The sequence below is a fragment of the Simochromis diagramma genome, unplaced genomic scaffold, assembly GCF_900408965.1.
Source record: "Simochromis diagramma unplaced genomic scaffold, fSimDia1.1 OVJJ01000802.1, whole genome shotgun sequence".
NCBI classification, from domain to species: domain Eukaryota; kingdom Metazoa; phylum Chordata; class Actinopteri; order Cichliformes; family Cichlidae; genus Simochromis; species Simochromis diagramma.
The window spans coordinates 19,595,590-19,883,947 of NW_024387492.1; the positions used below are offsets into that span (position 1 = coordinate 19,595,590).

A 288,358-nucleotide genomic window follows, 5' to 3' on the forward strand; every position below is an offset into this window, starting at 1 on the left:
TGGGCTGAGGATCTGTGATTAACACCAGTGAACATCCACATGGTTGTTTGTAACTGTTAAGATTAAATAGATAGTACTGAATCATCAGAAAGTCAAAACACTAGAGCTGGAATGAACAGAAGCAAACCCCAGCCTGCGCAGTTACCAGCTAAGGTCAGTCATAACATACATTTTGTATTTATGAGAATAAAATTTAACAGATCATAAAAGATTGTTTCCCATATGTGAGGAAGAGGAATCTCTACTCATCTGGTTTTACCTTTGTGCTCTGAAACACAACTTGTGACTTGGTTCTCACCTCTGAGTTACCTGTCCTCTCATTCTAGATGTGTTTGTGATCATACAAGTAAGTAAGTGTGTTTTCTTGCTGAGCTCCTCTTTTCCAAGTATGGCCACTATGAAGTAGAGCTGTCGCCTCGGGGCCTTTGGTAGAAATTAACGAGCTACAGCCAAGGGCAAAAAAGAGCAGACAGCTGGGCCTGTCAGCACGCACAAGAGGAGCAACGGCACCCAGGGGTCTGCTAAGGAGGCAAGGGTACAAGGCAACAGAGTGAGAGGAGACCCTCTGCATGAGGAGACACGTATTATGACCTGCTCCTCTGCATACCTGTTTCCACTCTGTCCACAAGCCCCCCTCAGTATACATACGTCTCTGTGCTTGTTTTCAGCAGTCTGTTGCTCAGCTTGTACGTTTCTTGGTTTTTGGACCAAACTTGTATTTCTGCTCGCTTCTTTGTGATTTATTTCCCCTTTCTGGTTGGTTTAACCTTGTACTTGCGCTTTTGTATGTAAAGCTTGATTTTTGTTTTCAGCTTTCGCTGTCCTGACTTGTGTGTCGTGCTTTTGGGTCCTCAAACCGAGCTTTGACAAAAGCAATACTGGATCCTATTCCTGAATTGACTTTTTCTGAAGTGCAGTCATGCACAATCGTGTCTTTTATGTGAATATCCTCATAGCCTTGTGTCAGAGAGCTCTCTTTTTCACGGGCTGGTAATGGTTTCTGTGAAGGCATTCACACAGAAAAGCTGTTTTCCTCCTTGAGGCGGCGTAAGTGTTTTTAAAGTTTTGTTGAGTGTTAACTCCGCTGAGATGTACAGACATAAACAGGAGCGTGTGGAGCAAATGTGAATGAATAAAGGAGCTGGAACAAATAATAAAGAAAAGGCAAAACTGAGGAAAGAATGCAATTTCACTGTGATTCACTGCTTTAGATGGCATCTCTTTGTTGTGGCTAATGGCTTTACATAGAGAATACGAAATGAGATGAAATGAAATAAGCAACTCAATGGGCAGGTGATAGTGTTGAGAGTGGTGAGTGTGTGTGGGTTAAATCAAAGTAGATTTGCATAATTCATGGTTAAAATAGTCTCCATATCTTACACTGAACTTTGGTGCAGGACAGTTTATCTTCAGTGAAACAAGGTGAACCTCTCTCCATCATTAGGCCAACTTTCTTCTGATTGGCTTCACCTCACAAACAGAAGGTTTCAACCGCATGTGGAAGAGGCCTCAATGCTCAAAGCGCTGTGGCGACAGTGGGAAGGAAAAACTCCTTTTTAACTGCAAGAAACCTCCAGCAGAAAGAGTTCAGGGAGAGGTGGCCACCTACCGCGACCAGCTGGGAATGAGTGCATGAAGACAGGACAAAGATGCACGATCTGATATCGTCGTGTTGGTGTTGTTCCCAGATCAACATAGTAAATGTTGTTCCAGGATCAACATTGCAAGTGACCAATCAGAATGTTGTGACGTCATACTTTTGCGACTTTGGGAAAAACCGCCGTAAAACAAAAAACTGTACTTAAGCTGCGAGAAACCGCCTCTGTCCGCCGATCAACGGACCCTGACCCTTTAATAAACGCTAAGCAGAATTGATATTGTCCTTGCAACATTGGAATTTCATAAATGCACAAATGGCTTGGCGCGCCAAAGAATAACGTCACAACAGTGTGATTGGTCACTTGCAATGTTCACCTTGTTCCAGGAACAACACCAACACGACGATATCAGATCATCCGGACACACTGTGGAAGAGAGCCAGAGATTAATCATAACTAGCAGTTTAAACCTATTGCAGCACAACTAAGGGAGGATTCAGGGGCATCTGATTCAACCCTAAAAGGAAAGTTTTAAGCCTAATCATAAAAGAAGAGATGGTGTCTGTCTCCCGAATCCAAACTGTTTCCACAGAAGGGTGGCCTGAAAGCTGAAGGCACTTCCTACCACTCTACTTGTCAATACTCTAGGACTCTACTTTGATCCTATCTGCAGTTTCCTGCTTTCTATTGGTACATCTTTGGATCATTACATTAGCATTATGGGTAATGTGTTTCTGAGCTTCCTAATTTCCCTGGAATCAAGGTCCAAAAGGAAAGCATTAGGTTTGAATCAGAATTATTTTTTCACTTCACAAATTTGTCCTCCTTTTCCAAAACGGTAAGTCCTACATTAACCATTAATGTGTCCTCCACCAACAGGAACATCAAGCACAGATGACGAATGAACAACATACTTTCATATGAAAACTTTTTAGCTTCAGTGTGCTTTTAATTAATTAGACGTGCTATAGTTCCCTGTGAGCCATAATTACTTTTATCAACTTATTTAGCAAAATCAGAGGTTATGTTCTTTAAACTTTTATAACCCATTAGGACGTGAGGGCACTGTTCACAGCAGTGCCTTGAGTACATATTCAGTCAGTGGATTTTTGTCCCCATGACAAACTCACACAAAAGTCTGATCCTGCCAACTAGCAGTCCCTGAACCTTCAAGGTTTTCTTTTGGAAGGCCTTCAGCAAAGTTATTCTTTCAAAACCACCACATAATGAATTAAAAAATAAAATAAAATGGATATTCAGACACTCTTTCAAAACACTGCCCTTGCTATACCTGGTGTAATAATACATTTAAATGAATTTGAAATTAAATGCTTATAAATTGTGAAAAGGTGAAAAAAGTTACACATTGATTTTGTCTGCTCTTTTGTGTCGTCCTGAAATGAAAAACAGACTCTTTGTGAGACGCGGCAACAGTTTTATTTTTGTGTCAAAATGAAGCAAATCAACTATTTTAATCAGTGTGAAATTTAATTGTAGTTTTCTATCTGACAGCATTGATTAAAACATGTTTTTATGAATCTTTTTTTCAATGTGCTGGCTGCCTTTGAAATTGAGTGAAATTACTGTTTCAAACGTGAAAAGTGAAAGAGTTCACTGGGAGTGCAGTGGAGGTTAAGAGGCTTTCAAAAGGTCCACGTGTCTCGTGCTTTATGCAGCACTTCCGTTTCTTTGTTTTTATATTCTGCGTCGCTTGTTCTTGCTCAGTTCTTGAGTTCTTGTCTTGGTTCATGTTCTGGCTTTTTGAGCGTTTCTTCTTGCTCCTTTGATCTACAATCAAATTCCACAAATGCTGAGATCCTGTGAAAAATGCAAATAACAGTAGAATGCAATGGTTTGTAATTATCTAAACCCATATTTTTTCACAAAAGAACACAGAAAACATATGAAACTGTGCAGCTGCCAAAAAGTGTAGGAGAGGAATGTTGTCCCATTTTTGTCTGATGGGAACCATGATGTTCCAAATGTTTTTAATTGGTCAAAGATCTGGACACAGATCAGTTTCCCACGTTACTTCAGTCCAAATGAGCTTTGAGCTTATGGCTTCTTCTTTGCATGGCAGAGATTTTGCTTGTGCTTTGTGGTGAACTGTGTTCCTGAACCCTCGCTGTGATTTCATCATACCTGCTAATGCAGCGCTGACCGAGGACCAGAAGAACACGTCAATATTTCTTTCAACCTTGTCCCTTCTGCACAGAGAATTTTCCAGATGCTGTGAACCTCTGAAGATGAGGATTCAAATTCACAGTTTTTTGCTGACTGGTGAGCCTCTGGTTACCTTTACTTCTGAGAAACTCTTCCTCTGTAAGATACTTTTTTTGATTCCCAAATATGTTATCAAGTTGCTGCCTAATTAGTTACAAAAGTCATGACCCTGTAACATCATAGCCTAATGCTGCAACTGCATTGACGAGTGGCATCAATTTGTGGAGATTTTTTTTTACTGTTTCTCCAACAGTTCATGTCATTAAATGGATTACATGGATTCACGGATCAGGGCGATCCTGATATATGTATCCATGTAATCACCTGGTGGCAATCTGTGTGTATCAGCATTTTGTGATCCATTGTTTTGTTTTATTTTAGTACTAACAAAGCAAAAATGATACTTCACCTTATATAGGTTTTTATATAAACTTTATATAAAAGGAAGCTTACAAAAACTACAGCACTTGCTTCTCACTCAAAATGGCCACACCCCTTATAATGTGTTACTTTAAGTCTTACTACACTTAAAATGGTAAATTATATAGAATTCAACTATTTCTACAACTGACAGAAAGGCAAAATGTGCCATCAAAACCAAACTTTTTAATATACCAGACTAATTTCTGCTGTAAAGTGACCAGTGGAAATTAGAGGAACTGCAGTTTTTGGCACTTCTGATGGGATTCGTTGTTCAACCTCAACCTCTGTCATTTAAAGGCATCTACTGTGCAGGAGATCACGGTTTGGGTTAAAATAAACCTGTCTGCAATATTCTTCACATGAATAGATGTAGTGTGGCAAGTCCCTCCTCTTGACATGAAAATGTAACAGCTTTTGTTGTCAAATATAATGTGTTGCTGTGAGACTGGGCTGTTTCTGTCTTCCTTCCTCTCTCTCAGTTTCTCACAAAGACACACAGAAACACACAGAAACACACTCACTCAGCTTTACTGATTCTAGACGTAAGCCACAAGTGTGTGTGTGTATGTTGCCGTGTCTTTGTGTGTTTCAGAGCTGCTGGGGAATTCCTTTCTTTTCTGACGTTTGTGCAGTTTTGACCGTAACTTTACAACACCATGCTTAAAGCAGTTGGAGTTATTCCATTTAAGGTCGTTAGGTCGTTCCCTTTATGCTGGCACAATTAACCTTCGACATGCAGATGAAAAGCAGCAAAAATATTGCATCAAGCATGTAATATTTTAATGGCTCCAGTTAACTGCGGCAGATCATCCCCTCATTTTAAGCATCATATAAAGTAATTCTCTACCACCCTCACCACACATGACCCCTCAGGTGCTATGAAGCTGATAGAATATTTTTCCATTAATATAGATCCATAAAGAAAAGGAAAAGAAATTAAAGTTGCATAAATATATTGGCTGTCTTGAAGATATTGATTAGCTTTAGCCTTAAAGAAAAAAAAAAAGAGTTATTGGGTTTAAAGAGGACGCTGGCCTTCACGAACAACAACGATACAGCGAACACATCCCTGGGAACAATTTCTGCCAAACAAAAACATTTCGCCTGGGTTTTGAATTACAACATACCAAACAGATTTTACACTTTTCTTCCCGATCTTTGCAGTTAATGAAACATGAGATATATTCACAGGTTAAACTTAAATATTAGTAGTTTATTATGTTAATTTGAACTGACTTTATTGAGTCATCTCACATTAACCTGTATTAAATCAGTTCAAATTTTATACCTAATTTTCCTAAGTCAAAGTCAAAGTCAAAGTCAATTTTATTTGTCAATTCTGCCACATGTACAGGACATACAGAGAATAGAAATTTCGTTACTCTCAAACCCTAGATGAAATAGCAAATGAACATTTAAATATAAGAGAGTGATTAAAAAATGCAAATAAAATAATTAAAAAGTAAAAATTTAAATAAATAAATACAATACAAATTAACAAGAAAGCTATGCAATATACAATATACAATATTCAGGTAAGGGTAAATGACATTGAGTGTAAACCAGGCAGAGTAGTGCAAATAGGCAAATAGTGCAAATGGAGATCTAGTAATATACGGTAAGAGATAGTATAACAACAAAGTCTTATGAGGTAATGGCAGTCCAATGCTCCACAAAGTGACTGGTAACTGGTGCAGGCCAGTGAGTGAGTCAGAGAGTGTGTGTGTGTGTGTGTGTGTGTATGTGACAGAGTTCAGTGAGACCATGGAGGAGAAGAGGGGAGAGGGGGCAGAATCGGGAGGGAGTTAAGCTTCCTGACAGCCTGATGGATGAAGCTGTCCTTCAGTCTGCTGGTCCTGGCCTGGAGACTCCGCAGTCTCCTCCCTGACGGCAGCAGCTTGAAGAAGCTTTGCATTGGGTGCATGGGATCAGCCGCTATGCAAAGGGCTTTTTTAGTGAGACGGGTGCTGTAAATGTCCTGGAGGGAGGGGAAAGAGACACCAATGATCCTCTCTGCAGCTCTCACTATGCGTTGGAGGGTTCTATGACAGGACGCATTGCAGGCTCCAAACCACACAGTGATGCAGCTCGACAGGATGCTCTCGATGGTGCCTCTGTAGAAAGTGTACATGATGGGGGCTGGTGCTCCTGCTCTTCTTAGTTTGCGGAGAAAGAAGAGACGCTGCTGTGATTTCTTGGCCAGTGCTGTGGTGTTGTACGTCCAGGAGAGATCCTCTGTGATGTGCACACCCAAGAACTTGGTGCTGCTCACTCTCTCCACAGACGCTCCGTCAATGGTCAGAGGAGCATGTTGGGTGTGCATTCTCCTGAAGTCCACGACAATCTCCTTCGTCTTCTCCACATTCAGAGAGAGATTGTTGTCAACACACCACGTGGCTACCACCAACAGGCTACCACACAACCACCACGCATAAAATAATTAAAGAGCAAAACACACTTTAGACGTTATTATAATAAAGTCGTCTATCTGTTCATCTTGTTTAAGAACCCAACAATTCATTCAGTCTCTCCATTGATAATTGATGTATATTATTGCCTTATATTGCAGTTTTTAAAAAGGCTCTTGTAGTGTAGGTATATTATTAATTTTGTTCTGACATGCAGAATATACATTAATTAATTTAAAACACACACACATGCACATATATATATACATATAAAACAGTTAGACAGTAACGTGTGAAGCAGTAGTACACACAGAAACATACACACAGACACTGTCCTTGATGGTGTACTGGTAGACCATTGGTAAATGGAGGGTCATGGTCGGGTCTTCCTCATCTTGTGGCCAAACAAAACCGGCACACTCCTCCACCATCAAGGAAAAGCTAGGATGGTTGAACAGGATGAACTGTAACGACCACACACACACACACACACACACACACACACACACACACACACACACACACACACACACACACACACACACACACACACACACCCCTGCTCATTCATTCTCATGTACGTGAATCATGTTAAATGTAAAATGATTCAACATTTTTGTGTTTCAGCTTCTTTGATATGAAGACTTCTTGTTTTTGTGATTAATAAAAACCTGAATATGTTTGGCTCTGGACTGAACAAAACAAGAGGTCTCAAGTTCCCATCTTCCATCTAGGCATTACATGTCCATGTCAAAGACAATCCAAATATGGATACCACAGGACAAAAAATAAAATAATAATTACAGCCCCAAATGAAAGAACAACCTGAAGAAAACAACATTTATTTTCTTCAGGCCCCAAGGACATAATATTCTGGGTAGAAAACATTCTCCTGTAAATAATGTTTTGCTAATATATCTTAAAAAGAACCCCAATAATGTCAAAACACATTCTTTAATTTGGAAATATCGTCTTAGTGATAAAAAAAAATGGATAAACTGATTAAATGGAGTGTATGAAAAAGAAGGTAATTACCTACAAACCGAAATAGGGACAAATGAAAATGGCTCCTGCTGATCAGAAGCTATGGCAAAGGATTGTCTTGCAATAAACACAATAAAGTGAGACACAACCTTGAATACTATTGAATACTATAGGTGCAAAGGAAGTGTTATTCTCTTCTCTTCTGTTGTGTGTTATTAAATGTAATTTCTTTCACTGCAGTTTAAACTCTATCATCAGTTCACTATATTAATACCTCATTACAAGTTGTTCCCCTGTTTATGTTTATGTGTCTGCAGCTTTGCTGCTGTGCTGTAACCAACTAATACAGCTAATGGTGCATTAAGCCCAAATAAAATATAGTTTTCCAAAATGTACAAAACTGATCATGACAACTAACTATTTTGATCTGCCTGCGTATGTCACGGTTTGGCAGGGCAAACCGTGGGGGTGTAGGGAAGGAGGACCCAGGCGCGGAGCTCTGTGTGCTTAGCAGTGTGTTTATTTACAGTGATGGAAAAACATGACAATAAATCCCCGTGCTCTCCCGACTCCTGTGACGTGTCCTCTTCCCAGTGCTAGTACTCCTGTCTCCGCTTCTCCGTGATGAGCACCCCGTGCTCGCTGTCCTCTCGTCTCCCCGCTACTCCTGGGGACATAAGAGAGAGGCAGCCGTCAGACACACAATAATGCAGCAGACTTAAACTAGGAACTGGTCGAGAGACTAACGTGAAGCCACACAATGATCCAGCGTCGGTGGGAGCTCCAAGACTCTCCTAAGTAGCTCCCCCGACGAGCCCTGATCAGCAGCAGGTGTGTAGCTTCGGGTGTGGCCAGTCCCCTAGCAGGGCCACACCCACCAGGCCTGAAGGCGCCTGTAAACAAGTGTTCAGACACACCTGCACCCATACACACACACACACACACACACTCATATCTACAAGCATGGAGAAGAGGGGCAGCAACACCAAAAATACATATAATATAAAAAGTCCATGACTGCCCATGGTCTGAGCGACCCAGGACCCTGACAGCCTATCTAAGCTCTTTCTAATCGAAGGTTTGACATCTGCTTTAAAGTTGTACAGAGGGAAGAGACGTCGTCACACTCAAGGAACAAATGAAAACAAAAAAAATTGATTCACTGAAGTGTTCACCTCTCTAGAGGAAAATGAAACAGTACTCTATCTTTGGTAGACATAACATGAGGACCAGCTACACAGTTGCCAGTGCCAGGAGTGTGTGTGCAGGTTTGTGTGTGTGTGTTTGCACATTTGTCACAGCTTCCAATCCCAGGCGGGCACACCGGAGTCAGTTTTCAGCTCAAACTCCAGAGCTGTTTATTGTGTGCTAAAGAGCACTGATGTTTTTGTGCGTGTGTGCGTTTTAATGCTAAAACATGTCCGGGAAAGACAGAGCGTGCTTAGGATCACGTACTGTAAGTCCACAGGCATGAAAGGTTAATTTGGGTTCAAAATGCATTTCTCATTTGATCCACAAAAGAATCGAAATGATTTAAGCTTTGAAAACCTAGCATATATACAATATTATTACAGTTGAATTATTGTCAAATGTTCCAATCACCTGTTAGATTTGGGAAAAGATCATTATTTATGGAATTAACGGTCCCTTCATAATGCTAACCCTGCAGGTTCAGAAATGTGTGTTAAAATTTAAAGTCAAGAAAAAATGAAGATGTCCCGTGTCTTTTTCTGATTACTGATTTTTTGCCTCATCTTGGTGGAAACTTGTGAAGAATTCTGAAAAGGAAAAAACAGCCATGGAGCTTTTTTTGTTAGTCAGATTGAAACTGCAATGACCTGAAGCTAAAGTGGATTTTGGCTATTTCCTTCCACAAGGGATTGCTATAGCAGGTGTTATCAGAGTTTGACCACAGATGCCCGACCACCTGCAGAAGGCGAACCTTTCACTTATCAAGCAAACATGGCAACCACTTTATGATTGAAGACAATGGTTTACTAAGTTCTTTCATACAAGTAATACTAATGTAGACAAGATGGTGAAAAATGCTTAATTTCCAAAGTTGGGATTTAAAATAAAGCTTACCAGTCAAGTGAAATGAAGTGTGGCTCAATCTACTGTTTTCCCTTCCTGTTAAAGAGATCATCTGCTTTTACTTTGTGTTTATTGAGGCTTTTGCGCCGATGCAAACTGAGTTACTTCACAACATCTCATTATCTTTGGTCATGGAGCACTTATCTAAATCCATGTTACAAAATGCTTCCCACAAGGAAAGATTTTAACAAAGCAGCATAATATTCATGGTTCACATGTAGGGTTAACCAGCACAAAAGTTCATACGGCAAGTTAAAAAATAAAGAGGAAGAGACCCACTCCAGTAACATCAGCAGCTGACTTCCTGCTTTGCTGCTGTTGTTTTTGAGAGCACATGTTCATATCTCAAGTTGTGACCATATAAAATTATGTCACTGTAGAAAAGACACAAGAAAAGTTTTCGAGCATCTGTTAATCTGATGCTCAACTTCTGCCTTGACTTGGACTGCCCCGAAATAGCTTTAAAAAGCTTTCTTTCTCCTTCAATGTTTATCTGTGGTGAAATAATTTCATACAAAGAACACCTCCAGATTCTTCCAAAAACCTTCCTCAAATCTATCAAACCTGTGAGTGACAGCAGATAACACTCCTGATTGAAAATTCCTCATTGAACCTTGGCGGTCCCAGTTCCATAATACACACACACAGGCCGATCATTGAATGGTGCCTGTGAGATGAGCTGAGCTGCACTTCAATGGAAGATATTTTGGGTTTTAATAGCTTCTCTGGGGCACTTGTGGTGGGGAACAGGTGTGCTGGTTGTTGGAGGGGGTCAGCTAAAAGGACAGTCGAGTGCCAGAATGACAAAATCAGTACAAAGGATTATTACTGCACAGGGGGAAAATTCAACATAATGGTTACATTAGTGTGCACTCCCATTTTTATCTGTAATGTTTATTTATAGCCCAGGGTTGCTCTTTACACAGGTTTTTAAAACTTTTCTAACATTTAATTAGCATGCAGTATGACTTGTGAGTCAGTTATTATGGTAATGTTGAAATAATAATCTTTAAGCTAAATGCAAAATGATAGGAAATGCTTTTTTCCTTTGGACAAATCGGTCAACACAACAAGCCTGCACTGTAAAATCTAATTAGTTCACAGAACTCAAAAAAACCATGTAAACTCGTTGCCTCAAAAAATTGAATAAAGTTTTTCTTAAGATGATTAAGTTAGGGCAACTTACTCATTTTGAGTACACTGTACAGCCTCGTTAGTTCCCAGAACTCAAAAAACTATGTAAACTCGTTGCCTCAAAAAAATTGAGTAATTTTTACTTAAGATGACTAAGTTAAGGCAACTTATTCACTTAAAGTACAGAGTAAAAACCTATGTAGTTTCCAGAACTCAAAAAAAATATGCAAACTCGTTGCTGAGTAAAGCTTACTTAAGATGACTGTTAGGACAACTTATTCATTGCAAGTCTGCAGTATTAAAAATAACTTGATATTTCTGACTGTACAATACTAATTGTTTACCTACTGACAAACATTTCAAGTTGAAGAAAGAAAAAGTTATGTTTTTTAGCCGCGCTCCTCCGCCATTGCCGCGCTTACAAGTATGCACAGGCTCCGACAACTGCGGCTGACAAATGCGATCCTCCTTTTCCCCAGATTACCCTTTCTGGTTCACAAAATAACCTTTTAAGATATTTTCAGGCGAGAATGTAGCTGTGTAATGCTCAAATTAGAGCAGGGCGATATGACCAAAAATATTTATCACGATATACATTTGAAAATTTGTGATAACGACATAACTGACGATATAATTGACACTAGACAAAATACTTTACAACTCCACAACTTTATTAGTGCAAAAACCCCATCAATGTATTTTCACTTAAACAAGCAGCTGTTTTTTATGTGCATTAAAGTTATATAAAAATGTAACCGTGCAAACTCCTTGCTGACAGTTTAACCAAAAGGCATTTCCAGTGGAAATTGGCCGACATATCCTCAGCATAACCATGTATAGTATCCACAAAACTTAAAAAGAGGTTATACACACACAATATGGTAATATTATGTTAAAGCACAGTAGGTATCACTCCGCGAGGTTCCTGACTACGATGCCGTAATGCTCCGACAATCCATCAAGCGGTGCGGCTTCGTAGCTTAGCAAAGTCGTACTAAAATATTTGACAGATCTTCGAGCGCCGCATACGACATAAAATCGTTTCGAGGTCAGTAAACACAACCAGAATTCATACATAAGGCACACGTGATTATAAGGGGCACTGTCGATTTTCAGAAAAATCAAAGGACTGATTTTAAGTGTGCCATATTTTCCAAACAACACGGTAATAACGACGGTCCGCTAGCATGCGCTACCAAAAATAGTGCTTTCGACGAAAGCTAAACCAGTTCCACACCACTGAAGTTGCAGCATTTTTACAAACCAATTGTGGTTCATCCATTTCATTTAACGATCCACTTTCGCCCTTCTCATTCTGCGTTGCCGCCATGTGCGTATGAAAACAAAGGCACTGTGCATACGCGTTTTACCCATATTCTATCGCGATATTTCATTTTCCTATCGTTGCCCAAAATTACACCGGTATTACCGCGAACGGTATGATATAGCCCAGCCCTAGCTCAAATATCTACTTAATTTTTCAAAATATCACATATTTGCAAAAGTGCTTCCACGTTTTCAGAGAGCTCCATTATCTACCAGCGCGATAGCTGACTGGGAGGTCAAGGCTTGATAGAGTCCGCGAGCACAGCTAACTCCGGGCATGTGGTTTTCAACCCCCCTGTTGTCTTTTGCTACTCAGGTTAAACATGATATATATAGTTAGTTAGTTATGGCTATGGATTGAAAATACCCCCCACACCACACCCCACCCTTAACGGCTGCACCTCCCGAAGAATTTTGTCTGGGCCCTTATCTCACTTTTTTATTTCAAACAATCAACAGAAAATTTCACAGACATATTTTTATATAAGGTTTTTAAGGCTGTGGTGTTAATTTTTAAGTAACATGAGCCCAGCGGCAGCAGCAACGCTAGGCTAACACTAACTAGCTAGCAAGATTATAAACCTGATGCTAAACTAAGAGAAGCCACAAAATCAGTTTGAATAAGAGTAAACATTTACTCACCAAGTCAGTGTATCAGGTAAAGATCCACAGCAATGAAAACAATAATATCTTGAGCTGACGCTTCTCCAGGTTTGCTCAACATATTCCAGAAAAAATGCACCATGAAGTTAAGAAAACTCAAATAAATTGAGTTTATCAGCGTTTTTGCATAAAAAGTACTGGTAACTTATTTAAATCGAGTTCTAATAACAAATTGATAAAAACTGAGTTCAGCCTATTTAATATTTTTAATTAAACACAATATTAGATTTTACAGTGTGAGGAAACTTTTGGATCACATGCTTTGTTGAGCCTTGGATCTCCTGACTGTGAGTCAGTGGGATTCGCATGTGTAATGCAATATCTATTCTGACCATATTAGACCTTGCAGATTCAAAATAACAATTTTTAAATTATAACATAAGTGAACCAAGAAGACCGGTTTGGCAAAAAAAAAAAAAAAAAAAAAAGAAAGAAAGAAAAAAAAAGAAAAGAAAGAAATATAAATAAATGCTGATGAAAAGACAAACAAATAAACAAACAACAAAGTTTTAATAACTCTGGTGCGAGGTAAACATATCTAATTTAATATAGCCTGAAGCAAAACTGATTCTTTTTTTTCTTTTTTTTTTTTAGAGTTTTTTAGGACAATAATACTATTGAGATTAAAAATATCATTGGCAGCAGTTCAGAAAGATGTGGTTACATAACAATAACACCAACACACACAAATACACACTGCAAAATTCACCAAGGAAGTTCACACATATACGTAAGAGTGCGATACGAAAGCATCCAGACTAAATTAAATCAAAACGTCAGAAATGTAATCATCACAAACACAAGGAAGCAGATGCAGTAATGTTCAGAGATAACATCTGCTTACTGAAATATTATCTGAAGTATAATATGTAATATGAAGTATTATCCTCCAGGTCTCTTAAAATGATCTTAAATTATTTTAGTATGATTCAGCTTAAAACCTTTTGCAAGCGTCCTTTGAAATTCTGTAGAACACAATAAGAAAAATAAAAAATTTAAAGCACAACATACCATATAGTATATTAAAGAATATAATCACGTGAATCACCTGATAGAAATAAAAATGAGAAAAAACAAAAGAAAAGCTAAAAGTGAGCTGATGTCTATTAGCATAATACATTGTTTTTATTACACTGTAATAAGTTTATTCTTGTGCTGTTGTTTTATAATTGTCAGTAATATTGTTAGCAGGGCCTGAAACAAATATAACTGCTGTATATTATTGTGTTATATTGTAGCTTTAAAAAAAGACTCTTGCAGTGTAATTATATTACTAATTTTGTCCTGACATTGGCTTTGTAGATGTTAAATACACCAGATTAAATTAAAACCTGGTGAAGCTGCGTGTTACAGTAAGTCTATGAATTATGACTTTTTCTATTTTCTTTCATGTAGATCACACACAAGTCTACATGTTTATACACACTCACACTGACATACCACCATACCGGGAACAAACTATCTGACCTTTGACCTCCAGAATTTGGGCAGCCGTTGAGGGATTGGGGAAGTTCATAGCTTTACATTCCACTCATTGGTTGGTTTCATTTGTTTACTCATTCAATTAGCAGGAAGCAGCAGTTGTTACATTCTCAACCGTGACTTCAACCACGAGGAAAACTTCAGCTGGGAGCAATGACAGCAGCTCTGCACCATCATACTCACCATAAAGTCTTACTGATGGAAGTTAACATAACCGACTTGTCAGCATAGTCTTTGTTTAACCCAGTATCATTGGGTATTACACTAATTTTTAATTTTGGGAAATATCATTTTCAAAAATCATGGTACTTATTATCCAACGTACAAAAGCAGAAACCTAATTTCCCACGTTTAAGAGAAAAAACTAAATCAAACAACAACTTACAAGTTGATATGGTGTTGATTATTGATTAGCATATTATTATTGTTATAATGAAAATAAGAATAAAGACAAGTTACCAGGTAACCTGGTGCCACATAGGTTCCCCACAGACCCACCCCCAGTGTCTGGGTAAAAATACACCGCTCAAACACAACATTAAAAGCCACATGTCTCCATAAAGTGTCAGCCCATCGGGACACGGGACCTCTGAGGTCATCCTGTGGTGTATGGCAGAGTTACAGCAGGTCCTTTGGATCCTGTGTTTTAAAGTCTCACTTCAGCATATCTATATGTAAACAAAAGAATGGCATGTCCCAAGGTTTTCAGCAAAAGGCATGCGGCACTGTAAAATGAGACAGATCAATTCAAATAAATGGCATTTATATGGCACTATGTTGAAACATCAGTTGTCTCAAGGCGGTTTTGTATGGTAAAATATTAATGAGAGTTCCCTTAAGACTTAGATTAGACTTGAGCACCACTTGATGATGGTAGGGAGGAAGAATGACCTATTAACAGGAAGTGACCTCTGACCGATCTAGGTTCAGGATGTTCATGTCACCTTTCTTTAATGATGTGGCTGCCAGTGTAATTAATTTGGACCAATATGCTAATACTTGACTCTATTTTAAATTATTTGAAGGCATTTACACCCAACACTCCCAACAATGCAGACAAATCCAGAAATTTTAGAATAAAGTCATCATTTTTTTAACTACCATGTAAAAAGTTCCTTACAGACATGAGTTTGTCATAACAAGTGAAATATTTACAAAATTAATTTCATAATAATTTTAAATAAAGTAACTAAATAGACATTTGACAGTATTTTGTCGCAGCATCATTTTCAAGGTTAACAATGAACTTTTATATGTTTTGTATTAATGTTCATGTGAATCACTGCAGCAATCCTTAAATAAAGTCACTTAATTGGAAATAATGAAGGAAAGAGTTTTGTAAAAAATTTCCACGACTATGATTACAGAGTTTTCATAGAGCACAGTATAATAGTATAATTATCAAAAGTATAAGTGAAGATTTTTTCATTTTTTCCAGCAGACGCCTGAGCTCCACGCTTCAGCGGTGTCCTTTGGTTTTCGGTAATTAGAAGCCCATTAAGGCGGAGGCGGAGCTCTGTGCTCGGATTGGTAGGAAGGAGGTGTCAGAATGGGTGTGTGGCGGGAGGAGGAGGAGGAGGGTTGGAAGCTGTAGGGGTTCCCTTCAGTGTGAGTCCAGTGCGTAAAGAGCGCAGAGCGGCTCAGCGGAGAGAGTCTGAGAGTGTGCCGCTTTCCACCACTTCCTGGATTACTGTTTCAGCTCCGTCCGACCATACACGCTCTATCAATGAAGCTTGGTTCTTATCCGTGATTTCTTCGCCATGAGCTGCCTGGATGTGATGTACCAAGTGTTTGGTCCTCAGCCTTATTTCAGCTCCTACAGCCCCTATCACCACCAGGTACGGAACACACAGACATAAAGTGTTTTATAAGACGTATGTCTTCACTTTAGGCTGCAAGCCACATGCAGAAACTTTATTTAAAGTCAATAAAACTTTATTACGCATAAATCCAAAAGATAAAGGCCATTAAAGCGCACAACCTAAACTTACAGCCCTTAAAAGCACTCTTTAAAAACAGCGCGCATTTAAAAACGTGTTAAACAGACAGTTAATCACCGCTTAGGATCTTATAAAAATGACTGTATCACTGCGCTACCTGCTGCAAGGCTCAAACTCGCTACACAAAACGTAAAGTGTAGAGAAGTTTCAAACTCAATTTTGCGTCAACAGTTTATGTTGTTTGCATTTATGTCACTGTTAAGTTACCTCATAGGTTATATATGTGGTATAGAGTCAATTGCAGTATTAGATAAACATTCTAATTTAACGTGGTCAAAAGTACAACTAAAATAAAATAATAATAAAAAAGATTTAATGAAGACTTATTTGCTTTACAATCTTTTATCTCTTTACTTGTTTTAAAATGTATTTATTTATGTATTTATTTTCTTGCTTTAAAATATTTTTATGTGTGCTATTCAGACTGCAACAGACATTATTTGCTACTCGGGTTTTATCTTTAAGTGCAGTTGTTAAAGTAACATCAGTAAGTTTAAAGTAATAGTGTCACTTTTTGAAAGTATATCTCAGATTGTTTTCAGCTTAAATGTCCTTCATCTACTAACAAAACTTTTCATATTATATTTGCTTCTGTCAGTGGGACCTCTGAAGCCTGCAAGGGTCATAAGTTAGAGAGTGACTAGTTTTAAACAGGCTTTTCTAGACCTGTTAAAGAGCTTCTTTTTTTACTCTCAGTCAACATCCACACATATTTCACATAGTGCCACAACTCACTTTGTCTGGTCTAAACAGCCTGGGGATGAGCCTGTTCCAGCTACACCACATGATTATAGTCTAGATTTTCAGTGCTTGCTAGACAGCAAATTCTAATCCTTTATTTTGTTTAGTCATTTAAACTGAATTTATCATATAACACAGTAATTATATATTCAATTCAATTCAATTTTATTTATATAGCACCAAATCACAACAAAAGTCGCCTCAAGGCGCTTCATAGATACAGAGAAAAACCCAACAATCATATGATGCCCTGATGTTACTTAAGTCATTTACATATTGTTTTAACACTATTATTTATATATTTTTATTTATTTATTTGTAATTATCAGTTACTATGCACACATTTAATACATTATTATATTTTAAAACGACCACTTCACTTCACATGTTGACAATATCAGCATGTTCCAGTTTATTCATTCATACCTGGAAGTATTAGGTGGGTTTTTTTAAAAAAATGACCAAACACTGCAAAAAACGTTATTTTTTAAATTTCAAAATTAATGCCAAATTTGTAAGTTATTATAAAGTTTAAGACAATGCAGTCTCAGACAAGCAGATGTTAACTGGGTTCCTTTATCTTCCTCTAAAACCTGCTGTGTCCTTATAGAAATATATTTTTGATGTCAAATGTCATGTCAATACAAAAAATTATATATGCATCAGAAGCATGAATATATTGTTTTATTACGATAATATAAATATATCTGTGTCCTTTTTAGAAGTTGGCTTTGTATTCCAAAATGCAAGACCACCAGGACAGCGGCAGCCGGCTTGGCCCCCCGGCGATCAAAGAGGAGGACAAGGAGCTTCCGCCCGGTGCCGAGTACCTGAGTTCCCGCTGTGTCCTCTTCACTTACTTCCAGGGCGATATCAGCGCGGTGGTGGATGAACACTTCAGCCGAGCTCTCAGCCAGACGAGTGCATACCCCGCGTCGAGCAGCCACAAGGCCGTAAGAGGTGTGTAGTGTTTCTTTTTGTATATATGTATGTATACATACACACACATATGTGTGTATTAGTGGATTATTTTGTCAGTATTTTGAGAATTGTAGGCAACATTTCTCAACATTTCACATTTCTACTCATGAAATCCCTTAATATTCGCAGGTTGTGTGGTGTGTGTTCTTTTTTCTGATGTTGACATTGGCGGACTCAGCGTTGTGGCCCTTTTCCGCTGGTGATACTTAAATATTCCTGCATATTTGCCACTTATTTCTTTTAGTGGAGTTTTATGCTGCTTTTCATTGTCTTTAAATATTAAAGTGATTGAGTAGAATCAATTATGCCCCAGGCATCTATTTACATGCACTGGTGTGATATTTTTAAATGTGTAATGCCAACTTTTTATAGTGTTTTTTTTTAGGAATTGTCCATGTGTATAGAAAGGATAATGGAAAGTTGTGTGTCACGTATGTCCCCAAAACGTGTGTATGTCTTTAAAATTGTAGGATTGATTTTAATGCCACCTTTTGATGTGAACCATCACTAACAATGATGAAAGCTGCTATTTAACTTTAGTGGTAGAAAATTACAAGTGAAATAACTGATTGTATCTATTAAATATAGGAAACATTATACATATGATAAATACAAATAGTACGATAAGTAGGTATTCAATAAGTAGGTGTAATTCAGCCTGTTCTTGTGAATAAAAAGAAGAATTTAGTCTATAAAGAAACGCCTCTGAAACAGCTTTCAGATTATTTAGAGGGAGAGACGTGTTTCATATACACCACAAGTGTGATAATGGTCCATTGTGCAAATATCTTAAAATGAAAACAGAAGTTTTACTGACTATTACAGTAAAATCACATAAATAGAATCATTTTTTATTAAAAAAAACATCATGCTCAACATAATTATATGTTGTGTCCTTCTAAGGGGGGGAAAAGTTTTTAATTGAGCCTTGACTTTGCATTTTCCGAGGAAAATTCGGTGGAATAATCCTGCTTCAACACTACCGTGACTTCATCAGAGTCAGAGGCCCAATTACAATCTGGCAGCTACATCCCCCTCCCTGCATGCTTTCAGTCCCTTTGCGCCTTTGCGTGGACGGTCCCCTACATTAAGTGCTATTCCAAACCAATTAGCCTTGAGTGGAAGTGGGTTATAAACCCACCAAAGCCAAAGCTGCACCAGTGCAGGCTTACTAACCACACTCTGTGAAGGAAATGAAATTGAAACGGAGCAGTTGTATTTTCCAATAAGTAATGGACCCGATCTTAATACATCCAGACACTCCAGATGCTGATTGCAAGTTCCTGTTTTGAGCTGAGAAAGGCGAGAACATCCCAGAGGTTGCCGCTACGATTCTACCATAACCATTAATTAAGCGATCCTTCAGCAGCCACAAGTGTGACTCTTCGTGGAGTTACACTTGTGACGGAGCGGGAGTGTGAAGGGGCCGGATTGGAATTGGACCAGAGAGCACAAAAACACAAAGCAAACTGATGATCAACCCACGCCTGATCTAATTGGTTTAGGCTAGAATTCTCAGGAAGTAATAAATCCAAGGCGGGGGGGGGTTTGCCATAATTGGTGCCCAAGTGCAACGTCCCCAACAAAATAAGAGAAAGAAGACGATGCAGATAAAAATACTAAAAGAATTCAGTGAATTTTACGAGCCCCAAAGGAAATATGAGAATGAAACAACTCAACTACACCTGAGCACTCATGTCTGAATTTGTATTTTTTATTGTGTAAACTATGGCAACGAAAAAGAGATGATAACAAAAACATATGACAATATGTTAAGAAATCCACATTGTGTTGCTGCCAGTTATCTGATTTAGAGTGATTTAAATTTATGCAACAACAGGAATACCTTTACAGGGTCAGATTAAAGATGGTGAGAGCTACATATTTATCCAAAGATATAAATTCAGTGCACAATTAAAAGTATTTGCCAGGAATTTTCTCATTTATTTTTTTGTATATCGCTTTTAATGACATTACATCTATCACAGGTTTCGCTGAAGTGAAATCCTTTTTAGGGTCACGTTAACCGGTGATTCTTTCCATCAGCTAAAGAATTAAAAGAAATTGAATTGGTATCCCCATTAATATTCAGTTTTAGCTGTGTAAACATAAAGGGATGATAAAAGCCGACATAAAAGGATTCATTCCTTTATTATTTTTGAAATCTATGCTGAATTGAGTTGCTTTTCCTTTCTTCCCGTTTAGCAAACATTTTTTAAATCCAGCACCTTTATGTAAGTTTTATTAGCAAAAAAATGACCGATTGTGAGTGAAGAAGGAATTTAAATTGTCGTACCATTTTGTAACAAAACTTACTATCCTCAAGCGTCACAATTATTATTATTATTATAGCTCAGCAGCGCTTGCTTTAAAATTGCATCGACTATTTTGCAGTCATTGATTATCTTGTACATAAAATATCAGAAAAATGTGAGAAATGACCATCACAAATACCACATTGCCAAGGACACAGCTTCAAATTACATTTTTAAACTGTCTAAAAAAACAAACTGATTCCACTTGCAGTGATATTAAAGGAAGAAAAGCAGCAAAATTCACATTAAAGGAGCTGAAAAGACTGTATTTTATGCTTTTTTGCCTTAAAAAGATGATCAATAAGTTGCGATAAATTCAATACGCATACCATAAATTATGACGCTAAAAAATGATCCTTGTTTCAAAACAACAGTCAAGAATGAACCTTCAACCACAATGTGTTAACATTATTCAAGCTACATACTTTTTAAAAGTCTAAATAAGTAGGTGTGACATACTTCTGAAATGAGTTTCCTTCATTAATGTGCATTTCTATCTTCACAGATGGATCCTTTCCTATGAGCCAGAGAAGTTTCCCTCCGTCTTTCTGGAACAGTTCCTACCAGCCGTCAGTCTCCTCCACACTGGGCAGCGCTCTGTCGGCTCCCCACACAGAGCTCTCCTTTCCAGGTGACCCTTACTCCTCTGCCTCCCTGCACAGCCACCTCCACCAGCCCAGCCCCGATGCCTGGCACCCATCCCACCACCACCACCATCACCACCATCACCCTTACTCGCTAGGAGGTGCTATAAGCACCCAGAGCTCAGCTTACCCACGTCCAGGTGTTCACGAGATGTACGGCACAGCGTTCGACCCACGCTACGGCTCGCTGCTGGTGCCGTCAGTGAGGTCGCACCACCGCCTGACGTCCGGCAGCTCGGTACCGGGGCCCAGTGGCTCTCCCTGTGACCTCGGGGGTAAAGGGGAATCGGGGACGGGGTCGACCTGGAACGGTGCCTTCACGGGGGCAGGAACAGAGATTGGACTGAACATGGACACAGGTACTGCCAATTTTGAAGTTGATTTATTTTAGGATCTGCATAGAAAACTGCATCTTCTGTCCTTCAGGTAACAGAAAATTCAACTCAAGTGGGCACTTGAGCTAAAATAGACAGAAAAAAGAAGAAACAGCTGGATGATGAACAGGAGGATCTCTCCTCATCAGAATTGCAACAACTGTCATATGCACTAAACAAATAGAACTAACAATAGGCTGAACTGCAGCACACACATTCTGCACAGTTATGACAAAATGACTTTTACACCAGCTTTTTAGTCAGCAGCCTATTTTTAGTAAGACAGTGATAAAACAATGATGAGCTTTGTGCTTGGGGAAGAGAGGCCCAGCAATTCAACAACCAAGTTTAATCAAAAATCTAAAATATTTTTGTTTGAGTAGAACCGCTTTCTTTGTAAAATAGTTCCGAACCAAGCACTGGAAGGTAAATTTTGCAATAAAAAAACCCCTCAATTTAATTTTTGGATCTCTTCTTGTCATTGCATAAGTTAAAAATAATCCTTTAACATGCTAAATTTAACATTTTTAGATATCTAAAGTTATTTGAATCCTATTTAAGGCCCCAGCTTTCAGATTAAGATGTATTATGCTTTCTCTATTAATGCTCTCTAAGCTTTTGTTATGAAACAATGCGAACTTCATGAATGGTTAGAGAAGAAAAACAAATAAATGGCAGAATCCTGCAGTGGATAAGGTTTAGTCTGCTTGCTTTGCCTCAGGGGTCGATGGCCAGTATTTTGGTGAGTTGTGATGAGGCCCTCAAATTGCATGTCGGCTGGTCATTGTTTACTTAAAATGTTAGCTTAAATAAAGAGAGACCTGTTATGTTTTCCTTTATTTACTGTCATACATATTTTTGTCAGTATATGAGCCAAAAGCTCAGGTTTAATACTGCTAAACACTTGATTTTTGAAAGTTCTTCCTAGTTTTAGGAATGAGTGTGGATATCCAAAAGAAATCCTAAAAGAAAGTTGGCTAAAACTGCTTGCGTAAATCATCCAAAACTACTCTAGTACTGAGTAATAATAGGACTGAGAACTCCTCGGATATCAAAGATCTCAGAAAGAGCACGACCTTTAATTGGAAATTGAGATAAAAATGTTTTCCCACACTAAGAGATTCAAAGCAAACACAAAAGAATAATTGTTTTATATTGATTTGTTGTTGTGAGGTTAGAACAGAACAGTTTTAATACAAATTGCAGACTGGATTGATTTAAATGCTGCGTCGCATTCTTCTCATTGGATTCGTTCTCATTGGTAATTAGTATTGGTGAAAGACACCGAGAACAGACGTATCTGTGAAGTGTCGGCTACTGGATTTTTTTCTTTTAAATACTGTTTGAGAAGAATGAAAGGCTCGGGAAAACTGTGTAATGAGATGCAAGGTTAACTTGTTATGGGACTGAAGTAACTGAAACAAAATCAATCAATTGAGCTTAAGATGTGAGCTTACACTTTGACTTCGAGTCGATGAAAACCAGTAAGTGACATTCATATTGACACTGATATCAGTCTTTTAAATGGATTTTCTGCTGTCTATATTGACATGCTAAACCTTTGCTGCTTGTTTGTGCAGATGTTGAACTTGGTTTGTCAAAAAGCGCACTCATTTAGAAAACTAATTAATAAATGAGGCTGCTCTAGCATTCATTATAACATTCTCTTTCTGTGTATCTCTCAATATCTAATTGGGGGGAAACAGCTTTAGTAACATACTGTGAAAAGCAGAATGAAATAACGATCTGTTTCCCTGCCTGAGATCAACTTACACAAGTGGTTTAAACCAACAAACTGGCTGTCAATCAGCACCTTAACACCAGCTGTCAACTTTCTTTTCTGTTGCTGTCGCGCTTTCATCCCCCTCTGCCTCGGGCAGTTCCTTCTGCTTTTATCAACAGGGCATTTGCGCCTCGTTTTCTAATCTACCTTCTTTTCCTTCTCTGTCTTTTCTTTTCCTGCTTTTCTCTCCTTTTCTCTCAGGTCTGCCAGCACAGGATAAGAGCAAGGATTTGTACTGGTTTTAGAGACCACTGAGACCCCCCCCTCCCCCCTCTTCTTGTCTACTACTTCGGCTGTAGCCGCTTTCCTGCACTCCTGCTCTACTCTACTGCTGTTGTGGGATGACTGACAGATAAATTGACAGATAGACAAAAACAGTGAGGCAGCAGTTTCTTTTTCCTGCTGTAACGGCTTCTGGTTTACTTGCAGCTCTGTGTTATGGCGGACTGTGCAGCAGCAGTGCAGCCCTGCTGAGCTGAACGGCAACAGTGTGGATACACAGCGAACATGGAAACAAAAGTGGACTCGCAGAGGGGAGAGAGAGAAAATATGATCTTGATGGAAATGGACAAAGACAAGACTCTTTGTGCTTCTGTAACAGGCAGGGACAACATTCCTAAAGTGGAAAAAGTCTTTGGACAGACGGACAGAGACACATGTGCTGTCGGACTCCAAAGACTAGCGCCTGAAAGGACTTGGCAGGACTTGCCTCACTGGGGCAACTGGGCTCAGACACTAGGAGTGTGTTATGGCTGGAGGAAAGGCCACGCTGGTGTCAAGGAGGCAGCACAGCAAGATTTTGGCAGAGAGCGAAGGGAGAAGGACAAACTTTTTGGGTATACATGGAGTAATGTTTGCATTACTCCATGCACAGCACAGTACACATTAAATGTAACCTGAATGAATGAATTTCAACTGATATCAAAAGATATTTAAGCCATGATTACAGCTTCAAAACGTAGAAATTTAAAGAGGCATATTTTTCCTGGCTTGTAGCGCTAAATATCCATCTTAACTGTTTTGATGTGAGATGCCCAGTTTTTTATACATCAGCTGCCTTCTCCTAAAATTGCACTAAGTGACAATGTGGTGTTTAAAGTGGCAGACATAGCAGCAGTACGTCATTCCAGAAAAAATGAGCACATCATTTTTTTTTTAAATCCACCATCTAGAACTATTTCCTCTCTACCAAATTCAGGCCCTGTCTTTCAATGTGCCACATGGAAACTATGTTCAGCAGGTGTAGCTTGGCACGAAAAAAGCAAAACAAAACAGGCTTCTGGGTCATGATTTGTTGAAGGAGACACAATTGCAGTTTTTTAAAAATATCCACATTATTGGTGCTTTGAACACCACAAGATGAATGCTGTGTAGTTCCACTGAATTCAAGAGAAAGACTGAGGAACTCTGCTTTTGACTGAAGCAATCGCAAGGAAGTTTTTAGTGCTGCACTGTATATCTCCATGTAACCATTTTGACATTACCAACCTCAAAAAAACAGCTTTCAGTCAAAATGCACACTTCAGCATAGCTAACCCGATGTCACCGCTCGGCGTCTAGGCCTGTGTCACTGAGGATTTAATATATATGACAATACCACAACAAAGATGTTGGAAAACAAATTAATATCTTTACAAAATGTTTTGTTTTTCTTTACATTTTTTATGGTTAATAACTGCAGATGGCTATGATTAACAGGATAGGAATGCAGACTTTGTTGCCTTTGAGTGCAGCAGATACACAGGCTGTTAGCTCAGTAAGCATAGATTTGATGATTCCAAAACATCTCAAGTGCATTTGGTTTAAAATTTAAAATGTTTTCATCAAGGTTACTGCAGGAGCATTACATGTTGCATTACGTGCTGAAATTATTACACCAATTATACTGCACCGTTTTGCTGCCTTTCTGTTTTATTTGTGTTTATACTGAAAATCTCAAGGTTCAGGAACTTGTGATTTTTAAAAATCACAAGTTCCTGTTTTCTTGGCATATTGAGCACATTGTTGGCCCTGACAGGAAAACCTCTTCCACCAACATGTGATGTAAAGGTCTCTGAACATTTTATTTGTAGTCCAAATTGAATCACACTTTAGGATAAATATCACACTTTTCAAACTTCACCAAATCACCAAATCAGTGCTTGCTTGAAAACGCTGCCAACTGCTTCTTCTTGGTCATAACCCAAACAAAAATAACCCAAAATACACTATTAAAGGGGACCTGTTATTGCTTTCTTTACTATTTTTGGTCATTCACAATAACTCACACATTTTTTTCTTTATGTTTTGCATGGAAAATTGGAAATAGGAGCAGTATAGTGGAGCATGTGCAAACACAAATGCAAAGTTTGGCCATTATGAAACAGCTTGAAAGTCAATATTTGGTATGACCACCTTAATTTTGTTTAAGACAGTGCACATCATGGCAGGAGATTTAAATTGTTGAGCTAGTAGGTCTTTGGGAATCACCTTGTTGGTGCAAAAATATGATTTTATTCCTTTTAAATTGTTATCTTTGGTGTTTTTCATAGATTCAGCTATAGGAATGTGCTTATGCAGCAGCTTGCTACTAGCAAAGTGCCTACTGTAGATATACAATTTAAAACTGGTTCTTTGCTAGGTTGTTACTGTAGACACAACAGTGGTTAATGCTTTGAGTTAGGTGCCTTTTTATACTTGAACGATTTAAGGGTTCTCTGAAAATGGTCAGGTACAAGGACTGGACTAAAAATGAAAGAAAAAGCAGGAAAATGGCCAAAGAAAACAGTGATTCATGCAAAGCTACTCTGGTAGAGTCATAAATAATAAGCATGATAGGTCCCCTTTACACAACGATAACTCATGTCACAGAAAATATACTGTGACATGGCGATACATTTACAGGTTAACTGAGACATTTGGTGTTGGTTGAAAAACCACTTAAAGTGGATTAAAGCATGTTGCCATGGTATATATTTAATGTAAAACTACTTGATGGGTCGAACTGCATAACCAGAGCCTTTTACCTACCGCTGATAGACTAGGAGGGACATTTCTACGACAGCAGCAGATTGACCTCTAAACTTCACTGCAGAGTGGACTGTGCTTACCTCTTTGTTATGAGCGTTTTATGAAACTGTATGGCTGTGTCAGCAAAAGAAATGTGAACTTCACACGAATGGCTGCTGAGTGAGAGAGAAAGAGTGGCGAGGTCTTTCAGATGAATGAGGAGAACGTCGGCTATTTGAGGCCACTTGACTCTTTCTCTCCCTCCTCTCATGCAGCTGTCATCGACAACTGCTCTTCAACTCAGCGAACACACACATGGACGCACACTGTCCTACTGTGCAGTGTCCGAGCCAGGCCCACGGACTCGATAAAGGGAGCATTTAGTGTGAGCAGAGTCCCGCCCTACTGGGACAACTGGTGCGATGTAAGTGGAGGGAGCAGAGGACGAACACACAACTGTCAAAAGTAATTTGTGAGCTTGGATGTATGTACAGGCGTGTGTCTATTTCTATACTTACAAGGGTCACAATATCCAGCCAGCCTAAAAACCGACAACAATTCAGGCATCATTTTGTCGTTTGCACTCTGCTAATTGTAAGATGTGGATTATTCATAGGATTATACTAAAGGTTCAGGATAAATGGCATTATTTTATCTGGGTTTAAGTGAATTTGCTTACAGAAATACTGTGTGTGAGGCTGCAGCCTGATATAGCTTCTGTGTCCTATGTCTTTGATTTTCATTGTCCAAATTACACACAAGACAATTTGCTTAAATGTAATGAACATGGCTTAGTAGTGAAGTCTGTTTCTGTCCTGCATGGTCCACGGGAAGTATCTGGTTACACTGGAAAGTGGATCAGAAAACTTGTTTTGAGCCTTCTCTTAAACAAATGCTAACAGAAACTTGGTGGCAGTCTCCTGAAAAGGTAAAGTTAAATTAAAACTGACCAAAGAATCATAAACCATTTCAGTGTAACCCCATCAAATGGATTACACTGAAAATAAGCTAATAAAATAAGCTGAAAGTAAGTTTAAAAAAGATTTCACATGTTTTTCCTTATTTTCTGTTATATATACATACAGTTAAAATTGGGAATGTTCACATTCACCAAGGCTGTGGTTCAAATAATGAGGTCAGCATGTGAACAAGTAATCCATGTGAGCCAAAATCTCAGGCTTCAGTTTCAGGCAGTTTTTTTTCTTCTCCTGGTATGAGATCAAAAAGACTGGATATCGCTAATGTGGCCATCTGCTGTTAAACCTTTATGTTTAAAAGAAGCAGCAAAGAGGAAAACAATAGATAAATTGGCTTGTTTCAGACAGAGGATCATCTGAGAGAGGATTGTTTCGAACTACAAAGCTTATGTTTCTCAGTCAGTGGCTCATTCATTAGCTTCTTGACTTCCAGCTGAATTTCTTCCACAATTATAGATGTTCAGCGGGGAAAGTTTCACGGGACACTTGCCACCTTGAATTCACTGATTCCTCCATGCAATTTGAAACCACCCCGGCCTCCTCATTATGTACTCTTGGCATTGTTGACTTAGCATGGTTCTCAAATTTTTCTGAGATGCCCTCCTTGAAAAGCTAAGAAACACTCCCCGTCTTCTCTCTCCAGCTGTGCAAATTTTATTGATAATCTACAACCACAGGGGCACAACAAATAAAAAAAAATCATGTTAAATTTGACCGACAACATACTAATAACATAAAGTAAATATTTATTAAGGCAGGAGAAAGTTTGTCCCTGCTGATATCGAGCTAGATCACACCGTTTTCCATCTGTCCAGCCACATTTGCTACTGTAGGTCCCGTCTAAATTCACTTATTGTTTTGGATTTTCGTTTTTTAATAAACACAAAAGAACTTTTCTTGAATGTGCCACGCTTTTTTTTAACCAGCTGTTTTTGGCTGTAATACTTCCTGGAGGAAGAATGCAAGTCTCAGACTTCTTGCAGTTTTACATGTTGTTTTGGCTGTGTTTTTATTAAAAACAAAAAACGCATTTGTCAGGCCAGTAATGCATTTAAAACAAGTCCTTACAAGAATAGCAATGTGTTATTTTGCATCGTGTGTATCTGTGTACGTCTGAAGTGACCACCTCTGCAGCCATTTATATGAAACTGTGAAATACTACTCTGTCATTTTGTAAAATACCGTTTTCCGGGTACATTCTGTAAATCAACAGCCACAGCATGCAGCAGTGTTCTCTGTGAATATATTGATATATGACCTGAAGTATTGTTTCTGTCAATCTTGCTCCAGTGTAAAGTCTTTGTTTGTATTTGCTTTCTGCCTGTAACTATAAAGTGACAGCTCTGTCAGGTTCAAAGATGTATTGGCTCTCTCCTCAGTGACTGCTGCTCTCTTATTTTCTTCAAGCAGTGAAATGCCAAAAAGGTTTGAACAGAGTTTACTGCTGAATAAATAAAGCACTGTTCAACATTAAAAAGCTTGCTTGTGGTTAGCTGTCCACTCACATTATCTATTTGCTGCTGAGACTACTATCTATCTATCTATCTATCTATCTATCTATCTATCTATCTATCTATCTATCTATCTATCTATCTATCTATCTATCTATCTATCTATCAAGCATCTCAAATAAGCAGTTTCCTCCATAACCCATGTACGAATTATTCTATATTCTATGCTCTCTTCCTTTTCTGTGTGTGCGTATGTAAAATATTTATTGCATTTTCTAACTTTTTTATTACAAACTGGTGTGAGATTGTGTTTCAACTGCTCCCACTCCCCAAAACGAAGACTTGGCCTGTACTCAAGGCTGCGGGTTTTATTCCCACTATCCACTCTATGTACTTCCCCCACTCTCCGTGTTTTCCTTCATGTTATTCCAATGACAATATCTGACAACACGAATTTCCTGGTTTTCTGCTTCTCTGCTTTGCTTTCATCGTTGCAAAAAGCAGAGACGAGATCTTTTTCTTTCCTTTTGGAGTTAATGTATGACAAACTCCAGCTTGCACTGGGGTGGTTTGCAGCTGAGTGTCACGTCTAAGGCCACGGTTCTCCACTGTGAAAGAGTGGAAAGTGTAGTAAAATTTACACCACTAAATATGAGAATTATAATCCTCAAAATTCTACATTTTTACTATTATTTTCTATTAGAATTAAAACCGAGAGGTTTGTAAACCTATTGGAGGCTTTATTAGTTTTATCCACTTAAACCTTTTTATTATCTACGTTTTTGATTCTCATATTCCACAAAGACCCTCCCAGCTCTGCTTCTGAAACGCTGGCATTCACTGCCTGGTTAGTGTTAAGGTTGGCCACTCATTGTCAGAGTAAGGGTGAATATTGTGGAAATACAAACGAGTGGCAAGACGGAAATAAGTGTCAAATGTCGGCAAAATCATCAGTATGAGTATTTTACTACAAATATTTAACCTTTGGGAATTTTATTTACTAAAGAGAAAATCGATTAATTTTGGACCCTGTTATGTTTAGAATATTTTCTTTGACTTGGGATCATGGATTTACTGAGAGCCGGATACAGTGATGCAGGGATTAGATTGTTGTAGCCCAAGTGGGAATTGAATTTAGTGAAATTTAATTGGAGGGGATACTTTTGGATAGATGTAGTGCTTAAAAGCCCATTTCCAATGTAATGGATGATTAAATGACTAAAAAGTGATTAAAACTGAACATCTGAAAAAACAACTCTTCTGGTTTTTCAGGACGGTAAAGAGAAAGCTCGTCTTTTAATGTTGTGACTGTCGACCAAAAAATCTGATTCAAATTCCTCGCAGTGCTCCTAACCTGACTGACCTGATTGCGCCCAGTTGATAAAAGCCATTCAGTGAAGTAAGCAATGTTTGTGTTGCTTTTCTGAAACTCCAGTTGCCCTTGCAGCCTAAATGACTGATCATCCATCTGGCCCTGATGATTTCCTCTGTGACAATACATACATACAAAAAATGCTCCCTAAATGCACTCACTCAGCTTTCAATCATCCAGAAGGTTTAGTGATGAGTATGAGTTGTTTGTGGGTACCCATTTAGGAAGGAGCTACCAAATGTAGTCTTTGATGTAACTAATGGGGGAGGGTAAAATTAAGTTGGCCAATGTTTATTTATTTATGATCTTTTGCACTTTAACATTGAAGGAAGCGCGTGGGGTCCTTAAAGATTGTAGCTGTCATAAAAAACACAGCAGGATGCTTGGCTGCAGGACTCGACAGCAGTAAATCTGGCATGTCACTTAATTTCATGCGTGATTTAAATTTTTCAAATACCACTACACTAGCAAAAAGATATGTTTACTATGGCATACCAGGCAGCTTAAATGTATAATATTATTGACCACTAATGGCTCTAAGCAACATATTGAGAAGAGGGGCTGTCAATATTAACTGGATACATTCTCACTCATGGTTGTTATCATATGAGCACATCTATTAAAATTAATAGTGCACAAATAACACTGTTCAAGCATCACTGTAATAAATGTGCAAAACATGAACTATTTCTTCCACTAAAGAAAGTGTAAGAAACTCTGCAAATGTTTTATTTATTTTTGTTTTCTTATTAAGAAATTAAATAATTTCTCACTCGAGGAGTTGGAAGCACGGTCCTGATAAGTCCATGAGGCATGAGGTTGTTCCACTGTCAAATCGTGAAGTGGATGAAGTGGCCCTCTGTCAGACATCTTGTCGGTCCTGCAGTTTTGTAATTACACAACGTTTATAGTGCTGGATGCTAAAAACAGTAGAAGCTTGCAGGCATTCGAACGTTTTAAAGAGACAAAAAAAAGTGAATTAATGTGAAATCAATGAATTTCAATTTTTGATTAATCATGCTGGTTGATAAATAGTGAAGTATATTGATTGTTTGATAATTACCAATCGTCTGCTCTGCCGCTATCTTCCAAAAAGTCCAACCCCGTTTAGGATACTACAGTTCTGTGATATTACAAAGTGCTGCCATGTTCCTTTTCATACTGTTTTGAGCCCCTCATGAATAAACAGGTGCACATACAGGAGAGTAGGGCTGATCCAAAGCTGGAAGACGGTTTATATGGGTCAGAGCAGGGACAGCAGTCTAAATAGAGATGGTTAGACCTCCCTCTCCTTATCTTCTACTAAATCCTCCAGGACAGCAAGGTCTTCACAAGCTAACCAAGAAACCTGATCTCTCCCATGTCTGCTGCCTCATCATAGACCCTCCTGGAAAGATAGCCAGAAAACACTGACCAGGAGGCTTTTTAATCACGTGTATGGGTGACTTTAACAAGAAGGTCCAGTCTGGACAATCAACAGTTTTGTGGGTGTGGTTCAATACAGCGTCCATATCCTTGCAGATGCTACATCAGTCCTATGGTTCCCTCTTAAATAACATCTAGAGGATTCTGGTAGTTTCTATACTAAAACAGTAACAACCATTCTAAAAATATTTAGGCTGGACTGTCAGCTAAATAATAGGGCTGTAATACACAGCTGTATCCTGTGCTCCTTTCACGACTCTGTCCTTGTAAAATATGTGAGTATTGGGCTTCAGACAAAAACAGTCACACGAATGGAGAGAAATTTGTGATTCAGGAACGGAAGGTCCATATTGTGTACTGCTATGTAAAAAATGTTTAAAATGCTGCTGGGAAAGGTAAAGAAAATTTGAGAGTCAAATCAAAGACAGAGACAGTTTTAGCTACATGTTCTCCTTCTCATGGCACGCCTGTGAATTTGTTTCAACTGTGAGGAAGACAGCTGTAGGTTAATGTCAGCATCTGACTTGAGTGACGACAGAAAGAAAAGGGATGGAGAGGGTCTGATTCTTGTGTTGTCATTAACGCAAACATGCCTGTTTCAAAAAAAAATTATGTTCTTTCATCTTTTTGTACTTTTGCACGATTCATAAGAAAAAAATCACTTCTTTCCACAAAGAGTTAATTCAGCCCTCCTGAAGAATAGGACGGCGTAAAGCTCTTCTAATTGTATGAGACACAGGGATGAGGTTAAGGACAAGAGCTGCTCTTTAATCAAAGCACAGAGAAGGATGGAGTGCATCGTTTTTATTTTAGTAATCTGGTAACAACATTCTGTCTGTCAATTGAAGCACCATTTTTGTACATATTATGCTGTGGCTCAGGAGGTGGAGCAGACCACTTACTAATCGAAAGGTTGGTGGTTTGAAGCCCGTCCGCCTCCATCGTGGTTTTGATATAACGTAGGATTGTAATTGTACTTTTGTAAATACCTATTTTCTGGCAGTTTTTTAAAAAAAACATACCTAAAATCTAGTAAATGTGTATATTTATTTATGCATATTTATATTTCTATTAAGTGTATTCTCTCTTAATTTGACACATTTGAATTGTGTCTTTTCTGCATTAATACAAGAAAATACAGCAGAGAAGGACTGATTTTCTCTATATTTTTTCTTAATATCAGCCTAAAATTTGCTGTTTTACATCAGGTGGTTTTTTTTTAATATATACTAGTTTTTTGTACAGTAAAGTCTTGGGAAATCACATACTTTTTTTTAATTTACTTGCCTCCGGGAAGTTAAATTGTATCTTTAATATTAACTTTTTAAATATTTGTGAAATATCAACGAGAAATGAAAGAAAATGTTGCAAAAACTATTCTGATTTTGACCACAGTCTCTATAAAAATGGATATTCCTACCATTATGTCACTAAGCCGATTTTACAATTTTTCACAATTTTAGTGCCACTCAAGCCAAAACGAGTGAATCAGAGCTACAATCAACAAGCTCTCAAGAAGAAGTAAAACTTACACGGTCCTTTAGGGCCTCACTCAGTCAATATACTGAGTCACTATGGTGGAGGCTGAAACTCAGCAGGAGCCCATGTGAGATGTGTTATACAGTAACAAAACTTCAACAGTTACAGCCTGTAACTATAAAGTGACAGCTCTGTCAGGTTCAAAGATGCAAATACAGGCCATTTACCATTTAAAGTGAAAAAAACAACAACTTGTTAACCAGCTCTGGTCATGGTTATTTAAATGTGCCATCCATTTAATGAAACCAAATATGACCTAATCCTCCAGCACAAATTTGTTACTCGGCGTTCAGGATAAGAGAAATTCTTACAGTCAACTCAGTGTTGCTTTCTGAACTCATGAAACTTCGGTGCTGCTGGGAGGCCAGACTGTCCCATCCTGTACTTTTCTGATGTTGAAAAACCAAAATTAGACATGTGCTGAGAAGAAATTATTTAAAGAATTTAATGATTGGTGGTTGCATTCAACTGGTTGGAGTCGGCCCTCGTTGCACAATTGTTGCTAATTTTTATGTTGATTTCACTTCTTGTTACTTGCTGCTGCGATGATACAGCTCTACCACAGCGATCAGTGCAATTGTTTTCTTCTCATCAGATCCCTATCACACGTCTGCTTCTGTCTGCCCCGCTAAAATCTTCATGGCCCTTTGAGGAATTTGAAGCCTGTTAATTCCTCTGAGCTCCCGAGACACTTGCTACCACGTTCATTCCACATTTACTACACATTAACAACACATTTATTGCCAACACTCAAATTATATGAGTAACTGCCAACCAAGTCCATGTTGTGGAGATGATTTCATTTCAGGAAACTAAAGCAAAAGCAACAAGGCTTTCTAAGCTATATAAGCTTTTACAGTCAAAAAGTCAAAAAACACTTTTTTTTTTTTAGCACATTGAATGTTAAGTCTGGTTTTTGCTTTAATTAATGAACTGTAAAAGTAAACAATATTTTTATACTTATATACAATGCCCCACAATGTAATAAAACTCAGCTTTATTACCTGGTAAGTGGCAAACAAAACATAAAGCAGAGAAGAGCTGGAACAAACTAGCAGACAGGAGTACACACAGCACGAGGGGATATCACAACGACATGACAAAGAACAAAGGGAAACTGAAGACTTAAATACACATGAGGTACTTAGGGACATGGAACACACCAGGAAATGCAGATGAACTAAATCTAACTAACGAGACAGGGAGAGCAAAAAAATCCCACTAGACAAGAGGACAAGATCGCAACAGAAGCTGAAGACAGAACACAGAAGAGACAAAGACAGACTGGACATGAAAAGGGACATGAAGCAAACAAGAACCACGAAATAGTAAGATAAGTAAGCAAAACTCAAAGGCCCTAAAAAACTAAAAGTAAGTATCTCATGAATGAATAACAAATCCAACAGAGTGAAAAAAAACGACCATTAACCGATAGAAACTGTAAAATGTAGATACTCTGTTGTCCCTGCCATGTCACCAAAGAGCCGGTCATTAGATGAACCAGGAAACATTTGAGCCAATTGGACTGTTGCATTCACACTGTAGATTTATAACTTTCACCTGTGCAGTCGGGGTGAGGGGGAACTACAGTAATGTAGAAAAGCTGTAGGTCAGATGAGCAGACGATGGTTGGATTGGCCGTAACACTGTGAAACTTCAGCGTGCAAAGTAGAAGCAGACGTGTTTAAAAAAAAGATTATTCATGAGTTTTTATGTGTGTGTTGTGGCTCTTTTCATATTCATTCAAGTAGAGGCTTGGTTTAAATAGCTGCCCACATGTGTTACCAGGATGATCACGTAATGCAGAGTGTTGCTTCCAAAACGATTTCATTATAATGCATTTATGACAGCATTATATTATATGACTCTGACAATACACTGGGTGCATGTCTGACATGTCTTATTTTCTCACATAAAGTCATAGATTACTCATTTATGGATGAGTCTGCTCAAATCAGATGCTTGTTATGTTTGTCAGCAGGAAGGTTCTGGAGTGCCCTTTGGTAGACAATCTATTTAACATCGACACTAATAGCATGGTTAAAGGGTGTTGATCCTATCTCTTCTGTATTATTTCATTTATTGGCTGTTTTAAGTGCAAATACTGATATATTGGCAATTAAGCTAATATCAGCCAGTATATCAGGTCTGCCAATATCAGAATCAGAATCAGAATCAGAATACTTTATTAATCCCGAGGGAAATTAGGGGATTGTGAAAATTACAGCAATATATTAGACTTGCTGTAATTTTCAGTGGGTTTTTGTCCTTCACACATCTTCAAACGTCACCATGAGCATTTCAGAAGCACTGCTAAAATCTGCACTGTGTATTTTGTTGTGAAAATTGGCTGGATTTTCTGTGTCTGTGGCACATCTGGAGGAATATCAACCATTGTGTGGTGTGGGTGTGTTGAGCTGACACAGCCAGACTATAAGGTGGCTCTACAGATCCCCACACTGAGTGTTGAAATTCATCCAGAATTAAAGATTTAGGGCTTCAAATGATGACCTTGACAGTAAAGGTCACAAGTTTTAACAGGGAGTCAGTTATTTACAGGAATTTCTTGAGCATGATTATGATGAACAAAATGTTTGACTTAATTTATGTTACTTGGGATGCTGAGACTTTAATGCCCTAGTAATCAAGATTTTATATCAGTAAAAAGAATTTCTCTGTTTGCTAATTTTATGTTATTTATGCTAGGAGCCCAGCATTACTGATGAACATCCACATACCTAATCAACAATAGAGTTTTAGCTGATGAAAGCGGTCACTTGTAGTGACAGAGTGACAAAGACTAATCACTGGCTCTACAGCTCTTACTTTTTTAGTTTCTTTTACCTTGTCAGCTTCAACACTCTCATCAACCATGTTTCCTGCTGCCCCTGGCAGTTGTTTTCAGCAGAAAACCAGTGGCTCGAGGCGACAAGTTCAAACGTGTTCTGCTGTCATTTTGGTGGAGAAAGCTGATACAGCCAAAATCAAATTGATTGTTTAAAAAAATAGGTGGAATTTAAAAGTTATCTGCATGTACTCAAAATCAATCAAAATTAATAATAGAACATAAAAAATACCTGTAAAAAAGTATAGTGTTGGGAGAAAATAAACAAAAATGGGTTGTTCGTTGCTCATATCTAAACAATAGTAGTATTGATAGTTTAGTTAGTTACTGTCTTGGAACCGTGACCACATAATTTCCTCTGGGATTAATAAAGTATTCTGATTCCGATTGATTATACTGTTGTCTAGTAAATATACAAAATGCTAATTTTGCTTCAATGGCATGTGTCTTTATGCATTCATCTTAACATGATACATTTGATGTTCACGTTTCTTGAAGATAAATTGAAAGCATTTTCATGTTTTCAGTGCATATATTTCTTTTTGTTGCCCCCCTCCCAAACCTTCCACGTTTCAGTGTATGATCTCTGTAGCTGGAGCAGAGCACAGCTAAGTGAGGCTATCTGATTTCTTCTCCTGTTTACAGGAGAGATGGGGCGGAACAGCCCTTTAACAATGGAAGCGTGAATCCTCCTGCTCTGCTTTGCAGCATTCCCCACATTTCTACCACACTTTGCTACAGTTTCTTATGTGCAAAGAGAAAGATACAAGCAAAAGAGAGAACGGATGATGGACATTTTGATACAAATGATTCACAGAAAGTGAATGAGTACTAAGCACTGTTTACACCATGATGCTTTTGTCAGTCACAACAAACAACCTAAGTATTTTCAACATAATACTAAATGGTATTATTATTAATTTCAATCTGCTAGTCACGTACAATTAGGACCACAAGTTTTTGCACATTTTTTTTTTTTTGAAATTGTGTGATTGTGTTGTATTAACTGTTTCGTGGCCAGGTGAAGCCTGTTTTCTCCTTTAACACGAAAGATTAAGAAGAGTAAAGATCACTAGTTGTAAAATAGATGGCAAAAATGTGGAGTGACAAACTGACTGATGAAACCAAGATCAACTTCAGCCAGAACAATAAAATGAGGAAAGAGAAACACCACAGGGACAAATACATACAATGGTTATGAGGCAAGGTTATGGCATTTATGGAGCAGGGTCACCAGTGTTTATTGACGATGTGACTTTCATGACTCTCTTGAAGAAAGTGTTCGTGTTAGTGTGAACTTAATTTCAGAGGAATATTCACACTTTCCCTCAAGCGGGTGTCTTCTCTTAACTTATATTTGGCTATATTTGAAATAGTATTTCATTGATTTCCTGACACATCCAATATGTGAGGTGGACACTGGCATCCATATGTTTTGATTGTATTGCATGTTCCATTATAGAGAAATAAATAACCAAATGTCAGTAACATTAAGGCTTTCTTAGTCATAGAAAATTAGATGACATGGCAAACACGTACTTGCATCAACAAACCCAGTGACAAGATACATTTATAAAATACATTAAAGGGTTGATTTGCTTGTCATGAGCAACAAACGTGGAGGGCCACGTCGGGTGGAAACACAGCTGCAGTTCTTGTTACCCAGAGTCTGAGTGCCAGAGCTGTCAGCTGTGGGGTAAAACAAATCCTGGTGCTGAGCGCACGCTGACTGACTTTTATTGAGGTGTTTACCTCCCACATGCATGATTTCCATTGATTCAGAAGTGGAAACTGTAACGCTGAAACGCACAAATGTCAAAAGTCAAACTAATACCAAAACTACGGTGTTGCCACACATTAAAGTCCTACACAGTAGTGAGGTACAGTATTATCCTGTGCTAAGAAGCATGAGATTAATAGTGCATCCTGATTCTGTTGGGTTCCACTTAATGTTTAGGAAAGGTACATTGCTAAAAAACAAAACTGTTTGATTCATCTAAAAGCCAGAAAAAATGTACACTTCTTTATGGCCATTTGACTCTGTTAATCAGGTTCTTCAATGCTGAAATAAGCTCCACTTGATACAAACATCACAACTGTGACACATAAGCCCCTTTTCCATTAGTACCTACTACATAGTTCACCACGGTTTTCAGGGTTTTCCATTAGGTCATAGTACCTGGTACCAGGTACTTTTTTAGTACCCAAGCAATCCAAGCATGATACTAAAAAGTGATGTTGTCAGACTGCATGCCACTGATTGGCTGATCAGTAGCGTCACTCGATAAGTCATGAGAGCATCTCGTTCAACAAAATTAAAGCCGCCATTTTTGAAACCCTGCAGGGGGGGAAAGAACAAAAAACAACAGGTGATACCTGAATCTGATGAAAAGCTACAGACCGATCAGCAGGCATATTCTTGTGTTGTGTTGCATATTAATTACGTCTCAGGACACATGTTAGGTAGAACTGGATTGTAATGGAAAACCAGTCGATCTGTGGCGAGTCGATACAAGTAGGTAGTAAGAGAAAAAGTGCTTTAGGCTTCTGATGACAGTGCTGAGACGGTGCATATTGCGTGACACAGTAAAATGAATCTTGGATGGCAAACTGCTCTCTCCCACTGGGGCATGGATGTGGGACATGAAGGGGTGTCCTCTGGTCATGGGTTATGGGTTAGAGCATATGCTTATAGGATTGGGATCTGGGGAGTGTGTGCACAGTTTTTGCAGCATGGTAGAGCACATGTTCTGTGGAAAGGCACTGCCTCCATCAACACTGTTGTGTTGATGTGTGGTACCTATTTAAGTAACATCCACCTGAATGGCAGCATCCAAGATTTCCCAAAATACTCTGCAGCCAGTATTTTCAAGGTTGTCTTCCCAGAACAATAGGACGAAAAACACTGCCATGGAAAAAAGGCAGTGGTAGAAGAATTATTTCTTTTATCCTGCCCTTTTTCACTGAAAAAAATTCTCTGTCATCAAGTCACTCGCAGAGCATGCCATCTCTTCACATGATGCTATTTAATATGTATCTGTTGAATTCATCTTGTTTCCATGCTCGATGAATTATGCCATGGCATGCCACTTAAATCCAAAGACTTCAACCTCTTACTGTGAACAAAAATAATCACATACTCAATTATTTTTACACATTTTATTTGCAACAGCTGACTCTCAGGCTTTCATTGGGTGAGATTTATATAGCTTGACAGCACCACTAATCATCCATACAGAATTTTAGGAAAGTCTTTAAACAAAAACCAGTCCAGGTCCAGTAAGTGCTTTTATTTTTATGATGGCATCTCCTGATTGTCACTCCCTTCACTACAAAGAGTGAATTTATACCAAGTTAGACCTGATGGATTCTGCTGTAAAAGTTGGGAACAGATAATTACAGCTATAAAAGTCTTCTTGTACTCCTCTGTGCTTATCAGAGAGCAGCCCAACAGAGATATGGTTTCGTGCTGGATGAACTTAGAAAGATTATCGTTCCAAGTTCATCTCGCCAGGCCGTCATCACCCGCTTCAGCTGGCTGTATATTTCTCTGAGGCAGTGAGAGCTCGGCCTTGGCTGCGCCTAAACCTCTGCCAATGTTACTTTGACAAGTTCTTTCTGGGGCGATAGATGGTTCCCATCAGTGGCTATAATTCTTTTTAAGAAGATAGCTGACGTGTAAGACAAGAGCCGAGGTCTGTGTTTGAGAGGCAGTCAGAGAGGAGGAGGAGGGTCTTCCACAATAGTCGGATTAGGTGTCACCTCTTTCAAATGTCAACATAGCTTCACACACTAAAACCAGGAGCACACACTTGAACAGAGAGCACTCCATGTCTCAGCACGGACCTCCAGAATACTACAGAGGTACCACTAAACAAACAGACTTACCTGGACAGGTAACCTGAGAAGACCCACCTTGAGCCCCTTCTTCCCTAAACCTCCACCCCCACCAACACCCAACACCTCCCCATTTCCTGCCTGAGTCTTACAAGCATTAGCAAGCACCACAGGGCCTCGGGGGTTTGTGTGTGTGTGTGTGTGTGTGTGTGTGTGTGTGTGTGTGTGTGTGTGTGTGTGTGTGTGTGTGTGTGTGTTTAATGGAGCTGAGGACCAGACAGGTAGAGAAGAGGAGGACAGGGAAAGGTGGGAAAGGGGTGGAGATGAAGAGTGATTGGTGAGGTGTGAAGAGAAGCCAGTCTGGTTGGACAGGTGATCTATGACCATGGTGAAAAGGGAAAAAAAGTTCAATAAAGAGGGAGTTAAAAAGGATTTGGTCTCTATTGTGTCAAGGATTTTTAACTGAGATGCGGGGCAGCAGAAGCCTAAAGGTTAGATCACAGGTTCAAATCCCACAACCTGCAAGGAATGTTTGAGTTTGGATTTAAAGAACTTTAATCTTTTAAGAAATGTCAGCTGCAGACAGGTGAAGATTTAAAAGTGCGAAGATATAAACTGATTCCGGATGATTCCAGCTGTAATTTCTGGAAAAAAAAGAAAGATCCATGACTGAAAGTTTTTTGTGCACTGCATAGACTGTATATAATAGTTCCAGGTTTGAAAAATGAAGCAAATAGAGTGTCTTAAATAGTCATGCTTCCTAATGGCCAACAGGGGGACACTTCCCTGTTCTCAGTAAATGCTTTCCTGATGACTAAATGGTCTTAATTGATTTTTTCAAGTTTAATACAACTAATTTGTACCATATATTGTGTTTTAGAAGCAAACAAAACTTCATTTTTAAAAGGAAATTCCAGGTTTTTCATTTCCTCATCGAGTTATCTGAGAAATTAACTAAATCAAGTATGTTTCTTTAGTCTATGTTCTCTGACATTTTCTTTTTCCAGTCTGACTACTCGTGTAGTACAATATGTTATATTTATGCCATCACAATATTTGGGGTTAATGGTGGAGCAAATGTTTGTCTGGTTTAATAAAAGGTCAACATGCTTATTTACATTTAATCAAAATCAAAAGTGGTTTTGCATCTCCATCATCCACCGCAACCACACATAAATACGGTCCTCCTTTCCAGCTCTACACTGAGAAGACAAGAGATGACAGCCATACACCAAACAGACAGTCTTAGAGAAAACTTCACAAAATCCTTTTCACAGTTTTTCTTTGATCCCAATCACACATATGAAAAAAATGTGCAACATAAACAAATAAGTGCCTTTTGCATCTTAGTTTGAAGACAACTCTAAATTGATGGAACAGTAAAAGTCCACCAGTTTCTTATTAAAGAAATAGCAGTGATTGATTGTCTTATATAAACCAATAAATCTACTGCAAATGTTAGAACCATTTAGCATTCCTCAGGCTGCTGAGCTGAGAAACGTTTGTGTGGCACCGCCTAGGCATGACAAAAACACACTGAGAGTCTGTGTGAAGTAACCTGAAACCTTCTGTCTTAAAACGCTGCAGCAGTTGAAGTGCAGCAGCAAATACATAGATATAGCAGATTTTAATTAATGCTGTTTTAAAATACTTCCATGCCAATGCAGAAATTTGCATTTAATAGCAAAAATCAATCAAACCTTTCACCCCACTTTATGTGGAAATATAAGGAATGTTTATGCCTTGTTTCCCCACATATTGAAACAATGTCCCACATTTTTGTTGGCTGTAGTTTATAGAAGTGAACATGTGGCGCATATGAAAAATGTGGCTGAAACAGACATGTGGTGATCTATAGATGCATCCCTGCTGAAACCCTGCAATGATTAGCAGGCAGAGCAGCAGCTGAAACAACAGTTAAAAGATTAAACTGTAATTACACTTAAAGCAGACATACAGGAGTGTATGAATACTATCACCTCAGATCTAAAAACTAAAACTAAATAAGAACTTTACCTACCATTTATCTTATAAGGAGGTTTAAACTCCATTCAAATAACATGCAGCATATTTGTCCATCACATGATTGATGCCTAACTTGTAACATAAGTTACAGATAGTTGTCGCACACAAAAAAGACAATTTCTCTCATATTTAGACTGTTGGGTTCAGGTTAATGTGTTCCCCAGGAAAGTACCCTGGGAATGTTAAAGAATGAGTGAGAGCATCACTAACAAAGACCCCCTACCTAAAAATAAGACTGAACTCCACCTTGATGTATTTTTTCCAGCTGCTGCCAGTGTGGGAGTGGTGTAAGAAGCACTGAAATCTGTGTAATGTGAAAAGGGTCACTTGAAGTGATGGACCCAGAGAAAAATAAAGCAAAATGCTACAGCCAGCCCATTGTAATGTCTTCCAGCTTGTTGTTTTCATTTTGCTTTACTTTTCTAAACTATTTTACGAGGCGGGAGGTTTTAGAAAAAAACAATAGAGCCCAACATGTATGTGTCAGAAGACCCTGAAACCTTGCAGCTGATGTTTTTATCATTCATCATATTATGTCCGTTAGTAGACACGTTGAGGCCGAACACAGTAAACTGGCCTCCATCAAGCCAAACCTGAAGCCCAAAGTCACACGTTTGTCTTCAGTCTCTGAGTGTGTGTGTGTGGACTGTGGGAGAACAGGTGGGCATAGTTTCTGTCAAATGGAGAGAGATTGATGGAGTGGGCTAGAGCGCTGGCCGGGGGTATTCTCTTACAGTAATGGCAAAGAAGGAGACAGCTGGCCTCAGTACATTGGGCTCTGTGTGTGCATGTGTGCATATTTTTGCAGCACTGTATATATGACTGTCTTCATGGAGATGCATTGCATTGTTCCTGAAACAACAGAAGACGTGAGGCCACGAGGAGCTTGGGAGGCTGCAGGAAAATATTGCTTATCAGTTAACATTTTGGGCTGTCATTAAACATTAAGAACAGGACCCATCATGTTTTATGTTTTTCATGACTGAAGCTCCCAGTAGAAAAAAGATTAGCCTACACAGACCAATTGAATCCCTTTAATTTGATGTTTTTGCTGAGCTGTCCTATTATCACTAATCAGGGTGATAAGAGTGTAACAAACCCAGCTTGTGTGGAAGAGTGTTGTATGGTACATATTCATGCATTATAAAAATTTCATATATAAGGAAAACACATGAAAACTTTAGCATTTAGCATGTGAAGATAGTCTTCTTATACTCTTTTATTCCCTTGTATTGTCAAAAGATTTGCTATTTCTGGCCACTGCTTTGTCCCGTAATCATCTTAGGGTTTTAGAGGGGATGCACTCATAGACTGGCACATTGATTCTGAACTACACCGCAAAATTCTACCGATTTTGAGCCAGTTATGAGACTCACATAATGACAGACTGGCCATTGAGAGCACAAGGGCATTTCCTGGAGGCCTGAGGTTCGTTTTGTCCTGCTGTAGTTTTGATCAGCAATATAGCAAACACTAATGAGCGCAAAGATTTCTACCACCTTATATGAAATGAAGCTCTATCACCTTCTCCTATCACACACAGTCAGCTTCAGGCATAATGGAAAATGTGGTGAAAAATAAGAAAAAAGAGAGGAAGAAGATAAAAAAAAAAGCTAAATGCAGCTAAACTCACACGGCTAGCCTGTTTCTATTTACTGTGTGTGAAATGTTCTGCTTGATGCTTGAATTCAAATAGAAAGTTTAACATCACTGCAGATCTCAATCTTTATTTTAAAAGTTGTTTTCATTTCATGTCAGTACCACCTTAAGTATATTAGCACATGCTTTGATTGGTGCATTGCTGCTGTGTTTTGACAATGAAGGTTTAGACACATTGAAAACTCAGATGGGAGAGCTTCACAAGGCGTGGACTGAATGATGTCAGTGAATCGGGAGCTACTTTACAAAGACGTCTTAAGAAAAGGTGCCACAGTTGTCACATTGCTAATATCAAGCCAATCCCGAACCAGGGAAAATGTCAGAAGCATTTTATCTAATGCTAACTAACTAACTAACTAACTAACTAACTAACTAACTAACTAACTAACAACAACAACAGCAATAATAATAATAATTTGCATGCAAAGAATACAAATGGAAAAAAGCTTTAATCTTTTCATTTAAACATATTCCTTATCTCAAAATTACTTCAATCATTGCTGGACATATTCTAATTTTGGTGCACGCAATGTATGCATTTCATGAATACACATTTGTTTTTTGCACAGACAAGTATAGATCTTTCCACACAGATATTGGCAAATGAGGGCCACTGTGTTGGATCAAGTCCAAGTCCACACAGCTGTCTACCATCAGGTACTTTCAATCTGCTGACAAGCATTATGGAGACGTTGATTTCTTTTTCCAGCAGGACTTAGCACAGCCTACAGTATTAAAACTCCTACAAACCAACCTTCTCACCCAAAAATACAGAAGAGCCTGAGCGACCTGGGATTCACTTTATGACAAATTACTGCATCAACGCCTCCTTTACCACAAATTACATTTACCTCCTTTGACACATTTATAATTTGTGGTACAGGAGTCCAAACCAAGCTCTGAGTAGAAAAATGAGCACTTTAAAACTAATAATTTTTAGAAGTTGGGCATTTTATGCATTTATCTATCTATTAATAGATCTTTGGTTTCTGATTTTCACAGAAATCTAAATTAACAGAAATAAAGCTTGAACTATTTTGCTTTATGTGTTATGACTATAGCCCTGAATATGAAATTTTACATTTCTTGAAGTAGTTTGCAGAAAAAAAGAGCTTTCAAAATAAAACATTTTTTGTGAGATGCGCTAGTATTTATCACTAATCAAAAGAAAAGAAAACTAGTAAAATGAAATTAAGAAATGCATCTTTACCCTTGTGATTTGGGTACCCTTTCAAAACACAAAAAATTGATAATTAAATAATGTATATTAGGTGGGAAAAAATAAGATGTGCAGCTGATTCTTTGTGTGTGTGTGTGTGTGTGTGTGTGTGTGTGTGTGTGTGTGTGTGTCTGTGTGTGTAAAGAGACATTAAAGCCAAGACTGGATAAAATACCAGCTTTCAGGACTAAATGTTCTGTGAGACTTTTGTGCAGCCACTTAAAAAGCTAAATTTAAAGTGATCTGCTGTCTTTTAAAATTCAGGCAATTTTAAGATGAAATCTAAAATTAATAAGGTTTGGCTATATTTAAGGTTATAAGGTTTCCGTCTAAAGCTGTCAATCTCAGAATCTCTTATTCCTCTGGCATGACAGCAAACGCTGACAACCTCCAGCACAGACAAAGAGGTTTCTATAACAAGCACTCACCCAAAGTGGAAATATTTTTCCTTTTCAGTCAAGAGGCGAGAGGGTTGCCTTTCCCATCTGATAATAACAAGGGTTTGACACAATGATGCTAACCAGGTTAGCATTTCTATCCAACAATTTCACTTTTGTATCTGGCAGACAAAAGCAGTGAAGACTTGAACCATATGTGCAATGTGGATGGTCCAAAGCACGTTTTCACTCTTTTTTTGTATGTCCATGTACAACAGTTGTAAAATCCATGGGCACACAGAGCACAAGATACCTGTACTGTGAGGTGTGCAGAGTGTTTAATCCCACATCCTTCAAAACCACAGTGCTCTACAATGGTTCAGTCAAGGACAAGTCACTTAAGCAATGCTTTAATCAAAGGAAAAATGCACTCAATTTAAGGAACAATGTGTGTGGTTTTTTTTATTTTTTTAAAAAATACGCAGTTTTAATGTATCATCATTCTGTGTCCATCTGTCGGGACCTTCTGTTCGATGAGGTTGTAATTGAAAACACACAAAGCGATGATATTTTGAAGTGACAAAGTGACCCTGATAGGTTTCTGGGGTTTGATTGGGTTTACAGTCAGGAGGAAAAACTCAAACTGATTATGCGTTGCAATCACATGGATTATTATGATAATCCAGATGCAAGCTATTGTTTTTGGGCAAGAATAATATAATGCATGATGTTGTCAGATTGCAGCATGAGAAAAAAAAAAGAAGCAAAGGTCACATGAGGACGAAATACATCACTTTGATAGGACATGGGAAGCCTAAACTCACCAGGGACTTTATTAGGTATATTGCTCGTTAACTAAGATAATCATATAACAGAAACTTAATGCATTGTGGAACGTAAATATGGTCAAATACACCTGCTGTAGTTCAAACTGAGCACCACAATAGCAAAGAAAAGTTTTGTAGTGATTTTGAACACAGCACAGTTTTTAGTGCCAGGCGTGCTGGTCGGAGTATTTCAGAAACTGTCCAAAAAAGGACAGTGGCAGTTCTCTGGTTTTTGTTGGAGAATGGCCATACTGCTTCCAGCTGATAGTAAGGCAACAGTAATTCAAATAACGATTCATTACTTCAAAAGTATGCAGAAATTAATCTCTGAATGCAAAACCCTGAAGTACAGCTGAAGCAGCAGACGACCACACCAGGTGCCACCTTTGTCAGCTAAGGACCAGAAACTAAAGCTACAGTTCAAACAGGTTCACTGAAATTGAATGATAAATGTTTGTCTGGTCTGATGAGTCTCTATTTCTGCATCAGAAGGTGGGATCAGAATTTGGCATAAACAAAAAGAAAGCATGGATCCATCCTGCTTTCCATCAGCGGTTCAGGTCGGTAGTAGCAGTATAATCATGTAAGGGATATTTTCATGGCACACTTTGAGAGCTTTAGTACCTGCTGAGTCACACTCTACCCGAGGTTCGTAGCTGACCATGTCCATCCCTTAAGACCACTGTTAATGGGGTGACTGTCGCTCAGCTGGTAGATCTGATCAGAAGGTTGAGGTTTGATCCCTGGCTCCCCCAGTCTATATACTTGCTCTCCAGTGCATCCATCGGAGTATGATTGTGTGCGAATGTTAGTTAGAAAGCATTTAACATCATAGAAGAAAGTGCTTGTGTGAATGGTTGAATGTGGCATGTTGTATAAAGTGCTTTGTGTGCTCCAGGAGAGTTGAAAAGTGTTATATGAGAATCATCATCATGACGGCTGCAGCACCGTGTCACAAAGCTTACCGGCAACAACCACTGCTGGAACATTATGTTTTCAGGTTTTTTGTCCCATTCCTGTGAGCACGATATCTGCTGACCATCTCGAGACAATTTGTTCAGATTTGTTCACACAGACTTGACAGTGAAGCAGATTTTTGTTGGTGAAAGGTTAATTTCACAACAAGCTAGAAAATGATATAGTAGTAATGATGTAGTGACCTTTTGTCTACGATGGGTTATGACTGTTGTACCTGTCTTTACAAATCAACCACTTCAAGACAATTTTGGTCAGAATTCAGAATTTAAAGCACAGCGGCTTTAGAAAATATTAACGCAGATGAAATTTTGAAAGCACAGAAAAACAATGCTTTTTCAGTCACAAATGGACACAGTAAACGAAAGACAGGAAAAATGTATCAGAAAGACGAACATTTTAGTTTAGTTTGAATTCATTCACACACACAAAAAGAGAGAGAGAAATGAAGGAGAAGCAGAACAAATTATATTCTGATTGGTGCAGCTGTAGAAGGAAGGCATTCTTCCCTTTTTAAGGAGAGGGACATTTCTAAATTGAGGTCTGATAGTTGGATATTGATTGAGCAGCAAACCTTGGACACTGCACCCACAGCTCTCACTTGCTATCTTCTGCTTGAAGTGTTGTCATCCCACTTTATGGAGGAACCTGACCTTCAACTTGCAGAAACATGTAACAAAACCACTGCACTTAGTGAAACAATATGGTGAGTTATTATAGCTGAAAGTAGGAACCTCATAGAAAAATGGGCCGATTCTTTCTCTGAATGTATCCCTTGCTCCTGTGCACAAAAATGAGAACAAGAGTCCATTGAAAGTACATTTGATGGATTTTACATTGAGTATAATGGTCTAATCTGAGTTAAAAGCCATTATGAACCAACTCAACAGACCATTTCAAAACAGGTGGCCAAGGTCAGGCCGCAAGTGCATTTACACACAAATACTGTAGTTTTAAATAAAATACTTTTTGAGAACAGCCTTGCTAAAAAGTAATGCTACATCTACTATTATCAAATAGGATCAAGCATTCAAGTGAAGACTTTTCTTAAGTTCATGAGACCCTGAAAAAGATTCTTAAGAGGTAAATTTAATAATTTATGGCATAGTCTAAGGTGTTTGCACAGGACTGCATTATGCATTATTTGAAAAGCTTTCTAATATTTGTAGATTTATTGCCTTATTCCTGTCTGTTAATGGGTGACATCATTATTAAACACTTGGTAGCAACCTTGAAGCTTAACAGAAGTTTTCTGAATTTTCGTTCCATGAAATTAGCTGGAAATTCTCAGTGAGTTAGCAATGAACTAATACATTTAACACATTCTAGTTTTAGTATCATTGAATATGCTCAAATCTGAGACTCTCTGTTGGCTCTCCTTGTTAATCTTTTTCTTTTATTTATTTATCTTATTTTATTTTATTATTCGTGTTATCATGCGTGTGGATATTATGCTGGAGTGGACAGGAGGGTGAAGGCCAGGAACGGGAGATGGGAGAAGAAAGCGGAGGAATAGAACATGAAAAGGGACAGAAAGAAAGAGAGAAAAGAAGAGGGGCGATGGGGAAAAGTCAACGATGAAGCAAACAGACGTGCTGGGCCTCCAACTGCTGCATCTGTAACAAAACACACTCAAAGGATGCAAAGCACCTGAAAGACAAAACAAAGTGAGGTACACAAGCAAACATACGATTTTTCTGTTTGAACGCGTAAGAGAGAAAGCGAGAGAGAGGATGTGAGTTTCTGCGTATGAGCATTTGTCATTAAATGTAGTTGAAAATGAAGGTGATAGACTGCAACAACAATGCGCCCGCAAGAGCCAAGGACAGAAGGTTAAGATCCAGGAGAAGCCAGTCGACCACGGCGCCCCAAAAGTGCTGAAGACCCGAGGTCACACATCCCAATCACAGCTGTGCGTCCAGCCTAGCCGAGGCAAGAGGGAGGGCCAGATAGGAGTGCTCACAGCCAAGGGCGGGAGTGCCAGGGGAGCAGGCAGCCACTCCAGCACGAGCTGAGGACGGGACCCCAGACCACAGCGCCATAAGAACCGCCTGACACCTGGTGGAGCCCCCATCACGTGACAAGGAGGTCAAAGCCACCACAAACCCCAAGGGAGCAAAATGCGGTTTTTAAATGATGATTTAGTTTATTAAAGAAAAAATATTATTCTAATCTACCTGTGATAAGTAATTTTCCCCTAAGCTTGCTAACAGGGGTTAATAACTTAATCCCTGTTAGAAATACCATCAAGTTTTTGTGAGAACTGCCAATGAATCTTTCACTGTGGAGGAATTTTGTCTCCCTCTTCTTTGCAGAATCACTTTAATTCAGCCACATTAGAGACTTTTCAAGCATGAACAGCCTGTTTAAGGCAATGCCAAAGTATTTCAATCAGCTTTGACTCCAGACTTTCAAAAAAGGTGAGCAGAGCAGAAATGTATGGCTTGGCATTCTCCGAATTCATGGTTCATCAAGTACAGCAAGTCGTCCTGAAACAGCAAGGCAGCCCGAGATTATTACTGTTGCATTGTGTTCTTTTTGTGAAATGCTGTGTTAGTTGTATGCCAGATGTAATGGGACCCAAACCTTCAAAATCTTCAACTCTCATCAGTTCACAATATGTTTTTTGGCAAATGTAAGACAAGCCCTTTTGTTCTTTTTGGTCAGCTGAGGTTTTCACCTTGAAACTCTCTCATGGAAACCATTTTTATCCAGTGTAATTTTTATTGCTGAATTATAAACACTAACCCCGTGACATGAGGCCCACACATCTTTAGATTTTGTCCTGGGTTATTTCGTGACGTACTGGATGAATTGTTGATCACTTTGGAGTCATTTTGGTAGGCTTGCCTCTGCTGGGAACATTCACTACTGTTCCAAATTTGCTCCACTTGTGGGTAATGGCTCTCACCGTTGTTTGGTGGAGTCCCAAAGCCTTGGAAATTGCTTTGTAATCCTTTTAAGACTGAGAGATGTCAATTACATTTTCACATAGGGTTTAGAAAGCAATTTTGCTTTAATGAAGTAAATCCTTATTTTAAAACTGCATTTTGTATTTTGTTTAGTTTGATTGGCTTAATTGTAGGCTTAATTTAGAATAATTTCAGCAATAAATCCGAGGATCTCATCTGGACGACCAACTGGTCAAGAAGGCTCACCAGCGCCTCTTCTTCTTGAGGACTCTGAGGAAGAACCACCTGTCCTCAGACATCCTGGTGAACTTCTATCGCTGCACCATCGAGAGCATCCTGACCAACTGTATAACAGTCTGGTACGGGAACTGCTCTGCCTCGGACCGGAAGGCGTTGTAGAGGGTTGTGAAAACTGCCCAACGCATCGCCGGAGCACCACTTCCTGCCATAAAAGACATCTACAGGAAGCGGTGTCTGAAAAGGGCTGGGAAAATCATCAAAGACCCCAGTCACCCATCACATGGACTCTTCACCCTCCTGCCCTCTGGGAGGCGCTACAGGAGCCTCCGGACTAAGACCACCAGGTACCGGAACAGCTTCTTCCCCACAGCTGTCAGACTCCTGAACTCTGCCTCCTGACATCTGACTCACGTTAACACATGGACTGGACATACACACACCCACAACCACCTACACACACACACAATGGACAACTGTACCCTCAAACACACAATAATAACATGGACTGAACCACCACTCACAACCACTAGCACTTTATATAGCCTCTTAACTGCACTACTGTATAGTTCTGTGTAAATAATCATACGATAATTTTTAATTCTATAACTGTTTACAACTTGCATAGTTCCCATTTCTGTATAGCTGTATATCTTATATTTCTGTAAAGTTCTTTATTTCATATTCTGTATAGTTTTTTTTTTCCATATTTATATCCTGTTCATAGCCTGTACATAGCTTGTACTCACTACAGCCTGTACATACTTATAGTTATAGCATATTCATAACATACTTCATACCGTGTGATATACTTACATATCTATATTATTGCTAATATATATTGTAATATATCTATATCATGGCTAAAGCACTTCTGGATGGATGCAAACTGCATTTTGTTGCCCTGTACCTGTGACATGTGCAATGACAATAAAGTTGAATTCTATTCTATTGTATTCTATTCTAAATGCAATGTAGTGATTTTATGATTCAAATTTTAAAGTATTTAAATTCCATGAAAACACGTTTGAAACAGTCTGACTTATTGTGCAGAATAGAATTGCAACCACTGATCATAATGAGAGGAATAAAAGCTCATTCTGCAGTACAAGTGTCTCAAAGTACCTGCTAGTGTCTCATAAATTCTATACTTGTTTGAGTGGGGTTTTCAGTTGTATCATTTTATTACCCATCAAGGCTAACTATGCAAATACTTGGAATGTTTTAGGCCAATGTCAAGCTCTATCATGTATAAAAAATTGTTTTCATTTTCCTTGCATGTGTGCATTCAATTAAATTATAATTTCTTCTCAATAGATTGTTAGTACCTGACCTTTGGAGAAGGCAAAACAAATATGAGTGTAAAAACATGACTTTACTCTCTCAATAGTAATACTGAAAACTGTAGAGGTGCTCCTCATTCCCATGAACCATTTGCCCCATCAGAATTACTCAAATTGTATCATGATATGTGTTGGTCATTCATTATATGGGCTATTCAATGTGAATCAGCCACGAACACTGAGCACTTTATTATATTTGTAGATGTCATCATCTGGGGCTCTATTTTAGTTCACGTCCTTGACACGGACATATTGGCTTCAATCTTTCATCCATTTCTCCTCACTTTCTTTTCACATGCAGCACAAACGCCGTCCTTTGTCTGTGATATCCGCTCCCATTGTTGGCTCAGGTGAAATTGGAGAGACGAGGCAGTTTGTTTTAAGGGTAACGCTTCCCGAGGTTGATGATCAACACCACTCTCTTCAGGCCATTAATAGGTACTACACTGACTGCCAATTGCTCTGTTTTGGGGGTTCTTTTTCTTCAAGACAACTAAAGTCCAGACAAAAGAAAACACTTATTAATGCAGCCAGATATAAGATCTATGCCATGAAACAGGCTCTGCATTACAAAGATATGATGGGCAGTGATTAAATAAGCACTGAGGGACATATGCAAAAATAAAAATACAATAATTCAAATATAAACTTTAAAAATATTTGCAAAATGTATTTAGTATAATATATCCCATAATGTAAGGACATTTAGTGCTTTTAATGTAGGGAATTTTTACATACTTATTTGTTACTGAAAATGTTGATGATTAAGATTATACTATGTTTTTTCAATTGTTTTATCACTGGTGGAGTAAAAAGACATATGATTTTGCTGAAATGCAATGAAGCAGAAATATAAAGAAGTGTGGTAATCCTATAGATTTACACATTTAATAAATCTAAAATTAATACGGTGGTTTAACCTAATATGCACTGCTTAATCAGGATTTGATTGCTTTTTCCTCTATACTGTTGCATGCTGGGGCAACAGGTTCAAGGTCTCAACAGATTCAATAAACTGATCTGCAAGGCCAGTAATGTTGTAGGGATGGAGCTGGACTCTCTTAAGGTAATGTCAAAAGGGCGAATGTTGTCCAAGAGCTGTACAATAACTCCCACGCACTCTATGACATGCATGGTAGTCACAGGCGGACGCTCAGTGAGAGACTGAGATTACCCAAATATTACTGAACGACACAGGAAATCATTCCTGCCTTTGGATATGTCCCTATAAATGTCCTCCATCTAATGCACAGTACATCCTGCAATAGTTGTACAGTGTGACAGGCAGATGGAGCATGCCGATTCAAAAAACAATTTACAACACGATGAAAAAAATACTCCACATTTATTAGATTATCTTCTGGAGTGTGTAAATGGGAAAGGAATAGATTACAGAGGAACAAAGTCCATTACAAGATCAGGAAAGGTCTGTCAGAGATGGGATTCAGACTACCCACATGATGTACTGTATGTAATCACAGGCTTTTGTTTGATTTTATATCATTCCTTCATTTTTTTATAATCTTTTTAAAATTTTTCTGAATTTTTCTGCTGCAGCTTTGCACCAGACAACAACCAAGTCCAAGTCTGGAGTCCAACTTCTGCAGAAACCCTGATGAGTTAAGTGATGGACCCTGGTGTTACACCACTGACCCCAACACCCGCTGGGAGTACTGTGACATACCCAGCTGCACTGGTAGCATTCATAAATCCTTTATCCTTTACTTAATTTTGTTTTATTTCATTTTTATTTAGTCCTAAATTCATGTCTAATTATCATCTGGCAACTCTTTCACTTTCCACCATCCTCATTTACTGTCTAAAACATTTAAAGTGGCTAATCAGTAAAATGTAGACACTATACAGTATTCTGAAAATGTTTTGGTTCTGGAACAACATTAGATATTTTGCATGTCATGACATATCAGAGACATCAGTGTCTTTTCATAGAGGACTGTATGTATGGACTCCAAGGAACCTCACAGCCATGGCTACCATCCCATAAATAATTTACATTTCAGAGTGAGAAGAAAAAAATCTGACTTTTTAGATATACAGTCAGGGGAAAATGATTTGAACCCCAGCCTATTTGGACTGGACTGTTTCCACACCGTTCTCATTATCCTTGAAACTCCATGAGGTGAGATCTTGCGTGGAGATCCAGACCGAAGGAGATGGGCAGTTATTTTATGGTTCTTCCATTTGCAAATAATCGCACCAATTGTTGTCGCCTTCTCATTCACCTGCTTGGCGGTGGTCTTCTAGCCCATCTTTCCCTTAACATTGCAACGGTTTAATCAGTTTAATCATTTGCAGAACATTTTTTTGTTAAACAGGTCTTATTTTCCGACAAAATGCACTTTTGAGAGGCTCAAAAAAGACCAGTATGCATTAGATATAAAACACAAAGAGCTGATAACAGCATTATTCATTACCCAAACAATTCCCACAGTAAAGATATCACAATACATTTTTATCAAGATGATCAGGAGAATAATTGCAGAGGGGTGTGTCGACAGGTATTGGAGGTGGACGCGTCCTGGAAGAAACTGGTTTCCCTGTGATCGACAACAAAATCTGTAATCGCAACACTGATATAGTTGCAGACCACGAAATATGTCCTGGAAATACAGAGGGAGGAAAAGCAAGCTGCCAGGTATGACAAAGTGAAAGATATAAAAACTGGGCAAAGTTCTATAAAACTGTTTGTGCACTGTTGTCTGCCTCAGTGTGTACTCTGTTTTGATAACAGTATTGCCTCAGTTTAGTGACCTGATATTTTTAATAGTTTTCTAGAAAATAGATTTTTTTATTTGATACGGCTGTGACATTGACCAATATAAAAACTTAATCTATTTACAACATATGAGAGCAAATTCATAATGCCCAATCTGTTGGATTTTGAGGAATAACTTTCAATAATCAGGCGTGAAATTAATACCAAGTTAAAAGTTCATTGAAGAGGTTGTTTTATTTAAAAAACTGCAGTGCAGCAAAATAAAGGTACAAATGTAACAGGATTTACATTATTGATATTATACTATATATACACCAGTTTTTGAAAATAAAAATCCTCAGTGGTGAAATTTAACTCAGTTGTCTCAAATATTACATTTCAGTCAAAATTCAAGGTATACTTTATTTCATTTCATTCATAACGTGTGACTGTCTAACAGACAAATATTAATATACAGTGACCACTGGCTGAAAGCTTTAGTTATATTTATGGAAAATATCCCAAAAATAAAGATCCTTGTACGTTTCAGATAAAATGGGAGTCAAACTGATGCAGTAAATATTCTTTTATTGGAGAAAAAACTGTGCAGTATAATTTACTTAAGATGTTGAAGATATCAGAATATTAAACAGGCTATTGTTTGGATAAGAGGCTGTAACAGGAGAGAGATGATACAGAAACATGACATTCTTATAAAATCAGCTTCGTCAGAAACTAACCAAAGCACATGTTTGAAATGTTTGAAATAAAAATGAACTGAACTGAACTGAACATATGACCCGAGCCACGTTAAGTGGCGATATCACTAACATCACGTAACTTAGCTGAAGGTTAGCTAAATTTAACTTTTTAAGACTTTTCACTATGCTAACATTTGTTCCGCTCAATATATTTATTGAGATAAAAACTCGGTACTTACTTTTAAAAGTTTGTTTCCACTTTGCTTCGACCGTCCGCCATTTTTTACACAAAATTTCCTTCAACCTTTGACTTGCAAAGAATCCTGGGATATGGTCAGCCACGAAGGATACACCCAACTCGTCCTTCAAATCTGGAGAAAAGGTAGGGCCCCATTTGGAGGAGGCTTCGAATTTTGACAGCCTTTGTTGCGTCGCTGTGACATAATTGGCCTACAAATGCGGACTCCGAAGGATGCTGCCCCTGAATTTGGACACAGCCTTTGTCTGTCTTCGTATCACTCTCGCTCCCTCACTCTTTCGTGTCCCCGCTGTCAGGTCATCTGTTGTGTTCACGCCCTGTTTCCAGGTATCCACCCATCCACACCAGGTTTTCATGTTTATGTTTAGTTTTTCCACTTTAGGTTTGTTTTGCACCTTTCTAACAGCCACAATGAACAGCTCCCTTTTCGTTAAAATCTAGTTATGTTCCACGCTTCATTTTGTCTGCGTTTGGGTCCGCTCTCCTCTCTCCACACGCAGACTCTGACACTTTCTTAGCTTGCTTTTAGCATCAGTTAACCTAAACACCATCAAAAAGATCTGTGTGAGTAAAATAGTAAAGTATCCACTATCTAATATCTATTTTGTGTTTCCTCCCTGTAGGGTGACAGAGGTGGTCCTCTGGTTTGTTATGAGCAGAACAGATTTGTCCTTCAGGGTGTCACAACATGGGCTGAGGGGTGTACGTTGAGCAGGATGCCCAGTGTCTACGCTCGAGTTTCTAAGTTTGTGGACTGGATCGATGCAACCAAAGCCAACTAAAAGCTATCATCTGTAATGTGGTTGTTGAGGATGTCCTAACATCTATACTGTGTTCTGTAACAGCATGGCTCCAGTAAAACTGTGATTCTTCTTCCCTGATTAGCTGTTAACTCCTCCTATATTTAATGTTTTAGTAACTTTGATTTGCATTTTCTGTTAACACTAGAGGGCCATTTCTTTGATGTCCATCAGCGTAAATATTCTCCTCTGCCAAAACCTTTGCTGCAATCATCTGCCATGTCACGGTCTGGCTGGCAGACCGTGGGGATGTGGGGAAAGGAGGACCCAAAACGCAGACTCTGCGATGCAAACAGTGCTCTTTATTTACAGTGAAAAGCTGTAAACACAATAACTCCCCGTTGCTCCCTCGAACCCCGTGTGCGTGCTTCCCTCCGACGTCTGTGCTCGTGGTCCCCGCTGTTGTGTTTTCGCACTCCCTGTGTGTGCTGCCTTTCTGGACCACTCTTCCTCCTGCAGGGAAACCATAGAAGCAGCCGTCAACACTAACCCTCAGCGGGCATATACGAACAGCACAGACATATGCTGACACACTGACTTGGTACGATAACTCAATGATCCCGCGCCGGTGGGAGCTCCAACACTCTCCTAAGTAGCTCCCCCGACGAGCCTGATCACCAACAGGTGTGGCAGGAACTTCAGGTGTGGCCAGTCCTCCCGCAGGGCCACACCCATCAGGCCTGCAGGTGGCTGTGCTCCATCCTCCAGCCACACCCGCAGACATACACACGTGCACAACCACACCCTGTCTATACATACGAGTGGGACACAGACTAACACAGCATTGTGGAGAAAAACACACATCACCAAATAATAATCATACTAGCAACAACAACAGTCAAAACTGCTCACGGACCCCCGAGTCCTCCAGAGCCAGGTCCGTGACATGCCATCTTCCCCCTCCATATCTGACAGAGAATGCTGACTGTTGTGTTGAGCTTCTTTGTTCAATGTGTTTAATGTAGAGTCCACAAATCAAAATTAACCCACTACTTTCTGTAAGATGTAGATATCTACTCCTCTCTGTCCTGTAGCTCTGTTAAATGTGAGCACTGTTTGTAGTCAGTCCTGGAACTGTCATTAAAAAACGTGATGACTGATTTTGAGTTATGTACAATTCCAGTGACGGGTGGATGAAAACTGAATTTCACTGACTTTCGATGTCCAAAGTTAATAATATTTTGTATGAATGGCATAGTCTATTCTTTACTGTAACACCATATAACACCACCTGGCATTATTTTAGTAATAATAAAAATGTATTCAAAACAGTCATTGTTTCACTTTGGAGCAATCACTGCTCAATGCCAGAAATGTGTACTTGATTAGACCTTTCACTCTTCTATCCATAGTACTGGGGACCTTGGCAATTGTGTAGTGGAGTGTAGTATTAGTAATTTGTGTTGTTTCACAGTTGCATTTGGAGACTTAAGGTCACCTAATGCTTGCATACCAACCTTTGTGGTTCTCTCTGTCCACAGGTTTCATCAAAATGTCAACAAGATCTGATGGTTAGTTTGTTAGTTTACTATTATTACAAAACAGTATCAAGGTCTTGTATGAGTTGCATTTCAGTGCAGGTACAAACGCTATACATGTTCATTTACACTGGAGGACTAAATAACCAGGAACCAAGGAGACCAGATGCTAGGACACAGAGCCATTGCTAGGGGGTCTCCCAAAGTTCATTCTGTTCATCTGATAACTTGGTCCAGACGGACAGAATGAACTTTTGGAGATTTACTTACCTGGATGATTGAGCATGCATTTCATCCTTTTCATCACTGATGGTGCTTTTCCAGATGTGCATACTCATAAGCACAGATGCACCTCCATACGATCAGAGATGCAGACTTTTGAAAGCACCAGTACCAAGCCAGATGGTCCGTCTCTGCTTAATTCCAGATGAAACAGCATCCATGTTTTCCACTGTGCCTGAGTGGATTTTAATGAGCTTTGACCCAGAGAATTCAATTCAATTCAGTTTTATTTCTATAATACCAAATTCCAACAATAGTTTCATTGGGGCACTTTATGCATAAAGTAATAGTGATAAGTGATTATGCATAAAGATAAAGGCCCTATCTTACAATTTAAAGCTGCAGTGATTGCAGCATTTCCAGATGTGTCGACTTTTGCATGACTCTGCCAGTACTGTAAACTGTAATTGTGGATGGTGTGATGAACTGTGCTCACAGACAATGATTTCTACAAGTGTTTGATAACCAGTGGAGTGATTTCAATGACAGAATCATGCCTGTTTTGAATGCAGTGCTGCCTGGTAGCGTTCTGATGCCACGATCCTATATGATGTTCTGCTTTGTCCCTTGCTCGCAGAGATTTGTGCAGATTCTTGGACTCTTTTAATGATGCTATGTACAGTAGATGACGAGATATAAAGTAGACTGGCAATCAATTGCCCATCTTTACTTTAGAGGAACTCTGCCTCTTTTTATACCCAACCATGTTACTGAGCTGTTACTTAACTAGTTACAAAATGTTCTTCCAGCTGTTTCTTTTACTTTTCCAGCATGGGTTCGAAGTTTATTTTAATAGTTATTGCTCATGAAACAGTAAAAGGACTCAGTTTAAACATTTGATATGTTTTTTTATACTCTGGATGTTAAGAAATTATGGGTCAATTTAATGATTTGAAATCGTTGAGTTCTGTTTTCATTTACAGTTTCCCAACCTTTTTGGAGTTAGGTTGGGAAACTGTAAGGTTGTGTGATTGCAGAAGTATCTCAATTCCAGATGTTTATGTATGTATTTTTTTTTTTTACTTGTTCTCGGAACCATACCTAGAATTTGACTAAAATGCTCTAAAATATAACAATAATTATATTTTTTATCTTAATGAAGAAAAGTGAAAATTGAACACTATGGACTACTTATAAACACACACACACACAAAGTAACTCCACCAGAGTGCCTATTTCGGGTCACTTGCCAGTCCAAGCCCAGATAAAGGAGCAGGGTTGGAATTGTGACATTAAAAAAAACAATAATTGCTAAAAGAAATTTAATTTGTAGTTCTAAATAAACTCTAAATGCATTTAGGACGTTTTTACTCACTTTATGTCTCTTCCACGATGTTATTTCACTCTCCAACAACATAGGTTACAATTAGATTAGCATGACCAATTATGCAAATTAGGCGATGACATCATTTAGCGACTTCTAGCGACTTTTAGGACAACCAATAGCGATTTTCCTTACCGAGGAGTTGGCAACACTGGGTAAGAAAAGCTCAACACTGCGCCTAGCATCCTGGAGCACTTCTGTTGTCTTTTGTACGTGCTTCTGAGTTTTTACGTGTTTTGGAGTTTTTACGTGCTTTGGAGTTCGTACGTGTTTTGTCTCATAAATATAAATATATAACCCATAAATATACTTTATTCACTCCACATAAAATGTAATAAATAAATCATATAATTCAAAAACCATTTATTCACATTTCAACTTTTAACTATTTAAATTTTCAGCTTTTTCCTTTTAAACAAATTTAAAGTGAAACAACACAAAACACTGCAACTACCGAACTGAAAGCACTGTATCGAACGGTTCAATATTGATACAAGTTTTGTTGCACCCCTAATATATATATAGATGTGTGTGTACACACAATTAATTTGACATTGAGTGGTGGGGTTTAAAGGTGTGTTGCACCTCCAGCACTTGCAGGAAGATGGCCCTTAACCTCGTTTTCATCATTCCAAAAGCACGCTCTATGATGGTGCGTGCCCTGGAATGATGGCTGTTAAAGCGCTGGGCTTACACACCTTGGACTGGCCTCTTGTAGGGTGTGATGAAGGGGAGTGGACGCTGGAGGCATGGGTACCCTCCATCTGCGGGGATGAAATGCCCTGGAGGAGGGTAGACTGACTGACTGTACAGTGGGCTGTGGCGGAGCACCCTGGAATCATGCACCGACCCAGGCCAGCCCACGTATGTGTCGATAAAGCGGCCCCGATGGTCACAAACACAAACCGCCTGCAAGATGATGGATAGAAACAGTTTTCTGTTCCTATAGGACTGACCATCAGGGCCACTTGATGCGTACGTGGCAGCCGTCGATTCCACCCACCGCTTTCATAAAGGCTCTGTGGCGTGCCAGCCCTGCAAACCCTCGGGACACTACCTTCAGGTCCTCTGGGGTTGTTGGGAGGTGGATGACCTGGTAGCGAATGGCCAACACCTGTTTTGTGACTCGGTGGACGATGTAGTGGACGGTAGAACAAGGCATCCCAAACACTCTTGAGACCACCCTGTAGGATGCTCCACTTGCCAAGCAGAAAAGAAACACCAGTATCTCAATTGTGGCACCCCATCCATGCTGCCGATACTGGTTCAGGAGATTTAGCAACACTGCCAGAGACGCCCTGCTTAGCCGAAAATCAGGCCTTGGATCCTCCTGGTTAAAAAAACGGTCCAGGACTGGTACACCTTGGTTAATCCTGCAGTACAACGGCCTTGTCTGGTTAAGGAAAAGGTGGAGAACAGCATAAACAGTTTTAATAGAAAGGTATGACTTCATTTATTTTATGACATATATATTATGGCATATATTGATTACTAAGCTTGAGTGAAATATACTAACACTGAGAAATAACAGTTTAAACATTTCATCTGTGTAACTAAGCTTTTTTATGAACTAAAAATTAACCGTTTTCAGCTTTCTGACAATTTTACTGCCATTTTATGTACACAAATAAGCAACAGGATCATATGAATAATTGAAAATAAATTGAAACTTATAGAAGAACATTTTCTAAGAGATTTTGTTCATATATTTTGAATGACCGCCGTCATTCAGTCACTGAAATTATCCATAAAACTAGCTAAGTAATTCCTAAATGCATCTAGATTAATAGTTTTACCTGGATATGATTTTCTCTGATGAGCCTGCAGTTCAAAGCATGCTGGCGATGACGACGGCGACACAATTTTTTTTAGCTCGTCGATAATTAAAAATGTACACAAAAAACGGAGCAAGATTTCGGGGTCCATTTTCGCTTTTCGTGCTGTGGTGCTGACGACCGGAAATATTCTTAATTAAGGGCGGGAGTAGATCAGGCTAGACCGTCCAATTTCACAGCCGTTTACTTCTGGCCTACCCGACCTCCTGAGGACCTGGCCCACGTAGACCGCGAAGGCCGGGTCCTTAATGTGTGTTTTGTTTGGGTTTCCACCAGCGTGGAAACCAAAAATAGAGAGGGCACATGTATTTATTACTACAAACACATCTTTAATCATCGAGACAAGGAAAAGCAACAGTAGATAAACGGAAGTATCTCTTCTTTGGAAGGTGTGCGATTTCATCAGGTGGGCGTGGTGAATCCTCATGAGCAGTTGCACCGGGAGGCTTTTCTGAGAATGTTGAATTTAGGTGCTTTCTGTAGTTACTAGAAACTCCAATAGGTGGAGGACTTGGGCACAGTGGGACTTCAGGAGGAGGTAGAATGGGACACTGGTCAGTGTCATTTGTCAGGCACCGAGGTGCACGTACACCAAAAGGATCCAAAAGCACACTCAAATGCGAGCAGCAAAAAACTACTATATTAACAAAAGGTGACCCAGGATAACCAGAGAAGCAAGCGAGGAACTGAAAAACCCGGGGAAATAGATGATGCGGGGAAGCCGAAATCGGGACCGTGAGAGGCTGCAACAGAAAGGGGAGAAAATTAATAGTGAGCTGGGAAGACAGGGAAACGCAACAAGACAGGGTTTGTGTAGTTGGCTTACGATCGGAGTGGGACCGTGGGACTCGGGAAGGGAGTGTGAAAGTCTGTGGAAAGGGTATCCGTAGAGTCAGTGATGAGGCCAGGTGGTGAACCGGGTGGTCCAAGCGAGCAGGACAGGCAGGTGGCAGATGCAGGACGCCAGATCGAAATCTAGATACATGAAGGCAGAGTTAACGCAGTTCAAATGATATATCAGTACAACGCTTTCGCGGGAGGCAAGTTACCACAGAGAGGTGATTAACGGACTGGCATGGAGAATCCGTCTGCACGGGGTTAAATATTCCTTCAGGTAATCGCCCCGGATGGAAAGCAGGTGTGCCGGTGATGGCACATTTTCTTACGGTGGCATGATGGTGGTAAAGAAATCAAATGTGGTGGCAAAATCAAAGCTATGGTTAAAATGGTTCAAATGCAGTAAGTATACACGTTTTTCATATAAATATAGTCTATAACTTAATTATTTTCTGTAGCTCACATAATTAAACACTTTAGTTACATAAAACATATAAGTTTTGTTTTCATGTACTGTATAGCCTGTATAATAAATAAATATGTAGCCCAATAAGTATAAAATCCAGAAAGCTACACAACATTGGGCAGTTCATTTAAAAACACTAGTCTAATTTAAGTTTCACGTGGTTTTTTGTTAGAAAAAAAATAAAATTGTTACGTGTTTAAATTACAGAAAATGTCAGAAATCTGCACTTTCATGAACAAAAATGTAAACCAGATTTTTCATGATTCATTGGATTAACCCTTTTATTTTATTTTTTTCCCCTTGCCTTCTTTGGTATCATTCTTTTCAACTTAACCTCACGTGTCTGAATTTAGCTGTTTTTTCACTGACATACTGTATTAATATTACTGATCTGAAATCACACAAAAAAAAATTAAAATCCTAGTATTATTTTTTTTATTTTTACAACTTAAAATGCAAATATAAATTGTAGATTTTGAAAACTTGTGGACACATTTTGTAAACATATACAACTATTTATCTAAAAATGCAGCCAATACACCTGCCGTTTATTTTGTACAGCCACTGAACAATCAGGTGTCGCAACAAGATGCCCCACAAATTATGCGTGCCAGTAAAGAAAAAAAAATTGGTTGTCCAAGACAGGAGAACACCACAGGGATAAACTTGCAGGACTGACAGCAGGAGGTGTATCACTCTACTTAGTACAGTGCAATGTGCCTTTGTGACATTCATAAGTGCCCTCACTGACACACGAAACAAAACAAAACAACAGCTACACAACACACTAACTACACACCCCACGCTAAATGTCACAAATCTCCTAGATCGAAAAACTCCCTCTTTCTCTCACTTGCTCGCTCTGTCTCACTGCCGTTAGCATAACTCCCAAAACTTTCTCCTACATTTTTCCACCAATAGGAATGGTAAATGGCCTGCATTTGTATAGCGCTTTACTCAGTCCCTAAGGACCCCAAAGCGTTTTACACTACATTCAGTCATTCACCCATTCACACACACATTCACACACTGGCAAGCTACATTGTAGCCACAGCTGCCCTGGGGCACACTGACAGAGGCGAGGCTGCCGGACACTGGCGCCACCGGGCCCTCTGACCACCACCAGTAGGCAAATATGGGGTTAGTATCTTGCCCAAGGATATTTGGCATGCAGCCAGGAGGTAGCCCTGGATCGAACCACCGACCTTCTGATTAGTGGCTGACCTGCTCTGCCACCTGAGCTACAGCCACCCCAAATAGGTGGCTTTTCCCCCTTTCTTTACTGTTTTTGCGCTGTCCTTAGAAAATGCTTTGGAAAAAAAAAAAAACCTAAAAAGTGATATAGAAAAAAGCATGGCTCATATATACTTATATATATGAGTGAGACAGAAGCTAAGCTTGTTGCAACATGGCAGTTGCCTCAACGCTACCCGAAATTGAACTTCCCCCACCCTCATTCAGATCTGGCGTTTGGAACTATCTTGGTTTTCATGTGAAGCATGACCCTGATGGTAAGTGTGTCATAGACAAAAGTAAAACAATATGTTGGATGTGCCATGCAATGCTCAATTACATTGGTGGGAACTAGTGCGTTAGCGCAGTTAGCTCGTTAACGTGTTGATGCCGTCCAGCCCCACGCACGGGCGATCTGCGGTAACTCGTTAACGGAGATTTGCCGCGTTATGGCGTTAATGTCATTTTAACGAGATTAACACTGACAGCACTAGTGGGATCACAACGAATATGACTGCACATTTACGCCGACATCATCCTAGTGCAAAGACAAGTGGAAGCAGACAAAAACAACAAGCACGCATGCTACAAACTTTACTCGAGTCATTTAGACAGCCGTTAGCACAGGATTCTCCTTATGAGGACCTGATATGTTTAATATGTTGCTGAGAATATAGCCCAGAAGAAGCGTATAGTATAGCTTTAATTTTGGAAAGAGCCATTTCTCTGTAATAAACTTTCTTTTCCAAAGATGAGTGATTCCTCGATCAGATAGATTTATTTTTTTGTTACTTTGTTGTTTCAGCAACATTAAATTTCAAAACTGTACTTTTGAGTTAAAATATATATTTATAATTTTAATAAATGACAAATTAAAAAGGCATGAACATTTTTTTGTATCGAAAAAATATTGAACCGTAACACCAAAGTATCGAACCGAACTGTGAATTTTGTGTATCGTTGCACCCCTAATATGTATATATGTATATATAAATATATACATATATATAACTCTGGATTTACTGGCCTATAATTAAAATTTAAAAACCGGTGTATACTTTGAAGTCCGATCTTTCAGCACAGCAAGACTCAGCGTGGCAGCTTGTTGCTATGTCAGCTTAAATTAGTCATGTGATTTGGGGGTGCAGCGAGTCCGTGGAACCCAGAGGGTTAATAATACTCACCCTTATTCCATTTCCAGAGTGCATCAACCAACCACCTGTGTGAAATCTGAAATTCCCATGGTGTTGTTCAAAATGTGCTCTGGCACAATCATAAGCATCACTTGCTACTGAAAACAAGAAAAAAGCCAGTCTGTACTATGGGCTGAACCATTTGTTAATCGTGGAGGGGGGAAACATTATGCAATATATTCAGTTTTAGCATTTATATTCACTGTTAACTGTAACTACGCTCAAAGTGTTAATGGTATCTTATTTTAATAAACAACACTGTCATATGCAAACCTAGGGTGGCACTTCGGGTGGCAAGAGATCATTTTAGGGTGGCACCTACCACCCCATGCCACCCTTCTAGAGCTGCCCCTGAATGAAACATTATAAGTCATCAGCCTAATGCTTAGGCATCAGTTGTTCCTCTTCATTATCCACAGAAGAAATACTTGAATATCTGTGCTTTCTAGAGTGACCTAACTCTGCAATGGGTGGAGGTCTTGGAGGCAGAGGAACATCACAAGGAGACATGAAAAAGGCCACTTCATCATCCAATGAAGAACATTCATTTTTAAAATCAGGATGCATGACCTTATTAGCAGGGGCGGATCTACAGAAAAATTTTGGGGGTGGCATGGAGATCAGATAGGGTGACAAAATTGAAGCCATTTGCAGGTGCTACATTTTCTAATACATGCCATATATAGTCAAAATACATCAATTTTTTTTTTAATATAACGTAGTCTAACATTCTTTTTGGCATTAGCCAAAATAACTAAATATTTCAGTTACATTAAAAAATATTTTGGATTTTATGTACTGTATAGCCTATACAACAAATAAGCATATATCCCAATAAGTACAAAATCCAGAAACCTACACAATACAAGGTGGATTAAGTTGGACTTGTATTTTTAATTAAGTTTCACACTCTTTTTATGTTGGAAATACATTCAAAAGTGTATTACATCCTTACATTTACAGCAAAAGGTCAGAAATCTGCACTTTACAAAAAACACTGAACAAAATAATATAAAAAAAAAAAAACATTTTTCACCATCAGAATTCACTAGTCAAGTACTTAAAGTTTATTTTTCATTACATTAGGCCACGTTGAAGAATATTGTGTCTACAACAGCTGAATGCGGCGATTTCCATGTTGATGAGCAAACGTCTGACAAACTCATCCAAATCCAATGCTTTTGTGCGTTTGGACTCAATACTGAGTATAGACAGATTGGACAGTCTTTCCTCTGTCATAGTTGATCATAAATAGTTTTTAATTATCCTCAAAGCAAAAAAGGTCCTTTCACAAGATGCACTGCTGACAGGCAACACTACAGCTATTTTGCACAGCCGGAACAGTTCAAAAAACACATCATTATACGACTCCAAGAAACTCACAAATTTTAGGAGAGTGGTAGGAACTGTTTCATCACTCTTTGCAAGTCTTTCTAAGACTCGCCTAATCTGAGGTACTTCATGCTTCAGATCATCAGTATTGGAGTCATAAGGACGGGCAAGAAGTAGTACATCCCCCTCTCTCAAAAATGTGCCACTTGATGGATTTAATGCCTGAACACCTTTCATAATATTACAGTTCAGCCTAGAAAAGCGTCTTTCCATTTCTCCCATCATACAATCTATAACTGGATAGAATACTTGGATTTTGAACATTTGTTTGCTGTCTGGGTCTGCATGCTGTCCAAGGGTAGAATTAACAAGAGAATCATGAAGTTTTCTTACTTTCTGTATTGATCGTTTTGGGATGTGTTGGGTTGAAATGCCACTTTTTTCACATGTTTCTACAATATCAGTCCACAGGTCATCAAAATAGGATTCAGTTTGGTAATAAACCATTGTCTCCTTAAGCGATTCAACTAGGTTTATAGCCTTAGACAGGTCAACAGTTTTGGACTGAAGCATTTCTGATAACATATTAGAATCACTCAATACTTTTCTGAAGAGTGCAAGGCATCCAACAAAATTCAGATCCATTTGAACCAGAATGCCCTTTGCTTCTACAGCTCTCTGTGCATTGTTCTCTGATGATATCTCTTCTAGTACACGCAAAATTGCAGGCAACCTGTCCATGATATTGCGACATGCTATATGTCTAGAAGACCAACGTGTATCACTAAGGCGCTGCAGTTCTCTTGGTACCCCATGAAACATTTCCTGCTGCACTGTCAGCCATTTCTGATGGACGTAAGATCCAGATATGAATGTGTACAATCGTTCTAGCAAAGAAAAGAAATTTCCTGCATCAGGCACCCTTTGCACTGCATCTACTATGACAAGGTTTAAGCAGTGGGCACTACAGTGAATGTAGAAAGCATACTTTGCCACCTCCTTTATCCTAGCTTGTACACCAGAATGTTACCCACTCATCACAGATGCTCCATCATACCCTTGGCCAACAAGGTTCTGTCTGTAGTCCAACCCATGTTTTTCTAGACAGCCAATAATCTTGCTGGTCAGCCCAGCAGCATCCAGTCTGTCTGCCTCTTGAAACCCTAAGAAACTCTCGTGTATTGCACCATTATAGTAGTATCTAACTATAAAAGAAATTTGCTCTGATTTACTGACATCTTTAGTCTCATCTACAATGACTGAAAATTGTGCACTGTCTTTAACTTCTCGCATGATCTCCTCAGCAACCATTTCAGCCAAACATGAAACAATTTCATTCTGGATGGTTTTACTGGTGTACAAAGCATTTTTGGCTTGTTGTTCCAGTCTCCTTTTAACCACAGGATCATGATTGCCTGCCATGTTCAACATTTCTAGGAAAATGCCCCTTTTATTTGAGTCAGCAGACTCCCTGTGTCCACGTTGAGCTATATTTTCTGTGAATTATAGCTCGAATGAAGTTAGAATTTCTGCTATAGTCTTAATGTAAGTCTGGTTTTCAAGCACTTGTTTCTGGCGATGGTCATCCATTGCCGTCATCAGAGTTTCATTTTTTTCACTCATTTTGTTATTCGCTGCCCAAGCAATCATTACAGCAAAGCAGTAACAAGAGTCTCTACTCTGGGAATATTCCAACCAAGGGTGTATTTTGTACCATTCTGGGCGGAAGCTCCTCCTGCTGCATCCTTGATATGTCTTAGGAAAACTCAGATGTGGCTGTGTTGGGTTGTCACTTCTGACTTTGGATATGTCTAAAAATCACATACAAAACACAAAATATTGCATGAGCTTCAACTGTTTTGAAAAACCTATTTGCTCAAATAATCTGATATGCACAAATTAATTAATTAGATTTGTATTGGAACATAGTGCTAATCCATATTTAATATGATTAAACCATTACTGTAATTTAGTTTTACATGTTAGTTATATATTTTATTTTTCTACATTTATGTAGATTCAGATAGACATCTTACCATGGGGATCGCTTTGAATAAACACAGAGAACTCAGGCTGTCTCTCCTTCCCTCTGCTGTCTGACCCCATCACCTTCTCTGCTTTGGACCATATTTCTTCTTCCTCTGCTGCTGCTTGCCCTGGTTCAGCTTCTTGCCCTGGTTCAGCTTCTTGCCCTGGCCCAGCTTCTAGCCCTTTGTCTCCCTGATCTCTCCTCTTTGTGTGGAAGAAACTAGTGATGTCACCCTTTCTCTTCATACCTCTCAGTAGTGTCTGAAATTATGCAAATGCAGATTTAATACAAAGGCCCTTTCACAAAATCAGTGGGAATATTTAATGCATTAAAATTATTTTTCAGACTCGCCTGCTAACGCAGGCGTTCCGCCCCAACCGTGTTATTTCACTGGACGAATTTGCGCATATAATTCAAACCGATTTTTCAAACACATAAACGTCGGTGAAAAAGACAGAGTAGCACAGTAGTGCAGTGTTATCTGGACACAAGCGATGGAGGCACAACTTGTAGAACTTTGGAAAGCTCATCCGAGCCTTTTCGATGTGGCCTCACAAAATTATCACGACCACAACAACCGTGAAAATAGTTGGATTTACATTGCCGCTCAATCACAGCTGCCTGATCAATGTTTTTCATTAGCAATTTAGCAAAGTTGATGGTGGTGGTGTGTGAGTAAAAGACAGCGAGGGAGAGCAAGCGACAGATTTTCTGTTATAACCTTCATTTTATGGACGCACAGTGTGAGCACTCGGGTCACATCAGAGCATCGGGCCTTATAGTGTGAGACCCAGCATCGTGACCTACGAACTTATAACCTCTGCGAGTCAATCGTGCAGTTTGAGCAGAAGCTGAATAACGCGACTGAAAAAAATCGCACAGTGCGTGGTGCATCGTGTAGTACCAAAGCTTTACCAAAAAAGTGCAGCGGGTCCTTTTGTCGGGTAGTCCAGTTTACCGAAGAACACCTCAGGCTGTCAGGGTAAAACAGTCGGGCGTGTTTCTGAAAAGTAAACGCTGGCCCTCCTCTCAGAGCCTACGCTCTATCTGTATTTCCGAACAGAGGTACTCTGTTTCTCTGTGACTGCAGCTGTCAGTCAAAGTTGCTATGATGACGTTTCACCCCAATTTAACATCACCGCGGCAGGAATTAGAATCAAATTCATGGGAAAGGAGACTCCTTGGACATAAAGCAGCATCATGAGAACTATTGATAACAAAAGAAAGAATCTTTGGAAAAAAAATTATCTGAGGAGAATTAATTTATTTTAGTCTGACCCCAGTCCCATCCACTAACATGGAGGAGGCGGGGTTTATGACCTATACTGCAGCCAGACACTAGGGAGCAATAGAGACGTTTTGGCTTCATTTTTGGGGAGCTGTCGCATCGTCCATGTTTTCTACATTCCTTGCTCAGGACTCACACACCCCCCTCCCTTCCTGTTATGAATCATAGCGCGAACGAATCACTCAGGACTCTCTCGCCCCCTCCCTACTGGCTCACATCTTCTTCATCTTGGTTGGCAACCAATGTTAAGGCGCTTTACCGCCCCCTGGCTCACAGCTCAGTGGACACATATAAAGAAATAAAATATAAAACAGTTGTTTTTCTTTTTCAGTCACTCATCTTAGCAGTAGGATATACATGAAAAGAGAAACAAATTAAGTTTGAGTGAAAATGTACATTTTTTGCACTCTCTGGGCAACTGACTCAAATGACTCAAAAAACACGATTCACTTTGGTGAGTGACTCATTCAAACTCGATTCAGTCAAAAGAATCAAATTTACCATCACCAATCAATTGCCCATCTTTACTTTAGGGGAACTCTGCCTCTTTACTGTGAGCTTTTTATACCCAACCATGTTACTGAGCTGTTACTTAACTAGTTACAAAATAACTAGTAACAAAATGTTCTACAGCTGTTTCTTTTTAGTAACTTCCAGTCCAACGTTTTTTTTAAATAGTTATTGTTCATGAAACAGTACAAGGACTCAGTTTAAACATTTGATATGTTTTTTATACCCTGAATGTTAATACTCTGCACAGGAGCTGAAGCAGAGTACAGCCTGTTGCCTTTACAGTATAACACTTGTAATAAAAGTACAGTAACAGTTAATACATTATGGGTTCATTCAGTGATTTAAAATTATTAAGTTCTGTTTTCATTTACAGTTTTCACAGCTTTTTGGAACTGGATTGTATTTTAGTCAAATTGTTTTTGCTCAAATGAGATTTAGATGAAGATCTGATCACATTTTAAGGAGTTATTCACTTGTTCTTGCAACCATATTCCGAATTTGACTAAAAATGCTCTAAAATACAAGAATAATTATATTTTTTAATGAAGTAAAATTGAACACTTGTTCTTGTCGTACACTGATCTGTCTAGAGTAGGTTGTTTGGTAACCCAGTGTTTGCAGTGGAGGGGCATTGGTCCATTTTAGCTGAAGATTAACCACTGATATTGATTTCATTGTATCTAGATCACATAGTATTTACCTGTAGAATGAACATTCTGCTACCTTGTTCCATTAACAAACACAAACAGGATTTATAATTTTAGATGACTTTCATTATTCAACTAAAACCTATTGCAGCAAACCAAAAAGTTCAACTCAAACAGGGCTTAGAAAGGAAGTATTGCTGAGTGAATTAAAAATTGAAGGGTAATTTAAAAAATGAGAGATAATTTTAGCACTATTGTTTAATTATGAAACTATAATAAATGTGTCACAAATGTCTTTGTTCCTCCGTTTGCAAACACATGAAGAATTACTTGGTACTGATGGTTCATTTAGACTGGGTTGTCTAGTTAAGTGTGAACGACCTGCCTTCAGAACGTGATTAGTTTTGCTCCTGACAACTCGTTATTAATATTAACTTAATAAAAACATATAGATTAACTCAAACTACTAAAGACTAAACCAAAAATAAAAGTAAAAATAAAAGTAAACATTCTCAATAATGAAAACTAAACTGCAATGAGCAAATCCACTCTGTGAACTAACTGAATTAAACTGAATTAAAATTGTTATTGCTCTAATTCAAAGCTTAAGTAATGCTGTGCTTAAAACAAAGAGCATAATTGGAATACAAAAGAAGACACAAACCCTCACATGATATCTAAAGAAGTCGGAGCTTAGGGGTAGTTTTTTTAAACCTTATGTGATTGGCAGAAGGCTGATCATTCCATCCAACAACAGATAAACCCTCCAAGTTCTCTCTCCACTCTCTAATTGATGTGGTTTAATAATTAAATAAAACTGGAAATTAAACAACACTTGGTGCAGCTAAAAAAATTAACAATATGCAACACATAATTGAGAATGAAATGCTGTGCTTTTCTTTGTGATGCAATGATTTTGCTTGTGCTCATAAACAAGGATTTTGACCAGCAGCTCTTTTGCTGTCCTTGTTGGGACAATGATTAACAAGTAATTGAATTGCCCTATTTGTCCCCCCGACATGCTAAAAGAAGCCCAATAATATACCACGAGGTGTCTCTTTGAGTTAGTCGATGATGAACTGCTAGTTTTTGGGTCTCACCATGGGCCTGTACACAGCAGCTTTCCTCCTGGGAGCCTTGATCTCCACTGGTAAGTAGTACAACTACTATAGGGCATGTAAAGATGATTTTTCTTGTTATTTGTTTAGCTCTGTTTTCTTACATTTAAAAGATAAACAAGGGTTTGAGGTCTAAACCCTTACATCACAGGACAATGACTGACTAGCACTTTTTCCTCTTTCAGATGATGAAGAATAAAAATAACTCAGCCAAAGTAGAAAAATATATCCTCATTAGTTAAAACAGGTCTAATCCAAATTAATACAGAATTTGTTTAAATGTGGGTTTTTGGAATAAGATCAGGCAGTGCAATGAAGTTTTTTTTTTTTTTATGTTTACATTTTGGTTTACATTTAGTTTAAATAATGGAAAACTTTCAAGTGCTATAACTCAGCCACATAAAAAGCACAGAGCCTCATTTTTTCTAACAGTCGTTGGTCTAAACAGGTCGTGACAGACCACATCAGCACATTCAAAGCTATACTGTTGTTCAAGACTTGAATAATTAATTGAATTTGATAAATGTAAGTTTACATTAAAGTAATTGCAGGTAATTCTGTGTAATTTAGTTTATAAAGACTCAAAAAGTTGTGTGATTAGTGTGAAGGATGACTTTGTAATAATTTTGTAGCCTGTACACTGGTTCCTTTTAGTCAGATGACGCAAAATGGATTGTTTGGCTACACGATTTCCCGATAAACCCTCTAATCAGCAACCTTGACTGACTGACTGGACAAAACCTGCTTATTGAAAATGAATATATACTCTCTTTTAAAATATAACATTTGGGTACATAACAAAAAGGACAGTTAGTTATGTTAGATCACTGTTTAGTAATAATATTATTTAGCTGCTGCGCAAGGTGGAAAAGAAAAAAAAAACCTTTATCTAAAATTAAGTCTGACAGCATTTGTATTTTGCTGTTATGAGAACTGCTAGATTTGTAATGAAATGTATCTAATAGCAACAGACGATAAGTCCAATAGCACTCTTGATGTGGGAGTCTAAAGGTGACTTGCACTTTGGGTTTTATATTGATCTAACAAATAAGAAATGTTGAGCTTTCGAGATGCTGGTTTTGTTCCCTTCCACCCTTATGTTTCCTTGTGTTATTGCTAATTTCCCAAATTTAGCGATTTCCTAAAATGTGTTCCTAAGTGTACTGCATTCATTTTTATGTTAGTTTAATGAGTTAATAGACAAAGATTTAATTTATGCATCCAACAGAATGATTATATTTTTTCCTTTTACTCCTTTATACATGTAAGTCTAGCTAACATTTCTATGACTCCAGAGTCCACTGCCTACAGCCTATGACAGTGAAAAAGCTTAAATCCCAGAGACCTGACTGAATAATAACTGAATACACAAAAAGGTTTTTTAAAATATATTATTTTGTTGTATCTTAATAATAATAATAATAATAATAATAGTTGTTGTTATTATTAGCTTACATGTGCAACTTAAAACACTGTTTTAAGTTCACATCATCATCACAGACAGTGTTGTAGCAATCACAATAACTCAGTCTTTTTAGGGTTAAAAGCAGTATTATACTGGGGACTATAACTAGCACAGACTCTAAGTCCCTGCTTCAAACCAGCACTGTAGGGAAGCAAAATGGGCCAAATCATCAGTATACATTAAATGATTAATAAGAAGGTTACCCACCATACATGCAGTCTTACATTCATTTTACACAACAGAAAGATCATCGAGATACAAATTGAATATAATAGAATAGATAGATTCTTTTGTTTTATATTTTAAAAAATGAAATGTGAAGTCAGGTTTTACTCATCTTTGAGCCACACAACAAAGAAAACATTGATAAATGATGTAACTGATTTTTTGGGGGGGGTTTGGATGTGATTGATTGCAGTTGGTGGCAATGACGTGGAAGCCTACTCCAAAACTGAAGGTGCATGGATTATCTCACTGAATAAACGAGCGTATTCAGTTAACACTGTGGCTGACTGTGCCACCAAATGTGACACCGAAACATCTTTCACATGCAAGTAAGTTCACATCTCATTTCGTTCTGTGGATCAAAATGCTGCATATATATAGAATGTTATGTATATGCAAATACATTTTTTTCCAGTTTTAGCTCCTACTCCTGCCATTATCCATAGGGCTGCATTTTACCCTCCACATCTGCTCCAGTTGTTCCTTTAGCTCCTGGTCGTTTTCAGTTTTCTTGTGCTTCTTCTTCCTGATGTTGCTCTGCACTGGTATTGCCACATCTATCACAACTGTTCCTCATCATCATCTATCTTCAGCTGTATTTGTGGATGCTCCATGATTCAGGTTGTGGCTCTGAAACTCATTGATCCTTACACTCTTTCCACTGCTTGTAGAACCTGAAGGTGCCTCACAATGCAAGGTGGACACCCCCATGCACTGTGTGGAGTTTTTGTTTCTCGACATCAGCTGCATCTATTGCCTTGTGTGGCCAGTGTATTTTTCACACTGGGGATCTGATGACCAGTAAGCCGTATGTGTTTTTGACTGGGATCTTATTCCTACCATTATGCCTTGTACAGTGCAGGCACTCTAATATGGTTGTGTGAAGAATTGAGTTTGTAGGTTGTCAATCCAGGCGCCGTTCAGGGTGGTCTGCGTAGTTGTAAAGTCCTGTGTTGCAGCTCTATAGACCAGGAGCTGATGCTTCTGCTGTCTGTTGTATTTCCAATGCCATTCTGAGCTATTCTTGTGTATTGACTCATGTTTCTACTCAGTTTAGTTGCTATGATGCTTGAGAGGAGCTTCCGTATGTCTGTGGAAGGTTGCTGTGGTCTGGTGTTACTGTAGGTCCACCAGCCACTTGGCATTGGTGTGGTGTGGCACCTCTTTCTCACAGATGTTCTTTCAGTATTGTTCAGTTTCAACTCTGGGTGGGTCTGGCCCATGTTGTTATTCTCTTGTAGTTGGGAGTACGTCCTGGATTGGCTTCTTTTTTTTCTCCACTGGAGACTTCCTCTACTTGCATCCTTGATCTTATATGCAGGTGCTTCTAAGATTACTGTGGCAGTGTATATGAGCTCATCATCCCCATAATCAGTGATGCTGATGGTGGGGATGGGGTATAAAGCAATGTCATAACATCACATCTGCAAGCATCTCCTCTGATGGGACTGTTAACCAGGAGACTCGTGCTTTTGCTTGGGTGGCTACCTTGGCTACATATTTTCTCATTTCAGTAGATGCATCTGCCGTTGCAGGTGGCTGGGCAACATTTAGTTTGGATTCACTGCTCTCTTCTACGAGGGTTGGCTCAATATTTTCATACTGCTCACTGCTTTTCCCATTGTACTGTAGACTCTGGATCTCAAGCTTTGATAACAGCTTCTCTTGTAGTAATATAGCTTTAATAGCATGGTATTAATAGCTTTCTATTAATACCATGTTATCAATCCTTGTCCATGTATGTTCCAGTGGCCACCTCAACTCCTAATGTGTACTTAACTTAGATTTGCATAGCAACTTGCAAGAAATCAAACAACACCTCATTTTTTTCCTCACAGGTCTTTTGTCTATAATGAAAAGGACCAAGAGTGTTTGACAACACCAGCAAACTCTAAAACAGACAATGTCTTTCGCAGAAGCAGCACAGCTTTATATGAAAAAAATGGTAATGATCCAAATTTTTCTCTATGACTAAAACTAACACTAAAGCTTCTGTTTTCATGTTGTTCTTTCTGTCAGCTACAGTGACTAGTCTATTGTAGTTTACATGTTTTTTGTTTCCAATGCTTTTTGTTGACATTGTAGTTAATGTTATAAACACAGTAGAGGACTGAAAGTTAAACACTGCTGTAATTTAATTTAGTTTCATAAAACATCACAGAACTCAGATCAGATAAATTTTTACTATAGATAATGCGTGATAAACATCAATAAATCTATTTCTAGTCTTTTCTTTTCTTTTCTTTTCTAGCATATCTTCTGGAGTGTGTAAATGGAATAGGAAGAGATTACAGAGGAACAAAGTCCAGAACAAACTCAGGAAAGATCTGCCAAAGATGGGACTCAAACTACCCACACAGGCCAAAGTGTGTGTTTGCGTTTGATTTTGCATCATCATTTCATATCCTTCTATAGCTTTGTGAAATTTGTCCTTAATGTTTCTGCTGCAGTTTCACGCCGCAGAGCAACCCACTAGCAGATCTGGACTCCAATTTCTGCAGAAACCCTGATGGGGACAGCAATGGACCGTGGTGTTACACTACTGATGCTAACACCCGCTGGGAGCACTGCAACGTACCCAGCTGCTCTGGTAAGATTAATAAATCTCTGTGTTTGTTTTGTTTTGTTTTATTTCGCCAACATACATGTCTAATTGTCCTCTAGCAGCCATTTCTCTTTCAACAATCGCCATTTGGTTTTTAAATTATCTAATGTAGCTAATATGTGCAATCTAGGCACTACACAATGTTCTGAAATACTGATATGCAATATGGAAGAACGGTAATTATCATGCTATGATATTTCAGATAAATCAGTGTTTTTCCTTCACAGAGGAATGTATGGTCTGCAATGGTGAGAATTACAGAGGAAAAATCTCCACCACTGAAAATGGCTTCACCTGCCAACGCTGGGACTCCCAGAAACCTCACAACCATGGCTACAATCCTAGCACGTAAGACAACATGAGCAACACTTCAGTGAGCTTGTTGTGGACATTGAAAACATTTTCCAGAAGCTACGCTAAAGCTTAAATACTTCTATTTATGCTTTGTTGAGTCTTCCACTAAAGTATCTGGAGGAGAACTACTGCAGAAACCCAGATGGAGATCCCCGACCATGGTGCTTCACCACTAGCTCATCCAAACGGTGGGACTTCTGCTCCATACCGCGCTGCAGTAAGTCCTCACGTTTAATGAGGATAAGAATTTCACAATATTGGAAAATTTGGTGCACCACTGATGTTTGTTGCCAGACCCCACAGGTCTCTATTGCATTGACATTTGATAGCTGTTGAGGCCATTTATGTAGTTAACTCCTTATTAGCTTTAAGAAACCAGTCTGTAATTATTTGAGCTTTGTAACATGGTGTGTTATCTTGCTGGAAGCAACCATGATAAGAAGTGTACACTGTGATCATAAGGAGATCAACATGTTCAGAAAAAAAAAGTTTGATCATTAGTTTGAACTTCAGTAGGTCACACTGATCATATCTGTATGCTTAAATGCTTTGTGTTGCTGCCATGTGATTGGCAAATTATTTCTCTTAACAATCAACATAATGCACTGCGTACCCTGTTGTATACCTAGGGGACTGCCTGTTTAATCCCATTTCCTGTACAGAACCAATCAAAACTGGCTCAATATTCATTTCATATTCATTTCATTTATTTCAGAAAATCAATTTAAATACAACTGAAATTTCCACCATTTAATAGGGGTTTCCTTCTTTGATGTAAACCTCAAATGCACCTGCAGTTTCTAGACAACAATGTAAACAAAGCATTCAGAAATCCATGTTGAATGAATATTTCTGCTCAAAGCAACATCACCCACTGCAAGAACCCACCAGCTTTAAAAGTACAAGTCAGTGGAAATATAACAGAAAAAGAATTTAAATATGTAGAAACAATAAACAGTTTTTATAGCATCTTTCAGAATCGAGTTTAAAACATGCTTTTTACAGATAATAAAGAGAGTGCAGATGTTTGACATCTTTTTTTATGACTTCTCTATACAATCCATCTTGTCTTCTTTTCTCAGCTACTGAACCTCCCACCATCATCCCAGAGGTGGACTGTGTCACCAATGAAGGTTTAGCATACCGAGGAACAATTGCTGTTACGGAGACTGGCAAAACGTGCCAGAGCTGGTCGGCTCAGACGCCACAAATACACAACCGAACTCCACAAAACTATCCCTGCAAGTAAGAGCTAAACCTGAAACCAGTGTCAGCCTTTAGTGATTTAATATGGTAAACAAAATATTAGTGGCACAGTTCAACTTTTTCATTAATAGCTTTTAGATCTATTGTAGAACTTCATGATCCACATGATAAAGGTAGAAAATGAGAGAGAAGAGGGCAGTAAGTGAATAAGGAAGTGCAGAGAAATAGAAACAAAGAAATGAAGGCAGCTATGAAAGAGGATAAAGAGTGGAAAGGCATTTAGTCCAGATATCTATTGAGGTATGGAGAGGCCTAGGGTGAGAAGGCAGATTAGTTTTTAACCAGATTGTTTAACTCAAATGATCGAGAGTAAAATGATGCCTGAGGAATGGAGAAGATGTTTACTGGTACTAATTTTTAAGAACAAGGACTATGGGCAGAGCTGTAGCAGCTGGAGTGGCGCAAGGTTGATCAGCCATTTCATGAAGCTATGGGAAAGTGCTAGGTTAAGAAAAGAGAGTCGAGGATCAGTCAGCAGCAGTATGGCTTCATGCTGTGAAAGAGCACCGTAAATGGGATGTTGCTACAGAAAGCATGCTGCTGAGAGAGGAACAGTCATCCTGTATATCAAATACTCAGTACTGTCTCCAAATTTCTGAAAACAAAGTTAAAAACTTGAACTTTAAAATAAATTTTTGTATTATTTCCTTTGTCAGTGTAAACAATCCACCATTGACAAACTGAGATGGTTTGAACTGTGGAGTATGACCACTGTGCTTGTACTAAAAAGAAAAAAAAGAAGAATGTCTATTGTTGACTCTTACTCAATAACCTGTTTTTGGTTTAAGGACCCTGGTAAAAGTATCACATGAAATCTGAAAGATGATCACGCATTTTTGTGTTTTTCTGTGTTTATCTTTGTCAGAGGTCTAGACAATAACTACTGTCGCAACCCTGACAATGAAAGGAGGCCCTGGTGCTACACAACTGACCCTGACACTCGCTGGGAGTACTGCAATGTGACACGGTGTGGGAATGAAGCTGCACCAGGTATAATATTAGTCAACTTATTCCTTCTTTTAAAGTCAGCTTCATCTTCTCAAAATGTAGCCAGGAATGTTCTTCCTTTCTTTACCTTTTGCTGCAGATGATCCAGTGATCCCCCCAGATGCAGAAAACTGCTATGAAGGGAATGGTTTCAGTTATCGGGGCATAACATCAGAGACCGTCAGTGGGAAAAAATGTCAGAGATGGAGCTCCATGACTCCTCACAGACATGAGAAAACTCCAGAGACCTTCCCAAATGCGTAAGGATCAAATACATTTTACACACAGCAGAATTCTATACAGGCAGAAGAGCGTCCTGACATTTTTGAGAAACCTACTGCATAATGACAAAACAATCCACAATTTGTCTAGAGATTAATTATTGTACTTTACTTGGACTTTTGGGAGAGGAATGCTAAGGATTCTAGCTACTCAATAGCCCTGGGTCTTCTTTGGCAAATTTTTCATTTCTTGATGCACAAAATGTTGGTGAAATCTCTCCTTTCCAGATGTGCAAGGTGCCAATTCCATAGGCACTGATTTACCCCGACACCATCAGAAATGCAGGCCTTTGAACTGAGTGCTGATAACAAGCCGGGAGGTCCCTTATCTGGCCTTGCCTTTTATAAACAGGGATTCTCCAGATTCTCTAAATATTTTGATGATGTTATCTACTATAGATGATGAAATATTGAAAGTCTTCACAATTTTACTCAAGGAATATTATCCTTAAGTTGTGCCACAATTTCTACCACTTGCTTTTCCATGTTGCTCCTGATACATTTGAAGTGAGTTGTTGTTTTGTTTCACGAAATAGAAAAATGTCTCAGTTTAAATATTCAGTGTGTTTTCTATGTCCTATTATAAATAAAATATTGAACTTATCTGGATTGGGATTTATTTTTGCAAATCATTTTGTCCTGTTTATCTTTAATTTTATAACTTTTTTCTTCAACTTACTTAAGAACCATAGACAAAACTGTTCTGAACACCTACTGTGTTGTAGGTCAAAATATACTGATGACAAATACTCGTAAAAAAAAAGTAGCAGCTAGAAAGGCTACATAGGCTAATATTTGTTCTAAGCATGATGTGCCAGTTGATTTGTTATATGATAAATGAGCCAGCAGAGATTTATAGTCCTCCTGAGGTTTGACTCCAGGAGAAAAAAGTATGTTGTTTTGTGGGTCGATATCCTAATGTTCCAGATCTACCTTTCAACAGAGACCTCAGTAGAAATTGGTGCAGGAACCCTGATGGAGATCAAGCTCCTTGGTGTTACACTACAGACCCCTCAGTTCGCTGGGAGTACTGCAACTTGGAGAAATGCCCTACGAAACCTTCAGGAACCACTCGTCCTCAACCACAGGAGCCCTCCACTAACACCCAGACACCAGCAGAAAGAGGTAAATCAACCTTTTTAAAAATGTGGATTTGCCAACATTTTGCTTGCTTGTCAGTTTTTTTGTCAGTTCTTTCACTTTTCCTGGTTCTCTGCTGCTGTTTTAGACTGCAAGATTGGAAGTGGAGAAACATACCGAGGTCCAACTTCTGTTACTGTGCTGGGTGTGACCTGCCAGGCGTGGAGCGCTCAGACTCCTCATGAACACAGCAGCTTCACTCCAGAGACTCATGCCAACAAAGGTCTGGAAGGCAATGTAAGTGTGTGGGTGTTGCTATATAAACACTTTGGGGAAAGGGCAGAACTCTTTGTTTTTTCTCTAGCCATCTAACTCTCCCCCTCTGTCCACTCCCAGAGCTGCAGAAACCCAGACGGTGATGTGAATGGACCATGGTGCTACACTACAGACAGAAACAAAAAATGGGACTACTGCCAGATCTCCGACTGTGGTTTGTATATTCAGTATATTTTATTTGTATTCGCAATAATACTCCATCACTGTGACTCTACAGTAGCTCAGTCACAACTGCAGACTGCAGTGATAACCAGTGTTGGACAAGTTAGAATAGAATAGAATATTTTATTGTCACTGTTACAAGAACAATGGAAAGCAGTTTGGCATCTCTCCATGTGTGTGGAGTACACAATAGCGTAAGTATTTACACAATAACAGACAAATTTACATTTACATAAGAAAGATATGTACAAGTTATACATGCACCTGCAAACATACACGCACATACAGTGGCTTGCAAAAGTATTCGTCCCCCTTGAACTTTTCCACATTTTGTCACATTACAGCCACAAACATGAATCAATTTTATTGGAATTCCACGTGAAAGACCAACACAAAGTGGTGTACACGTGAGAAGTGGAACGAAAATCATAAATGATTCCAAACATAAACTGCTATTATTGTGTTTGCTGTGAGCTCTCTCGGCAAGTAGAAGGGTCTACACTGAACCATCATGTATTCTATGTCCGGGCAGCAGTGGACGACTTTAACTGTGTTGTTGGTGCACCAGTTATTGTTTACAAACACTAGCAGACCTCCTCTGCGTTTCTTAGCGGACTCTTTGTTCCTGTACACTCTGAACGTAGCGTGGCCCGCTAGCTCAATCGCAGTGTCTGGGGTAAAAGAGTCCAGCCAAGTCTCTGTGATGATCATAACACAGTAATCCAGACAGCCCGAGGTGATCCGCTGTCGTAGCTCATCCATCTTGTTATTTAGTGACCATGAGTTGGTGAGGAAGAGACTCAGAATAGCCGGCCTGTGTGGGTTAGCACGTAGCCTAGCCTTCAGCCCAGCTCTCTTCCCTCTCTTCTGTTTCCTGTGCCTCCGTCGCCTACGCCACTTCAGCGGTGGTATGGTGAAATTAGAGTCTGTGACCCTCCGGATCTCAGGGGGAATTGAGCCCCAGTCATTGTCAGCGAAGGTGTGCAGGTTTTTGTGGTTTAGAACCACAAGCAGTTCAGTTTTACTGTACTGCATATGTGCTCCTGCATATCGGAGTAAAAGTGAAACAAAAATACACAAAATAAAACCGCTAAGTTGAGTAGAGCGCCGGGCCACTGCGACTGCTCGCGCCGCCATCTTAAAACATAAAGTTACTTTGAAAAAGTAATTCATTATAGTTACTAGTTACTTCTTCAAAAAAAGTAACTGAGTTAGTAACTGAGTTACAAAATTCTAAAAGTAATTAATTACTTGAAAAGTAACTATTGTGTAACTTAAAAAACCTGTTTAACCCTCTGGGGTCCAGGGAATAATTGGCCATTTTTAACCACTTTTGATTTTACCTCTACATTTCACCTTTAATACAATATGTCAAAATGAAAACATAACTGAGACACATGAGGTTGTGCTGAAAAGAATGAGACCAAACAAGGCAAAGTAAATAGTTTTTAACACAATTTATCTAAAATCAGACAAAAAATGTAAAATCTGAGTAGAAAAAGTTATTATTATTATTATTATTATTATTTACTGTAACAACCACAAACATGTTTAATGAATCATATTTCATAACTTTAAATGTAAATATAAATCGTCAATTTTAAAATCCTATGCACAAGTTTTTACAAACAACAAGTTATTTGCATCCATTTACCTTTTACCCTCTTTTTTTATAACCATTTCAAACTATTTACAGAACAATCAGGCGTTCTGCATTCAATAAGATGCCACACAAATTATTTGTGCCACTCCTAAAAAATAAATTCTGTCCACTATAAAGGAGAACATCACAGCCTGATACCTGCAGACAGCAGTCACCTCATTGTTCTGACACACAACACAAATCTATCCACAACACTACACACTAACTACACAAGACAACACATTAACTACACACTCCAAACACGCTAAATGTCACAAATCTCTCACATCTCAAAACTCTCTCTCTCTCTTTTTCTTCTCTCTCTCTCTCTCTCTCTCTCTCTCTCTCCTAAAACTCCCCCCTCTTCCTAAACAACCAAATGTCATGTTGCCATATCATTTTTTGATTGGTCGACATTGTGCATTTTTCCACCAACACGAAAGGGCAGGGTTTTTTTTGTTTTTGTTTTGTTTTGTTTTGATCATAAGCTCAGAGTGCTTGCTAGCTCTGTGCTTAGACAGTAAACGTGACAAAACTATTCAGGAAAAACGCCGAGTATATATTGTTTATCATGACTCTGGTTTTACGTGGCCTATCAACATAATTAAAAACTGGTATATGTCACCTTGTTGCTTTGTCATCTTGAAGTGGTCATGTGATCAGCTTACCACGACTACTTTATTCTTCCTCAGTGAAACACCTGCTTAGCTCCAGGTGTACCAAAAAGTGATCGTTGAGCAGAAAGTGATTGCCGTCCGCGGGAGCGCGCAGCTGCTTAAAGCTGTAGCGCCCAGATTACTTACAGCTACTTCCGTGCAACTGATATAAGGTGCGGTAAGCTGAACACAGCTTCAACCGTCTGTTTGTTGAAAAATAGTAACGCGACCACACCGCATTTTGTTGTTAGTAACGGTAACAGTGTTGTAACGATATAAATAGTAATTAGTTAGATTACTCGTTACTGAAAAAAGTAATGCTGTTAGTAACGCCGTTACTGGTAATAACTCTTGTCAACTCATTCAGTTTCAACAGAATTTCTTTTGTCCGTTCAATTTTCCTGTGGCTGACAAGGGTGTTAAGATTTCTGTCCATTAGTTAATTCCTCAAAACTTGAAGCTAACTTTGTCTTTTTTTGCTTCACTGGTCTTGTGAGAATTCATGACAATAAATCATTACCTTGCAGCTGGACTGGAATGTGGAACGCCAGCTGTCAAACCAAAACGCTGTTTTGGTCGTATTGTCGGCGGCTGTGTATCGAAGCCTCACTCATGGCCCTGGCAAATCAGCCTCCGGACCATGTAAGGATATAACACCAAAGAGTTACATTTTTAAAATAGTCTGAATTTCCCTAACAGATATGCAGAGTTATCCAGAAATTTAAATTATTTTGATAGAAAAATATACACAAGTTTTTTTTTGTTCACTTGTTTTTTGTTTAGTTGTTTTTGTTTTTACTGAGGTATTAGGTCTGACTAATAATAAAAATGAATTATTAAAATTCAGACTGAAAATAATATATACATGAACTAGTTTTTTACCATCATTCTGAGACAAGATATTTCTAATTTTAGAGATATTGTGTAAATGCAGGAAGGCAGTCCTACGCATTTGTTTAATGAGTGTGTCAAAAATGACTCCAAGATTCTTCACAGTGTTACTGATGGACAAGGTAACAAGATGAAATGTGGTGTCTAACCAAACATGGTGTACCTTGCATGATGAATACAATAACCTTAGATTTAGAAGCAGAAAATTAGAAATGATTTATATCAGTTGTCTGATAATTTTCTTTATTTGTCAGTTCACTTTTTACCATTGTTGCCTCTTAATATCTGTATTTTTTGAAGCAAGCTGTTACAGTTCATCTGTACATTTTGAACTAAATGTCTGTTTTTCTACCAGTACGGGAACCCATTTTTGTGGAGGAACACTGATCCATCCTCAGTGGGTCGTGACTGCTAATCACTGCCTTGAGAGGTCAGAAGAGAGCCACCATTAAGACCTAAAATCAAACTCTGCAATAACTCAAATCCTAAATAATTAGTGCCTGTGTTTCTACATGTTATACAATATAGGTCAAGCCGCCCTTCATCCTATAAGGTGCTCCTGGGTGTCCACACAGAACTCGCCAATGAGGTATCAAAGCAAGAGAGGAGACTTGAGAAAATAGTGAAGGAACCAAATGGAGCGGACATTGCTTTGCTCAAACTAGAGAGGTCAGTATGGGTCTAATTATCCCTCATCAACTACAAATAGAAATTGTGTTAAATACTACAGCAATTGGAAAACTGGATCAGTCAAATTCATCCATAAATTTGGTCACAACATATATAACTGTAAGCATGTAAGCATAACTGTAGAAACAGAATAGTCCAAGATTATTTAATGAGTGAATGTCATAATGTGACATGTGCAATATTTTTGTCTTAGTGGAATTACCATCCCACATTACAGCCACAAACATGAATCAATTTGATTGGAATTCCACGTGAAAGACCAACACAAAGTGGTGAACACGTGAGAAGTGGAATGAAAATCATACATGATTCCAAACATCTTTTACAAATAAATAACTGAAAAGTGGGGTGTTGAAAGCTGTTGAAAGGATAAAGTTGTGGTATATCAGTGGTTAGAAATACCATTATTACTTTAGGATTAGTTTAACACAAAGTCAGGGCAGACCAGGGAGCATTGCTGTGAGTCACAGTGCTCAGCATAAAAGTCCTTTCACATCGGACGCAGGATGTGCTGTTAATGCTAACTAAAAGCAAAGGATCCAGAATTTGTTGCACTGGCTGCTGAGCTCTGTGGGTTTTTGCAGCAGCTCTACCTGTACTAGATGCACCTGCTCCTTGTCGTTTCTATCTCTGACTTTATGTCCTCTACAAGAGTTTCTGGTTTTTTTTGCTAGTTCTTCAAATGTTCAATAAAAACATCTATGCTAATTCATAATGAAGAAAGCTTTGTAATGAAGACTGTCATTTACAAAACCCTGCCTCCCCCCGCGGTCCGCAGCGCTGCTGAAAAGGCTGTGGAAGTCCCTGTATTTGGTGACACAGAAATCACCAAACTCGGACGACCACAGACTGTTTTCCTTCGTGGTGATGAAGGAAAACGCTGGGTTGGCATGTAAAAGGGCATTTATTCCCTTCAAAGACCTGCAGTTCAAAAAAAGCGCCCCTCCACAGCCAAACCCATCTGTTCTCTGATTGGATTGTTACATTTGTGATTGACATGACATTGACCAATCAGATGAAAGGAAGAAAAATAGGGTCAAAATTCGTACTTGTAACTTGCAGGGGTTTTTTTTGGCTAAGTCCACACACAAATCTTTTTTACGCACACACAAATCTTTTTTACGCACACACAAATCTTTTTACACATACAAATCTTTTTTACACATACAAATCTTTTTTACGCACGCACAAATCTTTTTCACACATACAAATCTTTTTCACACATACAAATCTTTTTACACATACAAATCTTTTTTACACATACAAATCTTTTTTACGCACACACAAATTCTTTTTACACATACAAATCCTGATTTACAAGTACAAAATATTTATGACCACATTTTGAGCCCATAGAACTCCAATCAAATTGATTCATGTTTTTGGCTGTAATGTGACAAAATGTGGAAAAGTTCAAGGGGGCCGAATACTTTTGCAAGCCACTGTATATATATACATATTGCTTTTTCTTCTTTGTGTATTGTTTTCTATACTTTTGCAACTTAGTGGACCTGCTACCCATTCCCAGTTTGGAATGGGAACTGTGGGTCTCTGTATCTTCTCCTTCTCTTCATACTTTGGAGATATCCCATCACTGGCTGCTTTATTTTTTGGATTTGCACAGAATTCATGCAATTTTGTATGTAGGACCACATTGCCCATTCACTTGGAAGCTCAGGTGGTTGGACAGCCTTCCCAGTGTAGACTTCAAAGCTGTGAATGCCGTCTAATATTGTTGTGACTTAGAAGAGGCTAAATCTTGTCTCACCACCCATATCCTCTGTGGCTTGGCAGCTGTTGTCCCTGAAATAGAGAAAACATTTGATGGTCTCTCACCGTGCAAGAGGCATCACATCAGCAACATGTGAAATGTGTACAAATCTTTGCACAAATAAATGAAATAAAATATAATTACACATAAACACACTGTCAGCAAAGTCTTCCTCAAAAGTACCCTTTACAGCACAACATTGTCTACATCTTTTACACTTACACGTGTTCATGTGTTTTTAATTTGCTCTTTATGTCACAGTAAATATTATAACTAGGACACTCTTACCTTCGTACGTCCACCATTTGTTCCTATTGCTATGTGTCAGAAAAGAATACCCCATCTTCATGCTTCATAGTGGCCCCCATATGTTATTGGACTGAAATTTGATGCTTCTCAATGTATGAATATATGTTGTGTGTGCGTTTTCAGGCCTGTGCTAATAAACGACAAAGTACAGCCTGCTTGTCTGCCAGAAAAGGACTACATAGTGCCCAGTGGAACAGAGTGTTATGTTACTGGATGGGGAGAGACTCAAGGTAGGTCACATTTATGTGTGCTATTGTCGTTATTTGTGAGAATTATCTGAATTCCTGATCAATTTGTATAAATTTGTATAAATAAATACATAAATACAATGCAAAGTGTCTGGTTATGTTGTTTAAACCAATTTTGATCATGTTTTTGCTTACTAACTCACGATGCATTATAGATAATAAACTTAAAAAACTCATTTACAAGCTTTAGAAATTCAACACTGAGCAGATTAATATGAAATACAATCAGGTCTTGTTTTGTAAAATCCTCTGCAAGATGTAATGAAAGCTTTTCACCACAAAGTGGCACTGTTTAACCAGAGCGTTTTTACTTAGCCCAACCAGCACTTTAATCTTCTGATTGAAACAATTTTGTACTCCTACCTTACAGGACAACTTATAAACAATTCTTCTATGTTTAGTTTTAAAAATAAGTTTGTGATCTTTTAACTATACCCCACATCATTATTATGTACAAATGTTGAGTAAACTCTGGCTTGAATGGTGCTGATACTGTATGTCGCTTTGAAATACAATGCACAGGTGCCTTGGACATAACATTGTAGCTGTTTAATCATTTATAGAATCTTTTCCACTTTGTTCAAACAAAGTAGCTTTTTTAAGACAAAAATTACCTTTAAGGAGACATAAAGACCAGTGCAATAGAACCAACATACAAGAAGTTGATAATAGTATTTGTTTTTATGCAAACAACAGCCACTGGTTTAAACATGTCTTATCATAATGACAAGGAGGATAACCGCTGAGAATTGTGTCTGCAGGTACGGGAGGTGACGGCACCCTTAAGGAAGCTGGTTTCCCTGTGATTGAGAATAGGGTCTGCAATCGCCCAGCATACCTGAACGGCAGAGTCAAAGATCATGAGATGTGTGCTGGAAATATCGAGGGAGGAACAGACAGCTGCCAGGTACAATTTTTTTTAAAATATGTTTACAGTAGAACAGTTCACCATACATGAGAAAAGATTTCATAAAGTTAGAGTACTTTGGATTTAGAAGTTCTTTCAACAATCAACTATTAAACTCACAACACATTAAAAGTCATTCTAAAATATTAGAAAATTGCAGACTGATAAATTAAAGCTACCAAAATCAAATCAAATCAAACATTCAAACCAGGAAAAATGTGATTTTACAAACATGTTAAAGTGTTTTGAGTCCTCTGTTATCACACACAGAAAAAAATATCTAATCAACACTAGACAGATGTTTGAACTTCTTTTATCTGTTATGCATGTAAATTTTCCATATTAACAGTAAATATTTAGATGGTTATTTAGATGATTTATATCGAGATATAAAGAACTGTGATGACAATGAGTACCTGATGGTTGTTTTAGTAACTGGAATATTGACTAAACATTTCTCTGATACTTGTTTGAATTAAACCTCCACTTATTTGTAGCATTGATTAAACATGGAAAAAGCGACCCAATTTTAAAATTATATTAACATGAATGTGTTTTGTGGCACACTCATGTTATCAGTGGGGTGCCAAACATAAGGCACGGGGGCCAGGATAGTCCTGAAGAAGACTCAAATCCAACCCACTGGACAATGATAGAAAATGTGAACGAGTGTATCAATTCTGAACTTTTAACTGTAATTTAATAAGACTGCTCACCCCCATTCATAGTACACCAACATAATTTACTAACAGGAACAAGTAAATAAGAGGAAAGTTCCTGTTTTGGGGTCTAGAGTAAATTCTGTAATTTTACTAATTTATTATTTTTTCATTTTTTTATTTTATTTTATTGTCTGGCCTGCCTAAAAGGTAAAGGACTCAAGTCAAATGTGTTAAATAAATCTTACTATCCCACTTTTTCAATGTATATAGTCAACAACAAATATAGTAGAAGGGCTATTTCCAATGCCTTAATTAGTCTTCTGTTATATTTTTTAAATGAGCCACTGGCCAAACAATTCCTCTGTTTCTTCTCTGTTAGTTTTGCCAGCAGTTAACCTCAACGGCAACAAAAGCAGCTAGTGTGTGAATTGAACAGTAAAATATATGTATATGTGTGTGTTTTCTCCTTGTAGGGTGACAGCGGTGGTCCTCTAGTGTGTTATTCGCAAAACAGGTTTGTCTTGCAGGGCGTCACATCCTGGGGTCTGGGCTGTGCCAATGCCATGAAACCTGGCGTCTACGCTCGAGTGTCTAAGTTTGTGGACTGGATAGATAGAACCATCAAAACCAACTAAACTGCAATGTGGTTATTGAGGATCTTAACATATATACACTGTTCTGCTCTGATATTACAAGCACTGCTGTCTGATGTGGATACACTATAAACAGCGCATGTTACTGGTTAAAAAAAAAAAAGAAGGACAATGAACAATAAATGAAATTTGGAAAAACAATACTTAAATGAAACAAGGAAATTATACAAATATTAAAAATGTACTTCCTTGTGTTTGGGTGAAATAAAATGTAATCATTCAGTAGTCGTTTCCCTGTTTTTCATCTGATCTTCAGACTTCAGAAGATTCTTCATTTGATGATTCTCTTCTTGGCTCCGCTTTTTCCTGAGAGAGAGAAAACATTTTGACACTACACCCACAAATAATGCATAGTAAATGTCTATTGAGATAAGTTTCCTTATCAGTTACAATGAAACTTTAGTACAGATTTTCTTTGAATTTTACTTAAGTTTTACAAAAAGAAGTGATGAAAAACAAATGCTAATTGTAATGCCTTTAAAAAGTAATATGAACTCAGAAGAAGGATTACTTTACTCATTAATATAACAAGTTATACACAGTGCTCTTCATATGGACCTCTGGACTAATACTTTAGCTGTACTCAGTAAACGGGATTCTGAATGTGTTATCACCGAAAAACCTGTGACATTTTACCAATTAGGGAACTCAATATCATCAATGGTTTCAGGGAGAGGTACTCCTTTGGTTTCAGGAAGTAACAGCACCAAACCTCCAGCTATGATTGCCACAGCGCCTGTACCAAAACAAGATGCAGATAATGTCAGTGTAATTGCAAAATTATTTTAATTATTTCCTACAAAAAAAGCTAAAGACTTTTCAATTTCAGATATTGTTCTGTTTTTTAAATTTAGTGTGTAATAATCACACTTAGGCTACTAAAAATATATATTTCTGACTCAAATTGTTGTTGATTAAAAACTAAATAAAAAGCTTTTAACATCTTTGTAATAAAATATCGAATGAATAAACAATTATCACTTTTTAAAACACTCATGAGCTCCTACAAAAGCATTAAAGGAACTGGTATCAGTATAAAACATTCTCTGAGCATTTTAGTTAAACATTAGCTAAAAATATTACATTTAATGAATTACTTGAATTATTCACTCCATCGAATCGAAACATAGTGATGCTATATTACTACTATATTACTACTTACTACTTTATTTCATAAATAGTGTCACTACTTTGTGAAATTATATCTGATCCATTTGTTTTTCCTTGTTAGGATCTGTTATTAAGAGTACATTATTAACATTCTGTGGATGTTTTTGAAAAGGTAAATCTATGAACTTGATTTGTTACCTTTTAAAACCCAGTTACTAATTTTATTTAAAAAAATTAATAGTTGCTATTTATTTTTATTATATTAAATATGGATAAAATATATAATATGTTATTAATTAATTACAATGAACAAAACTACTTTTCTGCCATTTTAAGCCTAACTATTACATTGCATGCATGTTTGAATATATCATTAGGTAATTGTGTAGTTTTTATCCTTGTAAATGTGTTTTATTTATCATATACATTCTACAGAAGAAATCCTATACAGCCCATACGGAAAATCTCTGACATATTTCCCCCAAATCTTAATTTTAAAAGTTTTCATCAGTATTTTTCTGGCAACCCATCGGCAAAGTAATATTATGCTTTTAGGGGTTTTGTTTGTTTGGTTTTGTTTTGATTCTAGTAACATCTATGTGATTTGGTGAGAGTAAACACCTTTAAAGCAAATGTCAAAATAGATACATTTCTCTAACATTAGTTCATCCATCCATCCATCCATTCGCTTCCGCTTATCCTTTTCAGGGTCACGGGGGGCGCTGGAGCCTATCCCAGCTGTCTTAGGGCAAGAGGCGGGGTACACCCTGGACAGGTCGCCAGTCTGTCGCAGGGCCAACACACAGGGACAGACAACCATTTGCACTCACATTCACTCCCGCATTCACATTAGTTGAGCTATGTACATAAAATACAGAATATTTTTTGTACATAAAATACAGAATATTTTTTGTATGTATTTTGTCTGTAGATTCATCCTTTTCCAAAATATATTAGTGGCAATGTAGAGCACAGTCCTTAACATTCTTAAGAATTCAGCCTGAGAAGACATAAATATGAGGTTTTGCGCCTTTCATCTAGTATTTAACCTTTTTTTTTTTCATATACATGCTTACTGGTAAACATTATAAACCCACCAAAGATGATGAGTGGCAGTTCCAGCCAGATAGCAGCCAGTCTGTACAGCAGGAATGAGGACACAATGCCTCCAACATCACACAGAGTAGAACAAACAGACACTGCCAGGTTCCTGTATTCAGTCAAAATGATGGAGAGATAAACACAATTTCCTGGTTATAACTTCAGCAGGTTATAATTAGTTTCCTCACCTGACAAATGTGGGGTAGAGCTCTGTGTTAACAAACACCACCATCTCAAAGGCCATGGTGATCCCCAACCGACCGATACAGGCAACCGCTGTCTTTAACCCGAACAAGCCTGAGATACACACAGGAAGTCAATAACCAATGGGTACCAGGGTGGTGACCATGTCTGTGTTTTCTGTACAGTCTATGCATAAAACTCACTGTCAGGAATGAAAGCAGCAATGAAGCAAGAAGCTCCAGCTACAATATTCGCAGTGGCGAATGGGAGACGCCGGCCAATACGTTCAATGGTGAAGAGGATAAGGAAGGCGGCAGGAAATTCCACCAAGCCAGAAATGAGAAAGTCAATGTAGACGTTTCCTCCTGCTATCCCCAAGCGCATGACGAGGCCTTGATAAACCACAGCACTGGTGAACCTGTGCACAACAAACACAGAGGTTCAGCATCACCTGCATGTAGGCAAAAAGCGTGTGTGATTTCAGGCAAGTCTCACCAGTTGAACATGAGGATGAAGGTGTGCTTTCTCATTTTTGGAGTTCTGATTAGGTCCAGCAAAGAGGCAGAGGTAGACTCACCTTCACCATCAGCCAGTGACTGGGAAATAAAAACATGGAAATGTGAGATTAAAGCAGGATTAAAAAGTGTCATAAAATAATGGTAGAAATAAGCAGTTAATAGGTCTTAATGTTTCCTGTTAGTGGAAATGAAATGTTAGACAATAGTTTTGGTGATTTTCTTTGTCTTTGTCAACAAATTCCATTAAATACTAAAGTCAGCAGTAAACTGATAAACATATTTGGTGAATATATTGTTCCTTTAGTCATTGCTATCCATAAACTCTTAAATTGTTCTGTAAGTGAACTATTTAATCGGCCTACCTCCGTATTCTTGGACAGTGTCCTGTGGTTCTCTCTGGCCACGGCTTCAGTGATCTTCAAAGCTTTGGAGGAACGGTTCTGAGAGATGAGCCACCTCGGAGACTCTGGGATAAACCTGAGAAACAAAGAAGTGTCTAAAGGTGCAAGTCTGTAGATAAAAATCTTAACTGAAAAGATTTATACATTATTTAGGTGATGAGGAGCTTTTTAACTCCCTGGAAAGTGACTATGGTAAATATGCATATGCATAAGAAAATGGTTATTATTATGGAACAAGTAATTAAACCAGCATATTAAGCTCATAGCTCTTTTGCACATAAATCTATTTAATACTTAAATTTTTTTGTCTCCATGTATTTATTCATGATATTTTTATTTTATCTATTTGTACATATTAACCGGCATCTGCGTGTGGACAGCAGAGAAAGAATTTCATTGTACAGAGAGAAGCTTTTTCTTTGCACACATGACAATAAACACTTTGAATCTTGAATCTGAAACCACAGCAGGAGAGGAAGAAGTACTACATCTCTGTCCACCTTGCTGACTTCCATAACCTTACTTCTTGCTTTACTATTTAAAGGCCAGAGTGCTTCCTGCATCAGCACAGAACAAAAGCAATGAGATACATCATATAAACCATAGTCCCAAAGATAATGGGCAGTTTTCGTTTTCCTTTTACTATAATAAATTTAGTGGGAAAATCTATTTTGATCAAAAAGGGAAGCACCATCTTATGCTAGAAGTAGTGTAAGTCTTGTTTCCTGATCCAAACTCACATGCTACTTTATTAGGTAACCTGCATATATGCCTATTTGTGCAATTATCCAAACAACTTGCAGTAGTGCACAAAATCCTTGATTAGTATCCAATTGATTAGTATCCAAATGTGTGTGCTAGGTAAGCCAAAAACAGGTTTGAGGGTCTTTTCGAGACAGAGGCGAGGCTGCCATCTTGCGCCATCGGCCCCTCTGGCCAATGGGCAATATTGATAACACTATTATGTGAAAAAATGACATAGAGTGCTGGACATTTCTGAACAAGTACAGATCTAAAATTTTTCATGAGAGTGATGAAAAAGTGACTAGTAGTTCATTTCAAGTGAGCATTTTTTTCTGGATAATAATAATAATGGATTGGATTTATATAGCGCTTTTCAAGGCACCCAAAGCGCTTTACAATGCCACTACTCATTCACTCTCACATTCACACACTGGTGGAGGCAAGCTACAGTTGTAGCCAAAGTGCCCTGGGGCAGACTGACAGAAGCGAGGCTGCCATATCGCGCCATCGGCCCCTCTGGCCAACACCAGTAGGCGGTAGGGTAAAGTTTCTTGCCCAAGGACACAACGACCAGGACAGAGAGCCCGGGGATCGAACCAGCGACCGAACCGGCGACCTTCCGGTTACAGATACGCTTCCCAACCCCCTGAGCCATGGCAGTCCACATGGCGTGATTGGTAGTCCAATGCCTTGCCCCCGACTCCCTAACCCTTACTCTGGTGCAATGATTGCCTCAGAGATCAGGCGATCCGCATGCTGAACACTGGAATATTCATATATTCATATATACATATATATGAAGGTGACGCACTGTCATAAATGCCACTGGTCATTTATGAGCGCAAAGGCAGGCACAGACAGTGATCTGTTTTTGTTTGACATTGTGATTTTTTTTCTTTTTGTTTGTTTGGTTTTTTACCAGTAATAACACACGAAGAGCACGTAGGGCACAGCGAAGGTGACCTGGAGCCAGCGCCAGTCTGTGATAAAGTAGGCGAGCAAAGGAAGGATGAGGAGACCCACACTGAAGAACATCTGGTACAAGATACCCACTGTTCTCCTGTACTTCACACCAACAATCTCTGTGACTAACAGAGGGACAGGAATGGTATTAAAAGTAAGACAATTTTGTTAGAAACAAAACAATATGACATGCAAAAATAACACAAGTACATAAATTACACAAATGTAAGAAAATTCTTGCATTATTCACCAAAAAATAATTTGAAAATGTATGATCAAAAGTTAGGCCGTGTCATTTCTACACAGTTAGTTATGAAGATGCCTCAGAGCAAATCAATTTCAGAAAACATGGAGATGATTACGCAGCACATATGAGGTCATCCAGCCTCCTTTGACACTGAAGCCAAGGATGGTCCTGAACACAAGGATGGAGATGTAGTTTGGCGCTATAGCCACTGCGATCCCTGCTACTGCATTCAAAATGTTGGACACCAAGAAACTGATCTGCCTGCCAAACCTGCAGAGTGAAATGGAAAATACATCAGGTGGGGATTTGTTGAATGAATATTATTTTGAAAATAATATATTCACTCCAGGACACATCAGAGCCACAAGTCTAGCCACAAGAGGCCTGCAGGAGTGTGCTTAGTCATACCACACAAACATACCTTCATGTGTTTCAGGGGTGTTATAGTTATATTTTTCTATAAAACACAGTTGTAATTATACAGGGTGGGCCATTTATATGGATACACCGTAATAAAATGGGAATGGTTGGTGATATTAAAGTCCTGTTTGTGGCACATTAGTATATGTGAGGGGGCAAACTCCTCAAGATGGGTGGTGACCATGGTGGCCATTTAGAAGTCGGCCACCTTGGATACAACTTTTGTTTTTTCAATAGGAAGAGGGCCATGTGACACATCAAACGTATTGGTAATGTCACAAGAAAAACAATGCGGTGCTTGGTTTCAACGTGGGCCAGTTGAATGGCCCCCAAGGTCTCCCGATCTGACCCCCTTAGACTTTTATCTTTGGGGTCATCTGAAGGCAATTGTCTATGGTGTGAAGATACGAGATGTGCAGCACCTGAAACTACGGACACTGGATGCCTGTGCTGGCATTTCTCCTGCGGTGTTGCTATCAGTGTGTGAAGAGTGGGAGAAGAGGGTTGCATTGACAATCCAACACAATGGGCAGCACATTGAACACATTTTATAAGTGGTCAGAAACTTGTAAATAACTCATGAAAGAATAAAGTTACGTTGAAACCAAGCACACCATTGTTTTTCTTGTGACATTACCAGTACGTTTGATGTGTCACATGGCCCTCTTCCTATTGAAAAAACAAAAGTTGTATCCAAGATGGCCGACTTCTAAATGGCCACCATGGTCACCACCCATCTTGAGGAGTTTGCCCCCTCACATATACTAATGTGCCACAAACAGGACTTAAGTATCACCAACCATTCCCATTTTATTACGGTGTATCCATATAAATGGCCCACCCTGTATATGTTACCTGGCCAGCACAGTAAACTTGATGGTTGTTGGAGCCTCACCTGTCAGCAAAGTATCCAAAAGCGAAACTGCCAACCAAGAAGCCCACATTGAGAGTAGACTGGAACATGTCCACCAACCATCCATCTGAACACACCAGATTGAACTGAAAAAGGAACAAAGACATTTTTGCATGTCTATATGAAAACTTCCAATTTCACTTACATACCTGCACAGTTTAGTCAATTAATACAGAGAAATTTTAGTTGCTCAAATCTAAAGCAACTTTGTTAAGTTTACGCAAACTGTCTTCTCACCTCTGTGACGAAGGATTTCCTGCCTTCATACTGATACTCCCAGCTTTCCTGAAAGACAAAAAAAGTAAACATTTAATCCAATACGGACAGTTTAAACACTTCACACAAAGCTTTTCAGTTGTATTTTTCGGACATTTGTCTTCCCCAATGGGAACACAGGCTCCAACTAACAAGTAACTCTGTAAACTGTAAGGTTTCGCACTTTTAGAGGCCTTGTGTTGCTTACAACACACAGTGTCTTACCTTTTTCTTGTTGATCCTTACTGAATACAGTGAGGCAAAAAAGTATTTGGTCAGCCACGAATTGTACAAGTTCTCCCACTTCAAAAGATGAGAGAGGTCTGTAATTTTCATCATAGGTATTATTAGATTATTCTGTTATTATATGTTACCTTATATATGTAATCAAAGTAGTTGAAGTATGATACTGCTGTAGATAATATTATACCCTTTAATATAGAGTGTGTGAGCTGTATGTAGTTTAGTTCTCGTTATACTTTTGAGTTAACAGAACATATTCACATATTAGTTTATTAGATAAGTGTGCATCACTCTGTATCCTTGATCTGCTGTGAATGTATTACATGCTTAATTGTTGAATCATGAAGAGAAGCTTGTAAGCAGGAGACTCTGTGTCTAAGACAGGGGAGATAGACAGACCACATTCCATACCCCCACCTTACAGAAAGCAGAGAAACAACTGCCGAGGTCATAACTTAGGCGCTGTAACGGAGAAAGAATGTGATGTTTTGGCTTTTACGACTAGATGGGGGCCACTAGAGACTATAAAAAGCTGAGCAACCCGTCACCATTTGAAGACTGCTGTGACCCTCTTCAGGCATGTCTCCCCATCATGATGGTCCTTATGCTCTTAAGTGTTGAATTGTATGGAAATAAATGATTGTTGATTGAGCATTTATACACCGAGTATTGTCCTTCCTTCAGCCCAAAGATTCAAAGAATTGGGAGATTTCAACAACTTGGTGCCGTGTGACCCGGATCTTTGGTGTGCTGAGGAGGTGCAGATTTGGCCTTTGGTGAGATCGTGGGGCGAGGTGAACAGAGGACCGGTCCAAATATAAAAAGGTAAGCACAGCCTGTTGTATTATAAATACCAAATGTGCATATTGGGCTTTCCAAATTAATCTGTTCACTGAGTCACATGTATTTTCACAGTAAATTTGTCGGTGTCTGGTTTTTGGCGCAAGATACTAACAACATAAGTTGAGGCTGAATTCCAGTGTGTTAAATAAACTGCTTCTACCGAGATACTAATAACATACTACGTTGGACTAGTTGCAGCCACTTTACCTTCCACATTTAATTTTGTCTAATACTGGCTTCTGTAGCAATAATACATTAGAATTTCTTCTGAAGACGCGGCCATTAGTTCAGTACATTGAAGTCGAGGTTTGAAGTTTGTTTATGGTGTCGGTTACGTCCTGGCTCTTGCCGGCTATGAAATAGAAGTTGATTTAAGGAAAAGCAGATGCTGGCTCACGGTGCAGTTGAACGCTGGCAACGCGAGAGCGAAACACGTCCGTAGGTTTGGTTTATGATACGGCCGTGTTCCGGTGGTGCGGCCGTGAAGTGCAGTAGTGGTTGGTGCTAGTTTTAGTACATTGGATAGAGGTTTGACGGTGGTTTGTGGCGTCAGTTGAGTTTTAAGGGCTGCGGTCATAAAACAAAGTAAAATTTTACTTGCCAAGAAGTACATAGAGCAAAACCTGGTTTATGATGTCAGGTATAACTTCGGGGATGCAAGCATCACTTTTATGATGCGACTTTGCCCCGTTGTGGCGGTCATAAGCGCAGAGAAAGGGGTATTTTGGTCTATGGTGCAGTGTGCTTTAAGAAGATCTAACAGTTGAGCTTAGAGGTTTCTGTGTAAAATTCCCGCTGAGGAAAAGTGTTGTGTGTGTGTGTGTGTGTGTGTGAAGGCGCGCTCTGAGTGAGTGTGTGCGAAGCTGCGAAGCGCGCTCTGGGTGCTGTCTTGTGTGTAAAGCGCGCTCTAGGTGTTGTTTTGAGTGTGAGTGAGGCGCGCTCTGAGGGTGTTTTTTGTGAGTGTGAAGCGTGAACACAGTGACAGTGACGGTTGATGTGTTTGATTAGGAGGACACTAGAGCAAAGACACATTTTAGGATCAAAGGTTGATGCCTAGTGTACCTGTGGAAATAATTTTGTTCAAGGTGTGGCGACCCTCCTGGTCGTGGACGCGCGGCCAGGCCCAGCGGCGTCTGGATGCCAAGGTGGCAACTTGACTCCCGCATTAGCTACGGAAATAACACTGGAACGGCCGTGTAATCACGGGTTCACATTTATTCCGGACTAGAACAAGACACATTTTGCGAACAAAGGTTGAGTCTAGATTAGTAAAGAAATATAAAAAGGTTGAATTCCTCGTTTCAGTGGTTTGAAATTGTTTGCCTGTCCCCTGACGAGTGAAATTAAATAAAGAGGGAATTTGGAGCCACATAGAGATAGACGGGCATAATTGGGTGTATTACTCTGTGGTGTAATAAAAATAAAAATAAAAAATAAAAAAAGAGAGATAGTAAGAGGTGTGTAGTGGAGAATTACGACGCTGTCAAGGTAGGCGTGTTGCCTGCTTATCTGTTTAACATGTGATGAAAATGAAATTAAATAAATCTCTTAGTGTGTTAATACAGGAAGCTGCGGACCTGGACCAACTGCCCCCACAAGCACAGCGGCCGAAGCAAAATTATAGGTAATGGGAACCACACCCAGCACGAATCAGCAGCTGTGAAACAGACAGCAGCAAGGAGAGAATTAGAGGAGGAATTAAGAGAAGTTTTTAACTCATAAAATTGGGGCCAACGGACTTGTGGAGGTTGGGAAGGCGTCCGGAGCATCACAACAAAAAGGTGAAACAAAAACACACACAAGCAGAGAAATCTGAGAGAAAGGCTCCTTTTAAGGTAACGCCTAGTTTGAGAAAAAGATCAAATTAACCTGCCTGCCTACAAATGCACACACACGCAATGAAGAAACAGCTTACACTCATGAACACGTGAAGATTTTTCAGCAAGGCTAAAGCAGCGAAACTTAACATACATCTGTTGCTAAAGGATAAATACATTACTGACAAATAAACTCTCTGGGTTGCAGGACAACAATTTAACTTCAAAGAAAAAGACACTGGTCTGACCAACCAGTGAAGACATGACAAATTTAGGGGTTAAAAGATTCAAATTGTGACATGTTTTCTGCTGATTGATTGATACAAGTGATTACTGAATGAAAGAAAATTTCTTTTTGGGCTTTTAAACATGATCTTAAGAATTTTAACAGGTGCATGTTGTCCTGTCAACTTGGTGGGTTAGGAGTTGATTATATCGGGAGAGAAAAAACAAAAAAAGGGGGAGAGAAGGCTGACACAGGGCCTGGTCCCGGTGTTTCTCCCCTCTCGTTGTAATACAGCCAACACAACATCATTTTCCTGTTCGTTTGCTTTTGTTTTTTGTCTGTTTTTGTTTTTTGTTTTTCTCTGTATATTTAATTACAGGCTGCTTTGCCGGCCCTGAAAGCCGAGGCTGACTGGACTCCTGCTCTCCCCCATACGTGACCCTGACCAAATGCTGCAACAGCTGGACCCACAACAACAACCTGAAAAAGTCAACAGTGCTGCAGGAATGCGATCTCATGCAGCAGAGACGGAGAGCACTAAACCTAAGGCCCGTTTCACTACACGGGGGAAAATTCCCAGACTGCGTCAGCTGACAGAGCTCAGCTGTGACGAGACGCCCGCCAAGCCCGAAGGAAAAGTAAGGCTGAGCAAAAGAATGCTGACCTTGATAACTCTGCATTTACACTGTGCAGGACAGTGATGGACAAACACGGATGATCGGGCAGCAAAAAGGGCGTGACCGGGACAGGAGGAGTAACTGAGGACAGAAGGCACCTCAGAATGGACAAAAAAACACAGGAGAAGATGCAGGTTTCACCTGCGGTGAGCATGGACACTGGAGAAAGGACTGCCCCAATTGGGGTCAGAACCAGGGCGGACTGAACTTTGAGCAGCAGCAGCAGCAATGGTCGCAAACAAACTGAAAAGGAGGAGGGCAGGACCCCAGGGCATGCTTCAGGCCGTGGTTTACCCAGAACACCAGAACAGGGAAGTGATGAACACACACACACACACACACACACACACACACACACTGGAATGCTGATTCACTGAGAAGTGATCCACACACACACACACACACGCTGATGCAATGAAGAATGCTTTGCTTATGCTGATATGCAAAATGCTGCACACAAACATCCCAATGCATAATTTTTATGAGGAGCCATTACCATTGATTACTTAGAATGTGTTATATGTCACCCAGAGGGCATTTATGTAGATTTTAGGAATAAGGTCTAAAACGGTTTGGTTATGAAAACAATGTCTGTGCGTGATGTCTGTTTATGGCTCAAGGCCTTGACTGAATTCTTTGCTGTGCTTCACACAGCCCTGATGAGGAACAGTGGCACAGAGTGAAAATGATGAATTAATAGTGTAAGTTTAGGTTGGAGTACGGCATTTTCTGTGATTGAGATTTAATTCAAGGAGGAACAAAAGGTTCTCATTCCCACACAATATTGTCCCGGCAGGAAGCAAAACGTTCCTGTGAATTTCTGGTTGATTTTGTGGCTTTGCTTAGTTGATTGATGTTATCAATGAGCTTTGGCTTGTGTTCTTTCTCGTAAGCGAGAGAGGGATAGTTTTATGCTTGGACATGTCTGCAACGGGCCCTAGTTTGTGTTATTTTAGTAGTATTTTGTTGGTTATGTCTGTTTTCGTTTTTGTTACAGTGCACTGGGATAAGAAAATCTGAGAGGTGTGATCCACCGGTGGTGATATGTTGATATTTTGTGAGTTTATGATTTAACAATCAGCTCTTTAAACCAGGCCTGAAAGATTGAGATTTAAAGCGCTATAAAATATTATTACTGTAAACAGTTGCAAAGTGTGCTTCTCCATGATTGTAATTGGCTTGGGAGAAATTCACTTATAGGGAACACTGAGAAGTCCTGAGTCTAGAAGGATTGCACCGAGTCAATCCAGAACAAAAGAACAAAGAATTGTTTCCTTTTAAAATGATGACGTCATCTTGCTGGTGATGGAGGCTCGAATAGGTTGCGCGTGAGACTCCATTATCAGCAACATCTGGTATGAATGTGTATGGATGAATGCATGTGAATGGACTGTGATGGACTGACGACTAAAAGTTTTGACTGACTTGATACTGAGACAATGACTGCACTCACTTTAGGAATAGTAAATGCCAATAAACAATTCACCCAGCCGACAAGAGAAGGGTGGATGCTTCGCTTTGTTTTGTTTTGTTTTTGCAGGAGCAGGAGGATAAGAGAGACTGGAGGAGGAGACTGTAGCTTCACATAAGTATGAACTGCAGACTTAACACTTTGGTTGCTAATTCTGAGTTACTGATGTTTGCATTAAGAAAACTGTGCTATATTAGCTGTGTTTTGATTAAGGTATCATGTTATATTATTGGGAATGCCAAATGCTACAGTGGAGAAAACTATTGATATCACTCATGACTGGAATATGTTATTATTAACCATAGCAGGCCACTGTAAAAAGTCAATTAAATTTTATAGAGGAAAATTGCCAAAACTTTAACAATACCTATGAATGACTTGCCACATTCAGAATAGAGATATGCAATAACAAACATTGGTCCACGTGATTTAGGTTCTCGCTTGAAATAGTAAGTTATTAAAAGTAGAATATAACCGACAGGGACATTTGATAGGATGTGGTACTGCAAAAGAACAAGAGCAAAGTAAAGAAAGAAAACCTATTGTGTTTAGTTTTCGATAGATTCAAATTAAAATGTACCATTACACTCAGAGGATCAATATGAAATTCAATATATGCAAAATTTGTATGAAGTACATGACTGATAACTGTTCTGTCCTGAGCTTTTGTTTCTATAGCACCCACTTGACCACACCAACAGTTTCTCGCCACCAACAGGGGGTATTTGCAAAGAATAGGGAGGAATATCATCAAAACTGGGAAAGGTAAGCCCCGAAGGGGGTGATGACACCATAACTTTCACTTATGGTCAAATTCTCAAAATTAGACCCCAAACTTGAAAATTGTTCAAACATTTAGAGACAGAGTGGATAAACATAATGTCGCAAACCACATAAGGATGGAGCATTTGAATCAATAAGATGGTGAAATAACACGCAGTAAAATGTTGATTATGTTTATTCCAGTGTGCAGAGGAGTCAATTCCCTTCACAAAGTTTGTAAATTCACTTGAACCAAAATTAGGAGCACCCGGTGCTGCAAGAGTTAATAGTCACAATACCCAAGGATAAGCACAAGAGCATGACTGATATGATGGGACTGGGATTTTGCTACACTTAATTATTGCAGACACAACTAAAACTATAACTGAAACTAATCTAAACTAAACTAAACTAGCAAACAATTGGTAAAAACTGATTAAAACTGATATAAAATTGAAAATCTGAAGTCGAAGCTAAATAAAAATAAAAAACTAATGAAAATTGCAAAACTATTACAACCCTGGTCCAGACTAAGATGGCGTTGGACATGTTCAGGGCAGAATAGGGTTGGTGTGACCAAGGTGTGGTTTGGCTTGTTGTATGTACATTTCAAAATGTTACAGCTCTGGATGGACCAGTTACCAGGGCATGGAAGGATGATAGACTTTATTACATGGGGAGAAGGGAAATTTCCGGGATTGAAGATCCTCAGGGATAACAAGGCTGGAGCAACGGTACTCGAGAGAAGAATTTCTGATACTTTCTGAGATATGATGTCACTAACCTTCTCTTTTAATTGTCTAGCTCCAATGAATTGACACATGGGAGTGTGTCAAAAAGGGGGAAGTTGAGTCCGAACATCAAACAATGGTTTTATGAACATTTTATGACTTTATTTGTGTGTTTAATAATTTAGCTATGGTAAAACTTAAGCTTATAATGTGTTAGACTTAGAAAGGGTTCATTAATTTTTGATTTCTTTTACACACACATAGATTATGATTAGAATAGGTCCTGAACATAATATTTTAAACCAAATTTGAATCACTAGAACAATAATGGATAACAATATTAGATTATCAAGGCTAGGGAGAGAGGTGTTTTGGTTTTCTGTCTCTTGCAGAGAAAGGAAGAGACACCAGACGGGGACACGGAGATGTGAGGACCCTTCACAGCAGAGACAGATGTAGGGACTGCCGAGACAGCAACTGGGGTCAAGTGTCATGGCGTTTGGGCTCCTGGAGAAGATGGATCCCACAAACACAGCAATAACCATGAAGGGGTTGGCGAAAACCAGGAACACCAGACCAACAAGGTTCGAGAGACTCTTGGCAAAAAGGGGGACACGGCGGTGACCCCAAAACACACAGATCTTTGTTTGAAATCAGGGCAGAATAATCCCCAGAACTGTGCAATGACTAAAGGGTGGTCTAACCCCGGAGGTCGAAGAAAGAAGCTGAGAATCACCCAACTGGAAGACACTGGTAGCTGCAGCAATAAAAATAAAGGTTAAAAGCTCCTTAGACAGAGGTTCTAGTCTAAGTACGTTTGAAAGGCATAAGGTGGCATCAAAGGGGGTGGAAAACTGGAGCACCAAAATAAAGCTGTGGGAGAATTGGGGAGTGATGGGAGAGTCATCTGTAACTGCTGTTATGGTCGTAAGTTTAACTTTGCTTGCATCTGAACTGCGTAAACACAGAGGTCATCCCACATATGGTCCACCCGTTAAAGGGGGACAGAGGGCCTCAGGACCAAGAAGAACTGGACCTTGCGACCCTGGAGTGCATGTTATAAGTGATCTCTTTTAAGAGATCAAAAGGGGGAATTATTAGATTATTCTGTTATTATATGTTACCTTATATATGTAATCAAAGTAGTTGAATTAGAATACTGCTGTAGATCATATTATACCCTTTAATATAGAGTGTGTGAGCTGTATGTAGTTTAGTTCTCGTTATACTTTTGAGTTAACAGAACATATTCACTTATTAGTTTATTAGATAAGTGTGCATCACTCTGTATCCTTGATCTGCTGTGAATGTATTACATGCTTAATTGTTGAATCATGAAGAGAAGCTTGTAAGCAGGAGACTCTGTGTCTAAGACAGGGGAGATAGACAGACCACATTCCATACCCCCACCTTACAGAAAGCAGAGAAACAACTGCCGAGGTCATAACTTAGGCGCTGTAACGGAGAAAGAATGTGATGTTTTGGCTTTTGCGACTAGATGGGGGCCACTAGAGACTATAAAAAGCTGAGCAACCCGTCACCATTTGGAGACTGCTGTGACCCTCTTCAGGCATGTCTCCCCATCATGATGGTCCTTATGCTCTTAAGTGTTGAATTGTATGGAAATAAATGATTGTTGATTGAGCATAAATACACCGAGTATTGTCCTTCCTTCAGCCCAAAGATTCAAAGAATTGGGAGATTTCAACAGTATACTTCAACTATGAGTGACAAAATCCAGAAAATCACATTGTCTGATTTTTAAAGAATTTATTTGCAAATTATGGTGGAAAATAAGTATTTGGTCAATAACAAATTTGGTCAATAACAAAAGGTCATCTCAATACTTTTTAATATACCCTTTGTTGGTAATGAAAGAGGTCAAATGTTTTCTCTAAGTCTTCACAAGGTTTTCAGACACTGTTGCTGGTATTTTGGCCCAGTCCTCCATGCAGATCTCCTCTAGAGCAGTGATGTTTTGAGGATGTCGCTGGGCAACACAGACTTTCAACTCCCTCCAAAGATTTTCTATAGGGTTAAGGTCTGGAGACTGGTTAGGCCACTCCAGAACCTTGAAATGCTTCTTACGAAACTACTTTTTTGTTACCCGGGCGCTGTGTTTGGGATCATTGTCATGCTGAAAGACCCAGCCACGCATCATCTGGAATGCCCTTGCTGATGGGAGGTTTTCAGTCAAAACCTCATGAAACATGGCCCCATTCACTGTTTTGTTTACATGTTTCAGTCTTCCTGGTCCCTTTGCAGAAAAAGAGCCCCAAAGCATGATGTTTCCACCCCCTGCTTCACAGTAGGTATGGTGTTCTTTGGGTGAAACTCAGCATTCTTTCTCCTCCAGACATGACAAGTAGAGTTTTTACCAAAAAGTTTCTGTTTTTTTCATCATTTTGTCTCTCATAGTTGAGGTACACCTATGATGAAAATTACAGGCCTCTCTCATCTTTTTAAGTGGTAGAACTTGCACAATTGGTGGCTGACTAAATACTTTTTTGCCCCAGTGTATATGGACAAGGAAAATTGTTTTCTTTGGTTGTATTCTTAATAACTTATTATCTACCCATTATTAAACATTGCCAACTCAGGTGCTACTGAGTAACATGATTAAAAGACATGAAGATTAACAGAAAGCAAGAGGTATTCATTCATACTCATAGTGGCATTTTGGAGCCAGCCTCAAGTGTCCATTAGAGGAACTTTAGTATTTGGCACTTTGTTTTCTTCATGGATGACTTTTCTTCAGTCATCAGTGGCTGTGGCTGAAAACTAAAAGAAGTGCACTGGGGGTAGAGTAGGCCCTATAGCGGCAACCTTCGGTCCTTCTTTGCCGCTTCTGCAGAACGTAAAGTTTCTGACTCGTGCTCTTGTTAAGTCTCTTGGATGCCTTCCGGTAGCAAAAAACGAGGCGAAGGAAAAAAGGGGCAAAACATTTATTTTCCTTACAAATCGAAATGTACAAAACAAATGCCTCTGGTGGGAGCTCCGTTTATATTCCCTTTGTGTTACAACAAAAAATAACATTAAAACGGCGACGGTCAGAAAACTGTTGCTCCACGTCCTGCTTGCTTACCTAACCTTTTACCCACACCCCTCCGCATGCGGGCCAAATACACACCCCCTTTACGACATCCACCAACATTTTACAACAACAACAGACTAACAAAGCAGGATTAATTTATGGAGCACAGCATATTACATTATAACCTAAAATGATCAAGATTATAATAGAAACTTAAAGATCATGACAAATACTTAAATATGGCATGATGTAACTGAGTAAAATATTGGCCTGGACTTGGCTCCAACAGGCCCTGAGCACAGAACAAGCAAGAGCAATGTGTAGAATCTAAAACCATAGTAAATGCCTGTTGCGCTGATTCAAATTATTTTAACGCAGTGCTCAGGGAGATATCTGGTCTCTGACTCATCCGCAGAAGGAAAGCGACGAGTCCTAACATCCAGTCAGTCTCATAAGTAAAAATAGTGTAAACTATCTTCAGCCACAAGGGGTTCTACAACAGATGGTCTGTCCCCCACAGAGTCGTATTATCAACATCGTGGAGTCTGTGTGGGACTGATTACATCAAAAGCGACTGAGAGAGCAGAACACAGAACAGCTCTGTGAATTTCTCTAACATGCTGGAACAATCTACCAACCAAAAAACTGTACCTTGAACACTTTATCTTGTGTAAAAGTAGTTAAAGGCTGTTTTGTTTTGTTTTGTTTTGGGGTTTTTTGGCCTTTCCATAATGTCACTGATGAACAAAAACATAAAAAAAAAACATTTTCAGTCTTCTTTTTGTTTCTACTACCTATAACAGCACTGAATCCATTATTTAATGCGCAAGACTGACATTATTAAACTATAAAACTATAGTTAAATTATAAAACATCACCCATTTATCTACGTAAACTGTGCATATGAAACTATACATGAAACTATATGAAAATTATACATAAACACTGTGAAAAACAGTCATATAGGAACTGACCTTGCATGCTGTAAGTGGGACTCCACTCAGGTCCAGTTCCTGTGTGTCACAGGTCAGCTCTGTGGCATTCCAGTCCACCTCATACTGCTCGCAGGTGCTGTGCTGCACCAGTCCAGAGCTATTGACCAGAGGCACCGTCAGCCTGCGACTGTCTGTCAGGTTCCAGCCGCATGCATGCCTCCTCTCCACCACTGCAGGGTCCCGACACCAATGATCGGGGGTGAAACCCTGGAATACGATGCCGACATATACCCCTGAAAAGGGCAACGACAAGAGGCAGAGCAGGGCAAAGATTCGCCTCTGACAGCGGCCAAATGACCCGGCTTCTTCCAAGAGGTCATCAAAGGTCATCCTTACTGTCGCAAAGTTTAAGAAATCAAGTCAAATCTTGTTCTGTTCAGCAAACCATGGATCAGTGCAAACTATCAGAGTCCCTTCAGGCGTGCTTAGACCTCGCGCACCTCACACCAGTTGATCCACAAGTCCAAAGGGGCCAGATGAAACACAGCTGGGTAACAGCGTGTTACTGTTTAATAGAGTCAAACACAGGAAGAAAGCGGGATTATGCAATCATTAAATGTGTGTCTTCTTAAGGAATGCTTGAATGGTCTTAGCTTCAATATTTATGCACGATCATCACATCACATGACACGGATGGTCAGGTGTCTTTTATTTTTCTAAGAAAATGGTGTGACGTGTATTAACTACACAATAAAAATCACTGTGTTTGAATCACTCTGCCTCCATCCACTGTATTCCTGGAATTTGTAAAAAAAAAAAAAAATGTATATATAGAACAGTGTTACATTAAACGGTACATATTTATTTTCTCTTATTAACCGAAATCAAAGAAGTTTATAGAATTTAGAGAAAAATTAACTTGATTAAAAGAAGTTGAGCAAATCAGAGAAATCTCTGTCTGGCCTTCTTCACCTTGGAGCAGCTGCTCTGTGCCCGACTCTGTGTTTAGGCCCAGGGACCGTGGATAAATACACAGACATGTTTGTGGATATTGTTGTAAGTGCATTTATTGACTTCAAGGCATTCACAACCCGCTAACCCCAAAGTTTAACCTTCACAAGTAAGTGCCAAACCCTAACACTAATGTAAAATTAATTCTATCTTACATTAAAAAACGAATTCTTCAAAGAGAGACATTTAAAAGACAGCCAAAATATTTTGACTTCTAAAAGACTGACACCTGAAAAACTTTTTATAAATACTTAAAAAATATATTTTCTTCCTTCTATAATTGTTGCATCTTTGTAGTGTGCAGTGTGTGTTATTCAAACTTGACATTGTTACTAACACATCCTCACCGTCATTTTCATTTTCTATGTAGTGATTTTGATCAAAACCACCTTTGAATGGTCTTCATAATAATAAAGGTTATGAGCATTTTCTAAGTCCTTCAGAAAAACCAGGCTTCAGTTAAAGACATGTACATTTCATGTCCTTAAAAATGTTACTATTGTGCAGTGATCTGTCAGCGCATTTATATTAAGCAACTTCTCATCTATTTTCATTGTAAATGGCAGCGTCTGCTATTCCTGCACCACAGTAGAAAGAAACAATGACACACAGTTGATTGTTGACTTTTATGATACAATTAGACTGAAGCTGGAAGCTGCGTGGAGAACCCTGACTTTACTGAAATATCATTATTATTATGAGGGTTTTGATAGGATGTGTTTTTCTTACTTTAACCTTTCTTAGGTAGCATTAGGATCATCATATGATCATATGGTCTCATGAGTTGTATATGTGTGTATTTCTTTGTCCTCTGTTGCATGCTTTGTTGTTCAGAAACATTACTACCATTGTATTTAAGACTTTCAGCTGAATTGACTCAGTCTTGTGTATGTCACATGTAAGGTCAGCTGTTTGTTGTGCTCATGTAAGATTTCTCAACTCTTACTTCTATCATATTTGTAAATTGCTTATATCACAGATTTGAACAAAATTAAATTAAGCCTGACGACTAGGCTGTGTTTCTTTGGTTATAATAAGAAATCGTCTCATATTCCTACGTTTTTAATAAAACAGATTTCAAATATCCAGCCAGTTTTAGAAAGATTGCCTCTTCCTGTTTTTGCCTCCACGCCATTATAGACTGTATAGAAAAGATGGACATAGCCAGGAAACAGAAAGAGTTGGGTTTTTTCCACAGTCTCGAATTCATTATTTGCTGCACAGCAACATCTTGTCAATGATAAAGTAGTCACACCCTATCACTCAATTAATAAAAACTAAACTAAAATGAATAAATAAACACTGCAACCAAACAGAATTCAAAACAAAAAATAATAAAGACACAAAACTATTCTTGCTTTGACTCAAACCTTTAGCCTATATTTTGTTATACAAAAGAGATGAAAGTGAAATATAAAAAGAAGATAATAAACCTTTATTATTTTCTTCACGTGCTACCGAAGAATAATTAGTTCAAAAGGCCAGTCGTTACATCTGAGAACAGATAAATTCTTGAGGTGTTACATGCACTCCAGCTGTGTTTCATAACGATGCAGCAGAAAATAATTAAATTGCTGTGTTTTTAATCACATTTTTTTCTTCTGTTTTGCTCCAAAATCTCTCATAAACAAGGATTTCGACCTGCTGCCCTTTTGCTGTCCTTGTCAGGACAATGATTAACTAATAACTGAGCTGTCCTATTGGTCCTCCCAATATGCTAAAAGAAGTCCAACAATAAACCAGGAGGTATCTGATCATATTAGGGTCTCACCATGGACCTGAACACAGCAGCTTTCCTCCTTGGAGCTTTGCTCTGCAGTGGTAAGATATTCATCTTTGAATGATAATTATTAATAAATGTATCATAGCCATTGAAGAGGCAGTTGTTGGATTCACTGTGAGAGTGCCTCATTGATATGTATTAGGAGCTTAAATGCAGAGTTTTTGTTCACACAGCCACATAAATGTAATGGAAACAGGTCAGAACAGACAGCATTGGATAATAAATTTAAAGCTAAACCTCATGTCTACAACTGATAGATGATGTTAACTGTGGGCTCAACGCAAAGATGTTTTATATAATGGAATGTAATGCCGGATGTAATTTCTCTCAGCCCATCTATGGTCTAAAACGACCTTCTTTAGCTGTCTTTTATCTGATTGACTATCTCTTGCAAACAGAAGGTTTGAGTGGAGGTAGGCGGGGCTTCTATGCTAATAGACACACCTGTGTGGCTGTGATGACCAAAATAGGGATATCAACTCTCAATGCCATCATACAGAATGAAAAAATAGAAAAAAGAAAAAAAAATCCTGAAACCTAGTGTTTAGAGGAATCGGAAGCGTGAATCTTTCCTTAGTAGGATCATTTGTAAATACATTGACATCCCCATTTGAAAATTTCGACATGCTTAATAAGAGTATCCACCAGTGTAACTAATAATGTAGACTTTCTGATTCAAGATTAGGTCAAATCAACAAAAGAAAGTGATTTTTCTTAAAATTTTTTATCCTACCTACCTTAATTACATCCCAGTAATGTAACAGAAGCTTGCTTAAATAATTTTGGAAATGTTCAGGCAAACAGCAAAGAATAAACTAACAAATCAATCAGTTAATAAATAAAGCTTTGGGGGATTTTTTATTTTTGTGTGTGTATGATTGCAGTTGGTGCTACTGAGATAGAGGGCTACTCCAGAACTGAAGGGGCATGGATCCTCTCACTGAATAAACGAATGTATTCAGTCAGCACTTTGGCCGAATGTGCTACCAAATGTAACACTGAAACACTCTTCACATGCAGGTAAGTTCATACCTCACACTCCCAGTTGTTTTCATCTTGGGTATTAAACAGTGCACACACACACTACATTTATATACATATGTACTTTTTTTAAAAAACAGGACTTTTATGTATGATGAAAACGACAGCGAGTGCTGGACAGCAGCTGCAAACTCTAAAACAGAGAATATCATGCGCAGAAGAAACACAGCTTTATATGAAAAAAACGGTAATGATCTTCAAATTCCTCTAAAGTGATATAAGACTGAATTGTCTGTTTTTGCATTTGCTTTTCTTTGTCTCTGGTGACTGTTCTACTCTGGTTTGTGTGATCTTTTTAGTTTTCCTAACATTGTGGTTAATTTTTAGCCAATGTGTCATGATCAATGATGTTTGGACTGTGTCTGCAAACACAGTGGAGCTGGATTGCAAGTTAAACTGTCATGATCAGGCTGTGTGGCAGGCAGGAAACAGGACCCAAACGCAAACTCACGGGAAAACAGGACTGAACTCAAAATACAGCTTTATTGCTGACAAAAGATAACACCGATACAAAATAACATGAAACTAAACTGGGAAGTACTAAGGAACTGACTTACGAGGAAACACACGGAGGGGCACACAGTCATGAGGGAGAACGCGACACCGAACTGAGGGAGACGCAGACATAAATACACAGAGGGTTAACGAGGGAAGTGGGAACACAGGTGACACTAATAATCATAACAAGACACGGCAGGAGTAAATGCAACACTGACGGGAGACTGTCAAAGTAAAACAGGAAGTACACAGAGGTTCAGACAGGAGGAGAGAGAGCACGGGGAGAACACAGACATAACGGGCTGGGGAAAACATGGAATAAAGCACAAGGAGAGACGAGGGCTCACAGATACACAGAGGGGCACACAGGGGGTAAGAGTCACAAGGGGAAAACACATAAGGAACAACGTAACAGAGCAACCCAGGAAGCATGGCCTAAATAAGGAACAATACACAAATACATGAAAACTAAAAATACTGGGCCAACATGGCCCAGGACCATGACATAAACACTACTGTGGTTCAATCTGATTGAATACAACACAATAGTAGAGTCCTGTTGTTTCTTTTTTCTTTTCTTTTCTAGAATATCTCTTGGAATGCGCAAATGGGATAGGAACAGATTACAGAGGAACAAAGTCCAGAACAAAATCAGAACAGGTCTGTCAGAGATGGGACGCAAGCTACCCACACAGGCCAAAGTATGTATTCAACTGATTTAACTTAACCATTTCTTATCTTTTTATTATTATTTTATTTCTATAGAACATTTAATAACAACAAAATATTGGCCAAAGTGCTGTGTAAACATAAAAATTGCACAGTAACAAATGACATCAGTAACAAATGACATCAGTAACAAATGACATCAATAACAAATAACGAATACCAGGTAACAGATGAGTAAGTAGATAGATAGTAACTCTCATGCAGTGTTGAAAGCCAATGAGTAAAAATGTGTTTTAAGGTAGGATTTGAAAAGATTGACGGTCGGGGCCTTTCTAATGTGGAGAGGTAAATCATTCCACAATTTCAGCGCCACAAACGCAAACGCCCGGTCACCTCTGTGAAGCAGCCTGGACTCAGACGTGGCCAGGAGCAACAGATCACTTGATCTAAGAGCTCTAAAAGGCATATAATGCTGCAGTAAGTCAGACAGACATTCTGGAGCCTGTCCATTCAGTGCTTTATAAGTTATCAATAAAATTTTGTATTTTATTGATGACATTAATTTTTGTTAATGTTTCTGCTGCAGTTTCACGCCGCAGAGCCACCCACGAGCAGATCTGGAGTCCAACTTCTGCAGAAACCCTGATGGGGACAAAGGGGGACCCTGGTGTTACACCACTGACCCCCAGAAACGCTGGGAGCACTGCAACGTACCCAGCTGCTCTGGTAACACACACACACACACACACACACACACACAAACAAACACACACATATCTAATTATACTCTAGCAGCTATTTTACATTCAATGGTCTTCATTTGGTTTAATACTAATATATAATTTGGAACAACATTATCTGCTATCCATGGCCCAGCATATCAGATACATCAGGGATTTTCCTACCCAGAGGAATGTATAGTCTGCAATGGTGAGGACTACAAAGGAAAAATCTCCACCACTGAAAACGGCTTCACCTGCCAACGCTGGGACTCTCAGAAACCTCACAACCATGACTACCATCCCAGCAGGTAAGTGCAAAACCTTTGTGAGTTTAACAAGCCTTTTCTGGATTACTTTCTGGATACTTCTTCTTATACTCTGTGCAGTCTACCACAAAAGTATCTTGAGGAGAACTACTGCAGAAATCCAGATGGAGATCCCCGACCATGGTGCTTCACCACCAGCCCATCCAAACGGTGGGACTCCTGCGCCATACCGCGCTGCAGTAAGTCTCAATTTTTAAATGTTTCCTCATTAATGAACTACAAAAAGGCTTTCACAGCTGTTGTTTGTTGCCCAGCGTGTTCTTCTGCAACACAATTAGCATGATGGTCAAAAATTAAGAATGTCATGTGCAAGAGTTGTTGCAGACAAACAAATATATTCATGTTCCAATGAAACCAGACATTCAAACTTCATAGTTTTTGTTGCTCAATTTATTTACAGGCAGCAAAGTATTTAAATTCAGTTTATTCAAGTTCAACTAATGTTATAGTGACCTGCTATTTTAAGTACCATGATTAAATCCAATCAAGGTGCAGAGTTAAGCAGGCAACATTTATTTCAGGTGTTCTTTATTGATGGCAAAATCCCAATTCAGCAGCTTGTAGACAAAACACAACAACCCATTCAGAAATCCATGTTGAATAAACATTGAAATATATATATTTAAATAAACTCAAGCTACCATCATCCACTGCCAGAAACTACTTAAAAGTATAAGTAAAATGAATAACAGAAAAGGAAGAATAGAACTAAAGGAGACTTTATGTAAATGAAGTTGTAAGAAAGTATAAAAGACAACAAAATACAGAGAATATGCTTCACTTCTTTTTTTGCTGCATTGTACATGAAATACACCTTTTCTTCCGTCTTCAGCTGCTGAACCTTCCACCATTGTCCCAGAGGTCGACTGTGTCACCGGGGAAGGTGTAGCATACCGAGGAACAATTGCTGTAACTGAGTCTGGCAAAACGTGCCAGAGCTGGTCGGCTCAGGTGCCACATAAACACAACCAGTCCCCAGAAAACTACCCTTGCAAGTAAGAGCTGTATCCAGGAATTAATGTCCATCCTAACGTGGCGAACCAAATATTAGTGGGAGTTTGCAGTTTGCAGTTTTTGTCAATAGTTTTCAGCTCTAGTGTGTGTAGCACCTACGTGGAGTCATTACCTTGGTTATTAGGGCGATCGTGGCTCAAGAGTTGGCAGTTCGTCTTGTAAAATGAATAGTGGAATTGTAAAGCGCTTTGAGGGTCTCGAAAAGTGCTATATAAATGCAATCCATTATTATTATCCATTGGTACTGTATATGAGTAATTTTGGGCTAGTATCAGAAGATTAAGAACGACCCTTAGAGCTCTGGTACATGAACGGCAGAGGAACCAGACAAACACAGTTGTGTGGCTTAAAAGTACTTCAGTGATGTTAAGCCTTTTAAAAGAAATTTGTGAACAACACAGGATTACAACAGGTTTTAACAGAACTTCAAGTATAAAAATTTCCCCCAAAGTAGCAAAAAAATAGAATAAAAATAAAATTGTGCACAAGTAAAAGATTAGCCTTTTTAAGTTCAAATGTTACCGGTGGGGCCCATGACAAACGGATGTATTGCAACAGAGTCCGTCCGATGAGGAGTGTGTGTGTGTGATTGTCTGTAAACCACCGCCTCTGTTCAAAGATGGTCGCTCACAGTGGACATAGATGGCTTCTTTCACTCCTCTTTCAAACCATCTGTCCTCTCTGTCCAAAATGTGAACATTGGCATTTTGGACAGAGAGGACAGATGGTTTGAAAGAGGAGTGAAAGAAGCCATCTATGTCCACTGTGAGCGACCATCTTTGCGGTGGTTTACGACACCAACTCTCTGCCATCTATAATCCAGTTTTGAGTTCCCTTCCCAGACGCCTTAATGCCCACTCACATCCTGGGCCATCTGATCTCAGGAATTCGCATGATAAGGTGGGGCCAGGTTTCACAATGAACTCACCCGAAACTCTGGCTGATTGGGACCCACACCCAGTTTCACACCTTGGCTCAGGCGATTAGAGGATCATCAGGGGGTCCTTTTGTCCCTCTGTGGGGGAGTACTCCCACTAGGTTTATATCTGGGACTCTCCACCATTTGACCTTAGAACTGAAGAAGCTTCTCGGATGAGAGGTGAAACGTCTTCAAGCAACTTAAAGAAGTCCAGACGCTTTTCTTTGCAAGCTCCTTTGACTTATTTTTATATTAAGTAAACACTGCATACTTTTTATTTAAAAAGAACTGTAAAAAGAACAAAAAAGAAAATGTTTAATATTACTTTACATTAGATGGTTTGAAATGTTCATTGAATTTATTCAGTAACATTTATGAGAAAAATATGAGAAAAGAAGAAGAAATCTGTTCAAAATTATTTTTTCAGTGCAAATATGTTTTCATCTTCTTTGTCAGAGGTCTGGATAATAACTACTGTCGTAACCCCAACAATGAACTGATGCCCTGGTGCTACACAACTGACCCCAGCAAACGCTGGGAGTACTGCAACGTGCCACGGTGTGGGGTTGCACGCACACAAGGTATAGTGTTAGTTAAGCTATCTCGTCCTTGTGTTTCAAAAATGAGTGAATCTCCCCCCTTTCAATATCCCTTGCTGCAGGTGATCCAGTGATCCCCCCAAATGAGGAAGACTGCTATGAAGGGAACGGTTTCAGTTATCGGGGCATAACATCAGAGACCATCAGTGGAAAAGAATGTCAAAGTTGGAGCTCCATGACTCCTCACAGACATTACAAAACTCCAGAAGCCTACCCTGATGCGTAAGTATTAAACACATTCAGTTTTTATGGCTAACACAACAGGATGACACAAGAGGATAGGACAGCTAACCTTGAGAGGGGGAAAAACTATAAAAAAAACTATATTCTAACACAAACATGAACCAGGAATTCATCACTACACACAAGAAGAATGTTAGCATGCTGAAGATGTACCTTAAACCTATGTGGTAAAATCCATGAATTTTTAGCAGTCTGAATTCTGACTGGCAAAAAAACAAAAAACAATTTTTCCAACTCCAATTAGATCCATCTATTTATTAAGCCCCCTCTATGGGCTTAACTCTAAAGTATCTTGTTTAATAGGTTGATGTCTTAAAGTTTCAGGGGCTTTTTTTTTTTTTTTTTTACAACAGGGACCTCAGAGGGAATCTGTGCAGGAACCCTGATGGGGACCGAGCTCCCTGGTGTTTCACTACAGACCCCGCAGTCCGCTGGGAGCACTGCAACTTGAAGAGATGCTCTGTCAGACCTTCAGAAGTCAGTTCTCCTTGGCCACACATCGCCTCCATTGCCATCCAGACTCCACCGGAAAAAGGTGAATCAGCTTTAAGTGTCACATGTTGTGCTTCCTTGCCAGTTTGTTTGACCTTTCATTCACTTCCCTTGTTTTGCTGCGGCTGTTTTAGACTGCAAGATCGGAAATGGAGCGACATACCGAGGTCCAACCTCTGTTACTGCGAATGGTGTGACATGCCAGGCGTGGAGTTCTCAGACTCCTCACAGTCACATCAGCTTCACCCCAGAGACTCACCCCACCAAGGGTCTGGACGGCAATGTAAGTGCGTGGGTGTTGCAATAAAAACTCTTTGTGGTAAGAACAGATTTTTTTTTCTAGCTTCTAACTCCTCTGTCCACTATCAGAGCTGCAGAAATCCAGACAACGATATAATTGGACCGTGGTGCTACACTACTGATAAGGACAGGATATGGGAACACTGCCAGATCCCTGACTGTGGTATATGAACATTGTTTGTGTTGGCATTCAGATTCAGTGTGTTTTATTTTAATTTGTTACCATCTACCAACCTTTTTAACCACTCTATCAGCATGAATGATGCTCAGTCTGAACTGCAGACTGTAGTAACCCTTGCTTTCTATTCACTCATCTCAACCTGTGTCACCCACCAGACTCTATGGTGGGTCTGAATCTATCCACATGTGTTCTGGTATTCTAACCATGTTAACAACAGTCAATATCTCATTTAGTTCAATGAGATTAGCAACTATCAAACAAATATTGTTTTGGTCAGAGAAATTCACACATTGTCTCAACAATAAAAAATCTCTGTCTCTATCTATGCCGCACCGCTCTATCATGCTACTATAAATCCCATTATTTAGAAGTGGAAATAGGCTAATACCTCTTTGCAGCTAGTAGATGCCAGTGATGATAATACATATTTTTTTCTCTTTGGACTTCAGATAATTAAAGATAAAGACAAATGACAGTAAGTGAATGTGAAGAGCTGACTTGTTTGGGAGAGCCAAATCCTGTTCAGCTCTGCTGAGAATCCATGCAGACAGGGTTGGGACTTTATTTTGATCAGCACACTATGTGCAAAGACACACAATCATACCATCATGGGAAAGATGGTAGTGGGCAGACTTTCTAAAGCCAGTGAGTGTAGTGATACAGGCCAGGTACACATATGAAAATATCCATCAGAGCAGGATCAACAACAAACCTAAAAATACTTCTCAGAACTGTTCAACAGTCTGTGCAGCTGTACTTCTGCTGCAGGTGTACCATGGCTTTTTGCAATTCAAACCAAAACAAATCACCCCAGACAAACAGATTAGGACTTGACTGAGATGATACCCACTGACCTCTAGCTATTTTCCACTCTGGAAAACAAAACATTTCTGTCCAGGTCTCAAACCCCATGTTTGTTCTCCCCAGTAGTGGTAAATACACAAAAGTAAGACTTAATTTAACAGTAAAAAATTGCTTACAAAAACACAAACCATTCGTATTTGTTAAATTAGACCTAAATAGAAGGCATAAAGTGATGCTAAATGAGGCCATAAGAGCCAAAGCCAAACCAAAAGAGCAGAATCTCTTGATCTCAATAATGTGTGGAGACTGGAGCCTGTCCCAGATTTCAGAGGGTAAAAAGTGCAGGATTACCACATAGAGATGTCCAGTCTTTTAAATCTACAGTAACCTAAAATGCAATGGAACATGTTCACACAGCCAGCTGATGGATCCCAGCACATGACTTTGACACTGTGAGGCAATACACAGTGCTGCTGAATTATTGTCCAGCTAACCAAGACATGCTAGAGATACCAGATAAAATCCATTTACTGAGTAAAATGGATTAATAAACCTATTTTTGTGCAAACTTTTCCTTTGGCTTGTTGCTAATGAGACTATAAAGTTTAAAGTTTAAACTAATTCAGTGTTTTTGTTTCACTCATCTTCTGAGAATTCATGACAATGAACTACTGCTTTATAGTTGACATGAAGTGCGGAACACCAGTAATCAAACCAAAACGTTGTTTTAGTCGTCTTGTCGGCGGCTGTGTGTCGAATCCTCACTCATGGCCCTGGCAAATCAGCCTCCGAACCAGGTGAGAAAATAACACCAAAAGGACTTACATTCATAATATAACATGTACAGAGTAATTTAGATACTTTTGACTGTTAACTGTAAATACTGTAAAGACTTGTTCTTGTTGTTAGAGAAATAAATACATTGAATGTTAATAGCGATATGTTACAGTATTTTATATTGATTTTGGCCTGGGTTTTGTTTGTCTGTTCACTTTTTAGTTCATTTGTTTTTGAAAGCAAGCTGCTGCTGCATCTCGTCTGTACATTGTGAAACAAACATCTGTTTCTCTTTCTACTAGTATAGGAAAACATGTCTGCGGAGGAACTCTGATCGACCCGCAGTGGGTCCTTTCTGCTGCTCACTGCTTCGAGAGGTAGGAACAGGACCACCATTAACAATTAAAATCAAATTCTGCAATAACTCAAACAGTGATTGATTATTCCACCAGCTCCATTTGGCCTTCAGCCTACAAGGTATTCCTGGGTATCCACACGGAGAGAGGCAATGAGCCATCGAAACAAGAGAGGAGACTTGAGAAAATAGTAATGGGACCAAACAGAGCAGATATTGCTCTGCTTAAACTAGAGAGGTCAGTATGGGTCTAATCATCCTGGGTCAGCTATTAATGATATTACACAAACAACTTGGTGCAGATCTGAACTTTGATCTTAGCTAACCTGAAGGACTGAAGCATGGATGAAATATGTGTTTTTGAAAGTATTAACACTGAGACTCAGCTACCAGACTTGTTAGAAAACAGGCTCTCATACTTTAATCCAGCATACAGATACTGTCTATTAATTATTTAGTTATCCATCTGATATTACAATTATCACAATATCTATGAAAAGAAAGTGTGAAAAAAAAAAAAACAATAGTGCTATCAGTCAAATTCATCTATAATTAGCCGTGAATGGGTAGCACCGTCTATTACAGCTTGCTTATACTATCATAATAGTGGGGTAATAAGGTGGAAACAAGTAGCCAATAATGTGGAAGTAATGTAAAAGTGTTATCTTGTATGAAGCGTAATCATACTGGAATAATATTACATTAAAATGTATGTAATTGTGTAATAATATAGGAGCAAAAGTATCCCCATGAGTTAAACCAATTAGCAATAGCTTAGTGACAAACTGGTAACAATATGATACATACTAGCAATAAAATGGTAACACCCATGCATTAAAATTGTTATATTATATTATGTGATATTAACTTATTTACATTTGGCTCAGTGTCCCAACCTTTTTGGAACTGAGTATGCAGAAAAATAAGTAACTTGTTGACACGAGTTTGATCTTGTGAATGCCATTAAAGATATTTGCATTTCTTTCAGCCCTGCTATAATAAATGATAACGTGCAGCCAGCTTGTCTCCCAGAAAAGGACTATATAGTTTCCAGTACAGCAGAGTGTTTTGTAACTGGATGGGGTGAGACTCAAGGTACGTCACATAGATGTGTGCTTTTTTTTTTAATGTCTGTGGATCTTATTGTAATGACAGAGTAAAAACTGACTGATACAAACTGTAAGCTTTACTGTGGCTCTCTATATCGACCAGCAATAATTACTATTTTTGAACATAATTTCTAATTAATGATTCTTTGTTAATTAAACACATTACATCTTGGACAGGGAGGTTTAGCAGTTTGGTCAATTGTAAAAGTTTTTAAAAACTTTTTGAACACTGTAAATAATTGTCAGCGCTCTATAACACAAGAAACTCCACTGTACATGTATTGCTACACATCTTATGACGATGGTGATGAGGAGGAGGAAGGTAATTGCACACAGGTGTGTTGGCAGGTACAGGAGGCGATGGCGTCCTGAAAGAAGAGGGTTTTCCGATTATCGAGAACAAGGTGTGTAATCTACCAGAATACCTGAACGGCAGAGTTCAAAACAACGAGATGTGTGCCGGATATATCGAGGGAGGAGCGGACAGCTGCCGGGTATGAAAAACACAAACCTATGAAAACTGGGGAAAGTTTATAAAATGTGTGTGTTTTACTTCATCTTACTGACCTGACATATTTTAATAGATTTCCAGAAACTAATGACTGAAAAGATGAATCAGATATATAAATGTTTCATTTGTTTACAACAGTTCAACACAGAGTTTAGTAATAGTAATAATTTTCTATAGTAAATTCAAACAGTTAATTATTCTCCACCCATTAATGTAATTTAATATAAACTCAAAGGTGCTTTGACATTTGTGAAATTTACAGATAAAATGACCAAAATCAAATAACTTGCATGTGGAACTGTACAATAATCCAATACTTGGAAAAATCTGATTGTATAACAGGTAATTTATGCTTTTGATACGAATGTTTAATTATATTAAATAAAACCTGTTAGTCCAGCTAAAACTAGACATACTTGTTTTAACTTTTTACATCCGTTCTTCCATATGTGGTTTATACAATAAGGATTTCCTGAGCACATTAACATTCCAAGTTGTAGCTTTAATATGAATAGGTTTACATCAACATAGAAAGAACTGTGTGGGAAAAATGGCAGTTTTAACATGGCGTACCCAGTTGCAAGGGTTTGTTGCAGGGATATGTTGTCCTTGAAAAAGAAAATTAAAAAGAGCTTACTCATAGTTTGACATCTTTCAAGCTGAAGTTGTCAAACAGTATGAGGAGTAATGATGTGGCTATGCAAATGAAAAATATAAGAATCAAATATTATGAATTTGCTTTCTTACACATGCATTTAAGATCATTTGGGGAAAACCGGCTTGGGCTATTTTTCACAGCTGTCCTTTCTCACATGTAGCGCTCAACAGGTAAGCAGTTTCAAATACTGAAAATTCTTCAAGTGTGTGAGGTGAAAGAGCTGCTTTGATGGAGCATACAGAAAGCAGTACACTCACTTTGGTGAATGCAGTGGTCAGCTGTTTGTGTCATTCAAACATCAATTTCACTCCAGCAACAAACAGACTTTTCACTATTTAGCTGGGAGGTTAAAGATCAGACATTTTTTGTCAGGTGATTCTGCAAAAGTTCACAGAGGAAGTTCTTTGGTTTGCCAGAGTTATTGGGGTTCTTTCCAGAAAATGATTATAGAAATGTTGGAGAATTTCAGTCAACCCGAGTAGCAGAAGTTAAAGACAAAGATCAAAGGTTATTTGCATGGCTGCAAAGAGTGTCATCAACACTCTTGAGGATTTAAGTAAACACTTGACTTTGTCTACTGCGTGTTAAAAAGGCTAAACAGCGCACATCACTTTCAGTACTGGCACAAACATATTTTGATTAAACATACACATTCATTAAACATGAATTCATTAAACATGGAAACATGGAAAAACAAGCCCAAATTACAGTGTGGACTGTAGATATAGAAAATTTGTGTTGCTTCTAAAATGGATGGGAAATAACTAAATACGAATGTTTTGTTTTTGTAGTTTCAGGTATTTGGCTTATTTCCTGAGCCATTCTCACTTTAACCCCCATCATTTTAACACAAATATGTTTACTTTCTAAGAAAGAGATTTTTAATATTGCAAATAGTTTGTTTATTTGGCAAATAAGCACTAGTTTATTGCTTACACAATAATGCAGAAAAACCCCAACTTCCTTCGTGTTTCCTGCTCTTTTCTAGGCTGGTTTCAGCAGCTGTTAACTTAAACATAATCAAAAACTGTAGTTATTTCTACACATGTGTTCTCCTCCTGTAGGGTGACAGTGGTGGTCCTCTGGTGTGCTATGAGCAGAACAAGTTTGTCGTGCAGGGTGTCACATCGTGGGGTCTGGGCTGCGCCAATGCCATGAAACCTGGTGTCTACGCCCGAGTGTCTAAGTTTAAGGACTGGATAGACACAACCATCAAAGCCAACTAAAAGCTATCATCTGCAGTGTGTTTACTGAGGATGTCTTAACCTGTATATATTGTTCTGCTCTGGCAATGATTGACTTCATGACATGGAGTTTTTCGGTTTTCTATTCTATCCGGAAGTGGATAGACTAAAAGCAGAGCAGCTTACTGGTTTCAAAAGCAATGAAAATGTTTCTGTAACAGGTTAAACTTTTTTTTTTTAGAAGCCATTCTTTACAGAAAATGCATTACAAATCTACTTCTTTGTGGTTACATTGAGTGAAATACAAGATAAAGATTCAGTTGTTGTTTCCTACTTGATTGTGTGTGACTTAATTTAGTTTTAAGACATTCCTACAGTTTAACCAATTGGTGTGTGTTATCTGTCTTCATAGATAAAGCTTGGTGTCATCAGCATAGCAGTTAAAATGTATACTATGCCTTCTGATGATACTGCCCAAGGGAAGCATGTATAAGCAGAATTGGTCCTAGCACAGAATCCTGTGGAAATCCATAATTAACCTTAGTGTGTGTGAAGAGGACTCTCCATTAGAATGTAAAATATGTGTTGTGTAAGCGTGTTCTTTCCATAGCTCAACATCCCTTACACCGTGTATTGTCTGATCATAGCGCCAAACAAAGTTCACGACCTTCAACTACCTGACTGAGCTTCAACTCTTTAAATAAGCACAGAAATGCAAAGTGTATATAAAATTGATTACAACTACACCTGTAATGAAAAGGTTAGTACGTGATTATGATAACACCAGTAATACAAATTATAACATAATACCAACAGTGTCAATCAATGTTTTCGATGAGAATAAGAATTAATGCAATGGTTAATGATAATGGTTATGAATAGTAGCAGTAAAATATTTCCCTGATCTCCACAACATGAACAAATTGGAGTCTATTAGACCACTGCAGCACAGTACCTGTAATACAAATAGCATGCTCTAATTGATGTAATAAAATATTATGATCAACAGTATTGAAAGCTGCACTGAGGTCTAACAGGACAAGCACAGAGATGAGTCCACTGTCAGAGGCCATGAGAAGATCTTTTGTAACTTTCACTAAAACGGTTTCTGTACCGTGGCGAACTCTGAAACCTAAATGCAAAAGGTTAACATCAGCTTACAAAAGAGTTGAAAGAGACAATTGAAAACATAAACTCATATGAAAAGTGTTTACTGAGGTTATTAATTAAGTGAAGGCACAGATGATGGCGCACTTTAAATCTTATAACAGTAAATGTTTTAAATGAAAATACTTGAAGCTTGGTTGCATTAAAGATAACTTTAATAACTGTATGACGTGGTTCCATAAAAAGACACAAGTTAGTCTAAACACTAAACACTGTGCACGAAGAAAAACTGAGAAAATGTTAAAATTGGCTCCTAAAATAAAAATCAAGGAAGTAACTAATATATCCACAAGCAACACTGTTAAACAGCATAAATAAATACTTTGGCGTGCAAAGGAGCTTAAACAGTTGCCCGATCTTTGTTGGACGCTGTATTTTGGTAGTTGGGCAGCAGGTTCACCATCTGCTGGTTCTTCAGTCCGATTTTCTCCTTTGCTCTGAAAACACAAAGTCGCGTTATGCACATCAACTACAAAGCTACGAGTCTAAAACATCCATGCATTATTATTCATAAATCTGATTGTCAATCAGAAAATAAATCAACAGTTTTTCTGATAACTGATTACTTGTTTTAGTCAGTTTAAGCAAAAATACTAAATGTGCTGTGTTGGGAAAAAAAAGCCTCTCAATCTGTACTTACTATAGATACAATAACAGAGATATAACGGGATTTAAAGGGGCTTAATTTTCCTACTGCACTAACTACTCACTTTTCTGGGAACTCAATGTCGTCGATGGTATCGGGCAGCGGTACGCCTCTGGTCTCAGGGAGCAGCAGCACCAAACCTCCAGCCAGGAAAGCCAGAAACCCTACACAACACAATTCAATAATGCATTTAAGCTTTGATAGTCACATTTATCTGACTTTTACTCTCAGAAAACCCACCAAAGATGATGAGTGGCAGCTCCAGCCAGATCACAGCCAGTCTGTAGAGCAGGAATGGAGCCACAATGCCTCCAACATCACACAGAGTGGAACAAACAGACACTCCCAGGTTCCTAAAGACACAAAAACAGCATTTCTTTTAATCTACTAAAATAAAGTATATTTACTTTTTAAACTTTTGATGCGAAGACATGTTTGAAAGGCTAAATATCCACAGTTACATTAGTTATCTACATACAAATACAAAAACAGCTGGATTTGGACAGGTTCTGAAACTGTGACATAAAAGAAAAGGATAAAAGTTCATATTTTGATCAGTTTCACAATTATATTATCAGCTACAGCTTCAAACGGATTTGGCAGCAGTCTAAGCTTTCTGTGAGCACAGTTCTATCAATAATCTACTAGTGATTTGTGATGTTCTTTTGTTATACACAGAATTTACTGTTGTTTACTGATTACCTTAGTTGATGTATGAATTATACCTGTTCATCCCAAACACAATACATTTTCTGTATTATACCTGACAAACGTCGGGTAGAGCTCAGTGTTAACAAACACCACCATCTCAAAGGTCATCGTGATCCCCAATCGGCCGATGCATGCCACTGCCGTCTTAAACCAAAACATGCCTGCAAGAACAGACAGAACCATTAAAAGAAAACTTGGAAATCAACGTTCAAGAGCACTAAGAAAATCACTCACTGTCAGGAATAAAGGCAGTGATGAAACAGGAGACTCCAGCTACAAAATTGGCCGTGGCGAAGGGGAGGCGTCGGCCTATGCGCTCAATGGTGAACAGGATGAGGAAGGCGGCAGGAAACTCCACCAAGCCAGAGATGAGGAAGTCGATGTAGACATTTCCTCCCAGAATGCCCAGCCTCATGATCAAACCCTGGTAGACGACAGCACTGGTGAACCTGGGAGAAAAAACTTCTCATTAACTTCGAATCTTTATCCTAAATTCCATCCATTTTCTTCCGCTTATCTGGAGCCAGGTCGCGGGGGCAGCAGCCCAAGCAGAGAAGCCCAGACCTACCTCTCCCCAGCCACCTCCTCCAGCTTATCCGGGGGAACACCAAGGTGTTCCCAGGCCAGCCGAGAGAGATAATCTCTCCAGCGTGTCCTGGGTCTGCCCCGGGGCCTCCTCCCAGTGGGACATGCCTGGAAAAACTTGCCCAGGAGGCGCCCAGGGGGGCATCCTTGTCAGATGCCCGAACCACCCCAGCTGGCTCCTTTCGATGTGGAGGAGCAGCGGCTCTACTCTGAGCCCCTCCTGAATGGCCGAACTTCTCACCCTATGTCTAAGGGAGAGGCCAGCCACCCTTCGGAGGAAGCCCATTTCCACCACTTGTATTCGCGATCTCGTTCTTTCGGTCACTCCCCACAGCTCGTGGCCATAGGGCCGCAGATCAACCGGTAAATTGAGAGCTTCGCTTTTACACTCAGCTCTCCGTGAATCGCTACCTTATCATGGTGGAGAGGTTTGTGTGTCCAAGGGATCCCAGGGGCTATGTTGTCTGGGGGCTTTTGCCCCCTGGTAGGGTCTCCCATGGCAAATTGGTCCTGGGTGAGGGACCAGACAAAGAGCGATTCAGAAGAACCTTGTGAGGAAAACATCAAGGGAACAGTTTACCCTGTCCAGAATAGGGTTACGGGGGCCCCGCCCTGGAGCCAGGCCTGGGGAGGGTGCCCAAGGCCAAGCGTCTTGTGGCCGGGCCTTAGTCCATGGGGCCCGACCGGGCACAGCCCGAAAAAGGGACATGGGCCCATCTTCCTGCAGTCCCACCACCCGCAGGAGACACATGTAGGGGTCGGGTGCAATGTGCGTCAGGCAGAGGTCCTGGCGGACCAATTCCCGGTTACCAAGACTGGCAATTGGAAGACTTTATCCTAAATAGATTTTTTTTATTTTTGGATAAAGAAGAGTCATTTATAATAACAGTTGTGTCCTGCTTTAATTGAATCCTTACCAGTTATAGCTGAGGATAAAAGTGTGTTTTCGCATGTTTGGCGTTCTGATCAGGTCCATGAAGGAAGCGGTGGTTGAGTCTGCGTTATCATCTTTCAGGGTCTGCAGGATCATTCATATAACATCACATAGTAAAAGTATTTCTGGTTGTTTTTATGCTTTAGCTTCAGCCTGCTTTACTATGTTTCTCTATGAAAAAAAATCTCACAAAAAATAATGCAGTCTAATCCAATCCAGATCGTGTCTTTTTCATGGAAGGCTTGAAACCGCTTATTGCATCTTTTAAAACAACATGGCTTCAAAGTAGAAGAGTTCAGGTACTGAACTGGCTTGCCTGGAGTCCAGACCTTTCACCAACCAAAAACATCTCGTGTATCATGACATGAAAAACACAACAAGCAAGACCCAGAACTGTTGAGGAGCTACATTTTCATCAGACACAAATGGGACAACATTTCTCTCTCCAAAGTCCACAAACTGGTATTTTCAGTTCTCACACATTTACAGAAATGTAAATCTATTTCTATTTCCTAAAATGTAAGTTTTATCTCACTTAATAAGTCACAATGAATTAGACTTCAAATTGTCATGTTATATGCTGATAGAATTTGATTCCAGGTAACAGATGCAGAGATTTTGTGTCCAATGGCTACCTCGATGTTCTTGGAAAGAGTCATCTTGTTTTCTTTGGCCATGTCCTCTGTGATCTTCACTGCTTTGGAGTTTTGGTTTTGAGAGAGAAGCCATCTCGGAGACTCTGGGATGAACCTGGAAATGTAAAATGTCAACAACAAATCTGTTGTTAAATACAAAACTATTTAAAGGTACAAATTCTTTCTTTTTTTAATTGATAATGACAAATTATCAGTAGGTGCGTGTATTTTTTCACTAAGACAAAGAGATTTTTGGGTTTTATTTTAAGGTTTAATGGGTCGTACAAAGAAAGAACAGGCAAAACAGACAACCCACATAAGGGTAGCATCTGATAAAATATAGTGCTAAAGGTGCACAGGTTGACATAGCGGCAAAAAACTAAAGGTAATAATATCTTTTCTCCACAGTACCTCTGGTGTAATATACCCTCATTGGCTCTACAAAGGAAAACGTTTATTCTAAACCTGCATTTAAAATTTATTAATATGTATATAATAACTGGATAATGTTTTTTTTTTTTAGCATAAGTGAGAAGACTACTCATTTTTATAAAACGTTTGGAAATGACTACAAGACACAGATTTCTAACATTTTAAAATCACCTACATGTCACTGAAATTGGCTACAGCCCAAATAAATATGTTAAATAAAAGTTGAAAGATGGGTTAATAAAACTTCATTCATACTGCTGTATGTGGTTGTGGTGACTCTTACCAGTAGTAGGACAGGAACAGGATGTAGGGGATGGTGATGACGACCTGCAGCCAGCGCCAGTCTGTTATATAGTAGGCGAGCAGAGGGAGGATGAGGATGCCGACACTGAAGAACATCTGGTAAATTACTCCGACTGTACGTCTGAACTCCACGCCCACGATCTCTGTGACTGAGATGAATAGAGGAAGGTGTGTGTTGGAGTCAAATTGTTAAATGTTGTCACTGTTTTACTTAAATTTGTAAGTCTTAGTTCAAGCAGCAGGATCAAAGACATTCCTTTGTCTCTGACCACCTCTCCAGCCTGTTGGACGGTGGGGGCGGCTGCATTGTTTTATTTAATGGAACATCCTATGTGAGGGTTCTGTTTTGTTGTTTAGTAACCTTCCTGCTTTTATGACCCTGCACACACACACACACACACACACACACACACACACACACACACAGCCTTATCTTTTGTAACCATAGGGGGGTTTACTATGGGAGGTGCTTGTGTGTACTGTAACTGTTTTCAATAAAAGGCGTTCAGCTCCAAGACCCTGGGTCTGACCAGTCTCCCTTGCTAGCAAGTAAAAGCTGTTCAGGGAATGACTATCCTTGATTGACTGTGGTGAAAAGCAAAGGCTATAAGATGGTCTTACTCAGCACATATCCAGCTACCCAGCCTCCTTTCACTCCAAACCCATAGAGAGTCCTGAAAACCAGTAAAGATATGTAGTTTGGAGCCACGGCCACCAGGATCCCTGCAACCCCATTCAGCAAGTTGGATATGAGGAAGCTCATTTTCCTGCCAAACCTGAAGTCAGACATCAACAATCATCACATTGCTGTAAGTCCGTCTCACATAATGTCAATTATTTGGTCATGTAAGTGCTAAAAACAACAAGAAAAAAATATAAATAGATAGTAATTTAATGTATTTTGAGTCAATTTTTAATCACTGTCACAATCATAGCCTAACCTGTCAGCCAGGTAGCCAATGGCAATACTTCCAACCAGGAACCCCACGTTCAGAGTGGCCTGAAACATGTCCACCAACCATGCATTCGAGCACACCAGGTCAAACTGGGAAAACACAAAGTGAAAAATGTCCTGAATCTGTCAAAACAAATTGTATGGCATGCTGCCAATGTTTTTGTTCATTTTATGAACAACACAAAATTACCATATTAGTCATTAATAAATCTTTGCTTGGGATACAGACATATTTAGGTTTTACCAAAGTAGTCAGATTCTCTGAGCAACACAGTTCTCTTTTTATTTATGTATTTATTTATGTGTACACACACACACACACACACACACGTGTACAAAAACAAATTCCCTCTCGCCCCTGCGGCCGGTCAATCCTTCAAGCTCGGGTCCTCTACCAGAGGCCTGGGGGCTTGAGAGTCTTGCGCAGTATCTTAGCTGTATCTGAGCTCTTAGCTGGACAGAGATCTCCGATGTCGTTCCTGGGATCTGCTGGAGCCACTGGTAGGATTTCTGGATATCAGCAACCTTCTCTATCTGCCGGTGGTACATACCGTGCAGGGGTCCGTCCTTCCATGATGGTTCCTCCTCTTCCTCGTCATTCTAGGGTTTCTGTTGCCCGAGGTATTCACTGAGCACGCTGTCAGTTGGGGTCATCTTCCTGATGTATTCCTGGATGTTTTCTGCGTCCTCCTGGTCTGGGGTACTGACACTCATTAGTCCCCGGCCCCCTTCCTTCCACTTAGCGTACAGCCTCAGGGTGCATGACTTGGGGTGAAACCCTCCATGCATGGTCAGGGGTTTCCTGATGTTGATGTCAGTGGCTTCTATCTCCTCCTTTGGCCCACTTATTATCCCAGCAGGGTACCTGATCACGGGCAGGGCGTAGGTGTTGATAGCCCGGATCTTGTTCTTACCGTTCAGCTGACTCCTCAGGACTTGCCTGACCCTCTGCAGGTACTTGGTGGTTGCAGCTTTCCTAGCGGCCTCTTCATGGTTCCCATTCACCTGCGGGATCCCCAGGTACTTGTAACTGTCCTCTATGTCTGCAATGTTGCCTTCTAGTACTTTGTTATCATCCAACTACATTTCTCCAGTCCGACTGACATTCCAATGTCATTGCTGTATATTCTGGGGGTGTGGATCAGTAAAACAATGCCTCATTCATTCTTGGCATATAGCTTGATGTCATCCATGTACAGGAGATAGCTGACAACTGTATCGGTATCCGTAGCCAGTCTTGTTAATGATCTCAGGGGTTCAGGCCTGTGCAGAACAGCAGTGGGAACAGAGCATCTCCTTGGTAGATCCTGCACTTGATGGTGACTTGTGCTATGGGCTTGAAGTTGGCCTCTAGTGTTGCCCCCTGAGAGCCTTCATCAGGAAGGCTCTCAGGGGTTCCTTTGATCTTGTATAGATCTAGGCATTCCAGGATCCAGGTGTGGGGAATTGAGCCATAGGCCTTCTCGTAATCAATCCAGGTCTTCTCATAACCAATTAGTGGATTCCCATTCATTTCCTATACCGGTCCCATAGGTCATACATATATATGTGCATAACAATTTTATTACAGGAAAAGTAGAACACTTACAATGATTGCTGTAAAATGTTATCTGCACATACAAGATAGATGGATATGTATATATACACCCACTTTTTCCCCTCACACATTAAAATCTATTAAATATAAAAGCCTGAACATTTTTCTGTAAAATCTTTGAGCACCCAATTAAAAAACACTTCACATTGCCAGAGAACGCTTTCTGAATGATATATAGTTATATTTCATTATAATGCAAAAATAAAGCATGCAGAATCTTTTTAAGAAATTCTTTCTCAAAAATAAAGAAAATGCAATTTTCATTCAACTTTCATGTTGGATTGAGCAAATATGACAAGCTGCCCCACAAAAGCAACAATAGCAGTAGACTTAATCTAAATCAATAAAATAAATATATATATTTAAATATAGACAAATATAAATATCTTTATCAGCGTGGGACTTTACAGGCTGGCTTGAATTTTTTTTGCATATTTTAATTAGCCAACACAGACGTTTTTTGCATTTGCCCCAAATTACAGTTCCAGGCTTTTACCTTTAATATTATTTGAGATATTCATGTTCAGACACTGCCTCAGATTTCAAGGTGCAAAAGAAGCAAAAAAATTACTTTAAGTCGAGACTGAATGACCCCTTTTTTTAAAAAAAAACAAATCATTATTTCCGTTTTCTATATTCCAAGCTGTGTCATGTTGTTGAATTCAGTTTTTTACTCAAAAAATGTTTTGTCTATGTTTTGTTTTTTGGTCTGTGTGTGTTGGCTGTGACCTCTTGTTCCCCACCTCAGTAACAAAAGACCGTCTTCCCTCGTAGTCGTACTCCCAGCCATGTTTGCAGCTGATTGTGTGAGTTCTGCTGAGGTCCTCCAGCTCCTGATTGTCACAGGTGAGCTCAGTGGCATTCCAGTCCACCTCGTACTGCTCACAGCTGCTCTGCTGACCAGAGCTGTTGTCCAGAGGTACTGTGAGCCTGCGACTCTCTGCCAGGTTCCAACCGCATGCCTCTCTCCTCTCCACCACTGCAGGGTCTCGACACCAGTGATCAGGGGTGAAACCCTGGAAGACTATCCCGACATACACACCTGCCCATGGCATGGACACCATACACAGCAGGATGAAGATACGCTTCTGGCAGCGGCCAAACTTCCCAGCTTCTTCTAAGATATCATCAAAAGTGGTCATGATTGTAGAACAGTTTCTTTACTTTAACCAGCTGCAAAAAACACTCAGCCGGAGTCTAATTTGTATGCTGAGCTTCCCTCTGCAGAGTGCCCATTGAAATGCACATGCACTGGGTTTTTAAACAGCACAAGAAGGAGCAAAGGTCCATAGAAATGCGTTGGTACTGCACCGCCTGTTCCCATAGAGCATTAAAAGACGTTTGCTATCCAATTTACTGACGTCAGAGCCCAGCAGAACGTCTGCTTTGGGGATTAATTTACATAAATTCATCAGCGTGGACAAATTGGCCTGGATGGTGACACAGTGATGATGTTTAATCAGTTAACATTTAAGAGGTACTTCATTGGAATCTGTTAGACATTAAGAACTGAGAAAGATAAGATCAGCTGAAAGAAAGTTGAGTTTCTTGAGTCTTTTCAGACAAGTCTAAAGAACTTTGAGGCACGTTTAGTGCCAGTCCAAGTTAAGTCAGTCCAGTTAAGCCTGAATCTTGACTTAACAGGATCAAGATTTAATCTTCAAGACAAGCTCGTGTGTTGCTGGAAATCCTTTTGAAGACAGATCAAACTAACACTCAAGTCTTAACTAGTGTGAAATCATTTTAAGCAACTTGAAGCCCGAGACAGGATCAAGTTATTGAAAACAAGAGCAAAGGATTTCCCCCCAAATTCTCCTACCTCATTGTACCTGAAATATTTTAATATTTGCATAGGTTTTAGTCTCAGCTTCTTTGAGACAAATTTTAAAGACCTAAGACCTATTCTTGGATAAAACCTCATTTTAGCCAAGAATAGATGTTAGGAAGTCTCGTGTCATTCAAGACGAGTTCAAAGTTGTATGTCATTTCATTAAACGTTGAAGCCTCATTCTTCTTTCATACGGTAAGTCAGTCCAGACAAGATGAGATGACAAAAATAAGTTTTGAGCACAAGCCAGATGTCAGGACGTCTTCAGGTCAAATATCAAGTTCATCCAAATAAGAACTTAATTGTAATGTTGCCAAAGTTGACTTTTAAATAATTTCTTTCTTTTAGAAATTTTGTCAGACATATAAAATGAGATTATACCACAAAAGTAATAAACAGCAGATCTCTTATTTATTCAAATAATGCAATATTTTACATATTTTTTTTATTTTAAATAGGAAAACAGGCAAAGAGCTGAAAACATCAAACATAACCTTACATCAACTAAAACATAATGATGATATCCCATCGTACCAAATCATTGAAGAAAGTTTCTTGTGCTTTTTTTCCCTCTTTTTTCAGTTGGTTTGTCTGCTGCTTGATGTCAGTCTCACATACTAGATTTGTTTCATCATACCCAAATGTTTCCACGACTGTGGACAAAAACAAACAAACAAAAAAAGCACAAGAATGTCCAGTAATAACTTCAAGAAAGAGATGGTTCAGTACAGTACCATGCAGATGAGCCACGGGAACTTTGGTGCAAAGCAGAAACAAATTTAATGCAACAATGAACAAATAACTTCACAAACTTTACCTCCTGCTACTCTGAAATGAGGAGTGCTACAATGTTGAGACTCGGGAGAGATGACTACAAAGTGCCAAACACAGATAGACACTTTCAATTCACCTCTCAGACTAACAGGGTCAGGATTCTGGTAAAAAACTTTAAGAAGAACAGCTCAAGTTCATATAGCAAAACCACACGCTGAATGAACGAACACGTAAAAGGAAAGTTTATAAAAAGTCTTCGTTACAATCATATTTTATGATAAATACTGATCATAAATATTTCACCTGTTACCAATGTCATTGTCATGTTTTTGGAAACCTGACCATGTGCCGTGTACTCTCATTCTTTAAGCTGTTAAAGGTAGATACACTTGCACTGTTCAGAATTTCAGATCAGTAGCACAATAATATGATTATATGATAAGAGAATTTATTAAGAGAGTTTTAAAATGTCAAAAGCTGCTTTGGAAATGTTCAGTTTGTAATCAGAGAGAAACAGAAAAAGTAAAAGGAGTGCGATCTGTTTCTACTCTTTGCTATCACAACACTCCTCGAACCCCTTTCTGTGAAACACTGAAGTTTACAGTGCAAATGACAATTATTTTATTAAATGCTGTTTCTCATTATTTTATCAGTATTTTTTGGGCACGTGGCATCATACAAAAACGCGCTTAACAATTATGTGTACAAAGCTTTAGAAATACCCTGAATGGCAAATCTTTGTTATTGAGGTTTTAGCAATAAACTCACATTTGAATACTGAGAAAACACAAATATTAATCTACACCAGCAATGCAACGGCAACTAATGTGATGAATATACGATCAAGGGCACGTTTTTTTATGGTAGTAAATGTCTGGCTATGGATCAACAAATGCACTGCAAAGTGATTTAATTAAGCTCAGGATTGTTCACCTCCTTTCCCCAGTTGGAGAAAATGAGAAGTTATTACTGATGTACAGAGATAAAGATTTATGCTACCAAGGGCTGCAGCTCACCCCTTCCTGGTTATACAAGCAGCGACACAGTTTTCAGATATATTTTTTGTTCCAATTACAAGGCTGAAACTCAAAACTTATTATTGCCAGTGAAAGCAAACAGTTGTTTATAGTAGAGGAGTCAAAACCAAAGAATAGTACAGATTATTTTAATTAAAAAATCGTTTTAGCTTTAAATGTGCCTCCCTGTTAGTAGTAATTAGGCTAAATCTTTAGACTTTATGTCTTCAGGGAGTTTGCAAAGTTTTAAACTGACATTTCAGTCAATTTGACCAACCAACCAAATCTGATTAATTAGTGGAAACCTAGAAAAGACTTTCAGTTTGTTTGTTTTTTTAAACGATTTTCAAAAAGTCCACCTTCCTTAATGAGGGTGTGCTACTTTTCTCTAAACCAATTAACTGGAAAAAATTGAGATTAACAGCAGCTATTTTATTGGTTTTCAGCTGCTCCGCACATCAGAAAGAAGAGTGAAGTGAAAACAGAATAATCCAACCTAATTGTTTTTTGTGATGATCATGTGTCCATAAAATCACCGTATTTGAGGTGTTTGTTTAGTAAAATCACCCGGTCTGAGCTCTAACTGTTGTAGAAAAATCAATCTCAATCATGCTGTGTTTACACTGTGCAAGCTTACAGATTTAATTACTCTCATGTGGAAATATGGCATAAAGTAGGTTTCCATTATTACTGACATCCTCTGTGAAAAAGCAAAACATCCTGCATTTTAGTTTCACTACCATCTTTTGCATCATGCATTTGGCTGAACAGGGCGGATTTCAGCACTACGAAAAGTTGGCTTCACTTTTCACGCAGCAATCAGATCTGAGTACAACAACCGAGCCTGTAAAGTACCAGAGCACACGAGCAAGAAAAAGAAAAAAAAAAAGAATCGATTTCCCTACATTAGTGCCAAGGGTGGCAGTAGAAATATGGCTTTAACAGGACGGGAGGGGACCAAATCAATCCAAAGGAACGCCTCCAGTTTCACTTTCAACTTTCTTCAACCATCCATTCATACTTAAGGCCATCTCCATTTTCACACAGAACAGAGAAACAAACGTAATCAGCTCGGACGAGCCGTTAAATAATCACCAAAACAAACGTGTGAACAATTCACCGGTGAAGACTATAAACGAAACGTCCATATTATAGAACATTATCATCTATTTACAACGTCTCTGATCAAATCAAGACAAACAAAGAAATTCAATCCGTTGCTGGACATGATTGATAGATGAAAATGCAAAGTAAATTCATCAGTATGAAGGCATCGTGCTTTCTTTTCGAGGGCAAAGAAGGGGAAAACGGGTCTGCTATAAAAGCAACTGTAAACAGCACGAAAACACAAACTGGTGTCTTCATTCCCTTTTTAGAAAGAAGCTGGCACCTTCACTGCCTAAGCTATGGGAATAAATATCATGACAGTTTTTTCATAAAGTACCTGCGGGCCAATGGACAGCAAAAAAACAACTCCAAACAGAAAAAAAGTCTTCCTTATTAAGTACCTTCACACAGTCCACAAGCAGACACGCAGCCAGTGTTAGTACCATTAATCAAGGTAGGAAAACAGCTTCAGTTCAAAACACCAGAAGAAAATAGAAGATACATATATAACTTAATTTTCATTCACATCTTATCATGCCTCATTTCAGTGATGATATCAGATTTTCCCTTCTTGTAATGATAGTGTTGTGGTATCATTGTTTACTGTTTGGTGCATATGGTTATGGTGACATGTCTAGTTGACACATCAAGCTGGAAATCACATTAGAAAGAAGCTTTGTGTGCTCCCAGAGTCGATTTTAAGAGCTGGCCTGTTCGTTCTTCATCAGACAAATGTGGCAAGGCTGAAGTATCGGGATTATGAAAGACAATATGGTGGAGTTCAAAAGAACCTTAAGAACACTTTAAATGAGCTGTCAAATAAAAATTATATGTGGACGGTGAACTGGACTGAGTCGGTGTAGGCCGAATGAAGGTGCAGCCCAATAAAAATATATCCCTAAAGAAAGGAAAGGTTTCTGTCTTCGGTGTGTTGTTGGCATTTCACTGTTGCTATTATGGAGACATTCACAGAGAGAAGAGTTCGGATTGGATGGAGAGAACCAGGAAGGACAGAGTGACATCACACCCTGAGGAGGTCCTCGTCACTGTCGTCTTCTTCCCGTTTCCTGTTCGCTGCCGTGTTGTTACCGTGGTTAAGGCCAGAAGAGCGAGGTTTGCTGCTCTTCCTTTTCCTATCTGACTCGTCCAGGAGGCCCACCAGGTCCTCGTCGCTCTCCTCCTGAAATAAAAGACTTCTGTGAGCTTTTGAGAGCAATGGGTGCAATCATTGCTACCATGAACGACTGAGATGATACCAGAGAAAAAGACAAAGAACTGACTTGCAAGAAGGCGCTGCGATGAGCCGTAGAGTGCTTAGCGAGTCCTGACGATTTTATCACACGTACCCCGGGGACACTCAGCACCTCGTCCTCGCTGTCATCATCCTGATCGTCCAGCGAGAACGACCGCAGACCCTCTGTATTCACAGGCTTGGTCGTGATGTGACCGTTGCTTTGGTTATTCTTGCCACGGTGCAAAGACGATGAAGATGTGGGAGGAGCATCGATCTCCTCCATCAGCCATTCCATCTCCTCCTCTCCTCCTTCTTCATCTGTGCTGACCTGAGTATTTAAAAGGCACAAACAATAAGATGCATATTAAGTTTTTACTCATCTACATGGTTGTTTAAAAAAAAGCTTCACTAGAGTATCTGATTTGTAGCATGCTATGGCTTTTTGAATATTCGCTAAACTATAAAAATAACCTTAGTGTTTAATCATTGGTCATCATTGGTCATGTAACATGTAATCCTTAAATTGTCCTTTTTTATTTATTAATATGATTACTTTATCACTTTATATTATTACCTTAAGAAAAACTTAAGTCCATGTTCAGGTACAGCTAGAATATGACACGGCTACCACAGCTTCATACAGCCATTTCAAAGTGGGCGTAGCTGCACCAGTGAATACTCAGATGTCTTTGCTGAAATTGGAATAGTGTATTCTCGCACAAATTTAGTTGTAAACGCAGACTCGACTCCGCTGGTTACCAACTGGTTGTACTCTGGTTAGATTTCTATATAAAACCAAAGTTGCCACAAAAATAAAGCTGCTTTGTCATTTGGCAATTTGTATTTAAATCCATGTCCTGCAGCTGCTTCATTTGTGCAGGCATTTGTTAATTTTTCTTCTGGCTGGACTCTGACTCTTTAAGGAGTTGATGTGAATTTCTGAGTATGTAGACAGCAACAGATTTGTGATTTTCGCTGATTCATCACCGTTTATCATTGTCAGAGTCCAGGCATTTGCTAGCTTTCCCCCATTCAATCACAAGCTGATAGCCTTGATGCACCAACGTTGCTTTGATTGCAGAAACTAACTGCGAGTGGTGGCACAACTGGTCCCCATCTTTGAAGCAACCGTTTCAAAGGCAACAAGACTGACAGTTAATTGCTCCAAGTTGAACTCATTTGGGTTGTGCTGCTTTCTCCAGCCATTATTAGCCTAGGTGTGGCTGCAGCATAACATATTCCTTCTCTAGTTACAAGTTACAGAAACCCTTTAAATAACACGAGGGATCATGTTGGAGTCGGAGTTTTGAATTATTTTGTTTGTTTTGTTTTATTGTGCCATTTGTTATTTTGGCCTTGGCTTCACCCTGAGCAGCAGCTTTATTCCCTGTCAGTGCCAGTAACCCACTCGTGACTCTTCCTTGCGTTATGCTTTCTGATCTTTAGACTGGGGAAAATACAAAGTAACTTTGAAACTCGTTCATTCATTAGCTCAACCAACCTTGGAATATTTATAGGAGACTTGGTTTCCTCTCCTACAACAACCAGCGATCTTCTGCCTCACCAGTTCCCTGGACACAGACAGGTGAGATTATGAAAGAGGCTTTCATACAAAATATATTTTTTTAAAAATATATATGTACCAAAAATGGATACCCATGGTCTCACCTCCTCTCTCTCTTGTGCAGCAGAAGCCCCATCAGACACACAATTAGAACCACCAACAGGAGGCTCAGCACCACCCCCATTGCTTGGCTCCGCCTAGACAGAGGCGGAGTGTCTTCACCGTCATCATTTATCTGCCTGTCAACAGTCCTGAAATTCAATCCAGAGAGGAGACGTCAACATATTTATCTAGTGTTTTGTGCTCTTGGGATTAAAGTCAGATTGTAAAAAAAAAAAAAAAAAAAAGGACTCACGTCAGATCACACACAGCGTTTGTGTGCCACACAAACAGATACTGGCAATTGTCCGTCTCCAGCATAAACTCCGGGATGCCGACACCTGCTGACGGGTTACAGTGAAACCTTATTGTGGATGAAACCGTTTTGTTCTTCGCGCGGCCACACTCTGACTCAGAAGGCACTATCACATCCACATTTCCTCCTGATGGAAAAACAAAAACATGTTAAGATGCTGTGACCACTAAATGGAAGGACTCATGCTAAAATGAAATGGCACTTTGTTTCTTATGCAGGTGTGGGTTTTTTGTTTTTTTTTTGCACTGATGTCATTGCCAATCACATGCTTTGCAAAGGGTTTTGAATGATAGATCAAAATCCTCTTCTGTTTACCTTTTATGTAGTACTTGGCTTTGTTGGATGAGCCAATCTTGCGGCTGTAGGTGTCATTCTGTTTCACCTGGCAGATGTTGGCACCAAGACATTTAGGCAGGGAATTATTGGTGATACCAGACAACTGGATGTGGTAGATGTAGCGGTCGCCATTGTTACGAATGTCTCCAGATGCCTGATGGTGGCTAAAAGGCAGAAAAAAAAACCCAAATGAAACTTTTGTGACAGAAAGAATTTTAGAAGTGCGTTTTTTGTTTGCTGATTGAAACTGAAATTTATATGAGGTGGAGTGTAATGAGTGGATGACACAGGTGAACTCTGTTACCTGAAGTAGAGCGCTCCCAGACTGAAGCTGACTCCAGTTTTAGGAACCTTTATGGTTCCATTTACCATCTGTACCTCCGTTGGTTTCACTGCACAAGCTTCCAGAGTCTCCCAGCCTATCAAGAACTCACATGAACCCTCATCAACCCTGCACAGACAAGAGAATATAGGATATTCAATTAAATATAAAATTAAGAATAAAGCATAACAGGTCTACTCTAAGATGCAGAGGAACAGTTCAAATAACAAAAAAACAAAAACAAAACAAGGGCACTGAGACTTGTGGGAAAAAAAGACAAATGAAACACAAGTTAAAATTGTTTTAAAATAGGCAATGTAAACACAACTTTTATGGGAATATACACAAAGATACAGATCAGGAAAAACAACACGTGACAATTTAACAGTGAGCTCTTCAATAGGAAACATTTGTTGCATTAATTTCAGACAATGTGATGCAACTGAACAACATTTAGTCTGCTGAGAAATGTTATGTTACTCAATTAACTAAAACGAAAGTTTATGAAATAAAGCAAGAAAAAAAAAAAAAAAGAAAAAATAGCTAAAAAATTAGCTATAATCTTAAAACAAATAAACAGGATAATAAATGATTCAAAGTTTAAACATTCTGTTAATTTGATACAGTAATTTAATACCAATGTTGTATTAAATGAATTAATCAAATTTCTACTGAAGGGAAACATTAAAATCTCTAAAAGAGGTTTTGTTACCTGATAACTTTGGGGTGTCCCACTGTGGAGCCGCAGCTCAGCTGGATTATGGTCTTGGCTTTCTGGCGTTTAGGGCATAATTCATCTCCTGCTGAATAGTTCACAAAAATCTTCCCACCTGTAGAGGAAGGGAAATCTCTTGAGACTGTCGGGATAAAGTTCTCTAACATCAAAAACACTCCTGTGAGAGAAGAAAACAAGACCTAAAGGCAAACAAATATGTCTAATCAGTGATCCTTGCTTACATATTTAACTCTTAGTCTACACTGTTTTCAGTTTATTTTTTATAATAATGGTAGTAAAAAACAGTTTAGGGAAAATATCCTTTACACAAACTGACACCAATGAATGTTAAGTATTTGCAATGGTTTGCACACCACTGGACTCCATTTTCTGCGTGTAAACTCGGCCCAGGATTTCGGTTTTTCCTGCTGCTGTGCGGCGACATACGGCTGCATCTTCAGGACAGCCTGGCAGCCCACCACGGATACCCTGACACAGGTTGATGAAATACCTGAAGCCACAGAAACAAAGATGCCAAATTTTAAAGAGTGAGGAATCATAAGACCACAGCATGCGTTTAGAAATTCTTTTTAGAAAGGGCTAATGCATCTTATATGAGGCATATGCATTGCTAAATATACATAGATCTAATAAATAGTGAAAAGTTGGAAAAGCATCAAAAGTGCGTGCAGAACGACTGCAGAGCTCCAGAATCGAACTGTGGATTTACTGCCTTCGATTAAGGAATCAAAACCACACTTACGAATCTCCTTTGTAGCTGAACTTCCACGGCTCAGTGAGGGAGGAAAGTGCTCGGAAGTCAAAGGTCTTATGCTGGCTGACGAGCTTACACTCCATCTTCCTTGGGGTACAAACTGCATTGGTGCGCCACTGGAAAGTGACTGTACAGCCTGCTGTCTCTGAGAGCAGCTCTGGAGAACCACTTCCTACAGAATGGTCGCATGTAAACAATATGGAGGACTGACGCTTAGCCGAGGCTGGGAGAGAGAGAGGGAAATAAAAAGAAAACCAAAAGATTTTCAGTTTTGGAAGTGAAGACAACACAGCATTAGGATAAGTATGTTAAACTATCAGGAAGGAGTTAATGCCTTTATTTAGACAGAAGAAGAAGACAACGAGAAGCCCACCCCCATCCTAAGTTGCCCAAAAATGAGCATTTACAGCTTGATAAAAAAAAAAAAAAAATTGTTTTGTTTTCCTCATTCATAACAGGTGTAAGGACTGGGACTTTAGTTTTACCCTTTAAAATAAACTGGTTCAGGTGTGTTGTTAAGGGCAGCTCTCCTCTGGCCTCACCTCCAATAATTTCGAGTTTAAACAGGTATCATCAAAGAGGCCACATCCATCTTTTATATACAGTTCTTAGTTTTGTATTTTTTCCCACGTCAACATGAAGCCACAATTGATTATAAGTCATTTCTCTAAAAGTAAACAAACTAAATCTGACTGCTAAAACACATAAAAATGTTTTCGCCATGCATGAAGAAAGAAAGAGTTTAATCTTTTCAAAAGTGCATCTAAGCATTGCTCTAATCAGAAATATTGCACCTATACAAAATTTATCATTACTTTCCTTCATGTGTGTTGCACTGCCGACACAACACAAGATTAGCTATTCTGTAAAACTTTTATCTGTGCTTTGGACCACTGATAGTGACAACTGCAGTTAGAAGTTAAAATAAAAAATACCAACGTTAAAGTTCATATTTTATAGTAGCCATCATATTTTTTTGTGTGCTTATTTTCTTATTACCCAGCTTTCGTGTTGCCATGTCCCAGCTTATGTCTAAAAGAAACAAACCTCTCACATCAACTCCTCAAAATACTCAGCAACTGAACACAAGCTGTCACCTGCACTGCAGAATCCCCACTTAGTTTTGTGTCATAGTTGGAAGTGGTGGCACACCACAACCTGCCGGTTGTCAAACCATCTTTGGTGCCTTCTGTGTAAGTCTTCTTCATGAGACTGAATGGAAACACACACACACCTCACCCTCTGTGGTCACTGCATATAAATGCATAAACCTCTTAAACTGCTTTTCAAAAATTTGACCAATGTTTATAATAGATTGAGAGCTTCATCCTAATAAGGCCTGATTAGTAGAATAATTAATTAGTTTTACACCATTTGATACATTAAGAGGTTATCCAGGGTAGTTTTACTTTTCACCTTAAGCAATTAAACTGTCCTTTAATTTGAGATAACACCATTTTGGATTTTAGTGTGTGTGTGTTTTTTTTTTTTTAAACATATTGCAGTAATGCAGAAGACACAATAACCAGTTTCACAAAAATCTTAACAATTTTATTAATCGATGTGACATTTGCATATTCTCCTCATTACCTTTTATGTTACTTTTATTTTCATTGTGTTTTTAATTTTTGTTTTCAGTTTAGTAGCGCTGTGTCATATCATACCATCTTACATTGCTATAAACTTTTATGTGACCCCCCAAAAAGTGTAATCTTGATATCAATGATATGATGATGTAATGCATTTCCATTCAAGTGCACACAACAATGACACAAACCCCTGCAAGTCAGCCTCTGATTGATGATTTAGTAAAAGGAAGCCACTTGGTTTGGCTACAACAAGCCTAATACTTTACACAATATGCATGAAAGCTGCTGTAGGTAGTTTGCCATCAGTGACGGTAGCTGGATGGATGGACAAAATGCCCTTCATTTTTCCCATTCATCCATTCTCTTCCATTTATCCAATTCAGGGTCGTCGGGGGGGGGGGGGGGGGGTGCATTGTGGCAGCCAATGCTAGCTGGGATAGGCGGACAGTCTATCACATGGCTAATACAGAGAGACAGAAAACCATTTGCACTGACATTCACACGGATGGGCAGTTTACAATTATTACCCCACTAACTGCATGTCGTTGGACTGTGGAAGGAAGCTGGAGTACCCACAGAGAATACATGCAAACACAGGGAGAACATGCAGGGAAAACTTCCTTAATTTGTTTCTTCTGATAAATGCTGCTATTTGCAAGCTGCGGTGACCAATAAAAATGCTGTTCAGTCATTTTTCTTAAATAAATACTAATATCATTATTGCAAATTTGTATGACATATTGTGTATATTTTGAGGCTGTGAACAATAAAACGTCATTTTATTTCAGTTTTTTTCTTTTGAAGCATATTTCACATTAACATCATACCTTGTTTTTGAGCTAGCTATAAGAGCTTTACTAATTACAGAAGACTTTACCTGATGCGCAGAGATCTCCTCCACCATACTGCATCAGCACAGCCTGCTCTTCGTGTTTGAAGTCCATTGTCATGGCTTTACTGATGCCAAATGATGACGTCAACTTGTCTGAACCAGAAACGTGGCACACTGCACTCTGCTTACAGGCCGGTTCTTTCACTGAGCCGCAGACTTTGATGTGATACGTACCCGAGTTCCCGTTTACCTAGACATACACACAGAGCTCTGACCTTCCTATGCTTCTAAACAAAGAATATTTCTGTTACAGTGAAACTTTTGAATCAAATAGACTTCCTCTGGTTAGAAAGTGTTCAGTATATCATCAGCTCACCTGAACTTCCTTGGAGAGGTTTGACAGGTCAAATGTAAACTGGAGCTGAGAGTCAGTAAGCTGGCAGCCGCTGGTGTTAGTGGCATCTGAACAGACTATCGGGGTTGCCCACTCAAAGAAATAGACGCAGCCCTGCAGCCTCAGCATTTGCGGAGAGCCCTGTTCAGAGATAGAAAGTAGTTAAAAAATAACCAGGATAAAGAGAACAGGCAAAAAGTAAATACTCTTATTATATAGCTCTGCTGACCAGCTCCAGGCCTCTCCGGCAGGTAAAGACAATGGTTGAAGTGTAGTTCTGTAGAGGGTCCAAAGCACACTTTGTTGAGCTGTTGTAGGTGATGGATACCTCCCTTGTTAATTTGTTGAGCTCTGGACCACGGGTGGTGCGACCAATTTCCTTCAAGAGACAATAATGAAAATTATTATTTTATTAACATTAAGTCCTTGTGATGTCACTGCCTTGGTAAGGCAGATCAAAGCAATTAAATTTTTTTTTTTTTTTTTTTTAAATAGTGTAAAGGACAGCATTTGTCAAAGAACTCACCACAGGTGGTCCGTCATATGGATCCATGCAGATAGCGGCTCCAGGTGGGCAGTTGACCCCAGGGATGGGGTTTAGAGGCTGGCAGATGTTGACGTAGAAGTCTGGGTTATCCGGGTCAATGTCGTCATCTATTCTCAAAGGAGGAACATGCAGACTGTTAAGGACTGACACAGTGCATATTGTTGTACAGGGACTCTTCATTTTAACTCAAAGTGATGCAACTCTGCTATGTCTATAGGTGTGAGAGGTGAACCTGTGTCTCACTGACCTGTTGCTGTGTAGTATCCGCTGACATGAATCAGAGGAGTCAGGTCTATGAGAGCAGAGCCGTTCTGGACTGAACAAGTTACCTTTTTATTAAAGGAAAAGCAGAAAAGAAAAATCCCTTTTTAGAGCACAAAACTATACTGTAAGTCATGAGCCATCAAACAATTACAACTTTAGAGTCCAGGAGTTCAACCATGTTTATTTTCTAATGTTACCAAACTTTTAGAGACTACACAAAAGCTTCAGGGACATCTGCTTATCATTGGACATTCCCCGCTCCTTTGATGACCCCTAAGAAGCTGACTTCAGGTGACCTGTCTGCCTCTGTTAACTTAAGTTTGCTTCTCTCTGGGAAATTATGTGCCATATTAGGAAAGAGCACACCCTGTTTTCCAACTGAACTGCAGTATGTCAGAACAGCTTTTCAACATAAAGGCAGCACTGCAACAACAGGCTGTATTGACTGTATATAGTCTTTCTGCCTAAACAATTTTCTCCTTCATCTGTGCAGTGAAACGTAAGCAGCTGGTTATATCACAGCAAACACAAACACGCTATAATCATTTATGATTTTTCATCAGCTGTGAGGCTGTAGAGCAAGTCATCTACTAATCTGAAGGTTGGGGTCTGCATGTGTGCAGGTAGTGACACCAAGGTTCACTCTGTTGCATCCATTGGTGTGCTAATTGTTAGCTAGAAAGCACTTAAGTATAGAAAAGGTGCTTGTATGAATGGGTGAATGAGACAAGTGCTTTGAGTACTCATGGGAGCTGGAGTAGTTTTTATACAGCACTTTTCTACTTAATTTACTACAAGGGAAAACACTAACTTTATTTATTTATTTTTAAATCTTATTACAAAAGTACATTCCTTTTCCACCTGTGATGGACTGGTGAGTCTTCTCTCACACAAACATACTTACAGGCTGCTCACAAACCAACGGTGTGTGGAAAGCGAAGAAGTGCGTGCACGTTTCAGTGTTTGAGCCAATCAGCACTGGCTCTGAGGGGGCTGAGCTCATGCTAGCTGGCCTGCAAAAACACAAAACATTCAAAGCAAAGGCTCGTTTATTCTTAATAAATATATTAAAATCACCAAGGTTGCATTAAAACGGCGTTTAACAAATCTGTAAATACTTGTAGTGAGTTTACTCTTATTTAAAAGATGAACCACTACTTCATCAATAAAGCTCTCACACTCTAGTTTTTCCATCACTACCAGATTCTGAAATAAAGGATTAATTCAAGTTAGTTTTACATTTAGGAAAATTGGAGGAAACAAATGACACACAGTATCACGATGTATACAGGTATGAATTTTCTCTTAAGGGGCACTTTAAATCTCAGTTTGCTATTCCTGAACAACGCAGGTTTGAGAAAATGTGATTCCTGAGAATGCTCTATGCTTGACGTAGTTATAGATGAAAATTAAGATGCAAATGGAGGAAAATGTACCTGCAGATGAAGCTGATGACGGTGCTGTGGGTGAGGCTACGGTTTGCAGGGCATGGACTTCCTTCTTCATAGGTGAGCTCCAGAACATGGTCCTTGTATGAGAGCTTATTGCTCACCTTACCACCACTGACCACATCACTGCCTTCCTTAATGCACACAGCTATAACACATATTCATGGAGATCATTCAGAAAGCTTTAAATGTAAAACACAAAAATATAAATATTCCATAGATCTGTTCTACCAGCTGGAAATCTGCTGAACGCTCAAAGTTTTTTGGGAAATATTTATATTTCTTAGCGAGTGAGTGATCAAATTCAGCTCAGACTCTGGGATTCATTTTTATTATTACTTTTTAATTAATAGTATTTTTTTCAGGACTGCAAATATATCCCATTGTTGAGCATTCGAACCATGACCTTACTGCACTTGTATTGCCACATATTATTCTCCCCCACTGTGTATCTGATGCTGATTAAACATTTCTTAGCATAGCCATCATCAGTTACAAATCCAGACCATTTTTTAACTCTCTGGTAAGTGAGCGGTCAATAATTTGAGAGAACCTGGAAATTCAAGTGTCTGTTTGGGTTTCATTCGTTGCTTGTGTTGCAGACAAACAGTTATGACGTTCTTGGCGTTTCATAAAGTTTCTGAATATCTATCAAGACTAAACAGTAACCAGATGAAAGTTGAAGGAAGCAATCTCTCCTAACTACAGAGGTGCTTTGTTTTCTTTATAAAGTAACTGACTGGTTAAAAGCAGAACCGATTGCCTGAAAGTGACTCCTGTATACACTCTGATTCAATGATGACATAACAGAGACCTCTGATCGTCTCAGTGACTGAAGAGAAATGATCTGCTAGACTTCCATCGACATGATTGCACAACAGAGTCAAATTTATCTGCGCCAAATTGTATAATATTCAACTGAGAGAGGCCCTAGACCAGAGAAATATTTGAAGCAGCATACCAAATAAAAGCTACCACCACTGCTGATTTTTCACAATTCATAGAATTAAAATAATCCAAGCATACTTCTCAACTTGGTAGATCTTTCATTTTTTGTAATGAGAAATTGGCTAATATAATCCAGAAATGTGGTGTGGCTAAATTAACAACTCGCCGATTGCCAGTGACGTACCAGTGTCAGGGCTGCAACCAGTGTTGGCCACAGATCCACAGATGTTCATGCGGAACACCATCTTCTGGTCCTTATGATGGTGCACAGTGTAACCCTCATCCTTCTTCAAGGGGTTCAGATCAAATAAATGACCTATGGAAGATGTCATGGTTTAGCACTGCGGCTATTTAGAAATAGATATTTAACTTGTACACATCTTTACACACTCTTAAGAGAATACCAGAGATCAGCAGACATAAAGAGGAATAAAAAGGGAAAGCAGATGCTTTTTGAGAACTTAAATTTAAATGCATATTACCATAACATTCTCCTTTTATTACTCCAGCAGGTATATCAAAATAAACAAAGATGATATGAGGAGAAAGTGTGTGTTTCTGACCTGTAGCAGGGTTGGTGACTCTGCAGTTGTCATGCTGGACACTATTTAGAGGGCAGGCAGCAGCTGTTTTCCACATGAAGGTGTACACACAGTCTTCAATGTCAGAGATCAGAGTAGGCCGAGAGTTCTATGTGGGGCATATAAATACATGTTTTTTATTTTATTTTTTTTTTATATTTTAAAATAACTCAAATTTGGACCCTACGGGGGAAAAGCAGTGAGCCTCTTCTACATGGATCCTACATTCCACCTCACGTGTGGTTTAGAAAGCCATTTGATGCTCAACAAACTGTTTACTGCATGTTTTACAGCCTGACTGCCATCAAACATTTTAGCTGACCATCTTTTGAGTACAGTTCTTACCACTTTGTTTTTGTCACACTGGAAGCGGATGATACTGGTCCTGTTGCGGCTTCCATCTGAACAAGCCTGGCCGCTGGTGTACTGCAGCATTAGGACATTTCCGTCCCACGTAGGACCAGAATGGATCTGACCCAGACTCAAATATTTATCTCCAACCTTCAGGCATGACGCTGCAGTGGAGGGACACTTCCATGGGTCTGTAGCAAGGAGAAGGATTTTCAGTGGATTTCAAGACACAGAAATTTGGGCCAGAATTATATTTAAACTCTAAACCAGAGGTAGATGTAATGACATTACTGTATCCTTTACACCAACCTTTCTGCTTCACCAGCGACCTACAGACATTAATGTAATACTGTTTATTTGTGTCCCCAGTGGGAAGTTCCGCCTCCCAGTTCCCAGAGTCCATAGCCAGAGGTGAGAGGTCGTACGAGCGACCCTGATCATCACTGACAAGAGAAAAGGAAAAAAGGAGAAAATTCTGAACTGTGGTCCTTTCTGTAAATGATAATTAAATTCTACTAAGTTATACAAACTACATACACTATAAGAAAAAAAGAAGTCCGTGTGTTGGAGTCAAATTGTTAAATGTTGTCATTGTGTTACTTAAATTTGTAAGTCTTAGTTCAAACTGTAGGATCAAAGACGTTCCTTTGTCACCTCTCCAGCCAGTTTGTTGCTGGGGGAGGCTGAAGTGTTTTATTGTAGGGATCTATGTGAGGGTTCTGTTTGTTGCTTAGTAAACTTCCTGCTTTTATGATCCTTTTGGTGAGCAGGAGGTCACAAACACGCACCCCCAAACACAAGAGGTGCTTTTGTGTACTGTAACTGTTTTCAATAAAAGGCACCGAGACACCGACCGGGGCAAGTAAATCCAGTTAAAGATGTTAGTCTTGTTTCCTTGCTTGTCGTTAATGAGAATAACTTTGTAAACCAGCGGGGCCTGTGGAAGCGCAGACCTGACACCATGGTATAATTCACACACACACACACACACACACACACACACACACACACACACACAAAAATTGGAAGACAATAATGACACGAGGACGATTTACTTGTAAGAGCAGCTGGTGGTCTTGACTGGGACACAGGCCAGTGCAGTGGGCCAGTTGAACAAATAGGTGCAGTCTGGAGTCTCCCTAATATACTCCGGTTCTCCCTGAAAAAGTGAAGTAGCATTAGACACAATTGCTTAAGAGCTTAGAAGACCTCTGTGTGTCATGAAAAATAACGGCCCAACATTATGTGTAACAACCCCCCCCCCCCCAAAAAAAAGAATCAGAGAGATTTAAATTTTTTTTTTTTTTTTTTTTATATACATCTTGTTTATATTTTTTATCTATTCAGAGATCAATTCTGCAACTAACAGTAATGTGTGCAGAAGGCAGGCCCTGAAACACAGTGGTCATTTATGTGGAGACAAACCACAGGAGGATTCTTTCAACCACAAATCTCCAAGTGCAAAACTGTCACTCAGTCACCAGTCAGTCTTACAGGTATCTGATCTGTTGCTCTCTGTTAACAACCCCTTCAAAGCTACATAGGAGGAGCAGATTTTCTGTGTGTGTTAAACTTACAGGATTCCTGTCAGGGTTGCAGGAGAAGTAGATATTGGTAGACCTCTCATAAACTTTATGGCAGATCTCTCCACTGGTGTAGTTCAGGATGATCTGGTCTCCAACATAAGTTAGCACCTGGTTTGCCATTCCTGTGTTCACACGAGCGAAAATTCAAAAACACGAGTACTGTAAAATGACAGAGTTTCTTATACAGTGTAATGTTTAATCTGTCTTTTCATACCTGCGATCTTATGTTTTCCTCCGGCAACTTGGCAGGAGGAGACAGTTTCACCTTCTGTCTTTTTGTGGGTGCAAACATCTTTTTGGAGTCCGCCGCAAATTGAAAGATAGTAAGTGTACTTGGCAGCATTTAGGAAGTAATCTCTACCCTTCAGAGAGCTCAGATCAAATTCATAGCCACTCTTAGGGTCACGAACTCGACAGTCAGCACCTATGAGGGAAAGTTCGGACAATTTATTGTCCATTTCCATGGTGGATCAAATGCTAAAATGTACAGATTTTGTCTCTATGTTTAACCTTAAGGAACAGTTTCTGTCCACTGTCACAGACGATTTTACCTTGTGACTTCCTGATAGGGCAGGCCTCGGACGTCCGCCAGATGAAGACATATTCACAGCCATCTATACGGTCAAACATGGGAGAGCCCTTGAAGTAAATACAAATGGACACAAATAATCAAAATTTAGATTAAAAGAAATTGCTACAGGTCGAGTTGAACATGCAACATTTAAAAGACAAAAATGAATTTTTATTTGTGATTTGCCTAAAACAGACAAGACCAGAAAAAGCTACAGAAGGTATTCAGAGATTAATTCGGTACACATCTCAAACAAATAAAATGAAGGTATGCCTCTATCATGAAATCCATTTGCAAATACCTCAAGGGGAACTTATTTTATGTATTTTTGGTAACAAAGTAACCATAAAATGTAGCTTTCAGTTAGTGAGTTAAAGTCTAACAGTGCTACTGAAGAAAGCACTAAAATAAACAGTACAAGTTTTCTCACTTAGCCTCTATCGCAGTTAGAAACTAGAAAATAAACATCACATTTTTCCTACCAAATCTGATCCACACAACTAAAACATTTATATTATAATAATATCAAATAGTCATCTTGTGAACATTATGACTGGGTTAGTTCAAGAGTCTAAAAACACTCACCGGGTTTTCATCACACTGAAAGATGATGCGAGTTGAGTACTGGGACGAAGACCCGCATTTGTCTCCATTCTGGTACACCACGCTGATGGAGCCATCTTCTGCTGCCTGTGGGCTGGACTGGATGTATCCCAGGTTGTATCCTTTGCCATCAATGACAACGCAGGATCCCAAAAAGCCCACTGCAGACAATACAAAATGTTACACTCCAACTATTTGCCTGCATTTTTCCAGTAATATCCCGTGCCATCCTTACAGTCTAGCATTTAGGAAAATGCCTTTCCAAAAAACAAAACAATAAACAAAAAAAAAGTCATTCATATTTTTATTTAGCTTTGATGACAACATGCATTTGCTGTGAGATCATTTTTAAAAACATCACAACATTTATTTACATCCAGAACTGAATTAAATGTTAAGAACTTGTATTGATGATGGAAGAGTCAGACAGCTGCATAAAGTTTTTTCATTTGTGCAAAAACTTGGTCACTGACTTTGTAAGTAGAAGTGCTCTCTGAATGTTAAACATAGCTGTGATTTCAAATGTTGATTTCTATTAATTATTTGGTTTTTTTAATTGGACCGCATCAGTTCCTCAGAGATTCCATTTCCCCACTTTGGTTACAGATTTTCATAAATGCATTGCACAGTTTCTAAACGAGTTTCTGTAGTTTCATATTCTTAGTTATTTTCTTTGCTTGATGCAGGCCAATAATTTGACCCTTGTGAAACAGAGTAAAATCTCTTCTACGCCCACAGACTGGCAACGTGGTTGTTTACAAAGAGAGAAGCTACTCACTGCATCAGTTAGGGTTCATTAACCCTTTAAGACCTACCATAGAACCAAGTCAGCCAGAGCTTATATTATGTTTTTACATGCTGTAGTGCCATTTGTGGGAGCATTTCAAGTTGCTATACATCAATACAACCATTATAGCCCAAATTTTAATAATATGTCTGCATTAAGTGCATAGTAACTACATAAATTGCAAAAAAGTGCAATAAACTACAAAAAAATGTAAAATCATTTTTGTTTTTTTAACATATATTTCTAGTTAGAGAAATTTAAGAGGCTTATCCCTCAAAGCTGTAAATACAAAAAAGTTGCACAAAATAGTTTCCCACCACAGGAAATTTATTTTAAGTGTCTTCGTAGTTTCATTTTTGAAATACACCAATTTTTATATACTGCAGGAAAAATGAAAATAAATATTATAATGCAAATTTGCAAAAAAAGCAGCATATGCATCAAAATAAACAGTTTCCAGCAGTGCAATATGAGTCCTAAGCATCCCAGAAACGACACCGAAAGTCATAAAGTCAAACATAACTTTTAAAAACACCAGTATAGGCTCATAAGGCCCTGATGGTAAAAAACTACATTTCCGCAAAATGACGTCACTTCCGGTTTCGAGCAGGACATGGAGGACACGCGATAGTTCACGCTGATGGTCGTAGGAAGTGTTACAAACAGCTGATCGGATCGGCAAAGCGTGTTTCTGGAAAATTATGTTTTTGTTGCTGCAAGTGCTTTTTATGCAGTTTTTGCAAAGCTATATGTGGAAGGAAACCGTGACCGAGGACAAGCTGATGGCATAAGATGTAAGTACAACTCCTCCGGTTTTATATGCAAAAAAAATTATTGCGCTAGCTTACGTGGTTGCAGTGCTACCGGGATTTAAAACTAGTTAGGCAAAACAGAGCGTCCCTGCTCCGATCGGCTTTAAAGGGTTAACCCGTTCCACTCAAAGCAATATTAATCATCGATCTCCAATGGAAGACTCTTCTTATTCTCTGCTCTGCTTATTTACACCAAGTAAATGAAGTAAGACTATCAAAAAACATATGTCAGACTTAACTGTGTGTATTTTATAACAATAAATTGTAAATGAAGGCAAATCAGTTAACCAGCAACCTGTACAATTTAAATGTGGTATCAGACTAGGTTAACAGTTCATCTGCATATTTTAATACAACTTCTGGAGGCTTACTGCTGATTTTTCGCTGTTTAAAACAAATGGCTGTGGAAGGAGCAGATACAAAGTTTGCTTGTCTCCTTCACATTGGAGTTTGCTGATCAGGGGCTTTGGTAAAAGTAAAAGTTTAAATGGTGGTCACCAGAACAGCTGCTTTTTTGGGCGCTAGAAACGCGTGTTCTTTAACTCTACCTGCGCTCATCTTCTCAGCACTGGCTGAGTCTCTTTGCAGTGTGTAAACAGACTCTGGCTTCACATTAAACTGTGCCAACGTCATAGTCTCCGCTGCTGTTGTTGGCGTTTCTGTTTAAAACTGCGCCGTGTGTGGGCTTAATGTTGTCAGAATTTTTATTCACTAGCTGCTCTAAACATGTTTGCATTGCACGTCTGCTTTAGTCGCAAATGTGGGTGAAATGCTCACATTAGCATTTCCATGGTGACAATGGCAAGCTACGGAGCCGTGCCTCAAACAAAGCATCGAAGACTTCGTATCGAGAATTTTTTTATAAACAAATTATTCAAAATAATCAATGAATAGTTGCAGCCCTAGTTGTGTCAAATCCTCGTCAACGTCAAATCCTCTTATGTCTATCTAAACCTGTTAATTTCTCACCTGGACACTCATCTACATGTGGGAGGGGTTTGCAGACGTTGATATAAAACCTCCTTGATGTGCCTGAATCTGTGTTTATGGGATTCCACGGGTAGTCATCTTCATCCCGGATCAGGTGACTCAGGTCATACTCATTACCATGTAAATCTAGAAGTGAAAAAAATAAATCAGATTTATTCATTAATTAATGAAGACATGTTCAAGTTAGTAAACGTTTTTTTAATCTAACAAATTCTTAAAAAAAAAAAAAAAAAAAAAAATTTATATAGTGACACCTGAAAAAAAGAAGCCATGATAATTAATGTGTGTGTGTGTGTGTGTGTGTGTGTGTGTGTGTGTGTGTGTGTGTGTGTGTGTGTGTGTGTGTGTGTGTGTGTGTGTGTGTGTGTGTGTGTGTGTCTCCAAACCTGTGATCCTGCAGTCAACTGGAGCAGGCATGCAGGCCAAAGCGGTGGAGAACTCAAAGAGGACGTCATGGACCACATGCTTAGGGGAAGTACTCATGTCCTCTCGCACCAGTTTTAAGGATCCAGGGTAAGACTTTGGATCACACACAAAATTAATCCGGAAGGTGTCCCGAGTTGCTGATGAAAAAGCAAAATGGAGGAAAGTCACAAAAAGTGCACCACTGTAACATAAAAATAGCATCAGTATTTTTGTTTATAACCATCGTGTTGTTTGATCAAAATACAAAATGAATGGACTCTTGGCCATGTCCATCATCAGATCTCACTGTGTGACACATTTCAAGATCCAGCGTGAACTGCTTTATTTTGTACATTTTCTATTGTGCTTTTGCTACCTGTTGGAACATCAACAGGTCCCCTGTATGTTAGTTGGAGGATGCCGTCAGTTGAATACTGGAGGGTCTTCTCCTCCCCCACAGGGCTGATGGGGTGCTCGTTCTCCAGCTCACAGCCGGCCATTCCCTGACCACATTCAGCTACATCTGAGCAGATGTTTACCTGCAGGTAGGTGGGATACCACTTTGAGTTCGTGTGCAGTTTCCTTTATGCGATATTTCATACCATATAATAAGTAAACATCTTAACGACAAAGTCTGTGAATACACAGTTGAATGATGTAGTCCAGCATCACACATCCAATTCAAAAACTAAAAAGAATACAAAACAACAACAGGTAAATCAGCAGTAAAAAGACAATATTTTGGATCATTTTAGTCACTTGCCTGCCAAAGCTTATAAATGTTGGTGTTTAAGTTTTATAGTTTTAATGTTTTTTTTGTTTGTTTTTTTATATTAGATTAATAGGTTACATTTTTATTTAAAATGTTAAATTCAATTTTATTTATATAGCACCAAATCATTTTATATTGTAAAGCCCCTGCAATAATACAGAAAAACTCCCAACAGTTAGACAACCTCTAATGAGCAAGCACTTTGGCGACAGAGGGAAAGAAAACGTCCCTTTCAACAGGAAGAAACCTCTGCAGAGGTTAAAAAATTAAAAGAAGAAGAAAAAAAGTGCTAGTTACACCCAAAGTTAAATGATGTGCAATCATTTTAAAGCTGAAACTGTTGTTTCATCAGTCTGCATTCATAAGGTTTATCCGTTAATATAATTCATTACCCTTTTTAGTAGCATTTAAAAGAAAAACCTTGTTTCATACTTTCACATTTTTTAAAATAAACTAAACGAGGACAATCAACATTTTTCATCTTATTCTGAAGTTTCATGAACTACAATCAGAAAGCTTCATCTGCCATGATTTAGTGCTACGTAATGCGCTATATAGCTCTAATGTGAATTTGTACAAATTAATTTTCCACTTACTACTTAAGGCAACTGTCATAAAGCATTCGTTACCCTACACGGCTGGCAATTAAATTCCCTCCTCACAATGCTTTATTTGATTAGAATTTAATATAACCATTTGAAAAATATCACTTGAAATGCAAAAATGTAATGTTTTCCATAGCACTGCAACACTTCCATGCAACACTTGAGAGCTATAATTTGTTGAAGTGTCTTACCAGGAATTTCTTGCCATTCCCACTTGTATTGTATCCGGTCTTGGAAGCCAAAGGCGTTAGGTTGTACGCAAAGCCAGTGTTGGGGTCCACCACAGCACATGTCTGATACGCCAAAAAAAAAAAAAAAAAAAAAAACCCAAAACCCCACGCAGATTACAACCATTTCAAGTATTTTGTTAAGTTTACCACAGTGTATCAATTATAATTAAGTCAAATTAAGAATTAAGATCCATGCAAGTACACTTACATTGTTTGTGATGGTTCTGATGGCACAGGCTGCATTGGTCTCCCACATAAAGGTGGCAGTGCAGTTCTGGTACATCAGGAATCGCGGTCCCTTAACCTGAATAGTGTGGAGCGCAAACACTGTTACACTCAAACCACCACTGTAGACAGCCAGCAAGCCATTCTCTTCTCAAAACTGCATTTACTCACGAGAGTCCCTCTGGAGCAGACCAGGTGAATGCGCGTTGTATACGAGAGTTTCTGACCGTCCGAATCACAGGCAGAGCCATCTGTGAACTCCAGCATAAGGCGGTCCCGTGCTTCGATGATCGGCCCTCGCTTTGAAATGCCCATGTTACTGACTGACACCACCTCCTCTACAGAGCCCTGAGGGGAGGGAGGAGGGAACAGGTAAATAATTCAGTATCAGACACCACTCACACTCTGCAGTTACTTTGAAATTCTTATTCAAATGTTCACCCTGAGCATGTTATTATAAAATGGGTGGAAGCAATATTAAAAAATAAAAAAAGAGCAGCAACAACACAGAAAAATCATTTGCCGAATGACTTTGTTTACAAAAATATAGCAAATCATATTTTGTGTCACTTTCTTCTGGGTTATTAAATGTTTGGTACGCCTATATTCATGTCCAGAGCTTTCCATCTCTAAAGGCACACTAGACTAATCAATAAATATTAACATATTAAAAATAGTGTAGCAAAATAAGTATTATCGTTTCTGTCAACTGTAATATAAAGTATATGATGGAAAAAGAGGAATTTGTTGTTGCCAGCTCTGTTGTCAGAGTTGACTGTAACTGTCAATTACACATGTAGGGATGGTAGTTAGAGACAAAGCCAGACAAATTTAAAGTTCAAATCAGTCCACTCTGCAAACTTATTCTTGGTTGAATTCCTTTAACCAGTGGTAAAGTCATACCTCTCACTGTTCTCTTTGCAAATACAGATAGTTCTTTTTTCATGAGCAATACATTAGTAAATCTGGCCCATAGTGGTATAGTCACAATTCTCTAAAACCAGCAAGAAAAATTAACACAATCAGTCATAAACCCGAAGTGGATTTGCAACAAGGCCCCCTTTCAAGTCAGTTTCACGGTCCTTCTGGTCAGGTTATATATACACAAGATTTCAATGCAATGAGAAAAGATTCAAAGTCAAATTTGCCTCAAGACCTTTGAAAAACGCATCCCATCCAGGCCTCGACTACCCAATCAGAGTTGGCAAAGGGGTGTATGGCTGGACTCACTGGTGTCCAGATTCTGATTTTGACAAGGTGTTTTGAGGATGATACTCAAGCTATGCTTTCTTGTGTTACTGCAGTTCACCGTCTGGTCTCCACCAGGGAAAGTTTGGTACAATGTTAAATATTCACCAGAAGACTGACATGAGCTGTGTGTTCCTCCTCAGTAATGTCACATCTCTCTGATTCAGTGGAGGTGTTTAATGTTACAGACCTGTTTGGTTACATATTTCATCTCGCAGATGGAGGCATCGCGGTCGCAGCCATGTACAGGGCTGATGGGGCGACATACGTTGATGTAATACTTCTTCAGATTATTGCTGTCGGATAAGTCCATCACCTGCCAGTTGGAGGTGGTGTGTGACAGGCTGAAATCGAAGAAGAAAAGATTGACGAGGAGGACAGCAGATTGGAAACAATTCAGTGCTGGACTGGATGTACTTATTTTCATGGCCTTGGATTTAGACACTGGTAAAGCAGCTGCTGCACAATGCTTTTTAAAAGCATTACCTGGATAAGTCATACTGTTCCAGTGTGTCTGGATCGGTCACCAAACACTCATGAGGTCTTTCAGGGCACGCGTAGGAGGTATACCAGCGGAAGTTGTACGTGTACTTGTCTTCTACCTGAACGAAGATTTTAACAAACAGATGTTTATATACAAATCATACAGGAGACACAAAATACGTCAAACACTGTTTAAACAATCTGACAAAGAGGTAGGGAGGATTTACCTGGAATTCTGGGTTTCCTGGTCCAATTTGTGGGTCACAGAGGAAAGAGATGAGCGTAGATCTGGGAGTGTGCTCTTCGTTGTTGTATGGGGTGCCGTTACTGTAGTTCAGCTGAATCAGCCCATCGTAGTACGACAGACGGGAGTTCTGTTCCCCAAGACTCCAAACACTAAAGAAAAAAAAATATGATGTAATTTATTCATGTTTCTTCATTGCTGAGTGTATTTAAATCACTCGGTTTCAGGATCTTTAATTTAATAATGAGTGTGTTATTCAATATTGACCTAAACTTTTTACACACAATGTTGTGTGTTGGGATGTAAAATGACCAGTATAATGTACAAAATGCAGATTGATAGAAGGAATGCTTAACTTAGGCTTCCAAAAAAAAATATAGATCCTAAACTAAATACATTGTTGCACAACGCGTGATTTATCCCTCTTCTTTCCACTACACCTTCAATACAGCAGGAATTTGCAGTGCAATCAGATGGAGGCAGATTATTATTGAATTCTTGATCCAATTGGTATTAAAATTAGCAAACTAAGGTAACACAGCAAAAGCACACTACAAATACTTCAGGGATAATTTACATTGTTTCTCAGATTTGTGAGAAAATTCACATCACTTCATTTTTTTTTTTAAGCACGGTTGTTTTTAAAAGTGCTTAAAGTGGAGTGAAAGTTGAGAAAGTGGGGCAGAACAGAATAAAGAAGTGCGATTCTTCTTGCATGTTTGTAGCCTGTAGTCTTACTTCTTTTCCACCTGGCATGCGCCGGCCTTCTCAGGACACGACGAAACACTGACTGGACCACAGACGTTGATGTAATACTGATAGATGCCTTTAGTCAGGTTGTAAAAACCACCATGAGGCTTGGAGAGAGGCGACAAGTCGAAAGAGAAGCCTGTGGAGAAGCTAAGGTTAGTTAGAGCTTAACAAGAGGATTTAAAGTAAAGAGACAAGAAAAAGGCAACCACAGGTTTTTTTTCTTCCTGGTTTGCCATCATGAAAGTAACATGTGAGAGGGCACACGTGTAACCTACCATGATACAGGTGTTACATTCTCCACTAGGTGGCAGTATCGAGCAAGAGTAGTGAAACCATGGTGTGTTCAGATGACTTTTTATTAATTAACTTTTTCAAGATTATTATTTTGTCATTCCTGGCATACGCACACACATGCACAGACAGATGCACACAGCTGGAATTAATTGCTAAGAAAAGATAATTCATTTTGGATTTGGAAGTATCAATTTTTAAAACAATCACATATTAAATGGAGCAAGATCCACTTTTCTATCCCCTTTTTGTATTTATATATATCAGAAGACAACAGGTGTTTTCTTTATTTTCTTTTATAACAGTTCAAATGTGTTTCTGTTTGTTATGATTTTTTAAATTCAATATAAGTGCTGGGTTAATTGTACCCTTTTCTAGCAGTTCACAGTCAAAACAAACTATATCATGACTGTAGCCAGTGGAAATTAATTTTAAGAGCTCAGAAAGATATACGATCAGATTTCCAAGTGAGACGTGAAGGATCATGATTACCCTCTTTTATCTTTCAAGGAAAAACTTACACAGAAACGCATTTATGGATTTGTGGCTGAGAAATACCATTTTCTCCTTCCTAAAAGCCTCTATTAACCCTGTTGCTACCTTGTTTTCTTCCATCCCTTTTCTTGCTCAAATTAAAAACTAATGAGGAAAAGCCCACACATATTTTATAGTTGTGTGAGCGTGTCATACCAGCTTGAGGGTCCTCCACCTTGCAGTTGTCCCCCTGCGTCTTCGAGAGGACGCAGGCGGCGGCTGTGTACCACTCCAACTCATAAACACAATTATCAGATGAGACGCCAAGAAGGACAGGAGCACTATCGAGATCTCCTGCAGGAGTACAGGAAAAAGAAACGCAAAAGAGTCAAAAGTAGCAGAAACATAACTAAGAAAACAGAGGAGAAGAGGGTTTTAAAAAAAAAATTAAAAAAAAAAACCTGGTTTGCACTTGAGAGTCAGGATAGTTTTGATCCTTGTCTTGTTCTGGGTGCAAAAACTTCCATCAGTATACACCAGCCTGATGTCGTTTCCAGTTTTGGTTTTCTGGGGAGAAGAGAGGAAGCTTCCCAGGCTGATAGTTCTGTTATTCTTATCTGAATAAGAGACAACACATAAAGCACAATGGTCATATTCACTGCAAGAAAAATACGGTTTGTCTCATACATATTGGGGGAAGTATGCATGAGGACCAAAATACTATAACTTGTCAACAAATCTATTAAAGTACTCAGATTCAACCAGATTAATCTTTAAGAACGCCCTCCTTGTGGACATTCTTACCCACGGCACACATGGCGGCATCCACTGGACAACCAGCTGCCCTTCCTGTAGGGATGACTTTGTGGCAAACATTCAGGTAGTAACGCGAGTCTGCCTTTGACGATTTATCATCCACCACCTCCCAGTTCTCACTGCCCTCTGACTCTGAAGCAAGAAAGAAAAAACAAACATACAAAAAAGTTGTTTTTTTTCCCCCTAATTTTTCAGTCACACCTGAAAGCATGGTACTGAACATGTGCTACGATGAGAAGCTATGGGCACAACCAAGTGAATTAACAGTAATTATAATAAAAGCAACAGGGAAAACAGAGTAATATAATTTTAATTAGAACCACATAGTAAATTATTGTGTATAAACCTAAAGAGACAAAACACGCTAGATCGACAGTTTTCAAAGTGAAATACAGAAATTCTTTATGCTGAGTAAATAAACTTAAGCATATGGTATTTGTAGTTAGCTACATAAATACATGCATATACCTATGTACCCCATTTCCTCCTTAACAGGTCGGCCAATCTGAACCAAACTTAATACCAACATCACTGCACGACAACGACATGAAAAATTATAATAAATCCCAATACTTTTAATTTTCCAAGATATATTATGTCATTTCATCATCATCATCATCATCATCACCACCACCCGGTGTCACTCATATGTAACTTAACAGTCACCAAAAGTTGCACCGGGGAAGAAATTGTGTTCAAGTCACCGCTAAACACTAAATTAAGAATTTAAAAAGGCACCACCTGCCAAAAACTAGGCTTTTGGTGGAAAAGCAAAACCAGTAGTGGAAGAGAAATTTAACTGATCTGTTAAAACTCACCTGGGTATCTTGTGAGGGGTGAAAGGTCATAACGCTTGTTGCCATCTGTGACCCGACATAACAGATCCTCCTTCTCTTTGATGCAGGCAAACGCCGTATCCCAGTTAAAATAATAAGTGCAGTCGGTTTCCCCAGCAAACTCTGGATTCCCTCGCCCGCCGTGGGCTGCAAGAATTAAAGGCAAATAATATAGAAGTAGTTAATAAAGACTGAACTTCACCTGAAACTCCATATTTATACATTAAAGGAACAATGTGCAAATTATACAAGGTGAGCCTTACAATCATTTCTTATTTATTTAAATGGAAATTGTGCATTTATTTTATGAATGTGAATTTTATTAGAGTTGTCTTAGAGATCAACTCCAACAACACTCATGAAAACTAAATATTATTTCGATTTCCCTTTGACCTCCTATTTGCCTTGTCTGTGCAATTTGCTTTGTTTTACAAGGCAGAACACCGTGTAACTCTTTTACTATACAGATATGTCCTCTCCGTTTTTTATTCTACTGCCAGGTGGTGCCAAGAATTTCAGCATCTGTGAGAAAGCAGAAACAAGTTGACTCACAAGCAGTCTTGTTGCACTGAAAGTTGATGATGGTCATTCTCTCAAAGCCAGAGGAGCATTTGAGGCCATTTGGATAGATCAGAGTCAGATCTCCATCTGAATAACTGAAGAGGAGGAAAAACAATGGAAAGGGGAAGTAAGGGGGTTGGAAAGGCAAGATTTGCTCTACAGCTCCATGCTCATGGATCAATGTCAGGATATCATTTTGACAATTTACACATCTCAACAAGCAAGTTTATTAAAGCAAATTAGAAAACTTATTTTCAAAACCATTTACAACTTTAATAATAAAACCATCTTTGATCCTTTTGTATTTCGTGATTCTCTGACGAATAGTAATCACGGCCAGTGGACTATTCCACACCCATACTCCTATACACACACTTCACAAACACACAGAAATTACCGTAATGTCTGGTTCTGATATTTTCCAGCCACAATCTTCCTTCCTTCGCCATTCTTCACCTGGCAGGATGATATGAACGGCCCGTCACCACATTCCTGAGTGGGAACCCTACCACATATGTTCAGGTAGTAGATGTAGCTGTCAGGTGTGCCACTGGGCCCAGACTGTGTATAGTATGGATGATCCGAAGCTACAAACACAAGAAAGCATTTGAAAGTTTCATTCAACATGTTACTGATTTTTATCTTACTGCATGTATGGACATTACCTATTAGGAATATCAACAGAACCAATAACTACTTTTCAATAGCAAAATTCTGACAACATGATAACTACACATATATTTATGTTTGTTTATACATATATAATACATATAGCTAGATGATAGTTAGCTTAGCTAAGGCTGGAGGCAGCTCTTCTAAAACTCTTATTAAACTGTACAAACTGTTGCTTAATATGTGGAAGATCAAAACAGGACATAATGTAAGAATTTGCGAACACCTGGTATATGTGTTTTGTTTTGTTTTTAAATAACCGTCGAATAAAACCTATGTTTGAATTTCCTGGACCCTGAATATCAAAGCCTCTTAAGGTTCTTCCACTTTTTCTATTAAGCTAAAAATGAAGCAAGCATACTGGCTGCATCTCAGCACAGCGCTCAAAAAAGAAAAGAATGCATTCAAAACTCATCAGATCTCACTCCAGTGACCTGCTGGAGGTCATTTTGTAAGGCTCTAGTAGAGCTCATCCTGTTCTACCCTTGCACAAAGGAGCAGATACTCATCCTGCTGATTGGTTAAGGACTTTCTATGGCTTTGTCCAGCTCTCCTGGAGTAACTGTCTATATCCTGGAATCTCTATTATGCTCTTGAAACTGTGCTGGGAAACACAATAAACCTAGTGGCAATGGTATATATTGATGTGCCATCATTGAGGAGGCTGAACTAGTGAAACTAGTGAAAAAACAGTCAGAAAAGATGAGGGGAGAAAAATGTCAGTGGGCTCCACCTATAGAACCATTCCTGTTTTGGGGGTTGTCACTGTGTTGCCCCCCAGCACACCTATTCTTAATTTCATGACACCAAATATGATTAGCAACCCCCTCTGCTACTTATTTGAGTAGGTCAATATTCCAGACATTTAATAGGCTTCCTTTAATTTTTTGAGCAGTGTACAAAAGAAAATGTGATGCCTTTTTATCTTATCCATAAAAAAAAGGGGGGGAAAAAAAAGAAAATCACTGATGGCCATTGATTTGAAATAAGCAGTTTGTCAATTTAAAGAACAAGAAAAATGTTTATACAGTCACACCAAAAAATGAAGCAGGCAGAGATCTGAAAACAAACATGAGAAAAACATCTTTTTCCTTAAGTTTTTCACTTGAAACTATCCTTTTGTCCCAAACTGCGGACTGCATCGTGGCACACAGACTTCAAATGGACTGTGGCAGTGAGTGGAAAAACCTTTCACATTTCTAACAAAACCAGGAGGTTCATACACCATTTAGTCATAAAGTCACTTCCTCTAAATGGGCCTAAAAAAAGCAGCAACATGAGACAGTTAAATATGTAAAACAAGTTTTGTGTAACTGCCAAAAAACTAAATACAATGTTTGAGCTTTATTTTGCTTTTACACTACACTTATTCAATTTAATTCAGTTTTATTTATATAAACAACAGCTGCCTTAAGGCAACTGACAGTTTTGTTTTTACTAGCAGCCCTTTGATAGTTACAACCTTATTTTTCTAATTGTAGAAACCAGTTTGAGGAACAAGGATGTATTTGTCACATGGCAGCATTTGTAAAGCTAATAACTCGTCATGTTAACGTGACATCAGCTGAGTGTGGTTTACTACCACTTTATTTTTATTTGCATTTGATTTTAATAGTTCCCCCATTGACATTTCATTCTTCATACAACTATAAGGAATAACTTATAAAAGGTTGTTTAAGCTGTTTAAGATGTTTTAGAGGAACAAAAACTTACAGGCTAAAGTGAGAGGAGTTAGGTCTATGGAGATGTCATGCTGTTCGCTGGTCAGTTTGCAGGTATGGCTCTCCAGATAGTCTCTGTGACAAGCGTATTCAGTGACCCACTCCACCTCGTAATGGCAGTTTGGCTTAGCTATCATCGTAGGAGTGCTGCCCTGTGAATGTGAAAATTAAGTAACGTTAGGGGTTAAGGTTCATTCTGCTAGCTGTGCAAAAAACCAAAAACAAAACACCCCCAAAAAAACAACAACAATAATAACAATGATAACAATGAGTATGAATACATTTTAAGCAGTGAAACAAACAATTCATCATGAAGACTGCAGCGTAACCTACCAAATGCCTGCTTGATGGGCATCTGAAGGTGATGCTGACTGCTGGTTTGTTTGATCCACAGATTGCTGGAGGATTCGAGTCGTCACTTAAAGAATACTGTAAACTCAAGCTGGAGAGGAAAAAGTGCAAGAAGTATGAATAACTACTAAGAAAAGGTCTTCTTTTCATGTTTATTTTTTCATATAACCAGTCGGTGCTGACTTAACCTGTGTTCAAACTTACCAAAGGTTATGTCAACACATACATATATTTAAAAACATGACTATAGCACATCTGCACATTCTTGACCTTCTGATAATCTTTTATTCCTGCATATACTGCCTCTTAGCGCCAAGATTACAATTTAACTTCAAGTTTCAACTCTAAACCTGAAGCACCAGACTTAGAAGACAGCTCCAAAAACAAGCTTCAGGAGAGCCATACCTGCAAACTTCACTGTCATAACTTTTACACTGAACAGGAAGTAAACAAACATGAAGAAAGTACCTGTCATCAGTCATTAGCTCTAGCTGCTGGGTAGGAAAACCCATGTTGTATGAGCCATCATGGGTGACGAGGCAGGCTGCAGAGCCCTCTGTACAGCCTTTGTCTGGTAGGTCTGAGAGACGATTGAGGAGAACATGAGATTTAAAGATTCTTAAATTTCTTCTTGTTAGAAAACTAATTCGGTGTGATGACGATATGCAGGACAGCATGTAAACAACAGTCACAAGTCCCTGCCCCTTTGTTTACAGCTGCTTAACGGGTGTTAAACAGCAATGAGCTTGGTGTTCCTCCGAGCAACATTTTTTCCACATCACTACTGGTGTCATTTGGTGAACACAATTCTTTGGTTCACCCTCACCAATGTGTTAGTGTTTTGTTTTTTGACTGAAGCAAACAGCTTGATCTCAGTGGGAAAAAAGAAAAAAAGCCTCAAGAGTATTTTACACCATCTGCTCCGCACCAAACAGCATAAACGTAAAAACAGTGGCAACACAGTGTGTGCTACGCAATACAGTGAGCAGTGCTGCAACTTTTACACAACAGAACCCAAGCAACCACTCAGTAGGATGTATTGTGATTGGCCTGTTTAGCACTGTCAATTCTGTCAATGTCAGTTTTTAAATTCAACAGTGAGAGACTTAGAATCATCTCTTCTATAGAACTCTGGCCCCAGTGAGAATAATCACCTATGCCTTTGCACACCTTAGCTTATTTGACAACTTATAGTGGGTTAACCACCTTCAAGACAATCAAGGGGACAGCCCTCCCCCATTAGTGGTTAAATACCCGGCAGTCTCCATCAGTCGTCTTAGAACTGAACCGGGCTCTTAATGAGAGAAAAAAAAAAACAAAAAACATCTTATTAACACCAGAAGTTTTGTCCAGCTGCCTTCTTTTCAAGCCCTCAAAGCCAAACACAGAGCTAAAACCATGTAAATAGTGGAATCTGGAATCCATGTAAATGAAATGACAGAAACATGAAAAACTACAAGTAATTATATATTTAATTTTAACACCTTGGTTTTTTTTTATTTTACATTTAAATTGAAAATTTTAATTTGCAAAAGCACCACTATTGCTTCTATTTCTATTGCTTTCCAGTAATTGCTTTGTTTAACATACAATGTGGCGATGCTATGCAATATTTTATTGTGCCACATTATAGTAATGACCATCTATAGACCTTCAAGGAATGGACCTAGATTTAGGGAATACATGAAAACAAAGAAGAAGGGCCCTTAAACAGGCTCCCTTTCTGCTCTGTGCACACTTTGTCAATGTAGTGTTCCTCAAAACAAAAAACCCTCATTATTACAGAATCCAATCACTTCCTTTCCTTCAAGTACTCACTGAGACTGCGGCAGATGTTGATGTAGAAGTCTATGCTGTCTTCGCCGTCGTCCACTAGATAGCCATCTTTCAGTTTTATCAGAGGACTGAGGTCATGCTTCCTCCCATCAGAGTCAAACACGTAGCAGGGCACCTGGGCAAAGAAGAGCTGGATTAACTCTACAATACAGATGTATTCGTGCACCACTTTATGCTGCATTCACAAAAAAGCCCCCCCTCAACAGTTTTACTGTTGTGTTACCACAAACTTTGCACGTGTGTGCGTTTATAGCTATCTGATAATACACAACTTAGTAACTGTAATCATGGATATATCATACTCTTTGGTTTATTTTGTTGCTTTTAACATTTTCCTGAACAAATTTATTTCACACATTTTTTCAAATGTTTCCACATTAACAGGATCACTGTCACAAAATGTGACCCATTTTCTGCACAGATAAATGCTGTAAACATCTTCGCAGTGATGGAATATGGTTATACAGCTTTCCATTTCCTCTTCAGCTCATTGTGTTTAATCACAGTGAAGATTTCATTCCTTCTTTCTTTTAAATGTAAAAGTCTGTTGAATGAGTCAGCAACCCCATCAGATGCTCCACCGCACCTCTTTATGTGGCTTGAATTTGTCTTTCTTGCAGGCAGTGTAGGTCTTCCACTCAAAGTAATGCACGCACTGAGACACTGTCACAAACTCTGGAGTCCCCTGCAGAACAAAGACAGGAACATGAGTAAGAAAGGTAGTTTCATGTTGACACAGGTGATGAATGCATGCTAAAGTATACGGCACATCATCGTCCATGACATCAAAGATTTAAGCATTTAAGATGCTGAATGTGTCATTGTTTCCATTATCACAGAGAAATACAGAGTATTAACCTTTGTTGTAGTTATATTGTGGGGAGGAACTTCTAAGTAAGTGTTGAGCCTCAAACAAACACAACCACAGCCTGCTGCTGCTTCTGGATTCGCTGATGGTTCAGTGCTTCATTCAGAGTTTCTCAAAAACTCTTTGACAGCAGCATTGTTTTTTAAATTCCAGGTATTCTCCACATTTTAGCTGCTGTTTTACAGAGTCAAAAACAACAACATTTTCTCCCATTAATCCCTTTTACTTTACTGTCATAATTGTGTATTCTAATATTACAAATGCTTAAAATTTCAAATGACGACATAAAAGATCAGTGCAGATATTCTTAATAGGGCCACCTTAGGCGAGCTGATACCCCCACACAGGCACTGTTTGGTTGGTTCAAAGAAAGGTAAAGAGTTAAAATTGTTGGAGACAATGGATGAATTAACGGGTGTGAACTAAGTATTGGATGAACCAGGATTATTTTGAGCTGTGAATCGTGCAGTGCTACTCTAGCACAGTCCTTTTTAGTGGACTGAAAGGACATCTCTGAATGCTTCACAAGACGTCACTCCATTTCACTGATCCTCAAGCCAATGCTGAACATTGCAACCTTAACCTTTATTAAACAGGTAATCCCATTGAGACTCAGCTTTTCATTTACAGGAGAGACCTGTTCAGACAGCAATAAATAACAATAAAAAAAGTATTAATAAAAGAGGTAAAATTAAAAACTTAAAAACTTAAAGACATATATTTATATTGGGCATATGACAGTAAAGGGAAATAGGAACAATTTGTTTGCTAGAAAATTCCAAAAGTGATTAATAATAAACACATCAAGGATTAACTTCTAGCCCAATAACCTTTATTTATTTTCCTAAATGTACTGATAAAAATAGAGATAGAGGATTTAACTATAACATCTATAACATTACCATTTAGACCTGACTTAAAAAGGAGGGGTAAACTACAACAACAAAGTAAATATAGGAATAACATGTTTAAAGATAATGCCATATGTTAAAGCGCTCGGTTTTTTAAAACTCTTTTGCAACATGTCTGAAACAAGGCACAGTTCTGTTAAGATAACGTCTACTATAATCTGCATTTTTCTGTCATCACTTCTTCTTTTCAGCATTTAGTGATTTGCCCTAAAAATTGTGGAAGCCACTTTTATTTCTCCCCGTCGTACACTCTGAAACAGAAAACTCCTCTTTGTTTCTCGACAGGAAATGATACTTCAACCCACCACCCACCCCATCAAAACCACAGATACACACAACGCAGCGAGCAGGATCACACTATGAGGTATCTGTCATTATTCTACATCATTTCCAGTCACAGATTCACTGACAATCAGCGACAGGAATCCAACAATCATCATCTTAGAGTTGTTACGTTTGGTTTTAGCAAAAGCGACTTCCAAATGTTTGTTTCACTTTCAATAAATTAACTTAGTGTTTTAGTTTTTTGTCTTTTGCACATTTCTCCACACAGACACAAATACCTGATGAAACAACAGAGCGCCATTTAACTTCCTGTGTTGAAAAACAGGATGTTTAATACTTTGTATCCAAAAGACATCGAAAGTGTCAGCAATAACACGCAATAAACTTGACCTTCTGTGCATCTTAATTTTAGAATAAATAAGGTAATTAACCTCAAATTCATTTGTGGATTGTACTTGTCTTCCTGTTATAAACTTAACATATTTCTAAAGTCTGTTTGAATAGGTGAGCTGCACTGTTTGTAAAATACAGATAATCTTCCAAAACATGTTTCCCTCTCTCTGTGTCAACTGACAAAATCTGCCTTTAGGAACAATTACGTAAAATCAAATATCACAATATCACAAATGTCCTACCTCCTCTAATGGATTACCCATCATTTGTGCAATCACTCTGCACAGCAGCAACCTTTGGGGGCTAAATAATGATGTCAATGTCAAGTGCTAACTCCACAGACTCCCCTGCTGAAAGCCCTTGAACATATGAGCTGAAAATGACATGTGTAAAACCTGATTCAAATACAGAGTCTGGACAGATCATTTCCACTTGCCACCTTCCTATGCATCACACAGCTATTAAAGATTAATGTTATGTTTTACTAATGATGTTTGGATTAAAAGAGCAACAACAGAATGCCAACACAGAATGTCTTTTGATCCATCCATCCATGTATTTAGCTTACTTGTATGTTATTTCCATGCACTAATCAGCATTGTGTATGGAAGTGTATGGATAAACTCTGCACACCAAGCTAGTGTTATAGCTAAAACTTAACACTCAACTTGTCCAAATATGGTGAATTCTCTCTCCTAAAAAAAGGAGCATGTACCAAGGTGGCAGTGTGATTAGCAATGCATGGTTGCATGTAGCTTTCCTTACACAGGGAGCTCTGCTTTCTCCCTTCATCGTTCATAAAGGTTAAAAAGAGAGCGAGAGATGAAAAAAGAAAAGAGGTGTCTATAAAGATGAAGCCAAGGCTTCAAAATAGTAGTTCACATGCTAATTGGTGGACACCATGATTCATGATGCAAGTAAGATTTATTATTCAGAACCTCTCTACTATGCTATGCTTCCATTCTGACCCATGTATATAACACACAATGTGACTAAACTATGTCAAAAGTTTACATCTAATGTTACTGCAGCACATCAGTGGCTGAACGATTGCAGAGACTGAGATACAGCTGCTGCACAACACGTCAGCACACACCAGGTGTTAGTGGACAAAGGAAATTCATACAGAACATCAAACAGTTAGTTTGATATTTTCTGTGCATTCCCATTAATGCAGCTATTGAACAACAGGTAATCATCCATCTAAGAATATTTGGTATATTTTACTGATTGTCAGTCTTACCATGGTTTTCCCACACTGGAAGCTGATGCTGGTCTGAATCTTGTTGTTGCTTCCAGGACAAGTTTGCGTGCTGTTGAAATCCAGCACAGTGTCAGAGAGCTTCTGCAGCGAAAGGTCACCTGTACATTTGGCAAAGACAAAGAAAACAGTCATTACAAAATAATAACATGCATGTAAAGAGTTAAATGACTGAAACTCATTAAACCCTAAATTACATAATATAACAACAGGTCAGAGAAGCCTTTAAGTCTGAGTGGTGATTCATTTTAACATCAGAAATGGTAGCTTTCCTTTAGATCAATGCAAATTCATTTAACTTGATGTGGACCGATCCCATAAAGATCACTGAGCTTGCCAGCACGAAAACATTTATCTAATAAAAGGTATGACAAAGATTGTTCAGTTGGTACAACAAACATACATACACAGGCTCTCGTTCTCAGGCCATTCATCCCAAACAGTCACTGAGACAGTTTGGCAGAATAATGTTGTTGCCCTCCAACATCCACTGACCCAGCAGGTCAATGTAAACTCTGCATCGCATTTCCAAATCACCAGACGGCTCTGTACCTTAACATTTTGACCCTGGTGTCTGTACACTGTCATTAATCATTTCAAAGCACTACAAAACAGAAAACTGGCAGCAGTGGGAAGTCTTGTGCATGTTAAGAATTTGACTTGATTTAAGACTCAGCCTGTTAAATAAACTCACCGCAAGTCAGGCAGACGAAAAGCTAAGATAATAAAATGTTACAAGCTGAAAAATGCTGTGTAGCTTCAAAAAAAGAATCTGGATCAAACAACCAAAGACCTCAGTGATGATCTGTGTGTGTTTAATTGATCATTTGAGTTTAGGGCAATCAATCTAATTTTGAAATTTAGCAACACTTGTAGCTTCCATCGATTACTAAAATAAAACAATCAAGATATAATGCTTATTGTTCCTCATTTTTGCCTTCCGGGACTTCTGTTTCCTTTACTTCCTCTGGTTTAATTAGTTGTTTTACACTTTTTTTATTGATTTAGTTTAGCTGGTTTACAGGTTTTCATTAAATGCGACATATTGAAGCGTGATCTCTGAACGCTCTGATAAGACAACTATCACGAGAACACAATAAAGGAGTGTAACTAAACAACCATGTGACCTACTAACGCTGACAGCTACTGCAGGTCTTCAAACTACTGAACTTGGCTGAAACACGGCTCACGTCCCTGCCTGTGATATTCAGTTACAGTGGTTATCTGTTGTTCTTTAGCAGCTGGCACAACATAGATAAGAAGCAATGAAATTCAGTATGCAGCATGTATGGATTTAACAGAAATGTATCTACATAATTTGATTAGATGAGCTCAGATGCTGCTTAGAAGCTGGCTGTAAGAAAATTAATGTTCACATATTTTGAAAAGCAACAAAATTAGCAATGCTTTCTCCTTGTAGTTTACTGTAATAAACAGATTTATTTATTTATTTATTTATTTATTTGTATTATTATTTGTCCACGGTCTACCTCTCTGCAAAGTATCAGGAAATTTCTCTTGGCAGTCTTTTAGATGACATTGAACACATAGAAGCTGAAAGCCTTCCAAACACAACAGTAAAAGACAGTGAAACCCTAGGATCAGCCTAAGAGCTACTTTCCTCTTATAGAGTGGAGGAAGCGTTCATTGCTCCAAAGATTTTGATTTCAGGAAGTACAGGAGACGAGAATGTCAAAGTGTGTGAGAGAACAGTGTGTGGTTTCTGAGCACAGTCAACCAGACAGCATGGACAAAGGCTCGAGCAGGCAGTAAACAGCACAAGAGAGAAGGAGGGGGAGAGGAAGCCTGAGTCATGTCTGTGTTAGTGAGCGTGAATGCCTGATGATGTGTTCCCGGGTCATGTGATAAATCAGCTGATGTGACTAAACTTCAGCTCAGCTGATCAGCACTTCATGTTGTCCATGCTTGTCTTTTTTCACTTTACACGTGGGCGCTTCCTCATAAGAAAAATAACTAAAGCTTAATGAAGACAATCTAATGAAATAAGCTGGAAATGCAGGCCACAGATGCACTCAGGAGTCAGACGAGCAGTACCATACACCACTTTGTCACCAGAGGAAGGTCATGACCTCAAGCTGCAGGATAAGTTGTTGTTGTGGGACTGAAATAAATCTGTCTGGCAGCCAGAAAGGTCTCAGATAAAAATCAAAGGCAGGGATATAACTGAGGTTGAGAAAAATCCTCAAACAATCACTGCGAGCTTATGTCATCATATCAGCGACAGTGGCTATAAAGATGCGATTTATTAAATAAATATCTCATTTAAATATTTCAGTGAAAAGAACTGGTTTTAAATACCATGTGTTAATTAACCCTTTATTAAAGGTGCAAATGCAGCACGAACGTGTCTGTTAATGAACGATAATGGAAGCAGCACATTGGTCACCTGGTCCAAACAAACCCTTTTATTAGTGGTTTCTAAACAGTTGGGCATTCCTCCTCCCAGACGGCCCAATGCTTTGGGCTGTTTGCACTCACAGGGAGAGAAAAAAAAATGTGGAGCACAACCAAAGCTGAATGAATCTGATTGATGTGGGAACAATAAAGAAGAAAGAGAGCATTCACGCCTGTTTGCAAGATTCATTGAGATGGCAAAAACTGCTGTTTATGCCATCTCAATTCTCTCATCAATTAGAGGATTTTTAAGAAGGAAAGAAGTGACACTCGTCAAACATGAAGTGAGGATATTAAGACAAAACACGTCTTGTCTGAGATTTACTTTCACATATCTGCTGAGTTACAGCCTGCGGCAGCAGCTCCCGTTGCTTTTTTTATAACTTTACTTCCTGATGAAGTTAAAATTAACTGCTTATTGTTTTTTATACAAAGGTGAAATGGAAATCCTTTGTTTTGTAAGTCATATAAAGTTGAGTATTATGAGTATGCTTATGCTAATTTTTTCCTCATGTTCTTGGCAATGAAGTCTCTTTACTATTCCCCGAAGAGCTACTCAGCCAATGACGGGGTTTCGATGCTAGACAAGTTTCAGTGTTCATCATGGGGAATATGAGGCATCTCTCAGGGTGCTTATTAAGCCTTAAACAGCACCGTGAGTCCAGTTTGATGCCTTTTGTTGAGCATTGCAAAGAGGCAATGCCACACTCATACAGTGTAACGAAACATGGCTTCAGGGCTTCTCCGGTGGACTGGGACATTAATCTGAGCGGTAAGAAGGAATGTGGCAAGACTGCACTAGCTGTGATTGAAACGTGGTGCCATCCTGGATATGTTACTGCAAAGAAACATTTGTGGCCTGAATACCGAAGCTGAAGAAATGCATCCATGTGACTCGCTGAGGGAATTTGTCATTGCTGCTGCTGCTGCTGTTTGAATCAACACACCGTTTGGATTCCTCTGTCAGCTGATGCAAAGCTCATCCCAACAACTGTGGCTGTGTGAATGGATGAGGATAATAAATGGGTCCAGATGGTCCTCAACACCACTTAATGACCATACAACTGAACACTTTCTCCAAAATCTTAGTCACAGATACAGGAAATCGTTACCACCTCACCCTGTAATATTTACATTCATTTTAGAGTCAAGCTTTTGTATCATATTAGATTTTGAGATCTTCACTTTTTCTACAACTTCACAATTTTTAAGATAAATTGTTTCATCTCACATCATCGTTATCATCTTGAATCAAAATAGCTGATGTGTTGGGCCAGAAAACAAAACAAATTCAACTCCTTGAGCTTGACTTTGGAATCAATTCTAAGAAGGAAGAAGGAGTACCCTCTCAACAGAAGGACAGAAGGAATACTTCTTGGACTGTAAAAGGAACAATAGACTTGTTCTGTAAACAGGAAAATACCAGTAACGGAGTGGAGTAGAACAGAAAAGCAAAGCAGACCAGAGCATAACACAGACAATCTTTACTCGCATCTTCAACAGATCCCTGGAGCTGTGTGAAGTTCCCTCCTGCTTCAAACGCTCCACCATCATCCCTGTTCCCAAGAAACCCACCATCACAGGACTGAATGACTACAGACCTGTCGCCTTGACGTCTGTGGTCATGAAATCCTTCGAACGACTGGTGTTAGCCCATCTGAAAGACATTACAGGCCACCAGCTGGACCCTCTGCAGTTTGCCTACCGGGCAAACAGGTCAGTGGATGATGCAGTGAACATGGGGCTGCATTACATCCTGCAACACCTTGACCGCCCGGGAACTTATGCCAGGGTCCTGTTTGTGGACTTTAGTTCGGCTTTTAACACCATTGTGCCTGAACTTCTTTCCTCCAAACTCTCCCAGCTCAGCGTGTCACCAGCTACCTGTCAGTGGATCACCAGCTTCCTGACAGACAGAAAGCAACAAGTGAGGCTGGGGGAGATCACCTCTGAAACCCGGTCCCTCAGTATTGGTGCCCCTCAAGGATGTGTCCTCTCACCACTACTGTTCTCCCTCTACACTAACGACTGCACCTCCAATAACTCGGCTGTCAAACTCCTAAAGTTTGCAGATGACACCACTGTCATTGGCCTCATTCAAGATGGTGATGAGTCTGCATACCGGCAGGAAGTTGAGCGGCTGGTACTCTGGTGCAGTCAGCACAATCTGGAGCTGAACACTCTTAAGACTGTAGAGATGACAGTGGACTTCAGGAGACATCCCTCAACTCTGCTCCCCCTCACCATATCAGACAGCCCTGTGTCAACTGTGAAGACCTTCAAGTAGGGATGGGTATCGTTTAGGTTTTATCCGATACCGGTGCCAAATCGGTACTTTTGAAACGGTGCCGGTGCTTAAACGGTGCTCGAACCGGTGCTTAAAGAATGGAGAACACAAAATTGGTCCAAAAACCTCTCATGTTCAGCTGGGTTTTTTTTTTGTAAAAAGATAACAATGTGTGCCTTTTCTGCAGCTATGTGGCATATATGGCATCACTCTTGGCTGGAAGCAGTGCTTAAACAATGGAAAAAACACAAACTTTGTCCAAAACCTCTCATGTTTAACTGTTTCCCACTTTTTCTTTGGTCATTTTAGCCTTTTTGGCCAGGGTGAAGGGAGTATCTGCCATCAAACAAGAAGACAGCCGCATGTAGCTATGATGATGTTTGCTAGTTCACCTTACATGCATTAATGTAATAACGTGGTTAGCCTACTCAACGTAAATTACACACGAACAACATGAAGCTACTCATGCAGAGAAGAATGGCTGCTGCTGCCATCATCATCCGTCATCATTTCTGCTACACTGACAGGGCTAGGGGCCAGGACTCTATTCTCCGGGTTTTTGGGGGATGTTGCTCCGGGTCCGATAACTGGCAACCCACCCGACGTGCACGGTGTGAGGTCTCGCAGCAAGCTATCAAATACGGCGCATTTCTGGGCTTTTAAAAAAAACGCTATGCGTCGCCAGCTGTTTAATCGGATTCTTGGTGTTACCTCCTTTGACAGTATCACAGTATCAGCTTAAAGCACTTGTTGCAGGCTGCTGAGTTTGCATATTTTGCTGTGAAGTACAGCCAGACTTTTGACCGCTTCGCCTTGGACATTTTTAATCTGTAGCTCTGCTCTAACAGAACGTACGTACCTGGCCCCGCCTACTATCCTCGGAAACGTAAAATGATTGGCTAGAAGTGTATCACAGCTCAGGAAAAAAAAGCACCGAAATAAAGCACCGAAATGTGCGCTGCTTTTCGGTCTGGTTACTACCGTTTATGTCAGAACCGGTGCCATCATGGCACCGGACACCGGTACCCATCCCTACCTTCAAGTTCCTGGGTACAACCATCTCCCAGGACCTGAAGTGGGAGACCAACATCAACTCCATCCTCAAAAAGACCCAGCAGAGGATGTACTTCCTGAGACAACTGGGGAAGTACAGTCTTCCACAGGAGCTGCTGATCCAGTTCTACACTGCGGTCATTGAGTCTGTCCTGTGCTCCTCCATCACAGTCTGGTATGGAGCAGCCACTAAACAGGACAGGAGCAGACTGCAGCGGACTGTACGGGCAGCAGAAAGGATCATCGGCACCCCCCTGCCCTCCATCCAGGATCTGTACCTCTCAAGAACCAGGAAACGGGCAGGGAAAATCATCGCAGACCCCTCACACCCTGCACACAGACTTTTTGATCTGCTGCCCTCTGGCAGACGGTACAGAAGCCTGCAGACCAGGACCACCCGACACAGGAACAGTTTCTTTCCCCTCGCCATCTCCCTTCTTAACAGTTGACCTGTCACACTGCTCCCACTGCCAGACTGCAACTGCACCTTATGTACATTTTGTAGTATTCATTCCACCTCATTCATTTCTGTATTTTATGTATATAAGTTTAGATTCGTTATTTATAGTTGGTTTACATAGCTTTGTGTATGTATGTGTAATGTGTATATATAGACACGTGTGTGTGTGTGTGTGTGTGTGTGTGTGTGTGTGTGTGTGTGTGTGTGTGTGTGTGTGTGTGTGTGTGTGTGTGTGATTTACATTGCTGTGCTTGAGAGCCACCATCTACCGGAACCAAATTCCCTGTATGTGTCTGCACATATACTTGGCCAATAAACACGATTCTGATTCTGATGGTCGATAAGGTCTGTGATGAATTCTAGTGGCTCATGATTTACTCTGGTGAAGTGTTTTATTTTGGCCAAGAACTACTCCAAACAAACATATTCAGTTCATTATCAAATAATTGGAAAAAAGAAAGTCAAATTCTGGCATTTTAAAAGACTAAAAACATTTTTAGCTAAAAAGAGGTGTTGTTCTGCTAAATGTCTAGTTTATGGGATCTAATAGTTTTCATAACACTTCTTTTTGTTTTGATTTATCACCTTACAAGTTCTGAGAGCCCAACGTCACTTTTTAAATGGTTAGAAGAACCAACAAAGAACCACATTTAAAAGACCTGACAGGCACTTTTGGTTAATAAAGCCATCAATCATCAGATTAATTCCAAAGTAATTCTTATTTGACTAGTTTATAGATTTGATGTCTTCATTTGATTACACCAGTTCTATTTAACTTAATTAATTTTGCAGGTCCTGAGACAAAGCGTTTTCTTTGTTTCCAAAAACAAACCATGACAGAAAAAGTTTGAGAGCCACTCGCTCGGCTGAATTGCAGAAAGACGATGGACCCCTCAAACAATTTTGGCGACAATGAATAAAGACACTGAGACACAAGAGGCCTTTAAAGACAGATGCTGTTTGTGGATGTTGCTGACACACAGCAACGGCAGCATCAGCAGACCAATCAGCACAGAGACGGGATCTCTGATGAAGCTCTGAAAGACAATTAGCACTGTAACCCCTGCTGTCAGCAACAACACTGAAATTTTCCCAAAGAAAAACAGTACTAATGTTCTCACTTGTCATCCTACGAAACAGGAAAGTGCAATAATATATGCACCTTCTAAACCAAATAGGGTCTCTCTTCCAAAAGTATTAAAAATTTATACTCAAAATTATGTAATTATGAGCCTTTTTTTTTCTTTTTTAATACTTTGACACGATCAACAGAAAAGTAATTATTATACGTGATTTGAATATATTCAAACACAATACTGCACATTTTAAAGAGCATTTATAAACCGTTTTGTGACATCTTGTAGGGAAAAAAAATGATTGAAAGGAAAATCCAAAGTATATTCAAGCGTGTTGTGATTTCATGAGGGGGGGGGGTGGTCTTCAAAAAATAAAAATAAATCTGAAATTAACTTTCTCCATCAGTGCTCCTGCGACAATAGAGACAACGCCATGCAGAATATGCTGTAGCTGCCTGTTTATGCATTAATTTATTCGCTTCACAGCGTGATGAACTATTGTAGTTTCAGTTTATGGAAGTTAAATGTCACAGATGAGCAAACGACACTATGTGAAAGGAGGGTTTCATTCTGGCATTTTAATATGTAAACAGTATTTAACCTTTGGCGTTGCTCTGTTTGATAGCATCCTCTCGTGTCCCTCTTTTATCCAATTTTTTAAACAGACTCGTATATTCTTACAAAGTGCAGGCTTTGACTGTACTGCAGATGGATCATGAGACATTATTAGCAATAAGTAGACTTTCATAACTACCTTTAACATTCAAGTTTAATTAACATGAAATGTTGACATTTAAAATTGAAGCAGAATGAAAAAAGGAATAATTATAATAATTTCTCCACTTTCAACTATTTTTTGTTCCTGAACTTTTCTTACATCTTTCATTAGCAGTGAAATGGCACAGTGCTGAGGCTAGAAGTAAAGTGAAGGAAACCATTAAATCTTTAGAGGATCGAAGGGAATCAGTGAAGTTTCTGTAACGATTGTTTAGTGACTAAATGTTTAGGTAGGCCACAGCAAGTTTTCAGACTTTGAAATGAGCCACTGCAGTCTCACATTTGGGAACAGCTGGCATCAACATTACAATGACACCGACAATAAATAATAATAAATCATAAACACATTAACAGGCTACCTATATAGGCAAGCTGTAGTTAGCAAATAATTTGTATGAGGACAAGTTTTTTAAATAAGTACATAAATAAAACACTTTCCTTCCCTCTGACTTTTCACAATTTTGTTATATTAGGATTCTGGACCAAAAAAACAAAACAAAGATCAGTTCTACAGAAGACACACTTTTCTCTACAAAACATTTGCCTTTTAGCAGGACTTCAAGGTTCAAGACAAAGTCCAGTTTCATGCTTCATTCAGACACAAACCACATGAAGAGTGCACATATTACCAAATTGTGCTTAAAATATAATATTTAGCATCCACAGGATGTACACGTTTTCAACACATCCCCATTAACGATCTGTAAAGCACTCTGCCGTGTGACTGTCATGAGACACAGCTAACAGCATGCTTGCAAACAGACCAAAATGATTGTAAGATAAAATCCTTTTTACAGTAATAAGATGCTTGAATGTGCGCAGGACACCAACTAATGAGGATTTTCAGTCAGCAGTAACCTGTTTGTTTTTCCATACAAGCCTACAGCTAACGCCTAAAACTCAACTCTCAAATTAGCAGGAATTAGATTAACTCATTTCCTTTAACTCTTAGCCAAGCACACGCACACACACACACACACACACACGTAATATCACTGGCCACACAATAAACATCTCTCTCAGAACAGCGAAAGTTACTTAACGTAGCGTCTTGCTGTAGTACTATCATGGAAATTGCACTGTATTCAGACTGAAGACAACATACTGAGTTTCTATATTACTAGCACTATACTACTATAATGAGCCATCTGGATGCTGCCATGCCTGGCTGATTTGTGATTCAACACGCTGTCCTACTGACATCAATTCAGTGCTGTTTATATAGAGCCAAATAATAAGATAAGTCATCCCAGGGCACTTTACACTATTGTTGAAAGGATCCCAAATAAAACCAGACCAGTGGTGGGCGGATGTCTGTCTCAGTAGGTTGTAGTGAGAACAGTCTGACTCAAGAACTAGACTGTTTGTGTTAGCTTTCTACTAGATGAAGCATCTTCCACCCTTTTTGCTGTTGAGAGTTTTCAAAATCCTTTGGACAAAAACCTCAAAGCCAACAGCCATCAAGCTGTATACCCAACCTAACGGCACTAAAAAGCATCTTTACGGTATATCATATATATATATATAATAACTTCTCCATTTGGATCTTCTTAAAGCCATGGCTGCTGTGGCTGACAGGTGTCCTGATACAGGCACGTAGGTCTCATCTTCTCTACTTTAAATTAGTTAACTGCATCGCTCCAGCACATTTGTGCTTTTAGGGGCATTTCTGGAGCATATCTTAATGTATGGTAGAGGTCATCCATTTTTTTTGATGAGCAACATATGCAGGATTATGCATTTCAGGCTTTAAATCAGCATCTCTCATCCACTTTCAATGGGGATGACATCGTGCATCACCCAAACTGAATTGTCAATTTGTTGTTTTGCTTAGTTTGCAGTGTTTGGCATAAAAAACTTTTCAAGTGCCAGAGTGAGATGACTGCCTGTCATTCAACAAGAAAATCAAAGAGAAGTTGATCACTGTGGTTAGTCTGCTGTGTATGTAGAAAGTTAGTAACACGAAGCCAGCCTGCTATGATGATTGTGTTTTGTATGGATACTAATACTGGATCTCAGGCTTAAGATGATAGTGACAGGTTTAAAAAAACAAAACAAAACACTGAACTGAGCATTTTACCCCCTGCACCAGAATCATGATTTGTGCAGAACGGTTATTCTTCAGCATGATGGGACAGCAAGAGGAGGAACAGCTAACAAACAGTGGGCAGGTTGGTGGGCACTATAACCCACATACAGAACAAGGCAGACAGAAAACTCACCAACAGACTGCTCTTTGTTGGTTGTGATGTTTCGTAAACACATGGCAGTGTCAGCTCCACAGCTGGTTGGTGGTGAAGAGTCACAGAGCTTTAGTGTATATCTCACTTTATTATCTTGATCTATTGCCTCCCATTTATATCTGCAAGACAAGGAATAGAAGACAATAAGCAAATAGATACCCAGGAAATGAGCTTGTTGGCCCCGACCCCACAAAATTACAGTCTGGGACAACAAATGACTATCATTTCCACTGCTACTATAAAGATAAGTCATTGTTTTGGGCTGTAAATTTTTTTTGAAAATTGTTAAAAGGATTTTTACCTCTATCAACAGTCAAAAATAGTTACTACAATGAACAAATGGGAAATGAATCTTTAAAAATTTATACTGTCACTCGTGTTCTTTTACTTATTTCTCCTATAAAATAAATCACACTCATCTGTATAGCAAAAACACACTGACATATAAATGACAGTTTAAAATATCTAGTGGTTCACAGAAGTACAGCATTTATGTAAAAATTACGGTTCGTGCTTTGCAAATGTACGTTTTTCAGCTTTTTCCATCACGCAACCTTTAAGTAAATTTGAAGCTTGGACTTCTGATTTGACAAAACAAGAAATACAAACGTGCCTTCGAGTTTTAAATTATCTTCTTCTAAATTTACCACTTCAATCCTTGGCAGAAAATAACTGATGCCTTTCTCTCAATACCTAAAACTTAAATTTAAGGCATTCTTTTCTTTAACAAACAAATGTAACAATAACAATAAACAAAATGGACTAATCTGAGTTAAGTGAGATTAAACCAACTGGGATTAAAAACAGAGATAAGAAAGGAGGAGGTCATAAAAATATTTTTAAAAGCCCCATGCTTCCATTTCAGTGAGTGTGGGAAACACATGTGCAAGTCTTACACACACACACACACACACACACACACACACACTGTTTCACTTCTAATTTTTAACTAATATTGAAGTAATCTTTTTATGACACAGAAGTGAGGACAGTATTTAATGGTTGTATACTAAAAATTCCAATAGTTCAGAAAAGTTCTTGTCATTTTCACTTTTATTAAAATATGAATTAATCATTAGCATCATTATTTCCCCCCTGTTAGGTATAACGTGATATGGTATTGTGTGATATTATGTTTTTCTAATAAAACAGGTGCTGTAAAATCTAAAAAAATACACCGTGTTCTCTGAACGTAAGGAGTAATCCCACATTTATCAATACGGATATTGACCTAAACCAGACTGTAAAGGAACAGACGAGGAACAGAAACTAAGGGAGAAGTTAACTGTAAGCCATGTGTGTTTCTAACCAAGGTCCTCGGAAGCTGCCAAATCGAGGAAGTAATATTAACCCAGGCTGAACCTAAGCGTTGAGTCACCGGGTTATCATTTGCGCTTTATTGCTGAGTCAATATTTGAACAGCAGCTACTAAGACAGCGCTCCACTAAAGAAGGACAACGCTGACTTTATTTTAACTCCCATATTTATGTTGTTATTCTCTTCCGGTGCGTTTATTTATATAAATACGCCGCTGCTCTGTGAGACAAACGCAATGTTGCTAAGGTTTAACATTCCCCAGTTAAGCACGACAGTTTTGTGCACGTTTCGGCATTTATAGCTAAGCTTCACTTTTTTCCTCGATGAACAAGAAAAACTAACTAGCATCGACGGTATGTGAGTTTCAGGGGTAGTCTGATTCAGCTGTACTGGTTTGCTAGCTGATTCAAACTTATTTAGGCTGTTTGCTAAATAAGAAAAAAAAACTACCTATGACTGGAAATAAGCATTAGTAGACATATTTCTCAATTCAGTTTATTTAGACGATGTGTGTACACGAGAGGACAACGGCTGCACCTTTAACGCTGTTAATCTGTCAGCAGCTGCAGTGTTTGTACCCCCCGAAGGTGTGTATGTGTGTGTTGTTACCTGCAGAGGTCCTGGTACCACGGGCTGTTGTTCTCCGTCGTTCCGGACCGAACCAACAAACAGCCTAGAAAGGCCGCGAACCACAGAGCCAGCTTCAGAGGCTCGAAGCGAGAACATTTATACCCAAACATGATGGTTACTGTACCGGGTAACGTCTGTGGAGCCTAACTAAGACGACATGATACAGCAGAGTATCTCTGCTCCTCACCAAATCAGTAGGAAGTGACTTCATCACATGACAGGACATCACATGACTCTCATGAGGGTGACTGAAGGGGCGTTCGGGGTCTGTGAGAAAAATCTGACATCTGAAAACGCGTGAAAAAGTTAAAGTGTAAAGTGTCAAGTGTGATGTAAGTAATAGCCAGGGGTAATAAAACAATTTTGCCTACTTCTTCACAACAGGTGGCCACAGAAGGAATTTATGTCTCCTCCCGGATATCTGCTGCTTGTTAGGTAAACATGCAAGCCAATACACAAGAGAACCATTAGGAAAGGTTACAAATGAAAAAAAAAAAAAACACCAAACAAATCAAACAAACCAACAAACAATAGAAACAAAAGCAATGTGTCAAACAGAAAATGACAAACAAAATAACGAGAAAATGATCATACGTGAGGACATATAGCAAGAAAGTAATTGTAAATTTACATTTATGAATGTGAAAACTAGCAACATGTAGCATTAACAGTAACAACAGTCACATTAACTCTTCTTCTTTCATTTTCATGATTTTTTGTGTTAAAGGGTAAGACATTATATGGATTTTTAAAAATTGTTATTTTTTAAAATGTTGAAATATTTTTATTGATGTCCAACAAATCCTAAAAATGACGTGTCTTACTGATGTTGTTTTATTGATATATATTTTTAATCCCACATGCAATAAACCACTTTAAACTAAAAATCACACATATTTTTTTAACCATTTGTTATTATTGTAACTGTTTTGCGCTGTGCTGAACCAGATTCTTTTCCAAGTCATCACTTCAAACTTCACAAACTCTAAACCGTAGTTAATTGCTAATATTTGCATTTGATGACTTGAGACGACTGTTGGGCTTTAGTTTTAGATAAACAAACTGTAATTGGGCTGAATTAGATTTAATCCTTTTTTTAGTTAATCAAGAAAATACACAACAGAACAAATTTACAACACAGTGCTACTCACTAACAAAAAACCCATGTCCCACAATCAAGACTTGAGCTATTGTAACTATCAAACTTATGTACCTATCAAACCTACTTATGTTAGGCACCCCAATGTATCACTATTGATTAAAAAATGAATTAACAACAAGAAAAGATTTTATCACTCTTGTGATTCTCCAAGTGACAGAATAAACAAGTTGAATTTTTCTAGTTACAAATACGTCACTGTATGTCCGACGTTACATGAATGCGACATTTCTCATGACACATAGCCAAGAGGTTGACTCGAAGTATTTAGCCCTGAAGTTTGTCTTACAGGTCAATCCTGTTCTGAAGTCGCTTCATTGACTTCTAACCTTCCACTGTGAAACATTGACAACATTTATTAGAGGATTCTACTGTGAGACATCCTTCAGTCTGATAGCAAACATAGCTGTGACTAAACTGCAGTTCAGGACCAAAATACATTAAATACAATTAAATAAGCTTCTCCAGGTTTTCATTTTGCGCCATCTTGTGGTCATGCTCGAGCAACGAAACTGGGAAAGGTGTCAGACTTGTTTACAAAGTAATAAACTTTCAGTTTATTACATTTAATCTGTTATTTGTTAGTTTAGTATACCAGGCTGTGGGTACTGCCTCTGTCAGTAATAAGGCTATAAAATTAGCAATAATTCAGGCCTGTAATTTGGATGAAATTAACAGTGAAGATATAATGAAATCCAAAAAATATTCACCTTTGCAAAGATATCCAGATTACATTTGTTTGCAAGCTGTTTCAGGTCCCTGTGTTTGACAACCTTGGTTCAGAGCCAGCTAAGCAATCTGAGGTATTTACTACTGTTATTGTTACAGCAACCTAACCTAGGCACATCTTTGCATTATGGAAGGAAGTGGAGAGACGCCACACAAACATGAAATACTTTAGCCAGTGTATTCATACCCAGGACCTTCTTGCTGTGAGCCAACAGTGCCAACCACGCCACCACTGCTGCACAGCAGTCATTTATTTAAAAATGCTTTCTCTTCCAGTATTCATTAAAAAAAAATCATTTAAGCAGTCATAGATCTCCAGAATATATATGAAGAAGAGTTGAAGAGCTATGAGGGTCCTTTAAAAGTAGTTCTTGTTTATTTGGATTTTATTGGACAGCAGATTTACAGGTGAGTCACAGGTGGACAAAAAGGTGAACACATATATTTTGCAACCACATTAGAGTCCCATGACCTCCACAAAGCAAGGGCATTAGAGAACAAATACATGATATGACACATTAAAAAAAGGCATGATATCCAGCTCAAATGCATAATAAATGACATTTTGCTGTCTCTCCCATAATCTCAATTCAAGATTGTTTGAGTGTTATATCGCCTCCTTGTGAAATGTCTCTTCCTACACTGCCAACCAAAAATAATGTAGCACCATCTAGTGGTTTAATTTTAGTTTGGAACGTTGTAATCAGTGGAAGTGATGACACCTGTGGAGATAATAACATGTCTATATCAGAGAGACAACACCTGTTACAGCTTTTCTCTTTGCTGAAAGATGCCCTGCTGCATTATGTGGCTGCTGGCTGCCTTCTGCCTGTCAACAGGTACAGCCTAAAAACATACGTACTGCAAAGTATGGATTTTTAGCTTAATAGTGATAATGTTTTTGTGTGTATGTAGTTGGCAGTGTTCCCATCAGTCCCGTCGGTCCTTTCGCAGGTTGGTGCTCATTAAATTCATTTGCATGTTTGATTTGCATATGCTGCAATATAACAAATCTGAGGATTCTACATTTTTGTAGGTAATGTTTCTTTAAATGCCACTACCACGGGTGGGTATGAGAGCACCACTGCAGCGACTCCAAGAGGTAAGCTCCAGAGTTTTTTAAAATTCATAATCAATAACATTTCCAAATGTAGTTAAGATAGTGTGTGTGTGTGTGTGTGTGTGTGTGTGTCGCTCACAATGAAACATACTCCACCGCATCAGGTTGGTCCAGATTACATGCATGTAGATTTCAGGGTGGATGCAGTGTGAGATGTGCAGCAGTTCCCCTTACTTGTGACATGATAGATTTTTGATGTGATGTTTTTTTAATTACACCCACAATGCCACTAGCTCTGCTCCAGGCTTGTGATCAGTTTATGCACTTGCACTGTTTTTAGATTTGCTAGAATACAATGATGACTTAAAGATTTTCTAACACTTGATACAATAGAAGTTTCTACAGACAGAATATTTTTTGCTTCATGGGTCCCCGGTATTTGTTTCAGATGCCGCAAGTTCTTTACACCCTTAAAATAAGAAGTGGACACATGAATGATATTGGCTGTATTTTTATTTCAGATTATGCCTTTTCTCTAAATCCCACCATCAATACCACCAGCTCTGCTCCAGGTTGGTGCTCACTGAATCACTCAGAATATTTTTCATTTGCTAGATCATGAATCCAGTCCACTTAACTGTCTCCAGGGTGGTTGTTGTGCATCTGATATTATTTAGTGTGGACCACTGCATACAATGGGTGTTCAGTAACCCAGAATATTTGATTCTGGTATCGTTACGGTCATTTATATGAAATATGTACTGGATTTTCATTTCAGTGGGTGCAACTCCTTTAAATGATGCTCTGAATGCCAGCAGTCTTGCTGAAGGTTGGTTCTGAATTATTTTAGAGTTGTCTTTGGAAAGCCATTAGTGTCCAATATATTTTGTACATGCTTAAAAGTGGAAATGGTCAATACTGGTCTTCGCCTTTCAGATCATCATATTTTTTTAGAAAACACTCTGAACGCTACGAGCTCTGTTCCAGGTTGGCATCTGGTTAATTCACTAGCACCCTTATATATTTGTTACTTTCTCTAATTAAGAAAATTGTTTTGGGAATTGTACCATTTCTATGGTTATGTATAACCAAAGAACAGATTTAGTATTTTGTTTCGTGCGCTTTATAAACACTGCTTCCATTTCGGTTGGCACAGCTCCTTTAAATGATGCCCTGAATGCAAGCAGTCTTGCTGAACGTTTGTGCTAATGTGTTTCTGTGGGTTATGTCATTGGAAAGTCATCAGTGTTAATATAACTCTGCCTGTTCAAAAAGCGAAACTTGGATGTTTGTTTCAGATGATGCCATATATTTAAATGACACCTTCAATACCATCAGCTCTGCTCCAGGTTGGTGGTCACTGAGTGACTCAGATTATTTTCCATTGGTAGAATATGAATTCCATCATTATTCTTAACTCACTTGTAAATCCCAGGGTGGTTGGTGTGTGAAATTCTTTGATTATTATTATTTTTTTGTATTGTTACGGTCATTTATATGGAGTCTGTACTGCACAATGTAAACCCTGGATGTGCTTTATATTTCAGGTGGTGCAACTCCTTTAAATTATGCTCTGAATATCACCAGTCTTGCTGAAGGTTGGTGCAAATAATTGTTTTATCATTGGAAGGCCATTAGTGTTAGTATACTGTGTACATGCTTAAAAATTGGAAAGATGGTCAATATTGGATGTTTGTTTCAGATTATCCCTTAAATTTGAATGACCCCCACAATAATACAGACTCTGCTACAGTTTTGTGTTGGCTTGACTCGCTTGCACTAGTCTACTGTTCTAGGATTAGACATTGACAGACAGCTCCTGCAGATTAATTGTATCTTTCTTGATTAAAAACATTGTGCATACTTGTAGTTGGTTTAGTTGGTCCAAGATTTTTAACTGATGCCCTGAATGCCACCAGTCCTGCTGCAGGTTGGTCATTATTTTTGTGGTTTACATCTTCACAATTAGTTTTTAGTATTAGTATTTTGTACATGCTTAAAAGTGGAAACATGATGGACGTTGAATGTGTTTGTTTCAGGCTATGCCACATCTTTCAATGACACCCACATTACTTCAAATACAACTGGCTCTGTTCCAGGTCTGTTTTCACAGGACTTCAGACTGTCAGGTTTTATGTTTGAGGTGTTCTAAATATGTGGCTGTCTGCAGGTGCTGCAGCTCCAGAACCTGAATCTTCAAAGAATAAGAGTGCAGAAACTTTGAAAGGTAAAACTTGAGCATAGCATGAGATTAGACTGGCCACAATCCTGGCAGATTAGCTAGTGTTAACCCCTTCTACACATCCTATTATAGACAGTATTTAAGATGCTTTAGCCAGCCCAGATGAGATAGTCAGATGCCATCAAGCACTATTTCAGTTAATCAATGTCCAATCAGCTGGCTCTGTTCTGGGATCTTTCTTATCTCGCTGCCTCTTGCCTTGCACATATGGCCATGGAACAGCCAATCACAAAATTGAGCCTTACTGCAGATGGAAATATCAGCCTCTTGATTAGTGGGCCACACTAAACCACTTAATTTTCATGTCCAATGACTTCTTTTTCTGATTTTTAAATCCTGCACTTTGTCAGAGTTTGATCAAGACATGCCAGTCCAGGAGGGAGACATTCTAATTCCGGTAAGATCGAGGGGTTTTATATTTATTTATATTTTGTGTGGCGCTGCTGATTGCTATATGTTTAAACTTGCAGGAGAACAGAAATGCTGTACACACTCTGTGGCCGGATGCCACCACCTCTTACATCATCACTGATGAACTGGGTAGGTTGTTGTCCCTCAAATAGGACCAGATATTTGATTACTGAATGATAACTGATTTGGTTTTGACTCCAACAGTTTCCCGAGAGGCAGAAATTAAAGCTGCCTTTAAGATGATATCAGATGTCACATGTATTCGTTTTAAGAAACGAGACACCGAGTCGAGCTATTTGAAGCTTGTGACTGGCAATGGGTAAGAAGTAAACTGTCTCTGGGTAGGTTCATTATTTTGTTAAAGATGAAGCAGTACAGGAAATTGCCATAACAAATTGTTTCCAAGGAAACAAAGCAACAGTAAGGAAAATCAGAAACTTTCAGCATTTGCGGGCCTGCCCTTTGCCACACCTGTTTTTTTTTTTTTTTTTTTTTTTTTTTTTTTATTACAGGTCTGTCTCTAAAGGCTTCAATCATTCAATCCCATTTTATACTGTGGTGGTTTCACTAGAGACTTGAACACTGGATACTAGAAAGGGATGGGGAAGAAAAGCTTTAATGAAAGATTAATAGATGGGGAAACAACATGCTTGGCAGCAAAAGGGAAAGCCCATAAAGTAGGCATGGTCATACAAGACCATGGGGAGGGATAAATCTCCCCCACTCATTAAAGCCTGCCCAACAATTATTTAATCTTATTACTTATTACTAGTTTGTGACACAAATTGAGGCCTGTTCCATTCAATTTGGTACATTTTGGCTTCAGCCTCCATTATCCATATATTCAGACATTAAGGAAGAATCTCAGGTCAGAACTGAGTGGTTGAACTCTAACATTTATTTATTTTGCGCCTAGCTGTGCCTCATTCGTTGGTTGTCAAGGAGGAGCCCAGCAGCTCTTCTTTGCTTCAGAGTGCACCGTGGGGAACCTTTGCCATGAACTGCTCCATGCTCTGGGACTGTATCATGAACACACTCGTGAAGACCGGGATAAATATGTCATAGTGAACTGGCAGAATATTGTGGCAGGTACACAAGCTCGTTTGCTTTTTGCATTACTTGTAATGCAGTTAAAAACAAGTTGTATCCAGGTTGTTCACACAGCCCAGTTCCTTTGGATGAAATTTAAATCTTTGGTCAGTAAAAGTGAGACCTCTTGGTTTGTATAATGGAAAATATGCCCCCAGTGGTGTTGATGGAATGTAAAGTACGACTTTGTGCACATGAATGTTAAGATCCTCTCCTGCCAGCTCAGTCCCTCCTTGTCAAAGCCTTCATCTTCTTGAAACAAGAACGATAACTGTCTCTTGTAATGCACATCAAAAAAAGGAACATTAACTTCAGTATGAAGAAATTACTTTGGCTATTATTGTGATACAGTAGGTGCATCATGTTCAACTATGCCATTTTGGATTTCTTTTTCCTTAAAGGTAAAGAAAATAACTTCAAGGTGAAGCATGGAAACACTCAAAACCTACCATATGATCTCACGTCCATAATGCACTACGGGCGGTAAGTTGATGATGTCCTCATTTTATTTTCTAATTTTAAAGTACTTGAAACAGACTCCAGATATGTTTACCCTCCCCCCTGGTCTTGCAGGGATTTCTTCAGTACAAATGGAAATCCAACTGTGTTGCCTAAGCAGAGTGGTGTGGAGATAGGTCAGAGGAAACATCTGAGCCAGCTGGACATAAAAAGATTGAATAAACTCTACGGCTGTGGTAAATTGTGAAACTAAATAATTGCGTGTTTCATTTTATAACAGTTACATGTTCAATTGACAGTAAATGTGGCACAAACTACAGACAAAAGCAACCCTGAAATTTCTTTCAGGTCTTATCTTAGGTCGGCTACTGCAGTACCTCCTGCCTGACAGGAGTAGTTTGTCTTAACACTGCTGTTATTGTTACCATAACCTAACCCAGGCAAATCTTTGCATCATATGAGGAAGTGGAGAGACACCACACAAATATGAAATACTTCAGCTAGTGTATTCAACCCAACACCTTGCTGTGAGCCAACAGTGTTAATCACTACACCACTATGCTGCACAGCAGTCATTTATTTTAAAATACTTTCTTTTCCAGTAATCATTCAAATGTTCATTTAAGCAGTCATATCTCCAGAATGCATATGAAGAGTTCGAGAGCTATGAGGGTCCTTTAAAGGTAGTTCTTGTTTATTTGGATTTTATTGGACAGATTCACAGGCGACCGGGGGGGAATACACATCTTGCAAGCACATTGGATTCCCATGACTTCCACATAGGAAGGGCATTAGAGAACAAATACATGACATAACATGTTTTCATTAAAAAAAAATAAAGAAAAAAAAAAGACATGATACTTTCACAAAAAATTCTATACCCAGCATATTATTTTATAGATTGGTTCAGAGGGGTAAAGAAAAAAATCAATTATTAATCTCAGGAGTTTCCCCTTCAGCTCAAATGCATAATAAATGACATTTTGCTGTCTCTCCCATAATCTCAGTTCAAGATTGAGTGTCATGTCGCCTCCCTGTAAAATGTCTCATCTATCACAGCCAAACAGGAATAATGTAGCGTCATCTTGTGGTTTAATTGTAATTTGCAACGCTGTAATCAGTGGAAGTGATGACATCTGTGGAGATAGTAACGTGTATATATCCGAGAGACAAAAGCTTTTATAACTTTTCTCAAGATTCCTTGCTGCCTTCTGCGGCTGCTGGCTGCCTTCTGCATGTCAACAGGTACAGCATAAAAACATACGTACTACAAAGTGTGGATTTTTAGCTGAATATTAATAATTAGTGATGGCCAAATGAAGCTTTCTGAAGCTTGTATTGAAAAACGGTTCATTACTCGAAGCTTTTCAACACAGTCCTCTCTGGTGACATCTGCTGGCCAAAAATATGAAGAGCAGCTTGAATCCACAAAATAAAACCAACTGCTTCATAATGATTGCTCACTCTGCAGAGTGGAATTCTGTCTGATATTGGGCCGCCGTTGTTGCTTTGAACGTGTATTTGTTGGTGGTTTTTAAAAAAAAAAAAAAAAAAAAAAAAGTGGTTTATTTGTTTAATAAATAATTTTGACCAGTAAACTCTCCTTGTTTAAACATGCACCATTGTGTGGTCTTTCTTTGCTTATGTCTTCTTGATGTTGGTAAATACAATAATTGAAAAAAAATACCACATTACATATAATGTACAATAAATTATGGAGTATGCTTCTGCTGTGAGGTCCTGCCTCCATGCAATTAACCGCTAGACGGGTATATTTATAAATAATATTATATTAGGGACATTTTCCCAGACATATTTTTGATCTGGGGGTAGAATTGATTGTGAAAGGGAAAATGCTTATGAACTTGCAAATTAAAAACATGATGCATTTAAAGTAGCCCGTTTTCATTTTTATTTAAGAGATTTTGTTCTAGTGTGCGATGGCCAAACCTGCTGATTTAAATTTAGCCATTTAAATCAGCTGTAATGGATCAAGAACACCTCTAAAATCTGCAGGACACCAGCCCTCGAGGCTTGGGTTTGGACACCACTGCTCTAGAGGTTATTTTTATTTATAATCAGTAACATTTAAAGTGTATTTGTTTAAAGTTTAACTTTCAGTTGGTGTCCTTAATTTTATTATTTTTTTCTTTCTAAAGATACTCATCAGGTTGGATGTTGGTGCAGACTACATGCATGTAGATTTCAGAGTGGATGCAGTATGAAATGTGCAGCAATTCCTCTTATTTTAGGAGTTCTAATATGACATAGATTTTTGGGTGTGTCTCTTTCAGATTATGCTTTTATTTGTTTTTCTTTTGTTTAAAATTGCACCCACAATGCCACCAGCTCTGCTCCAGACTGGTGATCAGTTAATGCACTTACACTATTTTTAGATTTGCTAGAACACAATGATGACTTAAAGAATTTCTAACACTTCTATTGTGATACAATAGAACCCTGAATACCACCAGCTCAGCTGCAGGTTGGTGTTCATTGAGTGACTTGGATTACTTTACATTAGTAGAATATGAATTCCTTTACTAATTTAATTTTCTTTACTCCTTTGTAAATCCCAGGATGGTTGGTATTGCAGCTCCTCTAAAACAAACTGCCGGAGCAGGCTAAATATCGGGATACTGATGCGCAGCAATAAACAAAAAATGCACTTCTGAGCCATTTGTTCTGTTTATTCAACTATTACTGTCTTTTTCCTTAAAGGGAAAGAAAATGACCTCAAGGTGAAGCATGGAAACACTCAAAACCTAAAATATGATCCCAGCTCTATAATGCACTACCCGCTGTAAGTTGAAGTCATCCTTATTTCATGATTTCCAATATATATATATTTTTTTAAGTACTTGAAACAGACGCCGGACCCCCACCCCATCTCTGTCTTGCAGGTCTCGCTTCAGTACAAATGGAAATCCAACTGTTGCCTAAGCAGAGTGGTGTGGAGATAGGTCAGAGGACACATCTGAGCCAGCTGGACATAGAAAGATTGAATAAACTCTACCGCTGTGGTAAATTTTGAAACTAAATAAACTGCGTGTTTCATTTTATAACAGTTACATGTTCAATTGACAGTAAATGTGGCACAAACTACAGACAAAAGCAACCCTGAAACAACTTCTTCCACATAAGATGACATGTACTGGTTAACCTGCAGTCTGCTGAAATTAAAATTTAATTTAAAAAAATCTATTCTAAGATGGGTGTGTCTTTTTTATTTATTTGTTTGCACAGTTACCCTATTTGTGATATTCACAAGTGTTGTATTCTGTGGAGAAACTACGCCACGTACTGGACACTGGAGGAATAAAAATTGGCAGAGAAGCGACACAATAGTCACATGTATCTGTGTGTTGCAATAACTTTTGTTGCCACCATGGTCGTCTTCTTATGAACAACAGAAACACTACAGTAGCATCATGCCACATGCTAGAATCAAAAGATGAAATTTGTAAAAGCAGAAGGGGCAAGCAAAAAAGTTTAGAGCGATTCAGGCTCAATGTTGACATTTGAAAAGCTGTATATGATGATCAGTCATGACTCGACATCGAGTGATGGAGGTATTGTGGGGAAGTTTGTCCAGTCTGAAAAGGAGACTGTATAATATGAACATAGACATCCAGTGCTGTATTCTAAATGTACTTCATATATCCACAACGATCAACAGTAGCAGGCTGAGAGTCTAGTTTGGTCTGTAGGAGGAGCTAAGAGAACAGGAAGCCTGTCGGTATTAAGCTGTGGGTAACGTGATCAGAGAAGAAAGACTTTTGCATCCTACCTTTCATTTATCTGTCAGCAAACAACGGCTTTTAAAGTCAACTCAGTTTAAAGGTAAGCTCAGTCTCTTTCATTTTTTGTAAATTTGACATTTATATTCCATTTTCATCCATTAGTGCATTTTCTTTAAGCAGTGCAGATGAAGACTTTCTTGCATTTTGTCCTTTGCTGCAAACATTGTGAGGAAATATCCTTGCCACTGTTTTTGTTTTGTGTGAGAAGAAGCAATCATATGTTCAAATGATTTTGAGAGGTTTTCAAAGTCTGGAATGCAGCATTGTTCCCCTTTTAAATAGGAGCCTATTGGTAAGCTGGCATACTGAAGCTTCAGTCTGATCCCTCTTTCTTGGCAGACGGTGGACAAAGTGTCGGTTTTGTTTGGGCTTCTCAGATTTACCGTGTAAATGCTTTGGATTACACACAAGGTGCTGAGTGTCCAGCCAAGAGATAAACTGTTAAGTGGCAGCTCAACGTTGTTTGAAACCTTTGAACTGTAGTTGAATTTTGCCTAGAAGATGCAAAAAGGATGTGGAAATTTTCCCACTCAAAAACTCACTGGTGTGCCTGTGATCAACATGCCTAGCAAATGGATGCTCCTTTATTTTGACACAGATTTGAGTTGGCACATCTGGCAGCTCTGTGTAATCAAACCTGTTCGATATATATGCTCTTTATATATGCTCTTTCTTCCATGGTGCCATTTACTGTGATTAGGGTCCCTGGTCCATTAAAACACCCCCAAAGCATTAGGTTCCCACATGACAGTGGGGATGGTCTCCTTAAGGTGGAAGGCTTCTCATTTTTTACACTAAATGAAGGAAACATCATTGTGGACAAACAATTAAATTTTTGTTTCATCTGACCATAACACAGAAGACCAGAAGTCGTCTTCTTTGTCCAGATGACCCTTTACAAAGGCCAGGCGGGCTTTTGTGTGCCTTATCTGGAGAAGTGGCGTCCTCCTTGGTCTGCATTCATGGAACCAAGCAGTGTCAGAGTCCGTTGGAGTGCCTGCCTTGAGACATTGTCACCAGCAGAGCACAGATTCACCAGGATGGCCTTGGTGGTGATTCATTTTCACCTCTCTCACTATCCTCCTCGCCAACACAGGTGTTACTTTTGGCTTCCAACCACGTCCTCTGCAATTTTCCACAGCGTGGAACACCTTGTATTTTTTAATAATACTTTGCACTGTAGCCACTGAAACTTGAAAACATTTAGATATGGCCTTGTAGCCCCTTCCTGACTTGTGAACAGCCACAATGCAAAGCCGCAGGTCCTCCCTGAGCTTCTTTGTCCCAGCCATGACTGTCCACAAGCCAAATGCAGAGAACTGCTGTTTTTCACCTGTTGAGCTGATTAAAACAGCTATTCCCAATTAATCAGGGTATTTAGGATGCTTTAGAACATCTTGGATTTTTTGGAATAATATAGAACTTTGGATTTTCCCAGAGACTGTGACAGTTTGTAAAGGGTATGAATAATTTTGGACATGACACTTTTTGATGAATTGTAAATAAAACTTTCTGGAAAACTTCAACTGTTAGTGTTTTAGGAAAACAGTTCTATTTTTTTTTAGGTTCTCTTATGTTTTTGCGATGCATTTGGATGTTGGTTGTTTTTTTTGGATGATATCAGTGCACATTTTATGGTCTGCCAATATTTGATAAAGTGATGACTATTTCTCCTATATGCCACTTTATCATGCTAAATTTCCTTTTATATCACACCATATCCTCCAATTTTATAAATGCTGAAATGCTAATGTAACTTAGGTTATTAAATTAAGTTACAATAAAATTCTGACATTATTCTGTTGTATCTATAGTGGGTGATGCTGCATGGCTGCATCCTTGGTGTTCAGACTGCATGACAGAGGCCCTGAGCTGGTGAGGGAGGTGCTTCTGGAGCGAGGGTGGGAGGAGTATAATGAAGGAGAGCGTGAGGAGGAAGACTGGAACCTTTACTGGAGAGGCTCTTTATTTCAGACCTCACAATATCACAACCTGCTGCCGTGGCAACGCCTCAACCACCATCCTAAAACTGTTGGCATCACACGCAAGGTGCATGTCTACATAGATTTTTTTTTTTAAACTTCATGTTTTGGAATGACAGACGTATTACCAGAAAAAGAAACTGTTCATTTGAATCTCATTCCTACGTCGAGAAATGTAAACGACTCTTGTACAACAAAACTCAGCTCTTGAGCTGTTTAAAATTTTTTGTGTCAGTGCTTGAAATGTTGGAAAAGCACAAAGCATAACTTCTGGGATTCACACATCTGCAACCAGTTCAACTAACAAGCATGATTTTGGACCAGGAAATTCAAACCTAGAACCTTCCTGCAGTGAGGGTCCGTGGTAATTACTCTACCACTGTGCCATCCGGGCAGGAATGCAAAATATTAAAGAAAAAAAATTGTAAATGGATGATTAGTAGACTCTGACTACTTGTACATACGCTCACTTCATCTGAAACTTCAACCAAGTGTAATAGTATGTACATGAGAACAACAAGGAAGAGCATAATAGGTCCGTTTGAAATGTACTTTTTGTCATTACCCTCTGCTGATTAAACTTTTATCACCAGGGGTCAGCATTATACCAGTGTTTGAGTTTCAGACGTGCTGTTCTCTTTGATATTTCTTATTTTCCCTGCCCTTATTTCCTGAACAGGCTTCGTCTTTTCTGGTGGAAAATGCAATTAACAACATTCTTAATGACTTTCCTTGTTAAATACGGGTTGTATTGATTCACTTTCTCATGATCCTGTAGTGCAAAGTGGTAATCTACTGCCCTTTGACTTCGACTTCTGAAATATCTTCAGCACACCACATAAATGTTTGTGATATAAAGTCAGTGGTTGTCTCTTCACATTCTGTTGATAGTTTTAGTTAATTTGGGAAGATTTTACATCATTTTCAACAAAGTAATTTTTAAAAAGAAAACCTGAATTTATACCAAATGAATTATTTGCATTTCTTTCGGATTTCTTTAGGATTGCTTGGCACGCAACCTGAGGAGAATGAAAGCAACATTTGGTTCAGCTCTCTATGACTTCAGTCCCACCACTTTCATCCTCCCCAATGACTACACCTGCTTCCTGGCTGAGTACAACAGACTGCGTCTGGCCAGAGGAACATCGGTCTACTGGATAGTTAAGCCTGTGGATCTCTCCAGAGGCCGAGGGATCTTCATCTTCGAGGATATTAAGGACTTGGTTTATGATTGCTCTGTTGTCATTCAGAGGTACATTAGCAGCTCTCTGCTGATCTCCGGCTACAAGTTTGACTTGAGGATTTACGTGTGTGTGAAGAGCTTTCATCCACTGACTGTGTACATTCATCAAGAAGGCCTGGTGCGTTTTGCCACTGAGAAGTTCAACCTGTCATCTCTGCATAACCTGTATGCTCACCTCACTAACACCAGCATCAACAAGTTCGGTCCCTTCTACAAAACCGAAAAAGGAAGAGTGGGCCGGGGATGTAAGTGGACCATGAGCAAATTCAGACATTTTCTCCACAGTCAACAGATCAACGAGCTGCTTCTGTGGCAGAGGATCAACAACATCGTCACTCTGACCCTCCTCACCATTGCTACATCAGTGCCCTCCTGTCCTAACTGTGTGGAGTTGTTTGGATTTGACATCCTCATAGATGCCAAGTTTAAGCCCTGGCTGCTGGAGGTCAACTACAGCCCTGCACTCACACTGGACTGCCAAGCTGATATTTCAGTGAAGAAAAAGCTAGTCAGTGATGTCATTGATATGATGAACTACACATCGACCGACAGCTTAAGAGACAGAGCTTATCGGAAACATAGGTACAAGCAACCTTGTTTTAAGGCGAACCACCCGTCTGCACCTGTGCTCTCAACGTTAAACCATCAGAAGAAAAAGAGAGGTAACAAGGGCTCGCACACTCAAATTCTCCCTCTGCTAAAAACGTCTCATCAGCCTGAAAAGACAAAACGGGGTAAGCTTAAACAGCGTGACCTTGAAGCCAACTACCAAAGATGCCTTCCCCCTTTTGAATTATCGAAGATACGTGAAGCTAGATGCAGAATAATTAACACCAGTGCTATCAAACTCCACACCAACCAGACCCAAAACCCGATACTGGGCCAGGATTCAAGGACAAATGAGTCAGCGTTGAACAGACAGTCTCGTCAGCCTCTTGTATCGTACCTCATAAACAACGGGTCTCTTTACAGGTCTGATGTTACAAACCATGACAACTCTGAAACAGAAGCTGAGAGGCAGTGCTCAGGAGAGACAGACGTTTCCTCTTTGACACCTGACACCCAGGAGAGTGAGGAAGCATTCACACGGCCTGCTGCAGTCCTGGAAGCTCCCAAACATTTACAGGTACTGTAAATTTGCAAAATGTCAAACGAAGAACAACTCGTTGGTTTTAAAAGTGGAAAGTTTGACCTATTACTATTGCTTAAATTACTTCTGACTTGGAATATTTTACAATTTTGGTGAAAATTGCATTTTTATGCCTTGAAATTCATAAAACTGAAGCCAGTTTGAGAACCTTTAAAATTTTTTAAAAAGGGATGACAATTGACTCTTTTCAAACGTTCACAGCACAAAGCCAGTTCGGATCACTGCGGAGAAAACCACAGGGAATGGACAAAATATTCCACCAGTGAAGGTTGGAGACTTCATAAGGACGTTTCCATTTAACAGGGCTACTCTGAAAGCCTCGCAGCACGAACTGGACATAAGGACAGTCCTACAGGAGATTCAGAGCCTAACTGGACAGTTGGTTTCAGGCAAAGGACACAAGATGAAGAGCAGGAGAGAAGAGAAGGTGACAGCAGATAAGGATGCTGATACTGACTTTGATTCGCTGTTGTGGGGACCAAAAGATCCTCCACTGATCAGCCAATGCTTCAAATCAACTTAACCTGTGGCATACTCTAGCTAGTGTAAATGAATACTCACTTATACTGCATGGTGCTTTTCTACTGTTTTCTTTAGGGTTGGAGGCTCTGACAGGCTGTTTCTTTTCAGGGTTGGTTAGTTTATTTGACCTAACACATCATTAGTGAGGATCCTACAGCCCTTTGTGTAGCTTGTATCAGAACATATTTCATTTATGTGTTAAATATGATCAAATTTGCTGGTAAATTGAGTTTCTTTATATGCTGTAGTCACGGGAACAAGATTAGCTTTTATGTTAGAACACACGACCCACACGAAAACCTGTGGTTGTTAAAGAAACTTTTAGACAAACGTATCTGTGATTGATTGTTTTTATGATTATAAAAAAGCGTTATTGGTTAGTAGTGGACTTTGACAGACTCACACGTGAACACACATTTTAATGGGCTGTGAGACAGTGACTCTTTTCTAATTAAAGTAGTTAATGTACACATTTTTGTCGTGTGGCTCTGAAATGTACTGTGGCTCTTTAAGTTGTAACTCAGTGTTTGAAACTTTGAAAACATCTATTAGAAAGAGGGGATTTGCCATGAACTCTGCTGCTCTCACGCATCTGATCTGGTTCTGCACAAAACTGGTGAAAATGTGGACTTCTACGGAGATCACTAAGGCTCCAAAAGTTCTACAAAGTTGCCAGAAGGACAGGTATATAGCATTAAAGCTGAGTGGAACAGTGGTTAGCACTATTGCCTCACAGCAAGAAGGACCTGGGTTTGACTCTACCATAGGGCTGGGCCATATCATACCGTTCACGGTAATACCGGTATAATGTCGGGCAACGATAAGAAAATGAAATATCGCGATAGAATATGGGTAAAACGCGCATGCGCAGTGCCTTTGTTTTCATACGCACATGGCGACAAAGGCACAGCGGCGTATTGTGTGTGTATAACCTCTTTTTAAGTTTTGTGGATATTATACATGGTTATGCTGAGGATATGTCGGCCAATTTCCACTGGAAATGCCTTTTGGTTAAACTGTCAGCAAGGAATTTGCATTTGCGCTGTTACATTTTTATATAACTTTAATGCAAAAAACAGCTGCTTGTTTAAGTGAAAATACATTGATGTTTTTTTTTTTTTTGTTTTTTTTGCACTAATAAAATTGTGGAGTTGTGAAGTATTTTGTGTCAATTATACCATCAGTTATATCGTTATCGCAAACTTTCAAATGTATATCGTGATAAATATTTTTGGTAATATCGCCCTGCTCTACTCTACCATCTGGCTGGGAACTTTCTGTGTAGAGTTTGCTTGTTGTCATAATAATGAGTTACAACTCAATGCAAAGCTTCAAATATCAGAAGGAAACTGTATGTGTAGGTGATATTTCTCTGGTTTACGCTATAAAGCAGAAAACAATAAATGTTAAGGCCCAAATATGACCCACATCTGCCTTGACTCGCCACGTGACTAACAGTGTGTCTGGTTGCCACAGCTCCACCTTACATATGCTAGCTGTTACATGTGTGTCATGATCAGCTCTACACACAGACTGTATATAAAAGACAGATACAGCCATCGTGAGGTCAATCACTGGGTTAATTAAACCCCATTTATGAAGCCTTCGGCCGGGTTTTTCACAATCAACTAGGTTTGCTTTTTGAACGCAAACATAATGGACACGGGAGGGGAGGATCTGATGTATTAGTTTGAAATGTTAGCTTAAATGTTAGTCAACTGACTTATTTACACTATGCTGCTGCAATTTAATTTTTTTTTAAATCATGTTTTTATGCTCCATGTGAGGAACTAATGCACTTTGGGAAGTAAAAATCAAGTTTGTGCAGCGACTGAACTGGCACAGGGAACATATCAGTTTGCACCACATGAACTTATAATGAGGTCAGTCAGTGCTTTGACATCATCTTTTGTCCTTTCACATAAATTATTGCTGGGGTGCTTAATAACCACTTAACAGTCCTTTATATACCTGGATAATTTGATACTGACAAGATTTGCACTGCAGACACAAATGTGGACTCTAGAATTTCTGTACAATAGAAACAAGTTGTAAAGAGGGGGAAAAAACATTAAAACAAGCATATTCAGCAACATGATACACACTTGGAATCTATTATTGCGTATCTCAGTCCATTTCCTGTCTTCCATGGCATGTTAGGCATACTTACTCAAATAATAAATGCTTAATATATTTCTGAGATGTAAAATTGTCTTTCCAGTAAATCTCTCTTTATCAGAGAAAGTGGCATCAGCAGAGGGCAGCGTGGAGAATAGTCATAACAACACAAGTGAGTCCTTCTCTGTCTCTGTAGAGTACATGAATGTCTGAAAGGCACCAGGAAAACAGTACCACAGAAGCCACAATGTCATTTGTTCAGTTAATAGCTGGTTAAGAAAAAAGTGACCTCAAAGCACATCTTGTCTGAGTGGCTATCTTCTGTTTTGGTGTTGAGTTTTAGGGTTTGCAATGCCAGGAATAAAAACCACTTGTATGAACTTTCATTTCTTATCTGACATTTAAATACGATTAATACTATGAATTCTTAAATTGTTCCATTTGTTGTTGGGGACACATGCAAAATGCCTTAGTATGCATGAATTTTACACAAGACATAGACATCAACAAAGATGTCTGAACTACAGTCATTTCTCTCTGAAAAAGCACTTGGCAAAGGTGAGAACAGGCACAAAAGCACAATATGTAAGCAGAGAGATGTTACAGCACTGATAATCCTATCATCCTTTTGCTTGCTGAGATCAGAAACTATTTAAAGCCCTGTAGTGTGAGATTCTTTTTAATCTCCTTTTTGTGAGATGAACGCCTCACAAACGGAGCAGAAAGGTCGGCCTTATATGAGTTTGTTGTGGTGCTGATTGTGCAAATGAGTGAATGTGAATGAGCTTTTGATCAGGTGGCTCTAATCAGGTTCAACAATCTGAAGAGGTGAATCTAAAGGTGATTATTGCTTGTGGCTGCTTGTCCATGAAATTCTTTCAGCTCTATGGATAATTCTGACATGCTGCAGATTGTTGCAAATGGTGCTGTTGCACTCGTGCACGTGCACAGTAGATTCAGACCAGTTTAAACTGTGTGGTAACATAAATATCTGTGGTCCAGCAGCCTGCTAGATACTACTCTGCTAATTACTTGTGGTTGTCTGTATATAGTTTCTCTTTCCTGCTTGCTCGACATTCACAATGTGCTGTAATGGGCTCAACCAGATATGTTGATCATGCTGCTGAAGCCTTAATGTGGAATTTTGCTATCCAAAGGAAATCGTTTGAGGCTAATTTATCAAACTTTGAGTGGTTTTTAAAAATTATTTTTTTCAAACTGATGCTCTCCGGTCAGCAAGGCATGCTTTTAGAAGGACTTTTGGTTCACGGGCGCGTCACTGCAACTCCCCCTGGGTTCTGCTCTGGTGGCTGCTGAGTGAGCCCTCATCTGGGACTCTCCTCAGCTCTTACTGGGACAGTGGCGCGGCTGCCCCTCTGTTGGTCTTCCTTGGTCTCTTGTGTTCTGGGGACCTCTGGATGTCTGGAGTTTTGATCTCCTCCATACCTGCTTCATACCCTGGAGGACGGGGCTGTGGCTCCCCACACTCCCTAGCAGATCGTTACATGGAGAAACCTTTGGAATGCAAGCATGCTGATCCACACAGGTATGCACACAGGTGTACACACGGGTATTCACAGACGCGGACTACAGCTTTCTTGGCTGCTGCCTCGAAGCACATTGTGCGCTGTCTATCTTGCGTGCTGCACAATATCGTTTATTATTTAGTATCTACTGATATCTACTGCTAGCTAGTTTATTGTGATGGTGCCGTTTTTTTTATTATGTTGCTCTTTGTTGTTTGCTTTCTCTTCTGTTTTTTTTCTCCATACAGGTGACCCAGGTGTTTTGTTTTTTTTTTGTTTGTTTGTTTTTTTCTTTCTTCCCCCCCCTTCTCACCGTCTCTTCTCCTCTTTGGTTTTCTTTCTCTCCCTCTCTTTCTTTCATTCTCTCTCCCTGTCCTATCCCCCAGTCATGTCTGTCCCGTTTGTAGCAACTGAAAATAAAATAAATTCATAATTATAATAAAGGTCAATCAAATGGACCAATATGGCAAGGCCATGATGATCCACTTGGTAAAATAAATCCGCTTGGCATCTTTCTTGGCCTTAAGACAACAATTCTGATGGCTAAAGATCCAAACGGGACACCAAAAAAGAAAAAAAAAAAGAAAAAAAGAAAAAAAAAAAAAGGACTTTTGGTTAAATTCATAGTGAGCAGTGAGGATGAGACACAGTTGACAGGTGAAAAATTAAAGAAAGAAACTGAACTTTTGGCCTGTTATACTGAGCTTTGTATTGCTATAGTTTATGACACTATTTTGTCAGAAAATATTTCATTTTAGATAAGCAACAATAGTTCACAGTTCTGGATACTCAAAAACTGTTTCGAATGTGATACATTTACATCAGACAAAGTCACAGACTGTATTTTACTTTACAGTCTGCTGTATGCCAGTCTGCATTCAGTAGTTGATGGGGCAGTACATAATCTGACCACTAGTCAGCAGTGTGGCATAACAGAGTTTTCTAATTAGGGCAGTTTTCACTCAGCAGCTGCCATTTGATTACAAACTGTCTCTCTGTTTAAACTGCTGCTGAAGAGCCTCCACCTGCTGCCTGTGGACCTGCGCACCCACACACACAGAAATACATGCACAGTCACAAGACAAACATACAGTGTAAACTTGTTAAAACATGTACAGGAGCACTGTGTGTGACTCATATGTGGACTTCAAGAAGTACAAGCATATTTGTAAATGTTTGTGCAGATTTACGCCATGCTGTGTCTAACTGCCGCTTTACGTCACACCGTGAGTACCAGTTTGAATTGCTACAAGGCTGCTGCATCATTTCTTCACTCAGATTTTTGGTGGGTTTTGAGGTCAGGCCTCTGCAGGCTGCTAATTTTTATTTTCAATCAATAAATGAAATGAAAATTTTATCAAACAATTTTTATCAAACAATCAAACTGTTTTCTTCTTTTTGTTTCTAAAACCTTACCCATTTCATATCAGTATGGATACCCAACATGATTTTATTTTTCTCATTTAGATCTCATGTGTTTTCAGAGTGTTCCTTTAATTTCTTTGGGGAAGTATGTATTGAGCCAAGATTTAAACATGTGCCTCCAGCTGTTTAGGGTGGATACCAAACCATATCCAAGCCAAACGTCGATCTGTCCAACGTGTTCAGTATCCTGCCTGATGTCTCCTCTCAGTAGGAGGAGCACTTGTCAGAAATCTGAATCAGACTGGCTGGCTCTTTTTAACAAAAAGGGTAGTGGTTTTATGCTGAGCCCCTCCTCAATATTACCATTTGGCCAGTGAGTGGTGTCACTTGATGAGTCATGAGAGCGACTCCATTACAAAAATCAAGACATTTTTTTAAACTCTCCAACAAGGGAAATGACTGCACAAGAACCAAAACTGTGGTTGTCTTCGTGTATGCGCAGTCATCCAACTAAGTAAATCCTAAAAGGTTGATTCTGTTCATCTGGATGTAGCGTTTTCAATGGGAGAAAATTTTCATCAGTCATCCAAGGACTTCTTCAGCCTCAGCTGACTGCAGGTTTCCTCAACCTCATAAACAGTAAATTGCACAATAACTGAAACTAGCTCAGTGAATGAACAGTGGGCTGGGAGGTCAGTTCCTTGATCATTAATATGCAAATTGTTATGACCATTGATCAACAGTCACTGATAAAAGCCCATCAATCAATGGCCATTGATCAAGGACCACTGATCAATGGCCATGAGTACCATTCACAGAGAGTTGGGGAATGGCTGCAGTCACAGCATTGTAAGATGGCGAAAGATGTACCCTTAGGCCCCCCTTGATTCAGAGATGGTCTTTCCCTTTTCACGTAAATGGCCTTCTTGACTCCGTGCTTAAACCAGTGTTCCTCCCTGTCCAGGATGTCTACAATTCAATTGGCCTGTAAGTGTAAATAGACTGCAGAGTCCTGGCCTGACGAGGTAGCTCTTCTGTGTTGTGCCATAGGCTTCACCAGAGGTTGTTTGGTTTCCCCGATGTATAAATCCTGGCAATCCTCCTGGCACTTAACAGCGTACACCATGTTACTCTGTTTGTGTCGGGGGACCCGATCCTTGGGGTGGACAAATTTTTGACGCAGCGTGTTTTGGGCTTTAAAAGCCACAGAGACCTGGTGTTTAGAAAAAATGTGTCACAACTGTTCCGATACTCCTGACACATATGGGATCACTACAGGTTTTCGCTTAGGCAGTGGTTGTCCTTCTCTCCTGGATCGGCTAGAGCTTTCTTTAGGTGCCTTCCAAGCTTTGACAAAGCTTTAATGAATCATTTCAATGTAAGCAGCTATCTCCTGGAAGTTTTCAGTCTTTTGAATATGTGGCTTCACAGCTGAAGGCCCCATCCAAAGCTGTGTTTCTTAATGTTTACAGGCCTCCCAAATACTGCACTGACTTTTTTAATGATCTCAGTGAACTGTGATCTGTGATCTGTGTTGATTTCGACTGTGTAATTATTGTTGGGGATTTTAACATCCATGTGGACAACCCTCAGGACAAAGGGACTAAAGACCAGAGTAACACTCTGGGCAACTTTGGGCTGACTCAGCATGTAACAGAGGCCACACATAATAGAGGACACACTCTTGACCTACTGATCTCCAAGGGCCTGAGCATTTCAAAGGTTACTGTGTCTGATGTGGGCTTATCTGATCATTACTGTGTTTTCTTTGAAAGTAAAATTTCAGCCCACACAAATATGTCAACAGCAGTGATCACAAAACGGTGTATAACTGAAAACAGTAGTGAGATCTTTAACCAGGTCTTCCCATTAACACCTGACCTGTCCAGGGGTTCAGTCAATGAGCTCGTTAATAGCTTCAATGCTAAAATGTTAAATGTTATGGACACTATTGCTTTCATTAAGGTGAAGGTTATCTCTGGAAGGAAGAAGTCTCCATGGAGAAACTCCACACTGGTGAAAAATGAAAAAAGAGAGTGTAGGAAAGCTGAGCGCAGATGGAGAAAAACAAACCTCCAGGTTCATTATGACATCATAAAGAGAAACTTCACAATTATAATTTACAACTGAGGAGTGCAAGGAGGTCCTACTTCTCTTACATCATCACCAAAAACAGCCATAATGCTCGGGTCTTATTTGTTACAGTTGACAGGCTAACAAACCCTCCTGTGTCAGTGGCAGCTGAATTTCATTCAACCATGGCCTGCAATGACTTTGCCAAATTCTTCACAGACAAAATCCAAAAGCAATTGGTACATCAAAAGCAGATTCAGGATATGTACTGTGTCCACCGAAAAATAGTTTAAACAACATGAAACAGTTTCACCCTATTAACAGCAAAGACCTGGAGGACATCTTAGGTCAACTGAACTCCTCCTCCTGCTGTTTAGATGTCCTGCCAACAAGTTTTTTCAAAAAGGTCTCAAAGACTTTGGAGTCAGACCTGTTACAGATCGTCGACTTTTCTTTAATGTCAGGTGTGTTTCCAGAACCACTAAAAACTGCTGTAATTAAACCTATACTGAAAAAGGACAATCTTGACAAGACACAAATGAACAACTACAGGCCGATCTCAAATCTCCCATTTCTAAGTAAGATCATGGAAAAAGAAGTTTCTCAACAGCTTAATTACTTCTTAACACAGAATAACTGCTATGATGCCTTCCAGTCAGGTTTTAGACAGAACCACAGCACTGAAACTGCTCTGACCAAAGTGTTTAATGACATATGTCTGAACACAGATAGTGGAAAAATGTCAGTCTTAGTTTTACTGGATCTCAGTGCAGCATTTGATACAGTTGACCACAACATATTACTCAAACGACTGGAGAACTGGGCAGGTCTTTCAGGAACTGTACTAAACTGGTTCAAAACATACTTAGAAAACAGGAAATACTTTGTATCAATAGGTAACTTTACATCTGAGCAGACAAGTATCACATGTGGAGTCCCCCCAAGGTTCCATCCTGGGACCCCTTCTGTTTAACATTTACATGCTCCCACTGGCACAGATTATAAAGAACAACAAAATAAACTACCACAGCTATGCAGATGACACACAAATATATATCACAATGTCACCAGGAGACCGAGGCCCTGTACAGGCTCTTGGTAAATGCATTGAGGAAATTAATGACTGGTTGTGCCACAATTTTCTCCAGCTAAACAAAAACAAAACTGAAGTAATAGTCTTTGGTGCCAAAGAAAAACGATTACAGGTCACCAGAGAACTTCAATCTATACACCTAAAAACCACAAACCAGGCGAGAAATTTGGGTGTAGTGATGGACGCAGTTTGACTGTTTTTCTAAACTTAGAACAACACAGTCAGCTTACTATCACCTCAAGAATATTTAAAGGATAAAAGATCTGATGTCTCAACAGGACCTGGAAAAACTAGTCCATGCATTCATCTTTAGTAGGCTTGATTACTGTAACAGCATCTTTACAGGTCTACCTAAAAAAACAGTCAGACAACTACAGCTCATTCAGAACTCTGATGCTCGAGTCCTCACTAAGACCAAAAAAGTGGACCACAGCAGTCCAGACTCACCGGTTCTCAGCTGTATTTGAATAAAGCAGCAAATCCACACTGTTTTACTTTTAAGCTTAAATTTTTAAAACGTACTCTTTTTTTTCCATTTTAAATCATGCTTTTTATTTGTTTCTGTTTTTTTATGTCTCTGTAAAGCACTTTGAATCACCTTGCTGTTGAATTTGTTGTATATAAATAAACTTGCCTTGCCTTTGACAAAGTTCCAGCTGGGATAACCACATTTATTCAGGGCCTTATTGATGTGATGTTCTTCTGTTTTCCAGGCCGCTGTCTCTGTGGGGATGGTGTTCGCTCTATGTTGTAGTGTCCTAATAAAACCCAGTTTGTGCTCCAGTGGGAGATGACAGTCAAACCTTAAATACTGATCCATATGTGTAGGTTTACGGTACACATCAACTTTTAGATGTCCCCCATTACTGATGGAGATCTCACAATCTAAGAAGGCTAACCTGCCACTTTTCTTATCTTTCCTGGTGAATTTGATGTGTTGGTCCACCAAGTTAATGTGATCCATGAATTGTGGTACGTCCTGAGATTTGATTTTCACACAGGTGTCATCCACATACCTGAACCCATGACTTGGTGGTGTTCCAGGGTAGGATAGCAAAGCCCTCTTTTCCACTTCTTCCATGTACAAATTGGCCACAATGGGTGAAACTGGGGAACCCATGGCACACCCATGTTTCTGACGTTAGTACTGACCCTTGTATGTGAAGTAGGTGGAATTAAGACACAGTTCCAAAGCAAACACACTTGGTTGATGCTGAGAGTGGTCTTGTTGCTGAGGTTGGGGTCATCCTGTAATCTCTTACGAACTATCTCCAACCCTTCCATGACTGGAACGCAAGTGAAGAGAGATGTAACATCGTACAAGACCATTGTCTCATCTGCCTCCATAATGACATCTCTCACCATCTTAACAAATTCTAAGGTGTTCTGGATGTGGTGTTCAGAGCTGTATACCAACGGGTTGAGGATCGAAGCCAGAAACTTTGAGATGTTATAGGTGACCGAGTTGATCATACTGACAATCGGTCTTAAAGGTGCACCCTGTTTAATGGTAAAATGGTAAATGGCCTGTATTTGTATAGTGCTTTATGGTCCCTATGGATCCCAAAGCACTTTACACTACATTCAGTCATCCACCCATTCACACACACATTCACACACTGGTGATGGCAAGCTACATTGTAGCCACAGTTGCCCTGGGGCGCACTGACAGAGGCGACGCTGCCGGACACTGGTGCCACCAGGCCCTCTGACCACCACCAGTAGGGAACGGGTGAAATGTCTTGCCCAAGGACACAACAACCGAGACTGTCGGAGCCAGGGCTCGGACCGGCAACCTTCCGATTACAAGACAAACTGCCAACTCTTGAACCACGATTGCCTCTGTTTATGTATCTTTGGTAAACCATACAGACTTGATGTAGATTTCCCTGGGTATAGCCTATGGTATGAGGTCCGGTCGATAGCATTGTCTTGTTCTAACTGCTTCAGACAGTAGCTGTGTCCCAAAACCTAGGCCGCATCCTTCGGAGGACCCGGGCTTCACGGTCTACGTGGGCCGGGTCCTTCGAAGGCTGAGTAGGCCGGAAGTGTGAGGCTGTGAAGTGGGACAGTATTGCCTTCAGATTTGCATCACCAGCTGTCTCGGACTCTCGGTGGATTTTAATAAACTCAGCCATCTGCTCCTTGCTATCTACAATATAACAGGACACTGCCATAAATTCTCAACCATCTCACACTTCTGTTTAATCAGTTTTCTGTTTCACGTTTATTCAGCTGTGTGAAAACCCCAGAGGAACCTACCCAATGGATTAATGAAGTTTTATTTAATCTAATCTAATCTAATAACTTTGATCTCAGCCAAACCGATTTACTCTGGAACAAATAAAACACTGAAAAAAAGCGAAATAATAACATTTCTAAGTTATCCGAGTGACTTATATATGATGTTTAACCTGAGTAGCGAAAGCTGGAAGTCCGCTGTTTTCGCCGGCTTGAGTGACTGTTGAACCACCCTGCTAGCTATCGAGCGGGTGGGTAACAGACGTCTCCAAAAACGTCGGAGCATTTTTGCAAATATGTGATGTCTTGATAAACCAAGCAGATATTTGAAGTTTACACGGTTACTTTCTCGTCTGAAAATATATTTAAAATTTTATTTTATGACCCAGAAAGATTAATAATAGTAATATTAAAATTAATAGCGGCCGCCATTGTTAGAAACTGGAATTGGCTGGGCCATGCTATGAATTCTGGGATATGGTGGGCCATCCTTCAAATCTGGGGAAAAGGAGGACGCATTTGTCTACCGGATTCGGAGGAGTCGACGAATTGGGACAGCCTTCGTTGCGTCGCTGTGACGTAATCGGCCTTCAAATGCGGCCACAGGAGGATGCAGCCTACGTTTTGGGACATAGCTAGTCTATCACCCTCTTCCTGTAACCACTTCCTGGGTCTTGTTTCAGGGGCTCATAAGTATTTTTGTCACTGAAACTTTTTTCTCATTATAGTCTTTTTGGTTTAGCAAAACCATGTGCCTACCCTTGTCTACCGGAAGGATGATAATGTTATTGTCATTACTAAGTGATGTGAGTGCCTTCCTCTCCTCCATACTTATGTTGGATACTGGGGGCTTTGCATTGGTGAGACAGGCAGAAAACTTTGTCTGTAGTTGCTCTGCTTCCATGTCTGCAATGTTGGTGTTTCAAATTGTTGTTTCTGTAGCTATGATCAGTTCCAGTTGCATCACAGCAAAGTTCAACCCTTTTGCAAGAATGTTTTCTCTGCTTGGGTGAGCTGTCTGTCAGACATATTTTTCACCCACTGGTCCACATCCTCAGTGTGGCATCCTTCTTCTCCTCTGGCCACTGAGGACACTGTGTTTGTATCTTCCTGTGGTTTCTGACGCACAACAAGTAAGTCAAACTTCCTTCGTTGCCTGGTCTTAGACTTCTCATGCTGTGCTAGACGAGTCTTCTCAATGAATCCAAACACCTTTTTGAGAATATTCTCATCTAGAAGCATTGCAAGTCTCTGTCGGATCCACTCCACTTTAAATTTTAGGAAGTCAATGGTAAAATCTGAGCAGCTGGTGCTGTGCCTTATGTAGGCTTTTAGTTGCTCGGTGGCCCTTAACTGAAGAGCTCATTTGCAAACTTTTAGGAGTAACCCTGTTTATGTCTGCATCTGAGGCTGAATCTCAGGTGGTTCCTGTAATCAGCCATCTTACGTGTTGTTTGCTACAAGCTTTAGCCAGTCCTTGCCAAAGTGGGTTGAAATGGCTTGATGCATGCTGAGTCATCCAGGTAAGGAAATCCCAAAAGGTTGATTCTGTTTATCTGGACGTAGCGTTTTCAGTGGGAGACAGGTTTCGTCAGTCATCCAAGTGACTTCTTCAGTCACTTTGATCAGTGGTTGTTGATCAATGGTCATGACAATTTGCATATTTATGATCAAGGAACTGACTTCATATCCCATTGTTCATTCAGTGGGCTAGTTTCAGTTATTGTGCAAATGTACTCTTTATAAGATTGGGGAAACCTGGAGTCAAGCCATAGACCAAGCGGCAGATGCACCATTGCCTCGACATCTTTCTTCGTTGACTTTCAGCTGCATTGTTATATCAACACCCCCCCCCATTGTGCTGGTGATCCACCGACAGGTAGCTGGTGACACGCTGTGCTGGGAGAGTTTGAAGGAGAGAAGTTCAGGCACAGTGGTATTAAATGCCAAGCTAAAGTCCACAAACAGGACCCTGGCACAAGTTCCCTGGGCGGTCAAGATGTTGCAGGATGTAATGCAGTCCCATGTTCACCGCATCATCCACCGACCTGTTTGCCTGGTAGGCAAACTCTTTCAGCTTCTGGGAGTAGATCCTTTTAGCCGCTTTGATTTCCCTGGTCAGTGTGCTCCTGGCTTGCTCTTACAGGGCCCTGTAACCGCTTCTGTAGGCGTCCTCCTTGGCCTTGGTTCCTGCTTTGCTGCGTTAGTCCACTTCTTCACAGTTTTGACTATAGACTTGGCACGTTTTAGTTATTGCCTATAAACTGGAATAAGATGGACCAGGCATTCGCAAGATGAATGGAGGGGAGTGCCATGCGGAATGCCAACGTGATTTCACCAGTGCACCAGCGCGGGTCCTCCGTCTGCGTCTCCTTTGAGCGCCACAGAGAGCTGCTGTGCCTTGACTAAAATCTCCGAAAAACTTTCCAGGTCTATGAAAAAAGGATAAGAACTATTTTGAGATGACTGTCTGATGTTTAGCAGTTGATCTCTGGAAAAAAAGTGATGTGGTCTGAGTGACCAAATGTACGGAATATAAACAAAACCAAGGAAAGTGCAAGAGAGTGCAGTACCAAGGCTGCCATCTGCGGCGCCATTTTGATTCAGACCATGATGTTTTTAGCAATGTGAGATATGAACTTATTAACAGTCTTGAATTTTTTATTATATTCGGAAAATGTTGTGGTTTGAGGAAAGATAAATAATATTTCAGATTTAAAAACCTCTCTCTGACGACTTCCTGATGAGTCAAGAGTTAAAGCTCACTTTGTGTTCTCCCAGGATCCTGTGATAGTAAATGACATGAACAGTCAATTACCAGCAGCTGTTGCTTTGTAATATTTTAAGGCTGACAAAGCTTTGAGGCTTTAGAAGCGACAGCACCTCCAGACATAATATTTTGAGTGTCAGGGATAAGTTCACCTGCAACCTGCAATCTTTCAAATCTCTATTAAAATCACTGACAGCTACAATTTTATTATACCAAGAGGCTGTTTGCTTGGACTAAATCTTTGCCTGTCACATAAGAATTGCTGTTACCACGCCTACTTACACTAAATTTCAAAGCTGCTATGTTAATTATCTCCAGTCTGACAGGCAGCAACTTGTCCAGCTAAGTACTAACAGTTGAAAACGCACAAAGTAATCATCAGTAGATGAGACTGCAGACTAATGCCAGAATGTAATTTAATCTCAATACTCAATTACTTCAAATAAACACAGAAAACCAATTACAAACAGATGGTCTTTGACAGGTAAAATGAGGATTAGTCATCAGTGGTAATTTCCCAAATGAAAGGAAGTGAACTATCAGCTTCCACATTATTGTCATATTTTTAACTCTTGCACTGAAAAACTAAATTTAATGTGAAAGAGCTGTTGAGGTACAGATATCCTTAATGCAATCGACCATGTAACATCAGTAGTACCAATTCTCCAACCCACACACTGAAGGAGTGAGCAGGGTTCACTGCTCAAAGAATACTAAAATTAGCTTTTCATCAATGCAGGATAGTAAATAATTATTGAGGTATGCCTCAGATATACTGCAGTTTCACAAGGTTCCCCTCTGTTATGCATCAAAAGGCATACAAGGTGTTTCAAAAGCCAAGCGGGAGAGTTGGTGTTGTGAAACAGGCTTCTTTAACCAATGTGAAGCAGTTTGTTAAGCAATGCTGCAGAATAGCTGTCAAACCAATAGTTTGTGGCGTAAAGAATGTACAGGTGTGGTTTCATTCATTTAACCAAGAATTTTACATGCCAATAAAAACTAATAATTGCAGCATTGTTAAAAGCTACTTAAGTGTATAACAATGTTTTATATATATACATATATCTCACAGCGATTCCCGACATCCGCGCTTTGTGTTTACGTCCCTTTTGTGCTAGATTCTGAAGCGGCAGGTTTTATCTCTCTCCAAACAATATTGACTGAACCAGCAGCAAAAGAAGATCCAAAGGCAGGACTAATCAAATACTTGCGGGCCAGGACAGTCAGCTGTGGGTGGGTCTCTGCCCGACTGGATTCTGCTCTGTACAAATTCAGGGCCCTGTTACACAGGGCTTCCTCATCTGAATCAGAGTCTGAAGACAATGAAGGGAGGAGGAGGCTCTTTGTCTTTGTAGGCTCCTTTGTGGTGGCATCTTTACACTGTACCTGCAGCAGGGCCTCAAGGCTGCTCCAAACCTCTTCTCGCTCTCCTCTTGCAAGACAATTTAAATCAGGGGTCTCAAACTCATCATTCGTCATTAGTAAGACTCTATAGCAACGGTTCCCAACTGTTTTCCCCCCACGACTGGTTTAATGTCAGACAATATTTTCACGGACCGGCCTTTAAGGTGTCGCAGATAAATACAACAAAATAAAATGATACGACCAAGACAAAAACTGTGGTATTTTGTAAATATAATAATAAACGCAAATTTACTGTGTTATTGTGTAACTTTATTAGCAGCGTCCTCCTGAAATGCACCATCAACATTGAGAGTAACATCCTCCTCTCTGCCCCTTAATGCTCTCTGGATGCTATGGTAATGCGTAAATATTTCTTTCAAAATAAGATACACAACTACAACACGGGAAAAGACCCAGGGAAACCAAGTTAACGATAAAAACCTTGGAAACCAGTACCCCGGTACCGCTGCTCTATAGAACTTGACTGCATGCTGAGGTGGCAATTCAGCCATTTGATTCATGTTACAGCAGCTCATGAGTAAATGAAAATGGTGCAATAAAAGTACTTTTAGAAGTAAATTTTTCCAAACATTAACATTTACGTAAATTTACTGGAGTAGAGTTAGGGGTTGCCACTTCAGCATGCAGGGTTAACTCTGGTTTTTCTGTTCTGAAAAAGGCCTTTTTCAGGGAACACAAAATGGTTAACAATTTAAAGCTGTTCTGCAGCAATGGTGCTACTAATTCCTACAGGTGTTTCAAATTGCCTGGATTACTCTGCCTGCATAAACGTAGTGTTGGAACACACCTTGGTACCATATGTTCGTGAGCACCAGTAGAACAGTATTGTACTGCAGAAAGTAGTGTGATGCTACAAAAATGGTGAGAAAAAGGCAGTTAACAATGGAAGAAAGAAAGACCCTCATAACATTAAAAAATTTAGGTATTTCTTCCACAGAAATTGCAAAGAAAGTCAAGGTGTCACTGAGTAGAGTTTCCTTCACAATCAAAAGCACTCAGAAACTGGGGCAAACTGTGACAGGAAGAGGTCTGGCAGACCCAAAGCCACAGTTGAATCAGAGGACAGGCTTCTGAGAGTTAACGGCTTACGTGATAGGCGGCTCACAGGACAACCATTTCAAGCACAGCCTTGATAGTGGTCGTGGTAAGCAAGTCTCAGTTTCAACTGTGAAGAGCTGCAGGTTTGACAGGACGAGTTGCAGCAAGAAAGCCATTGCTAAGATGTCAGAATAAGACAAAGAGGCTTGCCTGGGCCATGAAAGACTGTCATTGGACTACTGAAGACTAGAAGAAGGCATTATGGACCGATGAATCATAATTTGAAATCTTCGGTTCACCGCGCAGGATCTTTGAATGCCATCGAGTATCAAAGGGATGGTTCCACAGTGTTGGCATCAACTGTCAAACATGGAGGAGGAAGTTTGATGGTCTGGGGCTGTTTTGCTAAATCCAAGGTCGGTGATTTGTACAGTGTGAGAGGCACCCTGAATCCTACCTTAGTTATGTTGTAATAGGTGTAGGCTGCTGGGGGATTCCCATCATGCCCTGAGTATTTCTTCTTTAGTCACCTTTCTCACTATCTATGTGTTAATAGACCTTTCTGCATTGAATCATACTTGCTATTAATCTCTGACTCTCTTCCACAGCTCATCTTTTGTCCTCTCTTCCTTCTCTCACACCAACCGGTTGCAGCAGATGGCCCCGCCCCTCCCTGAGCCTGGTTTTGCCGGAGGTTTCTTCCTGTTAAAAGGAAGTTTTTCCTTCCCACTGTCGCCAAAGTGCTTACTCATAGGGGGTCATATGATTGTTGGGGTTTTCTCAATATATATTATTGTAGGGTCTACCTTACAATATAAAGCACCTTGAGGCGACTGTTGTTGTAATTTGGCGCTGTATAAATAAAATTCAATTGAATTGAATATAATCAAACTAATCAACGTTAGTTAGTTTAAGTACAACGTTACAACTGAATGCTAGTGGACTCAGAAGTGGGCTTGAAAATCTGGAAACAGCAGGTTAACGTCTGACAGGCTACAAATATTGATTAAAAAACATTGATCACGTGGTTTTACAGTATTGCTCTTAATATTTTATAAAAGCAGAAGCATCTACATCTAAGTTCTCTATTGACAGTGTTCTCTCTTTCAAGATACTTTTATCATAAGAACATCATGCCTTAATTTTATTAATTTTTAAAAAAAAATTAAAGATAGTAAAAGAAAGTTAAAAGACTATTTAAAACTGTCTTTCAGTCAGTCTTGTTAAAATCATGAATAGTATTGTTTTCACAATGACCCTGGAGGGAGAATCTGACTCTTTAGAGATGCTTGGACTTGCTGAAGCAGTGAAGGCATGCAGAGAAAAGTGAGGCCTAAGGCCAATATACCCCCCACCCACCCCCACCCTGTGTTTTCCCCCAAACATCCCCAAGCAGCATTTTTAGCATCTGCATAAGAGGCCTGCACTTTTAAAAGTGACACAAACGCAAAAACCTCTGAGCTGAGATGCTTGACAGCTGTCATTCTAGATAAACTAAGTGACACAGTAGCTTGGCAAAGGCAAGATGGTTAATTCTTTCTCAAAAACCTGAAATGTTCCCACAATGTTTCCCCATACCGCTGTCACGCTGTCAAAAGTCAAGCTGGTGTTATCAGTGCTTGTTTTAACTTGGTTACACAGACCTTGTCAGGGCTTAACGAGGCTACACAGAAAGTTTGTTTACATGCCATGATTAAAAAACAAAGGTGCTTTTGCTTCGTAGTTAGATGTTTGAATTGTTTGTATTCTATATTCTATATCTATTTTATAAGTGAGTTTTGGTCTATGTAAGTCCCGTTGGTCTAACAGTGCAATAACAGCTGGTGACTCACCCCCTCATGCAATAAGGAGGAGCTACAAACTGGGGGCAGAGCAGCAGTACAAAAGAGATGCCTACTGTACCTGCACACTGACTTACTTCCAGATTTGACTGGAACTGGTACTGACTTTCGCCTGAAAGGACATAAAGTAGCAATGACTCAAGGACTGAAAGAAGAAACCTAAAGTTTTAAAAAGGACCAAAACTAAAGACACCGAGGAAACCTGTTTGACAGGATTTTTTCTGTTTTGATTGCAGGATGGAACTCGATCTTTGAAGTGATTTCCTCTTCACTTTAGAGACAATTCTTTGCTCTATGCTTCCAGGGTAGAATCTGTTTCTGTTTTCAAGCTTGGAATTAATATTTGCTGACCCCCAGGCAATTTGTTTTTTGACTGCTAAAATGGAAAGCACCAATGGAACTGAACAACCTCTTGAAGACGATGAAGCTGCCGAGATGCAAGTGTACAAGTTCTATGCAGCCGCAATAATTGTGATTTTTATCTTGGCTTTGCCTCTGAATGCATCTGTCATCTACCTCTTTATTTTCAAGCTAAGGTTTTGGAAATCCAGCACAAATAATATCTTCCTCTTCAACCTGGTTTTGGCTGACATCCTCCTGCTGATCTGCTTGCCCATAAAGGCCTATACCTTCATCCAGGGAGTTAGAAATAGTAACAATGACGCTGTCTGCAAAGCCATGCTTTTCATGTTGTTTTTAAACCGTGGAGCTAGCATCGCCTTCCTAACAGCGACTTCCATCCATCGGTATTTGCATGTGGTGCACCCTGGTCGAAAAAGTCCCCTAAAAGCGCTTAAGAAGTCTCCACAGATCTCTGTCCTCATCTGGGTGCTGCTTCTGCCTCTCACCATCCCCACCATGCTCAAAAACTTTGACTGCTCTTACAGCCTCATTAAAGAAAATGCTACCGTGATCAAGGTAATGCTTACTTGTTTCATGCCTTATTCTCTCTTACTGTAGACAACACGTGCATAAATTAAGGTCATTGTGTCTTAATACTTATAACAGTTTAATAAGAGTTTAATTTTGTTTTAAATCTAGGAATCCTCCACAGCAGTCATGCAAAGTGATTTTTAAACAGAGGTTAGACTGCTGACATTCCCTTTTATTTTTATCCCCCTATCTAAGGATGTGGTGGATGGCATCAGAGAGACTGTAATCTTTACTCAGATCCTGATCCCGTTTGTCATCCTGCTCTACTGCACTGTGCGCATCGTCAACCGACTCAGGAAAAAAACAGTCGGGGATAGGACCAAGCTGAAGAGAGCGGTATTTCTGGTCACTGCTGTCATGGTGCTCTTTTCATTCTGTTTCCTCCCCTGCACCATAGCCAGGATGGTTCTGCTTATCATTCGGGTCAAAGATATGCCTGATTACATCGAGCACAAAGCTGTAGTGGCCTTTGATGGCCTCATGGTCCTCTCCTACATAGACTGCCTGCTCGACCCACTCGTCTACTGCTTCTCTAGCACCAAGTTCAAAGCACTTTATCTATCCAATTACTTCCCATTTTTAGTAAAAGAAACTCCACAGGTCAGCTCAACGGGAAAGACAGACAGAACTACAAACGCTACTGTCATTTCATGTTTATGAAAACAAAGAAGGGAGAGTTCCCATACAGAGTGTGGTTTCTCTCTATAGTAGCCGCAGGTTGAAAAAAATGGTTCAATGGTTAAAATGTGTTATCAGGACAAGGCATATAAATATTTCATTTCCTACTTTCTTAAGATTTTCAAATATACAGAAGTATTTTAGGCAGGTGGCTTTAACATTGTGGCTGGTCGGTACTGAACTGTTTGTGATGTGTGAATAGAGATATGTATATATATCCATCCTGAGATTATTTCTAGTAAATGGATTATGGTATGTTGGGAACACCTTGATGATACCACCTTGAAAGCTCTGCTCACAAAGTGCCACGCCCACAAATGACTCTTACAGTCATACACTCAACCTGAACTAATCTTCACCCTGACTTAGTCCCAGAAATCCCAGCATTTCTATATAAGTCACATGGGTGAAATTACTCACCTTAATGACACCATCAGTAGATGTAGCGCACCGAGTGAGGGTATGTCTGGTGTAACTGTCTGTCAGTAAATAGACACCTCCCTGATTTAAGTAGTCAATAAGCTGGAATCTGGTGAGTCTATGCTCTCTGCTTTCATCTACAATTTAAATCATCTGTGGGTTAACAATGAGTCACTGCAAGGTACAAACACTTATGCACTTATTTGGCATAGCAGTATTTGTTATAGTTCTTTGTCATAAGAAAATAATGAATAACTACAAGTGTAATAACTGAGTTAAATAATTCTTTTGAGTTATGGGTAAAAAACAAACTGAGGACATTGATACATAAGCTAAGGCAAAAATGTAAATAATAAGGAGACAGAGTTAGAAGCAATAAATATTAGCACCCTGCAGTGATTACTTTGTTTACTTGTCTGAAAGTTGTGTAAATGTGACATTTTGAAAATATTATTTGTTTATCTGTGACCCTAATGAATTCAGCTGCAAAGTCAATATGCTTCATTCTTGTGTTACCATATCATTCAATCTGCATTTTACATTTAAAAAGTACATTTAGGAATCCACACTAAAAAAACGGCCTTTTGAGGGATGACTACACACTCTGGACATAAAGAAAAGAGAGTAAAAGAGTAGGAGGGAGTCCTTACCTTCCTTGAAAGGAATCTTTGCAGAGTCCTTATTATTTATTTCTGGCCTTTTGAACCAGATGGTTAAAAAACATTATTACCACCCTGCTAGCTTTCCTTTTGGGGCTGCCAATATTTGGGTTTTTTGGTATGCAGGAAAAAACAACAACATAATTCTCCCCATCAGCACAAATATGAATACAACCGTGCCTTTTTTGTGGATAAGAATTACATCATATTATTCAGATTTAAATCACTTCACAAAAAGTGACACTTATTGTTTTCTTAGAAATTCTGAATGTTTTCATACTCTAGATATATTGTAGAAGTAAATTAAGTTGTGAAAAAGACTAACACAAGTTGGCATTTTATATTTTTGTTTACATGAGGCATTTTGTAAATATTTTGTGTATTTTTACTTCTGCACCAACATGTTAATCTTCATTTTCTGCTGATGGCACATCAGAAATTTTGGTGTACATGTATATGTGGATATATGTTAATATATTTGCATACAACAGCTAATTAAATTAACAAAAAGAAAACATTTCCATGATGTTCAGATGTGGGTGAAAACACATTCAAGCCAAAATACAGCTCCTCTCTGGGGTTATGAGTGAATGTCACTGTTGTGACAAGTGGCTCTATTAATTAATTAATGAGGAGAAAAGTGTCAAAAAATTGCTGGTTCCACTCTTAACGGAGAGCTAAAAGGCTTTCAGTGTATATTTGTGACTGAAAATGATGGCACGGATGGAAAACTTCTGGAAGCCTTTAGTAACCACAAAAGACAACTGTAATGTATCTAATGGTGAACTTTAAACTCAATCTGCCAAAATGATTCATAATTATTACCATTAAAACTTTTTCTTGGTCGTTTTGTCTCTTCTTGCACAAATACATTTGAATTTAGACTCAAGAAAAGAAGAGAGACAGATCAAGGGTTGCTGGGATACAAGCAGTCAAACATGTGGTTATGGCGTGTTGACACGTGTAAAAAGACCAGTTCTGACAAGTTTTGGCAGACATCAAATTAGAACACATTACGTAGCTTTTACTGACAGAGACGACACTGGGATTTCTAAAGAATGTGAGACCATGTAAAGAAATAAGATAAGAAGAAACTGCATCTGAGGGAAAAACATGACATTGAGATTTTAGACAGAAAAGGGAGAGATATGCCATTTACTGTTTACTGTATATAACTACATACATTAAAATTTTATGATTGTTTGGACCTGTTTGTTTTCCCTGTTCCACATTCTCTTGGGGTCCAGGGTATAGTTGGCCGTTTTTGACTGCTTTTGATTTTACCTTTATATTTCCCCTTAAAAAATTGTTTTCTTTGCATTTTTTGTGGTATCATTGCTTTCAGTACAACCTCACATGTCTAAATTTACAGTTATTTTTTCATGATAACATAGTGTATTTATACAATTGGCCTAAAATAACACAAAAAACCTAAAATTCAAGCAAGTATTTTTTATTGTGAGAACCACAAACATGTTAAATGAATCATTTTCATAACTTCATCAGGTAGTGGCCTCCAGCTCACACTGGAGCATCTCGCAGCCGAGGGTGACATGGCAGGAAAGAGAATCAGCACCTCCAAGTCTGAGGTCATGGTCCTCACCCGGTCAAGTGCCCACTCCAGCTTGGGGATGAATTACTGCCCCAAGTGTGGAGTTTAAGAATCTTTTGTCTTGTTCACATTTGAGGAGAGAAGGGAGCTCGGATGAGAGATGAGATTTGCTCATTCAAATCAAATTTTACCGTAGTTTAGTTTTATTTCACGATAATAAATCAATACAAGATATGAACTCTTATTTATTCTCCCCCTGCGTGCTCTCCCTGCTGTTCTCCCTTCATGTTCAGGTTTGCCACTCCCTTTGTGTATTTCTCTCCCTTTAGTTCGTCCTTAGTTCTGTTTGCCATCTCCACTTTATGTTCAGTATTGTCAATAAATCACCTTCACATCTAAGGAAGCGCTGCGTTTGAGTCCTCCTTTCCACTCTTCACACGGCCGCTGCCCCGAGCCGTGACACATGTCTGTATGGAAGAAGCATGTTTTTTATTAAAATATTACAAAATATTACCGATTGTCTATTTAACTTGAGTAATGCTGTTGCAAAATACTCACAACTTGCTGTAACACTAAAACATATTTATTTTTAAACTGCTCTCACATTATCTTGGTAAGAACTTATAAATAACATAGCAAAGAACAGGGAAACAGTCAGAACCCATCTCTGATCTGAAGGTGCAGGGACGCAATCCAGAACAAAATTAACCTGGTCATTTACATGGTAATTTCTACGATGCAAATGAATTACACTGTAAGACAATATGAATTAATTTCCCCATACAAAACAATAGTTTTCCCATAGGTATGGGAGTCGAGAACCGGTACTTGCAGAAAATCGGTTCCCAGTAGTCCAATTCCTGCTTCCTGCTCCAATTGTCTGCTTGATCTCAGTCCCGCTTATCGGTTCTTGCACTCACACTCACTTGTTAATACTTATTTTCCTGTATAAATCGTTGGTTGTTACAATAAAAAACGTCAGTTAAATATATCATATAGGACAGCGGTCTCCAACCTTTTTTGCGCCACGGACCGGTTTATGCCCGACAATATTTTCATGGACCGGCCTTTAAGGTGTCGAGGATAAACACAACAAAATAAAACTAGTGTGCAATAATTGTTTAAACAAAATCAGGCAGGTGCATAAATTTGGGCACTGTTGTCATTTTATTGATTCCAAAACCGTTAGAACTAATTATTGGAACTCAAATTGACTTGGTAAGCTCAGTGACCCCTGACCTACATACACAGGTGAATCCAGTAATGAGAAACAGTATTTAAGGGGGTCAATTGTAAGTTTCCCTCCTCTTTTAGTTTTCTCTGAAGAGTAGCAACATGGGGTCTCAAAACAACTCTCAAATGACCTGAAGACAAAGATTGTCACCATCATGGTTTAGGGGAAGGACACAGAAAGCTGTCTCAGAGATGTAAGCTGTCTGTTTCCACAGTTAGGAACATACTGAGAAAATGGAAGACCACAGGCTCAGTTCAAGTTAAGGCTCAAAGTGACAGACCAAGAAAAATCTCGGATAGACAGAAGCAATGAATGGTGAGAACAGTCAGAGTCAAACCACAGACCAGCACCAAAGACCTACAACATCATCTTGCAGCAGATGGAGTCGCTGTGCATCGTTCAACCATTCGGCGCACTTTACACAAGGAGATGCTGTATGCGAGAGTGATGCAGAGGAAGCCTTTTCTCCGCCCACAGCACAAACAGAGCCGCTAAAGCACATTTGGACAAGCCAGCTTCATTCTGGAAACACTGCTCAAAATCTACTAAGGCATTCATGCAGAGGAACAAGTACAACGTTCTGGAACGGCCATCTCAGCCCAGACCTGAATATTATTGAAAATCTGTGGTGTGAGTTAAAGAGAGCTGTCCATGCTCAGAAGCCATCAAACCTGAATGAACTAGAGATGTTTTGTAAAGAGGAATGGTCCAAAATACCTTCAACCACAATCCAGACTCTCATTGGAACCTACAGGAAGCGGTTGCCTAAACTTTTGCATCCCACTGTAAATCACCTGATTTGTGTTCATGTCTAAGAAGCGAAAAATAATGGCGCAGTCTAGAGTGGAAGTGTAAAACGGCACCCAGGATAGAAACGGCTGCATTATGCTGCTAAGATAACTTCAGTTTCTTTACAAGCATCTGCCAAGATGCATGCTAACGCTAAGCTAGCCAAGAACCCAGAGTGAAAACTGAGTGAATGTCGACCCCAGGGGCCAGACCCTCAACTTCAACAGGTAACAAAGCAGATGAGCAGTCAGGTTGCAGCCTCCCTCTCTTCCTGTTCACGTTTCCAAAGCAGAATCCCTGGCGATCGCTTTTTTGTTCTGGTTTTCATCTTTGCTTTGTCCAGTCAGCTTTGTATTCCACTACGAAAATGATTTTAAAGATGCGTCACCTCATTAAGCAATTGTTTTAGTCTGTGGGGTTGTAGCCTCAGGTTTATGGTTTTAAATAGTGATTATGGCAAACTGTGCTTGAGCTATTTTACAGAGTAACATAAAAGTAACGTAACAAATAGTATAACAAATTACTTTTCCCTGGTAGTAATTATGCAATTAAATAAAGTACTATATTAAATAAAAGTACTGTATTACTATATTCAGTAATACGTCACACTTAATCCTCTATAGCCACACACCGTGATCTGCCAGACACACCAACTCACCACCTCACTCACTGGACCCATAATGAGTCCCGCCCTGGGACGAGTGAAAGAGAGAGAGAGTAACAACAACAAAAACACTGTCACAGCTGACCATCCTCAGGCAGGCCTGCTGGGCCATGACATACACTCATATTATTGGTATAGAAAAGTCACGTTGCAATGGCTGTAATGGGTTAAAATTCTCACTGTTACAGTCAGACGTGCAACAAGCCATAAAGCACAAAACGTACTCAACTGTGTTCATGTGTCTGTTGCAGAAACCATGTGGCATAGCTCATTTGTGCAACATTGTGTCAGACAATGACACAGCAGTACAGTTAAGTAAAGTGAAGTAAAGATGCCAGTGCATGGCTTAATAGGATTCAAATTTATATTGAAGTTTGAAATGATTAGTTTTTTTGTATTTTACAGCAGAGGAGAGCTTTAGAGAGGAGGAGGAATGGTTACTTTAATGGTTAACATGAACAAGAGCAAAGTATGTTAACTTTGACAAGATTGCATGGTTGACTTAGTTACCAAAAACGCTGTTATGCATTTTCAGGTTGGTTTTTGCAAGGAGTATTTTGTAAGAATGACCAAAGTGTTTGTCTATGATTTCCTCAGTTTTCATAGTTGTAGAAGACTCTTTATGCTCATCCTAAAGCATAGACATGACTTTTCCACTGCTTGCAATTCTCTAAATGCCAGTATGTTCAAACAAAGGTGTACTTGAATAAGATGAACTCCTGTCTGTATTAGAAAGCTGTAATATTTCCTTAAAGAATCCTCTTATATACTGTAACAAAATGTATGCAGTGTAAACTCATCAGATCTTCAGACAAACTTGTATTCTGGCTCAACCTCACCCCATGAATCATACAACTATTTCTTTGAAAAGTATTCACAACCCTTCACTTTTTTGTTGTATCTTTCATGTTGTACAGTTTTCCTATATGTATGCTCAACAACACTTAACCAAACATGCATGAATTCATGATGATACCATTCCTGTAGAGTGTCATTTGGGTCTGGAGAATATCCCAGCTGGAACTGAGGAAGAATACAGCCTGGAAAAATCCCTCCTCTATGACAAAGCTAATCCAAAAACACAATATTCATGCCTGTGGATACCATTTAACCCGCTGCGTGCCAGCACACCAGCACAGAAAACATTTAGAATATTAGCAGGTCAGAATGCAGAACCTTTCAAAACCTTTCAGTATCACAGAAGCACAATGGTCTTAATCATTTTGAAATGGAAAAAAAAGTTTGAAATCATAAACAAATCTGGAATTCCAACATTAGATTGCGCAAAGTAAGGGGTGATTTCATTTGAAGATAATTATCACGTGCACACTTTCCAAGCTATGAAGCTGATCCTTCACTCATTATTTCTGTGGCACCGGTGACATATTGATAAAATAGAGGTATAGGTTGGCACTGCCCGTAATCCTTCAACCAAATAACAAAAACAGCTGATTCTGACTCTGGCAAACTCTCACTTTGACATAACCAAAGCAGGTTTAACCAAGAAAACTGATAAGTATTAATCCAACTTAGATTAGCTGGCATGGAGCTGAAATACAGACTCTGCCAGCGAAATAGCAGCTCAGTCAGATTGGCTTTCCATGCAATGCAAGAAAAGATGTGTCAGGAAGAGTGGAACAAACAAGCAATGTAAAACTTATATGTGTTTGCATGTTTTTTCCATGAATGTCTCCAAACATAATATTGCAAATGTGCAAGCATGATTTTGTCATATTGACAGTCCCCTGAATGTCACAAGGATTTTAGCCAGTCTGGTGATAAAACCACCTTGAACTACCAGTTTCCAAATAGCTCTCTCTCTCTGTAACAGCGAAATTACAGTCAGATTCCTTTTTTGCAGTAATAATTTAGAGTTTGCAGATTGAAAGATTCTTAAATGTAACTCTCATGCTTAGTTTCTCAGTCAGTTGAGTAGAGCTCCCTAAACCACACCTCCAGCACCTCCTGAATGTAAATACTTCTTCGCAAGTAACCAGCGTGGCAGCATCACATAAACAGAGGCTAAGAGAGGGCATTTTCTCCTTTCTCCTTCACTGCATTGAGAGTGTGCTTCCTCCGTATCTTTTGCCATGGAAAAACCAGCCTTGACAGAGGTCCACAATCACTGTAAGGCTCTCTTAAGGGGACTGTTCAATTTAAGGAACTAGAAGGAGAGTGAGAAGGAGCCATCTGTCCCTGAGGGGTGAAGATTCAAGATCATAGGAACCTACAACAACCTCCAGGATAAAGGATTTAACTGCAATGCTTGCTTTCTCAATATATGACATATTAATTTGACCGTAGCTTTATCTGCTATAGAAGGTGGACATTTTTTTTGCCATTTATATGATGATTCAACAAAACATGTCTGTAAATCGATCAGTTGACCACTGCAAAACACCCAGTGACATTACATACCAAGTCCTCTCCTGGGTAATGGTGGGAGAATTTACACTGGGTCTGCCTCTCAACCTGTCCGTTCTCTACATCTTCATCTTCAGGTACGGGAAATCTTTTCACTCGTTTACATTTATTATTTATTATTTATTACTCGTTACTGGGGGCAAAGTTTGCTAAATGAAGTGTAAACCAACTGAGCTACTGATGTGGTGAAGAAAGCGGTTTTAAGTTTATCTTTAAAAGACTGTGACCACTCTGATGCAACCAATTCAGACGCCATAAAAATAACAAGATCTACCACAACTCTATTAAACCTTTGAAATGGACAGATGAATCCAATTTTGTTCTTGAAAAGTTAAAATAGAAAGTGTAGAACAAAAAAGCTAAGCTGTAAGTGTTACACTGAAGTGCAAACAAAACAAAAAAGCAGCCCTTGCAAGTCGCTACAAAGTAAAATCTACATATGTTACCACGCTGGTCTATCAGTTTTGAAGAGGTTATCTGACATGAGTCTGAGTGCGACTGTCCAACATTTTACTCAGCTCTCCGAGGAGAGGACGAGGTCGTGTAGATGGCAGAAACAGCATCATAAGCTTTATTTTTTTCCTGTTCCTCTTCATTCGCTCTTGATGCAAAGCAAACTCGCTGGCTGTGAAACAATGAACTGTTTTATGACCTTTTTAGATACAAGTTCTGGAAGAACAAAGCGATCTTCTTGTTCAATATTGTGGTTGCTGATTTCTTGCTGGTGGGCTGCCTTCCTTTCAAGATCCATCATTACCAACACAACTTGAGGCGCAGTGAGGACACTGTGCTTTGTAAGATAATGCTCTTCATGCTGTTTCTCAATCGAGGAGCCAGCATCGCCTTCCTCATCACAATGTCCCTCGATCGCTACTTCAATGTGGTCCATCTTGGAAGGAGAAATTTTGTCAACGTGTTTAAGAAATCTCCTCAGATTTCTGTCGTCATCTGGATCCTCTTGCTTCCCCTCACCACTCCTACTATGGTCACAACCTTTGAGTGCTGCAACAGCCACGGACGGGAAAAGGAGACATTCTTACATGATGTGACGGACACCTTTAGAGAGGTACGGTTTCAGTGTATTTGTTTGGATTTAGTGTTGTTTTATGTTACCTAACAATATATGCTGGTGACAACAGACTAAAAACAGGTTGTTCGCTGCCTCGCTCTGACAGATCAGATGGCCTCCAGCCTCCAGAAAGAAAATGGGTGGATTTGGATTCAGAAAGACTTTAATATTCATATTTGAACATTTAAGAAGAACAGCAGAGATTAACACAACTGCTTCAACTTCCTATAAAGCTGGCATTACAGTCAATATCCAGTTCAGTTCCCTAACTGGCAGTTCCTTTCCACAAGACATAGATACACTCACCCAGGCGTGGCAGAACCGAGTTAGAGTTTTTCTGAAGTAAAAATTGGAGACAGCGTATAAACAAAAGTTCTAATGAATCGTTTACATTTATTTTTTAAGCACTTTTTTTCTCTTTGTCCTAATTATTAATATTCCTTTGTTTATGTAACTTTTGAAATAAACACAGGATTTTCAGGGTCTGGACCAGTGATGGGATGAGATGTGGAACGTGTGCAGATAAAGATAAACGCTTCTATAGACTCTTTTCAGAATATTTGGAAATCTTAGAGACCAGACAACTGTTAACTAATGTTAGAAAAACAAAAATCAACAGATAATCACCAGTTATTCTTGAAAGAAAGAATTAATTTTAACATCATAACTTAAGTAAAAGGCAGGGGGATAGCTGGAGAAGCTAAGGAGGGGTTTAAAGGGGTCAAAATATTAGTCCATAATTGAAGACAGAGTGTTTAAGTTAGGAGTGTACATGATAAACTTTCCCATGTCTGTATAGAAATCCAAGTTGACTGTGTGACACATAGGGCTATTGTAACGAGTCATACCTAATAGTGGGGTTTTTGTTTGTTTTGTTTTTGTAAGATTGTTTTCTTCTCCCAAATCATCATCCCCTACATCATCCTCGTCTACTGCACGGTCCGCATTGTCAGCCGGCTGAGGAAGAAGACGGTTGGGGAGAAGACTAAGCTGAGGAGGGCTGTGTGCTTAGTCACATCAGTTGTCGTTGTCTTCTCCTTCTGCTTCCTTCCCTGCACTATAACTAGAGCAGCACTGCTGTTTGTGCGGCTGAAGAACTGGCAGGATGCAGAAAACATAGCTGTCCAGGTGTACGACGCCCTCATGGTTTTGTCTTACAGCGACTGCCTGCTGGACCCGTTGATTTACTGTTTCTGTAACTCAGGGTTTAAAGATGTTTACATATCTACCTTTTGCCCTGCATTTATCCAGAAGAGACTGACAAATTCTGACTCTGGCACCCCAAACACAACAACATGTACTAGTACTACTACTACTGCTGGCGCTAGAATGATTTTTTTGCCTATAATGGAGAAATAATCTGTCTCTGTGATACTTGACTCACTCACCCACTCATCCACCCACATAGGTGTTTTTAGCTGGGGAAGAAGTGCTGACAATTTGAAGTCATCAGATGACATTTACTAGGTAGTAAACACACAGCACTCAGTAAACACCACAGTTACTAAACAGAGTTAGTGAGTAGCTGACATTCAAAGATTTTTACATTTTCTTCCTTGTTAAAAGATGATTAGTTTACAGATTGGGGCACTAATGTAGGCGGGAGGTTGCTTATCAAATGTAAATATTTTTCTTGTGTGCATGTATAGTTATTTCTTGGGTTATTTTCCACAGGACGCCAGGTGATACTGCTAAATGAGTGTTTATTAAGGTTTTCAGGTGCCTCTTGTTTGATACTATTACTGAAGGATGGTTTTTATCTTTCCAGTTATAGAGGGCTGTTTTTGTAGCCACTGTTAAAGGTTGGTGTGTATTTGTTCATACTCATGCCAGACCTGCAAACATGGGGACAGAGAGGGTGGACTGCTGAGAGCTACAGCTGAGGATAATAAACTTGTGATGTTTCTATATAACTTGAATGGGCAGAGCGCCATGGACATATTATTGATTATCAAGGGACGATGCTATTGTATACTTTTAAAAAGAGGTTATTCTAAATGTAAAAGTTTTCAATACAAATATTTATGTTATTATTCCATTTCTAAATCTTAGATGTGGAAAATTACGTGATATTTGAAAACATACATATACAGTGGGGCAAAAAAGTATTTAGTCAGCCACCGATTGTGCAAGTTCCCCCACCTAAAATGATGACAGAGGTCAGTAATTTGCACCAGAGGTACACTTCAACTGTGAGAGACAGAATGTGAAAAAAAAAAATCCATGAATCCACATGGTAGGATTTGTAAAGAATTTATTCGTAAATCAGGGTGGAAAATAAGTATTTGGTCAACAACAAAAATACAACCCAGTACTTTGTAACATAACCTTTGTTGGCAATAACAGAGGTCAAACGTTTACTATAGGTCTTTACCAGGTTTGCACACACAGTAGCTGGTATTTTGGCCCATTCCTCCATGCAGATCTTCTCGAGAGCAGTGATGTTTTGGGGCTGTCGCCAAGCAACACGGACTTTCAACTCCCGCCACAGATTTTCTATGGGGTTGAGGTCTGGAGACTGGCTAGGCCACTCCAGGACTTTCAAATGCTTCTTACGGAGCCACTCCTTTGTTGCCCGGGCGGTGTGTTTTGGATCATTGTCATGTTGGAAGACCCAACCTCGTTTCATCTTCAAAGTTCTCACTGATGGAAGGAGGTTTTGGCTCAAAATCTCACGATACATGGCCCCATTCATTCTGTCCTTAACACGGATCAGTCGTCCTGTCCCCTTGGCAGAAAAACAGCCCCATAGCATGATGTTTCCACCCCCATGCTTCACAGTAGGTATGGTGTTCTTGGGATGCAACTCAGTATTCTTCTTCCTCCAAACACGACGAGTTGAGTTTATACCAAAAAGTTCTACTTTGGTTTCATCTGACCACATGACATTCTCCCAATCCTCTGCTGTATCATCCATGTGCTCTCTGGCAAACTTCAGACGGGCCTGGACATGCACTGGCTTCAGCAGCGGAACACGTCTGGCACTGCGGGATTTGATTCCCTGCCGTTGTAGTGTGTTACTGATGGTGACCTTTGTTACTTTGGTCCCAGCTCTCTGCAGGTCATTCACCAGGTCCCCCCGTGTGGTTCTGGGATCTTTGCTCACCGTTCTCATGATCATTTTGACCCCACGGGATGAGATCTTGCGTGGAGCCCCAGATCGAGGGAGATTATCAGTGGTCTTGTATGTCTTCCATTTTCTGATGATTGCTCCCACAGTTGATTTTTTCACACCAAGCTGCTTGCCTATTGTAGATTCACTCTTCCCAGTCTGGTGCAGGTCTACAATACTTTTCCTGGTGTCCTTCGAAAGCTCTTTGGTCTTGGCCATGGCAGAGTTTGGAGTCTGACTGTTTGAGGCTGTGGACAGGTGTCTTTTATACAGATGATGAGTTCAAACAGGTGCCATTCATACAGGTAACGAGTGGGGGACAGAAAAGCTTCTTACAGAAGACGTTACAGGTCTGTGAGAGCCAGAGATTTTCCTTGTTTGAGGTGACCAAATATTTATTTTCCACCCTGATTTACGAATAAATTCTTTACAAATCCTACCATGTGGATTCATGGATTTTTTTTTCACATTCTGTCTCTCACAGTTGAAGTGTACCTCTGGTGCAAATTACTGACCTCTGTCATCATTTTAAGTGGGGGAACTTGCACAATCGGTGGCTGACTAAATACTTTTTTGCCCCACTGTATTTATGAGGTCACAAATGACTCCACACAACCTCCCATTAACTTCGCCACATCAGTAGACCGATTCTTTTGTTTGGACAAAATCTTTAAACTCCAAGCTATGACTACAATGAATGTGTCTTAACTGTGAGTCCTTCTTTTATTGATCCTGTTATATGAGCTCTGTGTAGGATTTTATATTAGATGAGAGAAGAGGCACAGAGAACATGTCCAGTGATTGTTTTTACCTTACAGTTGTGGGCATTTATTGTTGGTTTTTATTCGAAGATTAAGACACTTAAATTGTAATGACCTTTTTGTTCCTGCAATGTGTCAGTGAAGGTGCTTTTACTTTTTTTTTTTTTATACTACAAGGTCAGCTCAGAGTTTTTAAACGACCTTCTATTGAAAATAGAGACTTCCTTTTAAGGATGTCTTGCACTGCATATGAGTATATCCTCAGTAATCTGTTGTGAGGAACTGCCTTCACATGTACATACAGTCCTATGAAGACAATAGCTTGGTTAAAGTAATACTAACCAGCGTGACCATATAGGGCATTTCAGTGGATTAATAGGGAAGTGTATAAAATTAAAGATCCTGTCTGAGTAGTCCACTCATAAAAGAGTGGACTACTACAGTTTTTAAAATAACCTAGCACAAATCATTTTGTGCTAGGTGGAAATTTAAACTTCAACTGCATGTTTTAAATAGTAAAATGTATATGCATGTTGTATGTCAATATTTACTTAAATATAAATATTAAAGCATTTTTAGTTATTAGGGTTATTATTAAACCAGCTGACATGATATGTTAGTACTTCCTGTAATAAAGCGAAAGCACTTAGCATTAGTGATATCTATTTTATCTCTTTTTTATTCATCCTACTAGGAGTAGGCCTTCTTAAGGCTGACCTTCTAAATATGCACAGGTGTCATTTATCACTCAGGAATCTCTATAATGCTGAATGCTGAGCATCATCTCTGTCATTAATGCCTCAAACCTGCAGGTTCACCCGCAGTGCAAAATGTTGTGAAATCTACCAAGTGTTCTGATGCTGCTCAAAAAACTGCATTTGACCTCTGAACTTTGAGCACTTGTTTCAGTTACTTGTGGAATTTTATTACTGTGGCTATTTTTACATTTCCCATCACAAAGTGTTCTTTCTTATTGTATGAATAAACTAGTGAGTGCTGGTGTTATTGATTAACTGCCACTACAAAAATGTCAATCCTTACCAGACAACGTGTTACACTGTACACATTTTTTTGTAGCACTGAAAACTTAAATTATCTGCCTGTATGATGATGATGATGTGTGCATACTGCTGATGTAACTACACATCTGACAGAGTTTTTGCAAGTGAAGAATGTTACCTTTTCTGAGTAAAATGTTACCACAAGAAATACACAATCGTGCAATGTTTACTGTTCAGCTTTTTCTGACACGGTAAGCCTTTACCAAACATATACAAAAAGCAGAAGTAGCTGCCTTGCGACGTCCAAATATTGACACTGTTATAGAAAGATGCTCGAGTATGTTCATGAGCACAACATGAAATAATTTTTATGTTGAAATAGCATTTCCTCACATGCGGTCAGTTATTCGTGGATGAGGCCCACACTCTGACAGATTCTCCACATTTTATGGTCTCCAGCCTTTGCGCTGTGTGGGTATTATAACAGCAGGCAGAGCAGCTGCATAGCCTTGAAGCCGAGACTAGTAACCCCTAAGCCAGGATATCATAGCAATCATAACAGCAGAGAACAGAAGTATGAAAGCAAATGCAAAGAAAGGCCTAAATGTAAAACAAACACGGAACGTTATTGAATTACTGTTCTTGCTATCGCTGCAAATTGACTTTCTGCTTCCTAAAAGCCTGTAACAACTTAATGACACACCCTCAGCCTGAAACGTTTTATGGGATTTGGGTCATTAAGGTAAGTGACAAGTGCAGCGTTGGAAGCTTGACTAATTCAAGGGGAATAAAATCCCTCCTGTCATTATGTGCACCACTTGTATTGATCCACTTGAAAAAGCTCAGAATGAGTTGTTGAAAATGTTTAATTCTTTCTCTGAAAAAGCAGATTTTTGAAACCCAGTGGACTGACAGGTTTGTGTACTGGGACTAATTTGTTCCTAAAAATCAGGAGTCTACTATATTCAGGCCTTGTGGACCTGCTCTGCTTGCATGAAAACAAGCTCGTACGGTTCCTTTACGAATACATTTTTGGAAACAATCAACACATAAATTTGTAAATTAGACACAACAGGAACACTAAACTCTTCCATCTGGGAAGCTTGAGAAACATTTCTGCTTTACTACACCTGCACCACAAATGTGCTGTGTGAAGAGGAGTATCTCATGGTACAAAATATGTCATTTTTGTCCTTGGCATATAATTAAAGATAAAAAAAACCTGACATCATCATTTGGGAAAGTACTGTGGTTCTTAACAAATAATAAGTGGACTCTCCCTGAAAACAAAAATGTGGCGACAGCTCTGATGATATTGGATTAATCCTGAGCATGCTGCCTTTAGTTTCACGGCTGAAACTTTGATTATTTATGCTATAAATCCTGCTGCTGTGTGAAGTTACAGCTCTTTGGTAAAGAGCAATTATTCAGGGCTGTATGCAGCTGGCATTGCTGTAAAGGGGATAGAGCAGATTGTACTACAGCTGCAGGGTGCTCCATCCCAAATTAACCTAGTGCCATTACTGATGACATATGTGCTTGGGCTGCTGTTTTTCACTAAGACCACAGAATATAAAGTAGTTTTGAAATCTAAAAGGTTAATCCAGTGCAGCAGTTTTGTGAGCTTGCATTCTTTCTAATGGCCAGCAGGGGGCAACTCGTGTAGTTGGTTAAAAGAAAAGCAGGTTATACAGAATTTATTATTTTGACATTAATGAAAGCAACTTTTGCAAATTGTGATCCTTTACATTCATAAAGGAGAATAAAGCAGGGTATGCTTTGGAAGTGGAGGGCCTAGCTTGAGGTTGATAAGTCATCACCACATGAGAGTCCATTGTCTGATCTGCCCCTCACTCGTCGTAGCTGGTTTCGCCTACAGGTCGATGCATCCAAGTATGGTCTGGGAGCCGTGTTGATGCAAGACGGTCACCCAATAGCATATGCTCCAAAGACACTTACCCGGACAGAGGTTAATTATGCACAGATTGAGAAACAACTCTTTGCAGTGTTGTTCAGATGCAGACGTTTCCACACCTACATATACGGCAAAAGAGTCGTTGTCGAGTTAGACCACAAGCCACTGGAGCACATACTGAAGAAGCCAATCTCTGTAGCCCCGGCTCATCTGCAGCGCATGCTTTTACAGCTGCAGAGATATAACATAGAGATTGTGCACCGCCTTGGAAAAGACATACCTGTGGCCGACACTCTGTCCAGGAAACCATTGCTCGACCAAAACAGCACGCTGAGCGAAGGCATGGAGGACCAGGTCCACTCAGTGATAAACAGCCTTACAGTAAGTGACAAAAAACTCTCAGAAATACAGGCTGCGACAGCAAGTGACCCACAGCTCACCCTGTTACAGCAAACAGTGCATGCTGGCTGGCCTGAGGACAGAAAGAAATGTCCCAAAACCCTTTTGGATTTCTGGAATTTCAGAGACGAAATTTTGCACTACCATAGCATCATCTTCAAAGGTGACAAAAACATAGTGCCAACAGCCCTGAGAAACAATATGCTGGAGAGAATCCACATTGGGCACATGGGGATCGAGTGAAGTAAGCAGGGAGCTAAGGATGCCCTCTTTTGGCCAGGCATGGGCAAAGACATTGCTACCACAGTGTAGAACTGTTCTATATGTCAGTAAAGGTGTGCAGCGAACCCTAAAGAACCTCTCATTCCACCTCTCATGCCTGAGAGACCATGGCAGGCCGTGGCCTCAGACCTCTTCACCTGGCGCGGACGAGACTACATAGTAGCTGTAGACTATTACAGCCGCTACTTTGAGCTCGAAAGGCTATTCTCCACTACTGCAGGGTCAGTCATCAAAAAGCTCAAGGCTATATTTGCCAGACATGGTATACCAGAGAAGCTTATTTCAAATAATGGCCCACAGTACAGCTCTCGAGAGTTCAAGGACTTTGCAGTCACACGGGACTTTGTCCACATAACCTCAAGCCCTTTGTATCCACAAAGCAACCGCCTCGCTGAAAGAACAGTCAGATGAACCAAATCAGTTCTGAATAAAGCTCATGCTCAGTGAAAACTACATAATAATTTCACCATCTTTAATTAGGGGTCTAACGTGGCATAAGATAATATAATAATCTCACAATTCCCCCTTTGACCTCTTTTTAAAGAGATCACTTACACCTTGCAATCCAGTGTTGCAGGGTTCATTTCTTCTTCAGGTGATTCTCCGCTCCTCTTCTTTCTTCGACCTCAGGGGTTAGACCACCCTTCAGTCGTTGCACAGATCAGGGGATTATTCTGCCCTGATTTTCAAACAACGATCTGTGTATTCTTGGGTCACAGCTGTGTCCCCCTTTTTACCAAGAGCCTCTCGAACCTCGTTGGTCTGGTGTCCCTTAATTTTCGCCAATCCCTTCGTGTTTATTGCTGTGCTTATGGGATCCATCCTCTTGAGGTGACTAGCCGGAGCCCAAACGCCATGACACTTCACCCCAGTTGCTGTCTTGGCAGTCTCCACGTCTATCTCTGCTGCGAAGGATCTCCGTGACCTCGTCTGGTGTCTGTTCCGTTCTCTTTAAGGCAGAAAACCAAAACACCTTTCTTCCTAGCCCTAATAATCTTTTTTTTTTTTTTTTTTTTTTTTTTTGGTGTCCCGTTTGGATCTTTAGCCATCAGAATTGTTGTCTTAAGGCCAAGAAAGATGCCAAGCGGATTTATTTTACCAAGTGGATCATCATGGCCTTGCCATATTGGTCCATTTGATTGACCTTTATTATAATTATGAATTTATTTTATTTTCAGTTGCTACAAACGGGACAGACATGACTGGGCGATAGGACAGGGAGAGAGAATGAAAGAAAGAGAGGGAGAGAAAGAAAACCAAAGGGGAGAAGAGACGGTGAGAAAGGGGGGAAGAAAGAAAAAAAAAAAAAAAAAAAAAAAAAAAAACACCTGGGTCACCTGTATGGAGAAAAAAAAAACAGAAGAGAAAGCAAACAACAAAGAGCAACATAATAAAAAAAAACAGCACCATCACAATAAACTAGCTAGCAGTAGATATCAGTAGATACTAAATAATAAACGATATTGTGCAGCACGCAAGATAGACAGCGCACAATGTGCTTTGAGGCAGCAGCCAAGAAAGCTGTAGTCCGCGTCTGTGAATACCCGTGTGTACACCTGTGTGCATACCTGTGTGGATCAGCATGCTTGCATTCCAAAGGTTTCTCCATGTAACAATCTGCTAGGGAGTGTGGGGAGCCACAGCCCCGTCCTCCAGGGTATGAAGCAGGTATGGAGGAGATCAAAACTCCAGACATCCAGAGGCCCCCAAAACACAAGAGACCAAGGAAGACCAACAGAGGGGCAGCCGCGCCACTGTCCCAGTAAGAGCTGAGGAGAGTCCCAGATGAGGGCTCACTCAGCAGCCACGGAGCAGAAGCCAGGGGGAGTTGTGGCTTCTGAAAGTGAGGGTAGTACGGAAGGAACTGATAGTGAAGGTAATGAAGAGGGAACGAGTCCAAGTATGAATGTAATTGTCAGGTTTGAGGAAGAGAGTGTGAAGAAAATAGATCCACTTAAGCTAACAAGAAAAAGCTGATTTATTGGCAAGTACTTTTGTGGATATACATAGTGGGAGAAATTTGTCAGATGAAAGTAAACGAGGAAGAGAGAGGACTAAAGAAAGAAATCTTGAAGCTTTAGGGAGGAAGGACAGTACTGCAGATGTAATGAGTTGTCCCTTTTCTATTGGAGAACTGAAAAGAGCTCTGGGCAGGACCAGGAATAGTGCTCCAGGGAAGGATGAGATATGTTATGTTATGTTGAAACATATAAGTGATGAAGCGGTTGAACATGTGCTTATTAGTTGCAGGAAGTATCTAAGTCACAGGAGGATGATGAGGTGGTGGAATGGAACTTATGTTTGAAAAAGTGGTTAATCAGTTAAGTCATGGTGAAGGGAAAGGGGCGGTTCTTCGTTTCTTGAGACTCATTTGGTCTCATCAAGAGGATCTGAGGATTCGGAAGTGAAGTAAGAATAAAAGCCAGGAGATGGCAGTAGTGCAACATCTTTGGATCTAAGCTGCCGTTAAACATGAAAGAAGAAGAAGCGGTTTAAGAAGATGTTCTTTATAAGAGTAAGAACAGAATGTTACAGTAGAGTCATACATGGTGCTATCAGCAGATGAGGTGGAGGAAAGCCCAACATTAAGGAAAGAAGATGACAGCACAGATGAGGACACCAAAGCTTTCGAGGAGCATCAGAAGGGTCAAAAGGAAGGTAAGCTAATAGTCTCAAGTTGTGGGATCTGGTTTTCAACTGTCATACAGGACACCGGCCTGTGACCTTTCTTTCAATGGCCTCGGCAGATTGAGACAGCCTCTCCGTTTTAGTGATCGCCACATCATTTGTGACTCTGGTGGACCTCCCAATCTTGAATAATCATTATCAACTTATTGTATACTATATATACTATAACTGGGACCCAGTAACATCAAATCTGAGATTACCTGAATCATGGCATCAGGACAGCAGGACTCTCACAGGTTACACAAATGGAGCTTGACATAGAGGTCTCAGACCGCAACAAAGGACAAAAATTAATTTGGGGCTGGCCTAAATTTACTAGGCCACCTGTCAGAAAACATAATGTCCTGCAGACGTGGGAGGCAAAATTGGATCTTAACAAAAAGTGAGCCATTTTATTGCAGCTGAATAAAGATACAAAACAAAGGCAAAAGGACGTCAAGACAACTAACCAAACTGAGTGAAACTAAACACTGATACTGACACTGATACATACTGATGGATTAACAATTACAGAAACATAAACAATGATCATGCTCATTTGAATATTGAAAATTTTGGGCAGCTGTGGCATAAACTGGCTGGTGTTATTAAATTTGTAAAACACCATGCATGTTTCACATCAAAGATTATGTTAATGCACATTAAATGCTCTTGCTCTTAATCTCGGGCTCTCTTCCACACCTGTCTTCCTTCTCTCACCCCAACCGGTCGTGACAGATGGCCCCGCCCCTCCCTGAGCCTGTTTCTGCTGGAGGTTTCTTCCTGTTAAATGGCAGGTTTTTCCTCCCCACTGACACCAAAGAACTTGCTCATAGAGGGTCATATGATTGTTGGGTTTTTCTCTGTATGTATTATTGTAGGGTCTACCTTACAATATAAAGCGCCTCGAGGCGACTGTTGTTGTGATTTGGTGCTGTATAAATAAAATCTAATTGAACTGAATTTAATTGAATTGTGCTTATCATAGACCTGAAACAGTTTATTTTTTTATGGACTGCTTATTATGGACAATGGACTGCTTATGGATTATGGATTATGGACCGCTTACTCTTCCTTAACTTTATAAATTATTTGATTTAAAAGAAAGGACACGTGAGACATTGTTTTCTTAATTCTTCATTCAATACAATAAATCATCTATAATTGCATTTTTTCATTGTATTTGCCATGTTGTACGCATATGGTAGGAGGAAGGAGCACTGTCCACAATAAAAATCACCATAACTCACCTAATTTATAACTAATTTTCAAATAATTTGTTTTGATATTTATCTCTGATGTCATATTCTGATTTACTGGCTTCTGATCTCATCCTATTAAAGAAAAAAGTCTGGATAAATCTCCTGTGATCTTTTATATGAAGTTTCTGTCAAATTGGACCAAATATGGGGTTTGACCGCTGGGCTTGATTCATGTGCTACACTGAACACGCCACAGGATGACAGCATAGTCCAACAATCTAACCAGGAACATATTCTGTGGCAGAGTGTGAGCAATGGCGATTATATAAATGAAAATGATGCGTGCCAGTTCATGTAGAATATGAGATAATAATATGCTCTTTTCCCCTGTGAGATTTGAGTCACTATCAAGTCACTCACTGGATATATATATATATATATATATATATATATATATATATCTCCAATGTTGGTCAATAATAGTATGTCTACTATTAGTGAAGGTCTTACAGTTCACTTAGGGTCACATGGCTATCTCAGGTACCATGGGGCAGGGTAAACCCTGGATAGGTGTCTATCACAGCCTTTCACTACTACCATGGAATCAATTAACCTAAAATTAAGGAACAGGTGTAGGCACAGGGAGAAGATGCAAAGTATTTTTAAAAACGCCCCACCCTGGATTCAAGACAGTACCTTCCTGCTGTGAGGCAACAGTGCTTACTACTGTATCAATGTAGCAACCCAGTTAAGAAAGCCAGCTAAAAAATTGCAGTAAGTGCACAGACCAGGGACAGAATGGGTTAAATGCTGTAGGTCTCCAGAAACGTCTGTGGCTATCATTTCTCACATCCTGAAGGTCTGAATGTTACCAAATAATTTTAAGAAACATATTCCTCATAATTACAAGAAAGTGTGTCCAATTTTTAAAATAAAGGTTAATTGCTTCTTGAAAGCAAACATGATACTTTGAGTTTGTTCTTCATCAAAAAGAAACGAAGCTTTTCTTTAAAACAGTAATACGTTTAGCAAGTGATGCATTTTTTATTTATTTTTTTTTGGCTTTTTAAAGGTGAAGATATTAACCAATCAGATTAAAAAAACAAGCTCTTTCAGTAGTTTTTAAACACCTCTGAGGATCCTTTTTAAAAAATCTTTGATAAGAATTGAAGGCACACGCATGAATACACATTTTAGGTCTTACTAGACCTAATTAAACATGGTGCACATTTGAACAAAATCTCATATGATAAACTCCTCCATTCCAAAAATAGTGGTCAGATTTGGCTTTAAAAGCCGGTCGAGCTGTGGTCCTGAAGCACCATGGAGGTGATCCAACACAGCACAGATCCTCAGAGGTGGCGCTCTGCCATTTCCAAAGAGACTCATCTCTTCCATCTCTTTTGCTTTGTGATGGTGATGCCAAGTTTTGGAGGGCCTGGCACCAAAATGCATCCTCCTCCTCCTGCTGGTGTGTGTGTGTGTGTGTGTCTGTGTCCAAGCTTTACCATCAAAACACACACATTCACTGTACAAACACAAATGGTTGGAGATTAACAGTGATGACAGACGAGTCACGGTTTGCAACATCGCTTCAGGCAAAGATCAGAGTAAGGAGGTCATCCATAATCCCAAACCCGAAACACAGCAGTCACAAGCCAAACAAAAGAGCAAACCAAAGTGTTCCAATGCATTTAAAAGCATGATACCTGCTGTTTGTCTCTTATAGGTTGCTGCACATTTAAGTGAGAATTTTTTTTTTTTGTTTTTGTTTTTTTTAAATTAAACTAAGGTCAGGCACTCATGGTGGAAAAAATCCTCCAATCTGTGTGAACCTGTAACATTAAACACTGTCTTTGTTTCTCTCTTTCTTTTAGCAGGATCCATCGAAGTGACTGGACAATACATCTGGTTTTGATAAGGTTCTAAAAGGATTTAATTGCAACCTCAGATAGCAACACATATTGCAGCCGGACTTTAGACAAAAATTTAGACAAAATGTAAAAGCATTGTAAAAAAGGCAAGTACTGCACACCCCATCATTCACCTTTAGCAGGAATTAAGTAATAATGTCCTGAATGACTTTATCAGTCCCTCACATCCTTGTGGACACATTTTGGTCTATGATTCTTTACAGTGCTTTAATGTGTTGATGCTTACAAGCATTAATTTATGCACAACACTCTAAAGGTTCCGATATAGAATTTCAATCAGTTTGAGGTCTGGACTTTAAGTGGGTCATTGCAACACCTTGATTCTTTTCTTTTTCAGTCATTCTGTTATAAATCTGTCAGTGTTTTTGGAGTCACTGTCCTCTTCCATGGCCTACTTTCAACTTAGTTTTGGCTAGCAGACATATTTGACTCTAGAATACTTTAGTATACAGAGGACTTCATGTAGCACTCAGCGACTGCAAGGTGCACAGATCCTGTGGCAGCAAAACAAGCCCAAATCACCAGCCCTTCCTTCACCACTGAGCTTGTGACAGTTGGTGTGGGGTGTTTGTGTTGGTATGCTGTGTTTGGTGGCACTGCGCATTATGGCCAAACATCTCCAATTTGTTTCCAAAGGACAAAGTCTTGTCGTTTGTTCAGATTCAGCTTTGGAAACCTAAACTATGTTGCTGTATTTTTATTTTTTGAGAAGGAAGAGACTTTCTGATAGCAGCTCTTCCAAACAAGCCATACTAGTTCAGCGTCCTTAACTGAGTTTGCTGAGATGTAGCTCTTGGGTTTCTCTGACCTCAACTACTGACAAGAATGGCAACTATCTTGAATGTTTTACACGTACAGTATGAATAATCTTTCTCACTGCAGAATGGTCGACTAAATTGTTTGAAAATGACCTTATACTGTAACTCTTCTCAGACTGATGGTTAGCAACAGTCGCTTCTCTAAGGTCACTGATGTCCATCCTCTGTGGCATTGTGTTAACACACAACTGAATCCTCCAGACCAGCAAACTGTCAAAGCTTTGGCTTTTATAGAGGTGCTCACAATTAGCAGCAAATACTTACCCTGTTAGCTTCTATGGAAGCACGCTCCTGTATTCTTGGGTTAATTTCTGTTAAATAAAAGATGACACTCTGTAATATGTTATGTGTTGTTCAGACCTGTTAAGTTTCTTTCAGGTGAGATTTCTTTACCTGTAAAGAATGACTCTTATCTAAAAAAAAAAAAAAAAAAAAAAAAGCACGTGTAGTATACACACGGGGCAGTGTAAAAGTCATAAAACACAAAAGACGCAGCAAGTTCTCAAGCTGTTTTATTCCTTTTAGTCTTTAGACAGCAGCCCACTCTCAAATATGTTTTTAAAGGAACTTAAGCAACAAACGTATAATTTTCCCAAAGCAGTTGCAAATTATAAGAGCTGATTAAACAAACTAATACAGTGAAAAAGCACTCCACACACTAACAATTCTTAATGCTGTGCAGGATTTCACTGCTCTCTGACAAGATTTCATTTTAAACACCACCTTTTCAGGATGCATGAAATTACTCAGCATTTCATCATCGATTATGTGTCGCAGAACTTTTTTTGGACTACACCTTTTTCAAAAGACTGTGAAGAGTCTTTACTGGCTTTCAAAGTTTATGTTGTGTCAGAGGGTGACATCTGGCAGGTACTGATCCTTAAAAAAAAATCATCAGATAAATGTGGACTATAATCCGATGTAAAAAAAAAAAGTCCATAAAATATGTCAAATGGTAGGAATTTAACCATCTGAAAGACAAAACTTTTTGCATTAGTGAATATTCTCTTTCAAATCGATCCATTGAGGCATCCTTGCAGACAGATCGGAGATATTTCTCGCTGTTTTTGGCTGTCTAGGCCTTCGTCTTGATTCCTATCGGACACGCGACACCTGTGCCTCCCAGTCCACAGTATCCATCGGGGTTTTTGCTCAGGTACTGTTGATGGTAGTCCTCAGCATAGTAGAACTGCTTGGCCTCAGCAATTTCTGTGGTGATGGAACCGTGACCTGCCTGTGTTAGTACCTAAAAGACAGAGGAAAAAAAGAAAAGAAAAGAAAAACATCACAAATTACTGGACAGGTCATTATGAAATGAAAAACATGAATATATGAGCAGTCTAAGGCTAATCCACATCCTGCACAAACTGATGGATCCAAATCAGTTTGTGATCGTTTCTTGAAAACAGCAAAGTGATCTCTGCCAGTTTTCTTTCTTTTTTTAAAAAAAATTATCTTAAGTTAATCCGTATTTTTGATGATATGACAATAAATGTAGTATTTAGCCATAGTTGTGTAAAATCTTTCGAAAAATGGCCGGATTCAGATCTAGCCTGACCCCAAAATTAAACACTGCTAAGTTGAGGCAATCTCAGACTCCCACGGTCATATTAAATCTTTAACTTTTAGCATGATTCTGCTAAACAGACAAAACGGAACCACTTGTACAACTGAGTGGTTTCCAAATCTTCCACCTTGAGGCAGCTTTTATCTGACCCAAACACTTACTTTAATTCATTACTTTTTGGTTAATTTATTTTAAATAGTATATCTATAAATCATGTTCTTACTGACACTCCTTCAAACAGACTGGGGATGTTAACTCGGCCTTCAAACTTGGTGCACCCTTTGTTGGGTGGCGTTAAACGACACTAACGTGGTACTAGGGGAGCTAAAGAGGAACTTAGAAACCAAAAGTCCTTTCTGAAAGAAACTTTGCCTGCTTCAAAAGAGCAGTGAAGACAAACAACAGGCAGAGAGACGAGGTGATGGAGAACATCCTGCAAAGGAAAAAAAAAGTTTGTAATGCTCAAGAGTGCCTTTATCTGACCATGCAAGCAAAAAAGCATATCTTTCTAGCTGCTCAAGAGATTATTTTCTGCAGATATGAAAACTTGTGTACTCAGAGACTTTGGTTTGCCCTTTTGTGTGACATGGAAACAAAAAGGTTGAAATTCACTGAAATAATCTCATATTAGCAGTGCAAATCATATACAGTACATTACCCCAGAGACACAATTCAGTTCAGCAAAAACAGATATGGTGACAATCACACACTGACTCTAATAAATTCGACTGGATTTATAAAACAAGTTAGAGTCATCAGGTTCCTCAAACTCAGGAGGGATAGATGCTGAGACTGAGTTTCCCACCATTCATCAATAAAAATATTCTTGTTAGTCTGCACCGAACCAATTTAACTGCAAGAATGATTTGACTTTGAGCAGAACTCATCTTATCAAGGCTGTTTTCTGCAGGTACTTATTAGCATCTTGTCTCTCTCGAATGTGTTTATTCAGCTCCAGGTGGGGCGGTACCTACAAAACAGACAATGCGCTCACACGTATTCAGTCTGTAATCATTTGGTGATGACACCCTCTCCTCCTTGTGATAAAAATTACTCAACCAGATGGCGTGTGGGTTAAATAAAAGACAGAGAAACGGTAGGCATGAAGACGATGGAACTTTTGCTTCTGATGGAGGGATGTGTGTGTGTTTTTAGCATGTGCACAGACATCATGAGGCTTTTTATTGGATCGCACCCTACGGTAGATGTTGGGAGACATAAATTTGGCAGAACATTTACAGGTTTAGCCTTTTATCTGCAGAGCTGCTGTTATTCTTCCTGACATGAAAGCTGCTAAAAGGAATACAAACCCAGAGCCCCTGTAGCCACTGCACTAGGTTTATGCTAATTAACCTAAATAATCCTAAAACAGAGCAATTTTTCATGGTTCAACTCGGGATCTTCACGAAGGCTGGATTTGGTTTATTTATGTCAAACTCCCTCCATGTTTATTTGGTTAAAATTTTATTTGAAAGCCACACGATGAGGTTAATTATTTAAGCACTCAGTGCTTCAGAACATTCTGAGCAGCTACTCCAATGGAAACATACTATAATTCACAGCTTGATTATATGCTCCATATCCTGTGATTTTATGGCTTAAGTGGCTTTTTCTACTTGATAATGTTATAAACACAGTGAAATAAAAACACAAATCTTTTAAAAGACTGGAGTGGAAGGAGTGGAAGGAGTATAGTATTTGCTGTAAGAAAATTAGGAAAATCTGTATTTTCTGACATTCGTAATTAATGATATTCAATGAAAAAATCCGACAGTAAAATGTTTTACTCTTGATCGTTTTATTGCTAATATAACATCTAGTCCTTTTACTGAATATTATATTTCTTATTTAAGTACCATGAGCTTCACAGACATATTGATACTTATTGGAAAATAAAGCACTTTGATTCAACACCATGTAACTACACGCTTCATCTGTGTTTAGCTTGGCGATTGCATCCATCGTCCTTCCCTGCTTTTATTCCCCCATGCAGTGTTTTTGTCATTAGCCAAAGACCCAAAGGCCTCAAAGGGGTGACCTGGACCTGAAGCACAGCAGGGTCCTTCTGCTCTGGTCTGAATGCAGCTTCATTGATACTGGGCCTTGACAAGCAACAGCCAGAGTGTAATGGTACAAGATTGGTTTAAATGATTGGGTCACAGTTCCTGAAAGCCATCAATTTATTCTGATTCAGGTTAGTTTGGGCCTTTAAAACCAGGAATTAGAAAAAAAACCTCATCCCAAAGAAATTCCCAGTGACATTTGTGTTTGATAAATTGAAGTCTAGCCTTTAACATTTTGTCATGCGTCTCTTTTTATGTGCTTAGATGAGGAGGGTAGGTTTTCATTAGCCTTGACCCTTTACTGCCAAGTGTATTACATTTGCATACATTTTTAACCTCTTAGCTGTAAAAGGCTGGTGGGGTATTGTTGTCACCCGGCTGGTGGGTGGGCAGGAAGTGTGGACACCCAAATTTGTGAATGCAATAACTCAAGAATGAGGTGAAGGGATGTCACCTGGAATTTTCAAATTCATGTGTCCATCTAGTAGGTTGCTGACGGGTAGCCCTCAGGAATTTATACTGTTAGTACCAGTATACCATACAAACAAGCAATACTGCAGATAGTAATTAATGGCCATCTCCAAGGCCGTCTTACAGGGTTCTTCGGGATGATTTCCAAAGCAGCTGCCAGTTTTATATCACTTGGTAGGAGTCATGTTCCATGTTTTTGAATATGGTTCAGTAAAAAGGTTGTCCATCAACTTGATTTTCATTTTCGGGAAGAAAAAGCAAAACAGGGATAAACTGGTACTCGTGTAGCTCTTTTCTAGGCCACATCAACAGCAAGTTTAGAATCCCAATATACCCAACAAGCATGTCTTTGGGAGGAATCACCACACAGGCACAGGCAGAGCATGCAAATTCCACACTGAACTTTCCAAATCAGGGTTTAAACTCGGAATCTTCTTGCTGGAAGGCAACAGTACTACTCAGTAACCCACCATCACACCCAAATGAAAACCAGGTCCAGGTGGTAAGCAGACATTGTGTTGGTATAGCAAAACAAAAGCTTCTACTATTTAATGTACTACGTGGCGGTATATGTGCATTAAAATACTTCTCCTTTCAAGTTTCTCCCTGCAGGATACATTCACGGTGCATTCAATTCCATGAATGCTGGAAAAACCAGCATGCTCACAGACTCTACAGCTTGAGATCTCTCATCACGACCACATGACCTTCAGGTTTGTTTGTGCAAGCGGTCAGAAAGGGATTGGCTTAAAAATAGCAGCTGCAAAGGCATCTGCCTGGACACAAGATTACTTTGAATGTGAAATCAGCCAAATTCAAATCAGGTAAGGTTTATGATTTTATGGACATAGTGTCATGACTTTTTTTTTTTTATCACATCTCTTATATGAGAGAAAATAAAGAAAAACATAATAGTTCATTTAATAGGTCCTTAAGGACTATTCTTTCTAGCAGCTTCTGTTTGAATGGATATATTGGTGCGCTGACATCTACCAGTCGATTACTTTGATGATATGGCAAATAGGTATAATGTGAAGCCCCTGTTTGGACTGCACTTCCAGTTTGAACACAAAGAACTCTTTGGGGAAATACTAAAAAGTTCTCACTTTATTTTTAGTACAAAAACAATCAAACTAAAGCTGCAATTTCACACATTGGTGCCTCTAATACTTAGTGAGAGGTAATTGTTTGCAAACCATTTTAACTTCATTGACGTCAGCACTCGGCAGTTGTTGAAGAAAATGTCAGCAAACATACCCAGAGGGTTTAAGCAGCTTTTATAGCAAAAAACAAAAAAACAAAACAAAAACAAAGACACAAAAGATGTGACGCCGGCAAGTTCCGCTCTTAATGCAGTTTGCTCACTGCTGTTTGATTCATTGCTTCCTGTGAAGATTCCCCATCATGACTGCACTGACACCACAATTTAATTTGAGTAAGAAGGGTGGAGGTATAGCACAGCAGCAGTTAGTCAGAACGGGATTCTCTTTTCTGCTGCAGCCATTCGTGATTCAGGCTGGTGAGCTGGATTCACAAGTACAGTAGGCAGGTTTATTTTTAGAAGCTTGTAATTATCTTTTGAGTGTTTATAGTTATGTCATATCAAACATAACATAAGATATATAGGGGTGGGATTCACCACACGATATCGACAGATTGTCTCTGACTGTTTGCGGTCTGATGCTCTCCAGTTTATTGTCTTGCTGTGACTTTCTTCTTTTTTACAGCAAGCTAGTTCAGTTTTCTTCACATTACTGTCACTCATGTGATAAGAGCCACCACAAGGAGTCATGACACAGTCGCTCTGGTCAGTTAAACTGGTGAGATACAAACTACAAATATCAGTATTTGCTGTCAGTGAAACCAGAGTTTTATGGATAGATTCTACATTAGTATATGCCCCAAAATACGCTTTCATTGACTCCTTTGAAAATCATTTATTTCCCAAGTAATTTGTGACAAAATAACTAGCTGCCTCTCTATCCTATCATTCATACGAACGCAAACTCCACCATCTTGAACTGCAATAAGCACTGGTAGTCCTTGTTCTGCCCTGCATGAACCAGATCTCCACCTGCTCCCGGTTCTTCCAGTTTGGAGCAGACCTCTAAAGCAGAACAAGGACTACCATTGCCAGATGAAGTCCCAGATGGTGGAGTTGGAGTACATCTGACTGCAGGACGAGAACCTCTCTGGGAGAGCAGCTGAATAAAACTGAGCAATCTGCCCAGTGAACCAGCCAGCAGAGAAAAAAACAGAAAGGAAGTGTTATCAGCATCAGAACTTTCAAAATAAGACTACTAAATGAATCGTGAATGGTGTTATTCTTTCACACAGAAGGGGAAAAAAGACTAAAAGAATAATATTAAGTAAGCTATCAAGTATACTTGGTGGGGAAAGACCAAGTAAAACCATATTTTGTCACACCTGTACTTACATATATGGATGCATCAAGCTGCAGATTCGGGAAAGTCTGGTTCTTTTACAATAACCCCAAATATCCTGATTTTAAATCTCAGCCACGTTCAGAAATAAAGGAATTACCTTGAATCAGCAAGTGGAGATCTTGGAATTGTTATTTTACTTACCGAGTGTGAGATTGTATCTCGGCGCCTACAGTAGAATTACAAACACCAAGTGGATTAAAAGCTCTGGCAGCTATCAGCCTCTCAAACTATGTTTTGTTTCTAACACTGCTTCTGTTCTCCACAGGAACAATGTGCACATCAATATTCATGAGTGACTTGCATTGACCATTGGTTGTGGGAGTGTAGTGGGCGGACTATGTGTGAACATTTTGAAGTTGATTGTGATCTGTAAAGGGAGCTGTGTGCTCACAGTTCCATAAATTCGATTTTTTTTTAGGTTCTGACATTTTTTTCAGGAATTCTTACCATGACTTGGCCGTGAGACATGACTGACTGCTGACCGATCACAGTCTGACGTCTTTCGTGACCTTTGTTAAGTGATTGGGAAAGTGTTGCCAGGACAAATGATTCTGTATATGAATATGCAGAATCTGTAGGCAAGAGGCAAATGTTTTGTTCCAGAAGCTTTAAGGGTTGTGTTTGTAGTGGAAGTACTATTGACCAGTTGCCTTTGAGCAGGCTTTGGTCGACTGCTGGCAAACAATCTGTGTTTAGAGAACAAGACAGATGGCATTTGCCAAAATGCATCTGACAACTATTGGCTATCGAATGACAATGATTTAGCTTTTAATTATTTATCTGCATTTGTAAACAATGACCAGTGGGTGGAAATGGAAATCTTGGCCCAGATATCTGCTGGCTACACCGGAAACTCTGAAAAATTGGCTTCAGCCGAGGGTGACCAGGTGTCCCACTTTATATACAGCATTTTTATTCTTTATCCAACCGCCGAAGGTAAACAAACGCCTCATTAGAAATGTGTGGCTCAAAAAGAGAAGTGTTGATATATGTGGGGATGATGAATGCATCCTTGCTGAAACCCAAACAGGACAGCACGACAAATAACAGATAACAACGTTAACAGTTACTGTGATAGAAAAAGGGATGAACAAATGTAAAAGGACAACACGACCACGTTTCCCCTGAGGTTTCATTCATTCTTGAACACGTTAGGAAATTTGCAATCAGATAACTGTTGAATGGAATTGATGCAAAAGACTTTTAAGCGTCAAGTTTTAGTAATCCTCCAACATTTTACCATACAAATATACTTTTTGACAATATCTCAGCCAGCAGCACGGCCCCCCAGAGTGGGCAAGATAAACGACATGAAACAGGAGGAAAACACGGTGGGTGACAGACGGAGCATGATGCCGGCTACTTTCCAGACTTAGTATAATGGTAACTAAGTCTGGAAAGTTCATTTTTAAGGTGCTTTTCAGAGACATGTAGTCACAAAGCACTGTGCAACAAAACAAACAAACGTCATTAAAGAACCAGAAACAGATACAAGAAAATGAAAACCACCCTGGGTTCCAGTTGGTTCATGTCCTTGCTTTTTGTTGATGTTGTTATATTAATGTTATATATTATTAATTTTGATTTTTGTACTGACACTGTGATACACTACACACTGCAAAACAATTAGCGTTCACATTTAACTCACATGGTAACAATGGTGCTTATGCCTCTTTTTCTGAGCTGGTGTAAGAGCTGTCACTCATACTCTGCTATGGAGACCAGTTGAAAAGGAGAGTCGCTGTTTGTTGTGCGAAAGCGCAGATCAGCTATGGGGTTACAAGACAATCCTCTCGTGTGATCTCTGTGGTGAATCTGAACTGTTTGCGATGCAATCTTATCAATAAGTGTGTATATATTTATGTATGCATTTATTTATGTGAAATTTTTGTAACCATGGTAACATGGTAACCATGAGTTTCAGCACGTCACAACCAGACAGTCAAAAACAGTCAAAGCTGGAGTCTGCTGTGTCTGAATTCTGCACTCTGAAAAAGGCATCAAACTGCTTTACATCATCTCCCTGGTATTATTATAACCTGTGGTTTATGTGGGGTCAAATAATACTAATAGAGCTCACAATGAATCATTTCTGTATGAGTTATTTGCAAAACCAAATACATTAGGGGCTTTAAAGTGCAACAAAACCTGAAGCCAATAACCAGATTTTCATTTCTCCACATCAGGTCTTAATGATGCTCGATGACAAACTGTCTAATCAGTGCTACCTGTAAGGCTGTGTGGCTTCATGTTTACCTCTTGCCTGCTTTGTTCAAATTAAAAATGTTTCCACACATGCACTGCAACCCTGAACTACGCAAGACATTTTCTGAAGGCACTGTATGTCAATCTGAATCATTTTAGAATCACATTGAGACACTTATGTGTGTAATATCACATTCCCATGAGCAGAGTAGGCATGTAGTCAGCTGAAATAGTGAGAATTATGGGGGGAAATGACTTGATCTTTAAGTAAATATAAATTGATAAGATAAGACAAATCTTTGTTGACATTGTACAAATTTCAAAAAGCTACTATTTCCAGCACAGTCAATCATCAAACTATCAGAGTGAACATTGACAGACTTATATGTTTATATAATTTTGTGATAACAGACCTTATCAGCTACTGAAGAATGTATGTTAAAAACATCTTCTGGAATTGTCCATCATGTTTTCAACAAATGAAGCAACAGACAGCTGCATTTTTAGACTTTTTACAGGTTTTGATTACAGTAAAACACCTTACAGTGAATATTAAGGATGCACGGCACCATGAGCTACTTTACAACTTCTGCCAGTTTCAGATGACGAATGACGAAATGAGCATCTGTGGAGAATTTCGAGCAGCCGCTAACTCTGATAGAAGTCACCATCAACCACCACAACCAGCTGTTTATTATGTGAGCTCGGAAGTTTCTGTTGTGGTTTAACTACACTTCGAACACCTGTTTTCGTTTTCATTCGGAAATGGGTGCTATTGAGGGAATTGTAAATATCATAACTGATCAATCAGCATGCATTAGGCAGAATGCTGGTGTTTTATACGCAAAGCTGGCTTCACTGTAAGAAAAACTAAATGGGCATGAGGTTGTTTTATTTCAAATCAGAAACACTTATATTGTAATTATGAAAACTCAAATAAAATATGGGCTGTTTTCTGTAGAAACATGTAAATAATTACTTTAGCCATTTAGCTCCATTTACTCCTACTCATTGAGCACTTGCTCTATAGCCCAATAGCACCCCCTGCTGAACCCCAAATGGGATTAATGGAAGCGTAATGGCTCTCCTAGAACGGCTCTGGTTAGACAAAGCAATCACCATCAGGTAGGATGAGGTCAACATGTCCTGCTTCCTGCACACCTCACGTAAACCATGGACGATATCCTTTTTGTGCTCCATGAGAGGAAGATAAACCTCATAAAGACCTAAATCTCCTTCTAAGTAACCTTCTATCATGACTCATTGTGATATGTTCTTTTCATGATCTGCTGGTTGAATTTTTTTAAAGTCGCTTTTCAAGCCAACTGTGATTATTTAACACGCACACACACAAAAAGGCAAGCTTTCATCTGAGATAATAAACACTGGTTACTGGACAAAAATATGCATGCTAACAATAACTCGAGGAGGAAACCTGTAATACCCAAAATGGCTGCATTCTCCATTATGCTGCTGTAGTGACATCTTTAACTGTGTTTCATTGCATTTGTTTGTGCTGGTCCTGCTGCTGTTAGCAGCCTGCTATAAATGCATAATTCACATCCATTAATTTGCATGTCAGAGAAGTAGATTGCTCATTTGGAATGCAAATACCTTGACTGCTCTGGTAAAGCAGGAAAACGTGAACAACACTGATAAGCACCCATGAGACAGAGAGAGGAATGAAAAAAGGTGAAGCTGGCATGTTAAAAGAACTAGAAAGGGATTTCATAGACAAAGAAGAAATGGAAAGAAAAGGAAATAGGAAAGGGAAAACAGCTATTTTGTGTTCAGAAGTGGATATATGAATGTTCATGAAAAGAAAATGTAGCCAGAGAGGTGCATCAAGAGAGAAAGAGGTGCCAGAACAATGAGTACAAACTGCTTTAGCACCCATGCTTGCACCCACAGTCCGAGCACACATTATTACATAAAGCGAGCATGCAAGTGTGCGCGGGCACACACACACACACCACTTCCACCTGCCATTTTAGACGCAGTGCACACCCTAATGATGGGTAGGAGGCAAGAAAAGAAAGGGGAGGCTCCTTTCATGCTTTCAACCACCAGCCGCCTGCAAGGTAATTTACTGCAGTGCTGTTGTACCTTACACACACACACATATATACACCCCAAATTCCCCAATCACTCTCTGTGTGAACAATACAATCAAGCCAGGCGGCGAAGCGAAAGTAGTCAATACCCTGACACCAAATTAACCAGACTCTTTCTTCTCTTTTAACCCTCTCATCTCTCTTTATCACCAGTCCAGGCCTAAACTTTATCTCCGCATTGCTCTCCCCTCTACATTTTTTATACTTGCACGTGTAGAATAAGGCAATAAACATTCAGTTTGTGTCTGAAAGGCACGTCCTGGGAAATTCCTCAGTGCTGTGATGCAGTTTGCATTCTCGCTTTGTTTGAAAGAAGAGAGAAAAAGTAGGCGGTTGGCGTGAGCATGCACAGCCACTGTGGATGCAGAGAAAAAGACTTTAACAAGATTTTTTTTTTTTTGGTTCATAAATATTTTAAAGACAGCACTGTACCATTGCGTGCCAATTTAATGCACAGAGGTAAACACTGGAATACGATGCATCTACTATCTCAAAATGAGGAGGGGGGAAAAAGACACTAAATAATTCAAATTTAGCCTGATTTTTGGCAGGGGAATCCTTAAACTTAAAACTGTTGCAGCTTTATGTAAAACATTACATATGGAGGACTGCAGACCCAATACCTAACCTTCAGTGTATGTATACGTGTGTGTGCGTTATTTTGCAACTAAAGCGATTTTCGTGGAGGACAGATTTAAGACCCAGATGGTTTGGCATGGAGTCTGTTTGCTATAGGCCAACTGCTTGCACACACACGCACATGCATGCACAAACACACACACACACACACACTCACACACACACACACACACACACACACACACACACACACACACACACACACACACACAGATGGGAGAGGTGGGGTGGCCAATCTGGTGAGAAAAAAAATGAGAGAGGAAACAAAACCTAAAAGAGATTTTTATAGAGGAATCTATCCATCCATCAAATGTCTCTGTAATTACTCGACAATGTAAATGGAGGGAGGAAGTAAATAATAATATAAAAATGCTATTAATAAGACATATTATTAAAACAGGGTTTTTTGAGAGCCTAAGAAATACTTCACATAATGAAATAAAATACAGGAAACAATAACCTGAAACATATATTACAGGGCAGGTGAAGTTAAAGTTTAATATCAACATTGAGCACAGTCTTGGATGTGTAAGGAGTTCTGAAGGAATTGGGGAAAGCCATGATGAAAAGTCACAACAGGTCTTGTGTTTAGTGCTGCAGCAGAGAGAAATTTCCCACCCAGCAAAAGCGTGTCTAAAAAGGACAACTTTGTTAACATCTGGTTCAAACTAAAGGGTGAAAAAACATCGTCACCCAATGACACATATGAAATATCTGCCTCCTCAACACTTCTGCAAAATCATGTGACAGCCAGCACGACCTAACGCACATTCTTGTTGCTGTGAAGTAACAGTGCTAACCACTGCACCACCATGCCACCTCAGCATCTGAGAACAAGAGCTTTTCAGTGTCACAGAGGCTCAAACAGGTAAGTTCACCATGCAAGACACAGAAACGTAACCCTATGAGAAACATAATTTATATCTATATATATATGTAAATGGTGAAAACAAATGTTTTCTTAAAAATATATTCCTGGCTGGGATGTTGTGTGGCTGTCTGATTTTAACCATTTCACAGTCAAATAAAATGTCAATCCAAATGGTTAATTTTTTAAATCCAAAGATGTCTAAAACACATTTACATTTTTGGAAGAAGCGGGTGCTGAGAAAAAAGTCACACAGCAACAGATAAGAAAGAGCTTCTGGACATAAGTGGAGTGCGTAACACATTAATGCCGTGGCAGACGGCTACATTTTGATATATCTGTGTATTAGTGGAAATGTTGGCATCGAGGTTTTTGTTTCCCGCCTTGCCAGGTGGGGGTTGTATTTATTCACACACAAGTTTGCAAACCTATGTTTTTAGCATTCGAAACAAAGAAGTTAGTTCCACTTGGGAATAAAACAAGGAGACCTCACCATAGTTTTATCTCTTTTAACAAGGACATGCCCATTGTATTAGATCTGCAAATAAAAATGCATCATATACATATTATCTTGAATGCAATTGTGTAATATCGAAGAGGGAGTCACACTAAAACCACAGCCAACTGCATTTTTCCACTGGTTCTGCATCCCTCTGGAATCCATAAAATATTAGGATCTAAAACTTGTGTTTATAACATCTGGCATACAACAAATCTTACATGTGTGAAATATCCATAAGCTGCTCTAGTGATTCTGTTTGACTCGAGTGAATATTTGCAATAATGTGCTAAAAGCCTGCAGGCAAACAGTTCACCATCTACCTGTTTGCCACTCACCTACAATGTCTGTCCATTGTTAAAAATGGTGACTCAATTTCCACAAAATAAATAAATAAAAAGTGGGCTGGCTGGGTCTTCAGCCCATAATAAGATTTTTTTTTCTCTAGTGGAAAACCACTTGACAAAAACTTCATTTCATTTTGTTATGTGCCTCCAGCCTCACTCCAGCAAATGTTTTGATGAAAGTTGAACCATTTTCCACTCATATTTGGATCAATTTGCATCCTGCCCAGTAAAATCCTTATTTAACTGAATCTTTGCAACGACTCTGTTATCTTATTCAACACACACTGACTGTACAGAATGGTAAGGAAATACATAGTGATCACATTTTGATTTATTATTCAAATGGACACAAAAATGTTTTTATTGCACCGTCGTGTAAAAACAACACTAATTTCTGCTTTTGAAAAACTATACAGCCGGTAAGTTCACTATGTTCCTGAAGCCTTTGTTACTCACCATGTTTGTTGTATACATAACTTTGGTGACTGGTTAGTGATTTCAATGTGTCCTTGGTTAACCTCGCTGGCCATAAAGCCAAAGCATTTCCAAACAACTGATGACGATCTGCTTTGAGGGACAAGCTCGCCGCCTCTTGTCGTTCCAGACATTTGAGTTTTGTTGTATATCTGTTGTTTGATGTCGTGTTCCCGATTGCGGAAACCACTGTGGTTAACACGTTAGATCTGCAGTCTATTGGCAGAGCATGCATTTTGAATATTGCTCGATCGTGTTCACTTAATTGTGGAAAGCCAAAGTCTTGATCAAGATTCAAATTCAATTAATCGTACGGCCCAAGTGTGCCTGTCTCTTGCAGCCCTGTCTCGTCTTGTCCAGCTGCATTTTATCAGCCTGCTACACAAAAATCTAATGTCAGTTATTAATTTATATGCAATTATTTTTTCTTTCTTATAGATCCCGTGTTTTTCAACTAAGTGTCTGAAGATATGTGACAGCAATACTGTCAATTCTGCCCTTTTATCAGCCTTTACAGACATTAAATAGGTTTACTTGACTTTGTTATGACCTCGAATTCCAGCGTTCACCTAATGGGACTCAACTCCTAATATTTAAACTCAGCGCTCTGTGAAACAAAACATTAATTTAAAAGAAAAAAAATCTACCAGTTGACAACCTCTTACATTTGTTTTCAGCTCAGCAAGCTTCAACTATTACTCCAGTTAATGCTAAATGTCCAGTAAATATAACACAAGATACATTTTATGATCATCTTCAACTCAAGATGCTTTTGGGGAAAAGCTGCCTAAGAAAACTGGTACAAACACAATTTCTGACATGAAACAATAAAGACAACGACATTGGCCTTCTCTGTGTATGGACGAAGCTTAACTTCGGGACAATTTAGTATCATTACATGTCCATTAGTTGATGTTTTTCAGTTGTTATGGTAAGAGTAGGGTTCATCCCCCACCTCTCACCATGTTCCCAATCCACTCTGATGTCTTAGGCTCTCTACTGGGTTGTTGTTAATTAATGCTCCCACATTATTACTTCCCCCTTCTGCTGGACGAGCTGTTTTTGATATTCATGTTACACGCACAAAGCCACAGCATAACCAGAACCATTATGAAACCCCAACGACTGCACTCCATTCAGCCCATTCAAGTGCTTGATTCTGAGACAAATTCTGCTGAGAGAAAAAAAAAATGGTTTCCGAAAGAAAAGGAAGGGCAAACAGGGTGAAAAAAGGCCTTTAATGAAGACCAGACTACACTAGAATAGAATAGAGTAGAATAAAGTAACCTCTTCTTCGTCAGTTTCCATGGCAACAAGCCCTTTGGTGGGATGGTGGTGGAGAAGCCTCAGCAGGAGTGTTTGAGAGAGGCAGCGTGTGAACATCTTCTGTGTGCGCAGACTTTAAAAGCATATGGAAATATATGGAGAATGCTGCATGTACGCACCGACAGGTCCATTATGTTTCAGTATTCACACACTGTAGTCAAAAGTCTCTGATACAGACGGCAAGAAAGAGGGCTGAGAAGCAGAGGGGGATGCTGGTAAATGGAAGTTAGTAACAAGGAGGAAGAAAAAAGAATCCAAATGGAGGATGAGGAGACAAAGGGTGTGCTTACATGGATGCAGGGCTTTACTGGCTTTACATCATATGCTGGAGGGTTTCTTTTAATGAATGCATAAAAAATTGAAATGTTTCTGTTTCTTCATATCTGTGCAGGAATACGAATACAAATGGTTAATCTGACTAGTTTGTGTTGATCTCAGCCACAATCCCGGCAGATCAGCTCATTTCAGTGCAAGCACACACCAGCTGACAACTCATGGCTGATACGCTTCTACACATCCAGTTATCAAATCTCACATATAGCATGTTGCTTAAGCTGTTACTATAGTTATTATGCATCTGCAATCCTCTTTGCAACCCACTTCAACAAACATTCTGACATAATCAGTGTTATATATAGCCATTGATCTGCTCTGTCTGCCTTTGGCTTTCCATGGAAGCACATGGAAGGAGAACAAGCTAACAGAGACTTGAGACTTGAGCATTGTGGGCATGAGAAGTAGAGTAGTTTTTATATAGACAACCAGAGGAGTCACCACCTGCTGACCATAAGACCATTTAAGACTTTTACTTTTAGTTCCAGATATGCTTGAAATAAAGTCTGTTGTTTCACTTTACATATTGGGAAACGGGCCTCTTGTCACTATCTATCCCATATTTATGGGATGTCTCTCCGTGCAGCCTTTTTCATCATTTAGCATATTTGGGTTTTTTTCAAATCCAGAATAAAGGCTTCTGAAATCAGCATATGATGTTTAAAGGCAAAGAGACAAAAACAAGGCATTTAAAATCACCCAGTCATAAAAACAAATGACAGATATATTCGTGTACCTTCTGGTATTGCTCTTTGGAGGCCAGAGCTTCCTCAAGCTGCTGCTTTGTGTAGGTGTAGATGGCAGAGCGGTATGTCGTCCCAATATCGTTCCCCTGACGCATCCCTGCACAAAAACAGACACGCAAAAAAACAGACCAAAAAAAATAAATACAAAAATCAAGATTTGACGATTTCAGCTGACGCGAGGTGCCGTTGTGCTCAGTTCTTGGCAGAGGGAACGTCACATCATCTGAAAACAACAGCTGACAACATTTCCAAAAATATGACTTGTCTGTCTTGGTGGAACTGAATGCTGTTTTTGACTGATTTGATCATCTCGCCGTGCATCCTTTCATCATTTAACTGTCATCTTGTCAGCCTGTCGACAACCGCGTCTGGTTAACTCAAAGGTTTCTAATGATGGCAATGTGTGTGGGTCAATCTGTGACGCACACGCAGGTGCAGACATTTATGTTCCAATGTGACTGAAGATATTTCATCCACCTACTGACAGCAAATATCATCAGCTTTACCTGCACCTGCGCTGCTGACATTGGCATGCATAACAAATCTAAATCAGTACATTAAATGTGTTTATCAGGAAGTTTTATGTGAAGGGATTGCCTAAACATGTTATGCCTCTCATTCAAAGCAGCAGCAGACAAAAAATGACATGTTTCAAACTAATTCAAACTAATGCTGGAGCAGCTTTTTCAGGACCCTGTGGCTCTGAAGAGTCTCGTTTATTTAGACGTGACTCACAGTTGCAGCCAGTACAAAGATAACAGATGCATTCAAAAACATATTATAGAAATTACAGAGTTACAGAAATATAAAGGAACAAGCCTGTATACATGGAAATGTGACTGCTAAAGTGCATTTACATGAGTTATTTTAACATTTAGACCCTTCTGCCAAAACGACAGGATAAAGTTAATAGTAAATAATTAAATGTGATGATCATAACAAAAAAAACAAGAGGGATGTTAGATTATCAAGGAGACTGCTGTGTCTCTATAAACAGCAACACTGAGGACCACATAAAGCAAGCATGGAAAAACACCAGCTGCAGCAGCTCCCATTTTTCTCTCAATAAGACGAGGATCATTACAGAATTATGACCTTTTACACGCTTCATTACTTTTCAGTATGCTGACATATTATAATATCTTTTTGTTGTAATGTATGTTAAATAAAATAACATTTATCCTATATGTGAATGAATGAAAACCTGTTTCTGAAAATTGTAATTTTTTCTGATACTGTGGGAAGAATTTACACTATTTTGTGGTGGGGTGATAAAAAGAGAGAACAAAAGCACTCAGCTTGCTACACATTATATCTAAAGGAGTTGCAGGGCCATGGAATTAGGGATGGGTATCGAAACCCGGTTCTTGTTGAGAACCGGTTCCCACTGTTTCAATTCCTTGGAATTGTTTGCCATTTTTGCAAACGATTCCCTTATCGATTCCAGTCGCCCCGAATGACGTCACCACGTTGCGGAGCGTCATTTACCTGTCAGGAAACACGGCGCCTAAGCGGCTCAAACGCTCAAAAGTTTGGTCATACTTTACGAGAACGGATGACAACAGGGCAACTTGCAATACTTGAAAAGTAGATATTTCATTTAAGGGAGGAAACACTACAAATATGCAAAAGCATTTGCTCACAAAACACGCGATGACCTTAAATGAATGTCGTGTTTTTAATTCCGCTCTGGACTCGTGAATCTCAACCCAGCAGCAGCGGTAACGTCTGCACATCCTCTCCCGTTAATGCGGCAGGTAAATAACCAACTAACAGTGCATATTATGTTAGCGCGATCTGTCTTATTACAAAACCTGCCATTACTGTGCATTTAGGTGACCGTGATGAGAGAGACAGACAGAGTCTGGCTGGCTCAGATGCTGGCAGTTCTCGCTGCAGTCTACCGGTAGCGTCTCCTTTCAGGCCAGGATAGACGAATGTCACCGAGCAGTGACTAAGTTTGTGGTAAAAGGCTTGCACCCATTTGCCACAGCAGATGCCCCCGATTTTCAGTAAGTGAATGTGTTTAATTGTAGGCAGGGACATTACTGGATATTCTTGTGTAATTGCTACTGAATAATTTATGTTATACTTTGTTATTGCTACAGAAGAATATTTATTTTATTATTTTACATTTACAATTTTTTTTCCTGGGGACCCTGTGACACCCCATTGAAGAGCCGTGGGCTGTGGATCTCTTAAGATCTCACTGTTGGGTTTGTAAGGCCATGTTACTCCTAAATTTCTATCTTATTCAAAGAGAAGATATAAAACAAAGTTCTAAGCTAATCGACCTTAGTGTTCTCCTTTTTAAAAAAGAATCGATAAGAGAATCGATAAAGAATCGAATCGTTAAACAGAATCGAAAATGGAATCGGAATCGTGAAAATCTTATCAATACCCATCCCTACATGGAATACATGCCACGAAACTCGTGGTGCACGATTTTCTGCTGATATTGTAACAACCGTAATTACAACATAGCACCACTAGGGAACTTCCCTTTATTATAGTAGGAGGGGAGACCCCTAGAGTTGTGCGTGGCCCGTAGCATTACCGACAGCCAATCACATTCATCTCTTCACTGTTGTTGTAATGTACTAACCGACTCCAGGACCTGTATGACCGTAGAGTCAACAGCTATGGATTAGTGGTCTACCTACCTGACTAGCCACTAAGTTATCTGGTTAACTTCCAGACTGCACACCCGCTAGACCTGCTAGCTGCTCCTCCCTCCCCAGATTTCCATTACAATGTTAACGCCAGAGTTACCGGAGTTACCGCAGTCAGCAAAGCATTGTCGACTTTTACACACTATGCACCTTAGCACTCGGTGACCCAGCTGGTGGTTCCTAGACGCTTTCATTTTCAGTTGATAGTGGAATATCTAGGAGGGAAGAAATATCCTGAACTGGCTTGGTGCAGCTGTGGCATCCTATTACAGTACCACACACAACCCAATATTCCACAAATGTTTGTAAAGGCAGACTACACTGTTAGGTTCTTGATTTTATACACGTGTGGAAATGGGACCAAAAACAGCTGAATTCAAAGATTAAGATGTGTGCCCCAATTCTTTTGTTCAGTAGTGCAGGGTGATGTCATGTGTTGCAGAACTGAAGTGGTTCTATTGATTTGCTTTGCTTGCACTGAAAAGTCAAGAAAAGTTCAAGCATCAGCCAATCACTTTCTTTCTCTTAGCCAAGTCAGTGTCACGGGTGGGGGGTTGGGATCTATCCCAGCTGCCACAGGGCAAGCAGTGGGATACACCCTGGACAGGTTGCCAGTCTGTCTCCGGGCTAACACACAAAATCACCAATTAATCTAACTCCACAAACTATATTTCTTGGGACTGTGAGGAAGATAGAGTACCCAGGGAATTCACAGAGAGAACATGCAAACCGGCCCAATGCTGGATTCGAAACCAGGCCCTTCTTGCAGTGAGGCAACAGTGCTAACCACTGCACTACCACAAAGGTAACCAGAACCAGAGATAGCTGCTTCTGCAGTTCACCATCAGAAAGAAGGAGAAGCCAATCACTGAAGTGAGTAATCATACTTTACTACATGAAAAGATTAGCACGTGGCAGTGAGCCTGTGTCATGTTATTTGCTCATGTAAGCTTAGTTAGGTTTCATTGTGAGTGATTGGTTGCTGTCTCTATAGTGAAAACCAAGTCCCAAGTTCGGTTAAATGGGAAGGGCATCTGGTGTAAAATCTTTGTCAAATTAAACATGTGGATGATCTTTAATTGGAAACAGACATTTTGAAGATGACACTGACACTGGAGATGAGGAGAAAGACTTTATGAAATAAACTAGTATTCCTACTTTACACTTAGTCGGAGGTGAATGTAAAGTAGGTTAAACCAGCTAAATGCAATAGGGCGGATAATTTCTGGTAATGCAAATGTACTCTGTTACATTTCTCAGGAGGTAGCTGAAAATGTAATATATTATTTATACTAGAAGTAATGTAATGCAGTGTAACAAGTTAAAAAATAACATTAAAACTAAGCTTTAAGAAGTTGGCTAATAGCAGCTAACAGTTGAGCCAGCCTGAAAAAACTGAGTCTGTAATTTTGAAACAATGAGCATAAAACATGCTTTTGTTTCAAAAGGCTTTATTGGCTGTTTTTTTTTCTGTTGCCATCTTTAAACCAAACACTTTTCTTTCTTTTTTTCTCATCAGTTTTATCCTCATAATAGTTCCCTAATGGTATTCTAAGATACATACGATGATAGATGATGCTTCCTGTTCTCACTCAGTTTAATAAAATCTTGAATGTATTACAAACTGATATTACTGTTAGTGCTGGTTAATAGAATTTCCTGGTGAAAATCAGAAGAAAATGAAGCATAATGGGGAAAAGGTAAGAAGAAAAATTACACTTTTCAGTATTCACTGCATTAGCCACTTTTTCATTCTGTTTATCAGTTTTTAAAAAAAAAAACTCAGTGTTTTCCTTTGGGGCCAAAGTAATGAGTTTGTTGGTGAATGATGTACCTTGAGTTGGGTTGTGGCTTTCCCAGAAGACTTTGAGGAGACTGGCAAAGCTGATCTGCTCTGGTTGGAAGACAACTCTGACCACCTCAGCGTGGCCTGTCCTGCCTGCAAAATACAACATTTGTGAGCAGATGAATGATACGGAAAGGTACAGCGTGTTCAACTGATGAATCATTCCCCCTAATTCACTGCTTATGAAAAAACATTTAGATTTTTTTTCTTTCACATTTTCCACAGCTCCATTAAGAGCTTTTTTTGGTTTGGACTTGGGTTGTTTCATTGCATTGCTCACTGTGAATGGAGGTTAAGATGGCCCCAGTTTGGAACTGAAGTAATGTGATGCTATGGACAAGATCACCCGCAAAATTGTTTTTAGCTTGTATGTAACACATTAAATATTTTCACCATATTGACTTTCCACTAGAAAGCCCTTTCTAATGAGGGACTTGGGAGTCACGGTCTACATCGATTTGTTGTGCATTACTGAACAAACCCAGCTACTGATGAAAATACAGTGAAATACAGTGAAAAGCTTCAGAATAACAAGTGGACTGCAGTTGATCCAATTTTATTTTAACTGCTGGTTTGCAAGCAAGCTATTACTCATAATCCAGAAGTACTAGCTAAATAAGTCATGATGAGGACCAAGCAAAATAAACCAGTAAAAGGACCTTGAGTTAAGATTATTTTGTTAACTTCAGCCTGACAGCTCATCACTCTTCACTTGCCATTAACAAACCAGCCTTGAAGGTCTTCTTACTGTTTTCCTTTAGATCCTTTGCTTGCATCACATGGTCTTCATCAGCAGCTGTAAGTGCTGAGCTGTATTTTAGGTACCTCATCCATACTGTCTCTCAATTTGAGCTTAATATTTTAATCTAGACTTCACTGTCACTGACAGAAGAATCTCAACTCAAGGTTCACCTTTTCACTGGTTCTGGAGCTTTTAACATCAAGAGTTATCGATCCCTCTAGTAGATGTGAACAAAACAGTCATGACTAAAGGGAAGCTTTTAGAAAATAAGAAAAAGCACACAAGACTTATAACTTACAGTATTCACATAATATATTTTAAATCCAAAGCTAAGGAGTTCTAAGGTAGATATTTGTATATTTTCTGAATGCCTCCAAAATGATCATATTTTACACCTAAAAAAACAGAATATTTTTTTTCTTAAATACTGGTTCAAAGCCGATTTTAACATTCAACCACTACAAACAATCGCTGTTACAGACAGTCAAACAGCAGCTGGTGCTGGTAATGAGCGTGACCCATTACGTGACACCTCATCTTCCCCCCATCTCTTATTCTGCCTCCACTCCTATGTCTCTCTCTGTCTTATTACTTTTTTAATATCAGGAGTTATGGATTCCTACGGAAAGATATTGGCGAACAGAGACAAAGCAGCAGTCGATATTAAATTAATGCTTCACCAGGCCAGTCTCACAGGAATTAATTCATCTTGGACAGCACGAGAAATACAGCAGTGGTTGGAACCACAAAAAAATAATGCTGCAGCTGTTAGCTTAATAGACATTCAGCTGCAAAATAATCTGATAATCTATCATTAATTCAGAATCAACCTGCAATGACCTGAAATATTATTTTTCTCTTATTTTTGTTAAACTAAATGAATGAATTTCTTAAGACTCCTTTGCACCTGTATAAACAGCCTTTACTGGTAACTGGTGTTTGATGGCAGTGGAACAATTACATAACATCATTTTATAAATTCCATACATGTAATAAGCAGTTGCATGCTTTTACAGATCAAGCAGACATTAGGCAACATTTGCATTCATTATAATGTTTACTGACAAGTAAGAAGGTTATGTGATTACTTCAGTTTGTTTTTTGAATTACTCCAAAGGTTATGAATGGATTTGCATTAAAATTGTATCAGAGGCGGGGCCTGGCCCAGCTTTGAAAGATTTCACTTTTGGATTTAATCTGACTCAGGATACTCTGGATTTTTTTTTTTTTTTTTTGGTAAAAACTGATCCAGCTCCATATATTCTTCTGGTTTAGGGCGTCAAAACTATGGAGTTAAGGCCTAGAAACAGGCCCCAAAACAGGCACAAAGACATGACCTTTCCTTAACTGGAAAGTTGAGGAAAGGGGAGGACAGGACTATATAATGAGACACAGGGGGTCACAATCAAGTCAAGCCAGAGTCTTGAGCAGACACGAATCTCAGACTGGAAAAGACACAAGTGGAAAAAAATTGTTCGGTTTCCAGGGAAGTTACGGGGGGGGGGTGAACATGACTGGAGACATGGGAAAAAAATCTGGAAAAATCAAAACAGGAACAAAAACTCAACAATAACCAGGCATTGTGGAAGCAGGACAATACACCGGAACCGAACAAAAAACAGGAGCACAAAGATTGTAAAACAAAATGTGCACAAAACACTGGCGCACAGTTCATCAATAATTCAGGGGAAATGGGAGCGGAGATAGTGGTGGTTGCCAGTAATGGCAGAGAGTTAGAATCTGACTCCTCCTCTGACCATATTGCTGCGAGAAAAGAGGCAGGTGAGCGGTGGTCAGAGCTGGACGTGGATGGTGAAGAATTCCGCGGCAGTGGCGTGGAAACCCCCTTGCGCTTTAATGGCCGCTGCTGCATTGCAGAGAGCTCCATCTGCTGCTTCAGCGGTGGTGGCTTCAGCGCTGAATACTGGGAGCGGGCGAGAATGGCTAACTCTCGGGCTTGCAGTACCTCCCGGGCCTCGCGCACCATGTTTATTGAGTCCATAAATCCTCCGAGTTGACCAAAGTGGGCGTTCCTCTCGAGGATGGCTTCAATGGCTTTGATTCCTACTGTCACGGCACGGACATCATCAGTGTGGGAAATCCGCTCTACCAGACCTTGGATGCAGGCCAAATCAATTTCCCGGGCGGAGCCTGCTGAGTCCATGTCTGGTCGCGTCGTTCTGTCATGAAGCACTGTGTGGCAGGCAGGAGTTGGACCCAAAATGCAGGACTCAGACACAAGGGATGAACTCAAAACCACAGCTTTAATTGCTGGCACGGGAAAACGAGTATACAGCGCAAACTAAACTAAACTGGGAAATAACAAACTAACACACAGGGAGATCCACACAGCATGAGGGACGACGCAACACTGAGTCAGAGAAACACAGGGTTTAAATACACTGGGAAGTAACGAGGGGAATGAGACACAGGAGGGCACAGCTGGCGAGACAAGGAAGCAAAGCAGGACACATTCACATAAGACATGGACCTTCAAAGTAAAACAGGAAATACACAGAGACACAGACCAGAGGTGGACAGAAAAGCACAGAGAAGCACGAGGGAGAGCACAGACATGACGGGCTGGGAAAACATGTAATGTAACACAAGGAGGGGAAGCTCACTAAACTAAGCAACTTAGGACCAATAAATTAACTCCAAGAATAACAAATGAACTTGACATGAAACAGGAACACAGGAAAAACTAAGAGCGCTGGGTCGAATGACCCAGGATCCTGACATAAACCTTCTGTTTGTGGGAGGTAGACAGTCAAGGGGGAGATAAAGATGATTGTTTCACACAGGATGAACTCCTCAATGAAAAATAAATAAGGACTACTTTGAAGTTTAAATTACACAAAACTACTCCAGCAGAATCCAGGAATAATAAAAAGAGAAATGAACACAGCAGCTGCCATTTAAAGACACAAAGACAGTGGACCTCCAGCAATTTTTGGACATTACTTAACAGTACCGCTGAGACATCACACATTTATGTCTCTTTTTTTTGTTGTTGTTCACTTAAGCACAGAATAAGAGAGAGACCGACTAAACAGAAAAGGTGACTGAAAGAATAAATCTGTTTGTGTGGGTATTTTACCAAATTGGAACTATGGTGTTATAAGCCCACTGGGACTGCACAGTTAGACTTGACGAGCACTTCCCCCGAGTGTCAGCTGTGTTATTCAGTGTGTGACAACATAAGAAAAATAAAAAACAATTAAAAGAAATGATATATCATGTTTACTTTGTATAATTACAGCAGTGGCAGCACTGATAACTAGGGATGGGTACCGGTGTCCGGTGCCATGATGGCACCGGTTCTGACATAAACGGTAGTAACCAGACCAAAAAGCAGCGCACATTTCGGTGCTTTATTTCGGTGCTTTTTTTTTTCTTGAGCTGTGATACACTTTAGATTCTAGCCAATCATTTTACGTTTCCGAGGATAGTAGGTGGGTCCAGGTACGTACGTTCTTTTAGAGCAGAGCTACAGATTAAAAATGCCCAAGGCGAAGCGGTCAAAAGTCTGGCTGGACTTCACAGCAAAAGATGCAAACTCAGCAGCCTGCAACAAGTGCTTTAAGGTGATACTGTGATACTGTCAAAGGAGGTAACACCTCAAATCCGATGAAACACCTGGCGACGCATAGCGTTTTTTTTTAAAAGCCGAGAAATGCGCCGTATTTGATAGCTTGCTGTGAGACCTCACACCGAGCACATCTACTGCGGGTGTGGTGCCTGCTATCGGACCCGGAGTTAGCAACATCCCCCAAAAACACGAAGAGGAGAGTCCTGGCCCCTAGCCCTGCCAGTGTAGCAGAAATGATGATGAAATGACGGATGATGATGGCAGCAGCAGCCGTTCTTCTCTGCGTGAGTAGCTTAATGTTGTTCGTGTGTAATTTACGTTGAGTAGGCTAACCACGTTATTACATTAATGCATGTAAGGTGAACTAGCAAACATCATCATAGCTACATGCGGCTGTCTTCTTGTTTGATGGCAGATACTCCCTTCACCCTGGCCAAAAAGGCTAAAATGACCAAAGAAAAAGTGGAAAACGGCTAAACATGAGAGGTTTTTGGACAAAGTTTATGTTTTTTCCATTGTTTAAGCTTCCAGCCAAGAGTGATACCATATATGCCCCATAGCTGCAGAAAAGGCTAACATTGTTATCTTTTTTACAAAAAAACAGCTAAACATGAGAGGTTTTTGGACCAATTTTGTGTTCTCCATTCTTTATGCACCGGTTCCAGCACCGTTTAAGCACCGGCACCGTTTCAAAAGTACCGGTTTGGCACCGGTATCGGATAAAACCTAAACGATACCCATCCCTACTGATAACCCCCAAGATAAAGAAGACGCTATTTTGGCTGCTCTCTCATTCGCAAGGGGTTGATATTCCTCAGTAGCTGCTTTATTCAAGTGATGAATGCTGAGCTTGTATGATGTCAGCCGTCAGAGTTCAATGGTTAAACCCTTCTCATCGAAATTTCTGCACAGAATGCAGAAACACTCTCACAAGATGATTCACGTTTTTTTGCCTACTGCTCCCTAGCAGCAACTTCTTTAAAGGCTTTAAAAGCCAGAAAAGTCCAGAAACCAATGATGATGTCGCAGTGGATGGCTATATCCATCCTTTACACATATATATAAAAAAAAATTCCCCTCTCGCCCTTGCAGGCGGGGAATCCTTCAAGCTCGGGTCCTCTACCAGAGGCCTGGGAGCTTAGCTGTTCCCAGGACTGCGCTCTTCTGGACAGAGATCTCCGATGTTGTTCCCGGGATCTGCTGGAGCCACTCGCCTATCTTGGGAGTCACCGCACCTAGTGCTCTGATTACCACTGGGACCACCGTCACCTTCACCCTCCACATCCTCTCGAGCTCTTCTCTGAGCCCTTGGTATTTCTCGAGCTTCTCGTGTTCCTTCTTTCTGATGTTGCCCTTATTCAGGACCGCTACATCGATCACTACGGCCGTCTTCTTCTTTTTGTCTACCACCACTATGGTAGCTTCGGCTACCATAGTGGTGGTAGCTTCGGTTACCACCACTATGGTGTGGTGGTAGCCGAAGCTATCATCTTTAGCCAGCCACAAAAGATGATGTGGCTGGCTAACCAAGCCACATCATCTTGGTTAGCCACCACCATTTTGTCCGTCTGTATCTGGAAGTCCCACAGGATCTTAGCTCGGTCATTCTCCACCACCCTTGGGGGTGTCTCCCATTTTGACCTCGGGACTTTCAGGCCATATTCAGCACAGATGTTTCTGTACACTATGCCAGACACTTGGTTATGGCGTTCCATGTATGCCCTGCCTGCTAGCATCTTGCACCCTGCTGTTATGTGCTGGATTGTCTCAGGGGCATCTTTACACAGCCTGCACCTGGGGTGCATGTTGTCTGGTGTGATAGGCCCCAGCCTTTATGGATCTTGTGCTCAGAGCTTGTTCCTGTGCTGCCATGATTAGTGCCTCGGTGCTGTCTAATATTAGATTACATTACATTACGATATATATATATATATACATATATACTACTGGTCCATTCTTGTAACAAACTGACTACAAGAAACATGTAAATTAAAAATATGCTTATAATCAGCCTTTTAAATCAAGTGTTATTTCATTATTACTTCACAAATTTGAATGTGATCCATCTACATAATAAGACAGCCCTGTGTAAAAGTCAGAGTCACCAGTCATCTCTTTACATTTTGATAGTAGAACAGGAAATAGTTGCAGCGATTTATTGACACATCTGCAAACACAGTATATAAGGCAAAAGCACAGGTTATAAAATTTTAACAAGCTTGAAAGTCATTTTTTGTGTAATCACCTTTTAATTCTTCAACATAGCCTGAACTTTCTTAAGAAAGCTTTCCTGCAATTTCTTTAAGAAGTCTTCAGGAATTGTTGTCCAGGTTTCTCAAAGGACATTCAAAGCTCTTCTTTGGATGTTGGCTACCTTTTGTTCTGTTCTCTGTCAAGATGATCCCACACTTCTTCAATCATGTTGTTTGCATTGGCACTGTGTTTGGGACCCTGAGCCATGCCGGTCAGATCCTTTCCAGATGGAATTGCATGGCGGATCAAAATCTAACAGTGTTTTTCAGCATTCATAATTTCATCAACTTTGCCAAGATCCCCAACACCACTGGCTGAAGTACAGCCTCAAACCATGACAGACCCTCCACCATGTTTTACAGATGGCTGCAAACACTCTGTTGTACCTCTCTCCTGACCTCCTCCACACAAACCGACAACGATTTGAACCACAAACTTCAAATTTGGATTCCTCACTCCATCAGACCTATTGGCACTGATTTTCAGTCCAGTGTAGTTTGGCATACCTCAGCCTTTTCTTCCTGTTTCCTTTCCTTAGGAAAAGCTTCTTGACAGCCACTGTTCCACTGAGGCCATTTCCGACGAGGCTTCAGTGAACAGCAGCTGGATCAACTAAAGTTTCAGCTGCAACTCTCTCGACTCTCAGATACTGTTCATCTGCTGAGGATAAGTTTTTAACACCTGCCACATCATCTTTTGTCCTCTACTTATCCAGTTTCCTCTTTTTGTTTTTAATGACGCACTGCACAACATGGTGAATAGCTCTTTGGGAATCACCTTGTTGGTCATAAAATAGTATTTCATGTCTGTTTCATTGGTTCAACTAAACAAAATGTAAACAAAGTATGTACTTTTGCAACAGGCTGCAGGTAACAGTGTCTAAATATACCATTTAAATTTGGATATTTGTAAAGTTGTTATGTGCTGACACATCACAACACTGGTGCCTTTTTTACTACTAGAATGAAAGAAATGGGGGTGGATGAAGATTTTTGCCCAGTACTACAGTGGGGCAAAAAAGTATTTAGTCAGCCACCGATTGTGCAAGTTCCCCCACTTAAAATGATGACAGAGGTCAGTAATTTGCACCAGAGGTACACTTCAACTGTGAGAGACAGAATGTGAAAAAAAAATCCATGAATTCACATGGTAGGATTTGTAAAGAATTTATTCGTAAATCAGGGTGGAAAATAAGTATTTGGTCACCACAAACATGGAAAATCTCTGGCTCTCACAGACCTGTAACGTCTTCTGTAAGACGCTTTTCTGTCCCCCACTCGTTACCTGTATGAATGGCACCTGTTTGAACTCATCATCTGTATAAAAGACACCTGTCCACAGCCTCAAACAGTCAGACTCCAAACTCCGCCATGGCCAAGACCAAAGAGCTTTCGAAGGACACCAGGAAAAGTATTGTAGACCTGCACCAGACTGGGAAGAGTGAATCTACAATAGGCAAGCAGCTTGGTGTGAAAAAATCAACTGTGGGAGCAATCATCAGAAAATGGAAGACATACAAGACCACTGATAATCTCCCACGATCTGGGGCTCCACGCAAGATCTCATCCCGTGGGGTCAAAATGATCATGAGAACGGTGAGCAAAGATCCCAGAACCACACGGGGGGACCTGGTGAATGACCTGCAGAGAGCTGGGACCAAAGTAACAAAGGTCACCATCAGTAACACACTACAACGGCAGGGAATCAAATCCCGCAGTGCCAGACGTGTTCCGCTGCTGAAGCCAGTGCATGTCCAGGCCCGTCTGAAGTTTGCCAGAGAGCACATGGATGATACAGCAGAGGATTGGGAGAATGTCATGTGGTCAGATGAAACCAAAGTAGAACTTTTTGGTATAAACTCAACTCGTCGTGTTTGGAGGAAGAAGAATACTGAGTTGCATCCCAAGAACACCATACCTACTGTGAAGCATGGGGGTGGAAACATCATGCTATGGGGCTGTTTTTCTGCCAAGGGGACAGGACGACTGATCCGTGTTAAGGACAGAATGAATGGGGCCATGTATCGTGAGATTTTGAGCCAAAACCTCCTTCCATCAGTGAGAACTTTGAAGATGAAACGAGGCTGGGTCTTCCAACATGACAATGATCCAAAACACACCGCCCGGGCAACAAAGGAGTGGCTCCGTAAGAAGCATTTGAAAGTCCTGGAGTGGCCTAGCCAGTCTCCAGACCTCAACCCCATAGAAAACCTGTGGCGGGAGTTGAAAGTCCGTGTTGCTCGGCGACAGCCCCAAAACATCACTGCTCTCGAGAAGGTCTGCATGGAGGAATGGGCCAAAATACCAGCTACTGTGTGTGCAAACCTGGTAAAGACCTATAGTAAACGTTTGACCTCTGTTATTGCCAACAAAGGTTATGTTACAAAGTATTGGGTTGTATTTTTGTTATTGACCAAATACTTATTTTCCACCCTGATTTACGAATAAATTCTTTACAAATCCTACCATGTGGATTCATGGATTTTTTTTTCACATTCTGTCTCTCACAGTTGAAGTGTACCTCTGGTGCAAATTACTGACCTCTGTCATCATTTTAGGTGGGGGAACTTGCACAATCGGTGGCTGACTAAATACTTTTTTGCCCCACTGTATATAAGAAAAGCCTGGAGGAGGAGCTAAATGATTCACTTTAACAACTGATTTAATTCCTTTTTAAATACCATAATTTTAATTATCGCGGTGTCTTTATAATATTCCGGGTTTATGTACAATTAAAAAATTAAATCCATCCATTCCTGATTAACTGCGACAAATAAGCTGCAGGCACAAGCACTCATCTTCACGGCAGTTTTTACAGCTTCAAACGGTAAAAATAAACACACATTCCTTTGACCGTGTATGAAGATGGCTTCAAACTCAAATAATGACGAGCACACAGTGGAGTGAGAGAGTCAGAAACAAAGACAGCAAATGAGAAAAATAATGAAGTGTGTGGGAGTGTTTTTACATCTATACTAACTCAGGTGCTCTATCTTTAAAAAAAAGAGAAAAATATGCTAATATAATCATCACATTTTGAACCTACGCAGATCTGACTGTAAATATTTAACCAACAATGAATATTCAGATCAATCTTTTTTTTTTCCCCCTCCGGTTGTGTGTGTCTTTTGAAGACGTGAAGGTGTGAGGAGCACTTCATTTAGCCAAGTGCCCTCTTTTAATAGTCTGCCAAGATACCGTGCTAATTAAAACACACATCCAGCAGTTCAAACCAGGTTCGCGGTAGGTGTTTTTGTTTCAGAAACAGTGAGAGCAGTTAGTTAATGCCAGTTTAGGATTGTCACTGTGCTGCATTTGAATATGAAAGGTGAATTTTAATAAAAACTCACAAGATGTGCCTCTGCTTGAAAGTGTATCATCAAAAGTATTCAGCATACAGATAAGATATCACTCTATAACATGAATAAATGTAAAATAGCTGTCAGTCTGCTTACAATTAAAGAAGAAGGACATAAATGAGCTGAAACGTGAAGCCAAATGTCTCAAAAGTATCCCAGAGTTTTTTTAACTATGACTCCAAGTCCAGAAACACAAACAGATCTCTGGGTTTAGCTTCTGCTGACAGATAAATCATGCTACCAAACTGTATACTCATGCATGTCAAAGATATCAATGTGCTGTTTTCCCTTTGACCTGCTGATCAGTCTCTGATATTTTTCATATGATTAAATTAGTCCTCATGCGCCTCCCAGAAATGTAGCATGGTCATGATGCAGACTGCAGCTGTGAATGGTTACTGATGTGCACAACCCCTCTGTAGAACATAATGCGATCCATTATGGGATGTTATTCTATCTAGATTCCACATAATGCTAATGTAATTTGCCAGTGTAATCTGCCATCGCCTTGTTTTCATACCTCTGCTATTCTGTGCATGAACTCCGTCTCTTGTCTGCACTGCAATAATTAAAGTATTCATTTTGCTCCATCTCAAAAATGATCTTCTCCGTTTCACTCCTAGTTTTCTGAAGTAAGAGAATCAAGTCAGCAGCATGGAAACCCCGCTACCAATTTGTGTTTTGGAGGTGTAATTACAGAGCCATGCCCTGACTTAGATAAAATGAAATAAACTGCAATTCAGCTTCGCTCGGATTTTATTTGTGCAAAAGAAATCTGTGTCCAGTAACCTGGAGAATTTTGTCTCAAGACTTGTTTGAAGGCGATAGAGGGTCCAGTAGGTGCTGCAGAAGGAAATGTAAAAGCTATTAAATGGTAGTCATTTTATTATAGACGTAAATTGAATTTCCCATTAAAGAAAAGTTAGAAATTATAGTTCAGTCAGAACCCCTGTAGTTAGAAGTTGCCTGTTATTTCCTTCTGCAGTCATTTTTATATTTGTCGTCATTGACTTCATTCTGGGATCTTCCAATGCATTTACGAAAAAATTGCCTGAACTTACACCATCAAATCTCCAGTCAGGCCTCCTTTTAGCTGCTATGTTTATAATCACTATAAATAAAAGGGTACTTTCTATTCAAATGCTGCTCTCACTTTTTTTTTTTCCCAGAAACTCAAAAGTCGACTGCTCTCTTTCATTTTTGTGTCTTTAACACGCTGCACACACAGACAGCATGAAAAACACCAACTTATCAATTAATCATCTAAACTTTTCTGCACCATATCGATGCGACTGTTTGACAGAATAAAACCAAGTTAAAAAGTAAAAGAGACAGATGGTGATGCAGATCTAATGATGGATTCACTCTCTACTGGCCGACTGAGAGGTCTGGACACACATCACACACAGATACACAGACAAACACAAACACAGCTCCTCCTCAGAGTGGTCAGGCATGAATAGCAGCCTTATCCATGCCCCAGTATAATAGGGCCTGTGGGAAATGATTCACTCTTCTGTTTATGTGTGTCTTGTTTTCCACAATTTATTGAGTCACAGTAGAAAACACATGATTATGTGTGTGTTGGTAAGCAGAGGGTACCTGTGCAAACTTCCTTGTAGGTGGGGTTAGATGTGTAACCCCCAGAATAGCCCACTTGGGTGGAATAAACTCCTTTTTGCCTCCAAAACTTCCTCTCTGCACCCCAGAAGCAGCCCATACCTTCGAGGGGAAAAAATAAATAAATAAATAAATAAAACAAATAAAACAAATAACAGCAGTCTTTAACAACCAATCCAATTTAACAAGACAGTAAAGACCAGGTCACACCATGCATCACATCTGTGGGAGTATTTACTGAGTTGAGTCCCTCATTACCTTCTGTTGGCAGAGAAAACTCACAAAGATTCAGATGTTTGACTTTGATGTGAGCATTTACATGAAGAATAAAGGCAGACAAATACAGAAAATGAGATGCCGTTTGACTGGGAGTCGAGTTTGTACGGTGGATGGTAAATTACTTATTTTCTTCTTTCTACATTTGTTTCTTTTAATTGTTTTTTTCATGTGTCATGTTAATACGGTTGGAAATCCATTTAGTGTAGTCAATAGAAAATCATAAATCTCATGACGTGGATTTGATAGGAACTGTTTGCGTGCTTTAGACCAAACTGTGGATGATGAACACAAACAAAAAGAAATACAGAAATCCAAAATAAACTGCAGGTTACATGCATAACCCCGGTTCTCAGACTTTTATAGTAAACCCATATTTACAGAGTCTTATATCCACAGCTAAAAACTACAAACTTTATTTTACTTGCATAACTCCAGTTTTCAGATTAGCATGATACGACGTCTCACTATGGAAGAGACATCCACTGTGTAGAAACGGACAAAAGTGAGGGGTGAAAAACAGCTTTTTTTCCTGAATGTGGAAAGAAAGACACATTCAAGTAACTTTGAATACGGCATGATTGTATGTGCCTTAGTATTTCAAAAATTGCAACTAGGATTTTACCCCACAACCATCTCCAGGGTTTACAGAGAATGAGCTGAAAATAGGAGAATACCTAGAAAATATCCGTCCAGTTCTCTAGATAAAAATATCTTCTTGATGCCAGAGATCAGAGGAGAATAGTCAGATTGCTTTGAGCTGATCGAAGGGAACGGTAAGTACAATAATCCAGTAGGATCTGGTGGAACCATCATCATGGATTTGTGGCCAACAAATCTACAGAAATTGTGTAACGTGTTTGTGTCAATATGGATCAAATGAGGAAAACTTCCAGCTCCTTGTTGAATCTGTGCAATGAAGCAAATCTGGTACTAGCAACATGAAACAGTATAATTTATATATGTATGCATGTGTTTTTGTTTTTATTTGCAATGCTAATTTTGTAGGCTAACCTTATATATGTTTTGTCTTATTCTGGAAGGTGAATTACACAAATTAAAAGAGAAGAGAAGCAGAGTGTTTGCAGCTATAGGTCTAAAAACAGCAGTGCAAAAAAAAATAACTGCAAAAATTGAATCTGTTGTTATATATCTAACTTAAATTTCACAGATATATCCAGGAATGGTAAGGATGCAGCAACTAACCCCGTGATGAAATATATTCAGATTAAAAATGCAAAAATCTGGGCGTAACATACAAGCCTATGGCTGTGAGTTTTAAAAGCAAGCCTGGTTCATAACTGGAGTTTATTTTTCAACATGTTTTCAATTAATTTTCAGCATTACATTGGGTGACTAGTCTAATATTACATGTAGAGAAGAAGTAGGTAGCTAATGCTTCATTTATGCTTAAGTTCATGTGAGTCAACGTGACCATCAATAGGAAGCCCTCCACTTTCTGTTTGTATGTGTACATGACTATATTTTCCCCTTTTTGTGGCTTGTGCATGTACAAGAAATACTGAAGTTAACAAGGCAGGAAAGACTGAAATTGAAATCACTGAAATTACAATTACAATAAGCTGCAATGCAGGTTTTAGGTCATATCAGCATTTAAGCTAAACTGCATCAATTTCCTTGTACGTGTTTGGAGACACTTACCAAACATGGCCATCTCTGTTCCCTCTGGAAAAGGTGGAACAGTCCTGTTTCCATTCACATCGTGTTTTTCTGCAGGAGCAAGTGACAAAGAAAGAGAAGGTATGAGAATTAAAAGATAAGAACCAAACGGCTGAAGACCGGCTCTATTCTCTGCTTCAGTTATGTTGTTATCTGCAGTGTGGTCATTGTTTACAGACACTGAGAGGATTTATTCATTAGATTTGCACCACTGGTACATGTTTCCCAACATGTTAATGTCTTCCCGAATCCAGTATAGGAGCAAAGACCACTCTGCGTATGCCAAATCAGACTTTATCTGTAAATGTAATTAATATTCATGCCAGTATCATTTTAAAATAGCTGTTAAACAGTTTTTATTGTAGCCAGCTATCATCGGGGAATTTCTTTCCAAACATACAGCACAATTTCAATAAAAAACATGCTTTTAACAAGACTGCACCACCAAAATACACAAGATGTAGTACACACACACACACACACACACACTGAGTGACCCACTTAGACAGTGGCGAACAGATCTACATAATTTCATAGCAGCTGCATTCACTCCAATCAGCACAGAGCCAGAGGTGCACAAGGACCCATTTGAGGCCACCCAGCCACCTGGCTGGGCTAACACACATTAGCATTAGCATGCTGGAGGCTGCATGTGTGTGTGTGTGTGTACAGATGGCTTGCTGTACAATGCTGTGGGGGAGGGAAATGGATTAAATTAAATGTGATGATGGAGGAGAATGAGAATAAACGTAACATCTGGATCCCCCCTTCTTACACCCTCCCCCGTTTTCACAAAAACACGCAAACATACATGCACACACACACACACAGACACACACACAGTCTTCACGCGTGATCGCATAATTGACATGAGGGGCAGCATGCCTATAGACAAAAGCAGCCAGATGGACTGCCAACCAATCAGCAATGCGTGCGCACACACATCAGAAAATGATTTTTGATTATCAGTTTTTACATTTTGCACTTGGTGTTCTCAGATTTTTTTTTTTTTTTCATTTTGTACAAACACAAAAAGACACACTTTATCACAGTCTGAGCGAATGAGTCGTCCTTGTTTGTCTGATTACATGAGCAGCTTTTCATCCTGTGTCAGCCCGACAAAAATCTTCAGACACTTTCTCATCTTCCTCTGGATTCTGGGGGAGGAAGGTTTGGAGCTGCAGCCATCTCCTGCCCTGACTGGGAGTTTGGAAATGACTGCACCTCCTTGCCTTTACTCCCTTTACAATCCTACTGTTAGATTAGTATCCCATTGCACAATATCCCTGTTGTTCCTAATGTCCAACTGTGCACAACATTTGCAATTGATACAAGCTGAAAAAGCTGCTGTGTGTACAGTGACATAATTATTTGTTCAAATGTTTAAATATGATGTAAAGTGAATGTATAATAAAGAATAAAGCGAATAAACTATTTTTTTGGATATTTTCTATGTATTTCACAAATCAAATCCAAATTGATCCGATTGAATTACCAACCTTAGAATACTGACAAAAAAAAGAAATTTCTAAATTTGAATGGTTGACTATAATATATATATAGTCAAGCAATCTTATAGATTTTCTTGCATATATCCACATTTCTATCCTCTGCTATAGCCACAAGCTGTGGGTAATGACTGCAAGCATCAGCCTGCAGATGCAAGTGGTGAAAATGAGCTTTCTCTGAAGGGTGCCTCGGCTCAGAAAGGATGAGGCGCACAGTCAGTTGGGAAGGGCTCAGAGTAGAACTGCTAAGGTAATTATTAGAGGTGGTTCAGGCTTCTGAATAAGATGCCGCCTTGGTGAGGTGTTTCAGACATGAACAACTGGAAGGAGAGCCCAGGACACTCAGCTGACCTGGGACTGCCTCATTTTCCTCACAGAAGACCTGAAGGTGGTATCTGGGGAGAGGGAGGACTGGGCATGTCTGCGTTGACTTCAACCTCCACCACCCCTAACCCAGATGAGGAGCAGAAAATGAATAAATGGATAGATGGATATCAGGATGGCTCAGAATGGCTCTTTGGGTGTGCCTACAAAATTATATTACACTACAGTGAAGGCAGCAAGACTGTGTTATATTATCTTCACTAATATCTGTATATTTTTTTCTCATTATTGGAAAAATGGATGCTATGCCCGACTTAATAAAAGCCCAATTATCAAAACTGCTTAAAAAATAATTTCCCTTTGGCTCTCACTAAAACCTTTTTGGAAGATGTGTAAATTCCCACTGTGAAGGAAAAACCCTAAATATACAGCATTTTGCCCTGCAGGAACCCAAACGTTGTCTGTTGGCTAATCCACAGTGTAATCCAGTGTGCTGATACTGGGTGCCTTCTTCTGTCTTAATTGGACAGATGCTGAGAGATTTTTCATCTGAGATGCCCCAGTTTCCAGACACCGGAAAACTGGATTTAAACTCTAGAATAAACGCTGGTAACGGAATGATTTTTGGCACAAAACCAAGGGATTTGAAAGTCATAAAAATCATCACAAATGAAGCTTTAATCCAAAAAGCATCAACCTTCAACAACCTGCAAATCCCTGTGATTTCAAATGGAAATTTAAGATCCTGCACCTTAATACTGGTACACATTCAGCATCCCCTTTCCTCCTCCTCCCACATTATCCTCTCTATGTGTGTGTGTGTGTGTGTGTGTGTGTGTGTGTGTGTGTGTGTGTGTGTGTGTGTGTGTGTGTGTGTGTGTGTGTGTGTGAGAGAGAGAGTGTTAGTAATGGCTGCCTTCAGGGACCAGCAAAGGCATGTTCATTACTGGCTACACACAAGCACACACAGATACACGCGTGCGTGTGTGTATCTAACACAGACACACACACCAAGACACTGAAAGATAAACAATTTAAATGTAAATGTCAGTGGGAAAGACAATAAATCCAGACAGAATACTAATGAGAGTAAAAGCTCACTGTGTGTGTGTGTGTGTGTGTGTGTGTGTGTGTGTGTGTGTGTGTGTGTGTGTGTGTGTGTGTGTGTGTGTGTGTGTGTGTGTTTGCGTGTTATAGAAAAAGAAAGATAAAGAAAAAACAAAGCTCTGAAATGTAAACACCTTTCTTAGTAACAGCTGTTGCAAACACACACGCACACACACACACACACACACACACACAATCACACATGCACCAGCCCATTTGTTTCTTGAAAGATTTGAACAAGAGCAGATAATAATGTGTACCAATAAGTTTGCAGGATATATTTAAACTCTGTTATTTATTATAAAATTGCACTACAGCTTTTATAATTTCATTGCACAATATTTGTTGTTTGGCCTGAGCTCTGCAAAAGGACTGACTTGAGTTTTCACAAAATCGGTGCAGCAATTCTGCTCATTTTAAAAAATGTATTCTGCAGTGACAAATCAATTGCACACTGCTATTTAAGCTGCTTTTTTCCACACATTTCCCAGGCAGGGCTGATTTTTAATGCTCACAAAGTTCATGTTTTAGTTCAAATGACACCCAGATACAGTAACTGCGCACACTTCAAAGTATTTTTGAAATTATGCTCACTGGTTTGCTTTCCTGCTTCTGCATGCTGCACTTCAGAACCTGAAACAAAGCCCCACACCCTACAATTTCCATCAATCCTTACCAATAAAAATAGAGCCAAGTTGCCACCAAGTTCGTCAACAAATTCCTGTTTTTTCATGCCAAAAATATATCCATTCAACTCAGATTGACTTCATATTTTTCCTCTCTTCATCTTTGCCCCACTTACAGTAGATCCAAGCCACAAATGGGACCTGTCTCCTAGTTTCAAATCCACTGGTACCGACCATCCAAGAAGTTTGTGCTTCAGTTCTCATGGGTGAAGTTGTAGCATTGCATATGTCTGTTACCAAACACTAATTAGCAGATGTGTGTCTGTGTATCTATTCAGATTAGTCAGCTAAGAAAGACGGCTATTGTTAGCTGATAAATTATCACTCCATTGTCTCATCCAAATATGTTAATATCTGGCTCAAAAAACTAATATGATAGCAGTCAAAACACAGAGGCTTCAAAATGAGGTTACAGTGGCTACACCCACCTTATATATGTAGAATCTTTAGAAATATAAAGTACCAATAGAGTAACTACATCAGTTAGTCTATGGTTTTTAATTAAAATAATTCAGGAACCATAGTTACCCTACAATACCTGCTCTGAAGCCTTTAAAAATATTTATTATTTCTTTCAATGTAACCTTTATGGTCTTGTAAGTTTAGAGCTTTACCACGGCATTTATAATACCGCAATTTATGTTTAAGATATTAATGTGTATAATATTCCCAGTCCCACACAATAATACAAATCATTTGACATGCCAGAATTAAATTCCTCTTCTACTTAGTGCCAGCCGTGCCATTTCAATTCCAGATTTAATATGAAATCATCTCAGAATGCAACAGCGCGAAAAACAAATGAAAAGGAATGAAATCTGGATTGTCCCCCCAACAATGTCCTTTCTAAACTTACAGGATTGCGGGGACACTCAAAGTGAAACATGCTTTCTGATTTAATTGTTTGTGCTGTAGACTGTTTAGAGATGAAGTGTTAAAAACTAAGGCAAGGGACATTCCCCCCTGTTTCCCCCAGCCAATCGCACCCTGGGCGTATCTGTCGGGACTGAAAAAGAAAACATAATAAGGAACTGCCTTAAGCGTGCATTATTTGTAATGGCTATCAGAGGGCAAGAAAACGTATGGTCCTATGGAAGCCTACAGACTGACCTCAGCAAAGACTTTCCTGCTGGGTTTATGGTCACAGTCAGTAATTTCATACTGAAACACTGAATTCATTTTAATTTTTTCTCAATGTAAGCATCAAAAAGGAGGATTATCCCAGATATGTTCATTGGCTAACCACTTCTGACTGACCAGTCTGACCGCTTGTCACATTCAGTTTCACAAGACCAGGACAGTGATGGCTTCAAAACGAGACTTCAAAAACTAGTGGGTGACCTCACAATGGCAATTTTCATACCGTTACTGGAATCAGTATACTGGTGTGTATAATCACAGGTGCGTGCACCAAGGAAGAGCTCATCAATGCTGTGGTGCCCAAATATGTGTTCATGTATTGCATTTAAAAAGTCAAGCAACAAGCAGTAGCAGACATATTATGGGACTAAAAACACACAGACTATTTTCATTCTCATGCTTGCCTGACTTTGCGCGCTGATTTAAAGAAGACAAAACAGACTGCAGATTGTTTCTGCTCCGCATCTTGTTTCTGTGTTTATTAAAGACAGTTTCTGACTGTTTGCACTAATTTTCTTTTATTTAGTGGTAAAGAGCAGCGAAAGAGGTTAGAAAGCACTTCAGGGCCCTTCACATCAGAGACCCACTTCATTTTAGGTTTTGTGTGTGTGTGTGTGTGTGTGTGTGTGTGTGTGTGTGTGTGTGTGTGTGTGTGTGTGTGTGACTAACCAGCCTGCCTCCCGGTCTCTTCTCCCGCTCCCTAAATCCTGTCACAATAATAAGCCTGATCTCAGGACAGGCGTTTATCCATGGTGACATCTGTGGCACACACGTTCACACTCTCCATTAGTGCTGCTCTATTTCAGCTCAGGCCTACGTGTGTGTGTGTGAGTGAAGGCAGCCAGAATCAGCCAATCAGCACTCAGTACATTCCAGTTTATCTCCATGGCCTTTCATCACGCCCTTCATCGCTTTTTAATTTTCTGTAGTGCAGCCACAGATAACAAAAGAGAAACTGATAAAATAAGAAAGAAAAGAGTTAAATAAACCGATCAGCACTGAATTTATTGTTGTGTAATGAGGCTATACTGCGTCATTAAAAGATAGTCACCTCAATCCTATGAATCTGCATGATTTCCATCAGCCTATTCTGTAGAAAATGATGTGACTTTCAATAAATTTCTGCCGATCCGAGATAAACGAGAGGAGAAAATCTCTTACGTCACCCTGCACACAGAGCTGACAAAGTGCTGAGTCAGGCTCTTGCGTCATTGTCTTATATTTTGTAGCTATTTCATCTCCCTTTTTCCTTTACTTGGTTTTCTTTCACTGTTCATCAGCAGCACAATAAAAACCATTATGCTTGCAGGAAGAGCAAACTCCATGTAAACTGAAAGGATTAAAACTTTCCTTGTGTTAATTGAAAGCACGGGAAAAATTAAGATGCAAAATAACACCCAACAAACTTGTCAGATGTTTGTTGGGTGCAAACTTTTTCCAATCAACCACTCAAATCTGTGAGAAACATCCAGTCAAACTTCCCAGACTTAAGACTAGTAGCAAACAACAAAGGAAAAAAACCTTCTGATCTATGAGATACAGACGTGGAGGTAAAATAGTTCAAGAAGATTCTTGACTCGATGCTGCCTAAAGCTGAGAAATTGAATTCTCTCAGGATCTTACTGAGGGATCCTGGGATGAAAAGGTGGAGCATGAGTTGGACTGGTTAAAAGAGCTATGCCAAAATCACAGTGTGGGTAACATAGCACAGTTCTCAATTTTAGTAGTTGCCATTAATGGTTAAACAAGCGGAAAGCAGTCAGTAAACAGTAAAGTGCCAAAAACTCTAATGGCCACTTGAGGCTGCCTCCAACAGAGAATCAATCCCAAATCACATGTTAAAATGTCCAAATTAACAGGAAAAACAAACATGTTTACAGCCTGATACAAAATAGTTTTGGTTTATAAGGGTAGTTTTACTCTTCATAGCAACCGAATGTTCTTTTAGAACTCGTCCATGTGAATGGTAGAGTTAGGGGCGTGGCTACTCTGACTAACAGGTATGCAGATGCAGGCAGCTGGAGCCAATCAGCATCTGCTGGGCCTCACCTCTGCTAATCCAAGTACATCAACTGGACCTTTGCCATGGAGCATGTAATTATCTGACAATTAATTTGAGTTTCCTATGTGTGCCTATCTACCGTATTTTTCGGACGCTAAGGCGCCCTGGATTATAAGGCGCACTGTCGATGAACGGGTCTGTTTTCATACATATGGCGCACCGGATTATAAGGCGCATTAAGCAAAACAAAACAGTCAGATAAGTCACACTTTACTCAACTCATTCTTCTTGCTTCCTCCACTTCGGTACCATTGATTCATTAATGCTGAATTCTCTCGTAGCTGCTCTATTCCCATGTTGTTGCAGTACATTAATGACTAACCTCGTATTGTGGATGGATTATCTCAGTTGTTCTCCTGGCTGAAGTTTTGGTCCGTTTACAGCATCCTGCCACGCGACTGCAATTGTTCCTAACCACTGGGAATCACGTTAACTTTTATCGAGTGGAAAAAAGTTAGCATTCATTCTCCAGCTTTACTGTGTTTATGTATACGTAGCACATCATTGTATTGCCCAGAGGTCGGCAACCTGCGGCTCCGGAGCCGCATGCAGCTCTTTAGTCCTTATAGTGCGGCTCCGCGTGGTTTGGGAAAATAAATTAGAAGTATTTAGCTGAAGTGTATTTTATTTATGTTAGTTCTTTTTTAACTTGTAGTTCTAAATTGGAAGATTGTTGTGATATTGAAATATAAAAATAAAATTATATTCTATTATTTTTTTCACTCAAAATAAGCGTCACACTCGCGGAAGCCGGTGTATCCACCGAAACGCTGTGCATTTATCGAGACTTTCAACCCCAGATAGGCCAATTATGGATCTTCGGATCCACATTATGTCAGCAGCTATTTTCAACCGTGAACTATGTTAAAAACAAACACCGCTCACGCCTCACAGATGACAGCTTACAGTCCTGGGTAAAGATGAAAGTGACTTTGTACAGCCCCGATTTGCAGACGCTGTGCGCAGAGGTTGAGGAGCAGAAGTCCCATTGTAAACACAGCAGACCCGACGATGTTTGCATGAACATGCTTTTCAGCATCTCTTTATTGACCACTTTTCACACACGGTTGCTGTACGCATACAGCCGGCTGTAGCTTTTCAGCTCACAGCCCGACACATACCAACACAACAGCATAGAGAGCACAGACGTAAAGGCAGCGAGGCGTGATTGCGGGTGTCGCTCAGGTGCGTCCGCCTCCCCTGCAGCGGCGCTGCAGACCATGCCAGGTCTGGTCAGGTAAAATACATATTTAGGCAGAATTTTGCAAATATCTATCTTTCTTTTTTTAGCAGCATAGTGCTTTTTTTCCAATTATTTTTTAAAAGTCAGGTCAAGGCTCCAAAAGCCCAAAGGCGATATAAGGGTGGCGGCTCACAACAGTTGTTGTTTGCTACATGGATCATTTTAGTTCAGCTGGGTGTCTTTCCTTTTGTTATATTTCAAACAAAGTTCAAAATGTGTTAAATACATAAATAAAATGTAATTTTCTCTGTAGCACTTCATGGATTTCATAAGCATCACACCTTAGTTGTTCACACAAAGCATAAAGGTAAAAAACAATATATACAGTGTTATCTTCATTTTAGATGTCAAAAAGTATTTGCGGCTCCCAGAGTTTTCTTTTGCATGGAAACCGGGTCCAAATGGCTCTTTGGGTGTTAAAGGCTGCTGACCCCTGAGCTTGCCCAACTTCAGTAACCCTGCAAAAGTACAAAAGTCACTGATGTTTGGTTTTCTGTCTTCATTTATGTTGGAAGTGGTGGCAGAGCTGTATGTTTTAATTTTATCACAAATCACTCAGTCAGAACATGCTATATCATGCTTAGGTAACTAGCGAAACTAGCGAGCTAACTTCCTGCTAACTTCTAACTCCATTAAATTTAATAAATCTACCTACGGCAGATGAATGGTATCTCAAAATAATGTGACGAGACATGGCCTTCACTGGATCCATCTACTGTCCGTGAAGCCTCATCAGAAATGGCCTCCGTGGAAGGGTGGCTGTTAAGAAGCCATTCTTAAGGAAAGGAAGAAAAGGCTGATGTGTGCCAAATTACACAAGTGGACAGATGTTTCAATGAATATCTGCATCAATGTCTGATTTTCTGCGCAAAATATAAAGAAATTAGGGGTAATTCAACACTTTAGACATTACTATATGTACAAAAATTCCCACATATGTTTGTGGTTCTACAGAAAAAGTCTAAAGATCACTAAAGTATGTCTTCTTCCATTTTAACCTGTCTGAAGAGTGTCTATGCAAAATGTCATAGTAGAAACGTCCAATTACTGCAGTTATTAGCATTTGCCTTCTTTTTTGTATTTCCTCCAAAATTACTTTTCTCTTTAAAAATGCTGCTGTTTAAGAAATGATTAGTATCTATATCAGTAAAATTGTAGCTAGAAATATTGATATCGTATCAAATTGAAAAAAAATTGGTATCGCCCATCTCCATGAAGAACCCCGCCTCCTCCCCCCTGGAGCTCCCGACTTGACAGTGATAAATGAAGCACTGCAGCTAATGTCTAGCTTGGGGAGATTGGTGAGTCTACACACACACACACACACACACACACACACACACACACACACACACACACACAGAGAAAAGATTGCTTCTACTGCACTGCAATTAAATCTACAAAGTAACCTCCCCCCACCCTCGCCTCCTCTGATTGCCTGGTTTCTTCATCTTCCTCCTGCTCCCCCTTCCTTGCATCCTCTCTTTACCTCTCCCTCCTTCGCCCATCTCTCTTTCCATTTATTTCTCCCTGCTAAAGGATTTCTCTCTCCCAATCTATCCGAGCCCCTCAATCAGCTGCTCTGATTGCCGTCATCATTTTTTATTACCGCCCATCATTACAAGCATCAGCGTTACCGTTATTGTTCTGCGGCTCGCAGACATACTGGACATGACAAGGAACCTGTACACTCACTTATTTTTAACACAAGGTTGTTGGAGTCCCCTGTGTATAATGGGGAAATATTACATTTTAGAGGGTAGAGTTTCCCCAGAAGATTATGTAGGCATTGAATTTGTCACGGTCCCAGGTTACAGTGTTGTGTTTATTGAGTTTTGGGTTCCTGTTTTGATTTGTTACTCATTCTTCTCTTTCTAATGTTCTCATTTTCTGGGTTCCTATGTGTCTTGCCTCTCTCTGTCTTCTCTGTGTGTCTGCTTGTTTATCCGCATGTGCTCTCCCATGTCTGTCGTCTTTATTAGTGTTGATCTTCATGCATCAGTTTAGTTTTTTCTCTACGTGACTTCCTGTCTTGTTTTTCTGGGCCTCGCTCTAGTTTCACGTCCTGTTATTTCATTCAGTCGGGATTACCTGCTCCACAATTCTTAATTTTATTTGTGTTTGTTTGCCTTTACCTCGTACTGATGCTAGCTGTGTTCTATGGTTTAGTAAGCCCCCATGTATATAATATAGATTGTATAGTGTTTTCCCTGCATCCTGTGTAAAGCCATCTGATTATGTTCTCTTTTCTCCTGGTTACTTCTGCTACTGGTGTCCCATTTCTGGGATTTTGGTTACAAGTTTCCCTTCTGAAGTTTAACACTGCTATCAGCTTTTTGTTCGTTTTGTCTGGATGAGTTCTCAATTCCCCCAAACCCAAGAGAACCAGCAATAAAGCAAATGTTTCGCTTGAAAAATTACAAATCAAGCTTCATATGGAGCAAATTTTCAAACCTGATGTGCAAATTAAAAATATCACAAGCTGATCTGATGTATCGATATCAAAAGTACAGCAATCCAAATTCTGACACTTTCTTTGTTGTATTTTTCTTTTATTTCAGGTGCTTAAAATGCTGCTTTCCTTTATTAACCAATGTTTCATTTATTACTTTAGTTATTTTATTACCATTAATAAATATTCAGGTTTTAACCAACATTTAACGGGGCTCGGCAATTAATTTAATTCTCATTTCAATTACTAATTTGCCTTCTTTATTAAAACAAGATAATGGAGGGAAAAAATAATTATTATGCTGCATTTTGATTTGGAATAATTCCTTCATTTCACCTTTCAGCACATCTTTTTTTTTCTTTTCTTTTACTGCTCCAAAAAGGTCGGCACTGACTCTCCACTGGACTGTGGCAGGTTTGGCTCAGTTCAGATTTATTTATGTGGTTCGTTTTTTTAGTTGATTTGTATTTAAAATTAAACGGCATCCACTAAATGAAAATGATGTCTTATAAATCCACCACTTTTTCCAAAGTCTGAGTGACTGCGTTAAAATAACGTTTGGTTAGAAATGTTTGATTAATGCCATAATACCCTTATTACAGGGAGTGCAGAATTATTAGGAATTATTAGGCAAATGAGTATTTTGTCCACATCATCCTCTTCATGCATGTTGTCTTACTCCAAGCTGTATAGGCTCGAAAGCCTACTACCAATTAAGCATATTAGGTGATGTGCATCTCTGTAATGAGAAGGGGTGTGGTCTAATGACATCAACACGCTATATCAGGTCTGCATAATTATTAGGCAACGTCCTTTCCTTTGGCAAAATGGGTCAAAAGAAGGACTTGACAGGCTCAGAAAAGTCAAAAATAGTGAGATATCTTGCAGAGGGATGCAGCAGTCTCAAAATTGCAAAGCTTCTGAAGCGTGATCATCGAACAATCAAGTGTTTCATTCAAAATAGTCAACAGGGTCGCATGAAGCGTGTGGAAAAACCAAGGCGCAAAATAACTGCCCATGAACTGAGAAAAGTCAAGCGTGCAGCTGCCAAGATGCCACTTGCCACCAGTTTGGCCATATTTCAGAGCTGCAACATCACTGGAGTGCCCAAAAGCACAAGGTGTGCAATACTCAGAGACATGGCCAAGGTAAGAAAGGCTGAAAGACGACCACCACTGAACAAGACACACAAGCTGAAACGTCAAGACTGGGCCAAGAAATATCTCAAGACTGATTTTTCTAAGGTTTTATGGACTGATGAAATGAGAGTGAGTCTTGATGGGCCAGATGGATGGGCCCGTGGCTGGATTGGTAAAGGGCAGAGAGCTCCAGTCCGACTCAGACGCCAGCAAGGTGGAGGTGGAGTACTGGTTTGGGCTGGTATCATCAAAGATGAGCTTGTGGGGCCTTTTCGGGTTGAGGATGGAGTCAAGCTCAACTCCCAGTCCTACTGCCAGTTTCTGGAAGACACCTTCTTCAAGCAGTGGTACAGGAAGAAGTCTGCATCCTTCAAGAAAAACATGATTTTCATGCAGGACAATGCTCCATCACACGCGTCCAAGTACTCCACAGCGTGGCTGGCAAGAAAGGGTATAAAAGAAGAAAAACTAATGACATGGCCTCCTTGTTCACCTGATCTGAACCCCATTGAGAACCTGTGGTCCATCATCAAATGTGAGATTTACAAGGAGGGAAAACAGTACACCTCTCTGAACAGTGTCTGGGAGGCTGTGGTTGCTGCTGCACGCAATGTTGATGGTGAACAGATCAGAACACTGACAGAACCCATGGATGGCAGGCTTTTGAGTGTCCTTGCAAAGAAAGGTGGCTATATTGGTCGCTGATTTGTTTTGTTTTGTTTTTGAATGTCAGAAATGTATATTTGTGAATGTGGAGATGTTATATTGGTTTCACTGGTAAAAATAAATAATTGAAATGGGTATATATTTGTTTTTTGTTAAGTTGCCTAATAATTATGCACAGTAATAGTCACCTGCACACACAGATATCCCCTTAAAATAGCTAAAACTAAAAACAAACTAAAAACTACTTCCAAAAACATTCAGCTTTGATATTAATGAGTTTTTTGGGTTCATTGAGAACATGGTTGTTGTTCAATAATAACATTATTCCTCAAAAATACAACTTGCCTAATAATTCTGCACTCCCTGTATTTGAATAACTGCAGGGTTTCTGTTAAAGTGGTCACCATAAATGTTTATGGTTTATAATGTGACAGTTATTCAGTTCAATTAAGTTAATTTGCATTAATTTTTTTTCTTTAATTGCAACACCATAAACTAGAAATGGTCATCGGAAGTTTCTCTATTCGAGGTTCAAAAACAGTTAAAACTTCACATCTGTCACTGTAGGACAAAACAAGCATGTCCATCTTTACATATATGGATCAAAAGTGGTAACGTAATTGTAAAAAAAAAGAGTTTAATGCTGTTAATTGCACAAAATTAAATGTATGTGGTATATGCCAAACACACAACTCAGTCAGCCCCAGCAAAACAATTTCTACACCTGAAGGTCTGTTTTCTGTTTTGCACTAATCTTCTTCTTCTTCTAGCCTCTGAATCAGTGGATTGACAGCTATGAGTGTAGTTAGAGTGGGGGTGTGGGTTAATAAGCCTCCACAGGGCTCATATATGCGCGTGTGCACCTTCCTGACGGTTCGACTCGATCGATCGCTCAGAGCCATTAGTCTAGAGACAGTGTATGGTGCAGGGAAACTTGACGCACTTTGCACTGGTGGAGTGCTTAGTCTTTTCCAGACATCTTTATGTCATAGTAATGGCTCTTTGCATTCATACATGCTTTAACTACATGCTTTGGAGAATTTTGACTGCTGGATAGAGCAATAATACTAACATGTAGCACACAAAATTAGGCTGTAAATTATACTTTTTACTACAAGATGTAAAAAAGCTTGATTTAAATCAATACATTTATGATATACAGATATAGCCTGACACAAGCCTGAATTGGATAAACAAAATAAGATGGATGGATGCTGATGATGATGATGTAGTGCATACATATTTTATCTTATAAAAAGTTATTTTATTTAATACTAAAACTATTCCTACACTACTGTAAGTACAGGCTGGGTTAAAGCTTTAGTATATCTTCATTTACTGATAAAAGATTGGTGTGTCTACTGCACAAAGGGGGATGTTTTGGGGGTGGCTAGGATGGGAATGAGGGGCAGCTCAGGTTGAGCAGTTTAGAGACAAAGTTAGAGAGGCATGGCTGAGATGGTTTGGACATGTGCAGAGGAGGAATAGTGGATACGTTGGACAAGGATGCTGAACATGGAGTTGTCAGGCAGGAGAAAAGAGGAAGACCTCGAGGGAGGTTCACAGATGTAGTGAAAGAAGACGTGCAGTGTGTTGGTGTGACGGAGGAGGATGCTAGGGACAGGGTGAGACAGAGGCAGATGTGCTGCTGTGGCAGCCCCAGAATAAACAGCTGAAAGAAGAAGAAGAAGAAGATTTATTCGTAAACATAAGCTGCCGTGGTGATCCACAAACAAAATTTTAATGGAAATGGTTACTGTAAGAGGCATCTTCTTAGCTACATCTATATCTGCATCTTATATCAGTGTAAGGCCAAAAACATATGACATGAAAAAAATCCCGGATAACTAACAGTGTGCAAAGCTAAACAGAGTTCTAGTCTCACAACAAGCCGACATCAGCTCATGATTTCTACATATGGTCATCTGTTACAACATCAAGTTGAGTCAAGTTGAGTCAAATTGAATCAAATTGAATCGATTTGTTTTTATATCAGCACATAAACCAACAGCAGGTGTTAGCCAAAGTGTTGTGCAGCTAAAAAACTAAAAGAATAATTAAATAATAAGGAACATTTTTAAAAAATGCTGGGATGGGAAAACCACAAATAAAACAACATAATAACTCTAGGTTAAAAGTCAAAGATGGGTGTCTATTCTACAAATATACCATTCCCACAGAGCGCAGGAGTACTATTCACAAACTCCTCAGCAGGCTTCCATAACTTGGAAAATCAGAAGAAAATGGGCTTTTATGGGGGTGGGTCTTAAAGAGACGAGAGGCAGAATGGCCTGTTTATGACAGACAATGAAATTATAGGCTGGATAAAAGGGCAGTAAAAGTCTTTTTTTTTAAATCCTACAACAATAAACAAGCAAATGAGCAATAAAAACTGACAGTGATACATTTTTACAACATTTCAACTATCTTTTGTTTTAAAGATAAAAAAGACAAAAGACATTACTAAACTATAAATACAGGTACTCACAATGCCAGCAAACGCTAACTTGTGTCAAATGAGGGGCTGCATTCGGCTCACAGAGAGTGGTGTGAAGAAACAAATTTACAAACGTGATATCTGCTATTCAAAGCCTCATTAGCACAATATCACATCAGACATTTACATCACACTCAAAAAAAATCCCTGGAAACATTTGCTGTCAGAATTATTATTATAGCAAGTTGCAATAATAATTATTTACACCTACAAGCACACCTGGTAATTAAAAGACATCGACACACCAGCTGCTGTGTGTCTGAACACATCTGCATTAATCTGACATTAAATTCTTCATTAGTCTTTTTGTTACTATTTTCCATCTGTGTGTAGGTGGCGAGAGCGGAGCTAAGACATCTGAGATGAGTCAGGTAGGAGTAGTAATGTCCAGATAACACCATTAAAAAATATTTAGCTCTAGACTTCTGACCCCAAACACGAACATCCCAGTAGGGATTCGCTTTTTGGACAACATATTGCAGGGCTAAGGTTACTAGTGAAGGTAGAGCAGATAAAGAGCGGATAAACTGAAAAAGTTGAGGAAAAGTTAATTAAAATAAATGCAAATATCAACTAGATTGATTAACCTCTAGACACTAGCTGTAAAGAAAAAACAAAGCCAATGCAGTGCCAAACAGTGCAGTTCCTCAAACGGCCTCATGGGCCTGTCTAAAACTCCCACATTAAAACGCTTCATAACTTCACAGCATTAAAAAGCATGTTTACAGACTGGTACAAAAATGTTTTGGTCTCTATGAATAATTTTCCCCCTTCATAAAAACTGTACAGGCTTCCTTTTGATTTATTAATTTTTTGAGGGATCTTATTGATCTAGGCTCCAAAAACTTGGCTTCAGGCAAAACTCCAATGTTTTCCATGTTTTATATGAAAGTATATGTACCTTTATAGTAGAAAGGTACATATACCTTTCTACTATAAAGGTACATATACCTTTCTACTATAAAGATACATATACCTTTCTACTATAAAGGTACATATACCTTTCTACTATAAAGGTACATATACCTTTCTACTTAAAAAAAATATCTGGCAGTCCCCCCGCCAGATATTTTTTTTAAGTACATGGATCTTATGTATGTTTAAGAATTGTTTGGTGTTTATCATAAATGTTGTGTTCAGCGTGTAAGAATTTCAAATCATACGTGTGGTCAAAGTTTGGAAATATTCACAAATGTGCATGCTACTATGACAATTACAGTTAAATGTTGCTATTATATGTAGACAAGTTGTTTGTTTCAGTCGGAGCTAACAGCTCTGGCCTCTATGGACAGTATCCCCAACAACTCTCATTCACTCATCAGCCTAATAATTTCTCAGTTATAACCCAATGAGCATATCTGGGATAATCCTCCTTTCTAAATCTAAAGTTGTGTCCATGCTGGATGCAATTTGCTCGTTGCACATCACTTTGAAACTGATGGCTGGTGGATTTTCCAAGCACTGGGCCATGTCAATCAC

At 39.3% G+C, this 288,358-nt stretch overlaps 10 protein-coding genes across 40 annotated transcripts in view; 6 read left to right on the forward strand and 4 right to left on the reverse strand.

The window, feature by feature from the left end:
* The first annotated feature begins 15,846 nt into the window (after positions 1 to 15,846).
* vgll2a (vestigial-like family member 2a) lies at positions 15,847 to 28,632 on the forward strand. 2 transcript variants are annotated; one of them, XM_040018278.1, is made up of 4 exons: positions 15,847 to 16,173; positions 17,799 to 18,036; positions 20,878 to 21,375; positions 23,603 to 28,632. In XM_040018278.1, the coding sequence occupies exons 1-4, from the start codon at positions 16,096 to 16,098 to the stop codon at positions 23,650 to 23,652; spliced, it is 864 nt and encodes a 287-aa protein (XP_039874212.1). In that variant the 5' UTR covers positions 15,847 to 16,095; the 3' UTR covers positions 23,653 to 28,632. The 2 variants fall into 2 exon arrangements, with proteins under 2 accessions (XP_039874212.1, XP_039874213.1); XM_040018279.1 differs by having other exon boundaries at positions 15,848 to 16,173; positions 23,375 to 28,632.
* A 42,498-nt stretch (positions 28,633 to 71,130) lies between these two features.
* On the forward strand, positions 71,131 to 88,513 carry plg (plasminogen). Its single transcript, XM_040018473.1, has 19 exons — positions 71,131 to 71,264; positions 73,116 to 73,251; positions 74,761 to 74,867; positions 75,174 to 75,288; positions 75,373 to 75,512; positions 75,755 to 75,875; positions 75,980 to 76,098; positions 76,964 to 77,126; positions 78,013 to 78,137; positions 78,235 to 78,394; positions 79,359 to 79,540; positions 79,644 to 79,792; positions 79,892 to 79,985; positions 82,819 to 82,933; positions 83,538 to 83,612; positions 83,711 to 83,851; positions 86,076 to 86,182; positions 86,962 to 87,107; positions 88,243 to 88,513. The coding sequence occupies exons 1-19, from the start codon at positions 71,216 to 71,218 to the stop codon at positions 88,402 to 88,404; spliced, it is 2,406 nt and encodes an 801-aa protein (XP_039874407.1). The 5' UTR covers positions 71,131 to 71,215; the 3' UTR covers positions 88,405 to 88,513.
* On the reverse strand, positions 88,454 to 106,745 carry LOC120725510 (solute carrier family 22 member 2-like). 2 transcript variants are annotated; one of them, XM_040018475.1, is made up of 12 exons: positions 106,056 to 106,743; positions 95,260 to 95,307; positions 95,005 to 95,108; positions 93,805 to 93,959; positions 93,399 to 93,567; positions 91,697 to 91,811; positions 91,312 to 91,412; positions 91,020 to 91,234; positions 90,822 to 90,930; positions 90,630 to 90,742; positions 89,059 to 89,158; positions 88,454 to 88,728 (listed from the first exon to the last, which is right to left on the reverse strand). In XM_040018475.1, the coding sequence occupies exons 1-12, from the start codon at positions 106,404 to 106,406 to the stop codon at positions 88,638 to 88,640; spliced, it is 1,671 nt and encodes a 556-aa protein (XP_039874409.1). In that variant the 5' UTR covers positions 106,407 to 106,743; the 3' UTR covers positions 88,454 to 88,637. The 2 variants fall into 2 exon arrangements, 1 of the variants encoding a protein (XP_039874409.1); XR_005694128.1 differs by lacking the exon at positions 90,630 to 90,742 and having other exon boundaries at positions 106,056 to 106,745.
* A 1,994-nt stretch (positions 106,746 to 108,739) lies between these two features.
* LOC120725507 (plasminogen-like) lies at positions 108,740 to 121,414 on the forward strand. Its single transcript, XM_040018472.1, has 19 exons — positions 108,740 to 108,848; positions 109,695 to 109,830; positions 109,932 to 110,038; positions 110,936 to 111,050; positions 111,605 to 111,744; positions 111,895 to 112,048; positions 112,127 to 112,245; positions 112,899 to 113,061; positions 114,456 to 114,580; positions 114,661 to 114,820; positions 115,195 to 115,376; positions 115,468 to 115,616; positions 115,703 to 115,796; positions 117,301 to 117,415; positions 117,698 to 117,772; positions 117,848 to 117,988; positions 118,739 to 118,845; positions 119,208 to 119,353; positions 121,093 to 121,414. The coding sequence occupies exons 1-19, from the start codon at positions 108,800 to 108,802 to the stop codon at positions 121,252 to 121,254; spliced, it is 2,439 nt and encodes an 812-aa protein (XP_039874406.1). The 5' UTR covers positions 108,740 to 108,799; the 3' UTR covers positions 121,255 to 121,414.
* Positions 121,415 to 122,556: 1,142 nt separating this feature from the next.
* Positions 122,557 to 132,506, reverse strand: LOC120725509 (solute carrier family 22 member 2-like). The gene is made up of 11 exons (XM_040018474.1): positions 129,921 to 132,506; positions 127,567 to 127,670; positions 127,247 to 127,401; positions 126,606 to 126,774; positions 125,891 to 126,005; positions 125,239 to 125,339; positions 123,971 to 124,185; positions 123,789 to 123,897; positions 123,266 to 123,378; positions 123,090 to 123,189; positions 122,557 to 122,816 (listed from the first exon to the last, which is right to left on the reverse strand). The coding sequence occupies exons 1-11, from the start codon at positions 130,317 to 130,319 to the stop codon at positions 122,720 to 122,722; spliced, it is 1,677 nt and encodes a 558-aa protein (XP_039874408.1). The 5' UTR covers positions 130,320 to 132,506; the 3' UTR covers positions 122,557 to 122,719.
* Positions 132,507 to 132,640: 134 nt separating this feature from the next.
* igf2r (insulin-like growth factor 2 receptor) lies at positions 132,641 to 180,275 on the reverse strand. 2 transcript variants are annotated; one of them, XM_040018471.1, is made up of 50 exons: positions 180,045 to 180,275; positions 178,098 to 178,237; positions 167,790 to 167,908; positions 164,676 to 164,774; positions 164,072 to 164,204; positions 162,722 to 162,833; positions 162,236 to 162,344; positions 161,895 to 162,054; positions 159,907 to 160,096; positions 159,501 to 159,604; positions 158,931 to 159,095; positions 158,101 to 158,244; positions 157,758 to 157,913; positions 157,513 to 157,650; positions 156,517 to 156,667; positions 155,762 to 155,930; positions 155,538 to 155,653; positions 155,242 to 155,395; positions 153,975 to 154,151; positions 153,787 to 153,882; positions 153,540 to 153,641; positions 152,348 to 152,510; positions 151,953 to 152,129; positions 151,546 to 151,692; positions 148,960 to 149,138; positions 148,355 to 148,442; positions 148,018 to 148,227; positions 147,795 to 147,925; positions 147,273 to 147,376; positions 146,527 to 146,660; positions 146,212 to 146,408; positions 145,849 to 145,975; positions 145,470 to 145,601; positions 144,326 to 144,485; positions 143,794 to 143,902; positions 142,873 to 142,954; positions 142,605 to 142,732; positions 142,308 to 142,457; positions 142,061 to 142,219; positions 141,730 to 141,934; positions 139,252 to 139,486; positions 138,863 to 138,999; positions 138,486 to 138,603; positions 137,756 to 137,902; positions 137,431 to 137,615; positions 137,056 to 137,242; positions 136,805 to 136,951; positions 136,638 to 136,707; positions 135,249 to 135,464; positions 132,641 to 135,082 (listed from the first exon to the last, which is right to left on the reverse strand). In XM_040018471.1, exons 1-50 carry the CDS (start codon positions 180,173 to 180,175, stop codon positions 134,924 to 134,926), a joined length of 7,248 nt encoding a protein of 2,415 aa, XP_039874405.1. In that variant the 5' UTR covers positions 180,176 to 180,275; the 3' UTR covers positions 132,641 to 134,923. The 2 variants fall into 2 exon arrangements, with proteins under 2 accessions (XP_039874405.1, XP_039874404.1); XM_040018470.1 differs by having other exon boundaries at positions 135,183 to 135,464.
* A 2,422-nt stretch (positions 180,276 to 182,697) lies between these two features.
* On the forward strand, positions 182,698 to 187,468 carry LOC120725512 (high choriolytic enzyme 1-like). 27 transcript variants are annotated; one of them, XM_040018478.1, is made up of 18 exons: positions 182,698 to 182,792; positions 182,869 to 182,907; positions 182,990 to 183,055; positions 183,535 to 183,585; positions 183,792 to 183,842; positions 183,950 to 184,000; positions 184,170 to 184,211; positions 184,312 to 184,362; positions 184,561 to 184,611; positions 184,884 to 184,943; positions 185,053 to 185,112; positions 185,184 to 185,240; positions 185,606 to 185,652; positions 185,726 to 185,795; positions 185,871 to 185,985; positions 186,583 to 186,755; positions 187,157 to 187,238; positions 187,329 to 187,468. In XM_040018478.1, exons 1-18 carry the CDS (start codon positions 182,744 to 182,746, stop codon positions 187,459 to 187,461), a joined length of 1,248 nt encoding a protein of 415 aa, XP_039874412.1. In that variant the 5' UTR covers positions 182,698 to 182,743; the 3' UTR covers positions 187,462 to 187,468. The 27 variants fall into 27 exon arrangements, with proteins under 27 accessions (XP_039874412.1, XP_039874410.1, XP_039874411.1 ...); XM_040018476.1 differs by having other exon boundaries at positions 184,170 to 184,208; positions 184,285 to 184,362; XM_040018477.1 differs by having other exon boundaries at positions 184,170 to 184,208; positions 184,285 to 184,362; positions 184,893 to 184,943.
* A 3,128-nt stretch (positions 187,469 to 190,596) lies between these two features.
* On the forward strand, positions 190,597 to 196,760 carry ttll2 (tubulin tyrosine ligase-like family, member 2). The gene is made up of 4 exons (XM_040018591.1): positions 190,597 to 191,057; positions 192,832 to 193,066; positions 194,001 to 195,368; positions 195,594 to 196,760. Exons 2-4 carry the CDS (start codon positions 192,845 to 192,847, stop codon positions 195,690 to 195,692), a joined length of 1,689 nt encoding a protein of 562 aa, XP_039874525.1. The 5' UTR covers positions 190,597 to 191,057; positions 192,832 to 192,844; the 3' UTR covers positions 195,693 to 196,760.
* A 16,512-nt stretch (positions 196,761 to 213,272) lies between these two features.
* On the forward strand, positions 213,273 to 217,301 carry gpr31 (G protein-coupled receptor 31). Its single transcript, XM_040018522.1, has 2 exons — positions 213,273 to 214,322; positions 214,533 to 217,301. Exons 1-2 carry the CDS (start codon positions 213,786 to 213,788, stop codon positions 214,995 to 214,997), a joined length of 1,002 nt encoding a protein of 333 aa, XP_039874456.1. The 5' UTR covers positions 213,273 to 213,785; the 3' UTR covers positions 214,998 to 217,301.
* Positions 217,302 to 238,412: 21,111 nt separating this feature from the next.
* msra (methionine sulfoxide reductase A) overlaps positions 238,413 to 288,358 on the reverse strand; it is a 55,817-nt gene continuing 5,871 nt past the window's right edge. For both annotated transcript variants that reach the window (XM_040017368.1, XM_040017367.1), the window contains exons 2-6: positions 272,038 to 272,106; positions 270,082 to 270,201; positions 258,523 to 258,627; positions 254,007 to 254,113; positions 238,413 to 239,163 (exon numbers count right to left, since the gene is read on the reverse strand). In XM_040017368.1, the coding sequence (XP_039873302.1) occupies positions 238,993 to 239,163; positions 254,007 to 254,113; positions 258,523 to 258,627; positions 270,082 to 270,201; positions 272,038 to 272,106 (572 nt within the window). In that variant the 3' untranslated portion in view covers positions 238,413 to 238,992. The remainder of the gene's footprint in view (positions 239,164 to 254,006; positions 254,114 to 258,522; positions 258,628 to 270,081; positions 270,202 to 272,037; positions 272,107 to 288,358) is intronic.

What these genes read in the sequence shown, in the direction of transcription:
- vgll2a (XM_040018278.1), top strand. Translation starts at nt 16,096, where the DNA reads ATGAGCTGCCTGGATGTGATGTACCAAGTGTTTGGTCCTCAGCCTTAT. An exon ending in CAGCCACAAGGCCGTAAGAG is followed by an intron (nt 18,037 to 20,877) that starts GTGTGTAGTGTT and finishes CTATCTTCACAG; the next exon opens with ATGGATCCTTTCCTATGAGC. An exon ending in TGGACTGAACATGGACACAG is followed by an intron (nt 21,376 to 23,602) that starts GTACTGCCAATT and finishes GTTTACTTGCAG; the next exon opens with CTCTGTGTTATGGCGGACTG.
- plg (XM_040018473.1), top strand. Translation starts at nt 71,216, where the DNA reads ATGGGCCTGTACACAGCAGCTTTCCTCCTGGGAGCCTTGATCTCCACT. An exon ending in AACTACCCACACAGGCCAAA is followed by an intron (nt 75,289 to 75,372) that starts GTGTGTGTTTGC and finishes TTTCTGCTGCAG; the next exon opens with TTTCACGCCGCAGAGCAACC. An exon ending in GAGGAACAGACAGCTGCCAG is followed by an intron (nt 87,108 to 88,242) that starts GTACAATTTTTT and finishes TTCTCCTTGTAG; the next exon opens with GGTGACAGCGGTGGTCCTCT.
- LOC120725510 (XM_040018475.1), bottom strand. Translation starts at nt 106,406, where the DNA reads ATGACCTTTGATGACCTCTTGGAAGAAGCCGGGTCATTTGGCCGCTGT. An exon ending in CTCTTCGTGTGTTATTACTG is followed by an intron (nt 91,812 to 93,398) that starts GTAAAAAACCAA and finishes TTTGTTTCTCAG; the next exon opens with GTTTATCCCAGAGTCTCCGA. An exon ending in GATATTGAGTTCCCTAATTG is followed by an intron (nt 88,729 to 89,058) that starts GTAAAATGTCAC and finishes TCTCTCTCTCAG; the next exon opens with GAAAAAGCGGAGCCAAGAAG.
- LOC120725507 (XM_040018472.1), top strand. Translation starts at nt 108,800, where the DNA reads ATGGACCTGAACACAGCAGCTTTCCTCCTTGGAGCTTTGCTCTGCAGT. An exon ending in CAACGTACCCAGCTGCTCTG is followed by an intron (nt 111,745 to 111,894) that starts GTAACACACACA and finishes TCCATGGCCCAG; the next exon opens with CATATCAGATACATCAGGGA. An exon ending in TGGATGGGGTGAGACTCAAG is followed by an intron (nt 118,846 to 119,207) that starts GTACGTCACATA and finishes GTGTGTTGGCAG; the next exon opens with GTACAGGAGGCGATGGCGTC.
- LOC120725509 (XM_040018474.1), bottom strand. Translation starts at nt 130,319, where the DNA reads ATGACCACTTTTGATGATATCTTAGAAGAAGCTGGGAAGTTTGGCCGC. An exon ending in TTTATCCTCAGCTATAACTG is followed by an intron (nt 124,186 to 125,238) that starts GTAAGGATTCAA and finishes TTTTTCTCCCAG; the next exon opens with GTTCACCAGTGCTGTCGTCT. An exon ending in GCTGCCACTCATCATCTTTG is followed by an intron (nt 123,190 to 123,265) that starts GTGGGTTTTCTG and finishes TGTGTTGTGTAG; the next exon opens with GGTTTCTGGCTTTCCTGGCT.
- igf2r (XM_040018470.1), bottom strand. Translation starts at nt 180,175, where the DNA reads ATGTTTGGGTATAAATGTTCTCGCTTCGAGCCTCTGAAGCTGGCTCTG. An exon ending in TGAAATATGTAACCAAACAG is followed by an intron (nt 154,152 to 155,241) that starts GTCTGTAACATT and finishes CCCTCCCCTCAG; the next exon opens with GGCTCTGTAGAGGAGGTGGT. An exon ending in ATCGCAGCGCCTTCTTGCAA is followed by an intron (nt 135,083 to 135,182) that starts GTCAGTTCTTTG and finishes CTTTTATTTCAG; the next exon opens with GAGGAGAGCGACGAGGACCT.
- LOC120725512 (XM_040018476.1), top strand. Translation starts at nt 182,744, where the DNA reads ATGCCCTGCTGCATTATGTGGCTGCTGGCTGCCTTCTGCCTGTCAACA. An exon ending in TACCATCAGCTCTGCTCCAG is followed by an intron (nt 184,363 to 184,560) that starts GTTGGTGGTCAC and finishes TTTATATTTCAG; the next exon opens with GTGGTGCAACTCCTTTAAAT. An exon ending in TCCATAATGCACTACGGGCG is followed by an intron (nt 187,239 to 187,328) that starts GTAAGTTGATGA and finishes CTGGTCTTGCAG; the next exon opens with GGATTTCTTCAGTACAAATG.
- ttll2 (XM_040018591.1), top strand. Translation starts at nt 192,845, where the DNA reads ATGGCTGCATCCTTGGTGTTCAGACTGCATGACAGAGGCCCTGAGCTG. An exon ending in CTGTTGGCATCACACGCAAG is followed by an intron (nt 193,067 to 194,000) that starts GTGCATGTCTAC and finishes GGATTTCTTTAG; the next exon opens with GATTGCTTGGCACGCAACCT. An exon ending in AAGCTCCCAAACATTTACAG is followed by an intron (nt 195,369 to 195,593) that starts GTACTGTAAATT and finishes AAACGTTCACAG; the next exon opens with CACAAAGCCAGTTCGGATCA.
- gpr31 (XM_040018522.1), top strand. Translation starts at nt 213,786, where the DNA reads ATGGAAAGCACCAATGGAACTGAACAACCTCTTGAAGACGATGAAGCT. An exon ending in AAAATGCTACCGTGATCAAG is followed by an intron (nt 214,323 to 214,532) that starts GTAATGCTTACT and finishes CCCCTATCTAAG; the next exon opens with GATGTGGTGGATGGCATCAG.